Raw genomic sequence first — 288,358 nt, 5'->3', positions numbered from 1 at the left:
AGCTGTAAAACTTTCTAAGAATTGTATGACATATGCTCTTCATAATGTGGGGAAAGGGATACAGGTACCACCTGGTCATTTCAGATTGCCAGAATACCCCTTTGAATGCCTTCAGATGGATTACATAGAAATGCCCCCTTCCAATGGCAAAAGATATGTTTTGGTCATTATATGTAGTTTTAGTAATTGGGTGGAGGCCTTCCCTTTGAAAGATAACACCGCATTAAGCACAGCCAAGATGTTGTTAAAAGAGTACTTCCCCCGCTACGGCTTGCCCAGAAGTCTGTGGAGTGATAACGGGGTACATTTTTCAAATAAAATAATGGACCTAGTATGCCAAGGATTGGGTCTCAAGCACAAATGTCATTCAGTTTATCATCCAAAAGCGGCAGGGCTTGTAGAGCGCTGCAACGTTACTTTAAAAAATAAACTGCACAAAATATGTGCGTCAAGCACTCTCAGTTGGGTAGATGCTTTACCCTTAGCCTTGTTCTCCATGAGGACAACTGTTACATCCACAAATAGGCTCTCTCCATGCGAGCTTGTTATGGGGAGACCAGCAAATGTATATGCGTTTGCCTCTCCACCAAAGTTGCAAGAATTGACGCATTCTGCTTTATTGGATTATTGTAAAGAACTAACTTTTGCCCTGTCTACCATTCGCCAACAGGTCGGAGACACTTGGTCCCCGCCTCTGGAAGGAGACGTACATGACATCAAGCCGGGGGACTGGGTCCTGACCAAAAACTTTGTGAGAAAGAACAGCTTACAGCCCAGATGGAGGGAACCATCCCAAGTTTTGCTAGTTAGACAAACAGCAGTTCGATGTGATGGACACAAAAACTGGATTCATCTGTCAAACGTAAAGAGAGCACCACCGTTCTGGCCAAAATTGCCCCCGGAAGAGGACCATTCTGACTGAAGGACTGGTGACTGCACTTCTGCAAAGATTGACAATAAGCGAACTGTATCAGGATACAATCTACACCCAAAGAAATTGAAGAGTGCTTAGGACGGAGCAAGCACCAACTGCCGCGCACTGAACAGTGCCATCTTTAAAGGACTAACTTGTGCAGTGAGGTTAGTAAAATAAGGACACTGCCGATAAAGATTTGACAGGAGAATAAAGGAATACCTCCCAAGCCCAAAGACCCATAGGAGGAGAGGGCGCGAGGTTGAATTTTGTCAAACAATACCAATTGTAGAGCCTGTAACAGTGAGGCCTATAACGAACACTGTTGAACTGCCGCACATGTGAGATTGTATATCATGAATGGTATTGCTATTTGGAAGAACAACCAAACACATTCCTTTGCTAGACATGGAGGATACATATCCCACCCTTAAATTGAACAAGAAAGGGCGTTGGTACTCCATACTATGCTATTTTGTATAATGTCTTTGGTCATCGGCTTGTTATATCTTCTAGAGCTCTACCATCCTATAGCAAAAACAGCCCCACTTCCCTCTAAGCTTCCCTCTGACATGGTCCCCTCAGTGTCAGTAGCACCCGAGGATATGGATCACTGGGAGGAAATGTGTCATAACTCTTTTCTTACCCTACTTCATCAGACCCATAACGTAATAGATAAAAATAATTGCTGGATATGTATGCAGTTTCCAGCCTATGTAGATGAAGGGATACCCCTTCTCCAAGTACCCCTGCCATTCGAAGCGTCCTGCTATGCATTACACATTGTAGTGCTGAAAATGGAGCTAATAGGGGTCCTCAGCAATCTGGTCACCTCCCGTTCTACCACTAGAACATCGACATCCTCCCTGTACAACCGTTATCAAAGTGACATCCTTCAGACAGGGAATTGCAATGAAGTTATCTTGTCTAATGCAACGTTCCCCTTTTCTAATATATTCACCCCACTGTTTTTGGTAAACAATGCCAGTATACCTCCGCTTGATAGAGACACCATGAAAATACCCTTTCTGAAAATTAGGCAGCGTGGTGTGCTTGGGAGTATATGTATTAGAAGTAATGGTACTGCCAATATGGGGAATAGTACAAATTGCAATATGACTTTTGAGGTAACTTCTCAGGAAATATCTGTTCCACTTTATGTTGGTGACTCCGTTTATTTCATTTGTGGTTCCAGGGCCTATACTTGGCTACCAGTGAATTGGGGTGGCTGTTATCATCTAGGACTTGTAACACCAGCTATGTCTGTCAAAAGTACACAGGAAGTGAATAGAGCCTCTAAGACAATAAGGGGTAGGCGGAGTGTTGATCAAGGGGATACGGTGTCTGAGATAGCTGGTGATGTGCTGACAGCGTTTGTTCCATGGTATGGCACTGCCATAAATTCCAGGAATATTCGCAGATTATCCCGTCTCTTGGAAGCAACTATAGAGGAGACAGCAGGGATAATTGAGAACATCACAGTGGAGCTCAAAGCTGTCAGATGAGTTTCCCTTCAGAACCGGATGATTCTAGACATGATGTTGGCAGAACGGGGTGGAGTCTGTAGGGCGATCGGGCCTCCTGCTGCACGTATATACCTGACTCCTCCACGTCAGTTAGGGAAGCTGTCAAGAGACTGTATGATATCGGAACACAGGTCCATTGTGATGTTGGCTCATGGGATCCTGCGGGTTCCTTTTGGAACACTTTATCTGCATGGGGCTGGAAAATAGGAATGTTCCTAGTGACTATCTTCCTTATAGTGGTTGGGTGCTGTATTTTCATTAATTGCCTACCCATGTGGAGAAGTGTGGCTCAGGGGTTAGAGGCGGCAGACCCGGAAGCTGAGATCGGTCCTGGACCAGGGTTCGATTCCCCGCCTCGGCGGATCTTGGGCTAAAAATTCCACGGACTCGATAATTCTCGCCCTGGTGCCTCCTCGACTCACGGGTTCACACTCTGCGACTCTGGGCAATAGCTTGCTTAATCTCCACAACGGCCCCTCGCGGCGGGATGCCTGACTTTCACCTTGTGGATACCCTGCTATCTCACAGGGGAATACCAGGACGGGTTCCCTAAGCAAGCGCCGGGAAACCCACTGCGGGTAGCTGTGCGCTATATAAGCTCAACTACATTTACATTTACATTTACATGTGTTGTCAGTGTTTGGGACGACTGTTGAAACCACCCCCAATGCACCCTGTGACACTAGCTAACGCTCTCATCATGAGGGATGTTGTAACACAGCAATTGATGGATATTGACATTTCGGATAACGCCTCATCAAGCGCGAATACAGTTGATTATGTGAATGAGCGCAATGAGGCCCACTATAGTAACATTCTGCCTATTTTTGCTCATGTGCGCTAGAAGACGCACCAAAATGTTGGACCTTGCGTCCAAAGGGTCGATTGTGGAAATACGGTTAATTAATGGACGAAAGCTCCTCCATTTTGTGTTTCCCAGTCACCTTTTTGTGTTAGCCTTTTTCTAGCCTGCCACCTCAGCACTTATAAATCTGCTCCATCTGCACAAAGAAATACTAAATGACCCAAGAGCATATGTTTGTTCTTTTTTTGATACGTGCAAGTAGAGCAGGGCACAGTGACACAAGGTCAATGACTCATTTGTTTAACTTTCCTACTGACTGATATCACAGCTAACAAAAGACTGCTGATGGTAACAAATTATTGTTGACACAAGAGATGTGACCTTTTGTTCCATATCTAGATGATTAATGATGTGAGCGCCTGACTCTGTAACCACAGGCATATTTATGTTTATATTTCTGGCACAAGTTATACACAGTTCTGCTTTATGGCTTTGCCCACGGAATTACTGATGATTAATGGAATTTAGTGAGTAATCTTATATTTGTGCTCCGCATGCCACGACCTGACCGGGAGGTTGCAGTCTTCATTTTAAGTTTTAGGAAACAGTCCCGGGATCCACAAAATGATTAAATGGGTCAGGAAAGAGGTACCCTGTCCCCATGGGCATGTTAAAGGAGTGTCAGCGGGACCTATGTTGGGTATAAAATTAAGTTACATCATCAGCTGATCCCTGTTGAGGCTCAGCACTGTCCCTTTATAGATCATAGATACACCACTCATACACCCACTAAGAAACCCACTCACACACACACTCAGAGACTCACTTAGACACACATACACTCACTTCCAGATCTAGACAGATACACACATATCTACACAGACACTCACAGACTCACTTACAGACCCATACAGACACTCAAGCACCCACTCACAGACATACTCTAGCACTCATACCCAGTCACAGACCTACACAGGCATTGCCACAGCAACCCGCAGACCCATGAATGCACTCAAAGACCCACTTACAGACCCATGTATGCACTCACACAGCCACTTGTAGACCCACACAAGCATTCACACACCCACTCACAGTTCAATGCTGGCACTATAAAACCCTCTCAGAGTGCCACACAGGCAGTCACAAACCTACCCACAGACTGATGCAGCCATCTTAAACCTACTCACAGACCCATGCAGGCACTCAAACACCCATTTGCAGACTGCTCATACACTCACATACCTTCTGACAGGCCCAAACAGCCCTTCAGACATGCACTCACAGACCCACCCAGGTACTTATACACACACCTTCTCATAGACCCACAGCCACCCATAAACCCAATCACAGACTTGCACAGGCACTCACACAGGTACTCACATATTCATACCAGCACTCTCACACCCACTCATAGACTCTCACAGGGACTCACACACCCACTCATAGATCCATGCCAGCACTCAAACAGCCACTCACTGGCTCACATAGGCACTTACACACACCCTCATTGACCCACACAGGAACTCACATATTCACTCACAGACCCACACAGACACCCATACAGCCACTCACAGACACTCACACATCCACTCATAGATGCACTGGATCACTCACACACTGGCATTGATACACCTACTTACAAACCAACGCAGACACTCACATACCCACTTACAGTCCCATATAGGCACTCACACTCCCTCTCATAGACCCACCCAGGCACTCACACATCCACTCACTGATCTATTCAGGCCCTCGCACAGCCACTCATAGACTAACACAGGTATTTACACATCTACTCACAGACCCGTACAGGAACTCACATTACTACTCACAGACCCACAGAGACACTGACATACCTTCTCATAGACCCCCACAGAAACGCACATACCCACTCAAGCACTCACACACCTACTTATAGATATATGCAGGCATTAACACACTCACTCACAGACCCATGCAGGCACTCACAGACCTACTAACAGACCAATGTGGGCATTCACACACCCACTCTTAGACCCAACACAGGCAGTCACATACCCACTCATAGTTCTATACTGGCACTTTAACACCCACTTAGAGTCCCACACAGGCAGTCATGCACCCACTCACAGTCCTATGCAACCACTCACAGACCCACTCACATACCCATGCAGACACTCAAACACCCATTCACAGACTCACTCGGGCACTCACATACCTACTGACAGACCCACACTGCCACTCAAACCCACTCAGAGACCCACACAGGTACTCTTACACCCATCTATTCCCATACCCACATAGCCACTCACACATGTACTCACAGACTCACACAGGCACTCACACAACCACTCACAGACCTACACAGGCAATGACACACCCATTCAAAGACCAGCTCAGGCACTCACCCACCCACTCACTGACCACATAGGTACTCACTCACTGACCCATGCAGTTACTGAAAGACCCACTCACATACCCATGTAGGCACTCACACACCTACTCACAGACCCACTCAGACACTCACACAGTCACTCACAGTTCTATGCTGGTACCACTCAGAGTCCCACACAGGCAGCCCCACACCCACTCAAAGACCCATGTTGCCACTCATAGACCCCTTCCATGTGGAAACACAAACACCCATTCACAGACCCACTGAGGTACATATACACCTACTGACAGACCCACACATCCACTCACAGACCCACACAGGTATTCTTATACCAACCCACTCACAGACCCACACAGCCACTCACACACCTACTACCAGACCCACACAGGCAGTCTCACACCCTCTCACAGACCTACACAGTCACCCACACACTAACTCACAGACCCATGCAGGCACTGACAGACCCAATCATAGACCCATATAGGCACTCAGAGACCTACTCACAAACCAACATAGGTACTCACACATCTACTTACAGACCTACACAACTACTCATACACTCACTCACAGACTCACACATGTACTCCCATACCCAATAATAGAACATACATGTACTGACAGACCCACTGGTAGAGCAACTCAGACACTTGCACACCCATTTGGAAATCCATGCAGGCACTTACAGACATACTCACACACCCATACAGGTACTCAAATACCCACTCACAGACCTATGCAAGTACTCACACACCCACTCACAGACACATGTATCCACTCATACACCCACAAAACCACTCATACACCTACTCACAGACCCATATAGCCACTCACACACCTATACACATACCTATAAAACCACTCACATACCCACTCACTGACCCATATACCCACTCACACAGCCACTTACAGACCCATACAGTCACTCACACACCCATTTACAGACCCACAGGGGTGCTTACACATCCATTCACAGTCCCATACAGCCACTCATACACTCACTCAGCAACCCACAAAACCACTCACAGACCCTCCAAACTATTTGCACACCCACTCATACACCCATATAGGTACTCACACACCCACTCACAGGCCTATACAGCTACTCACACACCCACTCACAGTCCCATACAGCATCTCACATACCCTTTCGCAAACCCATACAGCCACTCACACACCCACTCACTGTCACATACACCTACTCATACACCCACTCACCGACCTTTACAGCCACTCACACACCTACCTTCAAATATTACTGGTTACAGTTAAGCAATAAAATAAAAACCTTAAAAGTTTGCTAAAAAAACAATGGTTACAGGGACGGTATAGATAGGAGATACCATTAAGAAAGCATAGAACTTCACTGAATGTACAAAGTTTACAGGGATGTTATAGTTAGGAAATAACATTAAAAAATATTTGACATTCACTGAAAAAAACTAAAGTTACAGGGGCACTAAGTTTAGGAAATAGAATTTAAAAAACCTTAGAAATTCACAAAAGAATATAGGGTCCCCGTTACTATATTTTGACTCACTGCATCACAGCAAGCCTTCCTGCTGTGTTGCGGTGTGTCAAAATAAAAGGTTAGGAATGTGCCGTATCTACAAGATATGCCAAATTCCTGTCCTTTTCTCCTTCACTGACACACGAGCAGCAGCAGTGTACCAATGCAGACACTGTTGCTTCATGTTGCAAGGTTGCTTGCATTGTTGGATGATTGTTTTTGTTCAGGAAGTGAGAGCTTCCTGCACAAAAACAATCATTGGTGGCATTTTCCTCTTTCTATGCATGCTGAAGAATACAGCGCCCATAGAAAGGGGAAAAATAAGAAGAATTGAAAGTGTTTCTCCTCATTGCCCCACTCCTATGCCTCCCCTGTGGAGGGGAAGGACTCTGACGCATTCCTAGCTTCACAAAATGTTATTAAATCTGGGAATATGCCAGGTTCCATGGATGTTACGTGGGAACACCTACTGCAACACCAATGGAATACTCCTTTCATGCAGAGTAATGCGTGAAAGGGGCCCATATTTACAAAGCCATGAAAAGTTAAGCTGGGTGACTTTACATGGCCTTTTAAATATGGGCAAGCCCATAGCACTGCTGGTGCATCAAAAATTGTAAATGAGGACCAAAGTTTATAGGGATGTTATAGCTAGTCTCAGATTAAACACAAACAAAACCATAGAAATTAAGCAGTTATGGTTACTTGAGCTAACCATATCTTATGCCCCCGCAATGCACTGCTTATGACTTTACATGCTACATCACTCATGACATAGTCACTGATGATATCACTGATGACTCGTCAAATGACAGGACTGATTACCTCACTGATTAAATCATCCAAGGAACCACTCAAATACCTACTCTCACACCCATACAACCACTCAGACACCCACACTAACACTCACACATCTACTCACAGATCCATACAACCACTCACACACACATAGAAACACTAACACACCTGTTACAGGCCTCTACAACTGCTCACACACCCACTCACATACTCACGCACCCTCTCACATACCCATGCAGCCACTCATGCACCTACTCAGACACCCATATAGGCAGGCACACATCCAGTTACACATCAATAAAACTACTCACACATCCACTCATAGACCCATAGAGACCCAGAAGCCATTCACACACCCACAAAACCACTTACCCATCCACTTAAGATTCATACAGCCAATTGCACACCCATGCAGCAACTCTTACACCCATTCCCATATTGATATAGCCACTCAAGCACACATATCCATACAGCCTGTCACACAGCCACTCACACATCCGTAACACCACTGACACACCCATTCACACACCCATAGAGGCACTCACATTCCCACTGAGAAAGCAACACTGCCACTCACACACCCACTGACAGATCCATACTGCCACTCACACACGCAAACTCACACACCCATATAGCCACTGAGATACCGACTCACACACTCATTAACAGTCACACAGCCAATAATATAACACATATTAGAAATATTCCATTCTATTTAACTTTATTTCGGTCACACAGACCAAAAAAGTACTTATAAAAGAACACAGTAAAATGTATACAAATTCTTCATATACACAACCAAGAAAATATTTCCGCGTTGCAGTCTAACCGTCTTTCTTTCAAAGGACCCGAATACTCATGATAAAGTGCAACATTAGATTATCCAACAGCCAAGTCCTTCAACGATTTTACAATGAATTACAATCATCTTAATAAAAAAGACAATATTCACACTACATTACAGTACAAATGGTTGGAATAAATAATTAAAACCAATAAAATTAATGGAGATTAGAGTAGAACGAATATACTAGTACATTACTAGAACCTTTCTAAGTAAAAAAAGCCCTCCGCACATGCCACATAGAATGTAGAAAACGAGAAACGGCGAACACAATTGGGGCATGAGACTCTTATTTTAGTACTCTATATGCCTCAATGCATTGCACAAAACCCAAATTCTTACAAAGTTGAATGAGCCAACGCCGGCGTGATACCGCATAAGCAGGGCAAAAGAAAAGGATGTGTAGCTCAGTTTCTTCCTTATAACTGCAGGCAGGGCTTCCGTCAGTATGAGTTTTGGACCATTTGCTTGTGTTGGCATGGAGTGGCAAGGTCCCTAATCTAAGCTGCATGTACAAATTCCTAGCCATCAGCCACAAGAGGGATTTTCCTGGATGACAGAGAGCCGATAGGATCTATAGGCTCTTCCCATTTCCAACCGTGAGATTAAAGGGCATGACTCCTCAGGTGATCTCCATAGGTCATCTTTGCCCAGCTGGGTACAGAGTTCCCTGATATGGTTAAACCAGTGTATTGTAGTCATTCCAGGGATACTCAGGAGCTCTTTGAGTTCCGATCAGTAGATGGCCAATTAGGGGGTCAGAGGCGGCGACAATAAGTTACCGGTCTGAGGGCTATCTCTTCATTAATGGGCCTAATACCAAAGTCCAAGTGCAAGGGAGTAAGAGGTGTGCTAAGGGAAAGACCTAATAGCTGCCTCATAAAGTTGTTCTCCACTTTATTCAAACTAGTGATAGAGCAATGACCCCACAGTTCTTCCCCATACAGTGTAGCACCCCGCGCTTGAGTTTTATAAATTTCAACTATTGGCCCCGCTGGTTTAAATGGTGAAGATCTATATTGTTTCATGAGCCCTCCCACTGTTTGTGCTAGCTTAAGGCTGGCCTTGGTCATCTGCGGTCCCCAATCAGATGTTCGTCAGAGTGATGCCTAGATAGTCGAACATCATCACTCTGTCAAGGGGGAAGCCATTAAAGTGTGGATTGGGGTGAGATTTGTTGACAGGATTGAACACCATATATTATATTTGGTCTTGGATGTGTTTATCTCCAGCCCCTGAGTCTTACAGAAGGTGTCAAAGCAATTTAGAATGCATTGGATTCCCATAGGTGCCTTTGAAAGTAGGAGGGTGTCATCAGCAAACATCAGCGTTGGGACCTTGCACGATGCTAGCCTAGGGGCATCATTGTCCTTAACTTTTCCAAGTCGCTCAATGAGACCATTAACAAATAGGAAGAATAGTATGTCGCTTGAGGGGGTTGAGAGCTGATCAGCTCTACAGCCCAAACGTGATCTCACCCAAATGGATTAGCCCCCTGAGGGTCTACCTCTACCCCCAGATGTGGCTAGGATATTAAAAGTAGCAAAGCCCAACCTCTGGAAGTCTTCCCTAGCCCAGATTTCCTGGAACATACAGATATCCTGCTTGTCCACAAAGAGCCCCGAGTCTGGGCAAGGTAGTTTATTTTTAAGTCCTGCCAAGTTCCAGGATGAAATCCTCAAGCTATTGCCTTGCCCTCCTTTACCAGCAAGGGCTCTGGGAGTACTAATACTAAAAGTTTCAATATCCCTGGATAAAGTCAAGTGGTGGCTATCTAATGGCAGGTTGTACCCAGGGGCAAATAGTGGGGTGACAGAAGGCCCAATGAGTTGTATCTAGCTACCTTCTGAGTCGGCCATCTGTGTTGTATCTATAGTGTGTGTTATTGTAGTTGGCCTCGACCCACTGCTCTTTTCCAATCCAGAGTCATGCCCCTACGATCCAGAACTCCTATCCCTCGTCAGACCCTCCTCTTGTCTATCTACCTCCTCCAGGATTCTATATCTATTTTTGACTGGGATGTCAAATATTAAGGGCCTGGGGGGAACATTCCATCCACCCTCCCTTAACGGTCTTGTTTGCCATCTCGGAATAGAGGAGGGGTTATAACCCCTTGATGGCTTTTGGTGCCGATATAAAAGAACTCCAGAGGGTGGAATTTGATTCCTGTCTGTGTATCCTGATGATGTAGTCTGATTAAGTAGGTTGGTCACAGTATTGGGGTTTTTGAAGTTAATGATTACGCACTCCTCTTGGATTTGTTTTGGTCAATTTTCCACCCAACCTACTCTATGAACCATCAGAATTTCCCACGCCCTACCATAGTCAAACTGTCTGTGCTTTACTAGCCAGAAGAGGCATTTATTTCTGAGATCAAATTGTGTTTCCCTCTTATGAGATGTAATTACAGGGATTCCTGCCACTGTGACTACATACGGGAAACAGGCAGGGGGTAGATTTATAGTCGGAGAATTGGCTGTTTCGGGCATGACATCGGTCCTGTCTATCAGTGCCTGCCTACTCGGTTTCCCACTTGGCCCGAGTGAAGGGAGGGTGATTTTGTCCATGTCGCTTATAGGGGGAGGTATTGTCGGTGTCCCAGTAACAAAATTAGGACGCATGCTTGCCTGATGATTATTGGTGCTCAAGTCCCTTGTCTCTTGAGTTGTGATGGGACCGGCATGAGTTTTGCCCACCCAACCCATCCAGAGATGATAGGACAGGAGTGTCCGCCTGGCAGCCCATGTCTATCCCTTTTCCTGTTGAACGTGGGAGATTTAGGTTGGAATTAAGTGATCTATTCTCCCCAGCTGCTATCAGTTTATCAAGGTGGTTAAGTAGAGGAGCCAATTCCTCTCTTACAATCACTCTTAGATGATTCTTCAATTCTGCCATCAAGTCTGATGCCCATGGAGGGGAATTCAAGCCTTCTCTGGGGATAGAATGCTATATTGATTTTGTTCCTGCCCTTCACCCTCCTCATTGGTGGCTGCAACATCCTCACACAGTTTCTTTCTTTTGGGACCTGCCTCGGACGTTTGCTTTCGTTTCCCATTCTTTGGGATACTAGTAGTGTTTCTGCCTCTTCGGGCAGGTTTCCTAATTGGGGCATCTCGGGGTAAAGATGGTGGCAAATCTGCTGGAGAAGTTTGGTAAGGAATTAGCAGGGTAGGTGAATTGGGCATTGGAGGGCATAGGTCAGGTATGAGTGACAATCGCCTTTCTGTGAGTTTGATTTCTGTATTAACTACTCCTATGGCTCTCTGCAGCATTTTATCAATCAAGGTTGGAGGGAATGTGGGTGCACTGGTGGTTTTTGATTTAGGGAGACATGTACGTTTCCCCATTTTACAATCTACTGCAACTCCAGCACCTAGCCCACACGCTAACAGCACCCTTGCACAATTCTGCAGCAAATACTTTCGACTTTAAACGATGATGTAACAAAGAAGAGGGCACTTCCATCACACAAGCCAACAGCTAGTTTAAACGACCATCACACATTTAAATGTCCAAGTCTTTGCAAGGAATATCAATTTTAAGGAAGCCAGACTAGAGTTGTAACTTGGGAATGTGGTGACACAGTCAAAAACCCCAATCGTATTGGCATATAAGATGGCAGTCCCATTCTGGCTAGTCTCCCCCATTTTTTGTTTTTTTCCTTATCCCTATTATGCTCAAAGAACTCAACACCAGGTCTAGGGGAACAAAGAATAACCTTATGGTGGGTGGAGCACTTGGCCAATACAATAGGCAGAAGAAAGTCAAGAAGTCTTACCCACTTAGGCAGATATTCCAAGGTGGGCCAAAGAGATGTGGCCCTGCCCTGCCTCATCCTGGTGCTGATGGGCATAGGATGGGCCCACCCTTGGCCCGGGCATGGCCCACACTCGTCCCGTGCTGCAGGATGTCAGAGGGGCTTAAATGTGCCTCTGGGCGCTAACAGGTGACGTGGGTGATTTAAAGCGAAGCAGCCTGGATGTTGGAGTCCAACGGACCCGCTGTTGCTGGCTCGCTTCCCGTTTCACTGCCCTCACTGGAAATCAGCTGTTGCGTCCCACGCTGCCGGATATCAGAGGGGCTTAAATGCGCCTCCTGGCACTAACAGGTGACATGGGTGATTTAAAGCAAAGGAACCTGGATGTTGGAGTCCAACGGACCCGCTGCTGCTGGCTCGCTTCCTGATTCACTGCCCCTGCTGGAAATCAGATGTTACGTCCCACGCTGCGGGATATCAGAGGGGATTAAATGCGCCTCCGGGCGCTAACAGGTGACATGGGTGATTTAAAGCAATGGAGCTTGGATGTTGGATTCCAACTGACTCACTGCTGCTAGCTCGCTTCCCGATTCACTGCCTCTGCTGGAAATCAGATGTTGCGTCCCGCGCTGTGGGATATCAGAGGGGCTTAAATGCGCCTCCGGGCGCTAACAGGTGACATGGATGATTTAAAGTGAAGGAGCCTGGATGTTGGAGTCCAACGGACCCGCTGCTGCTAGCTCGCTTCCTGGTACACTGCCGCCGCTTGAATTCAGCTGTTGTGTCCCGCGCTGCGGGATATCAGATGGGCTTAAATGTGCCTCCGGGCGCTAACAGGTGACATGGATGATTTAAAGTGAAGGAGCCTGGATGTTGGAGTCCAACGGACCCGCTGCTGCTGGTTCACTTCCCGGTTCACTGCCCCCGCTGGAAATCAGCTGTTGCGTCCCGTGCTGCGGGATATCAAAGAGGCTTAAATGCACCTCTGGGCGCTAACAGGTGATGTGGATGATTTAAAGTGAAGGAGCCTGGATGTTGGAGTCCAAAGGACCCGCTGCTGCTGGCTTGCTTCCCTGTTCACTGCCCCCGCTGGAAATCAGCTGTTTAGAAATATAATTACTCATTAATACTACAGAACGTATTCTAATTTAACTTAGGTAGTAGCTTAGTATATTTCTTTAAACTGAAAAAGCTTTACAATATATGTGTGTATATACATATATATATATATATATTACCTACTGGCGGTTGCCAGTAGGTAGTTATAGTTAGGACCTGTTATCCATAGGAAAATCGTAACATTTTATTCCTTATAACCTTGGCGCCGGTTGACAAATCTTCGCAAAATTTTCAAAACTAATGGCCCGTTCCGGTCAGTTCCTATCCTGAAAGTTTGGGGGTGATTCATCAAGAGGGGGGCCAAGAAAAAAGGGGGGTCCCAAAACGCGTTTTTCCCCATGTTATTTCCATAGGAAATTTTAGACACTGCTACAGCCCGAACTGCTGAACGGAATTACACCAAATTTTGCAAAAAGGTAGCCCTTGGTTCGGAAAGCGCCCTGTTTTTTTAAATTGTGTAAATCCGTTCAGTAGTTCCTGAGAAATTCAAAAAATAGTGGTGAAAAAAATCATTTTCCCATAGGAAACTTTAGACACTGTTATAGCAAAAACTGCTAAACGGATTTACACCAAATTTGGCAAAAAGGTACTGCTTGGCTCAGAAAGCGAACTGTTTAAAAATGATGCAAATCCGTTCAGTAGTTTTTGAGAAATTAAGAAATAAAGATAGTGATATCTATGGCCACGGTGGATCCGCGCACCCTCTCGATCACGAGTTTCATGCTAATTGGTTGTCATTACTTCAAACCAGGAAGTGTTGGCAGCCATCTTGTGCCTTGGTAGAACCGAGGCACAGGAAAAGCGAAAAACAAATGTGCAAAACACGAAAAGGGGGCAGGGTAGAAACACCCTGACGCCCTAGGCCTGCTCAGGGGGTCCCACAAAGATCCCCAGGGCCCAAAAATGCATTTTTCTTTTTTAAAAACCCGTGGGATGCGCGGAGGATCCGCGGATCCCGCCGCGAAAATGAAAAAAACTAAGCACGGACTCTCACGCTTCGTTTTTAATTAGCCCCCGGGTGGGCCAAGTCCCGAGGGCAATGTTTAGATTATAATGGGGGACCCAAAGGGGCCCCCCAGCCCCGGGGATTGCCACCCCCTGGGGCTTTTCAAAAGTATTTGATGGGGGGCTCACGGCCCCCCCGCAGCCCCGGGGACTGCCACCCCCGGGCTTGTTCTAATTAACTACCTGTATGGGGGGCTCAAACCCCCCCACACGCCCCAGGGACCACCACCCCCGGGGCTTTGCAAATGTTGGGAGGGGGGCCGCATGGCCCCCCCCTCCTAGAGCCCTCGATGGCCCTGGGGACTGCCACGCCCCAGGGCCGGCTCCTGCAGTATACCGGGACACTGCTGTTTGCTATGGCAGGGCGGGAGCCTCGTGGCTCCCGCCCTGCCATAGCAAACTCTGCTTTGGTTTTTGGAAGAGAGAGCAGGAAACCAGCTCTCTCTTCCAAAAAACAAAGCCGATTGTTTAACCACATGGGTAGCTGCATCTTAGCAGCTTCCCATGTGGAAAAGCAATGCCGGCTCCCGCAGGAGGCGGGGAGCCGGAGGAGCCGTGGGGGGATTGGGGACCCCTCCACGGTACCCAGCGTGGAGGGCCAGCCCAGGGGGATGGGGTCCCTGAGGCTAGAAGTGGCCCGGTAGGGGGGCCACACAGCCCCTTCCTCAAAAATGTAAAAATAAATGAAGAAATAAATAAAGAAAACAAAGGCCGGCCCCGGGCGATGGGGTCCCCGGGGCAATAAATGGCCTAAGGAGGGGGGCAATGCAGCCCCCTCCTATTAATTTGAAAATAAAAATGACCATGCCCCGGGGGATGGGGTCCCCGGGGCCGATTATGGCCTCAGGAGGGGGGGCCACGAGGACCCCTTCCAATTTAAAAAAAAAATAGTAGACAGGCTCTGGGGATGGGGTCCCCAGGGCCAACAAAATAGGAAATGAAGGGGGGCTACACAGCCCCCGTTCTTAAAAAAATACATTTAAAAAAAAAGACCGGCATCACGCCGGAGGCCCTGCCCCCTCCCTGCAGCACTCTGAAAATTCGCCCCCTGGCGCATTTGCAGATGGAGACCTAATTCCCCTTGAATACTAGGGGTCCCTGCCATGCCCCTTTTAACACCTCTCTGCAATTCCACGGGACGTGTTTGTACAGAGGTGAAGGGAGGGGGCGGGGCCTGAGGTGACATGTGTGCAAACACGCCCTGTGTCGCGTTTTAAGTTGGGGAATTAATTCCTCTTTAGTCCTGAGGTCCCCTGGGTGCCAACTAGCCCACCAGGTACCTCCAGTAAGTGCCACGGAGCTGCAATGCAGAGTGTTGTAAAAAGGGGCGTGGCCTCTGAACACCACTCTGCAACACAGCTCCCTGGCGCATACTGGAGGTACCTGGTGGGCTAGTTGGCCCCCAGGGACTCTCAGGATTGAAGAGGAACTCATTCCCACACATGTCACCTCAGGCCCCGACCCCTTCCTTCACCATTGTGCAAACGCTCCCCGTGGCGAGTTGTAAGTTGGGGAATTAATTCCCCTTCAATACTGAGGGTCTCAGAGGGCCAACTAGCCCACCAGGTACCTCCAGTATGCGCCAGGGAGCTGCATTGCAGAGAGGTGTTCAGAGGCCACGCCCCTTTTTACACCTATCTACAACGCAGCTCTGTGGTTCTTACTGGAGGTACCTATTGGGCTAGTTGGGCCCTAGGGACCCTCGGGATTCAAGGGGACTTAATCTCCCAACTTAAAATGGCCACAGGGCTTGTTTATACAGTGGTGAAGGGAGGGGATGGGGCCTGAGGTGGCAGGTGCAAACACACCCTGTGGCGCGTTTTAAGTTGGGGAAATAATTCCTCTTTAATCCTGAGGGCCCCTGGGGGCCAACTAGCCCACCAGGTGCTTCCAGTAAGCGCCACTGCGCTGCGTTGCAGAGAGGTGGTCCAGGCTGTGCCCCTTTTTACACCTTTTAGCAACGCAGCTCTGTGGCGCTTACTCGAGGTACCTAGTGGGCTAGTTGGACCCTAGGGACCCTCAGGATTCAAGGGGAGTTTATCCCCCAAATTAAAATGGCCATAGGGCGTGTTTGCACACATGTCACCTCAGGCGCCCCCCTCCCTTCACCAGTGTGGAAACGCACCCCGTGCTGCATTTTAAATGGTAGTTTTAATCCCTCTGCCCTATTATGTACTAGGGTTTTACAGAGCAGGTCATGCTAATCACAGGGGTACCCCAACGCATAGTGTTCGCTAGTGTATGTAGGTGTTTTCACTGTATTCTAAGTGTCTTTTAGCATAGCACTGGCTCTAGGCCTGGTTAGTCAGAGTCACTTACCACAAGGCCTCTTTCTGCTCCTCTGTTGGTTCTTTCTGCACATGTCTTGCTTTTTCCTGCAATTTTCTTCGTCTTTGTGGACTTCTGTTACCTCTTTCTGCATTTCTTTTGCTTCTTTCTGTGTGTTTGTTCTTCTTTCTTCACATGTCCTACCTCAGAGGGCATAGTTAGAAACTAGCATTTGAAAAACCTTTGAAATTCACTGAAAAAACCAAAGGTTTCAGGCATGTTATAGATAGAAATTAGCATTTAAAAAAACCTTGTAAATTCACTGAAAAAAACATAGGTTTCAGGGGCGTTATAGTTAGTTGGACATTTCACTCGTACAAAACCATTGAAATTCCCCCGTTATAGTTAGTTTAGCTAACTATAACTCGCGCGCCCACAATGCACTGCTGATGATGTTACATATTACATCACTCATGACATGGTCAGTGACATCACTGATGACATCACTAATGACATCACTGATGACATCTCAAATGACATCATCCATGTAATGATTAGATGCATCTTTTCACACCCTAATATAACCTTTGATACACCCACTCAAAATTACAGACGGCCATTCTCAAAACCATAGATACTCTAATACCAATAACTAAATATCCACTCATTGATTCTTAGGTCTACACACACACATCCACTCACTCACCTGTACAGTCACTCATACTTACAGTCACTCAGTACAGGACTATCATATGCATTTATACACCTATATAGACACGCACACACCGCCACTCATCCATAGAGGTACTCACACACCTAGTCAGTCATGCAAATAAATATTCACACTGCCATTTACTCACCTATACAGTTATACACACACAAGGTCAATTACTCATACAAATACTAGCACATTCTTACGCTCTTATATAATCACTGATACAAGCACACACTCATCCATACAGCCACTCTCACAATCACACACTCTCACATATAGCCATTTATATACTCTAACACTCATGTATACTGCCTTTCACATATGTAGTTGCTCACACATGTACCACTGAGATATACATTCAATCACTAACACACCCATACATACACTTACCCACCCATACAGTCCATCACAGATGCACTCTTAAAACCATGCACCCAGTGAATCACCCACTCACACATCTATGCACAGAGTCTTACACAACCCACCCACACAAACACTCAGGTACCCATACAGATACTCAGAAAACCAATCAATAACCCATATCAACACTCATGCAGCTATTCGCAAACCCATGCAGCCGCTTACACACCAACAGACAGACGGATACAGACATTCACACAGTTTAGTCACTAACCCAAGCCTTCAGTGAGTTATGTTTGATCACTCACTTATAGAGTCAGTCACACACCTAGTAAATCATGGGGTGGGGCCGTCCCCGGGGCTGCAGGGGGCCATGAGCCCCGCAAATATTTATCGAAAGCCCTAGGGGTGGCAGTCCCCGGGGCTGCGGGGGTTCCCCTGTGCCCTCACAAATACATCTTAGAAATGCCCCCTGGACTTGGCCCACCTGGGGTCTAATTAATAACGAGCTTCGTTTTTTTATTTTCTTTGCCCGATCCGCGGATCCTCCGCGCATCCGACGATTTAAAAAAAAATGCTTTTTTTGTCCATGGGCCTAGGGGGTCAGGGTGTTTCTACCCTGCCCCCTTTTCTTGTTTTTCACGGTTTTTTTCCTGTTTACTTGTGCCTTGGTAGAACCGAGGCAAAAGATGGCAGCCAACACTTCCTGGTTTGGAGTGTTGACAGCCAATTAGCATGAAGTTTGTGATCGGGAGGGTGAGAGGATCCTCCGTGGCCATAGATATCACTATCTTCATTTCTTCAATTTCTCAAAAACTACGGAACAGTACCTTTTTGCCAAATTTGGTGCAATTCTGTTCAGCAGTTTTTGCTATATCTGTGTCTAAGGTTTCCTATGGGAAATTGATTTTTTGACCTCTATGTTTTGAATTTCTCATGAACTACTGAATGGATTTACACCATTTAAAAAAAGGGTGCTTTCTGAACCAAGGGCTACCTTTTTGCAAAATTTGGTGTAATTCCGTTCAGCAGTTTGGGCTGTAGCCGTGTCTAAAATGTCCTATGGGAAATAACATGGGGAATATGTGTTTTGGGACCCCCCTTTTTTCTCAGCCCCGCTTGATGAATCACCCCCAAACTTTCAGGATAGGAGTTGACCGGAGCGTCCCACCAGTTTTGAAAATTTCGTGAAGATTCGTCATTCGGCGCCAAAGTTATTGGGAAAAGAATGTTACGAATTTCCTATGGAAACTAGGTCCTAACTATGACTACCTACTGGTGACCACCAATAGGTTATATATATACAACCCAAAGAATCGACCTCAAACGCCGCCAGCGCAGACAATGCTACAAAAACAGATGTCAGCGGCAAGCCGCAATACAAGAAACATCAAAAGAAATGGAATCGCAAATAATATGCCCTTTCAATGATTCTCTCTCTATAATTAATCTAACGGACATGCATCTCACTGAAAAAGAAAAGCAAATTTTATCTCTTGGCTTGTCTTATTGCCCACCCAATGATTTTAATTACGCACAAACTTGCATTGACCTTTATAAATATACCCGCAAATTAAAATTGAGAAAATTTTATTCACTCAACAAAACCAAACAACCGAGAGTACAAAATGATATGTTGTGTGACAGTGGTAGTCCATCTATGTTTACAGTCAATGATTATGAGTTACTGAGTGACTTACAGGAACTACATAGGGAAGGTGCATTGGACAATACTAGTACAAACATTTGCAGTGAGCCCAGATTGAACATGCCTGGCCTGACAGGATTTAAACCAAAATCTATCTTTAATTCCATAATGTTGCATGACAACATCGACATTTACAATGAATTAGTGCCAACTGAGTTGAAAAAACTACACATTTCAACATTACAGGCGCAACAGAATAACCGGAAACAGAACAACTGTTATGGCAGCCTTATGAAAAAATTGCAAAGTAATGATAATTTGATCATACGCCAATCAGATAAGGGAGGCCAAGGAAAATGTACATGGACGAAAATGCTCTGCAACATCTGAATGACCACCAATGCTATAGGCGGGGTGATTGGGAAATGGTAAAAGTGGCATGGGACAATTTCAACAGCAAATTACTATCATGGAAGAGTGCGGGGTTACTTAGTAATGATGAATTTAAATTTCTTAAGGCTAACCATCCAGTCATTCCGGCCTTTTACCTAATCCCAAAAATCCATAAAAATCCTGATAAACCTCCTGGGAGGCCTATAATCTCGGCTAAGAACAGCATGATGGAGAACACTTCTCGATATATTGATTTCTTTCTTCAAGAACACGTTAAAAGGTTACCCTCGTACTTGCAGGACACGGGGGATTTTCTTAGAAAGATCAATACTGTAGTTTGGCAAGATGATTACTTACTGGTTACCCTCGATGTTACTGCTCTCTATACCAGCATACATCATATGGATGGGAGCAGAGCAATTGAGCATTTTTTACGGACCAAACCGATCTATATGTTACAACATAACAAAATGCTGTCTGATATGGTGATGACTTGTCTGAATAACAACTACTTTCTGTTCCAAAATCAAATATTCCAGCAGATGAGAGGAGTAGCGATGGGGGCTTGCTTCTCCCCCAGTTACGCATGTTTGCACATGGGACTGTGGGAGGAGCAGGTCCTCAGGGTGAAGTTTGGCAATGTCATGAATAACCACATCATAGCTTGGTACCGTTCTATTGATGACCTTTTCCTCATTTGGAAGGGTCCTGAAACAGCAGCCAGCTCTTTTATTGAAGAGCTTAATGTAAACAATCTCAATCTGGAGTTTACTTCACATATCAGCAGGGTTTCCGTAAGTTTTCTGGATGTAGAAGTGTATATTCACAATAACCAAATACATACCAAACTACACCGTAAATCCACAGCAGGCAACACGGTGCTGCATGCTTCCAGCCACCACCCTGGTCATCTGATACGCAGCATCCCTTATGGGGAGATGCTGTGTATCAGACGTATCTGCAGCACAGATGATGACTGTAGCAGAGCACAACAGGAAAGTAAATCAAGATTTCTGGCTAGAGGTTATCAGACTAATATGCTAGATGCTGCAATCAAAAGAGCTAATACCATCTCACGAGATACTGCGCTCTGTGGCAAAACCAGTCCCAATGGCCAACCCATAAATCTCAGTGGCATCTCGGACGCTCCGAGATTGATCACTACATACAGCCGCCAACACAATGAACTCCGTATGATTTTGAACAGGCATTGGGCGGTCGTTCAGGGTTAACTTTTCGCAGAGCACGATCAATGAGTGACATGCTTGTCAAGAGCAGCCCTGAAATCAGGCCTAACAGTACTTGGCTACAGTCAACTAAAGGATTTATTAAATGTGCCTCTTGTAAAGCTTGTAAGTTTGGCAAAAACAAAACTTCATACAAAACTCCATTTAATGATGTCCCCGTAACCATCTCCAAAAAATTGACCTGTAAGACTGACTTTGCGATCTATGTGCTGGAGTGCACATGAGGCCTGCAATACGTTGGTAGCATCAAATTGCAGGTTCACAAGCGTGTACTCCAGCACATTAGAGCTATCAGTAATCAGGACGCAACTTACCCTGTTGCCCGACATTTTAAAGAGACTCATGATAGCTGTCTGGAACATCTGCGCTATTATGTGGTGGATGCTGTTCCCCCACTTCGCCGTGGGGGTGACCGTGAAGCCTTGCTCAGAAGACTTGAAACCAAATACATTATTGAATTTGATTCTAAAACCCCGAACGGTCTTAATTCAAGCGAGGATTTTTTCACTTGGCTCTGAATAATTTATAATTTATCAATTAATCTCTTTGTCTCACTCGTGGCCTCATGACATTGTCATCTTAGCCTGTAACATTAATTTAAACTTCATTGCCCCTTGTTGAATTGGACCATTTTGGTCAGTTAAAGGGCTTAGCTCAGTGGCTGTTAGCTTATGTAATTTCATTACAGAATTTTAGCATTAGTAATTCACTAAGGTTTGTTATCTACATTTCACTTCTTCTTCTTTTTCTTCTATATTTTATCTTTAACTGTGATTGATGATACGTGTTCCAAGAGGGCAGATTAGTAGGAAATGCCAAAATAACAGTGGCCAGTGGCACTAGATAATAAGAACCTCTCCTCTCTTAGATAAACTATTATAACCCTTTGATAGATTTGCTGACCAGCATCGAGGGTCTGTTAAATATATTAGTGCGGTTAAGAAGTCTTTATCATTGTTTCATTAAGGAGATGATGGCAATCATTTATTGAGAGTGGCATGCAGATGACTATTGCACTAATATTATTGTGTTTTATTGTCTTACATTTGGGTTGTAATGTTAGAGCTGACACAACCAATGGCATTTCAATATATATTGATTTCTATAACTAGGTAAAAAAAGTATTTTGCATCTTGATATTGTCCTCCAAAGCCATACGTTGTATACAACAACAATTTTCTAGTCCCACTAGGGGCCGGATTTAATTGGAGTGCAATTTCAAGCTGCTTTAAATGCCAAAAAGTTGCACTGTTGCGTGATGTGCACAATAATAATATTGACCATCTTTAACATTAATTTGTTGAATTGTGGCTTCTTGTTCAGAAGAAATTTCATGTATACTTGAGTACCCACTGGGGGCCTGAATTAATTGTACTGCAATTTCAAGCTGCTATATTTGTCAAAAATGTGCACTATTGCATGATTTGCACATTAATAACATTAAGTTTTATGCATTGACCAATTTTAACAATAAGCTGTTGAATTGTGGCCTCTTGTTTAGTTGAAATATCGTATACACTTGAGTACATATTATTTAAGTCACCGCTATATATTTTCGAGAGTAGAGATATATATATGTATATATTTATATGCACATGTTTGCCATTGTTTACATTATGCTGTGTTACAATTTGAGTATCTTTTCCATTTCTATTGGCCCCTTAATCACGTGATGTTCACTTTGTTCGTTTCACTTTACATCCAATGGCTTTTTATCTTAGCGTCATGTGATCAAGGCTTTCCTGTGGCCGAAACGCGTCATGGCGGTGTGTGGGATTCCTATGGAATATTAAACATTTTTGCACAGCAGTTTGGGTCCGTCTTCGTCCTTCCTGTCAATCGGACTTATGAGGCGAAGTTCTTTGGATATATGTGATCAAGGCCTTTCGTAGGCTGAAACGCGTCATGCAGGTATTGCTGTTAAAATGAAAATAAATTAATTCTCACCCGCATTCTGGGTCAGCTTTCGTTTGTCCCTGTTCCCCTTGGATCTTTGGCGTACAGGGGCACCTCAGACGAAATACTTCGCAATATATATATATATATATATATATATATATATATATATATATATATATATATATATATATATATATATATATATATTTATATATATATGATTAAAAAAGGCAGTGTTACTGCCGAAACGAGTCTCTATGATGTTCCAATGCCCTGTGCAACCTGACTGAATAAACTCGATGCAATACCCTGACTTTGAATGCCGATTGCCTTTCTCATTATCGAGTTTGGGGAGAGTTTTGGGTACATAGTATTTTTAGATATTTACCTTCAATTGAAGTTGACGTAAAGGAATTACGCTACACAGCATTTTTAGACATTTGCCTTCAAATGATGTGGAAGTGGTAACATGCGCATGATAGATGAACATCTTTATGGTGTCTCCAAACAGAATAATGTAAAAAGGAAAAAACATTTTTTATTTAAGCTGGTTGACAAACTGATGTATTTGTTTTATGAGACATTACAAAATGGCGATCATTGAATTTGCTTCGTACTAAACTTGTAAAGTGCGTTTGTCCTCTTTGACTGTCAATTGTTATGTGTATGTAAGCAGAAGTATGGGAACTCAAGCCATAACGTGATCAAGTCGAAAGGCGAAATGCGTTGGTAGAGAGAATTTTCTGCAAATAAACTAAGCAAGCATTCTGGAATGTCCTGGTGTTTTCTTGAGAAGAAAAACTGGTTTGGAATTTAGTGGATTGCTGGAATCCACCCTGAACCACCCAGAGGATAATCCCTACACTTCCAGACTGTTACGTGATAATTTGAAATTCAAATTTGGGGCTACCCATGAATTTCCTTAAAAGCCGATTTGCGGCTAGAAAGTTTCCGAATTTATGGCTCCCTGGATGTGGTAAGGGAAGCACGGTGTTGGACATTAGATTACGCTGCACAATAGGAGAGAATAACAGCAGCAACGTGCGAGGAGAAGACTAGCAGATGTCTACTGAACAAGTGGGACGCGAGTGATTTGAAGGAGTCACAGCGACCAGCATATAGTGCAGTGGCAGTGCAAGGAGCTCACGGATAATTGCCCAGCACAGGGGATAGAGTGGAAGCGGAGCAAATGTGAGTTCGAACAACGGGCTCACTATATTGCACCGGAGTGTCTAAAAACATTTATTGAGGCAAAAATGAAGCAGAGAAATGACCTCTCTAATGTAAGCTAAATGAAAAGAAATGTCGAATTGTCTATTCTTTACCTAGACGGTAGAAGGAGGTGCCGCAGAAGGACAACTAGCTAAGGTACATTTATTTATTGATAGTGAAGTAAAGACTTAGGTATTGTATGACAAATTGGAAAAACTCCACAAGAAGGAGATGGCAAAATGTGGGAGTCTGTATCCTTGCAAAAATATATAGATGTGGGCCGGGTTCCAAGAGGGCTCCACATCTATACCGTTCCCACGTACGAGAACCCTGATGCCGAGATGCTTGATGAGTGGGCAAGTAATTCTAAGGAATGCTCCACAGTGATGATGCAGAGTTTGATAAAATATGCTCTGAAAGATCGCACTAAAATATTTGAAGAGATAAATAAAACAATGGAAGAATTACTGAAATGTATTTCCAAAGACACCATGGATGAATTCATTAATAAATTACAAGTGCGTTTGGCAAAAATAGAGGAAGAGATCACCAACAAGAAAATTCATACAATACTTCAAAGATTATCAGTCTGGTAGAACATTAACATTCCACAAGAAGTATGACCATTTGTTTCTTAAAAGTGGAGAACAGAGCACTCTCAGTACCAGATGTACCAACACTAAAAATAGAGGAAACATCACAGAAGAAAGTGATGTATCATATAGTAATGCATCCGATGTCTCAGCAGAAACCCTGGCACAGAGTGCTCCATCAAGTAACTAGGGTAGAAGTAATTTCTTGAAACAATTTCAATTATTGAATAGAGTGAAACAAAACCAAGAAAGTGAGGAGCAGGAGTTTTGGAGAGGCAGGGGACGTGGAATGTGTGGAAGAACAAGAGGACAAGAGGAATCAAAAAGCAAGGACAAGAAGGAAAAGAAGATTCCTGCAAGCCAGAAGCAATGGTAACCAGGGCGAACAGAGGAATGAAATGAGTGTGGTCAACTTGTGAAAACGTGAGTTATCGTCCATTGATATCAAATTGTTATCACTGGGCTTATCATTTTGCCCATCAAGAAATTTAGACTATATGCCAACTAGACTTGACGTTTTTTTGTTTTTTGAGGAAATTAAAATTAAAGAAATGGTTTCATATGCAAACATAAGCAAAGACTCACAAGGCAGATGCAGAATCGAGTACCTTATGCATATCGGATGTAGAATTGTTACACACACTGGCACAATTGGATGATAATGCAGCAGATCATGAGGATCCTTTTGTAAATTTGGATACTTTAGGTTTAACAGTGGATTTGTCAGGCTCAAGTAAATTTGGGCCCAAGTTGACTTTCACACCTATCATACATTGTGATGCCTTGGAAGTCTTTGAGAAGAGCATCATTCAAGACTTAAAAAGAATAAGATATGAGACGACTAAGGGCAGATCGAGAAGAAACTTCACAGGAGATCAACTAACTGTCCTAGAGGCTTTAAAGAGGGATTCCCCTATACTTATCAGGCAATCTGACAAAGGGGGCAATGTTGTGGTTAGGGCCAAGGATGAGTACTTAAAGAAAGGCCTACAACAGCTAAATGATAAGTTGTGTTATCAATTGACCAATAAATCAGAGGTGGTGGCATTGAATTTGAAATATAATGATATGCTATTAGATTGGAAGGACATATCGTAGCTTGTATAGCAAACACTCTCAAATTCAATTATGTACCTCCTTCCAAAATTGTATAAAGATGCATTGAATCCATCAGGAAGTCCTATAGTCTCCTCAATAGATTAATAACTGGAGATGACTTCCAAGTATATTGTACAGAAAAAAGGAGCCGTACGCGCACTTCCTGAGAGTATCAAGGGTTCTGTGAGGGTGTACCGTGCACACGGGGTATCACTCTCCGAGGTGGAGTGTAAATATGAACTTCAAAAAGCACCCCCAATGATTTGGGGTGTGTCCCCCAGGCACTGGTTGAAGACCGCGAATGCGGTTTCTAACCTTTAAAGCGAAAAAAGTTCATCCCAGGCTGAAGTTTTCTCAAAGTAAAACTTTACTGTTTACTGTTGCTTCATCAAAATTCAAGTGTCATTTGTATTCATAAGTGAAATTATCTTCGTAGCGATTGGCAATTACATTTTCATTCCCAATGCATTTCGGCAAGAACTGCCTTCGTCAGGGGAAATCTACGAATAATTATACAAGTCGTAAGAATCATATACGAAGATGCAGTGTATATTTCTAGGCGACGGTGAATACGGGTTGAAAGGTGAATGGATTAACGCGAACTTGTTAACGGCGAGTGAATGGCTAGATGTGCATTTGTGAATAATGGGTTGACGGGGCGGTGGGTGACATGCAACTGGTGGTGAAATATGGTCAAAGGTTGGTGAGATGATGAATATCTATCAAATGTGCTTAACATTAATTGGAAGTGATAACGGAAAAAGGAGGGCGTGCGCATTTAACGATCGTGGTACCGAGTGCGGCATATTCGGTTTTAACTATTAACAGTGACGGTTGTGACTGGTGTAACAAAATGCTAAAACCAGTGCTGGCTTAAACTGATATACGGGTTAGTGTGTTCTTACCGAATGCGTAGAGCTTCAACGCGTAGGTTTGTTGGTGAGGTGGCTATCCAATCTCATGCAAGGATTTAAAAGGGTGAAGTCACGTGATACTAATTCAGTGCGTTAGAAGGTGAAGACAGACTATGCGTGTGTAACTAATGGGATAAAACGACAATAGACATATTATTTGAAATAAAAAATGTAACAGGTGTGAATTAAATGTGAAGTGTGAAAAATAAATACTATTAAATAAATACAATAAAAGAAATCAAGGTTAGGGTGTGGGTGAATAGTAAGAAAAGGGTTGAATATAGTGGGAATTGATAGTGAGATGTAGTGAGAGAATGGTTGAATGTAGTGGGAATGGAAAGAGCGTGGGAGAAAGAGAAAGAGAGAAAAAGGGGGAGAAAGAAGAGGGGTGAAAAAGGGGAAAAAAGAATGAGGATGAGAGGTGTACAGCGTTTTGGAACAGAACATGAAATGTGTGGATGTAAAGATGTGGAGAAACATGAAAGTATGGTACAAAGCAATATTTGGAATTAAAGGTAACATGTAAATTCTATGCGGTCATTCATTCCATGTGGTTTCATGGAGTTCAACAAATAAAGCCAGTGGTTTTCCCGCTGCAGTAAAAATTTGTGATTGTCTCTCCCTTCTTGTTTTTCAATCGTTTCCAGGACGCAGAATTTCAATTGACTGACAGTGTGTGTTGCTTCTGTGAAATGTTGGGCAACTGATGACTTTAACTGTTTGGTTCTGATGTTGGACTTATGTTCATTGAGTCTGATTTTGATTTTTCGTTCAGTTTGTCCAACATAAATCATGCCACAGGGGCATTTAAGCATGTATATGACGTTGGAGGTGTCACACGTAGCTGTTGTTCTGACTTTGATTTTATGTCCTTTCATAGGGTGTGTCACATATTGACCTTTTATGATGTTGTTGCAGTTGTTGCAGTTTAGGCATGGGATTGTGCCTTTGGATGTTTGCTGCTTGGTTGGTTGAGAATGTTTCAGAATTTCCCCTATGTTTTTGTTTCTAGTAAAGGCAAAAATCGGTGTCTTATCAAATATATGATTGAAATCCTGTTCCAGTGTGAGGAGTTGCCAATGTTTTCGGATGATCCGTTTATATGAGGCACTCAAGGTGGAGTGTTTGGATACTACCGTGATTTGATTTTCGGTGCTCTTGGTTTGAGGATTGAGGAGTTCATTGCGGGTCTTGGTTGAAGATCGCTTCAGTGCTTCTTGCAGTACATGATCAGGATATCCACGAGATTTGAATCTATCCATTAAGATATCCATTTGTGTGTTGGTTCTGATGGGGTTTGAAACGATTCTTTTGATTCTGAGCATTTGTGAGTAAGGAAGGTGTTGTTTGAGGGGTAAGGGATGAAAGCTGTGATAATGGAGAGTGTTGTTCCTGTCTGTAGTTTTCCTATATAGATCAGTTTCAAAACCGGTGGAAGATCGTGTGATGTTAACGTCCAGAAATGTGATGGAGTGAGAATTGATGCTGAAGGTGAACTGTATGCGTTGATCAATTTGGTTGAGCTGTTCCAATTGGTTTTTTAGAATATCAACAGGGCCTTTCCAAACAATGAAGATATCATCAATGAATCTTAAATAAAGTTTTAGGTGGTCGGTCCATGCTTCGATTTGAGAAATCTTCAGCCTGGGATGAACTTTTTTCGCTTTAAAGGTTAGAAACCGCATTCGCGGTCTTCAACCAGTGCCTGGGGGACACACCCCAAATCATTGGGGGTGCTTTTTGAAGTTCATATTTACACTCCACCTCGGAGAGTGAAACCCCGTGTGCACGGTACACCCTCACAGAACCCTTGATACTCTCAGGAAGTGCGCGTACGGCTCCTTTTTTCTGTACAATTCATTCCGACTTCCAGTACGCAGCACACCACCAAAGCCACCATGCAATTTGACGAAATTTCTCACCTCACGGACACAAGAGCGGAAACTTTTGCCTTCGGACATGATGAGGCAGCTAGAATCTACGCCCTTATACACGAGGATTCAACCACATACCCCAGTCACAGCACCAAAGAACAGAACATCCGCCAACTTCTCTACCTCTCCAAAAAAGAGATCAATCAGCGCTTGCACGCCAGCACTATGATCAGATACCACAAAGCACAAAGAATTCCAAGGGGCCTGAGAATACCTTTGAAACCCTCGCTATGCAAGAACCAGCAGAAATTCAAAGATAAGTGGTTCGCAATCTTGAACAAATGTTCGCTAGATTTAATCCTCTTGATTATTGAAGAATTGTCATCCATTCTAGAAGAACTCACCAAGGATATCAACGACATCAAAAATGAACTACAGAAGTCCCTAACACCGGAGGAACTTACCAATACACTTGAGAACATCAATATTCAATTAGCTAAGCATACAGCGGAAGTCAACGAGCGTAAAATTCGCAAATTCCATAGGGACACAACAGACTACAAGATGGGAGAAGTATACTCTTGGGCTGAAATCTATGCAAAACGCCGACAAACCAAACCATATTCAGCCAACACCGACACTTCTTCATCAGACAGTGATCGGATTCAACAACCTAGAAGATATACACCCAGAGATGACACATCTCAAACCACGGTCCCAACCGACGTACCCACAACATCAACCACTGCTTCAACCACCTTAACTCCCGAAGAAACGTCTCCTTCTTCTTCTTCTTTTTTAGAAGTAGGCCACACAGAACAAGACGACCCAGGAGGAGCAACAGAAAAAAACAAAGACAAAGAAAAGAAAAAGGATCAACTTCAAACCCGTGCAATTTCGGCCAAGAAGGACCGACAGAAATGAATGAACCAGCAGAAAACCTAGTTATCAACATCTCTGATCACCATTTCAGCGACATTCAACTGAGAATCCTACAAAAGGGGACGTCCTTTGTGCCAACCTCAGGTAGTAATACCCTCGAACTTGACATCAGCTTTTTCAAATTAATGAGAAAGCTTAGACTGCGACACTTTTTTGACAACATCCTAAAATCCACCGAGGAACAAGAACAAGTTCCCTCATGGGTCTACAACTTAAAAGCACCTACATGGCACCGGTAAGCCACAAGAGTCTTGATCTGTTTGAATCCATAGTAAAAAAAGACATCGCGAAGCTTAACTCCAAAAAGGTACCCAAACTCCAAAATCTCTCCAACAAAGAGTTAGGTATCATCAAAGCCATCACACGGAATCCAGACATCATTTGTACCAAGGCTGACAAAGGAGGAGCACTTGTTATCCTCAACACCAACTATTACAATTCTCAAGTATTGGCTCATTTACAGGACACGAATACTTACATGAGATTGGAATCCAACCCCACAACTTCTTACATGACAATTCTACAACTTTTGATTCAAAAAGCATTTGAAATGGGTACCATCAATGAGAAGGTCAAGAAATTTCTTACACAACCCAACCCAAAAAGTCCTACCATATTCATGGTACCCAAAATTCATAAACATCCAACTAAACCACCATGTCGACCAATAGTCAGCACACGAGGAAGCCTCCGCGAACCAGTGGGTAAATATCTTGATCGCTACTTGCAACCTAGCGTCAATAGCATGAGATCATTCATCAAGGACACAACTGATTTTCTTATTAAACTACATGAAGTAACAATCGCTGACGATGAAAACATTACCCTATGTACTGTGGACGTCAACTCCCTCAAAGCCATTGAACACACACTACTACAATCCAATTATTCACATGATCTACAAGTTTTTCTAATGGAGCTGATGCAATTCACTCTCCTACACAGTTACTTTCAACACAACAACGAATGGTTTCAACAACTAACGGGTACTTCCATGGGAAATTGTGCAGCCCCGGCGTATGCCAATATCTTCATGAATCGGTTCGAAGAAGACAACATCCTCTCCATCGAAGCATGGACCGACCACCTAAAACTTTATTTAAGATTCATTGATGATATCTTCATCGTTTGGAAAGGCCCTGTTGATATTCTAAAAAAACAATTGGAACAGCTCAACCAAATTGATCAACGCATACAGTTCACCTTCAGCATCAATTCTCACTCCATCACATTTCTGGACGTTAACATCACACCATCTTCCACCGGTTTTGAAACTGATCTATATAGGAAAACCACAGACAGGAACAACACTCTCCATTATCACAGCTTTCATCCCTTACCCCTCAAACAACACCTTCCTTACTCACAAATGCTCAGAATCAAAAGAATCGTTTCAAACCCCATCAGAACCAACACACAAATGGATATCTTAATGGATAGATTCAAATCTCGTGGATATCCTGATCATGTACTGCAAGAAGCACTGAAGCGATCTTCAACCAAGACCCGCAATGAACTCCTCAATCCTCAAACCAAGAGCACCGAAAATCAAATCACGGTAGTATCCAAACACTCCACCTTGAGTGCCTCATATAAACGGATCATCCGAAAACATTGGCAATTCCTCACACTGGAACAGGATTTCAATCATATATTTGATAAGACACCGATTTTTGCCTTTACTAGAAACAAAAACATAGGGGAAATTCTGAAACATTCTCAACCAACCAAGCAGCAAACATCCAAAGGCACAATCCCATGCCTAAACGGCAACAACTGCAACAACATCATCAAAGGTCAATATGTGACACACCCTATGAAAGGACATAAAATCAAAGTCAGAACAACAGCTACGTGTGACACCTCCAACGTCATATACATGCTTAAATGCCCCTGTGGCATGATTTATGTTGGACAAACTGAACGAAAAATCAAAATCAGACTCAATGAACATAAGTCCAACATCAGAACCAAACAGTTAAAGTCATCAGTTGCCCAACATTTCACAGAAGCAACACACACTGTCAGTCAATTGAAATTCTGCGTCCTGGAAACGATTGAAAAACAAGAAGGGAGAGACAATCACAAATTTTTACTGCAGCGGGAAAACCACTGGATTTATTTGTTGAACTCCATGAAACCACATGGAATGAATGACCGCATAGAATTTACATGTTACCTTTAATTCCAAATATTGCTTTGTACCATACTTTCATGTTTCTCCACATCTTTACATCCACACATTTCATGTTCTGTTCCAAAACTCTGTACACCTCTCATCCTCATTCTTTTTTCCCCTTTTTCACCCCTCTTCTTTCTCCCCCTTTTTCTCTCTTTCTCTTTCTCCCACGCTCTTTCCATTCCCACTACATTCAACCATTCTCTCACTACATCTCACTATCAATTCCCACTATATTCAACCCTTTTCTTACTATTCACCCACAACCTAACCTTGATTTCTTTTATTGTATTTATTTAATAGTATTTATTTTTCACACTTCACATTAAATTCACACCTGTTACATTTTTTATTTCAAATAATATGTCTATTGTCGTTTTATCCCATTAGTTACACACGCATAGTCTGTTTTTACCTTCTAACGCACTGAATTAGTATCACGTGACTTCACCCTTTTAAATCCTTGCATGAGATTGGATAGCCACCTCACCAACAAACCTACGCGTTGAAGCTCTACGCATTCGGTAAGAATACACTAACCCGTATATCAGTTTAAGCCAGCACTGGTTTTAGCATTTTGTTACACCAGTCACAACCGTCACTGTTAATAGTTAAAACCGAATATGCCGCACTCGGTACCACGATCGTTAAATGCGCACGCCCTCCTTTTTCCGTTATCACTTCCAATTAACGTTAAGCACATTCGATAGATATTCATCATCTCACCAACCTTTGACCATATTTCACCACCAGTTGCATGTCACCCACCGCCCCGTCAACCCATTATTCACAAATGCACATCTAGCCATTCACTCGCCGTTAACAAGTTCGCGTTAATCCATTCACCTTTCAACCCGTATTCACCGTCGCCTAGAAATATACACTGCATCCTCGTATATGATTCTTACGATTTGTATAATTATTCGTAGATTTCTCCTGACGAAGGCAGTTCTTGCCGAAATGCATTGGGAATGAAAATGTAATTGCCAATCGCTACGAAGATAATTTCACTTATGAATACAAATGACACTTGAATTTTGATGAAGCAACAGTAAACAGTAAAGTTTTACTTTGAGAAAACTTCAGCCTGGGATGAACTTTTTTTCGCTTTAAAGGTTAGAAACCGCATTCGCGGTCTTCAACCAGTGCCTGGGGGACACACCCCAAATCATTGGGGGTGCTTTTTGAAGTTCCAAGTATATTGATCATTACCTGAGACCCTTTGTAACAGCCTTACCCGCTTACTTAAAAGATACTACACACTTGTTAGCAAAGATCGATGGATTAACATGGGAAAAAGACTACCTGTTGATTACATTAGATGTGACCAATCTCTATATGTGTATTAGACATGACCTGGGGATCCAGGCCATTAGGCATTTTTTACGTGCGAGGCCAATATCATTGTTATTACATAGTGAGATGTTTATTGAAATGGTGTGGTACTGCTTAACGAACAACTTTTTCTTCTTTGATCAAAAGATATACAAACAGATACAAGGTACAGCAATGGGCACCTGCTTTGCCCCATCCATGCAAATCTTTTCATGGGCTGGTGGAAGGAGCAGGTGTCCAATTGCTGGGAGACCTAACGTGACCAAATTGTGATGAGGACTAGATTCATTGATGATATTTTCTTAATTTAGAAGGACGATGAAGAATCAGCAGTAGCCTTTATGTCATCATTTAATGAGAACGATATGAACCTTCACTTCGCATCACAGATAAGCAGGAAAATGATTATATTTTTAGAAAGGAGACTGCTGGGAACAGTCTCCTTAATGCTTCCAGGGCACATCCATGCTGTCTAATCCAGAGTATCCCCTATGAGGAGCTAATCAGGGCCAAGAGAAACTGCAGCTCAGAAAAAGAATACGTAGAGGAAAAGCTGGTGATGATTAAGAGATTTTAAGAACGGAGATATAGCAAAAAGACAGTGAGGCAAGCTATAGAAAAGGCTGATATGCTGCAAAGAACTGATCTTCTTCATCCTAAACCAAAAAAAATTGCAGGTATGAATAGCCAGGTCAGATTTATAACAACATTCTCTAACCAGGCATATAGGATTAGAAAAATCTTTCATCAAAATTAGCATGTTTTATTATCAGACTCTGTCCTCGAAAAATATGTACATGAATCTCCCCAAATCACTTTTAGAAAATGTAGGTCCCTAAAGGCTGAATTGAGCTGCAATTTAGTAACCTCACGGGCAGTGGGGGGGGGGACAGGGGTCTTTGCTTGTTGTATGCCTTGCAGAGCATTTGTTAATAACACCAACTGCACTAAAGTCAAGGTCCCAAACAGTGGGAGAGAATTAATAATCAAAGGGAGTTTTGATTGCAATTTTCAGTTTTGTATATAATGCCTAATTTGTCCCTGTGGTAAATATTACATAGGAAGCACCATTCACAAAGCTAAAAAGAGGGTGCTAGAACACCATTCAGCTATCAGGCATAATGATGAACATTATCCGGTAGCACAGCACTTCAAAGAACTGCATGGTCAAAATGAGAAGTTATTGGCGTTTGTGATTCTGGATGCGTTTAGACCACAGGAAAGAGGAGGCGACAGGGAACGTCAATTGAGAATTATGGAATCTAAATATATAATTGACTTTGAGACTTTAACACATGTGAAGAGTTGGTTATACATTTAGGATAGAAAGATCTATCTTATATATTGAGAGCATAGCCAATTATGTTAGTTTGATTACCTGTGGCTTAATCGGAAATACATCCCCGTATGCGAGAAATTAGGAGAATAAAAAGTGTGATGTTCTCTGGAATATTATCAAATAGAGTTGTATATAACGTGAATGTATATTTCATCTCTTTTTTGTATACAGTCTCAATATGGCTTTTTTAAACATATACATAATTTTTTATATAAGTTTCTTCTAGAGAGAGCGGAGTATTAGAACTGATGCAATAAGAACATCAAATATGAAATGATAAGAATACGTTTCAACATACAAAAATTCACAATTTGGAGACAATGAATTGTGCACAAGTGTTATGTGTAGTATATTGATTATGAGCTCGCCCACATTGGCAGGATGGGTTATTATTTTGAAATATGAGGCGTTTACTGAGTAGTGGCTGATATTGACTTCAACCCACTAGGGCGGGACTACCTGGTGTAAAGGAATCATGCTACATAGTATTTTTAGATTTTTGCCTTCAAATGAAGTTGACTTAAAGGAATTATACTACCTAGCAGTTTTAGACATTTGCCTTCAAATGATGTGGAAGTGGTAACATGCTCATGATAGATGAATATACTTTACATTGTCTCCAAACAGAATAATGAAAAAATATAAAATGGAATTTTTTATTTATTTATGCCAGTTGACAAACTGATGTGTTTGTTTTATGAGACATTACAAAATGGCACTCATTGAATTCGTTTCATACTAAACTTGTAAAGTGCGTTTGTTCTCTTTCACTGTCAATTGTTATGTGTATGTAAGTGAAAGTATGGGAACTCAAGCCCTACCGTGATCAAGCTGAAAGGCGAAACGTGTTGGTAGGGAGCATTTTCTGCAAATAAACTAAGCAAGCATTCTGGAGTGTCCTGGTGTTTTCTTGAGGAAAGAAAAACTGGTTCGGTATTTAGTGGCTTGCCAGAATCCACCCAGGAGTGCCACGAGGATAAGCCCCACACTTCCAGACTGTTACGTGATAATATATGTATATATTCCAAAACAACAAGCGAACAGTCTATCGGGCTTCTTAATTGTAAATCTACGTCTATGTATCCTGTGAAAAAACACATACTGCAACACATAAAAAAAGTCATTGACAATGCTGACCCCCATTCTCCTGTAGCACGTCATTTTGCTGACTATCACTTTTCAGACCATAATTTATTAAGTTATTGTGGGACAGACAAAATTGCTCATGACCCGGGGGGGACGGGCAATAAAGTGGTATCACTAAGAAGGAAGTAGTCTAAGTATATCATAGATTTCCAAGCTAACATCCTCGACGGTCTGACTATGGATGAGGAATTTTCCATACGTTTAGGACATTGAAGAATAAGTGGGATGTGTGATGAGTTTTATGCTATGTCTCTGTTCTACCTATGTGACAAAAGAGTTTCAGTGATTTTAATGTTCCTGTATGTGTTTTTTATTTCAGGAGACAAGGAAGGGACTCTTTGCGGAGAGGTGGTTGATGCCCCATATCCTTGTCTTCATCCATTCACTTATCTTACTTCCGGGTGCTGTCTTATGTTCTTTTCATATTTGATAAACTGTTTCTCCTTGTTTGATAATAAAAATCATGGCATTATAGATTATTAAACTTCCAATATTTGGATGTATAGTTGGTACAGATTTGTTATTGTCTTATAATCTGCACTCCCTGTAGATACGATTGTGCGATTCTACCTCTTCTTTTTGTATTCACTTAGTAGTTATGGATGATTTCACTAAATATAAACAAGGAGAAATTTCTCTAAGTCCATATGAAAATTTTTATTAAAAAAAAAGACTAATGAATACATTGACTTTAACATGTTTTGATTTTCCTTAACCCCTTGAGTGCCCATGACGAGATGGTCTCGTCATGGGCCGCGGTTGCGCTGTGCCCATGACGAGACTATCTCGTCATGAACCCCGCCCGCTAATTCAACGCCCGGCACAGGGCGGGGAAAGGGCGGGGCACACAAGGGGTTAAGTGTATTGTATTCACATTTGAGAAGATTCTTTCTCCCTGTCTTTGTGTCTTTTGTTTACTTTAGTGTAAACTGTTCATTGGTTTAAGATTGTGCAGATTATGACTTTTACTTTAAAGTCCATCATTTGTGTTGATGTATATGGTTTGCTATAAAACATAGTTACATTGTCACTGTCGTTATGTGAAGAAGGCCCTTTGTGGCTGAAACGCATCATAAAGATTGAAACATAAAGATAAGTAGCACCCTTTCTCCTGAAAGAGCATGGTTTATGAACCTTGTGTTTGGCTGTTTTTTGGAGTAATTATCTGGGATCTGCACTCAGTTACCATGCTACATCGCTTTCTGGCTCTCGGCATTGAAAAGCTGGTTTAAATTGGATTTCATATATATAACACTGAAAAAAACAAAGGTTAAAGAGTCATTATAGTTAGGTGACAATGTCAGTTAACACATACAGTTTAATATGACTAAAACCACTGAAATTCACCAGTTAAAGTTATCTTAAGTAACTATAACTTGTGCCCTAAACTAACTATAAATCGTGCTCCCACAATGCACATAGTTGCTTCCATTGCAGTCATTTCAGATTTTCTGATATTGCAATGGTGTTACAAATGGTGTAATTGAACATATCATGAGTGATGTATTTAGCAGGGTAATTAGCAATGCATGGTGTTGGGGTGAGTTATAGTTACTCTAGAGCCAGGCTCTGCACCCAAACCCTGTGGATGAAGTACTCCCATGCAGAACCAGCTCAGAGTACCTTAAAATAATATGATAAGCTCTCCTGGTATCATGGATCCAATGACCCGTGAGCCTTACTATTTTTCTATGATTCTGGGGGGCTGCAGCACTCTCTGAGCTCCCCACAACATTCAAAGAAATAGTTGGTGCTGCCCCTTCCCCTTTTACGGGCACCACCAGACTCCAAAAATAATATAAGAAATAGCCCTTGCAGGGCATTATGGAGCTCATCTTCTCAAGAGCAGTGAATAATAAAAGAGAGGCTCCTGCTGTGTATGCTCATTAACTGCCAACCAGGGCCCTGCATGCAGCTACAATTGTTGAACATTCACAGCGTGAGCTTTGAACAAAGTCTTTGGATCCATGGAGTGTTTCAACACCCTCTGTCTCCCCAGATACCCATGTGTTTTATAAGGACATTCAGCCCTCATGGGGCGGAATGTCATAATAGCTTTATAACTATACTGGCCATTTGTGGTTGCGCTTCTCGTTATATGTCCTTGCCTTCGTCTCCAGCCTATAATGCAGCCGCGGTTTGTGCAGGTAACAGTGGTGGAGCAGTGGGGCCAGGTAAGGGGGGATTTCGTGGGACGATATCGAGGGAAAATAAAATAAATAATAAATTTTCTCTCTGCATTGTCCCTCGAAATCCCCCCTCACCCGGCCACACCACCTCCGCTGTTACCTGCAAGGACCGCGGCTGTTTAAATGTCTAATATAGTCTGCTGTGGTGGACAATAAGTCTATGTTCAACTACGCCACTGTGTTTTTAGAAGATACCATTTACCCTGATTGTCCTTGATAATGGAGCACAAAATTCCACATCCTGCCAGGTATACTGTCCTGATTAATATTTGCATGCAACATTTAACAATAAAAGGAGTTCAGTGAGCACCTTCTTGTAGCTGTGATTCATTCACCCTCTTGTAGCTGTGATTCATTCTTTGAAGATGTATCTGCCCCCGAACTTTTAAAATAGTAGATCCCTTCCCTCAACGTTTGGATCTAGTTACGCCACTTATGATGCTTCCGCGTTATCTTCATAATCCCGCTTTTATGCATCTATTGGCATAATGGCAAACGCGTCCTTTGCCATTTTAATAAAGTATTTTTTTGTGTGAACAAATTACAATGTTTTGTTCTATCGCTATGTTTTAAGTCGAATGCCACGCGTTGAAACTTTGTACTTAAATTATTATATAACTAGAGTTCCCTATACATTCTTACTAAAAAAAACAAATTTTTCATAGATGGCACAGTTCAGCCATTTGAGATTTGATTAATTTACAAGAAGATCAGTCTTGGTCATTCGCCCAGTTTTAGGGAAAATAATTCCTTATTTGCCCGTCTGTTTCAAAGGTATGAATTACTATTGCTCACTTAAAAAAAGATATATATATGGCAGGTCACATGTCTGTCTTCATGTTTCGATCTCTCTTCGTGGATGCAAGGTATTGGAAATAAGACGAGCAAAAAGGATCTGCCAAGAATGGAATCTGAGTGAACTGTAACAACAAATGTAAACACATATTTTTTTACAGAAGAATAAGAGTTTTATTTTCACTGAAGGCCCCAATCACACCTGGGGAATTGGGAAAAGGAGACTTTTTGCAATTTAGACGTGGACTCGTTTTGTATTACTGCGCACATGCCTCGAAGGCAACTTCACACTTTATTAACAGCTCGATCAGTGCCACGCGAGATATAATTACCTATGAAACCGTGTAGTAAATACATCTCCGCCAGCCGGGCGTGTGAAAGAACATTTTATGGGGCTCTCAGTCACAGTAACAGATATAGACCTCATTTCAGTTTTACAAGAGCTGTACTCTAAGAAATCCAGCTGTTCGTGTCGTATTTCCTTCCTCTAGAGATTTCATTAGCACCATATTTTGCAGTTCCTTTTGGTTAGTTCCACTTACTTTACAGTTCACTTTAAACACCTCTCCCATTTTCTGAAACACAGACAAAACTCTGTAGTCAGGGGCATGCTTAGACGACTTATCGTAGATATGATGAAAAATGTGTTCCTTAGGCTATGAATAGCATAGGAATATCGGTTACGTATTTGTTGTTGTCTCCTTTTGTATACCATTGGTTTCTTCATCCTGTGTTTCCTAATCACTGGAGAACGTAAGTGTGTGCGCCTTGAAGCCGTGGAAAATATAATTGACCCAAATCTATAAATTAACTGGCATGGTTAAGTGGCGCCTGCTTTCACCTCAGCATCCCTACCTTAAATAAGATTTGTTTTTAATCGAGCGTTCATATTAATATTAACATTAAAGTTTAATATTTTCCTAATTGTAGAGGCTCTTTCGCAAAGGTTAGGGAAGTGAACTGAACTAAAGTAGAGGAGAACTGAGAAGAGGCATGGTGGAGTCAGAACATTTGAAGCCAGAAGAAAACCCTATTCGTTTTTCAATGAGACATGTTGGCATTTGAGCTAGGGTTCAGTGTCAAGGGTGTCTACGTGCCAGTCTAGCTACCAAATTGGAATATGCAGGTATCAGGTAGTAGGGAGACTGCCACGTGTACATTTTGGGGTGCTAGGGACTGCACCTGATACTTACTCTCTACTTCACTCTCTAATCTTTACTCCTGCTGCTGGTGGTCAGAATGCAACCAATGCCTGCAGCATGAAGAGAGAATCAGTCACATCTTCGCATGGCTCAGACTGCCTGCTGTACACTATACCTGCCTTCCAAAATCCCACATCCAATGTGACTGGTTTATGAGCGGACTGCAATTTTGTAATGAGGGTGGATATGAATTAAAAAGAGGGTGAGCAACTTGTGTATGGAGAACATGTCAGTTAATGTGCATGTTTCAGTGTGTGCACAGTTGTGGGTGTTCCTGTATCTGTCTGTGCAGGTTTCTGGCGGTGGGGGATAGGTGTTTGTGTCTGATTATCTAAAGGGGGTAGTAAATGGGTGCGCTGACTATGGGGATTGTTCAATGATGATGTGTGTGTTTGTAGGGTTTGTAAAAGAGGACAATGAGTGGGGGACCTCTGTCTGTGGGCGCTGTGGATATGTGAGGTGGGAGGACACTTAGGGGCCCATTACGATCCTGGAAAAACCCGGTACAAACCGTGGGTCGGAGCTTTTTCTCCGTCCGACTCGTACCGGGTTGTAAAACTTTACAAACATGCAATTACGATTCGTACGGAAACACCATTTCCGTACCAATCGGAAAAAAGACCAACCGACAGAAAAATACATACAAATGTGATCCGGGACACCCCGGACGTGACGTCCGGACGGAGTTAGGCATGTTTTTACGTACCAGCAATTACGATTCGCACCGACTGCAGTCCGGATGGGAAAATTTTTACGGCACCTAAAAAGTGCCGGAAAAGCTAAGTACGCAGCGATGCGAGCTGATTAGGGGGCCAAGTACGCGCCGTACCCCCCCCCGCCCCCCGTATGTACAAAGCGTACCCCTACGCTCCGTACATATGGGGGCTGGGGGGTACGCTCCGTACATACGGGGGGGTACGGGGGTACGCTCCGTACATACGGGGGGCTGGGGGGTACGGGGGTACGCTCCGTACATACGGGCTGCTGGGGGGTACGCTCCGTACATACGTTTGGACATCTCCATGGTTGCTATGGGAGTTCGCTCCGGACGGTCTTTTTTCCATACAGTTGTACAATCGGACGGATGGGACGGATCGTACTTGCGCATTTGGACTTCAGTTTTCCCATTTGTACGTAAAAATGTCCGGGGACGTGTCGGAGACTTTTCCCGACCCGAGGACGTGTGGGGGAATTTTCCCAATGCGATTTGTATGGACTTTTTCCCATACGAATCGTACTTGGCAGTTTGTACGGCGCTTTTACCATTTGTACGGAAAAAAGTCCAGATTCAATTCGGTTGGGGAAATTTTTTCCAGGATCCTAATCGGCACCTTAATAATAAGACCTGTCATATGCTGGAGGAAATTACCTCGAGAGAAATATATAAAGGTAATACCTTGGCTGCATGTATTGGAATACCAAGCATTTATTTGGGAGATTGTTGGAGTATATAAAGCTAACATCATACACTTGGGATCAGCAGTCTATGGCGGCTACAAAAGGTATATATGATGGGATTCCTCATGGGTGAGCATACGATGCCAATACCTGACATAAGAGTAGTGTGCGGTAAAGGCCTCTCATTTTATGAGTGTAACTGATCATAGAACGGCAATTTCAGGCATGTAAGTACTTGGGTATATGACTAAAATACTTAAGTATGGTTGTTGTTAATGACCATATGATGACAATACCTGGTGTTCCAGTGAAAGAATTAGAACAGATAGACATGCTTATGTGTAACCGTGTAGTGGCAGGCATTTCATTGAGAACAGTATCTGAATTATGTATACTGCCATTATGAAAATGTCTGTACATGAATGCATCAGCTCTTAGAGACAGAATCATATGCACATCATGATAACCTCCCATAACCTTTCCACAATTAGTAAGAGGAATTGACGTTGCACATGTTGTCCTCCATCAATTTTGTGAAATATAGTTCAAAGCTTTGCAACCTTTGTGAAGGTAGAAACGTTTTTAAAAGTTGAAAAAAGTCCTGTAAAAGTTGTTTTGCAGAACACATCACAGCCAAACACATCTTTTGCCAGCAGGTGAATTTTGCAAAGTTGACAGCACTTTTCTACTTTCACCAAGTGCAACTTTTGTTAATTTAAATTTGAACCACTCCTAACCCTGAGAAATAATCTAGCACAGCAGACAATTATGTCCTCTTCCTTACATCAGCCATGGTTTATTGTCCAGGAACTCTGGTCTATTTAACTGCCCAGGCAAATATTGTATTGTATTGTATTGTATTATATTATAATATATTATATTATATTATATTATATTATATTATATTATATTATATTATATTATATTATATTATAATATAATATATTATATTATATTATAATATATTATATTATATTATATCATATTATAGCCTCATTCATCACCCACGTTGTGACGAGCACAAGTGAATCTTAGAATTTTCCTGCCAGCCCTGGATGCTTGTGATGAGAAAGAAGGGTTTGCCCTGCATTGCCCAACTATTATATGGCTTCAGGCTTCGGTAATGAGGCTCTTTTGTAGATTCTTATACATTATAGATTTGTCCATTAAGTTACAATTTTTTGATATTTAACATATAATTCTGCCGAACAATATCTATCTATCTATCTATCTATCTATCTATCTATCTATCTATCTATCTATCTATCTATCTATCTATCTATCTATCTATCTATCTATCTATCTATCTATCTATCTATCTATCTATCTATCTATCTATCTATCTATCTATCTATCTATCTATCTGTCTGTCTGTCTGTCTGTCTGTCTGTCTGTCTGTCTGTCTGTCTGTCTGTCTGTCTGTCTGACTGTCTGTCTGTCTTACTGTCTGTCTAGCTATCACACACACAAACACACATCTATATACACATGCAAATATTTACTGAAAGAAATAAAGGATACAGTGAAATTATATTTAGGTGTTGGGTGACAAAGGCAGACAAAGTTTAAAAACTGAAAAAGTACTGAAGTTTGCCATTTATAGTTCAGTGAGCTAACCCTTCAAGACACTGTTTATGACCTCATATATTACATTACTCATGGCATACTCAATAGCATAATTGATGGCATCACTGACAACATCTCAAATGACATCAACCAAGATACTGCTCCCTAAATTACCCTGTAAAATGCTAGCTCATTTGGAAAACAGAGTGGCAGTAAAAGGCCCAAAAACATATATGTTATAGACTGAAGTGTGTATGTGTGAAATACAAATAGTGTTGTACTGAAGACAAGCATGATTCACTATGGGCAAAGTTATATGCTGCACAAATTAACTACCAATAAACCTTTAAGAGGATGCAGTACTTCATTTAACCCTTCCGCTGCCGTGCCTTCCCCCCCCCCACCCCGGACTAAGCCTTTTTTGGCTGTCAGGAGTAGTTTGCACTTCTGCCCCCAAAACCTTTCGTCTACATAAGGTATCCTCACCAAATTTGTGTCCTTTTTATCAAATAGACTGGGGATTCTAAAGGTACCCAGGAGTTGTGGATTGCCCTGCAGGTGGACTGAGAAATAAGCCAAAATGCAGCAAAACTTTGTTTTTTGCGGACAAATGGGAAAGAAATGCTGCAGAAGAAATTGTCAGTTTTCTTCCATGCCAATGGTATTAATGAAGGGTTTGCAGTGCTAAAATCGCAATCTTCCCAGCTCACAGGAACAGGCAGACTTTTATCAGAAGACCAATCAGCTGAAATAAAAAAATATTGAAATCAAATTTTCCCTGTAACTTTTTCTGAATATGACAGATTTTCAAATGCAATATACCGTTATGTCCACAGGACCCGTCTGGTTGCGGAGTTATATTGGGCTGGTAGGTTTATCAAGGAACTGGGGCACCCAGAGTCAATAACTGAGAACAAAGGTTGTTAATTGTGTATCGGGTATACAACAATTCAATTTGTAAAATAGAAAGAGTGAAAAATAGGTATCAAGGAAACCTATGTATTTCAAAAATGGCAACTAGATATGGAGTTTAAAAGCAGTGGTTATTTGCACATCTGTGGATTTGTGGGTACCCATACTAGCATGTGAATTAGAGGGTATTTTTCAAAATGAGTTCTTATTTATACACTGTCTTACATTTGGAAGGGAGAAATGTATAGAAAGAAAATTGGAAATAACACTTGTTCTACTATTCTCTGTTCCCCCAAGTCTCCCGATAAAAAATGGCACCTCACCTTTGTGGGGAGGCCAAGTGCCTGCAACAGGAAACAGTCCAAAACACAGCGTGAAAAAACTACATTTTTGCTCTGAAAACTGACTGTTTTTGCAATTTTCCTAGATTTGGATTTTGGGCCCTAGCTCACTCGGCACCTTGGAAAACCTAGTAAACCTGTACATTTAAAAAAACTAGACACCCAGACAGATTCAGGATGGGGTGACTTGTGTGGCTCACCAGGTTCTGTTACCCCAAATCCCTTCCAAACCTCAAAAATTGTCTCAAAAAACATTTTCCTCACATTTCTGTGAAGGAAAGTTCTGGAATCTGTGGGGAGTCACAAACGTCCACCCACCCAGCATTCTCCCATTGCTTCGAAAAAAAATAGTACTTCACTTGTGTGGGTAGGGTAAGTCCCTGTGACAGAAAACAGCCAAAACACAACATGAACACATCACATTTTTCCACTGAAAACTGACCCTTTTTTTGCAATGTGCCTAGCTATGGATTTTGGGCCCCTAGGGAAATGTTGGAAAATGAGGCTTTAATTGTATGGCCTGTACAAACCATGGGTCTGCGTTTTTTCTTCACTGTAAACCAAAGACGCTTGACTCTCAGAGGGTAGCTTTGTAGAGCAGTCCTAGGCTTATTCAACGGAGGTGGTGTGGCTAGTAATCACGATTCACTGATACACAATATCAACACTCAATAAATTACTGTCCTGTCTGTTTTTTCTTTAGAAAAAGGAAAAGTACATTTATTACACACACACTACTCAATACCATGCACCAATTTACAAATATACATAAGCTGATGGGAATACTTCTTAATGACATTGAGGAACCGTTCACACCCCTCCCACAGGAGGGGGGGTCTGGTACCACCTCTCACATGTACAAACATTATCTTGCCCCCAAATGACACAAGTTTAACATAACTGGGAATTAGGGCCCTTACCACTGTACCAAGCAAGTGGCTGATCACCACAATATTTCAATCAACATTTTCATAATGGAAACAACTGCCGTAGTTATAGATAACCATGACCAAGAGCACCTCATACTGACAATAATGTATGCAAACTTTAATCGCAGTGGGGGATAGCCTTGTTATTCAACTAAAGCAGTAGCAAGAAAACATATCTAAGCATGACTAGGACTGAGGTGTACTTATCATAACTGGTAACATGAACAACGCAATCCAATCACGGCCCCTAGAATACACCACAGAGAACATGACAATGCTGTGCAATTATAATTCCAACACCTCTAAAGGGTGCTTGCCTCATTGAGAAATCACCTTAGAAATGTGAGAAACATATGGGCAGCATTAAGGCATTACAATTTAAAGCCTATGGCATATGTATCATTTTATAACTACACACCTGTGCTTTTACCACGTTCCACCCCCTGTAGAGTGTGTCACCACATGAAAACTCTCAATGGGATATCTCTAGCCACAATCCATGCAACCATAATCCTTGTCCTTAGAAGAAAGGATCTTCCACTGCTGAAGATCAAAAGTTCCAGCATCAGGCAGGCTTGAAAACATGGCAGAATCCTTGAAGGGTTATCTTCTCAAAATTACTAGAGGCTTATTCTTGGGGGGGACTCAGTCCCACCTAGGCACCCCTAATGCAGGTAGGCCATCGGAGAGCAGCTCGGGAGCCCACCCAGGCAGCTCTTGCCCACTCCCTGAGCGGCCAGAAGACTGTGTGCTGCAGTGGGAGCCAACCCCTCCTCTCCAGATCTGCTTGTTCTGGCAGCAGGCGTGCTCTGGGCAGTTGGGTCAGCAGGTGCATGGGGCTGCTTCACAAGGAGTGCGACAGCACTCCCCGGCTTCCTCCACCTCTCTGGGGCCCTGGGTTGGGATCCTGGGCCATCAGGAAACATCACAGGGAGTGCAACAGTGCTCCCTGACTGGAATCTTCACGCCTTCTCTTCGGTGCCCCTTCACAGGGAGCACGATGGTGCTCCCTGGCTTCAACTTCTTTAGGGCCACTTTATGGGGAGCGCAACGGTGCTTCCCAGCTTTGCCTTCTTCTGGGGACAGCCCCCAGGATCTGACCTACCCCAGGGGTACATTAGAGAATGGTGACAGAGCCCCACGCGCTTCGCTGTTGATCCCACCAGAGGTCAAAGGTCACCTACCTTCTGGGGGCATACCTTGGACCCCGTCAGGCTGATTTAATCGATAGTGGCCTCTTTTTGCTCCTGCTTGCCAGCTCTACCCACTGGGAGCAGTCCATTTCTGCCTCCTGGCCTCCCAGAGGATGTACTCAGCAGGGAGCAGGTTTCGCTGGCTCCCTGCACCAGCATTTCACCTGTTTTTGGGGGGATTCTCTCTTTGCGCAGAAACCAAGGATTTTCCTCACTGGTCCTTGGCTCCCTCAGAGGCACAGTCCACAGTCCTGATGGCGGTCAGTGGGTTCCTCCTTCCAACTGCCCATGGCATCAGCCTTCAGTATTAGTCTTCCTCCACAAGAGCACACCCCAGAGAGAGCTCCTCTTCCTGTGCAAAACATTTTAGGCAGGGCAGAAGGTGCTGACAGGATTGCTCCTCTGCCCTACCCTGCAGTGTCAATTCACCTCTCTGCCCATGATACCTCTTTCCTGCACAGGCCACTGGGATACTTCAATATGGTGTCATCCAGTGGTCCTATGCCACATGGTTTATGAAAAGCTAACTTCTGCCACTCGCTGAGATCATGGCCCGGGCCTGGAAAAGGCCTGGTGCCTGGCACAAGGTGACAGCTGCTGATGAATGCCCTGCAGCTTAACCCCATCTCTCCCTCCTGGAGAGAAGACCTCCGCCATGGGGAATGCTTGCAGTGAAGAGCTAAGCCTGTGATGCTTCAGCTTGGGTAGGTAAGTAATTAATCCAGCCTGGCAGGGTCACACAAGGCCTGGACTCTGGTTCTGAGCTGAATCAGAGGAATATGAAATTTCTTGATGACTCATAGCGATACAGATATGCTTTTGGACATAGCAGAAAGGTTCTTTTCACACAACTTAAAGTGTAATTTTGTGCATGTCTGGGGTTTGTAGGCCCAAGGGAACTGAAACTACCCTGTGTGTTCTCCTTTTCCATAGTATTATATTGGAGTGTTCCTACAGTGAAACAGTAAAGCACACTGACTGTCCCTTACATGTGTACCCTTACCTTATAAGGCCTGTTCCATGTCATCAAACAACTCTGCATAGTGTCTTCTACACCATTCTATCTGTATCCAGCTCCTGGGCTCCTCACGATAGGAATCTGTCCCGCCCAGCCCTTACATGGGAGCACACATGTGTGCACACATATCCACATGTAACTAGCCCAGTGCCCTTTACCCTGGCTGCATCACAGCAGCCTTATCTCACAAGACGGACACCGGCAGAAAACACATCAAGTCCATTTTACCATGAGTTTACCATGGGTGAGTCCCCGGTCATGAGGCTCTCCCACCATAAAAGATCAAAAATCAGGAGATCAAAAAGCAAAAGCTCTGAGCGGCTCAGATGGTCAGAACCACCTTCTCACAGAAACCTTATCAAACCTGTATATTTTTTAACACTAGACACCCAGGGAAATCCAGGATGGTGTGACTTGTGTGGCTCTCACCAAGTTCTGTTACCCAGAATCCCATACAACCCTCAAGTTTTGTCTAAATAAAACATTTTCCTCAAATTTATATGATGGAAAGCTCAGGAATCTAAGGAGAGCTACAATTTTCTTTCCACCCAGCACTCTCCCAAGACTCCCGATTAAAATGGTACCTCAATTGTGTGGGTAGGGCTAGTGACGCGACACCTAGCAAACCCATTCATTTGTTAAAACTAGATACCCAGGGAAATCCAGGATGGAGCGACTTGTGTGGCTCTCACCAGGTTCTGTTAGCCAGAATCCCTTACAAAACTCAAACTTTGTAAACAAAAACACATTTTCCTCACATTTCTGTGACGAAACGTTCTGGAATCTGTGAGGACCTACAAACTTCCACCTACCCAGCATTTCCCTAAGTCTCCCAATGAAAATGGTACCTCACTTGTGTGGTTAGGCCTAGTGCACGTGACAGGAATTAGCCCAAAATGCAACATGGACACCTCACATTTTTCCAAGTCCCCCGATAAAAATGGTACCTAACTTGTGAGGGTAGGCTTAGTGTCCATGACAAGAAATGGTCCAAAACATAACGTGGACGCATCACATTTTTCCACTGAAACTGACCCTTTTTTGTAAGTTGCCTAGCTGTGGATTTTGGGCCCTAGCTCAGTTGGCATCTAGGGAAACCTAACAAACCTGTACATTTTTTAAAACTAGGCAACCAGAGAAATCTACAATGGGGTAACTTGTTTGGCTATCACCAGGTTCTGTTACCCAGAATTTCTTGCAAACGTCAACATTTGTCTAAAAACATATTTTCCTCACATTTCTGAGATGTAAAGTTCTGGAATCTGTGGGGAGACACAAACTTCCACCCACCCAGCATTTATCTAAGTCTCATAATAAAAATGAGACTTCACTTGTGTGGGTAGGCCTACGCCCCGTGAAAGGAACTCAACGCAACAAGGACACATCACATTTTTCCACTGAAAACTGACCCATTTTTGCAATGCCCCTAACTGTGGATTTTTGGGCCTAGCTAAGTCGGCACCTAGGAAAACCCACTAACCCCGGGCATTTCTGAAAACTAGACACCCAGTGGAGTCCAGGAAGGTGTAGCTTGCATGGATCTCCCAATGTTTCCTTACCAAGAATCCAATGCGAACCTAAAATGTAGCTATAAAATCAAATTTCCTCACATTTCTGTGTGATCACTGCAATAGCACAAGTTTCCTACCACCCAGTGATTCAAAATAAAAATGATATCTCACTTGTGGGGGATTTGAAAGGGGCGGCCCACGAAGGGAGTGCCAGCACTTTCCCTGTGTATGGTTGCTAGGACATAATGGTTATGTCCTCGGCACCCGGAGGGGTTAAACATGGTAGAAACTGAGCGCAACTAGCCAAAATATATGAGAAAACAAAAGCATATGCATATGCACGCAGTACATTATTCACCTACGTACTTCTGTGCAAATGCAAATGTTAAAGAGTTATCATGTTTAAAAAGTATTTATATAGTGCTTACTGCTCTTGATGAGGCATTGAATCACTATCAACAATTTTTATTTAAACTGGAGATTTAGACGTAGCAAATATCTATTATCAAATGATCAGTGAAAATTATGATACATTATACATTGTATTATAATATATGGGTAACTCACAAAATGGTTCAGGTTGCAGTATTATTGTAGACGTTGTTTGGATGGTGTACATCACTCTGTTCAATTCAGGAATAGGTGAAAGGTATTTTTACAAACTACGGAGAGTTGTGCAGAGGACCTGGTTGTGCATGGCTTAGTTTTGACTAATGTATAGATATTAAAATGATGGGCTTATAATAGTATGTCAGACGAGGCATTTAATAGGTAGATCATTTTAAGGAAAATAATGATCAAACACTCTTTTAAAAGGTATTCAAGGTAAATTGCTGATCTCGAAAATGTCTCCGGAGCCATTGCCAGGGCTTTTCACAAAGGTGACTTTCACTTGTTAGTAATTTAAAACATGTATGTTTATTGTTATATACATTGTTAACCACATTAATGTCTATAGGGATATTAAATTTCTTGAATTTGAATTTGGTGAATTGAATTTGTAAGGCGCACAGCTATCGCAAGGGGTTTCCCGGCACCGGCCAGATAGGAGAGCTGAGAAAGACTAGCCAGAAAACTAAGCACTGAAGAGCCAAGTCTTCAAACTTTTGCGGAATAGGCCGTAAACAGTTTCCTCACAAAGTGAGAAAGGTAGGGTGTTCCACAAGGTAGGTCCTAAATATGAAAAGGACCAACCATGCATGTGGGAGAGTTTGAATTTCGGGACAGAGAACCTTATCTGATTGGTAGATCGAAGGAGACGTGGGGGTTGGTAAAGCTGAGCAAGCTTTTGTAAATATTTGGGGGCCACTCCGGTTTTGATTTTAAACATGTAGCAGAGGGCCTTACATTTTACACGGTTCTCCACCTTCAGCCAATAAAGGCTCCGGAGGAAGCTGGTGACTGATGAAGATTTAGGCACCTGACATAATAGTCTAGCCGCCGCATTCTGCACTATTTGGAGTCTTTGGACTATAGCTTTATTGGAGCCCAGATAGAGAACATTGCCCTAGTTTAGTCTACAAGTGACTAAGACATGGACTGCCGTTTTTTGAGCAGAGAGGGGGATCATCCATAAGATATTCTCAGCCATTTTAAAATGGTACAGCAAATGGAGGATAACCTGGTGACTTGTTACTTCATTTAAAGATGCTCATCAATAATGAAACCCAGATTGCGAACGTGGTGTACCGGCAAAGGCAGTGTACCCAATTCGGGGGGCCAGTACTGAGGACCCCGTAGATCATGTTCTTTTCCTAAAACCATAACTTCAGTCTTTCCACAGTTCAGTTTGAGTAGACTGTTTTGCATCCAAGATGCAATTTTACTCAGACCTGATCGTAGGGCAGAGTGGTCGGACCACTTAGCCGAGGAAAGCGAAAGAATGATCTCAGTGTCACCAGCATAGGAGAAGAGGGAGAGACCAGCCTCTTCCACAACATCCGCCAAAGAGACGGACATATACATTAAAAAGCAGAGGGGTTAGCACCCACCCTTGAGGAACTCCTTGATGGGACAAATAGGAGTTGGAATTCACTGATGCAGAAAAAACCTGAAAGGTTCGGTCAGCTAAAAAAGATGCGATCCACTGCAAGGCTAATCCAGCTAGGCCCACCGCCCACAAGGCTCTCAACAAGACAGAATGAGCCATTGTGTCAAAAGCGGCGCTGAGGTCCACCAACATAAGGGCCACGGTTTCACCCTCATCTAACCTGTGTCTTATAATTTCAGTCACTCCAGGAAGAGTAGATTTAGAAGAGAAACCTGCTCTAAAACCTGATTGAGAGGGGTGAAGGGCATTCTGGGATTCCACAAATGCAGTCAATTGGCCATTTATATGATTTTCCAGAAGTTTGAAAAAGGCCAGGAGCAGCAAAATGGGGCGATAGTTAGATGGCTCAGTATGGTCGGCATTGGTCTTCTTAAGAATAGGGAGGATCATGGCATGTTTCCATTCCTGAGGAGCAACACCCTCCAACAGGGAGGTTTTAAGGAGATTCATAAATGAGGCGAGTATGAACGCGTCCAACTGTTTGATCACATGAAAGGGAGATAAATCCTGAGGAGACCCCGATTTCATGTTTGCCGAAAGATGGACAAAGGAACTAGGCTCTAGGAGGGTCCAAGTTTCCAGTTTATTGGGGGAGGAACTTTTAACATGTGACCCTGGTTCGGCAAACTCCGGGGTGACAGTGATGTTAATCTCAGTCTCCGGTAAACTAGTTGAGAGTGTTTACTGAGCAGTGCAGAATGCATTTGTTCAACCTTATCATTGAAGTAGAGGTCAAGTTCTTCACACCGGGCACCAGCAAGAGCAGGGGGGGGTAGTCTGAGTTTCTGCGCCAGAGAGTTCTTTTACTACCTTAAAAAGTGAATTGGAGCAATTTTGAGACTGAGAGATTTTATGTGTAAAGAACTCCTCCCGAGTTACTTTACAAAGAGTGTGGTATTCCTGGAGGGCTTTTTATATGCTACTTTATCTCCTTCAAGATAATGTTTCCTCCAGCATCTTTCAAGGATTTTACATTTAGATTTCTCAATTTTAAGCTCCTTAGAAAACCAGGGAGTGGGTGGCAGTTGTCTTTTTACGCACTTGTTAGATATAGGGAGGCAAGTGTCTACTGCTAGGACAATCCAATTTTGAATGACACCAAGATCAGTAACAGTAATCTGTTCTGCCACTGGTTTGTTATCAACTAACAATTTATTTAGAGCTGAGACTAAAGTTTGGCGCAATTTCTCCTTTTTTGATCAGTTGCCAGGCAGGTCGCTGAAGGGAAAAAAGGCACTTTCGATGAGAAAGCAAAAGCAAAATGATCCGACCAACATAAGGGAAGCGCAGGGACACAGCTAAGATCAAGTAAATTGGAAAAAATAGGATCTAACTGATGGGTAGGCCCTGAATTGCATAGATGAATGTTCATAGCTTCTAAATCATCAACAATTGACAAACTCATGGTACATTTTGGGTCTTCTAAGTGTAGGTTCGGATCATCCAGAATGGTGAAATTAGCAGCCTTCAAGATGTGAGGGGCTGCTTGATTGACCAAAAAACGCGCCCACGGCCCCGCTGGGCCGGGAGGGCGGTACATCCAGATGCCAGGGAAAGTAAAATTAGGCGTGAGTTTTATTTTGAATAACAATGCTTCGCAATCCGTTACACAGAAGTCATCAGTTATACATGTTAAAGAGCTCTTGTGAATAATGGCTATGCCGCCCCCTATCTTATCCTTCCTGTCTTTCCTTATAATACAATAGTTTCTTACATACCTAAATAGCAATAAAAAGCTACTATAATATCTGCAATACGTGAGTGATTTTATAGAAATGGTTCATGTCCTGCATTTTGTAAAAGAATAGCCTATTAGCACTTCAAAGACGATAGAAAATGTGGTCTAGGTTTAGCTTGGTAAATAACCTCAAGTATAAAAAACATATTGCAATCTGTTACATTTACTGCTTGATGTCATCAGTGTTGTCATCAGTCAATGAGACAGCAGACATGGAGATCGATTTAGCCACTCTGCCCGCACTCAAGATCAATGAACTGAGGGGTCCGTGTAAGGGCAGGAATGTTAATTTTGGTTCTTTAACTAGAAAGGAGGATCTGGAGAAGGCTCTAAGAGCCTTAGGAGGAAGCTCAAAGAGCCCAAGCACTCCTGGAAGATGAAATTAGCCCAGACAGTGGGGAGTGGAATGATGACAGTAGCGTCATCCAGGTTGAGGATGGGGGACGACAACACACTGACCCTCTCCACTCATACCATGGTCCCTTCAATATATGGAAGAGAAAGGAGCTGTACTTCAGAGAGGGATTTGGAGACCTCCAAGCCCAGAAGAACCTATTTGATTTGGAGGAAGGGCGATTGGCCCTAGAGGAAAAGAGACTAGTCCTCAAGGAGAAGAGGATCAAGCTGGGCTTCCAGTCCTGCAAGAGTGGTGGCAGCGAAAATGTGACTGAGGTACCTGCAGGGGTCGCCCATGGCTAAAGGTTGCTAACGGTATTGTGCTTACATTTGTTGAAGCGGCTGGCATTGATAATTGTCTGATGATATCCTATGAGGAGGCTCTTAGGATAAGTGTCTTGCATCGCCTTTCAGATAATACAGGATCTCCCACACGGTGGCTCAAACACACACGACGAAGCAGGAGACATACACACAAAACAACACCTTTAGAAAAGGGTTTTATTTTAAAAAATGCAAAGCCTCTCTTTTTAGAATAAGGCTTGGGGTTTTTTATTTATGTAATGCTCTCTAACAGAAAGGCTTTACCAGATGCCAAAACAAAAATATTCAAATATATTTAGAGATATATATGTTTTTATATGCAAGCAATATTTAACACCCTTGGTAAATGCAACAGTTAAATGCATGTATAATACCATGAATAAACAAGCAGCAAATAATATGAGATAACACTCAAGCAACTATTATAGGACGTCCTGCAAGAGATAAGAAATATTTATACACTGAATCACAAAGAAAACACCTCAAAATGATCAAAGCCACTGACTACACATCACAATGGCAATAATCAAAACTAAACACTTCACCTGGTGCATGCACTGCATCTTAGCCAACTCCTGACCGGGGGATTAACAGCCGGGAATAAGAGCGTCAGCAACCAGGGTTCTGCTGTACTGAGGTAGACACGTCCGTCCCCATTCGGATTCCAAAATCCCGATTTCTAAGTCAACAACCCTCATCTTTATAATCACAAAACACACACTAGAAGGTTCCAGAATTGTCCTCCCCGCACAAAGAAAATTACTAGGACTGGCCAGCTTCCAAGCAAGCATTCCATGACAGGAAGGAGTTCCCACGTTCCCTCTACAGCATGGGTACTCACAAACTTTCTCTCGGGGCCAAATTTACAGTGTGGTTTGTGGCCGAGGGCCGCACCGGTGGGGCGGGGTCAGAAGGGGAGGGGCGGGGCTAAAGCAAAAAAAATTTGACCATGAGGTTGAGCACAGGTCCCTGCAGCAGACGCCTTCATCCACTGAGCCACCAGACCCAGCATACACAGATCTCTCTCTCTCTCTCTCCCCCTCCCTCTCTCCCACTCCCTCCCCCTTTCCCTCTCAATTTCTGTCTCTCTCCCTCCCTGTCTCTCTACCTCCCTGTCTCTCTCCCTCCCTGTCTCTCTCCCTCCCTGTCTCTCTCCCCCTGTCTCTCTCCCCCTGTCTCTCTCCCCCTGTCTCTCTCCCTGTCTCCCTCCCTCCATCGCCCTCCCTCCATCGCCCTCCCTCCGTTGTCCCCCCTCCCCCCTCTGTCTCCCTCCTCCCCCTCTGTCTCCCCTCCTCCCCCTCTGTCTCCCTCCTCCCCCTCTGTCGCCCTCCCTCTGTCGCCCTCCCTCTGTCGCCCTCCCTCTGTCGGCCTCCCTCTGTCGCCCTCCCTCTGTCGGCCTCCTCCCTCCGTCTCCCTCCCTCTCCCTCAGTCTCCCTCCCTCCGTCTCCCTGTCTCCCTCCGTCTCCCACCCTCCCTGTCTCCCTCCGTCTCCCTCTCCCTCCCTCTCCCTCCCTCCCTCCCTCCCTCTGTCTCCCTCCCTCTCCCTCCCTCTCTCTGTCTTCCTCCATCTCCCTCCTTACGTCTCCCTCCCTCTGTCCCCCTCCCTCCCTCTGTCTCCCTCCATCTCCCTCCCTCCATCTCCCTCCCTCCGTCTCTCTCTCTGTCTCCCTCCCTCTATCTCTCCCTCCCTCTCCCTCTCTCCCTCTGTCTCCCTCTCCCTCCCTCTGTCTCCCTCCCTCCCTCTGTCACCCTCCGTCTCCCTCCCTCCCTCTCCCTCTGTCTCTCTCCCTCCCTCCCTCTGTCTCCCTCCCTCCCTCCGTTTCCCTCTCTCCCTCTGTCTCCCTCCCTCTCCCTCCATCTCCCTCCCTCCATCTCCCTCCCTCCGTCTCTCTCTCTCTGTCTCCCTCCCTCTATCTCTCCCTGTCTCTCTCCCTCCCTCTCCCTCTCTCCCTCTGTCTCCCTCTCCCTCCCTCTGTCTCCCTCCCTCTGTCACCCTCCGTCTCCCTCCCTACCACCCTCTGTCTCCCTCCCTCTGTCTCCCTCCATCTCCCTCCCTCCCTCTGTTTCCCTCCCTCCCTCTGTCTCCCTCCATCTCCCTCTCCCTCCCTCTGTCTCCCTCCCTCTGTCTCCCTCCCTCTATCTCTCCCTGTCTCTCTCCCTCTGTCTCTCTCCCTCTCCCTCTCCTTCTGTCTCTCTCCCTCTCCCTCTGTCTCTCTCCCTCTGCCTCCATCTCCCTCGCTCTTTCCCTCTCTGCCTCTCTCTGTCTCTCTTCCTCTGCCTCCCTCCCTCTCCCTCTGTCTCCCTCTCACTCCCTCACCCTCTGTCATCTCACCCTGTGTGTGTGTCAGCCCTCAGCCGGGGCTGAGACAGCTTCCCAGCGCGCACACACACAGCCACACTGAGGCAGCTTCCCAGCGCTCACACACAGCCCCACCCGAGTACTTCACAGGTCGTTAAAAGACTATTTACATGTTAAAGCTTTGTTGTATTTCACCTCTTAGGCCCCTGCAGCTCCACTTTGACAATCACTGGAATCCCCCGGCCCCCACAGAGCAGAGTCTCAGAGTCCGGGCTGCTGCACCGGACACTCTGACAGTGTTAGCTAACATTATTAAATTTTATTTAAAAACACATGCAGGATGTCTGCAAGGTCCGCGGGCCGCCGAGGTAGGCTTGACGGGCCGCTGGCGGCCCGCGGGCCGTACTATGAGTAACCCTGCTCTACAGTCTCCCATGTTCCAGCCTTTATCTTGACAGCAGAGGGATTTCTATTTAATCCCTTTGACCTTCGGAGCTGGGGAAGAGCTTCCCCAGCTCCCAAGGCCCCCTCCCTGGTTTCTGTGCAATGAAGATCAGCGCGCACGTCGCGCTGTCTTCATTGCACAGAAACCGAAACTGAAATGAGCCTTTAGGCTCATTTCAGTTTCACTTTGTATGTGCTCAGGGGGCTATCTCAGCCCCCCGGGCACGTAGAAAGATGGGAGAGGTATAATTGGAAAGGGGAGAATCTCCCCTTTCCAATGGTACCCCTCCCCAGTGGATCCCTGCTTGGGGATCACCCCAGAAGGGCGATCCCCAAGCAGGGATCCACCCACTAGACACCAGGGAGGGGGGAGCGGCCCCTTAGGCAAGGGCTTTTGCTCCCCCCAAATATTTTTAGAGTCATTTAGTCTTTTTGCCCCCCCCCGGGGGGGCAGATTTGGGGCTAATGCCCCCATCTGCTCCCCGGGAGGCAAAAAGCCCACTAGACACCAGGGATATTTACTTTGCGCAAATAATTTATTAGGGTGGGGGCTGCCCATGAAGGGCATGTCCATGCCCCCACCCCGCATAATGTACAGCCTTTCTGCCCCCCCTGGGGGGCCAAAATCTGCCCCCCGGGGGGGCAAAAAGCCCAGTAGACAACAGGGATTTTTTAGGCAAATTTGAATTAGGGTGGGGGCATTGGCATGCACGTTTTGTGCAGCCCCCACCCTAATTAAAATTTGCCCAAAAAACTCCTTGGTGTCTTGAGGACTTTCTGCCCCCCTGGCAGGCAGATGAGGGCATTAGCCCCCAATCTGCCCCGCCGGGGGGCAAAAAGCCCACAAGACACCAGGGAGTTTTGGGGGGCAAATTTGAATTAGGGTGGGGGCTCCCAAAACGGGCATGCCCATGCCCCCACCCACAAAAATAACAGGCTTCCTGCCCCCCTTGGGGGGCAGATGGGGCAGTAGCCCCCAATCTGCCCCCTGGAGGGACAAAAAAGCCCACTAGACGCCAGGGATTTTTTTGGCAAATTTTAATTAGGGTGGGGGCATTGGCATACCAGTTTTGGGCAGCCCCCACCCTAATTAAAATTTGTCCAAAAAACTCCCTGGCGTCTAGTGGACTTTCTGCCCGGGGCATTAGCCCCCAATCTGCCATGCCAGGGGGGCAAAAAGCTTAATAGACGCCAGGGAGTTTTTTTGGGGCAAATTTGTGAATTAGGGTGGGGGCTCCCAAAACGGGCATGCCTATGCCCCCACCCCCTTCTCCCCAAAAATAACAGCCCTCCTACCCCCTGTTGGGCAGATGGGGCAGTAGCCCCCAATCTGCCCACACGGGGGGGGCAAAAAGCCCACTAGAGGCCATGGATTTTTTTGGAAAATTTTAATTAGGGTGGGGGCATTGGCATGCCTGTTTTGGGCAGCCCCCAACCTAATTAAAATTTGCCCAAAAACTCCTTTGCGTCTTATGGACTTTCTGCCCCCCCTGGGGGCAGATGGGGGCATCAGCCCCCAATCTGCCAAGCCAGGGGGGCAAAAAGCCCAATAGACGCCAGGGAGTTTTTTTGGGGCAAATTTGTGAATTAGGGTGGGGGCTCCCAAAACGGGCATGCCCATGCCCCCATCCCCCTCGCCCGCAAAAATAAAAGCCTTCCTGCTCCCCTGTGGGGTACATGGGGCAGGAGCCCCCAATCTGCCCCCCGAGGGGGGCAAAAAGCCCACTAGACGCCAGGGATTTTTTAGGCAAATTTTAATTAGGGTGGGGGCATTGGCATGCCTGTTTTGGGCAGCCCCCAACCTAATTAAAATTTGCCCAAAAACTCCTTGGCGTCTAGTAGACTTTCTGCCCCCCCTGGGGGCAGATGGGGGCATAAGCCCCCAATCTGCCATGCCAGGGGGGCAAAAAGCCCAATAGACGCCAGGGAGTTTTTTGGGGCAAATTTGTGAATTAGGGTGGGGGCTCCCAAAACGGGCATGCCCATGCCCCCACCCCCCTCCCCCGCAAAAATAACAGCCTTCCTGCTCCCCTGTGGGGCAGATGGGGCAGTAGCCCCCAATCTGCCCCCCCAGGGGGGCAAAAAGCTCACTAGACGCCAGGGATTTTTAGACAAATTTTAATTAGGGTGGGGACATTGGCATGCCAGTTTTGGGCAGCCCCCAACCTAATAAAAATTTGCCCAAAAACCTCCCTGGCATCTAATGGACTTTCTGACCCCCCCCTGGGGGCAGATGGGGGCTTTAGCCGCCATCTGCCCCACCGGGGGGGCAAAACGCCCACTAGACGCCAGGGATTTTTTGGGGGCAAATTTGTATTAGGGTGGGGAGTCCCAAAAAGGGCATGTCCATGCCCCTACCCCCACAAAAATTACAACCTTCCTGCCTCCCTGGGGGGCAGATGGGACAGTAGCCCCCAGTCTGCCACCCCGGGGGGCAAAATGCCCACTAGACGCCAGGGATTTTTTGGGGCAACTTTTAATTAGGGTGGGGGCATTGGCATACCCGTTTTGGGCAGCCCCCACCCTAATTAAAATTTGTCCCAAAAACTCCCTGGCGTCTAGTGGACTTTCTGCCTCCTCTGGGGGGCAGATGGCGGCATCAGCCCCCATTCTGCCCTGTTGGAGGGGTTAAAAGCCCACTAGACGCCAGGGATAATTTTGGGGCAAATTTTAATTAGGTTGGGGGTTGGCCAAAACTGACATGCCCATGCCCCCACCCCCTCCTTGCAAAAGTTACAGCCTTCCTGCCCCCCGTGGGGGGCAGATGGGACAGTAGCCCCCAATCTGCCCCCCCGGGGGGGCAAAAAGCCTACTAGATGCCAGAGATTTTCAGGGCAAATTTTGATTAGGGTGGGGGCATTGGCATGCCCGTTTTGGGCAACCCCCACCCTAATTAAAATTTACCCCAAAAACTCTCTGGCACCTAGTGGACTTTCTGCCTCCCCTGGGGAGCATATGGGGGCATTAGCCCCCAATCTGCCCCACCGGGGGGGGGCAAAAAGCCCACTAGACGCCAACAATTACGCTGGCTTTTTTTATGTGTGGGGGTGGGGACTGCCCAGAATGGGCATACCAATGCCCTCACCCCCCCCAAAAAAAACAGTGTTTCTGCCCCCTTGGGGGCATATCGGGGCAACCCCCTCCCCCCCGATGCCCCCCCGAGTGGCAGAAAGTCACCTAGGCTCAGAGTTGTTTTTAGCAATATGCCTACCTGTGGATTTAGGGCACTAGCGCAGCCGTCACATAGGGAAACCTACCACACCCACACATTTCTGAAAACTAGACACCCGGGGGCTTCCAGGGAGGTATGGCTTGTGTGGATCCCCCAGCGTTTCCTTACCCAGAATTCCCTGCAAACCTCAATTTTTTCACACATTTTGGTGTGGGAAAGTTGTGGCATCACCGGGCTCACACAAATTTACCACCACCCAGCGTTCCCCCAGGTCTCCCGGTAAAAATGGTGCCTCACTTGTGTGGGAGGCCCAAGTACCCGCGACAGGCAAGGGCCCAAAACGTAGTGAGGCGACATCAAAATTGCCTATCTCAAAACCACCTGGTTTTGCAAGGGGGGTCACCTGGGTTTTTGGCCCCGTGCTCGGCGGCCATCTAGGGAAACCTACCAAACCAACACATTTCTGAAAACTAGACACCCGGGGGCTTCCAGGGAGGTATGGCTTGCGTGGATCCCCCAGCGTTTCCTTACCCACAATTCCGTGCAAACCTCAATTTTAGCTGAAAAAATCACTTTTTTCATAGATGTTGGTGTGGGAAAGTTGTGGCATCACTGGGCTCACACAAATTCACCACCACCCAGCATTACCCCATGTCTCCTGGTAAAAATGGTGCCTCACTTCTGTGGGAGGCCCAAGTACCCGCGACAGGCAAGGGCCCAAAACGTAGTGAGGCGACATCAAAATGGCCTATCACAAAACCACATGGTTTTGCAAGGAGGGTCACTTGGGTTTTTGGCCCAGTGCTCGGCGGCCATCTAGGGAAACCTACCAAATCCATACATTTCTGAAAACTACACACCCGGGGGCGTCCAGGGAGGTATGGCTTGCGTTGATCCCCAAAGTTTCCTTACCCAGAATCCCCTGCAAACCTCAATTTTTTACTTGAAAAAATTACTTTTTTCACACATTTTGCTGTGGGAAAGTTGTGGCATCACCGGGCTCACACAAATTTACCACCACCCAGCGTTCCCCAGGTCTCCCGGTAAAAATGGTGCCTCACTTGTGTGGGAGGCCCAAGTACCCGCGACAGGCAAGGGCCCAAAACGTAGTGAGGCGACATCAAAATGGCCTATCGCAAAACCACCTGGTTTTGCAAGGGGGGTCACTTGGGCTTTTGGCCCGGTGCTCGGTGGCCATCTAGGGAAACCTACCGAACCCATACATTTCTGAAAACTAGACACCCGGGGGCTTCCAGGGAGGTATGGCTTGCGTGGATCCCCCAACGTTTCCTTACCCAGAATCCCCTGCAAACCTCAATTTTAGCTAAAGAAATCACTTTTTTCACACATTTTGCTGTGGGAAAGTTGTGGCATCACCGGGCTCACACAAATTTACCACCAGCCAGCGTTCCCCCAGGTCTCCTGGTAATAATGGTGTCTCACTTGTGTGGGAGGCCCAAGTACCCGCGACAGGCAAGGGCCCAAAACATTTTTTGATAGGCAATGTTGATTTCGCCTCACAACGTTTTGAGCCCTTGCCTGCCGCGGGTACTTGGGCCTCCCACACAAGTGAGGCACCATTTTTACCGGGAGACCTAGGGGATCGCTGGGTGGTGGTAAATTTGTGTGAGCCCGGTGATGCCACAACTTTCCCACACCAAAATGTGTGAAAAAAGTGTTTTTTTCAGCTAAAATTGAGGTTTGCGGGGGATTCTGGGTAAGGAAACATTGGGGGATCCACGCAAGCCATACCTCCCTGGAAGCCCCCGGGTGTCTAGTTTTCAGAAATGTATAGGTTTGGTAGGTTTCCCTAGATGGCCACCGAGCACCGGGCCAAAAACCCAAGTGACCCCCCTTGCAAAAGTAGGTGGTTTTGCGATAGGCCATTTTGATGTCGTCTCACTACGTTTTGGGCCCTTGCCTGTCGCGGGTACTTGGGCCTCCCACACAAGTGAGGCACCAATTTTACCGGGAGACCTGGGGGAACGCTGGGTGGTGGTAAATTTGTGTGAGCCCAGTGATGCCACAACTTTCCCACAGCAAAATGTGTGAAAAAAGTGATTTTTTCAGCTAAAATTGAGGTTTGCAGGGGATTCTGGGTAAGGAAACGTTGGGGGATCCACGCAAGCCATACCTCCCTGTAAGCCCCCGGGAGTCTAGTTTTCAGAAATGTATGGGTTTGGTAGGTTTCCCTAGATGGCCGCCGAGCACCGGGACAAAAACCCAAGTGACCCCCCTTGCAAAACCAGGTAGTTTTGCGACAGGCCATATGGATGTCGCCTCACTACGTTTTGGGCCCTTGCCTGTTGCGGGTACTTGGGCCTCCCACACAAGTGAGGCACCATTTTTACCGGGAGACCTGGGGAACACTGGGTGGTGGTAAATTTGTGTGAGCCCAGTGATGCCACAACTTTCCCACACCAAAATGTGTGAAAAAAGTGATTTTTTTCAGCTAAAATTGAGGTTTGCAGGGGATTCTGGGTAAGGAACCTTTGGGGGATCCACGCAAGGCATACCTCCCTGGAAGCCCCCGGGTGTCTAGTTTTCAGAAATGTATGGGTTTGGTAGGTTTCCCTAGATGGCCGCCGAGCACCGGGCCAAAAACCCAAGTGACCCCCCTTGCAAAACCAGGTAGTTTTGCGATAGGCCATTTGGATGTCGCCTCACTACGTTTTGGGCCCTTGCCTGTCACGGGTACTTGGGCCTCCCACACAAGTGAGGCACCATTTTTACCGGGAGACCTGGGGGAACGCTGGGTGGTTGTAAATTTGTGTGAGCCCGGTGATGCCACAACTTTCCCACACCAAAATGTGTGAAAAAAGTGATTTTTTTCAGCTAAAATTGAGGTTTGCAGGGGATTCTGGGTAAGGAAACGTTAGGGGATCCACGCAAGCCATACCTCCCTGGAAGCCGCCGGGTGTCTAGTTTTCAAAAATATATAGGTTTGCTAGGTTTCCCTTGGTGCCGGCAGAGCTAGGGTTAAAAAACTACAGCTAGTCACTTTGCCAAAAAAGGGTCATTTTTCACTGCATAATTGAGGTGTGACCACGTTGCGTTTTGTGCCGTTTCCTGTCGCAGGCACTAGGCCGACCTGCCAAAGTGAGGTACCATTTTTCTTGTAGGACTTTGGGGAACGCGGGGTGGGTGTAAATTTGTGGATCCACGCAGATTCCAGAACTTTCCATCACAGAAATGTGGGGAAAATGTGTTTTTTTTGACAACTTTTTAAGTTTGCAAGGGATTCTGGGTAACAGACCCTGTTGCGAGGCACTCAAGTCACCCCATCCTGGATTCCCCTGGGTGTCTAGTTTTCAAAAATATATAGGTGTGCTAGGTTTCCCTAGGTGCCGGCAGAGCTAGGGTTAAAAAACTACAGCTAGTCACTTTGCCAAAAAAGGGTCATTTTTCACTGCAAAATTGAGGTGTGACCACGTTGCGTTTTGCGCCGTTTCCTGTCGCGGGCACTAGGCCGACCCGCACAAGTGAGGTACCATTTTTCTCATAGGACTTCGGGGAACGCGAGGTGGGTGGAAATTTGTGGATCCACGCAGATTCCAGAACTTTCCATCACAGAAATGTGCGGAAAATGTGTTTTTTTTAACAATTTTTTACATTTGCAAGGGATTCTAGGTAACAGACCCTGGTGGGAGGCACTCAAGTCACCCCATCCTAGATTCCCCTGGGTGTCTAGTTTTCAGAAATATATAGGTTTGCTAGGTTTCTCTAGGTGCCGGGAGAGCTAGGGTTAAAAAACTACAGCTAGGCACTTTGCAAGAAAAGGGTCATTTTTCACTGAAAAATTGAGGTGTGACTACGTTGCGTTTTGCGCCGTTTCCTGTCGCGGGCACTAGGCAGACCAGCACAAGTGAGGTACCATTTTTCTCGTAGGACTTTGGGGAACGCGGGGTGGGTGGAAATTTGTGGATCCACGTAGATTACAGATCTTTCCACCACAGAAATATGGGAAAAATGTGTTTTTTTGTCAATTTTTTAGGTTTGCAAGGGATTCTGGGTAACAGATCATGGTGGGAGGCAGTCAATTCACCCCATCCTGGATTCCCCTGGGTGTCTAGTTTTCAAAAATGTATAGGTTTTCTAGGGTTCCCTAGTTGCCGGCAGAGCTAGAGTTAAAAAACTACAGCTAGACTCTTCGCAAAAAATGTGTAAATTTTCATTGTGAAAATGTGGTGTGTTCACGTTAGGTTTTGAGCCACTTCCTGTCGTGGGCACTATGCCTACCCACACAAGTGAGGTTCCATTTTTATCGGGAGACTTAGGGTAGTTCAGATGTGTAAAGCAACTGTTATTACCTATTAATTTTTGATGCATTTCTCCCTTCCAAATGAAAGACATTGTGTAAAAAAAAAGTCATTTTGAAAAATGACCAATAATTCTCATGCTAGTATGAGTATTCCCAATTTCGAAAATGTGCAAATATGCACTGTTTCTAAACTCTGTAATTTGTTCCCATTTCAGAAATACATAGGTGTCTTTCATACCGATTTTTCCATGTATACATTTTCCCACAATAATTGCTATATACCCGGAACATAATAAAAAACCCTTACAAAATGCTGCTCAGTTTTTTACTCTGGGTTCGTTGGGCTCTTGGTGAACCTACAAGTCCTATATATCCCCACAACCAGGAAGGTCCAGCGGATGTAACGGTACATTGCTTTCAAAGAGATGTCATAATTAGAAGAAGTTACAGGTGAAAACGTTGACACAAAAGGCTGCTTTTTTCAACTAATTTTAGATTTTTCCTATATTTAACTGGTAGTTTCTATACAGAAACCTTGATGGATCTACACAAATGACCCCTTGCTGAATTTAGAATTTTGTCTACTTTTCAAAAATGTATAGCTTTCCAGGATCTATTATTGATTTTGTACCCATTTCTACCATTAACTGGAAGGAGGTTGAAAGTACAAAAAATAGCAATAATAGGGTATGTCCCAGAAAAATGCCAAAACTGTGTAAAAAATGTTGGTTTTCTGACAAAATTCTGTCATTCCCTAAAAACTGGAGAAATGGTGATTTCAGCCCCACAAACCCTTTTTTGATACCATTTGCAGAGAAAAACCCAGATGCTTTCATTTGCAGCCCGTTTTTCCCATTTTTCACAAAAAAAAATAAATGTTGCTGTATTTTGACTAATTTCTGGGAATCCTCTAGGAGAATCCACATTCCCTGGGTACCTTTAGAATCCCCATGATGTTGGAAGAAAAGGACGCAAATTTGGCGTGGATACCTAACGTGGTCAAAAAGTTACAGGGGCCTAAGCGCGCACTACCCCAAATATCACAAAAAAGGCTTAGCACAGGAGGGGAAAAGGCCTAGCAGCGAAGGGGTTAACCCAAACAGCTTGCAAATGTGGCTATGCGCTCAGATAAAGCTCAAGCCAGGCAGAGTTAGAATTCAGGATGACATGAGGCCATGTCAAAGCCCATAGTAAGAACTTCATAATACTACTAATGTACAACACAATGCACATTTGTGCACCAGTGCTTATAGAATCACATACTTCATCTCTCCATGTACAACACAGTGCACATTTGTGCACCACTTCTCATAAAACTGCACTTTGAGACCAAAAAGTACATTCCACACCTCTCTCTCTCTCTCTCTCTCTCTCTCATGCCAACAAATGCACATCCCCCATGTTCTGTTCTTGGCAAGGCTGTTCTACTCCGTGACAGCTCCCACTGAAAGACTGCAAGCTTACAGGAAAGAAACCTTTAAGAGAAACAAGACATATGCAGGACGTTGTACACTCAGGCCAGGGTAAAATAACACACCAAAGTCAATTAAAATAATGGTAGTCAAAGGTCATCACAGGGTGTCAGGCCACTACAGATTAGAAAAGTAGGTGTCTAGCACTGGGGGTTCTTTCTGTGGGATCTAGTGCCAGTGGTGGATAGAGATAGACTTCTGACCCTAGAGGATGATGTGGCAAAGTCCTACCAACACATGAAGACAGCACTTGTTGAGTAGTTTGGTCTTGCTCAAGAGGAGTACAGACAGAAGTTTGGGAACACACACAAGGGTGCACAACAGACATGAGTGGACTTCAATGAGGGCACTGGATGACAGGATAATGGGTAACAAAGTAGACACATATATGAAAGACTCTATAATTTGGTGGTGAAAGAGCACATTCTTGCCAACTATCCTACTGAGAAGTTATGCCAGCATCTGCTAGACTGAAATTTACCTAGCACCTGAAAGCTGTGTCAGATAGCAGATAAGTAGATTATCACTAGGGTTACCTAAGACATCCAGGGGTAAGATGTGGGTAAAAAAATTATAATGAAAGAGTTCTCAAAGGGGCTCCAAAAGAATGCCCAAATAGGGAGACATGTGATGAATCCCAATCCAAGGGGAGAGGGAACCAGTGAAAAAATGTTGAGCTCTTGAGGTTGGGATGTGTTTTGACTATCATCAGCTAGGACACAGAACAAGAGACTCTGGGCCTGATTCACAGAACTAACTTAAGACAAAATCCTAAACTTACTACCATTTTGGTATTCACAGAAGGCACGTACTCATTTCGGTATTCACAGAAGTTAGGAGTCCTAACTTTAGGACTCCTAAATGCCTTCTGTGAATACCAAAAGTCTTAAAATTAGGATTTTTCTCAGTTTAGGAGTAGTACAGGTAGGACTCCTAGCTTTAGGACTCCTAAATGCCTTCTGTGAATACCGAAAGTCTTAAAATTAGGATTGTTCTCAGTTTAGGAGTAGTAAAGTTAGGACTCCTAACTTTAGGACTCCTAAATGCCTTCTGTGAATACCGAAAGTCTTAAAATTAGGATTGTTCTCAGTTTAGGAGTAGTAAAGTTAGGACTCCTAACTTTACTACTCCTAAACTGAGAAAAATCCTAACTTTACGACTTTAAGTGGCTTATTTTCTTTTTTTATACACAATTTGTCCTCGCAGAAAGTTGCAGAATTAGAATACTGCAATTTGAGTAAATATGATATATATTTTCACCAAGGTCATGCCCCACATTTTGTGTATTTGTTTGGTTTCACACACTACTTAGATAATTTTCTCCTAGCTCCTGTGTCTAGCTCCAACAGTGCTACAGAGATCGGAATGTTCCGATCATGTTTCTTTTGGACTACAACTCCCATCTGTGTTGTAGTCCCTCTGGAAACAGTAGCAGGAGAAACGTGTGAGGGCGAATGTGCCCTTTAAAACATTGGAGTTACTTAACCAGTCCATTAGCAGAGTCACCTCCCACAATACGGCAGCAGAGTGGGCTTGACTAGGTTTCATTGTTACGCCATCCTTCTGATGTAAGTGGTGATTAAAATTCCATGGGCCAGAGCATGTCCCCTCTGCTCCAAGACCCACGTAGGTGCCTCGCAGGTACCAAGCTTTTCGCATCGGCGCATACTCATAATGACTGGTGGCACCTGGGTATTGATAGAGCTGCCATATTACATACACCTCCTGGGGCCTTTAATTAGCATTCCCTGGTGGCTTTCTAACTCTGCGCATCACTATTGCACCCAGGTGTGGGGATCCTGCTCCCCACGCCATTTACTGCTACGATCCTAGCATCCTACAAGCCCTCAACACCGGATGAGCCACCACCTTCCACCTCGCGTTGCCGGAGGACACCCAAGGCTCGCTCATCTGCCCCAACTGCATCTTCTCCTGCCTCTGCACACCAGACCCACCAACCACACAGCTCACAAGAACCAGACCCGAGCAGCTCAGTTGCATACTACTCAACACATGCTCCCTCAACAAACAAGCTGTGGAAATCTGGGACCTGCTTGAAGCCTTCTTCACAAAAACCTGAATGAACCCCACCACAGCCCCAGACATCTCCACCACCATCCCCTACAGCTACAAAATCATCCACAAGGATTTCAACAACTGACCGGGAGGAGGTATCACAATTGTACATGAAAACACCCTGCACCACACAACTAGCTCTGACGACCACTCGCCTGACATGGAGCAACTGCACTTCCAGGTCCAGACCAACCCAGACCAACCCAAACACCACCCTCTGCGGCACCCTCCTCTACAGACCTCCCGGATACCGTCCCCCCTTCAGCGATTCCATAGCCGACTTCATCACACACCACGGTCTTGCCTCAGTGGACTTCATCCTCCCGACAACCTCATATTCCACCTGGAAAACCTCAACAACCACATCACCTCATCTCTACTGGAGGACAGCACCACCCTCGAACTTGGTCACCTCCAAAACCCAGCAGGACACACGTTCGACCCCATCTACTCTGAAAGCAACACTGGACTGACCACAGCTAAATCCACTTCTCCTTCACCAAACCCACCAAACACCACCATGCCCACCGCTACCGGCGCAGAAGCTGGAACAAGGTCTTGAAGACCAACTCACCACCCTTCGCAAAACCCCACCACTGACCTCAACTCCAACTCTTCAGCGTGCAACCTCCACCTATGGATTTCCGACTGTGTCAACAAACTGGCCCCCTCAGGAATCCCTTCAGCAAGCAACCCTCTGAAAAAGCCAACTAGTTCTGCCATGACCTCCAAGAGTCTAGGGTCATCTACAGACAGCTCGAGAGAAGATGGAGGAGCAGCAAGACCTTAGCAGACCATGCAGCCTTTAAAAAACGCTGGTACCAAAGATCACCACCTCATCAGAACCACACAAAAACTGCCATGTATGAACGTATCAACGCCAATGCTCACAATAGCAAAGAACTATTCACTGAAATCAAATAATTTGTCAAACCCAGCACAATTACCACAGACATCCAATCCTCCCAAGGCCTCTGTGACAACTAATCCACCTTCTTACAGTGCAAGATCAAAAATATATACAACAGCTCATAGCCCAGTACCCACTCACCCCACCTGCATTCACCTTACCTAAAGGCTCCAGACTCCAGCAGACCCTGCTCAACTGTGTCACCCTCACCATAGAAGACACCCTAAGGATCATGAAAAGCATTCATTCTGGAGCAGACTTGAAACCCTGCCTCCACCACAGTTTCAACCAAGTCAGTGCCACCATTGCCCCAGAACTCTACCACATTATCAATTGCTCCATTGAGTCAACTACATTCTCTGAAGACTGGAAACATACAGAGATCAGCCCCCTGCTGAAAAAACACTTCGCCGACCTGACAGACCACAAGAATTACAGACCCATCTCTCTGCTCCACTTCCCAGCCAAAGTCATTGAGAAGGCCATCAATGCCCAACTCATTGGATTAATTAAAACACATCACAACCTGGACTCCCCCAATCAAGCTTCAGAAGCAACCACAGCAGCAAGACTGCACTCTCCTCTGCAGTAGACAACATCAGCACTATCCTCGATAGAGGCAAAACCGCAGCCTTCATGCTCCTCTCTGCTGCCTTCGACACTGTCTCCTACCACACCCTCTGCACAAAACTCCACAATGCCGGCATCCACTGTAACGCCTTAGAGTGTATCCTCCCCTACCTCACTGCCTAATCCCAGAGAGTCAGGCTCCCACTGTTCTCCTCGGAACCCACAGATATCAGCTACGGAGTCCCTCAAGGCTCCTCTCTGAGCCCCACCCTCTTCAAGATCTACATGGACCGCTTTCAGCCATCATCAGAAACAACGGATTCAACATTGTCTCCTATGCCAATGACGTGCAGACGAATCTCACCCCCAAACTACAGCCGCTGATTGCAACTTTCACAATGGGATGAAGGCAGTAGCTGTCTGGAAGAAGGACTGCTGCCTCAAACTCAACTCCGACAAAATGAAGTCCTCATCCCTGGCTCCTCTCCCTCTGCCTGGTGCAATTCCTGGTGGCCTGCCGTGCTTGGAACCCCCCAAAACACCCACCGAACATGCAGGCAACCTGAGCATCATCCTCGACTACTCACTCTCAATGAACCACCAAATCAATGCCCTCTCATCCTCCTGCTTTCCCACACTCTGCTTGCTTCAGAAGATCTTCAAGCTTAAGGAGAACGGTCACCCAGGCGCTCATTATAAGCAAGCTTGACTACAGCAAAGCGCTTGATGCCAGCACCACAGAAAAACTTTAAAAGAATTTGCAGAGATTTCAGAACACCTCCACCAGACTTATCCTGGACATCCCCCACTGCAGCCACATCTTTCGTCACCTGAGAGACCTTCACTGGCAAAAGTATCACCTTCAAGCTCATCACAAACACCTACAAAGCTCTCCAACTCACAAGACCTGCATACCTCAACCACCGCCTGTGCTTCTACACATCCACCAGACACCTCCGCACCCCCTGACTGTACCTGGCCACTATCTCAAGGATCTGCAAAACCTTAGCTGGAGGAACATCATTCTCCTACCTTGTTTTTTGGTTTTTTTTTTTTTGCAGAGTTTTATGTAGAGCGAACTTCACCTGAATCCAATCAGGTATCAGAGCGCTTTACATAGCACCAGTTACGTTACATGAGGACACACATTAAGTTTTTTGTTAGGCATGGGGAGAATAAGTGATTTGCCCAGACTCGAACCCAGTTCCCCAGGTCTGAGGTCGAGTGCCCTAGCCGTTAGGCCAACTCCTCTACCCTTGTTGCGAAGACCTGGAACTCTCTACCTCTACATCTCAGGCAATCACCATCACTGGCTCACTTTAGGAAAGACCTCAAGGCCTGGTTCTTCGACTAAATCAGCAGACCTCCCCCCGTGCCTTGAGACCCAAGCAGGTGATTAGTTGCACTTTTTAAGAACCTTGATTTATTGATTGATTTATTGATTGCTGGCATGCAATGGGGTTAATACCTGCATTACATTATGGCGCACTATTACGTTTCGTTTAACAAAACTGTCCATTCTAGCCCCCACCTCAGATGAAGTATCAGTTTACAGGTGTGTACCCACTTAGGTGTAGCATCCCCCACGGAAAGGCGGTGCATTGCTGGAGCTGCGTCGCAAGCGTGACGCAGCTCCAGCAAAGCTCGGGGTGCCCATATTCCCAAAATGCTGCATCAATCCTTACGCCTGCTTCAAGCAGGCGCAGGGTTTTGACTAATCCTGGGCAAAGCATTACGCTACGCTCGCTTAGTTTGTGAAGTTTGCGCTACTTCGCACTACGCAAATTGCATGTAGCACAGTGCAAACATGCGTAGCGTAGCGTAGCGTAGTGCAGCGGTCATTTTTTGCTTGCTCGCGGTCCTCAACGTCAAGTTGGCGACTGCGAGTAAGCAAAATGACATCCCGGCGAGACTTTTTCCTCGTTCGCGATCAGCAACATCAAGTTGCCGATCGTGAGCATGGAAAATAAACCTCCTGGTGAGATTCTCAACGCGAGGAGGTCAGGTTTCTCATTGCAAGTGGTCACGTATGCTCGCGACCGCTCACGATGAGAAACTACCAGTCCGCGTTGAGAAAGCTGCCGCTCGAGTAAAAATCTACTTGAGCGGCAGAAAACTACAGCTCACACTGTGCAAGATGTCGTTTTCAATGATTGCACAGTGCCGGATGCTTGTCCGCACTGTGCAATCATTGAAAACGACTTCTGGCACAGTACGAACAAGGTACTATGCAGTTCGCGAAGTGCTACGCGTAGCTCGCGTAGTGCGAACTACACTTTGCGTAGCTTCGCGAAGTGCTACTTCGCGAACTACGCCCAGGGTTAGCGACAAGGGGAATGCTAGAGTGCATAGGTACTGCTCTGGGGATTGACCCTGTGCCTCATGGGAACAGTCCAGACCGAACTGCCAGGCCATGCCTTCCCTGGACAGGAATCAAGCATCCTAGGACCAGTTTCGGGCTTGGCAGTTCGGGCTGGACTGTTCCCATGAGGCACAGGGTCAAGACTGATTTACATATGGCTGGGTTCAAACTGGAATGGCATGGTGAGCAAAAAAACGATGGATTTAGGCCCAGATCTCTGTACTGGGGTGAATGTATGATATTGTTCTGCATTCTGTCCATCAATAGTTCTTTTTGCATTTCTCACCCCAAGTGGGACGGGTATGCTCAGACGTGAGTCCCGTGCTCTCCATACCACTGGAATCAAGCTATCTTGGCTGAAGAGGAGTGAAACCCCAAAACCGGTCCAAGGATGCTGGTTTCCAGTCCAGGGAGGACCTGGCTTGGCAGTTCGGGCTGGACTGTTCCCATGAGGCACAGGGTCAAGACTGATTTGCATATGGCTGGGTTCAAACTGGAATGGCATGGTGAGCAAAAAAACGATGGATTTAGGCCCAAATCTCTGAACCGGGGTGAATGTATGACATTGTTCTGCATTCTGTCCATCAATAGTTGTTTTTGCATTTGTCACCGCGAGTGGGGCGGGTATACTCAGACGTTAGTCCCATGCTCTCCATGCCACTGGAATCAAGCTATCCTGGCAAAAGTGGGGTGAAACCCTGAAACCGGTCCTAGGATGCTTGTTTCCAGTCCAGGGAGGACCAGGCTTGACAGTTCGGGCTGGACTGTTCCCATGAGGCACAGGGTCAAGACTGATTTGCATAAGGCTGGGTTCAAACTGGAATGGCATGGCGAGCAAAAAAATGATGGATTTAGGCCCAGATCTCTGTACTGGGGTGAATGTATGACATTGTTCTGCATTCTGTCCATCACTTGTTCTTTTTGCATTTGTCACCCCGAGTGGGACGGTTATGCTCAGACGTGAGTCCTGTGCTCTCCATGCCACTGGAATCACGCTATCCTGGCTGAAGAGGGGTGAAACCCCGAAACTGGTCCTAGGATGCCTGTTTCCAGTCCAGGGAGGACCTGGCTTGGAAGTTCGGGTTGGACTGTTCCCATGAGTCACAGGGTCAAGACTGATTGGCATATGGCTGGGTTCAAACTGGAATGGCATGGTGAGCAAAAAAACGATAGATTTAGGCCCAGATCTCTGTACTGGGGTGAATGTATGACATTGCTCTGCATTCTGTCCATCAATAGTTATTTTAGCATTTGTCACCCCGAGTGGGACGGGTATGTTCAGACGTGAGTCCCGTGCTCTCCATGCCTCAGGAATCAAGCTATCCTGGCTGAAAAGGGGTGAAACCCCGAAACCAGTCCTAGGATGCTTGTTTTCAGTCCAAGGAGGACCTGGCTTGGCAGTTCGGGCTGGACTGTTCCCATGAGGCACAGGGTCAAGAATGAATTGCATATGGCTGGGTTCAAACTGGAATGGCATGGTGAGCAAAAAAACTATGGATTTAGGCCCAGATCTCTGTACTGGGGTGAATGTATGACATTGTTCTGCATTCTGTCCATCAATAGTTATTTTAGCATTTGTCACCCCGAGTGGGACGGGTATGCTCAGACGTGGGTCCCGTGCTCTCCATGCCACAGGAATCAAGCTATCCTGGCTGAAGAGGGGTGAAACCCCGAAACCAGTCCTAGGATGCTTGTTTTCAGTCCAAGGAGGACCTGGCTTGGCAGTTCGGGCTGGACTGTTCCCATGAGGCACAGGGTCAAGAATGAATTGCATATGGCTGGGTTCAAACTGGAATGGCATGGTGAGCAAAAAAACTATGGATTTAGGCCCAGATCTCTGTACTGGGGTGAATGTATGACATTGCTCTGCATTCTGTCCATCAATAGTTATTTTAGCATTTGTCACCCCGAGTGGGACGGGTATGCTCAGACGTGAGTCCTGTGCTCTCCATGCCACTGGAATCACGCTATCCTGGCTGAAGAGGGGTGAAACCCCGAAACTGGTCCTAGGATGCCTGTTTCCAGTCCAGGGAGGACCTGGCTTGGAAGTTCGGGTTGGACTGTTCCCATGAGTCACAGGGTCAAGACTGATTGGCATATGGCTGGGTTCAAACTGGAATGGCATGGTGAGCCAAAAAACGATAGATTTAGGCCCAGATCTCTGTACTGGGGTGAATGTATGACATTGCTCTGCATTCTGTCCATCAATAGTTATTTTAGCATTTGTCACCCCGAGTGGGACGGGTATGCTTAGACGTGAGTCCCGTGCTCTCCATGCCACAGGAATCAAGCTATCCTGGCTGAAGAGGGGTGAAACCCCGAAACCAGTCCTAGGATGCTTGTTTTCAGTCCAAGGAGGACCTGGCTTGGCAGTTCGGGCTGGACTGTTCCCATGAGGCACAGGGTCAAGAATGAATTGCATATGGCTGGGTTCAAACTGGAATGGCATGGTGAGCAAAAAAACTATGGATTTAGGCCCAGATCTCTGTACTGGGGTGAATGTATGACATTGTTCTGCATTCTGTCCATCAATAGTTCTTTTTGTATTAATACTGTTATCTACCACAGCAAGAACTTTTTGAAGATTAGCTTGGTTTATAGCCCTTAAACGTGAAGCGGCTTCAATTTGAGATATTTTCCAAATTTCATTTTAGACTGCATATATCCATCGTTTAGGCCTTGGGCCAATCGGGCCTTATATGAAATCTGATAAATCCACATCATTCGATTACATTGACAAATGCTGTTTAACAGAAGCTAAGGTAGAGTGTTGTAACCATGTTTGACATAATTTACCAACAGAATATGTTGTAACTGATTGTCTTGTTGAAAAACGTGGATCAGGCCTATCTTGTGTGTAAAGTTGGAGCCCTGTTATGGAAACGCATTTGGTATGCATCTGTACTGTTCAGCCAAACCAACCACCCCATAGAGTCAAAATTCGAGATATTAAATGTTGCATTTGTAAATAAAGACTGCAACTCCTTTAATGTGTAATTAGTAGTAACATTCCAGTCTCGATATTCGGAAAGGGAAAGGAAAAGCAGGAGTCTTCAGTTGTTTAGCCGTAGCTTAACCCAGACAAGTAGTCTGATAGATAGAATTGTTTGAAAATAGTATCTGTGTTGCTATAAGACATGCATGATACAAAGCTTCTGTGCCCTGCAGCTGCCAAGTTTTGGAACCCCAAACTGATTTCAAATCAACTGTATTTTTCCAATGTTCATAGCCACCCACTGCCAATTTAAGGATGAAGGAATGAGAGTATAACAATTTAGTGTGGGTAAGCATAACATTTGTATTTGATTTAGAATTCAAGTTAAAATAGTAAGATCCAGGGTTTGACTTATCAAAACTCGTAAAATATGTAAATTCATACAACAGGGTCTTAGAACTCCCTATTGGTGGTGCAGGGCAATGTTCCTATTGAGTGTAATTAAAAACAGCTCTAAAACTAGTTGCTTTATGCAAATAATGGTGGCCATAATGATGAAAGCAAATCAAGTCAGCATAATTTGCAGTATTCAAATAAAAGTCTTCAGCATCAAATGCTGCATAGTATTTTAAATCGGAAAACAGAGATTGTATTGCCTGCACATCCCAGTCATCCGAACGTATGTTACATTTAACCAAATCACCCAATGACACACGAAGTACATTTGGAATATTAACAATCTCTGTCGGACCATGAATTTGAAACAGGACTGTATCCCACACTATGCCATCCATAACTGGCCAGGCCGTAATGTTAACGCAAGTCAGGTCCCTCTTCATGATGTGCTATGAAGAATGCAGGGCCAAAGTTCCATCTACCAGTTATACAGCAGAGCGTTCTTTAAGGTAGTGTCCATTGATCAAAAGAAAAAATACTGTAACAAGTCCAATTGACATAAATAGAAAAAAAGGATACGCACCAGCCAAATATATATCCATGGTGGAACCAAATAGGTGAGTTTAAACGAGGAGAGAAAAATTGCATATTTTGTTGGGGGTCAAAGTCGATGTTGAATGAGAGTCAAATGAAAAATGCAACTCGTTCCTGGCTGTTGCATTTAATCCAGCCAAAGATTCACTTATAGGGTAAGTATAATCTGGCTCTTCATTGGCAGCTGTGGACTGTTGGACCAGCAAAGGATTAGCAACAGAGTCCATCTCTATGGCAGTGTCAGGATTTCCTGGAATAGAGGCATACGATGAAGCCGGTGGCAAACTATTCAGAATCGGCCAGCTGTTGAAGCTTGACATTGTCAATTGAGACGTATCTGTTGTCCTTGCAACCTGGAAATGTTGGTGAAATTACTGTAGGAGTTACCTGCACGCCCAGCACTGGAACTGGAGCTCGATATGATGGACCAAACTCTTTTTTGTTCTCCACCTTCTCTCAGACCAGTTCTCCAACTTTAGGCAGCCAGCTGATCACTGGAATCTGCAGTGCACCATCAGCAGCGGCAGGTAAATGTTCTTTTGCAAGACTGTCTCTTGTGTGTTGTAGGTTCTGTAATACAGTACAATGTTCATCTACGACAAAAGGGATGGCTGCAGCCGCCAAGTCTAGACCATCAAGGTCTAGCACAAACATTTTCATTCCAAAGAGCAATTCGTAAGGGGTCCGCCCACCCAGAGGTCTTCTAGGGAGATAATTAAGTGCACGTTGTACGCCATACAAATGGGCGAGCCAGTTCCTGCCATTGCCTAGGACTCTAGCTGTTAAGGATTGCTTTAAGTCATGGTTCATTCGCGCCACAACAGAATTGCCCTCATGCCGGTATGGTGCTGAAAATTTGACCTGCACCCCCAAAGACCGCATGGATTCTTTGTACGCCTTAGAGGTGAATGCCAGACCCTGGTCCGAATGTAAGGTGCCCACTGCAAAAATTCCCACAAAGACACACAAATCCCTGACTACAGTTTGAGCGTCAGTGCTGCGTTGTGGCCAAACCCATAGAAAATGTGTGCACGAATCAACTGCAACTAAGATGAATTTATAGACAGTAGCAGAACAAAATGGACCGCAGTGGTCCAAATAAACACAAGGAAATGGTCTATTGGATATGCATAAGGGTGTTTGGGGCGTAGTTCGCGAAGTAGCGCTACGCGTTGCTATGCAAAGTGCACTTCGCTCTACGCGAGCTACGTGTAGCACTTCGCAAACTGCGTAAAACCCTGTTCGCACTGTGCAAGATGCCGTTTTCAATGATTGCACAGTGCGGACAAGCATCCGGCACTGTGCAATAATTGAAAACCGCATCTTGCACAGTGCGAGCTGTAGTTTTCTGCCACTCGAGTAGATTTTTTCTCGAGCGGCAGCTTTCTCAACGCGGACTGGTAGTTTCTCATCGCGAGCGGTCGCGAGCATACGCGACCACTCCCAATGAGAAACCTGACCTTCCTGCGTTGAGAATCTCGCCAGGAGGTTTATTTTCCACGCTTGCGATCGGCAACTTGATGTTGCTGATCACGAACGAGGAAAAAGTCTCGCCGGGATGTAATTTTGCTTGCTCGCGGTCGCCAACTTGACGTTGAGGACCGCGAGCAAGCAAAAAATGACCGTTTTGCCCAGGGTTAGTGTTTGTGGTGGACGAGTCACAGTAGACGGCTTGATTTGCTGACAAATGTCACAAGAAAGCACATAAGTACGTGTTTGTTTATATAAGCCATGCCATCAGTAACGTTGTTGCAAGATACTGACTGTAGCAGACACACCAGCATGGGCCGAGGCCATGCCCTCGTGTGCTGCGATTATCAGTGTAAGCCTGCGGTCCGCGTTGAGAATCAACCTCTCGCCAACGTTATTAATTGTCACATAGGGAACGTTATCAGGGTTTAAATGATAAGAGTATTTGGAAGGGAATCCTTTTGGCTAATTACCTCCCTTCTCAGTAGCAGCTATAGGTGCCAAAATGTCATCATCAATCTTACTCATGGATCTTGTAACTGCTGCTACTAAGCAAGTGTCCACTGCTGACTTAGCTGCTTCATCAGCCAAGCTCTTACCAACCGCGTGTACTCCTACACGTTGGTGGCCAACAGTATGAATTACTTGCGTGAGTGGGAGGCGTTCTTTCAGCTCTGCCACTCGAACCCAAAGCATTTTATGCTTAATTTTCTTGCCTCTGGAATCACGGTAGTCATTTTGAGACCAAAAAGAATAAATTGTCATTAAAAGATTGTACACAGTAAATGGAATCGCTTACAATCAAAGTAGTCACATTAGGATCTGAAAACTCCAGTGCGAGCACCAAAGTACTCAGCACGGCCAATTGGGCAGTACAGTCGCCGAGGGCCCGTGTGTGAACCACACTGGACTTAAACTCGCCGTTCACTATGGAACCAGCCACAATCGCCCAGGCTGCAGAATAAGAATGCTTAGATCCAATCGCTTGTTGCCCGAACCGTCAGTGTAAATGATACAAAGGTATTCCTCAAGCAGGCGCATAGATAGAGGAGCTGGATGAACAAATTCATACTGCAGTGATAAATGTGACATCCGGGGTTGTCAACGATGTGGCCCATTGTATCCACCGTGGATGTAAAGCTTTGTCACTGCTTCCAGAGCAGGATATGGTGTTACCACTAACATGCGTATTCCTTGTGCCAGGGTGCATTATTTCAGAATTGCCATCTGGACTGCCATCAAGACTTTTTCGACTGAGGAAAACCTCAGTTCTGCTGAAGTGTACAAGTGTGACTTATGAGCAAGAGGAACTGTGTCTCCTTCATTAAACATCAAGTATGTGAAACCCACCGCTCCTGTGATAATTCTTACTACCAGGTTAGTTTGCTTGTCACAAGATAACAATAATTTAGAGTCAAGTAAATCAGACTGCAAAGACTGCAGTATATTTGTATGTTCCGGAAGCCAGCATGCTTTCGCAAATGTTGGTTGTATTAAAGTATCGAGAGGCTTGATACGCTGGGAATACTCTGGTACGTAAGTATGACCAAAGTTCAAGAAACCCAGCAAAGATTGTAATTTTTTCAGGGTTGTTGGAGGACGGAAACATGCACACTTCTCCAGGAGGTGCGGTGCCAATCCGCGTCCCTCATTATTGAGCTCATAGCCCAAGAAAAACACTGCAAATTCAGCAATGTGTGATTTTGCAAAATTACATTTGTATCCCTAGTCCGAAAACTCCACTATGATGTGGTCCACGCGACAAAGATGCGGATATAGCCCATCGGTAACATTTTAAATTGTTATTGTTTGCCGCTGTGTGTAGAAGCTGTCCACTGACTTGACAAGGGGGACAGATTGTGGCTAAAAAAGCCATTGGATATATCTAGGGTCGTCTTATACTTTTTCCGAACTAGACTGTCAGCTAGGGCTGAAATATGGTTATTCTGTACCGCATTCATACTGAAATGAGAGTTTAAATTACGGTAATCCAAAATTATGTGGTACAACCTGTCTGGTTACGGTAGAAAGAACGGTATTCATCGGTGACACGCATGTCTCAATTACCCCTTGATACTCCAATTGGTCTAGTATTTCTGCTACAGGAGCCTTTGCCACCCTTCGGATGGAATATTGGGGTTGTGCCTGTGGCATGGACCGCAATGGAATCTCGTGATGGGGAGATCTTTTATCCCAACCCACCTGAGCACGGTATAAAGCCGGTGCAAGCACTGAAGCCCACTGTTCTGCAAAATGTCGCGCATGCTCTTTCGAGACACTGTGTGAAAACTAGGGAGGATTACCTCCTCCCCTCTCGGAGCGGCTAGAACAAAAGGCGGGGCCAGTCTGCCTCCGCTAACAGGATGTCATACGAAGAAGTCAGATTTTCCCCAAAAAACCCTTTGATGGTGTGTTTTATGTCATCTTCTATGAGAATACTAATTTCGTGTAGCCTGTCAGGGGAAGCCACTCAGGTGTCAGCAGTTTCAACTGTGATGAAAGTATCAATTGCTGTCACCTCCAGAAATGGACGCAGTGCTTGCCACACTACTGTAACCTCCACTGCGCTATCTATCAGAGTTACTGCCCATGTTAGATTCCGGAGCTGGATCCTCACCGTCCATGGCATACGGCGCTGGTAAAGCGGACACTTTCTTCTTCTGGAACAGAGGGCGCTGATGAGGAAAGTCCTCTTGTTTACCCTTTCCATCACTTGTCCGTGGCTGCTCACGTCCCTGCAGGGCACCTCAACCTCTTCTGCGATCCTGGCGATCACCTCCACCGGCATATGAGCCCGATGCTTCCTGTGAAGAATGAGGAGAACGCGTATCAGGAACCCGAAATGGATCAAGAGACTTAATTCTCACACGGTCACGCAGTTCAGAAGTGCGTTCTGGAATCGAAGGTGTAGGAGACGATGCCCGTCCCCCTTGGTTTTGTTGTGTGTTCCCCTGTTTATTTTTCTTCCAATTCTTTTTAGGGAATTGTGGACGGCCTCCTTGATCAGTTTGAGACGTCCGTCGAGCCTGCGGTTGTGCTGGTACTTTAGCAAAAGGCTTAATACCCAAACTAGTATGCCCAACTGTCTCATAAGCCTGGGCTATAATCTTAGGTAATTTGTGGGGCTTGTCTAAATCTGGGATAAACTCCAAAGCATTTGATACCTGAACGTTGACTGCATCACCCTTAATGCAAGGATTATATCAGCAACCATGTCATACGCTCCAACTAATCTCATCCCCAATTCAACTGCCACCTCTGGACGGTGCTCATCTTGAACACGCTTAATGACAGATGGGAGTACTGTCATGGGTGGTGTGCCAAAACACTTTGCATAAACTGCCACAAATATTTTACCCCAACTCTCACAATCAGTGACTTTGGGTACTAAGTCTTTCTGCAGACTAATTATCAAAATTCGGTGCTTCTCCACTGGCGTGGTATGTGGAAACACCGCTTCCAGCTGCTCAAATTTCTCAGCAAGCCAACAAGGCAAATCTTCCTTATTTGTGGGAGGCTTGCCTTAATCGAATTAACTATTACGGGGCCAATAGTAACACCGCCAGTACCAGCTGGTTGCTGTACAACTCCAGGTGCTCCCACCTGGACGTTGCGGTTTACATAATGAACCATTGCTCTATACACATGGATTAGTGTAGTGTGCATGAGATGGAGAGCCGCCACATCGCACATCAAATATCGTGGATGCGGCGCATAACCTGCCAACACAGGCCAAGTGGCCCCATCGACTGATAAGAGGCCTAACATGACAGGTGACAGGGGTACGGGAAGGCCGCCATGAAATCAAATGCGATGCTGCCATGCCGTCAACGGAACTTCCAGGGTTCTATATGGCCGATACACAGCAGGAAGGGCGGTATGTCTGTATTTATGCCACAAATTATCCACCCCTTCAACTGCCAGAAATGTCATCCAGGAATAAAACACCTCATAAGTGTATACTGAGTCGAATTGGACCACAAAGATCAGATTGGCACCAGCATCCGGCACACCACTTGCTTGCAAATGATGCCGGACTGCCACGTGGCTATGCGCCGGGATGTCAACCTCAGCCATATAGAAACTTGAAAAGAAAACACAAAGGAAAAAAGCGGCAAGACAATGTTGGGTCGTAATCCAAAATAAGAACAATACTTTTTTGTAAATCTGTAGCTTGAATCACCTATGAAAGCGACAATATAGGTAGGGAAACCGTCACCAATGTTTTCCAGAAACAGAGGCGAGAGGATTGTGAACAAGTACTGAGAACTACTAAAGTGCCTCGTAAATAAGTACCAGATCAAACGTTAGGTGCGCCATGTTGAAGGGATTCTGCACATACACAGAACCATGCACAGGAACCTAGGACTTTGGTGTATTGTGGTGTACCAAAAACACGCCTCAGTGCCCAGAGCCCCTATCTGGCTAGCTATAGTATACCATTCGTTCTCCTTACTACAGCGGAGCTACCAATGAATGGATATCCTAGAACATGTAACTCAGGACCTCTCAGAATTCTTGGGAAAAAGACACTCTTTCGCTTAGATACTCATACCTGTTCACAATGTGAGTAACCAGAGACATTGTATAGTTTAAAATGTTTATTTCAACTAACATGCTCTGTAATGCAGTACACGTGCTAACATTAGCAAAGAAATGCATAAAAACAATATAATCAGCATGGGTACAATTCCATATAATAAGAACGGGGACAGCATATTATAATGACAGTGGATGAATCCTTATAGCGCTTTACCACCCTCTCCGTGCTATAAGCTATGTTTGTTATATTAGTGGAAGACCTCTGGGCTTGGACAGCGGAGCCCCCTACCTCAAGTCTTACATGATAGGATTTATGTCTCCGGACAAGCACAGCTCTTCCTTTGGAAAGATGTTTTCTGAGTGTTCTTAACTTGCATCCCGTGCAATATTAAAAGCACCCGAAAAGTCAGTATCGCAGCTGTGTTCTAAGTTATGTCTATATGTGTGTGGGACGGACCAAAGCCGATTAACCAGTGAAGTTGTTTTCTGCCCTTGAACACGATGTACAGATGAGAACTCAGAGCACAACAGAAATAGTGAAAGGCAGACAGTTCCCATTTAAAGCAGCACGAGCAAGAGTGTGTAAGGGAACCAAGGCATGTAGTGTCATGTGCATAAGCGGCAAGATGGCAGTGATGCAAAGCACAAACTAATGCTAACTTAGCAACGTCCGCTGGCACCCCTAAACCCTCAAGACACTGGGGTGCATAGGTAGTCCTCAGGAGATTGTTAGTGCCTGGGTCATTGCATAAGTACATGGTTAGTGACTGCATGATTAGAGTACTGCAAAGACAGTGCATGGTGAATTTATAACTGCTTTGGTTTTGGCAAAGTGATTAGATAAGTATATGGTGATGGCGGAGTGATAGGAAGAGTGCACAGGGAGTGACAGGGGGATTGCTGGTCTGCATGGGTAGTGTTCTGTTGTTTTTAGCGCTGCATGAGTTAGTGCCTTGGCCACTGCATGAGTACATGCGTAGTAACTGGATGATTAGAGTGCTGCAAGGAGACTGCATGCTGAATTTATAAGTGCTTGGGTTTTGTCAGAGTGATTAGATATATACATACTGCTGGCTGGGTGAAAGAAGGAGTGCATAGGTAGTGACAGGGGGATTGCTGGACTGCATGGGTAGTGCTCTAGGGATTGTAGCAGTGCATGTGTTAGTGCCTGGACCATTGCATGAGTACATGGGTAGTGACTGGATGATCACAGTACTGTAAGGAAAGTACATGGTGAATTTATACGTGCTTGGGTATTGGCGGACTGATTAGATAAGTATATGTTGCTGGCGGATTGATTGGAGGAGTGCATGGGCAGTGACATGGAGATAACTGGACTGCATAGGATCTCCTCAGGGGATTGTAGCACTACATCTGTTAGTGCTTGGGCCATTGCATAAACACATGGTTAGTGGCTGGATGATTAGAGTGCTGCAAAGATAGTACATGGTGAATTTATAAGTGCTTGGGTATTGGCGCAGTGATTGGATAAGTACACGATGCTGACAGGGGGATTTGAAGAGTGCTCACAGAGCAACAAGGGGAATGCAGGAGTGCATAGGTACTGCTCTGGGGACTGTAGCTGTGAATGTATTAATGCCTGGGCCATTGCATGAGTACATGGGTAGTGACTGCATAATTAGAGTACTGCAAAGAGAGTGCATGGTGAATTTTTAACTGCTTTGATTTTGGCGAACTGATTTGATAAGTATATGATGCTGGTGGAGTGATTGGAAGAGTGCACAGGGAGTGACAGGTATTGCTGGACTGCACGGGTAGTGCTCTCGGGATTGTAGCACTGCATGAGTTAGTGCCTGGGCCATTGCATGAGTACATGGGTAGAGACAGGATGATTAGAGTACTATAAGGAGGGTATATGGTAAATTTGTAAGTGCTTGGATTTTGGCGGACTGATTGGATAAGTACATGGTGCTGGTTGGGTGATTGGAGGAGTGCATAGGTAGTGACAGGGAGATTACCGGACTGCATAGGTACTCCTCAGGGGATTGTAGCACTACATCTGTTAGTGCCTGGGTCATTGCATAAACACAAGGTTAGTGACTGGTTGATTAGAGTGCTGCAAAGATAGTACATAGTGAATTTATAAGTGCTTGGTTATTGGCCCAGTGATTGGATAAGTACACAGTGCTGTCAGGGTGATTGGAAAAGTGCTCACGGAGTGACAAGGGGAATGCTGGAGTGCATAGGTACTGCTCTGGGGATTGTAATACTGCATGAGTTAGTGCCTGGGCCATTGTATGAGTACATGGGTAGTGACTGGATGATTACAGTGGTGCAAGGAGAGTGCATGGTGAATTTATAAGTACTTGGGGTTTGACAGAGTGATTGGATAAGTACATGGTGGTGGTTGGGTGATTAGAGGAGTGCATAGGTAGTGACAGGGGGATTACTGGGGTGCATAGGTAGTCCTCAGGGGATTGTAGCACTACATCTGTTAGTGCCTGGGTCATTGCATAAGTACATGGTTATTGACTGCATGATTAGAGTACTGCAAAGACAGTGCAGGGTGAATTTATAGCTGCTTTCATTTTGCCAAAGTGATTAGATAAGTATATGGTGCTGGCAGAGTGATTAGAAGAGTGCACAGGGAGTGACAGGGGGATTTCTGGACTGCATGGGTACTGCTCTTGGATTGTAGCAGTGCATGTGTTAGTGTCTGGGCCTTTGCATGAGTACATGGGTAGTGACTGGAGGTTTAGAGTACTGTAAGAAGAGTACATGGTGAATTTATAAGTGCTTGGGTTTGCAGACTGATTGGATAAGTACATGGTGCTGGCTGGGTGATTGGAGGAGTGCATAGGTAGTGACAGGGAGATTACTGGTCTGCATAGGTAGTCCTCAGGGGATTGTAGCACTACATCTGTAAGTGCATGGGTCATTGCATAAACACATGGTTAGTGACTGGATGATTCGAGTGCTGCAAATATAGTACATGGTGAATGTATAAGTGCTTGGGTGTTGGCTCACTGATTGGATAAGAACACGGTGCTGACAGGGTGATTGGAAGAGTGCTCATGGAGTGACATGGGGAATGCTGGAGTGCATGGGAAGTGCACAGCTGATTGTAGCACGCATGTGTTAGTTCCTGGGTCATTGCATGAGTAAATGGGTAGTGACTAGATGATTAGAGTACTGCAAAGAGAGTGCATGGTGAATTTATAGGTGCTTGGGTTTTGGCGCAGTGATTTGATAAGGACATGGACTGGCTGGGTGATTGGAGAAGTGCATAGGTAGTAACAGGGAGATTACTGCACTGCATAGGTAGTGCTCAAGGGATTGTAGCAGTACATCAGTTAGTGCCTGGGTCATTGCATGAGTACAAGGCTAGTGACTAGGGTGCACATGCATCAACATTCTGAAAAGCGATTCCTTAATAGCGAGAAATAAGGATTCGTTATTAAGGAATCGCATTTCGGAATGCATTAACAGATTCTGTAAAAAAAGGCGATTCCTAAAAAATCGCTATTATTTACCGAATCCGCAATAGCGAGTAGAGCAAACACCGATTAGCAAATAGCGAGTTCGGTATTACCGATTTCGGTATTACCGAAATCGCTATTAGCGAAATCGCAATTAGCGAAATCAGAAAAGTCGGGTCGCTCCGGGAGCGGCCTGATGACATCACTACCTGGAAGTGGAGCTGTCCCACCCTCATTCACTCGCCTGAGGAGCTCACAGGAGGAGGCACAGGACACAGGCTGAGGCTACAGAATCCTCACTGACAAACCATCCACCCTACCATCACCAGGATGGACAAGGATGCACCAGGCACTGCTGAAACTGCCAGGAAGAGGAAGAGAAAGTTCTCAGACAGGGAACTGGAGCACCTGATTGAGGGGGTGAGCAGCAAGCATGATAGGCTGTTCGGAAAGCTGTCTCTCAAGGTGCCAGAGGCGGAGAAAAGAAGAATCTGGCTGCGCATCAGGGAGAGGGTGAATGCCGTGGGAGTGACGCCCGCAGCATCGATGAACTAAAGAAGAGGTGGTATGACCTCAGGAAGAGGGCCAAGGAGAGGATCGCAGAAAGGGTCAAGGAGGCTGCTGGCATAGGAGGGGGGCCATCCACAGTGCCTGCAAACACTGCCCTTGAGGAGCTAGTCGAGGGGACCATCGAGCCAGAGGCGGTCGTGGGAGTCACGCAGATGGACACCTCCGGCGCAGCCACCACTGAACAAGGTAAGATGCATGCCAGCGCCCATACTCTGCATATCGTATACCCATTCCCATCCCCCCAGCTCTATCACAGTGTGCAGGCAGAAGTGAACAACACATATTCCCTCATATCAGTATTGCATCATGGGAGTCATAGTCATGTCAGCCAGGTGTGCAAGTATAGTCATAAATGCAAAACTTAATGAGATCAGCAGTTCAGGCAAAACATAGACTCAAATAATGTAATTCATAGTAGGACATGAATGCAAAATTACAAACAGATGTAGTAATAATCCAACTAACCATGCACTGTTTCACACACAGATGCATCTCCTGGCGATTCTGATGATAGCGGCCGCCTCATCATCTCGGAAACATCAGCTGATTCTGAAGGCGACACTCCGCAGGAGGGTCAATCCCCACCTCCTCCAGCAACCATACCACCACCACCACCACCACCACCACCTGCGCCAACTGCGACCAAACCACCAAGATGCAGCGTACAAGTCCCCTCCATGCAGGTGATGGATGCAGACCCGAGCCCTGCAACCACAACTGGGCCAAGTCCGACAGTTGTCACACCGCCAGCACCACCACCAGCACATGGCCGAGTCACGAAGCGGCACAGGTCCCTGCGCAGTACTTCACATGGAGCCGACCAGGCAAGCTCCCCATATGGTGGCATCGAGGCTCAGATGCTGCGTGTTCAGCGCCTGCAGGGGAGACACATGGGGAACATTAACCTACACATGTCGCGTCTTGCGAAAAACATGTGCACCCTGACGGACGCAGTGCGGAACATGACTACAGTTGTGGCACAGGGCAATGACAGAATCAGTGAGGACCTCCAGGAACTCACACATGCCATCAGAGCAGGACAAGACAGTGAGCGCCGGAGTCACAGACAGAACTTGCTCCGTTCAACAGCATCCACCAGGGCCATCACAAGGCAACAGCACTGCTGTGTTGTCCCAACGCTCCGTGTCTCTGCAGGTGGACCTTGGCCATTACTGTGGGGACATGGCAAAGGCCTTAGGCCAGGTGATCACTGCAGTGGAACACTTGCAGACAGGAACATTCAGTGGCAGCAACTTGGGAGGGGAGGACGGCAGTGAGGCTGCTTCAAGTGTAAGCAGCGTCTCCGTGACAGAGACCAGAACCAGGAGGCGCAGTTTGCGCTGCACCTCAGCCACAGGGACAGGGCGTGGTGCGGTGGAGGAGCCACGTGATAGGAGGCTGGGCGTCTGTGGCAAGCACCACTAGTCATACTGTACGGCATCTTTCGTTTAACTATTGGACTTCCGTGACTACAACGGGCATGTTTTTATCCACAATGTGTGGGGGAACTCTACTTAGCATTTCTGTGTGACATCACACACATCAGTGCTTCTGTGAATGAAACAGTAGCACCACTAATGAAATCGTCATGGCTCATTCTTACCTGGGTCAGACATGATGTTGCGTGATGTATGTCCACCTCCTTTGGCCCTCAGCTGTGTTTGGAACGTGTGCCTGTCGGTGTTGTGCAGGTGGTTGGTCATCCCGGTAGTCGTCATTCCTGTCCACCTCTATGGGTATCCCCCTTCTTGTTGCAATGTTGTGCAGCATGGCACATACTGCTACAATCCTGCAGCAGGTGTCTGGTTTATATTGCAAGGCCCCACCAGTCTTATGTAAGATTCGGAAGTGACTCTTCAGAATCCCAAATGTCCTCTCTATCACATTTCTGGTGCTTATGTGGGCCGCGTTGTAGCGTTGCTCCTGTGGTGTTGCTGGATTGATGTAGGGGGTGAGGATATATTCACAGAGGGCGTATGCACTGTCACCTACAGGATGGAAGCAAAGGCTTAGCGACAGTCATGATGATACATGTGTGATGCTGATGTAATGAAGAGGTATGTGTACGTACCTAGCAGGAGTCCCTCTGCGAATTCTCCATTGAGTAGACGCCTGTGGATGCCACTGTGTCTGAATATGTAGGAGTTGTGTGTTCTCCCTGGAAATTGAGCCACAATGTCCGTGATGATGTGCTTGGCATCGCACACGACCTGCACGTTGATGGAGTGGTAGGACTTCCTGTTACGGAACATGTACTCATTGGCTGAGGGTGGACAGATGGGGACATGCGTGCAGTCAATGCATCCTATGACATGGGGGAATTGGGCCACCTGGTAGAATGCCTGTTTGGTGTGGTCCAACTGCTGTGGGGTTGTGGGGAAGCTGATGTGGGTATGTATCATTGTCAGCATGGCATCAATGAATTTGTGGAAGAAGCGTGATAGTGCGCTTTGTGATACGCCTCCCGCTACCGCTATGACTCCCTGGAAACTTCCAGATGCCAGTAGGTGCAGGCTGCATAGGACCTGGACGTGCGCAGGAATAGCATTTTTCTGACGTGTCTGGTGCTGCAGTAGTGGTTCCAGGTCTGCAATTAGGCGCATTATCATAGCACGATTGAGACGATACTTGTCGTAGACCTCATCCTTATTTTGGCCAAGCAATGTGATGCGCACTCTGAATACTCTCTCCTGGATCCTTCTCCTGCGCTGTGCTGCTGCATTAATTCTCATCCTCCTTGCAAGCACGTAGAGCGCCGCCATTTTGTGACAGGAAACAGGGTCTCCTGGCCCTATTTGTATGGCTTACTGATTGTTAGCATCTGTGGCACATTAGGGATTTTTTAAGTTTTTTTTTTTTCCCTGCAACTTTACCTCCTGGTTCTGATTCCCCTTAATCTGCTCATGCAAAATAGCGATTTTGGGGATTTTCGGTATTTGCGACTTTTGATGCATTCATTAGCGATTCTTTATTTGCGATTGGCTAATGCCAGGCGCTAATAGTGAATTCGGTATTTGTGATTTTTGATTGAGCGATTCTTTATTTTAGCGGGACATTTTTTTGCGATTCTTTATTTTACCAGGCAAATATTTTGCGATTCTTTATTTTTTCGCTATTTGTGTTGATACATTGGAAATCGTTTTTTGCCACTCGCCAACGGGTGATTTTTGCGATTCGGTATTTTAGTGAGTTGATTTTTGGTTGATGCATGTGCCAGTAGGTGATTAGAGTACTGAAAGGAGAGTACATGGTGAATTTATAAGTGCTTGAATTTTGGCGGAGTGACTGGATAAGTACATGGTGCTAGCTGGGTGATTAGTAGGCCTGGGCGGTAAATTCTGTTCCGCTCGCGGAATTTGCGGAATTTCGGTAATTTCGCGTTCCGCGGAGAACACGAAATTGCCCAAAATTCTGCTTTCCGCGACTTCGCGAAATTTTTTCTTGTTCGCGTTCTCAAAATGCGTGTTCGTGAGATATTTCTCCCCGAGCACGCAAACAGCATCTGTGAACAGGAAAAAAGCATCGCGAACAAGCAATTCCGCGTGTTTGCGGAATTTCTGCATGTTCGCAGAGATTTTTTACCGTTTCGCAGAAATTTGCGTAACGCGATTACGCAAATTCCGCCCACCCCTAGTGATTAGAGGACTGCACAGGTGATTGTACCACTGCATGTGTTAGTGCCTGGGTCATTGCATGACTACTTGGGTGATTGCACAATACAGTATCAGTAAATCATTTCTCTTGTAGTTTTAAAATCAAATATTTACTACCTTTGCACTCCTGTAATCGGTCAGGCACCTAATGATTCAGTAAGCATACATGCAACTAAATAAATACGATCTGAACACATAGATGAGTCATTGCATACTATCTAGTTAAGTAGATAAGTACAACATGCCTGCAAGGGTATTATGTGGTGGTTTTCTTTTGAGCTACATCTTGACCATTCAATCCTCAAAGAAGTGTAATTAACAACACCTTTTATAAGCATTTCCAAAAACAAACTTTTATTATACATCTTCACCTTTGTATGTAAAATTATGCGGCATCATTCAACTACACCTTTACTCTGCCTACAAAAAGAAGCCTAATTAAGAGCACCTTATTTCACCATTCTATCGTTAAATATGTGGCATCATTTAACTTTACCTTTGTACAAACTAATAATAGAAACCTAATTATTAACACCTTATATGATCATCACAGTTGTGCTGCATTTTTACCAAAGTATCTATAATTATGCAGTATCATTCAACTATTCCTTTTGTAGAGAGAAAAAAAAATGAAGGCTAACAAACTACACCTCATATGAACATCTTTCAAACTACACATTTGTACTACATCTTCATCCAACAGTCTAAAACATATGTGGCATCATTTAACTATACCTTTGAACAGACTTAAAAAACAAGCTTAATTAATAACATCAGTAAACATCTTAAAAAATACACATATTACTCTACATACTCTTTTTTAAACAATATTCAAGCACAATTAAACTAATTCCAATATACAACTCTACATTTAATATATATTTCAAGCAACACAATTTTAGAATATGTCAAATCTTTTTAAGTAAACCTCAAAAATGTATAACTCACCTTGCAAATACATCTGTTGAATGAAAAATCTCACACACTCAGACAGGAATTTCTTTTACACCGAGTCAGTATAATATACCAGCCTCATCAAGGTAAAACTAGTAATGGCAATCTTTCCCTCTCTTTTTTCATACAAATACACATATGCAACAAATGTCATTGCTTCTCAGAGTTTTTCAAATTGTAAAACACATTTCCATTGATCACAGATAATAACTCTTATGAACTGACTTCTTCACCCCTTCTGCTTAATGCCAGTTTCCATAGCAACAGCTCATGCCACATTCAACTTAACTGACAGGTCACAAGTTCATCATATTTTCAAGTTCACCATACAATGTTGCATATGGAAACAGCAGGTGTGGTTGCCTTTGCAGAACATGACCTTATCCATTCAACTGTACTTTTCAAACATGTTTTACTAACCAATAATAAACTTGCTTTTTAAAGAAAGTAAAATGTACCCTATTTTTGAATGTACAATTATCTTAAACAGCCAATCAATTATCTTCTTTCTTAAAGAAAACATCTTCTCCACCATTTTAGATACCTCTCATTCTACAAACTGACTACCTCAGCTACAGACATCTTTTGATTACCTCCAGACATCCCATCAAAATGCTTTCTGTGTGGATTGTTGGTCAAAGCTATGTATTCTGGTGCAAAAGGTATGCTGAACACAGCGGTATTGACAAAGACCTAGCATTGCAAAATGTAGACAGAGAGGATTAAAGTGGCAGCAATTGATGCCTTTGGTTAAAACCTTTTTGCATCTCCAAGCCCCTAACCTTATGATTGTGCACTGTGGTGGGAATGACCTAGGCACATTGACTGAGGTAGGTCTGGAATTGCTAATCAAGGACACCTTTGCAGAACTGATGTTGCTTTTCCTCCAAACTGTCTTTGTATACTCTAACATATGCCAAAGGCAGAAATAGTAGTGGTCCAATCAATTTTGTCCTCAGATTGAGAAAGCTAGAATAAATGTCAATAAAGCTGTTTCTGCTTATCTCAGAGACCATAGAATGGGCACCATCTATAACAACAATCTACTTTTTCCATATGGATGGTATCTACAGAAGTGACGGAGTACACTTCACTGATGAAGGCAACAGAGTGTTTCTCAACAACCTGAAGCTCTGCATCCGCACTAACAAGTAGCTACAACAATCTCCTAATGAAAACAAGGGCTCTTTTTAGAGCACTCAATAACACAACATATAACCTAGGTTTATATTTAAAAAAATCGTAATTATTTTTGCTTAGAGTTGCGCACCCAGCGCGACTTATGGAGCCACGCACCCATTGTGTTCACACTAGGGGGCCATGCTGAGGGCTGCGCACCCCTCGCTTTTACACCATGGGGCCACACTGGGAGCCATGCACCCCTCACGTTCACACCAGGGGGCCGCGCTGGGAGCCGTGCACCCCTCGCGTTCACACCAGGGGAACGCGCTGAGCACCGTGCACTCCTCGAGTTCGCACCAGGGGGCCGCGCTGAGTGCTGCGCTATGGTTGCGACTCCAAATTTTGTTGAAAAAAAATATTGTCCACTTCCACTATTTACATTCGCCCTGCGGACCCCATCTCCCGGGGCATGCCTAAATGAAGTTGAAAAAAAAAAAGTAAAACATAGGAGGGGGACAGTGCAACCTCCCTCCCGGGCCATTTTGGGCCCTGGGGACCCCATCCCCGGGACCTGGCCTCATGGTTGACGACCATCGGGGGACCCCCAATGCCCCCACGGTCCCGCCTGCTCCCCGCCTCCTGCGGAAGCCGGCATTGCTTTTCCACAAGGGGAGCTGCTGACATGCAACTCCCCTTGTGGAAAAGCAATCTGCTTTGGATTTTGGAAGCGAGAGCAGGAAACCTAGGTTTCTTGGGGGTGGCGGTCCCCAGGGCAATCAAGGGCTCCAGGAGGGGGGCCTCGCAGCCCCCCTCCCAACCATTGCAAATCCCAGGGGAGGTGGTGGTACCCGGGGCTCAGGGGTCCATAACGGACCCACACATTAAAATTTTTAGTGCCGCGGTGCGTGTGGGGGAGCTCGAACCCCCTCCCACACAGGTTATTTTATTAAAAATAGTGCCCCAGGGAGGTGGCAGTCCCCGGGGCAGCGTGGGAGGATTGGGACCCCAACACTTCTTTTTAACTGCCCCGGGGAGGTGTCGGTCCCCGGAGCTGCGGGGGGCCAAGTGCCCCCTGCGGTTATTTTTTAAAATAATTTCGACAGGATTCAAGACCCCATTGCGCTTTCCACCGAAATTACAAAAACACATTTTTGGGGGGACCCTGGTGGTCCTCATTGCACCCTGAGCATGCCTAGGGGGTCAGGGTGTTTCCACACTGCCCCCTTTTATTGTTTTTCATTATTTTTTCAACTGTTTTCTTGTGACTCAGTTCTACCGAGTCACAAGATGGCTGCCAACAGTTTCTGGTTTGGAGTGTTGGTAGCCAATCAGAGTGAAACTCGTGCTCGGGAGGGTTCGCTAACCCACAGCTGCCCTAGATATCGAAACTTTTTCTTTTTCACATTTCTCAGGAATTACTGAACGGATTTACACCATTTAACAAAAAGGACTCTTTCTGAAACAAGGGCTACCTTTTTGCCAAATTTGGTGTAATTCCATTCAGCAGTTCGGGCTGCAGCTTTGTCTAAAGTTTCCCATGGAAAATAAGATGGGGAAAACTCGTTTTGGGACCCCCTTTTATCTCTGCCCCCGCTTGGCGAATCACCCCAAAACTTTCAAGACAGGAGCTGACCAGAGCAGGCCACAAGTTAAGAAAATTTTGCAAAGATTCGTCAACCGGTGCCAAGGTTATTGGGAAAACAAGCGGTCGCCAGTAGGTAGTTATAGTTAGGACCTAGATTCCATAGGAAAAGCATTTTTTGATTTGCTAATAACTTTAGTGTCATTTGACGAATCTTCACAAAATTCTCCCAAAAAAAGTCTATCCAGGTCAGCTCCTATCCTGAAAGTTTGGCGGTGAGTCGTCAAGCAGGAGCTGAGAAAAAAGGGGGTCTCAAAACACGTTTTCCCCATGTTAATTTCAATAGGAAATTTTGAGACAGGCTACAACCCGAACTGCTGAACGGAATTACCCCACATTTTGCAAAAAGGTAGTGCTTGGTTCAGAAAGTGACCTTTTTTTTAAATGGTGTAAATCCGTTCAGTAGTTGCTGAGAAATTAAAAAAATAAGAGTAAAAAAATCAATTAACCATAGGAAACTTTAGGTAAAGCTACAGCCGAAACTGCTAAATGGAATTACCCCAAATTTGGCAAAAAGGTAGTGCTTGGTTCAGAAAGTGACCTTTTTGTTTAAAAGGTGTAAATCCGTTTAGTAGTTGCTGAGAAATTAAAAAAATAAAAATATCTATATCTATGGCCGAGGAGGGTTCGCGAACCGAGTCACAAGAAAACAGTAAAACAAAGGTGAAAAAAAAGAAAAGGGGGCAGGGTAGAAACACCCTGACCCCCTAGGCCTGCTCAGGGGGTCCCACAAGGAATTTGCACTGGGTGCACGAATCCAAACAAAAACAACAACAAAATGAAATGCGGGCTCCCGTGCTTTGTTATTTTTAAGCCCCCGGGTGGACCAGGTCCCGGGGGCATGCAAAAATGTATAGTGGGAGCCCATGGGGGCCCCTGCAGCCCTGGGGACCGCCACTTCCCTGGGGCTTATAATAATGTATGCAGGGGCACTACGGCTCCCCGCAGCCCCGGGGACCACCACCTCCCTGGGGCTGTAAAAAAAAGTGTGGGGGTCCCAATCCCCCCATGCTGCCTGGGGGACCGCCACCTCCCCGGGGCTTTTATAATAAAATGCGGGGGGCTCGCGGCCTCCCCGCAGCCCCGGGACTGCCACCTTGCCGGGGCTCTTTAAAATAGAAATTCTGTGTGGTGGGCTTGAACCCCCCACATTCCCTGGGGACCAAATTGGGGGTCCGGTACAGACCCCAAGCCCTGGGGCCACCACCTCCCCGGGGCTTTCTAATTGAAGGGAGGCGGCTGCGCAGCCCCCTCCTGGAGCCAGTAATGGCCCTGGGGACCGCCACCCCCCTGGGCTGGCTACTGCAGTGTCCCGGAGTACCCACACCCGGGACACTGCTGTTTGCTATGGTAGGGTGGGAGCCATGCAGCTCACTCCCTACCATAGCAAACTCTGCTTTGGCTTTTGGAAGCAAGAGCAGGTAACCTACTCTTGCTTCCAAAATCCAAAGCAGATTGCTTTTCCACACGGGAAGCTGCATGTCAGCAGCTACCTGTGTGGAAAAGCAATGCTGGCTCCCGCAGGAGGCGGGGAGCCGCCAGAACCGTGGGACCCCCCCACAGTCCGCAACGGAGAGGCAAGGTCCCGGGGGATTGTGTCCCCGGGGCCAGGAATGTAAAAAATACCCCCAAAAAACGGAGAGGCCCAGGGATGTAGTCCCCAGGGCTAACAGAGGCCTCAGGAGGGGGGCAACGCGGACACCTCCTTTCTAAATTTAAAAAAATATACATAATTATATGGCCATGCCCCGGGGGATGGGGTCCCGGGGCAGAAAGCCTTCCTGTTTTTTTCTAAAAAAAAATTAAAATAGGGGTCAGGCCCTGGTGTATGGGGTCCCCAGGGCCACAAAAAAGGGAAAAAGAGGGGGCCACACAGCCACCCTTCTGAAAAACAAAACAAAAAAAATGGGTCATAGCGGCGGAGGCCCCGCCCCCTCCCTGCAGCACTCTGCAAACTCACCCCCTGGCACGTTGTAAGATGGGGAACTAATTCCCCTTGAATGCTAAGGGTCCCTGGAGGCCAAGCAGCCCACCAGGTACCTCCAGTATGCGCCAGGGCGCTGCGTTGCAGAGATGTGGTCCAAAGCCACGCCCCTTTTTACACTCTGCAACGCAGCTCTGTGGTGCTTACTGGAGGTACCTGGTGGGCTAGCTGGCCCCAAAGGGACCCTCAGCATTGAAGGGAAATTAATTCCCCAACTTAAAATGCGCCAGGGGGTGCGTTTGCACATTGGTGAAGGGAGGGGGTGGGATCTGATGTAACAAGTGTGCAAACGCGCCCTGTGGTGCTTTGTAAGTTGGAGGATTAAGTCCCCTTGAATCCTGAGGGTCCCTGGGGTCCAACCAGCCCACCAGGTACCTCCTTTAAGCACCACACAGCTGCGTTGCAGAGAGGTGTAAAAAGGGGTGTGGCCTCGGACCACCTCTTTGCAATGCAGCCCTGTGGCACTTACTGGAGGTATGTGGTGGGCTAGTTGGCCCCCAGGTACCCTCAGGATTCAAGGGGACTTAATTCCCCAACTTAAATCGCGACACGGGGTGCGTTTGCACAGTAGTGCAGGGAAAGGGGCGGGGCCAGATGTGACATTTGTGCAAACACGTCCTGTGGCGTGTTTCAAGTTGGGGGATTAAGTCCCCTTGAATCCTGAGGGTCGCTGGGGGCCAACTAGCCCACCAGGTACCTCCAGTAAGCGCCACAGGGCTGATTTGCAGAGAGGTGGTCTGAGGCCACACCCCTTTTTACAACTCTCTGCAACTCAGCTCTGTGGCGCTTACTGGAGCTACCTTGTGGGCTAGTTGGACCCCAGGGATGCTCAGGGCTCAAGGGGATTTAATCCCCCAATTTACAATGCACCAGGGGGCGTGTTTGCACAGGCCCCGCCCCCTCCCTGCACCACAGTGCAAACGCGCCATGTGGAGCATTTTAAGTTGGGGGATTAATTCTCCTTCAATCCTGAGGGTCCCTAGGGGCCAACTAGTCCACCAGGTACCTCTTGTAAATGCCACAGGGCTGTGTTGCAGAGAGGTGCTCCGAGGCCACGCCCCTTTTTACACAACTCTGCAAACGCTGCTTCTGGTGCAAAACCATAGAAATTCCACCGTTATAGTAAGTTCAGCTAACTATAACTCGCGCACCCTCATTGCACTGCTCATGACTTCACATATTACATCATTCATGACATGGTCAGTGACATCACTGATGACATCATCCATGCGAAAATCTGATGCACCTTCTCACACTCTACTATAACCTTTTCTACGACCACTGTAAAATACAGACTACCATTTTCTAAATCATTGACACGCCAATACCAGTTACTACATACGTACTCAGGGATTCCTAGGTCTACACACATCCACTCATTCATTCATACAATCACTCATATATGCAGTCACTCATCAATACAACACTATCATATGCACTCATACACCGATACCAACACTCACACACTGCCACTCATCCATGCAGTTACTCACACACCTAGTCAGTCATGCTAAGAATCAATCAAACTCCAATTTACTCACCTCTACAATTATACACACACCACCTCACTTATTCATACAGATACTAACGCATACTTACTCTGTTATATAATCAGTGATAGAAGTCCACACTCATCCATACAGCCAGTCTCACAATCACTGATTATCATGTAGAGTCATTTATATACTTCAACTCTCACATACACTGCCTTTTACATATGTAGTTACTTGGACATGTACCACTGAGACATCCATTCACTCACCAACACACCCATACACACACTCACGCACCCATACAGCTGTTTCCACATGCAGTCTTGAACCCATACACCCAGTGAATCAACCACTCACACATCTATGCACAGAGTCACACACCACCCACCCACACACACACTCAATCTCCTAAAAAATACTCGGACAACCAATCAATAACCTATATAGACACTCATGTAGCTACTGACCAACCCATGAAGCAGCTTGCACAACAACAGACAGACTGAAACAGACATTCACACAGTTTAGTCACTAACTCCTTCCTTGACATCAGGTTAACTGTAAGTAATGGCAAATTAACAACAGATTTACACAGGAAAAAGACTTCAGGGAACTCCATTCTTCATTTGGCAAGCTGCCTAATTTCAGATGGAACATCCCTTATAACGAGTTCCTTAGAGCTAAACGAAATTGCAGCACAGAAACCTCCTATGAGAAAAATAAACAAGACATTGTGAAGAGGTTGAAAAACAGAGGATACCCAACCAAGATGCTTCGAAGAGGTATCATCAAAGCTAATTCCGTGAGCCGCAATGACGCCTTATTCCAACCACCTAAAGCCCACAATAAACCAGACGACGCAGACACACCAGTCAGGTTCATAAACACATACAGCACACAGGCAGATGAACTGAGAAATCTCCTCAAGAAAAGATGGCATATCCTTACACAGGATCCATTACTTGAAAAAAAGCTAGGTCATTCACCAGCCGTCACCTTCAGGAAAAACTCATCCCTTAAGGACATCCTGGTCACCAGTCACTTACAAACTAACAAGAAAACCTGGCTAGAACAAGGGGGAAGCTTTTGCAAGTGCAGTAAATGCAAAGCCTGCAGCCATAGTGATAATGTGAAGGAAGTGACATTACAGAGGTCAAGAAGGAAATGGAGAAAAAAAAAACAATAATGTGTGGGACAGATTTCGTAGTTTATGCCATCACCTGTCCTTGTGGTAAATGGTATGTTGGCTCGACAACATTTTCAGTCAAGAGAATCTTGGAACACTGGAGAGCGGTCTCCAACCGTGACTTCAGTTACAGCACATCTAGACATTTTAATGAGGTACATGAGGGCGACTGGACCAAGGGCAAATTCTTCGGTCTAGCAACAATTCCCAAACACCCTAGAGGAGGAAACCGGGTTTTAGCTTTACGCAGACTTGAGTCCAGATTGATTTTGTTGGCCGGTAGTATGTTCCCCACAGGTATTAACAATGACGAGGAATTATACGTGCATCTATGACACGTGGACGCTTCCTGTCAACCAATCCAGTAGTTCCCATTCAGCATGACTATATAGCATGACTATATAGTCTCTAATTTTAATCTCACTTGTTATCAATTTTATTTTGTATTGTTGAATTCTTATTGATCACTGTCACTTGATATGTTTGAAAATTAATTAACTAAAGTTCAAATGCCCTCGTTTTGTATTGTTAAAATGATGTTATGAGTACATGGGGAGTGCTACATTGTCACTAATAGTCTATGTCTTTTATATTTTAACAGATATGTAGCGCGACATAAGAGAAGAATAGCCACCAAGTGATTGCTAAGAGCACAAGAGATCCAGCATGTTCATAGGAACTGTCTTCTCTACAGAACCACTGGTCATACTAGTGATACCGTCATAAATTGCACTACCCGAATAATTTGGTACACCACCTCACCTTTTATGTTAAATAAATAGACAGGATTAAACGATGCAGATGTGCACACTGTAGGAGTAGTCTAAAAACAGCATGTACAACATGCAATTTTACTCCATTGCAGAGACTACCCCTCAAGATCAGACACGTCACGCACTAGTCCCCACACTCGCACTATAGTACAAGTAGCAGACGGCCAATGTAGGGAGGTCTATTGGAGTAAAAACTTTTGGGTTGACCAACAGGGTACTACACCCACAATTAACCAATCTCAGACGTTACAAGGAATGGGTACTAGACCCAGGAGATAGTCCTCAGGGACGCAAGACAACATAACAAAACTGCTGTATGAAATAGGTGCTTCACTACAAGTTGAGAATAAACATCCATATTTATACATATGTACCTTCCTAAAACAATCGTGATATGAACAATGTTTTATTGTATTTTTTATTTAAATAACAGAAGAACTCACCAAAGTATTTTCTTTATGTCACACTGCACGCTGCATCGTGCATTTTACTGTGCCTTCAAATATATGCGGAACTGGCAAAAGGTCATGTGACTAAGATCTCATTTGAAATCGAAACGCATCGTTTTTGCTGCCGAAAATAAACCCGTAATAGTTTACTAACTGCAAAACTGGAGTGGCTCGCCTTTCCTGCTAGGATTGCAGGGATTCTCTTTGCATATATATATATATATATCGAGCCACATTCTCAGAAGTTACCGGGACGCTTATACCGCGGTGCCATCTCAGGGTCCGAGAATCCCTGTCTTAGATTAAGTTCCACAATGCAACAACGCATCCGATGCACTCCTTCCCAATGAAAGTCCAAACACAGTCTTGCGGCTTCACGGTGGTTTATTCATCAAAATCAAGCCACTTTTACCCAACGCGTTTCGGCGTAACCGCCTTGATCACGGGTAGTTACACGGTTAGTGCTTCACAGATTTTAAACAAAAACGTGACGAAAATAATAAAAACAGAAATAGGACATATACATTGGAACTTCAAATACATAGTTCCTAAATTGTCAGCCATCTTGAAGAGGTGCAATTTGCATACAAAGAACTGCAAAATTATAATAGATCTTCTATTAATGACTCTTATAAACATTCAGCCATGTACAAATACAATAATTTGAAGACCTGCGCATAACATCAATAACTGTCGTCAACTTAGATCGTAAACATATAATATGTACTAAGCTCGCACGTGTTATAAACTAAATGTGCGCCGAAGGTGAGCCAAAGGTAAGCCCATCTGTGCCCGTCCGCGCCTGGACCACACCCAGCGCCACACCCCCTGGTCCTCACCCTCGCCGGCGCAAGTGCACCCGTCTCATCTACGACACGACATCCCTCCACGCACTCAATGCCGGCCGAACCACCGCCTGCTACCGAGCCACCCCGAGGCACACCCACGGACCCTTCACCTGCCTGACCTGCCACTTCACCGGCCTCCGAACCAGCACCGCACCCGCCAAACCCAGTCCCAGCAACAAACTCCTGATGTGCATCCTGCTCAACACCCGCTCCATCCACAGGCATGCCGTCGAACTCTGGAACCTCCTCGACTCGACAGCACCTGACATCGCCTTCCTGACGGAAACCTGGATGAACGCCTCCTCAGCGCCCGACGTCGCCATCGCCATCCCGGACGGCTACAAAATTATCAGGAAGGACCGCGTCAACCAGACAGGAGGAGGCATCGCCATCATCCACAAGAACACCATTCACATCACGACCAACTCCGACGACACCTTCACCTCCGCCGAACACCTCCACTTCCAGATACACACCGACCCTAAGACCACGCTCAGAGGCACCCTCGTCTACAAACCACCAGGACCACCCACACAATTCAGCGAAGATATCACAGACTTCATCAGCCCGCACGCCATCAACTCCACCGACTACATCCTCCTAGGGGACCTCAACTTCCACCTGGAGAACAACAAGGATCGCAACACCACCACCCTGCTGGACAACCTTGCCAACCTCGGACTCAAGCAACTGGTATCCACCCCCACCCACTACGCCGGCCACACGCTTGACCCAGTTTTCCCTTCCAGCAAGTACGTCGCCTTCAGCCACTCCACCCCTCTCCAGTGGACTGACCACAGCTGCGTCCACTTCAGCTTCAGAAAAACGACGACCCACCACCACCCTCAACAAGCCCCTCGCAGGAGCTGGAACAAGATCACCAACAACCAGCTCACCATCCTCCTCAGCCAGAACCCCCCCACCAGCTCAACGTACCCCAATGAAGCCGCCAACAACCTCACACAGTGGATCACCAACTGCGCAGACACCCTCGCACCACTGAAGAAACCCCCCAGCAGACGTGGCAGCAAGAAAACCCCCTGGTTCACCGACGAGCTCATCACCTCCAAGAAGAACTGCCGCTCCCTGGAGAACACCTGGCGCACCAGCCAGACCACAGACAACATGACTACCCTCAAACACACCACCTGCAAACACCACCAACTGATCCGCGCCACGAAGAAGACAGCCTTCAAGGAACGATTGGACAACAACACCCACAACAGTAAGGAGCTCTTCAGCATCGTCAAAAATTAAAAAATCATAAATTTAAGTATATTTGAAATAATGGATAAGCATATGTATGTTACAAATTTGCTTAATCACTCAATATTCACCCACTGGGGTTTTATTGTGTTGTTAGGCCGTTCACATTCTTGTCTTTAATGCAGACATGATGTTCATGCAAAGGAGTTCAATAACCCACTGGGGTTATAGAATGCATTTATAAACTAAAAATTACAAAATTTAGAATTTATCTGAACACATTGCAAAAATTGATAAGCATATGAATGTTACATATTTGCTTAATTTCTTAATGCTTACCCACTGGGGTTTTCATCTAGTTGTCACACCTCAACACATATGAAAAATTCTTATTGAATATTTTTTCATATACTTATTTTTTACCCACTGGGGTTTTATGGAATTATTATATTTTTACATATTCTCTTAATGGGATATGTTTATCAATATATGGTTGAGGATCATGATGCTTAATCTTTGCAGTAATTTCTGATTTGTCATTTGCAGCATTTCGAAAGCGTTTACTTTGATATTTTGATATTTTATGATATTTTCGTGAATTTCATTATGAGCCAGAAATGTGTACCTAGCGTTTCAGGAATGTTTACTACAGCTCTCCTGTGACATTTTCGTAATACCTACTAAAGTGATTTCTGTTATTTACGATATGCTTGCACTTGATTAGAGGCTAGTATTTAGAGGGTAGAGATTTACTAAGATTTCTCTCTCTTCCTCTTTTCAGTAGAAACTTAACTATGTTTTATTCATAGGTAGCGCTTACTGTTTGCTGCTACTAGAAATAATCAATAAAGTTGTGTTGAAAGACACAAAACCGATACTTATCGTAGCGCAGCTGAGAGTACTCTCATACATAATTAAAGGACGCTCAAGACATCTCTGAGACTTGATTATAAAATACTAGCATTTAGTTTATAACACGTGCGAGCTTGACTGTCCTGTTGGTAGTAATCGTCTGAAATGTATGGATATGTGATCTTCTTGTCGTAATTCTGTATATCCTTCTGCAGTTTGTGTTAAGGATGCTGTAGTCAATGCCTACCTTCAGAGTCCCCCTGTACCAGACCTACGTTCGCATTTGTCACTACCACCGATCCTGGGCCATAAAAAATGTGGCAACTGCAAAGCTTGCTTGTCTACGATAGAAGGCCCTGACTTTGTTTTTGGTACAAGGAGTTACACACGACCTGTATTTACGAACTGCAACAGTAACAATGTAATTTACGTAATATATTGCCCATGTGACAAGATCTATGTAGGGCAAACTACACAAAAAATAAAGTGCAGAATTTTACAACACATGAGCAGGATCAAATGTAAAACTCAAGGGGCACCGTTGGTGGACCATTTTCTCAGCTCTAACCATGCACCAGATAGTTTTAGATGGACAGTTGTGGAAAAAGTGCGTCTGCATCCGAGAGGTGGTAACATACAGTCCATTCTCAACTATAAGGAATGTAGATGGATCCACCTTTTGGACTCTGTAAAGACAGGATTAAACGAAAATGAGGAGACCAATAAACAACTAGGCATATTTTGCTTTGGCTAAGACTAGCATACACGCATTAAAATCACTGCCCGGGTGAAAGAAGTTTATTCAACTCCTGCACTAATGTATGCCTACCAGCCCCGCTTATTAAAAACAATGATCTGTCTGTTTACTGTAAAAAAACTTCATACGAACTGTTTTTCTGAAAATTAACTGGCGAATACACTTTGTTTCAAGCAAAGCTATTTGGTGGTATACACCATGTACAAGAAATGTCAATACCTCTAGATTTGTTCTCTGACAGCCCCGTTTATTAACAACGAACTATTTAACAACAATGATCTGTCTGTTCACTGTAAAACTTCATTTGAATTGTTTTTTGGAAATGACCTGGGGAATACACTGTGTTTCAAGTGAAGCTATTCGGTGTCATACACTATGTACAGGAAATGTTAATATCTGTAGAGTTGTCCTCTTCTATTGTGATTGTATCATTGTGCCTCCCTGTCGTTTGTTCAACCTGGCTAAAAGAGCTGTCTAATATGAGGAAAATGTGCAATAGAGATTTGGGGCTAAACCTATAATTTGAAACGAATTTTTCTATAAAATTCGCTATGCAATTTTAATAACATGCAGCTTTGGTTTAACATATTATAGATCTGCATAAACCAAATATTTGTTCCCTTGTGCTGAAATATTAAGCTGCTTGACTACGGCACTGTGTGCTATCTCACACGTACGAAGAATCGGCATGCCCCGTGAGAGCTGTCTCTATGTCAGCTGACGTCGTTAGCAATAGTCCTGTTTCTATGTTTGTTGACAACAGCAATATAGCTGCTGCACGCGCGTGTCTCGGGCTTGCTGCTTCTAATGAATTGAACCCCCTTGAGTGAGAGAAATAATCAAAGAGCATCAGGTACGAGGCGCCCCATCCTTTCGCATTCCACCTTTAAGCTTGCGGCTTAGTTGGTTCAATATTATGCGTAGATCGTGGGGGAGTTTGCTGATATATGGACTGATAACTGAACAGTTTCAATATATTCGATGGACATTGGTTTTCCGCTGAATGGTGTTTTAAATTGTATACAGCGAGATAGGAATTGGATTGTCGCCTTTTTGCGAGTAAATGCATTGATAACCGAGTTAAATCATTCGTGGAGAATTTAGTCATCTTTCTTTGTGCTTTATGTGAATAGATTTTACTTTTTAATGTGTGCTAAATAGTATATGTTGGATTTAGTCGTTGAGGTGGCTTAGTGAATAGAGACAACCACGAGCTCTTGTAATTTGTGATTTACTCTTGAGGTTATCTATTACCTAACAGAATAGACTGCAGTTTAATGCAAATTACATAACAATCTGCGAAACTTAATATGGTCGGTAGGTTTAGTGAATAGAGTCAACAACGAGCTCTTGAAATTTGTGATATATGGCTGAGGTCACCCATTATCTAACAGATTAGACCTAAGTTGAATGCAAATTGCATAACAATCTGCGAAACTAAATAGGTCTTGCTTATGCATTTTAGTTGAATTCGTGTCCTGATGGCTGCATCTATCTTTGAAGTGGTATACGCAAAGTTTCAACTTTGAAGCCAGGTGAGCTACCACTCGGGTTATTAATAACCTATAATGGTTTTATCTGTTTATCGCACGTCATGAATAGCATACTGACTATTCTCATTTGGGTTTACACTTGTAGTATTCAAGAGAAAGTCCCGCTAAGTGAAGTGGTAAGATTAAAGACAGAGAGAACAAAGAAGAAATTAATCTGCTAGTTTAAGAGGAACTTCTATGCTGCTAAGACCCTTTACGAGCCCGGTAAAACTCTAAAAAGAATATTTTCTTACTTGATTAATGGCTTAAATCAATTCATGTTTCTGATATATTCTTATTACTTCGCTTATATGTCACCCGGCAGTCCCCCTTTGATTGACAACAAGTGGCAACTGTGATACTTGTGGGGTCATCTGTTCCATCACCTACACCTTAGGTGAGTCTATGGGAATATTCCCTTTTTCAAAGTCTTCATCACAGCATTGAGATTTACTATTCATACATACCTATCTATTTTGTTTAGGCTGTTATACACCTCCTGTGTCCTGAAGAAGACCCGATATGACTATTTACAACTATTGTTTGATGTAGGGTCGAAACGTCGACGGTTCTACAGTCCCTTATTTAATCGGATTTCCTTGTCTATAACATAAGGATAGGACATGTGCCTTACAAGGTTTATTGCATACCCACGAGGAAGCTGAGGACTTTTCATAATAAGAAATTTTGTATATATTTTGGTTACACTTAGGAAATACGTGCATATACTGTAAATATCTACACTTTTACTCATTGCACTAAGTTACTTTATTCACTTGGTCACTGCGTTGTTTTTCAAAAATATTGTAGATACAGCCTTTTGTCATTTTTTCATTCCTTGTATAGGATTTTGTTTATCTGTGAATGAGTTGATACTTCACTGAAAACATAAAGAATAAATTGTTGTATCTAAAATTGTAATCCTTTGTTTAATATTGATTATTCAATTGATGTATAAATGCTGTGGTTTTTGATTTATTGCGACTGAAATTAATTGTTTCCCTATGGAACCATTGTTTATATTATGTTGATGAGGCCCAGGTTCCTTGGGTTATAGGGTTACCCCTGTTTCTCTAATTGCACACCACATCTTCAACACGGCCGCCCACATCATCGCGCCCCACCTCCGCGACATCATCAACACCTTCTTCAACACCGCCACCTTCCCGGAGAGCTGGAAACACGCCGAGATCAGCGCCCTGCTGAAGAAACCAACAGCGGACCCCTCCGACCTCAAGAACTTCCGCCCCATCTCGCTACTCCCGTTTCCTACCAAAGTCATCGAGAAGATCGTCAACAGACAGCTAGCCGCCTTCCTCGAGACCAACAGATCCCTCGACCATTCGCAGTCCGGCTTCCGAGCCAACCAGAGCACCAAGACCGCCCTCATCGCAGCCACAGACGACATCAGATCCCTACTGGACAATGGGGAAACAGCGGCCCTCATCCTCCTAGACCTCTCTGCAGCATTCGACACTGTCTGCCACCGCACCCTGGTACAACGACTGAACAACACCGGAATTCAGGAGAAGGCCCTGGAGTGGATCATCTCATTCCTCGCCAGAAGAACCCAGAGAATCCGCCTCCCCCCGTTCCGGTCAGCGGCCACCGAAGTCATCTGCGGCGTTCCACAGGGGTCATCGCTCAGCCCCACCCTCTTCAATGTCTACATGAGCCCCCTCGCAGACATCGCACACCAACACAAGCTCAAGATCATCACCTACGCCGACGACACACAGCTGATCCTCTCCCTCACCAACGACCCGGACGCCACCAGAGCCAGCCTACACGAAGGGATGAAAGACGTCGCCGAATGGATGAAGGACAGCCGCCTGAAACTGAACTCAGACAAGATGGAGGTCCTCATCCTAGGATCAGCACCCTCCACCTGGGACGACTCCTGGTGGCCCCCTGCCCTTGGAGCCACCCCCAAGCCAACGGACCACTCACGCAACCTAGGCTTCATCCTGGACTCCTTCCTCTCGATGACCAGACAAGTCAACGCCGTCTCGTCTTCATGCTTCAACACCCTGTGCATGCTTCGCAAGACCTTCCGGTGGATCCCCTCCAAAACCAGGAAGACGGTCACCCAGGCCCTCGTCACCAGCCGGCTGGACTACGGGAACGCCCTTTACGCCGGCACCACCACCAAACTCCAGAAGAAACTCCAACGGATCCAGAAGGCCTCCGCACGACTTGTCCTGGACATCCCCCGACACAGCCACATCTCCGGACACCTGAGAGACCTTCACTGGCTCCCCGTCAGCAAGAGGATCACGTTCAGACTCCTCACCCACGCACACAAGGCCCTCCATGACCTGGGCCCCGAGTTCCTCAAGAACCGCCTGAGCTTCCACAAACCCATCCGCCATCTCCACTCTGCCAGCCTCGCCCTCGCCGCCGTTCCACGCATCCGCAGAGCCACCGCCGGAGGAAGATCCTTCTCCTACCTGGCAGCCAAGACATGGAACTCCCTCCCCATCCACCTCCGGACAACCCAGGACCATCTCGCCTTCTGGAGGCAACTCAAGACCTGGCTGTTCGAGCAGTAGCATTCCCCCCCCGGCGCCTTGAGACCCTCCGGGTGAGTAGTGCGCTATATAAATGCCTATGATTGATTGATTGATTGATTGATTGATGCTGAGATTGTATTTTTTGTCAATGGGGGAGGTGACCTTAGTTTTTTCAAATCACTAATGACCCTCTTGTGAAAGGTGTCATATATATATATATACATATATAAACAAATAAACAAATAATAACATTACTTATATTTAAAAAATATTAATATTTACTAATATCTGTGAAAAATTGATCTGCTATTTTTACAGCAATGTATTCAACAATAGGGAAAACGTTGGACTCCAGAGGGGTAAAATTTACCATTCCCACTCCAATCTATCCAACAGTAGGGAAGTGTTCGACTCGAAGGGGTATAATATACTATTTACACTCCAATTTGTGCAACAGTAGGGAAAGAGTTGATCACTGGAGAGTAACAATGCACTATTCCCACTCCAGTCTGTGCAACATTAGGAAAAGAGTTGGACACCAGGGGGGTGAAATTTACTATTCACACTCCAGTCTATGCAAAAGTAAGGAAAGTGTTGGACAACAAAGGGGTAAAATGTACTATTCCCACTCCAGTCTGTGCAACACTATGAAAAGAATTGGAGTCTAGCGGGATAAAATGTACTATTCCCACTCCAATCTGTGCAGCAGTAGAAATAGAGGCGTTCACTTCAAACAAATAACATATTTTAACAACTCCATTAATTAGCCTACAATATAAACTTCTTAATGTAAAAAATATATGTATACATTTAAAAATAAATACATAATTCAATTTTTAATAATTATTATGAATCAAAACAAATATTGTTAATTTAATTAAGATGCTTTTTATATTTCCATAAACAGGCAATAATTTAAATATAATTGAAATAAAAAAAATGTACAACGCAATTAACATCGTAAGTATTTTAAAAAACAATTGTTAATAAATGAATGAATACTTTTTCATTTATTATTACTTATAATACTTTAGTCACCTACAAACACGCCTAATTTATTACATAAAAAATGAGCTATTAAATGATTTACAATACTATCAATGCGTTAAATATTTCAATAAACTTTAGTAATTAATTAATTAATAAAACAATATTGCTTAATTAACTGCCCATCCTATTTCTCTACAAACTAAAGAATCCACATCTAAAATGTAAATTACAAAATATGATTTTTACACAATTTACATACTTATTTATCAATAAAATAATCAATTATCTGTGAATAATTTTTTAATTCACTTCCCAGCCTGTGCCCCTAAAAACCCCAACAACCTGCACCTAAAATATAACTTAAGAAATATAATAATTGCAAAATTACATAATGAATTATCAATTGAACGATTAATGATAAAGAAGGAATTAATCATGCTTAATTAACTTCACACGATTTACCCCTACAAACCTCACAACCCGCTATGACACTTTAAATTACAATACCAATTAAATTAAATTTAAAGATATCTAAAAACTTTATTTGAAAACATTAACAACAGTTATACAAACATTTCATAAAATATGTAATTAAAATATAAACTAAAATACATAAGATAATTACAACTTTTACAACAATATTTTTGTAAAGTATATTAACAACACAGATATTTTTAACGAAGCAATTACTTATCTTACAAAATCGATATTTGTAAACAATATTTCTGCAGCACGAAATTTTTGTAGCACGTTAATAAAAGCTCAATATTTGTATGATTTTTATGGAACGATATTTTGTCCAAAAGCAACCAGCTTATCTATAATCGACAAATCTAGATATGGCAGTTTTCCAAGCCCTCTGGCTCCTCACGCAATTGGTTTGCTTTTAAATTTAGGGGCAGATTTATCAAACTTTCAAGCAGTGCAGCATGCCACTTTGCTGTGCAGCGTGGAAGGGAGAGGGCAGGAATGCACTGTATTAACAGAGCATTCCTGTCCTTTCCTTGTGATAGTGCCCTTTTGCTTTCCTAGCACCAAAATAGGCACACTTGTGCCATGGTGCAAGGGTTCCTGCATTATAGGCAGGATTGTTTTTGTGGGGGAAGGGGCACCTTCCTGCACATCAACAATCCTCAGAGACATTTTCCTCTTTCTAAGTGTTCTGCAGAATGTAGCACACTTAGAAAGAGGAAACAATGAGGAGAAAGATTTTTCCCTTCGTTGCACCTTCCCTAATGACGTTTAGCATTTGGACACAAATCTGGGAATTCACAAAAAACCATGGGTGGATGCATGGGAACACCAATGCTCCTTCCATGGAACCCCATCCCTGGGTTAGAGTAACTGTGCTGTGTTACTTCCGATTTATCAAGCCATGCAGGGCCATGCACGGTTGCCTTGCATGACTTGAAAAATCTTACTTTAGTGTTGCATTGCCCTTTCGCTCCCTTGTCTGGTTCAAAGATGATGCAACACTTTGATAAAAATATGCCCCTTAGTGAGCAAGAGGTGTCATGGCAAGTATCCTCCATAATGTGCCATTCGTCTACTGACAGTTCCCATAAAACCATTACAATCTAAAAATCAATGGTAATCAATAAAGATAGCAGGTCTTCTAGTGACAGCAGCAGGAGTTTCAGAGTGCTGATGTGGAATACCACCTAAATGAGAATGTTGTCATTTCTCAAATATTCACTTACTCATATACCTATACATATATAGTAAGTTAAACACCTAATCCATGCATCTGTTTGTGACATCCATATCACTCGTGACCCACCTGTACATGTTCTGTGAGTGATTAAATCTTGTACTAGTCTAGCCTTCTGAATCTCTTCTCCGAAGAATGGAAGATCGCACTTGCTGCCTATTATGGGAGGGAGCACTGCTATGCTACTGACATGCCATACCTTTTCTGTGAGAAATAAAGGTGTGTGCTGCTGCTTTATAATTTGTAGGTGTCCTGTGACTGGGAAAGCTTATTCTACTGCTGGTCTATAATGAAGGAGTGTTTCCACTACTGTTGCCTTATCATATGAAAAAAACAAAGCATATATTGAATTCCCTTGCATAACATGCCTTATGAAGCTGCCCAATTTTACAATATTTAATGTGAAATACCAAAATATATAATCTTGGGTGAAGGTCTCTGCCCCAGTAAGAGTAATAATTGAGCAATGACACATTGATGGCAAGAGAAACACATCCATTGCTACTAAGTTCTGTTTTCAATCTAGTGGTTTGCAGAAACCAGAAACAAATATTTGAGCTCACTCACACAAAATATTCATGCAGGTCCAACAGTTTAATAAAGGGAGAACATAAATATCAACATATGGGACAGAACTGCACTCAAACTAGGACATGAATGACAAGGAGACTGTACAGCTAGTGAACAGTAGTACTCTTGTATGCTTCCCAGTGCTAGAAGTGAAACCCAAAATACAATATAGAACCTACAGATGAAGCATATCGCACTAGAGAATTAAGGGTTTGCCACCTTATGTGGATATGTATACTTAAGGTAATTCCATTAGACATTTGGCTGTTTATGCAAGGAGTATTGCACTTTGTATGCTCATGCCTGTTTGCAGACAGTGTACAGCCATTGTTTAACTCCTCTCACTCCCTTTTTAGTGTATCAGGTACCTATGAACAGGAACAGTGCTGCACCCTATGTCATGAAAGCACCAATGAATGTACATATTTTTTAACTAATTCAGAAAATGAAGTTCTTCTGCTCCCATGGCCCTGAGCTTGCTGACAACCCACCAAACCACGTAACCTCTACTGGCTCAAATTTTCCAAAGAATCCCAAATTGCAGAGCTTTCAATAACCTCATCAGTTATGTACTATGATACTCTATACATACACAAAATAGTTTTTATATTCCTTACTATTGGACTGAGCCCTTTCTGTAGGGCAAACTCCAAACTATTGCCTTCGCCCTACTGAAATCTTCCTTGTTAAGACATATAGGTCACCCCTAGGATAGGCACTAATTAGCCCAGAGGGCTGGGAGCAGTGTATTTTAAAAAGATCTGTGTGTACTTTTAAGTTTTAATTGTTCTGGTAGTGAAAAATTCTTACATTTGTTTTTCACTATTGCAAAGCTTACCTCTTCGGTCGGATTACATTGGGCTACTTCATTACATTGAATAAGTGCTAACTTGCAATTGGGAGCATGAGTTTGGTGTATAAAGAATTGAAATGTAAAACTATATGTAATGGTAAGGTCAGATTTTAAGTCACAATTCTAAAAATGCCACTTTTGATTTGTTGGCATGTTCTTGTCCTAGCCATTTGGTGCCTGCAGTCTGTATCTTTGATCACAGGATTAGGTGTAGCTGGCAGTTGGTCTTCGTAAATTGCTCCCAGACAGTGAGCCAAAGGAGCATAGGTGTTAGCAGGATGGGCCATTTCTGACTTGATGAAGGGGAGGAGCAGTCATCTACCATACTTGCATATCACAAAGACTGTGCTTCAGCACACTCACAAAGGGTTTGACAATAGTCTATTGTGACCCTAAATAAACTGGGCCAGGGCAGGAAGGCAGTAAATTACAACACCTTTGAGGGGTGGAAACCTCCAAAACCTCCTCCTCCTTCAAAGTGTGAACCAGATATAAATATTGGACCTTCAGAAATAACTCTTCAGTATACCTCTGAACCTATGGAAGCCTCCAAAGAATCAGAAGGACTTCCGTGCGGTTCTGCTAGAAGGACTGCTAGCCTGTTGTTCATCTGCCCTGCTGCCTGAATGAAAGGACTGGACTTGCATATGGAACCCAAGACCACCAGAGTGATTCCAAGGGCTTGTTGTCTGGCCTCCTTATCAGTGTCTCAGGAACAGAAAAAGCTGCAACCACCTTGAACCCAGCACCTGGACTCTGTATGTCTGCTTTGAGTCCTACCTGCTAAATTGTGCAACCCCATTCCTGGACACTGTGAGCAGAATAGATGTAGTGCAACGCATCTCTTTGCAGCTGCTTCAGAACTGCTGCTGTGCAACGCATTCATAATGCCGACACTTACAGCTCAGCCTGCACTCTCTTCAGAACCACCGCTGTGTGATGCATTATTAGTGCAGGCCTAGTCAATGGCATCCTCATCGATGATGCAGGACTCGGCATCGCTGCCCCACAATTTCTGCAGAACCATTGTTGCCAGATGCACCTTAGCTACAGGACTTCACATTGTAAGCTCCTCTTCAACGGCATCCTCAATGATGATGCAGGACTCCGCATTGCAGCCCCGCAGCACTTCGAAACTGCCGTTACTCAGTGCAACCTCGCCACTGGATCTCACAGCGCTAAGCAAACCAGGAATTAAGGTACTTTGTAAAGCTGGCCTAACTGGGTCCCTGTGTCTGACCCACACTTCTTCTCTGTCGGCTTGAACTTATTACTTTGTCCCATTCCACCGCAAACAGCTAACCACAGTTGTCGCTCTCTGCTTTTAGGTACTACTTTTACTTAAAACTTTGAAATTACTTATCTCTGGTTATACTGATTGGATCTTTGATGTTTTGGTCTCAAATAATGTATTATATATTAGTCTATTCTTATAAATTGATGTGATATTTTTTTTGTCTTGTGTTTTCACTTTATTCCTGTTTGAAGTGCTGCATAAATACTTTACACATTGCCTGTAAGTTAAGCATGACTGCTTTGTGCCAAACCACCAGATTATTAAGGACAGATTTATTTGGAGTTTGCTTGTGTTTCACCATGACATAGATTATAGTTGCTACATGAGTAAAGTTACACCTCGCTCAACCAGTAACCAAATTTCCAACACTTACAAAAACATTACTCATTAACAAAACAACACATAGACATGACATTCACACAGTCACAGAAATCCAATATTCCAAATCAAATCAGTTTTAGTAATAGTCCATCCAATTTCCTCTGTTTCTTGTGCTTGTTGCGTGTTCCTTTAACTGTTATGTAATTATTTCAATTTTATAAATTGGACCACAGTTCCTCATGAGTTGCCTTCCAGTCTCTATTTATTTAGGACCTCCCTTCCAAAGCCATTCAACAAGAATTTACAAATCATACACACTCGCACAATAGTTGTCCCAATATTAAATTCAGAGTTACTGTTGTCAAGAGTAGCACAAGAGATACTTGATATTATTTGATTTAGAGCCAACATGTGTTTTGCGATGTGCCACTGATTCCTCAGGGTTCAAACACCACCTTCTTATTCCAATGTGATGAGCTTAACAATATTTATTTTCCACTGAAGGTTCTTTCTATATTATAAGTTCATGTCTCTGCTTTCATGAATACAAATCCACAAGCTCCTTTTTATCTAATGTTGCTTGTAGTCAAATGGTTTGCCATTCGACTACGATAAACATCAAAGGAAAGGGATCTTGTGGACCAGCCTCAGATTAAGGAACCTGCACAAACCCCCATGTAATATGGTAAAGGATGTGTACTATGAAAATGAACTAAGAATTACAACTTTGTATTCCATTTATTGTCTTTCACTTTTTTTTTACCAAAGCAGCTTCCAAGACATCACCGACGTAGGTTCATCTGCCATCTAATTCTATTCTTAGTTTATCTGTAAAACAGGCTCTGATACTTAAACCTTTCCAAAGTTTAAGTAGCTAAAGGAGCAGGCATGAGAGTAAAAGTATAACAGAATCTGTATAATAAAGAGTTGAGTGCTGCAGTTACCTCCTGCCCATCTATTCTCCTCTTTGTCTGCTTCTTTCAGTATGCATCAAGGAGGCGCTGCTGCCTACTACACTGAAACCATCCTTTTGAAGTAAAGGTTGAGGAGTCTGACATGCGTGGGGATGAACAAGGCCGAGCAAGTCTAGTGCTTTATTTACCAGTACCAATCCTCTTAAAAGGACTGTGTTGCACATGATCGTGTTATTATCGAAGGCTACAGCAAGCAGCTCTGGGGAGTAGTGGCATGAGCCAAATAATCAGTTTACTGTAAGATGATCCTAGCAATTTGCTGCAACTGAAAGGGGTTTAGTAGCACCACCCACTATCCCCATTGACCCCAAAAAGGGCTGTAAATAATTTATAATTTTGAAGTCCTTAAATTGCTTTGTGAGTTGTCAAATCTTTTACTTATCTTTTACTTCATTAGAAAAATGGTACTACCCAACTGTACCTCATTGTTAGAAATTGGGTTTCTAACAATAGTTTTAGTCAGGATAGGAGGCAGGCAAACCCTACATTAACCTGTGCTCACCCTCTGGTAGCTTTGTATTTGTGCAACACTCCAAACATTAAAAAAACTGTGAAAACAAAACACAAATAGATCCCACCCCAGGTTAGGAGCAAAATAATAAAACAAAACCAAAATGACTAAAGTCCATTGAGGGAAACCGGAGATATTGAATTTGAAAGTTTTAGAGTGAAATAGCAACATAAAGCACAAAGCGCCAACAAGGGATGGCTCGTCATACTAGACAGGGACAAAGTCACAAATTCAGGCCAACCATCATGGAGTGCGGGCTGGCTACAGGGACCAGGTTAGGCCCACTGAACAAAGTGCCTTAAATACTGGTCATGGAGGGGCACCCAGTTTTGAGGCAAAGAAGTGTTGCACATTCTAAGGGATGCATTGGTTTCAAAGAGCTGCAAGGCTGTGATGCAGAGGCCATTGTCATCATCGAGCCACCGTTGATGATGGATGAGAGAACCTGGGTAGAGATTCACCACGCATTCGACGATGCACCGGTTCCAGGAGCTGTGAGGGCAATGTGGACTTTCTGTGCTGGGTCTAATGCACGTAGCAGCTGTGATGCAATGGTTCTGTTCGTGGATGCGCTGCTCAGTCGAGGAGATGCAATGGTTCGGCTCAAGGACGAACCACTCTGCAGAGAAGATGTATCAGTTCTGTTGGTAAGCACCTAGACTCGCTTCCAAGGGTCCAGAACTGGGGTGGAACCACTTGGCAGGGTAGACTCACAGATGGCAGAGAATAGGTGCATATGCAAGTTTTTAAGAAGCCTGCTATGTCCCTGAGGCTTCGGATCAGGAGGCTAGCCAACAAGCCCTTGGAATTACTCTGCCTTCTGGATAAAAGAGATGCAGGTCCAGTGGGCAGCGGGACAGTACAGCAAAGCAGGAGTCCACCAGAGTAGCAGTCCAGCAGAGTAGCACTCCTTTCAGCAGCACAGCAGTATATCTTACTGGCAGAGTATCCACAGGTCCAGAAATTTACTGAAGTAGTGAAGTAGAGGTGTCTGAAGCTCCTTTGAAGTTGGTTAGACTTCAAAAATATTGTTTTGAAGTGCATAGATGTCCTCCCTTCCTATCCTGACTACAGAATCACTACAGGGTGCTATTCAGCCCTATTTATGTGGCAAGATATAGCTTATTCAGGTGTAAGTAAGGATGTGCCTAGCTCCTCCCTGCTATCCTGTCAGCATGGCTAATCAAGTCACATCTAATCTCCCATTAGGGAGGTTGGGGTCTCTAGGTGGAATACACAAAGCCCAACTGCCTGCTACACCGGGACAAGTGATCAAAGACAGACTGCAGGCACCAAATTGCTAAGGCAAGAAAATGCCATTTTCAGAATTGTAATTCAACCTCTGACTTCAGTATTGTGGTAAATATTTCATTACCGGTACTATTTTTTATGCGGTAAAATCTAGTAAGAATAACTCAGTAAATATAAGAGGCAGAATCCGTGGTATTAGAGGTTCTAAAAGGCTTTATTCCTTTACAAAGGAAATACAATTCGAATTGCAGGCTTCAAATTCCATCACCACGAGAGTTCAGGAAGGAAGCGCATACATTATTGACAGGTAATGGTATTTATATGGAAAGCATTACGTTAAGACAGATGCAAGAGGCGTAACAGCTGATAATACAGATAAAATAGGCATACTTAACTAAAAAAGGCGGACATATAGGCGTAACTTATAAAACGTCATTATACATGATGTCACAAGTGGGTGGATCCATAAGAGAATCCTGCAATGTCAGCAGAAATATTTGGCAGAGGTGCGCGCGCAGCCGCATGACGTGTGATTGACGTGCAACTAGAGGGTGAAGGGGACTTGACATTTAGCTCTACATGTGGAGACAGAAGTCTGGGGTCATGTCAACCTAATCCCAAATCATATCTAATATCCTATGTTTAAAGAACTGTGTTATCCAAAAGGAAAGGTCTCTAGGATAGAATCTATTCTATACTGACTGTTAGTGCGTGTACAAGCGTCTAAGTGTCTACATGAGATGCGAGGGGGCAGGAATCTTCCATGGTAACAGGGGCTATGAATTACTTGCATGAGGACAGCGAGGCCTGGCCCTTTGCATGGTGGCTGGAAGAATGTTTACCTAAACTACTAGACAGGAATGCATCGGATGAGGAGCAGAGCAGATAATCTTGAAGGTGAAATACAGTTTTTGGCAGGCAACAGGCTGGATCAGGCACCGTTAGCCGCGCAGGGAGTAGGACAAAGTTCATGGATACAGATGCAGGCTCGGACTGGAGCTTTCAGAGGCAGAAGGCAGGAAAAGGCTTGATGGCAGAATTCAGGGCCTACTCGCCTGAATCTGTAAAATGTGGAAAGTGAACCACATAAAGTCGGTGGCCTTTCATACTTAGGAATGGAATATCTGACCCATTCATGGCGGATCTGAAAGAGGACATGTTGACGGTGGACGCACATGTATTTGCGTCTTCAGAGCTGGAACTGGAGGGAACATACATGTACTTATAGCATGCACATGGAGCCGTTGGGGTCTACGATAGGGGACATAACTGATCACAAAATTCATATTTCCTCATTCCCTCCTTTTCCCCTACGGACCCTCAGGAGATATCGATCTTCATCAATCCATCGATCTGTTCATATAGCATCATTTGTTCTTCTTTCTTCTTCCGGGATTTTGAATGAAAACTTGGAGGTGGGATACACGATGTGGCACACAGGCCGCAAATCGCTGGCCCACATTGTAGACATAAGCAACAACTGAATAGTATGAGGAAGCCAATACCTAGGAAGGATAGGATCCTCCATCCCCAGGCGGACAACACGCCCCAGAACCAACCGGACCAAGTCCAGGTGCCTGGATTCTGGTGTATCTGGCTTATAATCTTATGAAGGCGGGTTATGGCTTTATATACTGACGGCGAATTTTCTGGTATGAAAATGCAGCAACTTGATCCGATGACCCTACAAGCTCCGCCCCTATCGGCCAGGATGACGTCAAGGACAAGACGATTTTGAAGCACAACAATCCGCATAGCAGACTGCTCTTCTGTTAAATTGCCTAAGGCGGAAGTAGTCTCGTTCACTACTGCTTCAAGGGTTCTAGTTAATCTACGTATCAGCTTACTATTAGTGACTGTACCTATATAGGGAAAGAAACCTTTATTGAAATCTGTGTATTGCTCCCATGCTGTTTCAGTGTAATCGACTATTGGGAGATCTCTCTGCTGTCTATTGTGTACTAAATGGGTATTTCTATGATAATCAGGAGGAGCTAGGAAGACAGGTGGCAGAAGGAATGCTATGTAACAGGTACCATCCCAATCTAGGGGTAGACGTATATATGCGGTCTGGCCACATATGAAGTAGGAATGACGGGAAGCTCTAAATGTAGACTTGCCTTGATCACTGAATTTTATTACAGTGGTGCATTTACTATGGCCCATGTGTATGGAACCATTCTTTCTTACACATAATTCCCCTTTTACTGGGAATACTGACATGGCGGGCAAGATTGGTGTAGCTTCAGATTCAACGTTCAGGATCATGAGGTTAAGTGTAAAATTACCTAATCCATATACTTCATTTTCTAGATCAGTTCCTGTTCTTTTGGGAAGTCCCTCCTTGTTAGGGTAGCAGACTTTAAACAAAACTAGGTTCAGGTTTCCCCATACCCAGTTGTCTTGATAAACTGCGGAATTTGAATCTAGGGAATTAATCAAACTAAACCATGCTCCACAGGAGCCATTGTGTGTGAACGGATATGGAAAGAGGGGCAAAACTCCCTTATAGTTCTGATAGGGAGGGAGTCGGCCACATATCCAACAATTTGTGGCATTGCTGGTCTGGTGAGAATGATGTAACATACTAATGAATGTGTTGTTGCGCAGCGCAAATCTATAGGACAACTCATGCGGAGGTAATTCGCTAAAAGAGTGTTCTGCAGTTACATTGTAAGCACGCTTAAAAATAGGGTAATACATGTGCAGTAGTATACTGGAAATGATGATCAGAAGACTTAGAAAAAACAAAATTAATAAGGTTACTGTGCAGTGACTACGAAGTGATTTACAATACGCATGCTTTTTAAGCTGCATCTGTTGATTTCTTTCTCTATTCCGGTCTAGAGGATACATGTCAGAGACAAATTCAACCGATTCACCTTGGAGAGGACTTAAACAATCAAATTGTCTGACTTACTAGACCTTAATTTCAGTTTATAAAGTTCCGTTTCTGTGGGTTCAACCAAGGGGAGCTTTGAGTCTGTTTGTGAGGAACAGGGCTGAGTGTTCACACTGGATGGTAGTCCATAAAATTTTTTGATATGACTCGAGTGCAACCACCCTTTACGTCCCTCGATCTTCACGGCTGTCCTTGTTGTTAGTAGAACAAGCTTTGGCGATTTCCACCTAGGCTCCAGTTGGGTCTTCCGATCGAAATTCCGGACCAGAACCAGGTCGCCCGGAACCACGTCATGGGGCTTCACCTCAGTATTATCGGGAAAAGCTGCAGTTACCTGTGAACGACAAGATTGTAGTGCAGACATCAAGGAAGCCAGGTAATCTGTCAGCATATTACAGTCAACATCAGTGATTTTGCGAGGTATAGGCGTCCCCCACATATTTGGTGGTCTACCGAAGATCACCTCGTACGGGGATAGCCCTGTTCGAGAATGTGCTACCATTCTCATGTAAAAGAGCGCAACTGGTAAGGCTACTATCCAATCGACACCTTTTTCTCTACATATTTTGGACAATCTAATTTTCAGAGTTTGATTATGGCGTTCCACGAGACCTGCTGCCTCGGGATGTCGGACACAGTGGAATTTCCATTGGTAGCCTAACAAAAGGGAAACATGTTTCATTAGTTCGGATGAGAACGGCTGACCGTTATCTGAGTAGACAACACGTGGTAAACCGTACCGTGGGAAGAATTCTCGAACTAACTGTTTGGCAGTAGTCGGGGCAGTGTAATCTGAAACCGGGTAGGCTTCTGTCCAACGGGAAAGAGCACAGACAACTACGAGAACATATTTGAATCCTCGACATCGTTCCATCTGGATATAATCCATCTGGAGGACTTCAAAAGCATGATCGGGAGATTGAAATCCACCCTGTTCTACGGGGATGCTTTTACCTGGATTAAACTGACAACATATCATACAGGTACGTACTTTCTGTTTGGCTGCTGCTCGCAAGTGTTTGTTGAACCAAATGTGTTGAATACTGTCTAGCATAGCTTTTTCTCCTAGGTGCGCTGGACTATGTATTGTGTTAATAATGACTTGAACCATGGAGTCGGGAAGAAACCATATAGATTTTTCCTTCGTCATCCATCCTTGATCCGTTTGGATCCCTCCTAATTCAGTCCATTTCTTTATTTCTTCTGGTGTAGCATGTGTCTGTATGTCAATTACATCAAGGGCGGGATCCTTAACTGTCATGCAATGTGTTGGTGTCGGAACTATTGTCTTTGTCGCGTCAGTTGTGTGAGTCTGGTTCTGAGCAGTCTGTTTAGCTGTTCTGTCAGCTAGGTCATTACCCTGAGAAATGATATCGGTAACTTTTGTATGGGCTTTGCATTTCATAATCGATATTGCAGTAGGTAAATGAATCGCGTCTAATAGGGCTTGAATGAGGGGTCCGTGTTGGATGTGGGCACCGTGAGAAGTTAAATAACCTCTCTCTCGCCACAGTACGCCGAAGTCATGGACGACTCCGAATGCATAACGTGAATCTGTGTATATGTTGACTTTCTTATCTTTGGCTTGAATACAGGCTTGTGTCAGAGCGATGATCTCTGCTGCTTGAGCTGACAAAGTGTTAATACAATTTGTTTCAATGACTTCAGTGTCTGTTGCGACTGCGTAAGCGGCCACTAACTCTCCTGTACTTGTTCTCATACATGAACCATCTACATATAATGTCAGGTCTGGATCTGATAAAGGGATGTCTGTCAAGTCTTGTCTGGGTTTCGTCGTGATAGTAATGACTTCGACACAATCATGTGCCAATGGATCTGTTCCGCCTACTGGTAACAGTGTGGCAGGATTTAACGTATTACAACGTCTGATTTCTATGTGTGGCTGAAACAATGTCAATTCGTAACCGGTGAGTCTCGCTATAGTCAAGTGTTGTGTTTGTGTGCGGTTCAAAAGAACCTCTACTGCGTGTGGTACTTGTACTGTCAATTGGTGTCCTAACACTATGGTATCGCTTTGTCTGATTGCTAAAGCTGTTGCTGCCACCGCTTTCAGGCACGCAGGAAGAGCCTGAGCTACTGGATCTAATGTACTAGAGAAATAAGCACATGGTTTGTGTGATCCTGCTTGTTCCTGAGTGAGTACTGACAAGGCAGTACCTTCGCGTTCTGTAACAAAGAGTGTAAACTGTTTACTGTAACATGGTGTTGCTAAAACAGGTGCTTGGCATAAAGCTTTCTTTAAGCTTTCAAAAGCATGTGTATGTTCTTGAGTCCAAGGGAGGACAGTCGATGTGGCTGCCTCCTGTGTTGTCAACTGGATGAGTGGTTTTGCTAGAAATGCATATTGAGGGATCCACTGCCTACAGTACGAGGTGAGGCCTATAAAAGCCCGCACCTCCTTTTGTGTCTTGGGTGGTGACATGTTAGCGATTAACTGGATGCGGTCGGGTGTAAGCTGTCTTCCCTCCTTGGACAGCGAGTGCCCAAGGTAAACAACTCGCTGGACACAGAATTGCAGCTTAGAAGGGGACACCTTGTGCCCCTTGTCGGCCAGAAATTTTAAAACCGTCAGTGACGCTGTTTCACATTCAGGTTCGCTTCGGGCGGTGATCAGCAAATCATCGACATATTGAAGCAAGGCAGTGTTAACTGGCATGTGGATACTGTCAAGTTCTCGTTTCAGTGCTTGGCTATAGATGCTGGGGCTTTCTGTAAATCCTTGAGGTGCGCGTGTGAATTTAAAACTTCGTCCATTTAAACTGAATCCGAACAGATATTGACTTTCCGGATCTATTGGGACACTAAAGAAAGCATTCTTGAGATCAATTACAGTGAAGAACGTTGCTTCTGAGTCAATAGCTGTTAGTAATGAAGAGATATCTGGGACCACAGGGTATTGTGGTACAATACATTTATTTAGTTCGCGCAGATCAATAACCAATCGATATACTGGTGGTGCTGTTGGATCCGTTCTTTTAAGAATCGGAATTATTGGGGAATTGCATACATTGGAGTCTGTTTCGACAACCACTCCTTGTGCAATGAGCTCGTCAATGATTTGCAGCAAAGCCACAACAGCATCTGGCGGTAACTTGTATTGTCGCATTCGTGGTAGTACTACTCCTGTTTTCAGTGTGACTCGATATGGTGTAATGTTCATGCAACCAACATCAGTGGGGCCTTGTGCCCATAAATGTGTAGGTAAATTCTGCAGTCGGTGATCCATGTCTCTGGACACGTAGTGACCTTTAAAGTCACGTAAAAATAGTCGTACTCCTTCCGGAGAACAACATATTATAGCTCCTAGAGCTTTCAATGTTTTTATACCTAACAAGTTTTCTGGACATGATTTAGTAAGCAATAAATCTGTAGTACGTGTCAATGGACCAACCGTGAGTGGAAGAGGTTGTGTTACGTCATTAATTATAGGTTTTCCTGAGAATCCAAGGGAAATATTCTGTGAGCCTGAGAGGGGTGCCCCTGGAACTTCACTGCGTCGTATAGTTGTTCTGCTTGCCCCTGTATCAAGTAAAAACTTTCTGTCTTCCCCTAATAGTTCACTATGTACATAAGGTCCCTCTTGATCTACAGGAACCTCAATAAGGGGTAAGCCAACTTCCCTCTCTAGGCTATTTCATGTGTATCGCTGATAATCGGGATAATCTGCTTGTGCATACTGATACATCTGTTGCGTTGTCGCTTGTGTGGCAGCAATAGGCTGCGCTTGTGGTGGTGCTACGGTCTGTTGTGGAGCTGCCTGTTGCGGAGCTAGTTGTTGCGGAGCTGACCTAGGTTGTACATGCTGAGGGATTTGTTGTTGATTCTGATCCTGTCTAGGTGGACGTGGTCTTTCCTGTGTTCTACCTGTGGCAATATTATGTTTCAAGACTGGACAATCGTGTATATAATGACCTTGTTGTTTACAATAGTTGCATGTCCCTTTCGTTGGACCTGCGGAATCACCCTTTTGATGACCATCAGCTGGAACTGATTGAGCAACAAGCATTTTCATTTTTGTATCTTTCATACGTCTTTGTTCATGTTCTTGTTCTTCTCTAATTCTATTGTGGTGATATTGTAACATCTGTAACATCTGTGACGGGGTATTACCTTGCCAGGTACTCTCGAATTTCAATACTCTATTCTTAACTTGCGGCAGGGAATTTTCAACTAATTTTGTCACAAACAGATGTGGATATGACTCGCTACTTGCTTTTATGCCACTATTGATACCAAAACATTTTTCAAATCGGGAATAGAAATCACTAGTGTCTTCATCTTCCTTTTGTTTACAGGCTGAGATTGCACCCCAGTCCTCTTTTTTCGTAGTTAATAAACGTGGCAGTACCTGCACTAGTAATCCTGGTAGTGCTGTAGTCTTTTCCCCAAGCCCTGCTCCTGCAGCTCGGGCCTTTTCTTCGTTTTCTAATGCTGTCCAATCTATCTTTTGGTCTCCCACCTCCCATTCCTTTTCTTTGAGTTTCTCGTAAACACCGGCAGGCATTAACACTTTCAATATTTTCATAATGTCGGGGTAAGTATACTCTCCCATGAGTAACATGTCTTTTATCTCACGGTGGAAACCTGCTGGATCCTTGTCATGGCTGGGTACTACTTTCTTCATTTCTAATAATTCAATTTTAGTTATAGGCGTGTACACAAACACGCGTGTAAAGTTATTACCTTCACCCCTGATTGGGTGTACTTCGCGTAACGGATTCTGTCTATCTATGTGATACATTTTTCTTCCCATAATGGGAACCGGAACGTGTTCTGGGCATACAAAAGTTATATACTGGTTTCGGAATTCTAGAATTTCTTTAATCAAATCAGTACCTGACCCTCTCCATGTATTCGTGAGTAGTTCTGTCAATATGTCAGGTAAGGGTCCTGGATCGGAGTGTTGGCTTTTATATAATATAAGGAGGTGTTGAATCATGTATATACTAGCTAAACGTTGTTCGTATGGGGCAAGATTCAGAAACGTGTGTGCTAGTGCATCATCATTGTATTCGCTGGGACTGTCAGCCCATTGTACTGCTGACCTGGCTAATTCTTGTTCATCCATGGAATCGAGCATATGGTACCCCCTTCGATCTCGGAGTAATTTATCAGCGGCTTGGAATAGGTGTTCAGGGGATCTTGTATTTAACATAGGGTTTGTAAAATGTCTATTACATTCTGGACGTATCGGACGTATCGGATCATTAAAGCCTCTAGCATTATTATGGGGTCTTCCTCTACCTACGTAAGCTATCGTATCTAATTGTTCTGATTCTTGCTCCTCCTCTTCCTCTGATTCAATTCTGTCTGCTTCTCGTCTTTCTTTATGTATTCGTTCTATTTCCTTGCGGATCTTTCGACACATAACTACTATGCATGACTGTTTATCATGTTTCTCGTCTGATATGTTCTGACCCCATTTGACAAGTTTTTGCATGGTATCATGATCTGCCCCAGGCCTGTCTTGGTTCCTAATCACGCAGTTTATGAGGAAACGTAGTAGTTGTCTTTGGACATCCACTTTCTGGTATTCCATAGCTTCGTTAATACTTTCTGGACCTCGCCCTGTTTGGACAAAGCGATATATATTGTCGAGGTGTTCAACCATTCCTGGTATCGTCATTAAATACAATGTAGCTCGTCGTATACGTAGTGATGATATGAGCAATCTGTCCTGTTTACCTGGTACTGGGTCGTATCTACAATCCACAAGCTGTTCTTTAAACATGTCGGATGTCGCTAGTTGGGGTGTACGTTGGAGTGCTAAATCTCTAAGGGTTTGTTTATTTCGCGGCGGTGTGGCAAACATGTCTGTCGTACCTCCTGTAGCACCATCTGAAGTGCTGGGCAAGAAAGGATTCGTTGGACGTAAGATAGAAATCGTAGATGTGGGAAAAACAGTAGAAACGGACGGACCTGTGGGAACGGGCGTAGGAGTTTGTTGTTGTGGAGATACAGACGGATGCTCTTGGTGTTGAACACCATCGGCAAGCGGTGTGGGTGGTATGGTATTAGCATACTCGGGAGCTACGTCATCTAAATAGGAGGAAAGGAAAACGTCCTTTGCTGTTTTGGGATGTGTTTTGGGATGTGCTTTTATCGGGAGCAATGGAGGAGTCAAGTCTTTTGGTATTTCCGGGGTAGCCTTAGGTAACCCTTCGGCCAGAAGAGGATACATACCATTCATAAGAGTGTTTCTTTGTCTATCTACTTGTTCTGATTTTACTCGGGTACCTTCCTCAATTAATAGATTTTCTCGGGTTTTATTTGAATTCTCTCTACCTTTCTCTTCTTGTCTGAGCGCTTTTTCTGTACGTCTATATGATTCTTTACGCCATAATTCAATGGCATCTTTCTGTGACTGTCTGGCTTTCTTTTTCCATAATTCTTCTTCTACTCTCATGATGCAATCTGCATCCCAGGTCCCCGCTGCGGGCCATCTCTGACTTTCTGGCAAATCCTTGGTGTAGTCCACCCATAAATCAAGAAATAATACGGCATCTAGGCCATGTTTATGATACATAAAGTATCCTGGAGTATCCCTAGGTGGAATGGGAACAGCTTCTTCGAGTACCCCTTTTCTAGTTTTGATCTGTCTTAATTTCGAAAAGAGTGGCATTTTTAGATCTGGTTACTTAATTTTAAACACACTTAATACTTAATACAATAAACACAATAATGAACAGTCATTCACACCACAATATGTAGAACGTTTTTAAAACATTTAACACTTAACATTTAACGAATAATGATGACTAATAGGAAGCTAGTTACTGACATAATACTGACACTAGATAATACTTATTTATATGCAAGACATACTAGATATACTGCTAAACAGTACAGATACACTGCTGAAACAGTGCAGACCGGATTTGTGTACCCAAACCCGTCTTGACCGGCACAGACTATGTGCACGTTAAATGCCTCCCCGGTAATGGTACTCACCGGGTAGCTCGGAACGGAAGGCCTCGGAACGGAGCTGAAACTGGACCGGACTGGACTCGACTCGACTGGACTCGGAACTTCGGAACCTGGTGGGCCTCTGTATACCTCGGATCTTGCTCTCTCAGCTAGGCTCTGGTCGGGATACTTCGCACTTCTCACCGCCTCGTCTGGGTGTTGATCGCAGCCTCAGTCGCCCCCGCTTGGCCGGAGGGAGATACAGGAAATCCTGCAGGTACGCGTTTTTGTCCGTTCAGCTGTAGCAGGAGACCGGGCCTGCAACGCACCGCCGGCGCGTGAGATGAGAAAGTGTCCCTGTTCGGGCGCCAATTTATGTGGTAAATATTTCATTACCGGTACTATTTTTTATGCGGTAAAATCTAGTAAGAATAACTCAGTAAATATAAGAGGCAGAATCCGTGGTATTAGAGGTTCTAAAAGGCTTTATTCCTTTACAAAGGAAATACAATTCGAATTGCAGGCTTCAAATTCCATCACCACGAGAGTTCAGGAAGGAAGCGCATACATTATTGACAGGTAATGGTATTTATATGGAAAGCATTACGTTAAGACAGATGCAAGAGGCGTAACAGCTGATAATACAGATAAAATAGGCATACGTAACTAAAAAAGGCGGACATATAGGCGTAACTTATAAAACGTCATTATACATGATGTCACAAGTGGGTGGATCCATAAGAGAATCCTGCAATGTCAGCAGAAATATTTGGCAGAGGTGCGCGCGCAGCCGCATGACGTGTGATTGACGTGCAACTAGAGGGTGAAGGGGACTTGACATTTAGCTCTACATGTGGAGACAGAAGTCTGGGGTCATGTCAACCTAATCCCAAATCATATCTAATATCCTATGTTTAAAGAACTGTGTTATCCAAAAGGAAAGGTCTCTAGGATAGAATCTATTCTATACTGGCTGTTAGTGCGTGTACAAGCGTCTAAGTGTCTACATGAGATGCGAGGGGGCAGGAATCTTCCATGGTAACAGGGGCTATGAATTACTTGCATGAGGACAGCGAGGCCTGGCCCTTTGCATGGTAGCTGGAAGAATGTTTACCTAAACTACTAGACAGGAATGCATCGGATGAGGAGCAGAGCAGATAATCTTGAAGGTGAAATACAGTTTTTGGCAGGCAACAGGCTGGATCAGGCACCGTTAGCCGCGCAGGGAGTAGGACAAAGTTCATGGATACAGATGCAGGCTCGGACTGGAGCTTTCAGAGGCAGAAGGCAGGAAAAGGCTTGATGGCAGAATTCAGGGCCTACTCGCCTGAATCTGTAAAATGTGGAAAGTGAACCACATAAAGTCGGTGGCCTTTCATACTTAGGAATGGAATATCTGACCCATTCATGGCGGATCTGAAAGAGGACATGTTGACGGTGGACGCACATGTATTTGCGTCTTCAGAGCTGGAACTGGAGGGAACATACATGTACTTATAGCATGCACATGGAGCCGTTGGGGTCTACGATAGGGGACATAACTGATCACAAAATTCATATTTCCTCAGTATAAGTAAGGATTTTAAATCAGGATTCCAGAGACACCAAACTTGAGACAGGTATATCTTCCCATTTGGGAGTTACACTTATAAAATGTAATATAGTAATCCAAATGTTATCCTGTGGGAGAGATAGGCCTTGCACTAGTGACAAACAAATGTAAGAGTTTTTCATTACCAGAACAGGTAAAACTTAAAAGTACATTTCATACTTTTTAAACACATTGCATCCTGCCCTCTGGCTGTCCAGGGCCTACCCTAGGGGTGACTTATATGCTTTAAAAAGTAAGGTTTGAGCCTGGCAAAAGGTTTATTTTGCCAGTTTGACATGGTAGGGTAAACTGCCCACACAAGCTCTGCAATGGTAGGCTTAGGATATGTTTAACACGCTACTTACGTGGGTGGCACAATCAATGCTGCAGGTCCACCAGTAGCATTTAATTTACAGGCCCTGGACACATGTAGTGCCGCTTTACTGGAAACTTATAAGTAAATTTAATATGCCAATTGGGTATAAGCCAATTCTACCATGTTTAAGGAGAGAGCACAAGCACTTTAGCACTGGGTAGCAGTGGTAAACTGCACTGAATCCTATAGCCAACAAAATAAACCCAGCAAAAAATGCACAGAAAAAGGAAAAAGGTTTGGGGGTGACCCTGCAGAAAGAGCCATTTCCAACACGTATGAATTGTGAAATTTATTTCAGCAAATGTTCTCCATCATGTCCATCCCCAGCTGCTGACTATTTATATTTGGACTAAAATCTATGGTATCTCTAACTGGGGATATGACATGGAACTTGGTCATCAGTTCCAGCTCTTATATAGTTGGTGAATGGACTAAAAGTGGCTCTACATACCATTTTGGACTGTACTTTGGAATAATGAGTACAAGAAAATTGAGGCACACTAATTTTGTAACTAAAATATTGAGGGGCAAAATAATGAAAGGTAAGTGCATATAGGGAAGCGTAGATTTAATATTCTTTGTTCCACACCTATGTACCTTGAAGATATATATCTCATCAAGATAAATATATGTGGAGTTAGGTTTACAAAATATACACATACTTACCATTCAATATTTTGTCCCTCGATATTTAGTCTGCTACATTAGCGCCCCATCATTAGCCTGTACTCAAGATACTAGATCTACACCAAAATGTTGTAGGGTTTATTCTGCTGACTTTTTCTACTTATAATCTGGATTAAGAGAGAGAAATCTAATGCCCTACGTGGGTGCCTAAACAGTTTTTTATGTATATCAACTCCTGCTGTAGTACTGACGTAGATCAGTCTTTGTATGAATTTACCACTATATTAAGTCTGTAGGTTATGTAAACCAAGACAACCAACGAGGACAGCTCTTTAATTGTTCTTCATTCTAATAGTGTTTCTAGGTTGTATGTGAATCACTTATTATGACAAGTGACTGAGCAATGATTCCCGCAGCCTCATTCTTTCTAATAATGTTGTCTTCTATTTTGTTAAAATCCTATATATAGGTGGCTCATCATTGTTCACGTCTGGTGCAATAGACTCATCTGACACTTTCTGTGTTTTGAAGACCTTTGCTGGCAATGCATTCTTTGCTAAACTCTGTGCGTGAAAGGGCTTAGCCCTGCAGGGCTTTTCTGCATTGTCTTTTCTCATACTAATGCCCTGTAGAGACAGTATACCTCTGAGGGTAGAATTACATTGATTAAGTTATGTGGGACTGTTTGTTGTTTTCACAGACCTGTAGGGTGTAGCGGGCCCCTACAGAGCAGTGGCATTCATTGTAATACTGCATATGACATTGCAAGACTCTGGGTAAGGTCCAACACTGTAAAGCTTTGAAAGGGGTGCAGATACTCCCCTGTAAGTGAAGTAAGAATCACTTAACACTCTGCATCTCTCTAGAAACAGTAGAAAGAGTTTAAAAAGCTGCCTTGTTTGATTGGAGAAAATGGTAAAGTTCTGTTTGTTTTTTTGTCAAACATACCCATAGCTAAGATTCGATCTCTTGTTTGCTTGTAAGATAATTGTTTTACCATGTCTGTAGTAGAGAAGACAGAACATGTGCAGGACAATTAATAGGTCATACTTCCTAAAGATTGCAAAAACGTAATAAAGAACATCATGGGCCCAACCCATCAGCCAATGGAAAAACTAAAGAATGACAGGCAGCTACTCCTGTGGTAGAAATCATGATTACCGTAATCTCTTCACGTATCTTTTACACGTACCATCATGTGCAATGAAGGCTCCATCATCATTAAATGCATCCAAACTCAACCTTGTTCAAGTACAGTAGAAACCTGGCAGTACAAACAAATAACACTAAGGATTTGGGAGAAAAGCGAAAGTGGGCAATACTTGTAGCCTCATCCTCCCAGGTCTATAAGCATGAGCACAATCAGCAGCACCATGAGGGCTACTGGCACCAGAAACAGCAACATAAGGACCAATAACATCAGAGCAGTGTCTTCCAGACCAATATTACAAAAAAGATCAGGATCAACGAGTCCTTGTTGAGGGAAGAAGGGAGAGATGGACTTCTGCTGAGGGTGATAGCGGACCTTCGAGATCTCTCCAGGTAAGGAGGATGAATGGCCCCACAGAAATCTTGCATGAACCCTACACTTCCAATTAATTTGATTCAGTACTTGAGGAGATACAAACCATTCACTAAATGTATTTACATTAAGCAGGTATTAAACTCTACACAGCATCAGTGTTACATTTTTCTGAACCTATGACTCCAATTCAACATCACCCCGAGATGGGACAACACCACACTATTATTGTTGACACAGTGTAGGTGGAAAGTCACAAGACCATCCTACCTCACGCCAACATGGACTGGCCTCAACAGGGATAACCAAAAGCTTGAAGATCATGGTCACAGCAACTAGGTAGAAGATTACAAGGTCCAATACCATAAACTGCCTGCAAGGGTAAATCTCAAAAGTTACAGATACAGTTTGCATAGAAGAGGCTGATGTGTGAAAGATGTTTGCCCTTTTTAAGCCTGCCTGCAATGTTCAAAGTGGCTGTGGAGGAAACTAAAGATTGTCATCATAACTCTTGAAGCATATTTGGTGAGTCCTTATGAACCAAATGGCAAAGTAGGCAGCACAGATTTGTTTAATTATATATCTTGACCAAAAATGATATGTGGCAATGACTTGGAACGGTTTCTGTGGTCACCAGCATTGAGTGCTTACTAATCTCCCTTGTCAGCCAGTAATCACACAGGAAGTTGTGGGATTGAGTCCCTTGGGCATTGATATAAGCACACAGCTGACCCAAAAGCTGCTGTATTCTTACCCCGATGGTCAGCCTGAATTTTGCCATTTGTGTGGCATTCACTATGATTCACCAAATTAATGGTTCCTCGTCAATATTGTTGATGTATTGTTTCCTAGAGTTCTTACTAACAGCTTCTTTGTTCTGTGTCGGATTGATACATATGTGACATGGCCAGGTTCTATTTGCAAACAATACACAAATGTAATGCTAATTTGTGAGATGGCCAATGGAACTTTGAACCACAATCCCACCCTAAATAATGAAGAGGCAAACAATTTATGAATGTTTCATTGTACAAATGCCAGGTAGCAAAACATAATAATGTAGTGTTAATTCCCCATTTCTTTGATGGCGAGCCGTTACATAAAATCATATGATGTTAGCAAAATTAAGTATGCCTCAATTTTGAGTCTTATGGGTGTTAAATATGTCAAAGATGCTCAAGGTGTTGTGTGTTTGTATGGAAGGGGTGGGTCAATTTTTAGGTTGAGCATTCAAGACCTCTTGTACATACTTTAGTATATACTTATATGTGTATGTACTTTGTGGGCTCTGGAGACGAGCCCTAGGACTTGTCTGCTTCCGCTTAGGGACTTTTTTCTTATTCAACTGCCTCTATTTAACTGTCTTGATAGAAAATGATCAGTAGAAGTCAGTAAAATACCAGAATTGCTTTCTGCAGAGGGACTTTCTTTTTTTAATTTTTCTGGCAACTGCGTTATCTAACTTTCTTGATTAAAAAAAAACGACAAGCAGAGGTCAGTAAAATACCAGAATTACTTTAGCAATCTCTACATTCCAGTCCATAGAAATTGTCTTCCACGAGCACCCGTAGACAATATTTTTTCAAATCTTGCATTTTCAGTGATATGACCACGAAGGCCCTGATTTTATATTAAAATCAGAGCTTTTGACTATACCATTTCCAGCTGAAAGGCAATATTTCTCTCCATGTGTTCCCATACCTGGCGTATCACGCAGTTTGGTGCTTACTTTCCCTCCATGTTAAAGAACAGTAGATGTTTCAGCACCGAGGCTAATGTGCTGCACTGCTAAATACATATAAGGTCCCAAAAACGAGACGGATTGCATTGCAAATGATTTTTGTCATATTGGCACATATCTTAATCCTTTTTAAGTATTGTGTTCATGAACTGGTTCTTGAGAATCTCTTTCATCCAGCCATTTCCACAGCGTGGAACAGGAGATAGTAAGTGTTCTCAATCTCATGTTGAAGGATTGATTTGCCACTAGAATTTCAGTTTGATCAACACCCCCATCCATCAGCATTTTCATATTTATTCTTTATAATTTCTGAGACCTTAGCATAATCAGTCTGCAGTTAGATTTCCGAGGTCATTGCACCTGCCTCAAAACAAGCAGTATCTGTTTCCCTAAAACTAAATGTTCCTCCACGATGTTTAGCTTTTGTATTTCATTTCAGTATAAATTAAATCTTCCAATCGCAGCCTCACTTTTTTTTCATCAAGAGTATTAAAACTCAATCACAAGCACGGCAGGACGTTCAGTGTGAGAAAATTGTAAAAGTAGTAAATAACTTGAGAATGAGCAAGATTAATAGAAGATATCATCAAAGTCAGCCACAAGAATAAAAGAGCATCAATCTCGAAAGATCACTGATAAAGATTGATAACAGCAAAAGGCACCATCTTTATATTCATTTGCACAGTGATGGATAGTAAAGGCATTTAATGAGTAAACTTCAGAATTAAAAATTCATTAGGGTGCAGAAGAGCTAAAATAATTGTAAATGCAGGATCACAAATCTTAGAGCAGGTTGACGGCTGAAAAATGTAGGAGCGAACTCATTTCAGCCCTCATGCCAAACACGGAAAAAGCATAAATTTGTCAGGCATTTGAGCTAAATCTGCTGCAGCAAAACGTGACTTCGAGAGGGAGAGTGTGCCTCCTGCTCTGTAATTTAGCAGGCGCGAGAGCTGGGCTAACAGAATGTAATTGTATTTTAATGTCTGCAGCGAGACTGGGAATCGTTAGTCACCCTCTAAAGAGGCGCCGACTGATGTCACTCATGTAATTGTCAAGTTTTAGAAAACAGCCTTCAGGGCTTGTTGTGCGCCTCGCGCTCGGATATAATCCGCAGTACTCGGCTCCCACATGCAATTGCGATCTCTCGGTGATCAGCAGCAGAAATGATTTCAGTGCTAAAGATGTAACAGCCAGAGGTGGGGGTATAAGTGTATGACACATTCGAAGCGAAGCGAGTCTTGTAACTACTAAATTACTGGCATTGCCAGCTGTGCTGGCTGGAAAAGATCAGGGAACTTCTGCTGCTGCGTCTGTGGTATAAAAACACCGTTACTGCAGGCAGTAAAAAAATCCATAAACTTTCTGAAGGAAAGAAGGCTTTGTTTTGATTTCGTTTGACGTCAGCTTCTCTTCAAATGCGTTCCTCTTTAAGTCTTTCGAACTATACCAATCTTGAGTTCTTTATAGAACATTTTAAAAGGATGGATGAGAAAGAGAGAAAGAAGGAAAAGAAAGAAAGAAAGAAAGAAAGAAAGAAAGAAAGAAAGAAAGAAAGAAAGAAAAGAAAAAGGAAAGAAAGAAAGACTCATTCTTTAATGTACGTGCATATTCTACTTTACCATATTTATGCATGATTTCTGCGTTTCAGATAAAAACATAAAAATATTTAAAAACCTGTGCATACAATCTAAAATTATTAAAGGGATTCCCACTGTGTGTACTTTGTGGAGTTACCATTTCATTGAGATTTTACATAACCACTTGCTTTTGGTGTCTTGACAAAGGTCCAGATTCTGCATAATTACTATACCTTTTTGCTCAGCGTGTTTCCTCTATAACATTCTGTGCACTTTCCCCACCGATCACAAAAGGGACGGCAGGTGTGTAATGTTCATGCGCAACGTGCTCGCAAGAAACAATTATGCTGCATTCAGCGCCAAGAAAATAACATGTTTGTGAGTGCGCCAGTTCCAACTGAAAAAAAATAACAATTCCCTGGTATTTCGCTTTAAAAGACTTCTGGAAGCATTATTACCGGCAAGAGTGTTTTTTTAAATGAAAATGTGCCATTTTTGGATGCCCAGAACGTAGGGTTTCCCTAATTTGTGAGTCTATTTCCATTCAGATGAGTTTCTTATTTCTAAGAAATGTGTTGAATGATGAGTTTTTTTTTGTGGTTTTTTTTGGCGAGTGGTTTGATTTATGATTGAAAAAAATAATGGAAAATCAGCTTTTTGATGCTCTTATAATATACAAGTGTCAGACAACTTCAGTCTGCAAGAAATAAACATATTACAGCACATTGGGGCATAACTACAATAAAGATGCAAAGCGAGTCGTTAAGCCAAGAAGGCTAACGACCCCTTCGTCACTTTAGAAACGCAGGGCTGCACCATATTTCCTAGAATATGGTGCAGCCCTGCGTTTCCCCATGCGCTGGTGCTAGGGGGCATATTATCAAGACAAGCGATAAAATTATCGCCGCTTTAGCGGAAGAAAACTGCCGCTAAAATGGCGATAATGGGCTTGATAATATGCTCTATGGAATTCCAATTGAAGCTCATGTTAGATGTCCTTCACGTCTAACATGGGCTTCAATTGGAATTCCCTAGAGCATATTATCAAGCTCATTATCGCCGTTTTAGCGGCAGTTTTCTGCCGCTAAAGCGGCGATAATTTTATCGCCTGTCTTGATAATATGCCCCTAAGTTAAGCTGCCTAGCGCCAATGCAGGTACCCTTGCACGATAGTGCAAAGGTGCCTGTATTGAGTGTACAATTGTTTATGTGCAGGAAGGTCCCCCTTCCCGGTCATAAACAATCTTTAAATGCCATTTTCTAACTTCTATGTGTGCTGCATTAAAGCACACACAGAAGCTGCAAAACGGCATTTAAAAAAAATGATTGTTTATGTTCAAGAAGGTGGACCTTGCTGCACATAAACAATCATAGGCAATTTGCTGTTTCTATGCGTGCTGCACACATGGAAACAGCAAAAACGAGGAGAAATAAATATTTTCTCTTTGTTTTGCCTGTTTAAGACCAGGTTTTTCCTGGTCTTAATGTTGGTACTACCTTCTAATTACGGTGCCCTTGTAAATACGAGGCAGTGTAAAAATCAATGGGTGTTGCGTTGTGGAACGCCCACCACAACACCCATTGCCCTCCCCTTTCTAAATACAGCGTGAAAGTGTGCCTATTTACAAGGCAGGGTTAAGCACGTTAAGTGGCTTAACTCTGCCTTGTAATTAAGGCGGGCCCCTATCGCCATCACAACGTCACTGAAAGTGATGTTGTGGTGGCAGTAGGGGCTTGTAAATATGTTCCATAGTTTCAGAGGTACTCAGGGGCATGTTTACAAGCCCCTATTGCCACAGGACCGTCACTTTTTATGACGTTCCTGTAGCGAAAAGGACTTTACCTTATTTACAAGGCAACGTTAAGTCACTTAACGTGACTTCACACTGCCTTGTAAATAACGTCCCTTTTCACACTATACTTAGCCTGAAAAGGGAGGGCAATGAGTGTTGCTGTGGGCATTCCACTGCAACACCTATTGATTCTGACACTGCCCCTTATTTACAAGGGAGGCATAAATAGGAGGCAGCACCAAAATTAAGACCAGGGAAAACCTGGTGTTATCCTGGCGCAACGAGGAGAAATCTTTCATTTCTCCTAGTTTTTGCTGTTTTCATGTGTGCTGCTTTGTGCAGCACACATGAAAACAGCAAAAGGCCAATGATTGTTTATGTACAGAAAGGTCCCCCTTCCTGCACATAAACAATCATTTTTGAAAAATGCCATTTTGCAACTTCTATATGTGTTGCATTAAGCCAAAACTACAGGATAACCCCACACTATTCATAAAACCGGCAGACAAAGGGGGGGGCATTGTCTTGCAAGACAAAACAGACTACGACAATGAATGCCACAGACTACTGAGCGACTCATGGAACTATAAACGTCTGAAAGCAGAACCAACCAAGACCCTGCAAGCAACCATTAAAGCCCTAGTGGAGCAAGCGGAAGAGGCCCGAAACATTTCCAAGCAGGAAGCGGATTATCTGTGTACTAAGTAAGGCTGGGCGTCGTGCTCCGCTTCGCCCACGGAGTGCACGTAGTGCTGCCTGCTTTGCGGTTTACGAAGTAGGCATAGCAGGCAGCTCTATGCACACGCCGCTGCGAAGCAGAACTGCCCACCACACGCTGCCCGCCCGCCCTCATTTTAAAATACTTTAAAGAATGTAAAAAGTAAATAAATGACCTTACCTGCAGTGCGGCGTCCCGGGGCTCCCTCTTCCTGCTTGCCGGCAACTTCTTTACACAAATGCGCATGCGCGGACGCCCGCGCATGCGCATTTCTCGCGAGAAGTGCGCATGCGCGGCCTTCCGCGCATGTGCATTTGTGTGAAGAAGTTGCCGGCAAGCAGGAAGAGGGAGCCCCGGGACGCCGCACTGCAGGTAAGGTCATTTATTTACTTTTTACATTCTTTAAAGTATTGTAAAATGAGGGCAGGCGGGTGGCGGGCGGCGCGTAGTGGGGCTACTCGGAGCGCGCAAGTGTGTGTAGATTTTGCCACACTACGCGCTGCTCCACATAGCCCCACTACGCCCACTACGCCCAGGGTTAGTACTAAGTATGTAAAAGTACCATATTTCTATACCGTACCGAAAATTCACAAAGGAGCAAGACCCCCACCGGGACGTCCAATCGTCTCAGGATTCGGCCCCCTTTTGGAACCTCTATCCAGGTACTGTGATTTCTTCCTGAACCCCCTCTTACAAAAGACAACAACTTACATCAAAGACACTAAACATCTCCTGAACATCATCAAGGACCTGAGTTTTGATCCCACCTCCCAACTATTAGTGGGATTGGATATTGAGAGCCTTTACACAAGTCTCCCACAGGATGCCACCTTACAAGTCCTCCATGACATACTAATGGACACACCTTGGGAATACCACACTCCCAGAGAATTAATTCTCGATTGTGCCACTCTTGCTCTAAAGGACAACTATTTCGAATACGAAGGGGAGTTCTACCTCCAGACCAATGGTACTTCCATGGGGAGCATTTTTGCCCCCAGCGTGGCAGGATTTTATCTCCACCACTTTGAACAGACACGTATATCCCTTACCAACAACCCACACACTTCAAACATCAAAGTTTGGCCACGCTATTTTGACAACATTTTTATGATCTGGTCGGGTACCCCAGCATCTCTGACATCCTTCCTAGCGTGGTTAAATGTAAGGGATCCATATCTAAGTTTCACAAGAACATCTAGCTCCACCACTCTGGCATTCCTGGACCTCAGCATAACAGCGGAGGAAGGAACCTTAAAAACCACCACCTACTACAAACCGACGGCCAGGAATTCCCTCCTTCGATTTGATAGTTTTCACTCTCGAGCTCTCAGGGAAAACCTTCCCTTCGGACAATTCCTGTGAATACGTAGAAATTGTAGTCAAATAGCTGATCATCACAAACAGTCAGCAACATTAGTTTCCAAACTGTATGATCGTGGACACTGACGTAAAATCGTGCAAAAAACAAAAAAACGAACTTGCAATCAAAACCATGAAGTCCTTCTGGAAAACACGACACGGAACACCTCCAGTCAACCAATGACTTGTGTTACCACTTACAAAGAGGCCTCCAACAAAGTGTATAGTATCATTCACAAAAACTGACGTATACTGATTTCAGGCATTAGAAACTGGGAACCACCACTCTTTGCCTATAAACATGCAAGCAGCCTTAACCTCTTCTGTGCCCATGACGAGACTACCTCGTCATGAAACCCGCCCACTAAGGAAACGCCCGGCACAGGAGGGGGAAAAGGCCTGGCACCCAAGGGGTTACAGATCGATTAGTATCCACACGGCCCAGAACACCCAAAAAACCAACCACCAACACTGTACTGAACACATGGGGTCTGCCCAAAATCACGGGACACTACCCATGCAACAATTGCAGCGTGTGCCATCTTACACGCCCGTCAAAGAAATTCAACCTGGAACCTGGAAAAACCTGGAAGCAGTACCAACATACTAACTGCAACTCAACCAACGTGGTTTACTTAATTGAATGTCCTTGCGGCCTACGCTACGTAGGCATGACAACACGTAAAGTCAGGGCCAGAATAGTCGAACACCGCAGCACAATACAGTGTAAGAAAAACATCAGTCTCCTGACAGACCATTACCTACAACTAGGGCACACCACAAACGACATGTCCTGGACAGTGATCGAACATTTTGATCACAACAACATTAACAATGACAAATTCCTACTCAAAAAGGAACAGCGGTGGATTTATCACTTATCCACTCAGCTCCATGGATTAAACAACTCTATTCCCTGGCAAAGCCTTAATTATTAACTCCATACATGAAGGGCTGCCCATCTAGACGAGGATATTTTTTAACACGTCCAAAACTGATGCACTTTTTGCCTCATCTACGCTCTAATTCTCACAACATGAGTATGTTTACAATGTACTTTTCACAGGCACAGAACAGTCACGCAATGTACTCCAGAAGGACCTGACATACCCTGTGACTCAGCCCATTACACATCTCCGTAAGTGCTTCACCCTCTGACAGTGCTCTTGTCCCCATCGTACAGGGGCTCAATAATACATAACTCTTTTTACAAATATTTTGTTTGCCGTGACAACTGGGCCAATGCGTCCCACGTCACCCAAGATGGCCACACCCACCCTCGGGGTGTTTTATCCAGTTGCCATGACAACCGGGCCAATGCGTCCCACGTCATCCGAACTCACACACGAGGGCTTCTGTTTTCTATGTTCCCTCCCCTCTCTGTTGTCCACAGAAACCACTCGAAATTAAGCACACCTGCTTTATCCGCTAATCGCGGGATATATTTAAGCACTTCGCAGAACCAGGCCACTCATCAACGGAGATCCGAAGCAGCCAACTAGGTCTTTAAGAGGGTCCTGAGCTGCGATGTAGTAAGTTGGGCAACAGGGAACCGCTCTTCCGCTAAGCCTTTCCTTTTCAGCGTTCACCACGGCCACCATGCCGTTCTTTCTCCTTTTTTCCCCCCAGATTTTAACAATCAGCCAGAACACCTGCCGGAATCTCATGAGGCATTTCTGCTAATCGCAAGTGTAAGAAAGGTTTTCAACAGAATAAACAGCATTCTTATTTACCGATACGCACAACCTTTACACTTTAGCGCATATACCGGAAATCGTCAGGTTTTGCCGCCACCTCGGTATTACACTGCCGCTTTTTGTCGCATTTCTCACGAACACTACGGCAGAATACTTTTGTACATGACTAATACCAACTTTGCCTAAATTCGCAATTCATCTGTATGTTTGTTTGTTTTTGAATTACAGGAATGCCTTAAGAGGAAACTCCCCTCTTACACATAGTTCACCTTAGTGCGTAAAACACCTTTGATCTTACACATAAGTCTGGTTTAGATCTCACACTTCACCATATTTCTAGGTCCTGAGGAAAGCCAGTACACATTCAAATCCTGGCTGAAACATGTAGACCGTTTTTGGATTAAGGAGTTATTAATTACCACTCCACGCACATCCACTGCCTTTTTTTTATTACTGCCAGAGGCCCAAACATTAAAATAAACCCTGTGGGTAATGGGACCACTGGACAGTTTTTAACTTCACTTTCACATCACCTCACTGCACACTCAGTAAATATACCTGCTCCGCTGTAAATCAGGCGTTGACGCACACCCGGGACACACTCAGTGTCACCAGGTGAGTCCGATGATGAAGCATGCCACCAACTAGGTTGGTGGGTGAGGGCTTTATAAAAAAAAAAACAGGCTTTTTCTTTTTATTACAAAAATCATACAGTTTTGTTATCACGTACCCTCAGACTAGTTCCTCTTGATGATACATATTAACTTTGGGGATAAGGACTAGTTCTCTAATCCTGTCTCTCCGTTTGATACTTAAGAATAATGTATTTGAAACCCACTTCCTAAACATACAGCTAGAGCCTGTTTTGAAAGAAATACTATGTTTAACAATAACTAAAGAAAAAGTTGGGTTATGTGTCGACATTTCGGTCTCGGTCGTTGCACATCTGTGAGACCATCTTCAGGACTGGGTATTTTCATCCAGTTGGAGGACCCCTCTATAAAGCAACAAAACTACCACAAACTCTACAGTGGGACTAAAAAATTTTGGTGCCACCACATCGTGTGACTCTTCAGTAGTGCACATAAACAGTCTCAGCCAGCTATAATAATTTTGGCTTTATTTTGGGGTCCTTTATCTTCATAAAAATACACAGCAAAAGTGTCTCCACAGCAGTGAAACTGACCCCCATACTGCTGTCCCATTGAAGCTCCCCGTTGCCTGTCCAACCCTGGTTTCTATATTGTTGAAAGGGCAGAAGCCAAATTGTGTGAGGTCCAGAATGCTGTTGTATTTGCGGGATAAAACTTTTATATTAATACCTTCCTCAAGTAGATTAACACAAAGAAGAGGCAAGTATATGGATTGGTCATTGTTTAGAATTGCTGGGTCTGCTAAGGAATCTTTAGGCAAGATATCACTAAGGCTTTTTTCAGGAGGAAGTGGCCATGTTGGTAAAGGTTGATTTAATGCACAGCATGAGTAGTGTATTAGTGAGCAGAAGTTGACCAGAGTTCCATATGGTTGCAGGACAGGGATCGGAAGAACACAACCAACATTAGGTTGTGAAAGTCAGAACAAGAGGTGGAAGCAAATCCTGTGAAAAAAGGGGGAGCAGGACCCAATACAGGACTAGCCGGGTCCTGTAGTGTATGACAGGAAGTGGCATAGGAAGGCTGTTCAGAGGGAAAGGGGGAAGGGGATCAATGAGATTTTGAGGCATGACTGTAGGGTTGAGATGACCTGCAGGGAAGGAATTACATACCAGTTTGATTTTGTAAGCAAAAAGTTCTAAATATTATGAGATGTTGCTGTTGGAGGTTTGAGTTTGGAAGCAATACAGCAAGGAGAAGATAGAGAATACACAATAGTGAAGACTTCTATACTCCTGTTGCTTACCTTGGGGTTTTTATCTACGTAGAATTAGGCTTTAGTGGACAGCACAAGTTTCATGTAAGAATGCTGTGCAGACAGCAAATCATTATGACTGTTTGTGGAGTAATCTAATCTCCATATACATAACATTTTTTTGCAGATTCCCTTGGCCCCTCACTGGGTGGTGTTGTCCTAATGAGGACAGGGACAAAGACAATGAGCAGGTGTAGCAGAAATTGGGATGGTGTTGTTGTGAGCTTCAGGAATCCATTGACTGAGCTTAGCAGCATCAGTGTCAATTGATAAATTAAGCAGGGGAATTCCAAATTGGCTAGGGCGCTCTGAAATTCTACCAAATTAAGGACCAGATTTATAATCCGGCGAACAGCCCATTTCTTCACCGGGGCGACGGAGTAAATTACTCCGTCACCCTATTGAACGTACCATTGGCAAGTTTTAGAAATGACTGCCAAGCAGGTGGTCATTTTTTAAACCACTGCCAAGGACTGACGGCATGCTTTTTGAAGTTTTGTGCAAGCCTGTGTGAATATGAGAGGGGCCGGCACCAAATGGTTTTCAATTTTATTTTAAAAGGAAATCCTGATTAATGTTTTCTTTTTCAGAATGGAAAATAAAATGCTCACCTCACCATGGGAGTCCTATCCCTTGTCAAAGAGAGCATTTAGCAGTTTTCACTAATCTTTACCGCCAGGTTTTTCCTGGTGGCGACAGGCAGTAAAAACCTACCTCTGATATCAGCCATTTGAATACGGTTAGCAGAATTAGAGGACTGCCTCTGACAGCCCTTACTCCGCAGTGCTGTCACAGGCAGAATTTGAGGTCTTTTTCTGACAGCCCTTACTCTGCATGGCTGTCAGAGGGTTTTAATTACAGAGGAGATCGAATAGTCTCTGGTAGTATTGAACAAAAGGTCTGACTGCATTTAAATTTAGCGGGTGGACCATTGCATAAACAATTGTGACTGACTATGCTTGCCGACAAAAAATTAATCAGATCCTAAGTTTGTAGGAACTGATAGAGCTGTTTCAAGCACACGACTAGTTGAAGATGGAGAGCTCTGCGAAATGGTCCATGAACGCCTGTGGAATAGGCCACCAATTGCTAACTAGATGTGGTGAAACAAAAATTAGATCAATACAGTGGCCACATATGTAATTAGGACCTGAGGCAATTTGTGTCGGATTGAGTCCTGATTGGGAGTGAATTTAATTAGTGGAATCTGCTTTTATTGTGGCATTGGCTCATATTTTGAAGCTAAGAGAGAGTTATGGCTAATAACTAAAGTATCTAAAAAGTCAACAAGAATGTTAACAAAGTTGGGGCCGGCAGCACAGAAGGACTGCAATTGAGGTAGAACGTGAGAGAGAAGTGAGAAGATGGAAATACAAGAGGTTCTGAGTAAGGGAAGGCAATTAAAAACAGAGCAAACATTGTAAAGGATTCCTTATAGACAATTGCAAATTTTGAAACCTGGCTGGCTAATTATTGCTAAATTGGATGCAGTGGCATTCATAGTGTAGGATTTGGTAGTTCTTTACTTGTGATGAGCTGCCTGTGGAATCTGGGTTAGTCAGCGTGGGTATCACAAGGCTTGGGCCGTGTCTGGATGCCTGCAGATGGACTTGTCATTGACAAGGTTTTGGTGCTCCATTAGTGTTTAAATGGCCTCCAGTTCTGAAAAGGTGGCTGTGGCCAAAGCGAGTTGCTAGGTGACCACAACACAAACCTGCAATGAAGGGAAGAACAGTGAGGAGCAACTAAATACAAACAGAATCTATCAGCTTATCGTGCTGGTGCTGCGTTTCTTAGTTCACAGCACCTACTGTGAAAAGATAAAATGTAATAAAAATATTTAATAAAACAGAAAAGTGAGGTATGAACACATCAACCAATCAACAAAGAGCAGAGATCAATTACACCCCTATGCAGGCACTCGTTTGTGTCAATGGAGTAGTATGCAAGCCAGGCAACCTGATGGAATTTACAAGGACAGTAAAGCATTCCTCTTCCAACTATTTTTAGATGGGAACTCCTTGTGAAACAAGTAGCAGTAACAAAGCACAAAACAACAAACAGTCAAAACTGCATGCAAAACAAAAATCAAAATGCAACACAACAAGCCAAAGCAAAAATGCAACACACAAAACAATACAGAGTTACAAAAACACAACATAACACATCACAGCCACAACAAAATGCAACACAACAAATATACACACGCATTTTGGTCACACGTTAAGACCTACACAAATCTGCTTTCATAAAACGGTGGTAGAAGGAGTTTTCACCAAGGGCTGCTTTACTTGTCACCAAGGATATGCAAGAGTATCAGTTAATAATATGTGTGATTCAACTCTGAATGCACATTTTTGTGACTGAAGCTCACATGCAGGCATGCAGATTAAAGGTAGTGGATCATGGTAGGTGCTTACATGGTATAAGCTTTATTCGATATAAAAAATATCATAAAAGCAATACATTTCCAAGTATACACATTATTTACATAAATAAAATAGGTTAAAAAGTCATTAAATCATCCTCTGGAAAGCTTATATAATACAAATTCCACAATTAGTTAAAAATTCATGGTTCGATTGTTAAAAGAAAAAAGACTGAATCTAAAGTATGTAGACTAAAATCCAATATATGAGAGGGACAGGTGTTCGCCATCAGCGTCTACAGGCTTCCTGGCTAATAACTTGCTTCTAATTAGCCAGGCGGATCCCAAGAATTTAGCTACCCCACATATCAGAGTGAGGGAGGAGGTATCAGTGCAGAGGATGCGAAGAGCGTTACGATGGCACATTGGGCCCAATAGTTTGCAGACCGGTTTTAGCCACCTCATCCTGGGGAGCCTATACGCCGGACAGGCAAACAAGAGGTGAGCCGGCGTCTCGTTATGGTAGGCACAACCCGGACAGGGTAAAGATGGCATAGTTGGCCCTTTCCAACGCGAAACAAAGCTGTTGGTCGGCAAGGTCCCGAACCTTAGCTTCATATATAGTACCCTGTGGCTGGGGGTCTGAATAAAATCCAGATAAGTTTCTAGTGAGCGAGTGTGTTTGTGTTGGAAGAATCCCTCCGTCAGTTTCCCCAATCTGGGATTTTGAATAACCAGCTTCTGGACCCATTCCCAGTACAAATTTTTGATAACCTGTTTTGTGGGTGGTGATTGGGTGCGCCAGGCCTCCTTTAGACCAATAGAAATTAGAAGTTTTCGAAGGTCAGTTAGCCATATTATCTTGCTCCCAGAGTCCGCTGCAACTAGTTCGTCAAAAGCTGCAGCGTAATGGGAGAGTTCTGGAGTCCTTTTTATGCGGGCCCAGAACAAAAGGGGGCGCAAGCGTACTATATCCTGGAGTGAGTGTCTCCCTAGATCAAAAAATAGGGGCTTCAAGGGCGTCGAGGAAGGTAGGGAAAGCATGTCTCTCATAAACTTATTTTCCGTCAAGACAAGATCACTCACATTCTGAAAGCCCCAGAGCTCGGAGCCATACAAGGCTGAGGACAATGCTTTGCCGGCGTAGACCACAAGGACAGGGGCCACAGGCCTACACCCAGTAAGACGCTGCTCTCTCAAAATAGCACCAGACGTCCTCTTGTGATTTAAGAGCATCTTAGCAAGGTGTGGGCCCCATTTCATGTCTTTTGCAAGAGAGATTCCCAAGTATTCGAAACCCTCCACGTTGTCCAACGGTACCCCATCTAGGGTGAAGTGGTTTTTAAAACGATTGGACGGGTTGATGCACATGGTCTTAGTTTTGGTGGTATTAACTATCAGACCATGTGAATCACAAAAAGAGGCAAAGTTGTTCAAAAGTTTCTGGAGCCCCCCCGGGGATTTTGAAATCAAGAGAGTATCGTCTGCGAACAGGAGAGTCGGGATCTTCTCCCCGGCCAGTGATGGAGCATCGGCCGGGTCCTGGCTTAAAAAGTCAACCACCCCGTTGATGTAGAGAGAAAACAGGGTGGGTGCCAGCACACATCCCTGTCGAACTCCCCTGTTCACGGCGATTCTCTCAGTCAATTGCCCCTGGGACCCCCATCTGACCTTGGCGTAATTGCCTTGGTGTAGACGCTGGATCATGTCTAGGACCAAAGGGGGAGCACCAAGTTGTTGTAGGGTAAGCCAAAGTTTCCCCCGGGGAACTAAATCGAAAGCGGTCTTCAGATCTATAAAGGCAAGGTACAAGCTGCCCCTGCCCAGAAGTACTATCTTCCAATAAATCATGAAAAGTCTGAAGACTTGGTCGATTGTTCCCATCTTGGTCCTAAAACCTGCTTGAAAGTGGGAAAGAATGTTGTTGTCTTCCATCCAATTGCCTAACCTAGCTAGTAAGACCCTGCCAACAACTTTCTGAATAACGTCAATTAGACTGATTGGCCGGTAGTTGGCAGGGTCTTCCCTATTCCCCTTTTTAAAAATGGGGACCACCTCGGCGCCCTTCCAAGAATCAGGTACTGGTGCACCTCTGGCTATCAAATTCAGAATCAGAAGGATAAGGGCTGCCCAAGGCTCAGCGAAGTGTAAAAGCAAGTCTCCAGGGAGGCCATCAGGACCTGCCGCCTTGCCAGGGGCTATGCTTTTGATTGCTGTCGTTACCTCGCTTAAGGCAAAGAGATCCCGGTGGTGACTGGTGGCTCTGGTAGGGGATGAATGAGCCATACCAAGGGAAGAGGGAGCATTAACGTCCTCTGTAGGTAGGTGCTAATCTGCTGTTCTAGGACTATGGGCTAAGGGCCACGTTTATGGATAAGACACGCAGTGCAGTGCAGCAAGACACCTTGCTGCGCTGCACTGTGTGACAAGGAAAGGGCAGGAATGCACCATATTTAAGCCAATATATTGCATTCCTGGCTTTTCCTCTGTGCTGGCGCCCATGTGGATGCCTTGCGCCAATGCGGGCACCCTTGCACCATGGTGCAAGAGTGCCACTGTTACTTGTAGGATTGGTTTTGTGAAGGAAGGGGCACATACCTGCACAAAAAAAATCCCCTGAGGCAATCTCCTGAGACTCAGGGGCACCCACTGAACCCAGTCCCCACCACGTCTTCATCCTCAGGAGCAAGATGACTGATGACAAACTCAAGAAAGTCCTAAACACTTCCATTACCTCGGCTTCCTTCCCTGAGTGCTGGGAACATTCTGAAGGAAGGCCCCTCCTGAAAAAAACACCCACCTACCCAACAGAACCGAAGAACTACTTGCCCATCTATTTGCTCCCCTTTCCAGTGAAAGTTCTCAAGAAGGCAATCAACCAGCAAGTCACGGAACACCTGGAACACAACCTCCCGGACTCCTCCCAATCCAGATTCCGGGCCAAAAACAGCACCAAGACAGCCTTGATCACAGCCACCTATGACATCAGGGTCCTAGACTGCGGAAAAGTGGCAGCTCTCATCCTCCTGGATCTGTCAGCTGCCTTTGACACCAGATCCTGATCAACAGACTCCACCACATTATAATCCAGGTAAACACCCTCAAATGGATCACATCACACCTCACCGGAAGAACCCAGAGAATCCGCCTCCCACCATTCACCACGGAATCCAAAAAGATCATCTGCGGCATCCCCCAAGGATCGTCCCTCAGCCTACCCTCCCTAACACATACTTGGCCCCCCTGGACATCACCTTCAGATCCCTTGGATTTAACATCTACTACGCTGAAAACACCCAACTCATCCTCTCGCTGTCAGAAGACCCCTCCACCATCAGAGTCACAGATGTATGATGAACACCGCTGACTGAATGAAGGACGACTGTCTCAAACTCAGCACAGACAATACAGAAGTCCTCATCTTTGGGACCAACACCTCTCCATGGAACGACACATGGTGGCCTGCTGAGCTCCTCCCATCCCCTTCCCCCAACAGACCACTCCCACAACCTCGGCATCATCTTGGACAGCAAGCTATCTAGGAAGAAACAGGCAAATGCAGTCTCATCCACCAGCTTCCACACCCTACGAATGCTCCGCAAGAACTCCAGGTGGCTCCCAGTCAACACCAGAAGGACCGCCATGCAGACCCTTATCTCCAGCAGTCTGGACTATGGGAATTCACCTAGGAAACAACACACACCTCCTGAACAGACTACAGAGAATACAAAACTCAGCTGCATGACTCATCCTCGACCTTCCCAAATGGACCCACATCACCCCCACCTAAAGAAGCTACACTGACTCCCAATTCAGAAGAGATGCAGTTGAAGATGTGGACCCATCCATACAAAGCAAGCACTGCACAACGAAGGACAGCATACATCAACAAATGCATGACCATCCATCACCTGACCTAACACCTACGATCTGCCTCCGTCTTCCTCGCAGACACCCCTTCACGGATCCGCCGATGCAACAATGGAGGGTGCTTCTTCTCTCTCCTGGTGACCAATGCCTGGATTGACCTTCCCCTGCACCTCATGACTGTTTCATCACTCCAGCAATTCAGGAAAGTACTCAAGACCTGGATGTTCGAATGAACAAGATCACCACAAAGCACCAATGCAGCTTCACGAGGCCCTCAGGGGTGATTTGCCACACTTTACAAATCCTTGATTGGTTTCCTCTTTCTATGTGTGCTGCAGAATGCAGCACACATAAAAAGAAGAAAAAAAGAAATAAATATATTTCTCCTTGTTACTCCTCACCTGGGGAGGCGTAGGTTTTTGGGAATGTGTCAACACCCATTCAACACTCATGGAAATGCCTCACCGGCACAGAGTAATGCAAAGCAGCGATTAGTGCTGTATTGCAGTACTCGAGATTTATGAAGCCATTCAGGACCACACAAGGAGGCCTTGCTTGGCTTCATAAATGAAGGGGCAGATTTACAATTCCTGGCGCATCCCTGCAAATTAGCAGGGATGCACCAGGAAACGTGCGACAAGCATCACAATCCTTGCGCCACCACGGATGCGCCGCATTTACAATGCAGTGCATCATGGCACAAGGAAATGCAGATGCGTGTCGCATCTGCCATTGTAACGTTGGTGCAGTACTGGAGTTGTGTCGCGGGCAGAACGCAACTCCAGCACTGTGCCAACCCGGCCTATCTTGCACATGGTGCGTTACACCTTACGCCTGCTTCAAGCAGGTGCAAGGTTTTGACGCAGCGGGGTTGGAAAAGTGATTGAGTGAAATCTTGTAGATTTCACTCAGGCACTTTTCTGAGGTGTTCCTGCACCGGAACGCCCCCTCCCCCCACCCCAGAGCTGGAACGCCCACATGAAACCTGATGCAGGTTTCATGTGGCGCAGGGCTTTACAACGTGACGCATCTCCCTAAATGCTTCACGTTGTAAATACCCGCAGCATGGCGCTAGTTTTACCCCGCCGCTGCGTCACCGAAGTGACGCAACGGCGGCCTAAAAGTGGCGCACAGGGCTTGTAAATCTGCCCCCACATTTTTAAGTTGTGTCACTCTAGCAGCACATTGCGTGGTGCAGGAAAGATGCAAAAGGGCTCGTAAACATAACTCTTAAATCTTTTTCTTTGGATCCTCCAGTGTCATGTTTGACAATCTTTGCATTACAACAAATACAGCAGCCGCTTGCATCTGAAGGAACTGTGAATCACATTTTAACATCAGAACAGATAGCATAAAAAAAGACAGTCAAAATGTACCAATTCAAAGTTTAACAAAAATATCGATGCATTCAAAATGCCAAGGAGCATGATGAATAAATGTAGTTTTTTAATGTATTATTTTTTGTGGAATGATGTTCAAAAGCTGGATTTTAACTTGCGTCGCCGTGATTCAAAATGCCAGAAGCAATAATAGAGAAAGTGCTAATGCTGTGAATGGAAAATGATTATAATGTGTGCTGCAAGGCATCACTGAGAGATGAATGGGATTCTCTGGAACAAAAACATATTTACATTATTGGCAGCAACGTTTTCCTTCTTTCTCTCAATTTTTCAAATTTATCATTTTCGGTCTATGATGAAAGAGTTTGAAGATGATAAAAGTACAGAATGTATTCAACTCATATCATACTTTTAAACTAATCACAAGAGCAAAGCAAGAATAGCCAGATGGACGTCTGATGATGATTCGCAGTACCTGGATGTAAACTACACTGATTGGAAACGTAGGCACACGCATTATGAAAAAAAGCACTGTAATCTACTAGAGCATATGTAGTAGCTTACCGCCCTTGCATGTCTGCACTTCTTCAGGGCCTCTTCAATCTGAAACAGAACAATATTGCTTAGCGGCCGGCCATCCTTTCGAAGACCAGCATTTTCCATGAGTAAGACTCGTCTATCCTCTAAAACCGTCGAACTAGACCGATAGTTCTGAGGTCTCTATTTTGACATTGGCAGATGAAAGATTTTCTTCACTGTGCCACAATCCTGCCACTAGCCACATGGCCATCAATTTCAGTGGCGGGGTAGAGGTGGGGCTTGTGAATAGCAGACAATGGGACATATCATCAAGGCGGCGCAATGAAATTACCGCCGCTTTTGCGGCCGTTTTCGGCCGAAAAGCGGCGATAATTTCATCGCCTTATCAGCAAAGACACGCTATCGCGTGTTTTGCTTATTTAGCCTCCGTTTCCAGCACGCCTAACTTTGCATCGCTAATGAGATGCAAAGTAGGCGTGGCTGTGAAACCAACCAGGGGAAATATCGCGTAGGCAGCTTCGTGATATTATCAAGGAAGCTCAGCGATTTTTTAAATCGCGTTAAGTATGCCTTAACGCAGGAATTAAAAGTTTGTTAAATTCCTGAGTAAGGCATACTTAACATGGCTGGTGGATTGTGTGGCTAAGACCACAGGCCCCTATCATCTAGGATATCGCCGTTTTCCACCATGGAAAACGGCGATATCCCAACTATCTCTGGAATTTTTATCGCCTCGGCGATGCGCGTTGTTGATAACGCGCTAACCGGGCGTTAAATTCTAGAGATAGCCGGCGATAAATATGCAAGCGCTAAGCGTGCTTTGCGATATTTATCGCCGGACCTTGATAACATGCCCCAATGTTTTCCACGCCTCTGGCCTACCACCACCCTCAATGTCAGGATTGAGAGGTGGCATTTGCAATCTGATTCTGATATGGCTAACAGGGTGCAAGGGTGAAGGTGGGATGTGACGTGGCATGATAAGTGCCCTTTCCTTTCTCCTCCAGCATCCTTCCCAGAGGAGGCACGTGTGCAATAGCCTTACAGGAATCGTAGGAAGAACCCTCGTCCCTGAAGAGAGGGATTGCTCAAGTCACTCCTGCAAAACTGTATACACCAGTAATTCCAAAGATTACCAACCCTTGGGTGTGCCTGCACCCCAGGAAACGTAACTGTCAGTATTACCAGTGTGCTTTTGTTCCTCCAGGGCCCCAATGGATTTCCTTTATTGATGCTGTGAACCTCAGAGGTTCCAGCAAGTGAATACAACTGTTTTATAAGGCCTGTGGGTTACCCTGAGGTGCCATTCTTCCCAGGAATCCTGCAGGGTGTCCAGTGAAACAGTGACATGAGCCAAGTGGTGTTTGCACCACCATGCTGATGTCCGCCACCACCTCTCCATTCTTCAGCCAAAGCCCTGCTACCCTGTAATGAAGGGCACCCTGTAATGAAGGGCAACTTGTGGCCTTTGTGGGAGAGATGGTGGGGCTGCTGCAGCATGAAGGCCTGGGCGGAAGTGATACCTCCACCCAGGAATAAATGGGGATCTCAGTGTAAGTCTTTGGTGCATGTACAGATATGGTGAAATTGCAGGGCAATAATTTGATTCAGGTGATAATTTAAAACATTCCAAATCATGAAAGAAATAGTATTCCTCTGTTAGAAGATTATTTGTTAGAGGAGAATAGTCAAATCGAAATATTACCACCTAACAGAGAGTATGGCTAAGGTAAATCTCCTGAATGACTGCCCACTAAGTTCTGCAACAAGCTCTGTTGCAGGGATTCTGCCCAAGAACATAACTAGCGTAGGGTTATAGGACCATGGTGCATAGGGACTGAGTCATTCTACCACCTTAGAACCCATGAGCCCAGGACCAACTAGCTATAGTGTCTCACTAGCTCTCCTACTCCCTCACAGAGAAACAAGTGATTAGACACCCCAGAACACAACACTCCCGAATCTCGCAGGACTCATGGTTGCAAGACACTCCCTTTCGCTCGCACTCTTGTAACTGTCCCCAATAAGATCTGACAGAAACACGATAACAGTTTAAAATATTTATTCTAACTAACGTGTCTTAACATGCAGTATACGTGCCACAACAAGCAGGAAAATGCATAATACAAATAAAGTCAGCATAGCAGCTAGTCCAGAAATCAAAAAGGGAGATGTCATCATAAAAAGACAATGGAGTCTTACCTCCCTCCCCTTGCTAAGAAGCAGTATTATTATAGGTTAGAAGCTCTTTGGGTTTTTACTGCAGACCCCATACCTCAGACTATAGATGGTAGTTCTACATCATAGGTGCTGTCTTGCTCTTCTCCAGGGAAAGGTCCCTCTCCAAGTGTGTTCTCCCTATGCATGTATCCCCATAATACCAAAGTATGAGTTTTAAACAACAACTCCATTGGTAGGTTTTGTCTAGATGCTAGGGCATTACCAGAACGGAAGAACAAGGGGCATTGTTTATTGACCTTCCTCACAATGTTCAGACCAAATACCAGGAACTTGCAGAGAGTGCTCAAAGCAGACAGTTCGCATGTGAAAGGTAAGAACAGAGGGGCATATTTACAAGGGCTTTATCTCCCGCTTTTTTGGCTTTTAAAGCCAAAACAGCGGAGATAAAACTATCGCCCTATTAACAAGAGGGTGCTAACATGCATTAGCGCATGTTAGCACCCTTTTACCCAACGCCTCACTTTGCATCTCTAATGAGATGCAAAGTTGGCCTCACTGGGCAGGACAACCTTGTAAATATCGCTGATGTTCACATCGCGATATTTACAAGGCTGCCCCAGCATTTTAGCACACGTTAGTTTTTGGAGAAAACCGCTGTTTTCTCCAAAAATTAACGTCTGCTAAAAAGCAGACTTACCTATCCCTAACATTGGGGTGAATTTTGCTGATACGAACCTGTGTGTCGTATCAGCAAGGTTATCGCCGTTTTGCAGGGAACATCGCTGGAAAACCAGCGATGTTCCCTGCAAAACGGCGATTTCCCTGCTATCTCTGAAATTGTTTTCGCCCTGGAGTAACGCGTCGTCAATAACGCGTTACCAGGGTGAGAAATTCCAGAGATAGACGGCGATAAATAACAAAGCGCTACGCGCGCTTTGCGTTTATTTATCGCCGTCATTGTAGATATGCCTTAAAGACTTTGCAAAAAGCAGAGCTCATGCTAACTTAGTGAAGACGACAATGTCCCCATCAGCCACGTGACAGCCTCTTACCACCTCTTGTTCAAATCAGACAATTTTCTGTTACTACCTTACAACAAACAAAACCCATAATACACTGCGGCCTCAAACAGATGATTTGAGCTGTTGATAGGGGAAAGATATTTAGGAAAAAATGCATCAGCGATTTGGTAAAATAGGGTAATTCCTTCGTTCTATTGACTATTGCTCATAATGGGTAGGCACATGCTTTTGCATAAGTGTTCCTATCCAGGCTGGGTTTCTAGCTGGCATATTTTCCAACCCTTTAAACTAATTGGTGTATACTACTGCCCTTGTGAACTTCAACATTGTCTGTAAATTGCCTCCTCTAATCCAAATTAGCCCCTCTAATCTAAATAAACCCTTAATTTGATTTCATGTCAATATTGCTGCCAAGCGATGTCATACCAGTATAAAAGTAGAAGTGAATGAAGTGTAATGAGTAAATCATTGAACGCCCCTTTCCAAAGCCCCACTACCGCCATCCAAGTATAATGGAATGTAATCCTACTAACACCCTTGTCTCTCATTCGTCTCATAGTCCTTAATTATGGAGTGTGCAGACACCCTGTCGACAGATTCCTTGCTGAATCGCCAAACAGAAAAACGTATGCTCCAAAAGCCATAGATTAAAAGCACACTTTTACGAACTGATAAAAAATAACATTTACTACTTACTTTCTTTCTGCAGGACGTCCGAGTGTTAGATATACACAGACATTGTAACATTGGTATCGTGCTGGGAACTGGCCTTCCTTACATAGTGGGGAAGGAAACAACAGGGTCTTTCTTTTGATATTTCTCTATGATGTATGTGTCAAACAGTCAGAATACATGATAATATTTGGATGCAAAAAACTATTCCCAAGATGTGAATTTTGTTTGGTCTAAAGTTCTCCTTTTGACTTCGAGACTATGAATTTGTATTTGGTGGCAGATGCTCAAAATATTACCCAACCTTTGAAAAAATCAGATCCTTATCAGATTTAGGGGGCTATGTGATTAATCATACAAAGTCAGAAATGTTATTGTTCAACTACCGCAATCAGGTCCTGCCATCTGTCTAGCGAATACAGGTTGCTACGTCTGCCCCAATCCAATATTTGGGCATTTTATTGCTGCATGATTTTTCGCAACTTTTTCAACTCTATTATGTGTCGGCACACGTTAAAGCCAAAAATATTTTAATTAACTGTCAGTCACTACCACTCTCCATAATGGGGAGAACTGCATTAATAAAAATGACGGCACAAGGGGGCGTGGTCTGACGCCCATGGAGTGCTCAGCGTTGCTCAAGAGCTCCGACCGGCCGACCGCCATCAAGCTCCATCCTGACCCCTCAGATAAAAATCCGATCCTGGGGGTGCTCCCAAATGAACCCAGAGCAGAGGGCCTTATCGGAGACTGCAACACACCTGAGCAGGAGGTGATGGAAGGTAACAAACAGAGCTCAACCGCTGCATAGCGGGTCTTCCAAGATGGAGACGACCTGCGGAAAGGAGCGAGAGATGAGCCGCGGGCAAACCCCTGAGACCGGTGAGGCAGGCAAGTGCCCAGAGAGAAGAAGTGACCCTACATCTGTTCCCGGACCATGAGTGGAGACTAGATCGGCAAGCACACCACTGAGGGGAGCTGACGACGCGTCTGTGAATGACACTCTGTGCCGGAAGAAGGTGGAAGCACCAGAAACGAGAGGAGGCAGAAAGCGCCCGCCTGATCCCAGAAGGTGATGAGCGGGTGGAAAAGAGAGTAGAGCAGAGCACTCAAAGTTCGGGGTTGGTTGTCTTGGTGGCCGCGACCCTTTTGGATGATAAGGTAGGCTTGACCTGCATGGTGAGGGTAGCATGGCCGCCAGCCGTGGAGATCTGGAGCCACCAGGCAGCATAGATGCGACAGGGGGGAGGGGCCTAGACAGAACAGCACTGCATACAGCCTGGCTGTGCAGGGACATACCGCACTACATAGCAGGGAGTAGCAGCCTCGCAGAGAGTGACTGGGATGTGGGCCTATGCCGGGACCAGACTTTGCACAGTAGAGGAGGGCCCTGCCTCCATCCACCCTAATAGCAAGGCCCGCCTAGAAAAGAGTCCCTAGGCGGGGGGAGAAAACAAAAGTAAAGGAAGCACAGCGGACAGTGCACTTTAGATAAACAGAACAGCAGTAAGTAGGTATCATAAGGGGAGGGAAGGGCACAATTTGACAAAGGAGAGGTGTGCTAGATGGAGGGCAGAGGCTCAGTGGTGATCCCCTTGCAGAACAGGAGTGAGGGATGTCTGGATACCTGATGCAATGTGAAGCTGCAGAGTGGCCTAGCTACTGAGAAGTGAGGGCGAACCCCCATAATGCATTGTCATAGACTCCGAACTACCCTGCATGTTATTAGAGGGTTGGAGGAGCATCGGACCGCAAGCTCCATAGGGTCACTTACTTGAATCCGGAGCCAGACCCACTACTGCAAACCCTGATTGCAGCACTGGACAGAAACCCCCCCCATGTGGGTTAGCAACTTTGAGAGGCATGGGGAAACCTGACACCTGTCACTACGAGGTCCCTGAGAAAGGAATGGGAGATCCCTTAAGGAACAAGAGCCACTGGGACAGGGAGAAGAGAGGAAAGGTGCACAGCAGCGACGCAGATGGAGGCACTGTCCAACTGCGAGCAATGGGAAAGGTGACAAAAAAACACACAAAAGATGGATCTCTAACTGAAAATTCACAGGAGGAGAATGAGAGCCCTCTCTCCCAGACAGAGCACCCACAGGACCCAACACTGCAGGACATTCTGCAAGCGATAACTGCCTCCAGCGAGTGACTGAAGGCGAAGATAGATTCCACAGTCTTGGATTTGGGCATTCTCAGAGATGACCATTAGCGACTGGCATAATAAGTCTCAGCAAATGAATGCCAACTTCCCTGGACATTTCAACATTGAAAAAACAGCTCACTATGCTAGAAACTAAAGTACGTACACTAGAACTGTGGACAGAAGATGTCGAAAACAGGTCCCGCAGGAACAACATTAGCGTTGTGTGACTCCCTGAAAAGGTGGAAGTCACCAACATGGTGAATATCCTCATAAAATGGTTGCGCATAGAGATGGCGCCAGAAGGATTGTTGACTTTCCATGCACTCGAAAGAGCCCACCGGGTACCAGCGAGACCAACCTTGCCTTGAGCCCCTCTGGGCAGTGGTGGCGGGGCTTCTACACTACAGAGATAGAGACCACATACTGGCACAAACACAACGAAAGGGAGATCTCCATGTGGATAATGTGGTGGTGCGACTTTTCCAGAGGGGTGCAGAAACAGCAAGGATCATTCTAGAGTATGAAAGAGAAACTTTGCCAGCTCGACTACAAGTACACAATGCTCTATCTTGCCAGGCTGCAAGTGTCCACACTGGAGGGTACAGAGCTCTTCCATGCTTCTCAAGGGGCCTGAGACTGGCTGGAGCGCACCGCCTGTTATATTTGTTTCAGGATAGCGGGGAGTCTACTATTACCTAAACAGGAGGGTCTGGAGAGGGTAGCAGGCGCACACCCTTGATTGAGGCACCAGATGGCAGGCACACATAAATGCATGACATGGAACATGAGGGGAATGCACACCACGGCAAAGAGGTATAAAGTATTGTCCTATCTTAAGAGAAGGGGATTTTGAATAGCCCTCCTGCAGGAAATGCACCTCAAGGAGAAAGAGGGACTAGTGCTGCAGAGACGCTAGAGAGGTCAGGCTTTCTATACGATGTACTCCACTTATGCACAAGGGACCCTGATATGGATACAAGCAGGGGTCCCATTTCAGTTGATAGACTCCCTAGTAGACCCAGCGGGCCGATGTGTGGTGCTACAAGGACGATTAGAAGGATGCAAACTAAATATAGTGTCTACGTCCCTAGCACTGAATAACCTGCCTTCTTCGCCCACTCGACCCACCGTCTGGCCCCGTATTTGACTAGCCTCGTGATACGGGGGAGACTTTAACAGTGTAGCTGACTTGCACCTGGACAGATCCCATTTCCCCCAGCGAGACCCTCTGACAATGAGCGCTGCACAAGCATTTTGGGACTGGCAACACCACTGGGGGCTACTAGATTCCTGGAGAATGCTGCATCCCTATGACTGTGACTATTCCTACTTCTCGGCCATGCACAACCTCCATGTGCGATTAGACCCCTTTTTATGCACTGCAGTCATACAGAGATTAGTGCGCACGACTGAGTATCTATCCCGAACAATATCGGATCATAACCCATTCATACTTGGCCTGCAGTGGACACATGGAGACTCTGCCCTGATGCACTAGAGGATCAGTTGTTTAGAGAAGGGATTCGGGAGAAGATTACGCAATACTTCAGTGATAGTGCAAGGACAGCCTCCTCTCCAATGGCGGAGTGGGACGCCTTTAAGGTGGTCCTGCGGGGCCAATGCATAATGGAAAACACTGGGATCAAACACATGCTCCTCCTAGAGCAGAGGTCTTCAAACTTTTTGATGCTGTAGGGGAACTGGCCCCTAGGCTGGTCTCACTGTATGCTGCGGTCTGGACAGCAGGGACAATACCAGAAAGCACCAAGGAGGCAGTCATTGTCCCAGTTCTGAAACCCAGAAAGCCGGAGCACGATCGAACAGCTTATAGGCCACTTTCCATGCTGAAAGTGGATTACAAAATATTAAGCAAGATCTTGGTGACCCGACTGCTATCACATATGCCAAAGCTGGCCCTTCCGGATCAGGCCAGATTTATCACAGGGTGAAACACAGCAATTAACATACGACGGTTCCCGGCCATTATGAATGTAGAGGACTATGATAGAACCACAGCGGTGGTGTTCACAGTGGACATTGAGAAGGCTTTTGATAGCCTGGATTGGCCCTTCCTCTACAAGGTGCTGAACGAGCTCGGACTATGAGGTGGCTTCTCAGCATGAGTGCAATTACTATATGCAAACGCGACATCAAGAGTGCAAACAGGGAGGGTCGTCTCCCAAAGTCAGGCAGTGGGGCGGGGCACGCGACAGGGGTGCCCCCTATCTCTATTACTGTTTGCCCTGGCCATGGAGCCACTGGCCTGCTGAGTGAGAATGGGATGGGACTACAGGGGACTGGTGGTGAAAGAGACACAACATCATATAGCCCCGTACACTGATGACCTCCTGATATTCCTTCGCGACACGGTGGAGAATTTGAAAGGGGCTCAGACCATGCTGGAGCACTTTGGCAGCCTCTCTGGCTTAAAGGTCAACCAGCAGACATTTAGAATGTTCCCCATGACCCCTAATCAGGGCCGGCTTTAGTACTGGTGGCGCCCTGTGTGACAATGTTTGTTGGCGCCCCCCCATGACCACCTCACCACAGATTCCCTCACTACCACCATTTGACAATGCCCCCCAAGTCACCATAACCACTGTCTCTTAGATTCATTTAGTTTTCTACCTTCCCTCATACCACTGCCCTAGAGCCGGCCCTGCCCCTAATAGACCTCCACCAACTGCGCTGTACAGTCTTCAGTGGGAATCCAGCTGCTTTGCGTACCTAGGAGTGAAAGTATATCATGGATCCACTGAGCTCCTGGAGGGCAACGGGAGCAGAGCGATACGCTCTATCTGTTCCTCCATTAACTTTTGGAAGTCCCTGCCACTGTCGGTGGCAAAAAGAGTTGCCCTCTTTAAGATGGTGGCTCTGCCTCGTTTACTGTACTTCTTTGGGGCCCTACCAGTATGGATCCCACAAATGATGTTTAGGGACCTGAACTCGCTGCTCACATCATTGATATGGGGAACGGGCTGAAGAATGGTGGCGCTGGCCATAATGCAGCGTTCCACAGCTACTGGAGGGTTTGCAGTCCCGGACCTCAGAATGTATTACCTTGCAGCACAACTTAACTGGTTGATTCAGTGGCTGGCAGCTAGGAGGAACACAGATAGGGCACAACACTAATTTGCACAGCCAACTTTGGTGCTTGCGAAGATACTGATGCGTGTACAACGGAGGACTATGGGGGACACAACTGAAACTAAAGTGATATCTAGATTCTGTTCTATATATCTACAACGCGTTGATTGTAGAACCCCCTACTCTCCTGACCTGCCCATAGCATTGCTTCGACTCCTTCTGCATGGGTTGGACTGGACGTGCCTAGAGGCTTTGGACGAGGCAGGAGTGAGGGTGGTAGGATATCTCATGCTGGACTTTGAGTTTCTCTCCTCTGAAGAATTTTGGGTGGAGTATGAACTGCCTCAAGGCCACTTTATACTGCACAGAGCCCTCACTATGGGAATGAGGAAGCACTGGGGGGTGGGGTTCATGGAACCCCAGGCTCTGGACTGCTGCCGATATGTTGCTTTATCAGCAGGAAGGATCAAAACGGTCTCCTGTTTATAGAGAACAATACACTGGAGCAACTATGATTGCAGTGGGAGGAGGACTTGGGAAACCCAATCCCGGAGGTAGCCTGGGAGACTATAGTAGAGAGGATGCCGAAGGTGACTAGGAATGTGCGGTTCAAATTAATAAACTACTACATCCTACAAAGGGCATATACCACTCCGGCACGAATCAGAAGATATTTCAAGTGGAAACAGCAGCCTGCCCCAGGTGTGGGGAAAGGGAAGTGCACGTACTACATATGTTCTGGGACTGACCGACACTGAGTGCATTCTGGGAGAGAGTAACCCACATAGTAGAAGCTTTCATAGAAAAAGAGATCCCACATACCCCAGGCCACTGTTTACTAGGTTGGTTACCACACACAGCCAAGACAAAAATGACAGGGAAATTCCAAGTCCTTGCATTTGTCTTGGCCAAACGGGCAATCACTAGGAACTGGAAGTTGACTGGAGGGCTGAGGGTGGGAACATGGAAGAGGAAGTTTGAAAGATGCGCAACCAGGGATGAGAGGATCCCTTAAATATAGGCAAGATGGGGCATAGACATATTGGACAAAGAAAGGCAGTGGGGGTGACTGATTGACAAACTAATAGCATTTGGCTGAGAAATCGGAGGGGACAACCCCCTCGAGATCATCATCACCCGAGTGGGGGACCCAGACTTGCCAGTGTGAGGGTGAACTGCATACCCGAACCAAACACCCGTCATAGGTGACCGCACGATACCGAAAAGTGACAGACCCCATGGTATATCCATATGACTGTTAGAATACCACCTAGAAGCGTCTGCAACTCAAGGGGGGAGGGGGGTGGGAGAGGGCATTGAAACAATACCAGCTGTTGTTAAGAGGAAGCGAGATTTGTATGAATATCACACATTTGATGCACTGAACAAGTGATGTATAAGATAACATTTTTTGAAAACTCAATAAAATCTGGTTTAAAAAAAAATGATGATACTCCCATTATTTTTCTTTCTCTTTTCTAACATGTTAAGTAGAGTTCCTAAAAGCTATTTCTTAGACATAGACCAGATTAATATGCAAATTTCGATGGTCAGGCAAGAGACCCTGCACTAAATTAGAAACTTTACAGTTGAGTATAGAAGATGGCGGTCTTGGCATACCCCACATTAATAAATATTTCCATGCCGCATTTATGGATTGGTGTGGATGGGTAGTTGCCCCCAGGGTTACGAAGAAAATTCTTATCCCGACAAATGTTAGATATAAAGTCCCGCATATAATTCTACCAGGCATTATGCAAATGAAGGAGGCATATCAATTTTCCCCACTACACACTGACATTTGGATGAGACATTGTTAGTCTTTAGGTCTTTAGCTTGGTGCGTAGAATATAAAGAACTGGGAAAAGATAGGTGTTTACCAAGTGTAGGACTTACTGATCAAGAGGACCCTGAAGCTCAATTAAAAATGGGTAGATTAGGACTCCCCCCTGGTTATTTTACTCCTTTTTACAGTTAGGTAATCTAGTAAGGAATCTACAATTTCCAGATGGTGTGCTTGCAACAGCAATCAGCCCAGCACTTTTCGTACTTGAGACATTGGGGTTGGAAATTGGTACCATATTTTACAGCAACAACTTATGAACAGATTATACCTAGCTAGTACCCTTCAAAAGATACAGGTAACCACGGGATGCAGAATAGAAGCTCCTTTATGGAAAGCGTACAATGAATGGTCTTACAAGGCCATACGAGAGGCAAATTTTAAACATATGGCTCGATTCTGCAAGTGGCAGCTATATTATACCCCAAAGCGTTTACAAAAAATGTTCCCATTGATGTCTGGACAATGTTTAATATGCAATTCCCAGACAGGAGATTGGATGTATGTTTGCTTTACTTGCCCGATTTTAACAGAATTTTGGAATCAGGTCTTTCAGTGGTTAAGCAGAAAATTGTTAACATCTACAATTTCTGATCTACTGGTCGCTCAGTTTGGAAGTACCAATTCCGTTTTAACAATTTGCAAAAAACAGTTTGTATTTAATGCTTCCCTAGTTGTCAAATCTCTTATCTTACAAAGATGGAAAATGATTGAACCACCTACCTTTAGTCACTCGAAAAATAAGATGTGGCAAAGTAAATATAAAGAAAAACAGAATTCTCTAAGAATCGGGGCTGTGAAAAAAAATCCATAAAATTTGGGGAGAAGAATAGAAAACAGTCTGTAGTAAAACAAAGCAATGGGGAACAGCCCAAATAACCAAAAGGGTGAATTTTTAACTCGGGGAAATTGTACAAAAGGGCTATATAAATGAAGTGTTGGGTTCCAAAATTGAGTGGAGATACAGAAACTAGAAGAGTGAGTTTGGGTAGTTTATGCTCGGAGTTATGAAATATAGTTATGATGAAAGTTTTTACCATAATTATGTAATTATGTTGATGAAATGATATTTATTCTTTTATACTGTACCATTTACCTGTGATTATACATAAAGATTTTACAAAAAAGACTTCGAGACTCTGCTCTTTTCTTCAAAGGAATTTTTCTCCTGTTTCGAGGTACTATATCATACCTCTCTCACACATTATTATGTGTCTGGTAAAACTTAAAAAGGAGATCTGTGGTTCACTTACATCTGTAAAATACATTCCTACTCCAGAAACCCATCAAGCGTTCCACAGCACCAGGCTGAACTCAAGTGAAAGAGAGTAGCTAAACATTTATCCTACACGGGAGAACACTACCCTAAAGGTTTACATGCTGTTTAAAAAACTGTTCTTCTTGTGCTGACTCCTCCTCCCTCTCCTTGGATCATGACTCATCCTGGTGAAGATGTCCCTCTAGTAATGAACCAAAGAGAAAACTATCTTCAGAAAGAAGATTAGAAGGGGACCATTGATCATCTTTCTCATACCTTGCCCTTCTCTGTGTTTTCTGTTTTCGCAGAGGCATCTGATTAACTTATTTTAAAATTCCCAAAAGCTAAGGTCAGAAGAGCTTCTTCAGGGCCATCAAACATAACGCTAGCCTGGAAAAGGGATCAACCAGCAAACTCCAGACTCTGGACAGATCAAATACCAACAGGGTACACACAGGGATCTGTGAGCTTACCACCAATGTCCGGACCATCATCACAGGTAACAATTTCAGTCAACTGAACTGGGATAGTTTCCCTCCTTAGAAAGGAGTTTTAGAAAGTCATCTTCCCCAAGCACTAAAGGGGTCTCTGACTACATAGACTCCATGCAAATGGTTAAATCAAAGAAAAAGCAGGAAAACGACGTTGGAGATGGAGTTGTTCTCAATTGGCATCACTCAGCCTCTGTAATCCAAGTGCCATTCCTACACTAAAGTAAGTGTTCACAAACATTTTTGAGTATCTCTAGCAACAGGTGCACTCATAATGTTTATAAAGCCTTTGCCATAATTCACTCATTAAAATGTTGGTGAATCATTATGTCAGTGATAACCATATGCAGTGTTCACAGTATTGGATTCATTTTACATAGGAAGGTCAATAAGCAACTCCCCAGACATATGAGAGTTCTCTCTAATTCTGGGGGCACAACAAAGGGTGTCCCCGAAGCCACATGTTGGAAATGGCCCTTCTTGCTGTGTTCCCCTAAACATTTTTCTTTCTTCCTCCTCTGGATTTGACTTTGTTTTTGCTGGTTTTAGGACTCTAATTTTATACCATCAAAAAATGGTATAAAGGAATCGATACAAAAATATTTTATGAGTAAAGCACGTTTAATTACTCCCTCTCTAATTATTACTTTAGTTGAATTATATCAAAACATATTTACACTCTAAATAGATAATGGCATCTAAAAATGTACATACACAATAACATGACATAAGTCACAACATACAAAAAGACATCAATATATAATACAATAACCCTAAAGCAAAAAAATGTCCACTAGTGTCCTCCTTACAACTCTGGAAGGACCACTAAGAGGTAGTCCAGATAGTACACTTAAAGTTTTTTAATTAGTGTAGGCCATCCCAGTGTACCATCATGCAATGTCAAATCCTCCCTATATTTCCAGCGAGTCCTCCTTTTGAAATGTTTTAGGACTCTGGGCACTTTGTCACTGCTGACCAGTGCCAAAGTACATGTGCTCTGTGTCTAAAATGTAATGGCATTTGGTTTCTGCAAGACTGGTATATTTTATTTACTACTAAGGGGCCGATTCCGATCTGGGTCAGAAAGCTCTCCGACTGAGCCGGATCCGGAGTGTTTTCCGACCGAGCGAGTACCTTGCTGCTGCATGCTGCCAGACTCGGTTCAGTAGGACTCCCATAGAAGTCAATGGGAGCCGGTCGTACGACGCGTACATGGGCTCCCATTGACTGAATGTGTACGTCTCGCACAAGGGTGCCCCCACAGTGGGTACGCATCGGTGCCAACCGCACCGTACATTTCTGTGTTGGGGAGACCCTTGGGTCTCCCCCTGTGTTTGAGTTGTAAGGCTGTAGGTGACATGGGATCCGACGCGGACCCCCAAAGGCAGCTTCCCAGATGTTTTGCGAGCCGGAGACTTCGGCTCGATCCAGCTGTCCGACGCGTGCATCATACTGGCTCGGTCAGAAATCGCCTCCATTGCATGGCACGGTTTGCTTACGGATGAGAGGTACGGAGTGGTTCGGACCCGGAAACGATTCGGACGGCGAATTTCACGTTGCTCGCATCAAACTTGCTCGCTTGTACAGCTGTATGAGTCAGACGGAGAACATGCGTATGGCTCGTACTTTTTTCCAGCCGGATAATGTTCGGAGCCCTTCTGAGCGAGATCAGAATCGACCTCAAAGTCTCTCCTACAGTGCACTACGTGTGCCCAGGGCCTGTACATCAAATGCTACTAGACGACCTGCAGCACTGATTGTGCCACCCACCTGAGTAGCTCTTCAAATCTGTCTCAAGCCTGCCACTATATAGCCTGTGGGTGCAGGTTTAAACTACAATTTTGAACTGGCAAGTTCACCTACTTGCTTACTTGCTAGGCCCAAACCTTCACTTGTAATACCTACTTCACCTCTAAGGTAGGCCCTAGGTAGCGCCATGTGCAGGGTGAAGTGTATTTAAAAGATAGGACATGTGCTTTTTAAATTTTGCATGTCCTAGTAGTGACAAACTACTCAATTAGTTTTTCACTACAGAAAGGCCTCTCTCTCCCATAGGGTACCATTGGAGCTGCCTTATAGCACTTTTGAAGTGTAACTTCCAATTGGGAACAGAGAGAAAGAGCAAGTTTGTTGTCTCCGGACCTCCAATTTAAAAAAACACATATTTTAGTGAAGTTGGTTGTAAAGGTCTGAAAATTTCACTTTTAGAAAGTTTTATGTAGAATTAAGTGACCCAGTATACCCTTATGGGATTACGTGAATACGTCTTGGCTAAGAAGTATATTTAAGTTAAGATCTCTGATTACTTACTAGATGGAAATCATGACATCAAGAAACCAATTGAAGGCACAATATTCTATATTATTTAAAGAAAATTAATAAATAAATGTAACCTAGTGTATTTCGTAATTCTTTATATTTAACTCATAGAGAGGTGATTTCTTTAGGGGTTCAAAATGAAAAAGTTGTCAACAGCATTGTTAGCAGAACAAAAAAAAGAATAATTGACAGTTGAGTTTTGCTAGTTATCAATTCACAATAATCTGTTTCCAATAGTGTGCAGTTTGGAGATTGTCCTGGACATATGAACAAAATCCCCCAATTTCAATATTAACAGAAACTAAAAGGAAAATGGCTTAGGGTGTTGACTTTTTGCTCTCTCCTGAGGTAAATCTACGAGACCATCATCAGGATAAGATGTTTCATGTGAAGATCCAAGACCCCTTGGACCTTTAAGTTGCACAGGGTGATGGTGGTGACTTGCAGCAAAACACAATTTAATTTGATATTGGTATCGCCCCCGGCTTCCAACTCATTGTGGAAAGCATGTGCAGACCGCTGACTGTGGCTGCAGCACTGCCTTCCGAAATAGAGGTATCAAACTTTACCCACTTTGCTGATGTACTGCCTCCCAATTCCCACTGCTGCATGAGTCTCGAGCAATGCATCGCTGACATCTGTGATTCCCTGTCACTGACTCCAACACATTCCTTGGCCTGCATGGCTTCTAACTGATGCATCGCCTTCAGCCCAGAAGGTTGACATCGATGTCTCGGAACCAACGGAGAGTGCTACTGACATCGATGCATCAACAACTTTGCCCGACTTCGGAACCAACACATTGCCTTTGACAGAGACACCTCACCTCCATATTTCAATGCATTGTCCCTGAGTATCAATGCATCTAAGGTACTGTTAGTGGCTCTGCGTGCCTCCTGTATGTAGCACGAGCTCCATCGCAGTCAGACTGAACTTTTGGATTTTCCCCAGTCAAATGCGACCAGTTAGCCCCAGTTATAGCTACTGACTTCTAAGCACTGCATTTTGATTTAATCTTGCAAAATGAATATCTTTACTTGTATACGTTAGATTTTTTTCGTTTTGGTATTGTGTTACTCAGAGAAATACTGGCTTTTTGTCTAAGCTGGTGTGGAGTACTTTTGTGGTGTTTTCACTGTGTTACTGTGTGTGTGTGTGTGTGTGTGTGTGCGTGCACGAATATTTTACACATTGCCTCTTTAGTTTAGCCTGACTGCTTTGTGCCAAGCTACCAGAGGGTGAGCGTAGGTAAACTTTTAATGTGTACTACACATACCCCAACTAGGGTTGTGGTTCCTGCCTAGACAGAGTATATACCTCTGCCAATAAAAAACTCAATTTCTAACACTGCAGATTGAAGTGCCTCTAGATATTGCAAGGTTCACAAAGTCTGCCACAAAGCAAAAATTAAGAACCACAGTAAGGGACAAGAAAGAAATAGAATCAATAGCATGGACTCAGTACTGATCATAGACATTCATTCCTACTGTACATATAAAAGACATAGGGCCTGATTTTTTTGACGAATGAAAGTTTCCCATCGGGATTGTGAAGGACAACACATCCCCCATCCTGAGGGAACTCCTCCCACCAAATTTAGGTATGTCCGTTCACCTTGCAGACAACTCTTTTCATTGATAGGAACCACTGTTATGGTGTTTTCTGTCAATGTAGGAAAGGTTTGACAGACTGTACAGTCATTCATGACAGCCAGTCATCAAACTTTTCAAAAGGTGTCTGTTTTTCAGAAACAAACTCCCAGCACAAATGGCATTGAGACAGAAAGTCAAATGTCTCCATAAAAATCCTGAAGAAGCAGCAGCCTAGGACATTATTAGGGTAACCCACTATTTACCAAGGTACTGGGTATAATCAATAACATAACATAGGTGATCCTTGAGGAATCATTCAACTATAACTTATTATTTAAGAGTCGCCACAGAAGTGAACAAAATATTCAGAACTCAGAAAGTTTCTCATCAATAAATAGATGGTTTTTATATTAGAAACAATCAATTTTTATCACAAAAAACGTTTTCAAAAGAACATAGAAAAATATACATTAATCATATCATGTATGGCAACACATTTACTACTGACTCAATTTATGTATCGTGAACAGTAGTAACAAACACCTTTTGTTATGCAGTATGGACAATACATGGAATCAACCATACATTGAAATCAATTCATTGTTTATATTAATTTCATTATGCATCAAAGAATAGCAATACAAACAAAAAGGTGTGGTAGCATCGATGTTTCGGTCTCATATAAGGTCTATTGAATCCAGGAGACCATCCTCAGGACGATAATGTTGCACCATGAATCTAGCATAATAAAAAAACATTCATAATCAACATATAGAAAAATCCTGAGTTCAGAGAGTATCGTCTGCTCATTACTCAATTAGAAGATAGAGTGCACCATCTCTCTACACATCCACCACGTGCCAGAATAACAAATCTATAAGCCAAAAATGTGTAAACTCATGCAAAAGCCAAAAAGAAGTAATCATATAAGAGTTGGCCCTACACCAAAGGTGAATAAAAAATCTCACATCACCCCAAAAACCATAATCTTACTTGTTTCAAAACCAAATATGTCTAGGTAACTTCAACCTAAAAACAGCATCAAGTCATGAGAACCCCAGGCTAGCCACAACAGAGCACCAGTAGTGAAACTATCACCTCCTACTCTTACCTTCCATACAGTAGTCCTCAGATCTAAAACCCCAAATGAATTGGATCATAAGTACATTAGTGTACTTTAAAAAAGCGTTAATAAGACAACTGTAGGCTAGTGACTTAAAAAGAACATTGTACTTACGTATCACTCCGCGGCTTTTACCTACAAAATGAAAGTGCCACAGTATGATTCCAACCATACTGACACGAGACTTACAAGAAATAAAAGAAATAAACACACAAAAAATCTCTGCGCGTGTGTGGCATGCTAACTTACTTTTCCAGGACTTGAATCAATCCGTCCACCACCCGACATCGAGACCGAGTGTGGACGCTGTATCTCCCCTGACCTATAACCTTTCCTCCGTAACACGCTCGAATGTCAAAAGCGTGTCGGCCATCTTAGGTGTACTCCCAAGATATTTCTCGACTAAGAAATAATGCATATAACATACTGTATCGTGACATTATTCCACACCCTCTATTTAAACAATACCATAAAACCAGACAGGTAGTTCAAAATGAAACAGGTAGTTCAAAACGAAACCAAAAGAGACGAAAGAAGAAACACAAGCCAAGGACATATATATAACTCAGGTCACATGCCCCACGGCAGCTATATATTATCCACTGGCGGTCGCCAGTAGATAGTTATAGTTAGGACCGAGTTCCCATAGGAAATCTGAAAATTCTATTTTGAATAACTTTGGCGCAGGTTGACTTATCTTCGGGAAATTTTCAAAATAATGGGGCGCTCCGCTCAGCTCCTACCCTGAAAGTCTCGGGGTGATTCGTCAAGCGGGGGCTGAGAAAAAAGGGGGGTCCCAAAACGCGTTTTCCCCATGCATTTTCCCATAGGACCTTTAGTCGAAGGTACAGCCCGAACGGCTGAACAGAATTACTTGAAATTTGGCAAAGAGGTAGTCCTCAGGTCAGGCATGTGCCTTTTGCATATATGATGTCAATCTGTTCAGTAGTTCCTGAGAAAATTGCAGTTAAAAGTACATAAATATCTATATGCGCGCACCGTGCGTGAACGGTGCTCGCACGGGGCGCGCACCAAATGTCCGCGAGCGTAATTCTGATTGGTGGTTAGATGTCAGTCAACATTCCAATCGGTCGAAATCAGGAAGTGTCGGACGCCATTTTGTGTGTGACAGTGAAAAAGAAAGGTGGAGAACGTGAAAAGGGGGCAGGGTAGAGAGTTCCTGACCCCCTAGCCTTTGTCAGGGGGTCCCTGAAAGACCCCGAAGGGTGAAAAAAACATTTTATTTTTCTTCAAAAAACCGTGGGGGGGCGCGTACGGTGCGCGCACCCCCCAGCCGCCATTTTGAGTTTTAGAGGCAGAAGAGAGCTAAAAACACAAGCGGAGAACGTGAAAAGGGGGCAGGGCAGAGAGTCCCTGACCCCCTAGGCCTTCTCAGGGGGACCATGAAAGCCCCCTAAGGTCCCAAAAAAAAAAAATATATAAATATAGTGCGGTGCGCGCGCGGTGCGTGCACGGCGGCAAAAAATTCATTAAAAAAATAGAATTAAAAATCAAGTTTAAGTGTTTAGATGTTGGTTGGCTCTAAAAAGAGCCGTTGTGTTCATTGAATGTTTTTTTGTACCTACAAGTAAGTACCGATGCAGAGTCTAAATTTCAATAGGAAGACTCTGTTCCCTTCATCTGTGAAATGTACACCGTTTCCTCTATAAATGCCTTGCATGTTGTAACGCAAGTTGTTGTGGTATATAGAACCCATACCATAGTCTCTGAGGAAAGCAGAAACAGACTTATTGACGTGCTTTTTTGCTTTCTAAATCTGCGGACAGTATTAGTTGGACCAGTTCCACTTTTGCCTTCGGCATATATTAGAATATACAAAGGTAGTTTGTGGAAAAAGTGACATCAATTGCACAAAGGTGTCCTTAACAAGCATTTCCAGACCTACCCCAGTTAAAGTGCCTAGGTCATTTCCACCACAGTGCACAATTATAAGGTCAGGCTGTGGGAGATGTAGAAAGGATTTCACCAAAGGCATTAATTGGTGCCACTTTAACCCTCTCTGACCAATCCATTTAATGTCTACATTTGGCAAAGCAAGGTCTTTCACAATACCTCTTTTTTCCGCATACTTTTCACTCCAGTAGACATAGCTATGATCTACAATCCACACTGTGAACATCTTTCAAGGAGATCTGGATGCACTCAGAAGGTGTCTTTCAGTAGAATGGCAATATGAAAAGAAAGATAGTTGTAAAATGGAGGCTTACATACTTTTTTTTAATAAAAAGAACGCATTGGCTGTTTCAGACCATTCAACACTAAAAACTAGGCTGTATGTTGAAATTTTTAAAAGCATGTTTTGTATTGGTTCAGAAAAATGTGTTCCCACAGAAGATTACTTTGGATATGCTGTTAGGTTTGAAAAGTCAAGCACTCTTGCTCTTTGGATTAGAAACATTGTGTGCTGAACTTCTGACCTCTCTGCTCACACCAGTGTTCCATGATCTGTTGCTATGGTAGCAGGCAGAAGTCATGTTGGGGGTAGGAATCATTTGGAAAGGGTTGAAATTTGCAACCAATAGAAATGTGTGTTTCCATTGAAAAAAATGTGGGAAGCAATGTGATTTGAAGTCAACATGTATATGTGTGAAAAAAGAGAGGGAAATTTTGCCATTTAGTGGTTTTGGTGGGAGGAGTACGGCTTCGAGATTCTGGCTCTGATAATCTGCTGTGTGAGTGGCACATTTCTTTCTCAACTAACTACTTTTAAAGGTGAGTTATGAATTTGTGAGGGGATGTATGTGGTGTATTTTGATATAAATATTAGAAATGTGTTTCTTCTTTTAAAGTTGTGTTTTACATCTTATGTTTTGGAAGATATTTAACTGCCTTGAACTTGTAAGATATTATGGAGTATGTCTTCACCATAAGTTAAGGTGTACTGGTATCAACCGGGAATACTGTTTTGTGCCTAGAATCACATCATGAGTCTGTGTGCACACAGGAATTGTTTTCAGAGATTTAATTTGTGTTGCTCTTGTTCTGTAAGACTTGCACTCGTAGGAAAGGTGGCAGCTTGTTTTCTTGAACTGTGCCGGTTAGCATTCAGCAGAAATCACTATCTCACAGATGAGAGGCAAATGCTAACACATTTGAAACCAACAGGGTAGATTTTCCTTCCACTCCTGCAATGGGTGAGGTAGTTCCTACATGTTCAAAACTCCAATTAACCCTTACCACAGGTGATCTTACATACATCTCTGCAGTCTTCATGCAGTTGTGCAAGCGTCCATGCAGATCTCTCTTGCACCTGACAATACACAGTCTCCAGAAACACACTCTTAGCACACAGGCAGCTGCTTCTCCTGCACTCCCATGCTTACTATTCAGCACTGTGTGGTATTTCAGATAGCAGTGTGTAACGCTAACACATTCAACATCACCAAGGCTCATTTCCTTTGCTCTAGTCTAATCACTCACCCAGGTTCCACATGCTCATGGTCTCAAGTAGCTGTTAGGACATGTGCTCTTTTCTGCCTCTCTAAACTATAAGGAAAATGTGTCAGGCTGTTACAGTAATTATCACTTGCTCTACCACAGTAGTAAATGTGCTTTGAAATTGCCAATCAAATATCGTTTTCTGCCTAGAATCACACCATGAGTCTGTGTGCACACAGGAATTGTTGTCAGAGATTTAATTTGTGTTGCTCTTGTTCTGTAAGACTTGCACTCGTAGGAAAGGGGCAGCTTGTTTTCTTGAACTCTGATGGTTAGCATACAGCACACATCACCATCTCACAGATGAGAGGCAAATGCTAACTCATTTGAAAACAACAGGGTAGATTTTCCTTGCAGTACTGTAATGAGTGAGGTAGTTCCTACATGTTCATAAGCCCAATTAACCCTTACCACATGTGCTCTTACATACATCTCTGCAGTCTTCATGCAGTTGTGCAAGCGTCCATGCAGATCTCTCTTGCACCTGACAATACACAGTCTCCAGAAACACACTCTTAGCACACAGGCAGCTGCTTCTCCTGCACTCCCATGCTTACTATTCAGCACTGTGTGGTATTTCAGATAGCAGTGTGTAACGCTAACACATTCAACATCGCCAAGGCTCATTTCCTTTGCTCTAGTCTAATCACTCACCCAGGTTCCACATGCTCATGGTCTCAAGTAGCTGCTAGGACATGTGCTCTTTTCTGCCTCTCTAAACTATAAGGAAAATGTGTCAGGCTGTTCCAGTAATTATCACTTGCTCTACCACAATAGTAAATGTGCTTTGAAATTGCCAATCAAATATCGTTTTCTGCCTAGAATCACACCATGAGTCTGTCTGCACACAGGAATTGTTGTCAGAGATTGAATTTGTTGTTGTTCTGTAAGACTTGCACTCATAGGAAAGGGGCAGCTCATATGATAGGATTTGAAAAGCTCAAAACAAATATAGTAATATATTTAAATTACATAAAGGTATTTTTTTTTAGTTTCCTTTAGGTATTGCTGAACAACACTGAAATAAATTAACCATGCCTATAAAATCAAGAAAGAGAAAAGAACAGCAAAATCATCTATATTTGAAGACAACTGGACAACAAAAATTAGTTGAAGAACCTCATGTTGGAAAAAAGAAAAAGTCTTCTGGTAAGCAGACTAAGGATTTTTTTTTAAATATCCTCAAACATAGAAAAAATTTACAAAGTATATCCACTGCAAATAGTGTTTCAAGAAGAAAACAACAAGACAATAGAAAGAAAATACTAAATGCTAATGTACAATCAGAAGCAAGAAAGAATGACTTAAAAAGAAAAACAGAATTTCAAAACATTCGTAAAAAAATGTTTCAGAGAAGAGTGGTGTTCAATTTGCTAAAGGATGTGAAAAAATATAGGAAGAAAGCAATATTTTATAAGAAAAAGAAACATATTGAATCAATTGTTGCGAAGGCTTTGGAATTAAAAAGAAAACTATTCATTTTAATTTTGAACAGGATCCGTACTTTAGATAAAATAGTCAATGTAATGAAGTCATAAAGCAAAAGGAAAAGAGTAGTGAAAAAAAAACTTTTGTAATGTGTTCTTAGGAGAATGGAAGCATAGTTCAAGTACTGAACCATTTTTTAAAGAAGAGAGTTATCTTCAAAGTAATAGTTTGCTGCATGCAGTTGACACCAGTGGTCGAACTTAGGAAGTTAAAGATGGTTGTGTAATGGAAAAGGAGAAAATGGTTCCAAGAAATGAGGAAGAAGTGTTAGCTGATGAGGTTATGGGGAAACGTCCTAAAGCCCCAGTGTACACTTGGAATTGTAGTAGTATTTATACTGTACGACAAGAATCTATTGATAAATTGCGTGACTTTCTAGGAGAATATAGTAAAAAAAGTGTTAAACAGAAGATTAAGGTGCTTCAAAGACTAGATCCATGCAGAGTGAGAATGAATACTGGTTTGCAAGGTCATTCTCTGGCTTGTCTTTCTAGGAAAGTTTGTCAAAGTGTTTTTCACCATTTTAGGATGCTGGCAGTACATCATACTGAAATGAGAAAGTTTGTGAGAAGATTGTATTTTGCTAAAAGTCCAGCACTAAAGTTAAATGAGTTGAATAGTGCTCTGTTGCGTGGATCTGTATCAGATGTAGAGAAGTTTACTGATGATATTCAGTTTTGTTACTTTGGTCCAGAACAAGAAAGTGCAGGAAATGACACAGTTATTGAAGAAAATGTGGAAGAGAATGTAGAACCCACTGTTAGTAAAAATTTTGAAGATCAAATGACAAAATTTACTATCATCTCTAATGAAAGACCAAATATTACTTGTATTTGTTGCCGGAGAAGCCATTATAAAACTCAAACAAGGAATGTTGATCTCTATAAACAAAGTGAAAAAAAAAATAATTATGAGTGGAAGGATTTTGCTACATATTTGTTTCTGGAAAATTGTTTTGATTTGGGTGAAGATCAGCGTATTTGTAAATACTGTTATAACAAGTTAGAAGAAAATAAAATGCCAGCTAGAGCTGTACATAATAATTTAGAGTTGGTTGATATTCCTGCAGAACTTAGTGATTTAAATATGTATGAGTCTGTACTCATTCAATGTGTCCATCCGTTTCAGACTATAGTTCGTATGGAGCCCAAAACAGGTAAATTACCTCCTTCAGATTTACAAAGAGGTTTAAAAGGAAGAGTTATCTATTTGCCATTAGATTTGAAAAAAAATATTGAAACAATTGATGCAGATAGTTTGGAAACTGAACCATTAGTTATTCTGCTTAATGGTGTACCTACAAAGAATAAGAAAATTTGGCAGGAGCTAGTAGATGTACGAAAAGTACAAAGAGCAAATTTATATTTGAAAAGAAATAATAAGTACTATGAATCAATTTATATGGATGAAGATGAAGAAGTTTTACTAGCAGACACAGGAATACCAACTGGGCAAATTGAAAAAATGGATAAGTCAAAAGAAGAAGAAATTTATGAACATTTCAGCATACATCCTCTTCATTCTAAAGAAGTTATGGGAAACACTATTGATCTGTTTCAGATGAAAAAAGCAAAAGGAACTCCCGTGAGTGTATGGGAGGAGAGCTTGGAAGCTTGTTGTTTTCCCCAGCTGTTTCCTACAGGAAAAGGTGGACGATATGATGAACGTCCAGTACAGATTCCTGCTTCTGAGTATCGGACTACAAGATTATATGCAGAAGATCCAAGATTTCGTCAAAGTATTCCTTATTTGTTCCATCTTTTATTTGAAAGTGACTTGTCTGCACTATCTTATGAGGTAAATCACATTTTAAAAACTGGAGTACATCTACATAATGTGTCTGCAAAGGATTTTATGAACAAAGTGCAACAGCGAGATGATCATTTGGAATCTCAATTGATTAATCTGATGGCTTGTCAGCGTGGAACTAATGAATATTGGTACCGACGCCATGGAGAATTGAAATGTATGTTACGGAATTTAGGAACTCCTACATGGTTCCTTACCCTAAGCTGTGCTGAGTACGCTTGGGATGATTTACTGGATTTTCTTCGAGAGGCAAATTCAAATATTGAAAACATCCAATACAAGACAGCAGGAGAATTGTGCTCATTGGATCCGGTTAATGTTTGCAGATATTTCAATCATAGATTTGAGGCTATGATGTCCTTCATCTGCAATTAAAAAAATCCACCTCTTGGAGAAGTTGTGGATTTCTTTTGGAGAAAAGAGTACCAAGCAAGAGGTGCTCCTCATATTCATATGCTGTTGTGGATCAAGGATGCCCCAACATTTGGAACAGATTCTGATGATGCAGTTTTATCTTTCATTGAAGAATATGCAACATGTGATATACCTAAAAGCACAGTAGAAAAAAACTTAAAAGAGCAAGTTTTACGTTTCCAAAGTCATCGGTGTGGAAAATACTGTCGACAAAAGTACAAGAGTAAAGATAAATTCTACACAAAATGTCGATTTGGATTTCCACGACCTGTTCTTTCAAAAGGAAGAGTAAACAGTTTTATGTCTGCTGTGCGACATACCATTACAAGAAAATCTCCGAAAAATAGCTACAACCTAAGAAGAAAAGAAGAGTCAAAATATATAAATGACTACAACCCAGTCATTTTATCCATGTGGAATGCTAACATGGATATTCAGTATGTAGCTGACAATTCTATTGCTGTTGCTCGGTATGTCACATCTTACATCACTAAATCTGAGAAAACGGAATTGAAAGAAATGTGGGAAGAGATTTCTCACGAGAAGACTGTCAGTAAAAAGCTAAACAGTTTCAGTTTAAAGATGTTATCGCATCGAGAAATTGGGTCATACGAATGCTCAGATAGGTTATCATCTGCAAGTCTGTACTCCAAATCCAGAAGAATAATTTGGGTAAGTTTAGGCCTTGCAGGAATGCAAAATCGGGTACTGAAATCTATTCGAGAAATTGAATATTTAGCAGAGAACGAACCGGAAAGTACAGACATTTTGAAAGCAAATATGTTGGACACATATTACCCAAACAGAAGTCATCATCTTGAGAACATGTGTCTCTATGAAGTGCTGCAGAACGACATTTTTACACGGAATGCCACAGAAGACATCAACAATGGAAAACATAAAGTCATTGGTGAGGAAGGATGTTTGGTGAAACAAACAAAAGGAAGTTTGATTAATCACAGGAAGCTGAGTTGCGACACTACTGACAAAAAGGAATTTTACTACTTAGCACTTTTACAGCTGTTTAAACCATGGCGTTCGGAGGATGAATTACTTGGAGATTTTCAGAGCTATGAAGATTCCTTTAATGCATGTAAAGATAGCATAGAATGCAGTACTTTCACAAATTATGTACAAATGTTAAATGAAGAAATTGAACAAGAAGCTACAATTGCAGCTGAAGTAGCTAGAGACAGTTCTCAAGACAGTCAAAGTTCTGGTACGCTCAGTGAAGATCCCCTAGGACAACCAATCGTAGAAAATGAAGCTGCAATAGCCATGACTGAAGTGGAAACAGCTATGAATCAAGCTCAGGAAGATTTAATAGACTCACCAATTTGGAATAACAACTGAATGATGAACAACAACAAATTTATGAAGAAGTCATAAAACAAATTGATCATGGATTACTACATGAAAATAAAGAGTTCTCATGCACATCATTTGAACCAATCAGAATGTATGTGAGTGGACAAGCTGGAACTGGAAAACATTTCTTAATTAAAGTAATTAGAAGCTACCTACAGAAAAAAACTGATTCAACTTTGTCTTGTGTTGTTACTGCTCCAACTGGGTTAGTAGCATAAACCATAAAAGGAATTACCTTACATCGTTTGCTAATGTTACCAGAAGAGCATGAGAACAAAATAGAATACCACAAGCTAACAGGAGAAGCATGTTTTGAAGTTCCAAGAGTGTTGAAGAAAATGAAAGTTCTCATTATTGATGAGATAAGCATGGTATCAAACTTAATGCTTGCCTTTGTGCATTTAAGAATGCAGCAAATTCTAAAGTCAGACTATGACGTGTTATTTGGAGGAAAACATGTTATAGTTTTTGGGGATCTACTGCAGCTCACTCCAGTTAAAGGACAACCAGTATTTAATACTCTTGCACATGAAGACACGAAAAAGTCATTAGGAAGCATAGGTAATGTGAATATTTGGTCATACTTTGAGTACAAAGAACTCATTACCAATATGCGGCAAGCAAATGATGATGATTATGCAAGTATTCTCAAAGATATCAGAATTGGACTACTCACAGAACATGGCAGAAAAGCTTTACAGGGTCGATTGCTATGTAATTTGTTTCCAACAGAACAAATAGTTCCAGAGAAAATATACAAGAAAATTGCAGAAAAAAATACTGTAATCTGCTTAATGCCAACACTACATGAATGCTCTATATTCAATGAAGAACTTTTGAAATTGGAAAATGAAGAGATTATGAAAATGGAAGCCGTGGATAAAATACAGCATGAAGGAATAACTATTATATTGACAGGCAAATTGAAAACTAAATTGGATTCTCTAGAGAAAAACCATTCGAAAACAGCTGGTTTAGAAAAGAATCTTTATATATGTATGAACTGTCGAGTAATTTTAAGACGTAATTTGAATGTAGAAAAAGGTTTCGTGAATGGAGCTATGGGTAAAGTTGTGGGTTTTGTTAATTACCAGAAAAAAGATGGAATTGAATTTTTAAAAATAAAATTTGATCAGATTGAAGAGGTTAAAGACATTAGTCGTTGTTCAGTTCGTTTTTTGCTTGTGAAAGATTTATATGTACGTAGGAAGCAGTTTCCGTTTTCTCTAGCATATGCTGTAACTATTCACAAATCTCAAGGATTAACTGTAGATAGTGCTTTTGTAAACATTGGATCTAGTGTGTTTAAAGAAGGTATGGCATTTGCTTTGTCACGAGTGAAAACATTTTCTGGTTTATTCATGATAGACTTTGATGACTCAAAAGTTAGTGCTGATGCAAATTGTGTAAAGGAGTATAATAGATTAAGAAGAAGCTATGCTCCTCATTTAGGTCAGTATCCTGTGAAAAACGTGTTGTTTGTCGGAAAAGGAGAATTGAGTATATCTGTAATGAGGATGTACAGAAGAGAAAACAAAAAGAGAGTGATGTGATTGCAAGCAAAATGAAAAAGGACAATGTTGAAGAGGTTGTTGGTTGTCATTTTGAAAATAGCTCTGGTGTCAACTGCTACGCTCATGTAGTGCTGAATGTTGTATTTTATCTTGAAAGTTTGCAAGAGCAGATAATACTAAATCATGAAAAAAGATTTTGTTCTCTGCTGAGTTTCCTTTATGAGAAATTGAGAAATGATAAAACTAAAATAGAAAGTGCTTCTGATGTTAGAAATATTTTAGATGTATGTTCTGGATGTACACAGTTTACACCAAGGTGCCGATCACGATCCTGTAAAAACCGGGTACGAACCGTCGGTCGGAGCGTATTCTCCGTCCGACGCGTACCCGGTCGTCAAATTTTACAAACATGTAATTACGATTCGCACGGGAACACCATTTCCGTACGAATCGTAAAAAAGCCCGACCGAACAAAATAAACCTACAAATGCGATCCGGGAAAGCGCCGACGTGACGTCGGGACGCTCGCAGCCTGCCATTCACGAACCAGGAATTACGATTCGCACCGGCGTCATCCCGCACGGTGAATATTTTCCGGCTGCCAAAAACTGCCGGGAAATCAGGACGACGCGAACAAGGACCACCAGTACGCGACGGACAGACAGGACGACGCGAACAAGGAGGACCAGTACGAGACAGGACGACGCGAACAAGGAGTACCAGTACGCGACGGACAGACAGGACGACGCGATCAAGGAGGACCAGTACACGACGGACAGACAGGACGACGCGAACAAGGAGGACCCGTACGCGACGGACAGACATGGACCCGAACCTACGTGTCATCCCAGCCCTCATAGCAGTCGACCTCCTCTACAGGTTCGGACACAGACGCTGCAGAAGGTCAGAACAACTAAGGGAGGGGGGAAAGTGGGGTGGGGTGGGGGTGGCAGGACCAGGGCAGGCCACAAACCCCCCACCAAAGTCACACAGCACACATGCCCAGGACATACCTGACTCCCATGCCCTGGTCACTACGAGGGGGTGGGGGCATGTCCAGCTAAGCCAGCGACCGCCACAACGGAAGTCCGTCACGACGCGAACCGGCAACACAACCAGACCAGTACGTCCCGTACCCACGCCTGAAGAGCGTGGGTACGAGTCGTACCACGCCCACACCCACGTCACCCCAACAATGGCGGGACGGCTCGTACCCACGTGGCAAAGGCCTGGGTACGGCCCGCACAAGCATCACATAGCGTGGGGACGGATATGTACGGACCCTACCCCCACCCCGTATGCATGGAGCGTACCCCCACCCCAACAGTGTAAGTACGACCCGTACCCACACCCGTGTACGTATGGAGCATACCCCCACCCCAACAGTGTAAGTACGACCCGTACCCACACCTGCGTACGTATGGAGAGTACCCCCACCCCAAGAGTGTAAGTAAGACCCGTACCCACACACGCGTACGTATGGAGCGTACCCCCACCCCAACAGTGTAAGTACGACCCGTACCCCCACCCGCGTACGTATGCAGCATACCCCCACGCCAACAGCATAAGTACGACCCGTACCCACACCCGCGTACGTATGGAGCGTACCCCCACCCCAACAGTGTAAGTACGACCCGTACCCACACCCGCGTACGTATGGAGCGTACCCCCACCCCAACAGTGTAAGTAAGACACGTACCCTCACCTCGAATGCATGGAGCGTACCCCCACCCCAACAGTGTAAGTACGACCCGTACCCACACCCGCGTACGTATGGAGCGTACCCCCACCCCAACAGTGTAAGTACGACACGTACCCCACCTCGAATGCATGGAGCGTACCCGCATCCGTGTATGTCATGAGCGTACATATTGTGAAATTGGAGAGGTGGGTGCAGAGTTCTCCCAGCAGCGCCCTGAGACAGGAGGGGTGGGGGACTATCACTCCCAGCAGTGCCCTGAGACAGGAGGGGTGGGGGCCTATCACTCCCAGCAGTGCCCAGAGACAGGAGGGGTGTGTGCAGAGGCCTCCCAGCAGTGCCCTGAGACAGGAGGGGTGTGTGCAGAGGCCTCCCAGCAGTGCCCTGAGACAGGAGGGGTGGGTGCAGAGTCCTCCCAGCAGTGCCCAGACGCAGGAGGGGTGGGTGCAGAGTCCTCCCAGCAGTGCCCAGACGCAGGAGGGGTGTGTGCAGAGTCCTCCCAGCAGTGTCCTGAGACAGGAGGGGTGGGTGCAGAGTCCTCCCAGCAGTGCCCAGACACAGGAGGGGTGGGTGCCTATCACTCCCAGCAGTGTCCTGAGACAGGAGGGGTGGGTGCAGAGTCCTCCCAGCAGTGCCCAGACACAGGAGGGGTGGGTGCCTATCACTCCCAGCAGTGTCCTGAGACAGGAGGGGTGGGTGCAGAGTCCTCCCAGCAGTGCCCAGACACAGGAGGGGTGGGTGCCTATCACTCCCAGCAGTGGCCTGAGACAGGAGGGGTGGGTGCAGAGTCCTCCCAGCAGTGCCCTGAGACAGGAGGGGTGGGTGCAGAGTCCTCCCAGCAGTGCCCTGAGACAGGAGGGGTGGGTGCAGAGTCCTCCCAGCAGTGCCCAGACGCAGGAGGGGTGGGTGCCCATCACTCCCAGCAGTGCCCATGGAACGCAAAGGGTGGAGTAGTCACAGATACCATGCCCACAAATGTCAGTCAGGTGCACAAAGACCCTGCAGTACATGTACCACATGTGTGCGAGGCTGGGAGTATACGCATGCATAGCACAGAAAAGAAAACATGTACACATGAAGTCATGTCAATAGGCCACATACACAAGTACAATGACTACCAAGGCTGCCACGAATGATGCAGGTGGAGACATCGCTCAGCATGCATGTGCAAAGGTGAAGGACTACGTCACACACCCAGCTAATGGACACACAGCTCTATGCTAAAGTCAGGGGACACCCTGCAGGAAAGAAGTCAGGGTACACAGAGGAAGGAATACACCTTGGGACAATTGCAACATGCAGCAACTGCTTAAATGAATGGAGAAAGGTAGCTAACACCGTGTGATGGCACACAGATCCCAGGGTCCCCCCTATGAGCAGCACACCACTACATTACCCACACACCCAACACATGACCAACACCCACAACCATGTAGCAGCCCCACCAACAGCAATGCCAGCAATGCAGGAGTGTTCCAAGGCCAAAAAATAAATAGCTTTATTCAGCATGAGCAAAAAACTAGTATGACGTAAGTCCAAGATTAACAAAGGCCATAGGGCAGTCCAGGAGTCCCAGCTGGATGGGGGACACAGTGGGATGCGTGTCCCCTAGCTTGCCTGCACAGTTACAATCCGTTGTCTTCCATAGGGGTCAGGGCATCATGTGGGGGGGAAGAAACAGGCACTGCAGGGACAGGAGGGTGAAGGGTAGGCGTCGTGGGTGCAGGGATGGAGGACTCCACCACAGGGGGTGGGGCAGGGCCAAAGGTGGATTCTAGGAGCGCGCTGCAGACCTCGGCAAGGTCCTCCAGGGACTCCCCTGCACCCAAAGGAACCACAGGCCCCAAGGAGGGGGGGGGTCAGAGGGATGGGTCGCAGCACCACTGGGGGAGGGTGTGGACAGGGGGGGGACTCAAGCACCCTGACCGGGGACCTCCTTGACCACTTGCGGGGTGGTGTCACTGTGGGGCTCAGGGACAGAGCGGCCATGAAGGAGTCTTTGGGGGAGATGTGGCCAGGAGAGCTGAGGGGAGGGGATTTGGAGGGAGTGGTTTGGGTGGAATGCGGACTCCCACTCTGGCTGCGTGTCACACGTTTGCCCCCCGACCCAGTGGGTGTGCCTACTGCACCCTGTGTGTGCGTGTCAGGAGGTGTGCGGCGGACCTTCCCTGCTGGTGTGGTGTCTGTGTCTGTTGTGGTGGGTGCATGCTTACGTCTGGGTGTATGTGGGACAGGCATGGGAGTGGGAATTGTGGAAGGAGCAGGGGTAGGGGGTGGGACGTCGCGCTGCAGGAGACCCACTGCTGCAGTCAGTGTGGAGTCTATGGACCTCAGCAAGTTGCGTTGGTCAGCCTGTGATGAATGAATGCCCTCCAAGTATGCCTCCATGTTGTTGAGGACCTGGCTGTGGCCATGGAGGACATTAAGGATCGCAGTCTGACCAATCTGCAACTGCCGCTGGATGTCCACAGACTCAGCATTGGCGGCAGCAGTGGAGACAGGGGCAGGGGGTGCGGTGCCGGGCAGGAAGGAGACATGTGGTGACCGGGCACGTTGGGAAGGGACACGAGCACGTGGGAGGCGGCTGATGCCAATGGAGGGGGCGGTGCCAGATGTAGGGCTGCTGTCAGATGGTGGTGCAGCCACCGCCCACTCGGAGAGATCATCCTCGGACCCGTCAGCTTCATACTCTGTTGTGCCAGTCGACAGGTCCCCGGGTTCACTCTCCTCCGCATCTGTCCCACTCGAAGTGCCAGCCCCGATGTCACCGCTGGCACTGGTGCTCGGTCCCTCCGCGCCGTCTGTGTCCATGTCTCCCTCCGTGTCCCCCGACGATGCTGTGGGCAGGGTGAAGAGTCAGAAAGTAATCATACACCTGTATACATATGTCACATGAGTACAATCTACGTAGGTTACAGTGCATAGCCTGAAACAAAGGATGAGTTACAACTACAAAACAAGGTACATACGTAGGCCCTGCAAGACACAGTTGTGTGACCCACCATGCCATGGAAAAACTATGGAGAGCATGACACAATTGCAAATGAGATGACATGCTATTCTGACTGAGGAGCAAGGCCCTGGGGACAATACAGCACTGCATCTGCACCACACAGCGTGGCAGGAAATTTGGATGAGCAGGGACCAAATCCAGGAACTAGAGGCACATGCAGCATAGCTAATACTGAGAACATGCCCACCCTGACTGGCACGCTGTACCTTGAGTGTATGTCCAGACAAACATCACACACTGGCCAGTCCGAGCAAGGAGATGACAGGTCTTGACATGTAGGCCATGGCCGCCCCACCCACCCCCTACATGAGACAAATCTGTGGAGACACAGGAAGCACTTACATCTCTTAGTCTGGGTGAAATACACATGGGATGCAATAATTCTAGATTGCACACCAAATACCCAAGGTGCGCCTGTCCAAAGAATCATGTACAAATGGGCATCATCAGATGATTGCTACAAGACACACAGGCAATGGCCACCGTGAGTATGTACTTGGAAAATCAGGTCAGGCTGGACAGTGGACACTTGTAATACATCTCACGTCAAGAAACATGGTGCCAGGGGACAATGGCACAGAGCACAACCTATGCTGTAGACACAGAGATTGTCGACATTCTCGGATTACACACATGATACCTAGGAAAAGATGCCCCTGGGGACAGTAGTGGCCACACAACTCCATGCTCCTGAATGGAAATGACTGCAACACACGCTAACATCCCTGCACTATGCGTAACGCACACTCATGCACATCATGTCACAGGCCACCACATGGCACATGCCTGCTGGAAGGCCTCGCACTCAAGAGATTAACTCCCATGTCTGAAATCAGCATTAGTGCCAACTGACATGGAACCCACAAGTCCTGAACTGGACAGGGCACAGGCAAGGTCACTAAACCTGTTACACACCACCCCCACACATGATGCTGCAGGCATTGTACACTTGGAAAAGGTGTCAGGCTATATAACTTTGTGATGGAGTGACTACACAGAGACCAGGGAACACATTGCAAGGTGGGGAAGGGAGGCAGGAGAGGCCTGCAACACTGTGGGTAATAGGATCTGCACAGCACCATTAACCCTGGAAGTGTATCCATGGAACAGTGCACTTACAAATGCTGGTGAAACACAACAAACACACACATGTACCTACCCCCTTCCGGCTGCTGCATGGCCTGTAGACGCCTGTCCAAGTCAGGAAAGACCACCGCCAGCACACGTTTCTGGATGTGGGAGAGACGGCGGCGCCCGAGGTTCTTGTGGCTCTCAGGTGAGTCCCCCAGCAGGAGCCATGCGATCCTCCGCGTCCAGCACCGGATATCCTGCCAGCGTTTCCTCACCTGGGACAGGTGCCGCCTCCGACCATCCGCACTCCTCACGGCGCTGACGGCGTCCAGCCATATCTGCTCCTTGGCAGAAGCGTCTACCTGTGAGGATGAACAAGTGACACTACATCAATACACCTTGCACATGTCACGGGGACACAGATTAGGACATATTTGCTGTTTACAACAAGGCATAGTATGCATCCAACGCATTGCACCTTTGTCATAGGGACATGATCCTGTGGGGGAAGGCCAAAAGCAGTACGTGCCATTGAAAGGACACAGGTGGAATGAGGGCAACTACACAATCAATGATCCAGGCTCACACTGTGCATCACACCCACCCCTCCTGTCTCAGGGCACTGCTGGGAGGACTCTGCACACACCCCTCCTGTCTCAGGGCACTGCTGGAGTGATAGGCCCCCACCCCTCATGTCTCAGGGCACTGCTGGGAGTGATAGGCCCCCACCCCTCCTGTCTCATGGCACTGCTGGGAGTGATAGGCCCCCACCCCTCCTGTCTCAGGGCACTGCTGGGAGTGATAGGCCCCCACCCCTCCTGTCTCAGGGCACTGCTGGGAGTGATAGGCCCCCACCCCTCCTGTCTCAGGGCACTGCTGGGAGACATCAGGCATTTCCCCCCCTGGGTCCCCCCTACAGTACATAGCATGTGTGTCACACCTGGACACAATGGCAGAAGTCACAGTCACTAAAAAGGGACACAGTCTGTGCCAGTGGACACTGAACTCACCTGATAACCTGGTTGCCCATACAGCATGGGGTACCGTGGAAGGATCACATCCACCAAAGCCATGTTCTCCTCCAGGGTGAATGGCTGTGACCTCTCCACAGCCCTTGACATGGTTCCAGGGAATCAGTAGCAGCAGCTGGGTCGTGGAATACAAAGATGTGCAGGCAAGTGCTCCCTCATGGGACCTGGCTGCCTTATATCTGCCTTGCTGGCCCATCTCATGCACAGGAGTACAGAGTGATTGGTCACTCACATTTGCATCCTATGTTTCCTCCAATCCCTTCAAACCTAGCAGTCTGCGTGTTCTCTATCGGTTTCATTCTCCTGCATGATGTCAGCCCCACAAACACATTGCAACAAAGTAGATTAATTCCAACTGACTTCTGCTGTGCACCTTCCAGGACAAATTCCAATTTTGAACTTGGTCTCCATGCCAACCAGCATGCATGTAGGCCTTAATACTTGTCCCTCATGTGTCCCCTATGGAATTTGGAGCTTCACACACAGGTACGGTGCGTTCCGGGGCCCTAGGGCACCCCAAATGCATTGCAACGGCCCGTACACGCGTGCCTACGTTCACTATCACTATGGGTGGCCTCGCGTATGCGTACTCGTAGTGGTACGGGCCGTACACATGCCTGTACGCTCCCTATCACTATGGGTGGCCTCGCGTATGCGTACTCGTATTGGTACGGGCCGTACACACTCCTGTACGCTCCCTATCACTATGGGTGGCCTCGCATATGCGTACTCGTATTGGTACGGGCCGTACACACGCCTGTACGCTCACTATCACTATGGGTGTTCTCGCGTATGCGTACACGTTGTGATAGGGAGCGTACAGGCGTGTGTACGGCCCGTACCACTACGAGTACGCATACGCGAGGCCACCCATAGTGATAGGGAGCGTACAGGCGTGCGTACGGCCCGTACCACGACGAGTACGCATACGCGAGGACACCCATAGTGATAGGGAGCGTACAGGCATGCGTACGGCCCGTACCACTACGAGTACGCATACGCGAGGACACCCATAGTGATAGGGAGCGTACATGCGTGTGTATGGCCCGTACCACGACGAGTACGCATACGCAAGGCCACCCATAGTGATAGGGAGCGTACAGGCGTGCGTACGGCCCTACCACTATGGGTGTTGTTGCGTATGCCTACTCGTAGTGGTACGGGCCGTACACATGCCTGTACGCTCGCCATCACGATGGGTACACATCCGGCAGCACTCCCATAGTGATATGGGAACGTACACAGGCCCTCTTCGCAGCAGTACAGCGGTTTTCACACATCACAGTGGTGACAGGCGGCACACAGGTAGGGATAGGGCGGACATACTTGTCCATGGATGGACATACTTGTCCATGGATGGACATACTTGTCCATGGATGGACATACTTGTCCATGGATGGACATACTTGTCCATTAATTGACATCAAGGCATCGTCTGTGCATTACTACATGTGTGGGGCACAGGTGTGACGGCCTGTGATGTGGAACATTACTCCTGAGTAGAGAAGGCACCAGATGCATGATGAGATGTATACAGATGTACTGTGTGATGGTGCAATGTGTGCCAGGCATGCCCTTGACTCCTTTGACATGTGTGCATGTCGTACTCCACACTTGGGGTGAGCGTCACTGGCATGGCACGGACACCAACACACGGAAGTGTCCCCTGATGCCCGGTACTGGGGTTACCACACCTGACTTGTCACTACCCACGGTGCACAATGTGACTATGTCATGTATGTGTGGGGGCTTCCCATCAGGTTGATGTTGGAGCACCCTCAAAAGCTGCAGCCGTTGCAGCAACCAACATGTGTCTGTGTGTAGATTGTCATTGCACACTGTCCCGCACACCATGCCACATGTGGTATCGGATGTGAGGTGCACATGTATGCATGGGACACGGAGTACTGTGACAAGGACATGTCTGCATCCTCACAATGAATGTGTGGTGAGTCATGACATGTGCACCTTCATGGCAAGGTGTGTGGGCTGTCCCAGTGTAATGTCATGTGACCTGTGGCTCTAGTGTTCCGCTACCAGTCTCTGCAATCGGCATCCTACTTCTGCTGATGTGTGGGCATATGTCACTCCTGTCTTGCGTCTGGCTGTTCACTTGCACTGGGACACAGCTATTCCCATGGCATGGCATGGGGAGGTTCTCAATCTCCGTGTGTAGCTGGGTCTTGGTAGGAGTGTCACCTTGCATCCATACGTGTCCTGGGCATGTAGCACATACCTGACTCCCTATGTAGCATATGTGTATTGACAGATTAACATGTGCTCAGTACATATGAATAGTTGTCGTAGTGCACTCACTCTTCCTTGTCACTTCCAAATTACTGCAGAGCGCCGCCTCTTGCCCGACCAATTACGGACTTGGCTGCCATGCGGGAGAATGACAGCATCCGGCTCTACCGCTTCACCCAACCGTTGATTCTGGAGTTGACGGCGAGACTGGCACCACACCTGCAACCGCAGCACAGGTATCCTATGGCACTGACACCCCAGCTGAAGGTAATGGCTGCCCTACATTTTCTTGCCACGGGTACCTTTCAAAATACCATAGCTCATGTTGGTGGCATGTCCCAGAGCATGTTCTGCCGTGTGCTGCATGATTTCTTAGAGGCCATGTTGATTCACCTGGATGACTTCATCAAGTTCCCAACCCCTGAACAGTTGAATGCGGTCAAGCGTGGATTCTATGCCCTGGGAGGGATGCCCCATGTCATTGGGTCCATAGATGGGACACATGTAGCTTTGGTACCACCACACACACGGGAGGTGGCGTACCGCAATCGGAAGCACTACCACTCCATCAATGCCCTTGTGGTGTGTCAGTCCAACATGGTGATTTCACATGTCTGTGCTCGTTTTCCAGGATCAGCACACGATGCCTACATCATGAGGCGTAGCAGGATGCCTGAAATGATGATGCAGCTGCGCAACGAAAGAGCATGTGTTGTTGGTGGGTACAGTCTGTCTGTCCTGTAATTTGCATAGCCTACCAGCATGAGCGCTTCACCAGTTCTAACGATGTCCATGTGCTTCCTATGTAGGGGACGCTGGCTATCCCAACATGCCATGGCTGCTCACACCTCTCCGCAACCCCATCACGCCGGCCCAGCTCCGCTACAACACCGCCCATGGCCGGACAAGGCGAGTGATAGAGAGGATGTTTGGCCTGCTGAAGAGCCGATTTAGGTGCCTACACAAGACCGGCGGCGCGCTCCCATATGCCCCTGCGAAGGTCTGCAAAATCTTCATGGTCTGCTGCATGCTGCACAACATGGCAGTTGAGAGAGCTGTGCCACTCATCCTGGATCAACATGACGAGGACCATCCACCCGTGGAGGACGAAGGGCTTGGCAATGGGGCTAGTGATGTGGAGGATGTGGAGCCGCAAGAGGACATCCGGACTCGGCTCATACGCGACTTCTTTGCTTAGTGGTGAGTACCAGTGTCTGAGTGTGCACGCATTGGTCCCCGTGTGGCATGTGTTGTGATGTGTGTCTCCACCTGCATGTATGGCACGTTAGTCAGAGGTGTGTGTGGGTGTGTCACTGGAGTTATGGTGCCAGTGATGGTTGTATTTCCCCAGTCATAATTGTGACCTAGCATGTTGTCATCCATACATGTGTCGAGTAAATGCACATGCAAGTGGCTGTGCTTTTTGTGGCTGACTTCCTGTGTGTCTCTCTTCCCCAGGTACTTGCGCATGCCGTCTGCTGGTTGCATTGTTGTGGCACTGCTATTCCTCATGGACACGTCATCGTGGGCTGACTCAGCGTTACAGGCACGGACACGTTTGGAAGTCTCCATAGGGTAAGGGATGCATCAGGGGTGTATTGGGTGTGGCAGTTGTTCACGATGTATGCACACTACCCCTGTCGATGTTTGGTTCCTCTGCAGCCATGTAGCATCACCATGGTGCACATGACATGCAGCTGGGTACACCTGAATAGATGGTCAGACTTGTTGACAGTCATCAGTGATGGGATAGTGGATTGTGATGATGGCATCAACGTGTGTAACACTGCCCTCGGACACATACGGTTTGCATTGGCTTGACATGGTGTGGGACTTCCACATCAGCGGATCAATGGTGTATGGCAGTCTCTCCGTGAGCAGCTGTGGGTGTTTAGCTGTTAGCCGACAATTGTATGCCAGTTCCATGGCTAACACGCATTTGTGCTGCAGAAGGGGGGTTCCAGTGTTGGACCCACATGTTACTCCACAAGATGTGTTCATGTGTACTTCAAGTTGCCTCTGCAATCCCGAAAACATGACTAATAAAGGTGTCCCTATGCCTCCAAGGTGCCTCTTCTCCATCAATGCTGGTCTGTTGCCACGGTGCATCCAGCTTGTCTGGCATGGTTTTCCCTGATAGTGGCTATGTGTCAATGTGTCGAGTAGCAAGATGCAAGCTGTGTGTGTGGGCTGAGACTGTGTATTGGGCATGATGTCTATGACTGTGTGGGTATTGTGACATGTGCCATCCCCATGCATCCAAAGTTGGCCAGGCCCCCATTCTCTGCATCCACCGGACTCAAGCTTGCAGGACATGGTTCTGCCACCTGTCTACACATACCTGGGTGCCCCCCAGGACCCTGGACATGATCCCTGACCTCTGCGCATGACTGTTGCTGTACTCAATGTGTCTGTCAGCACGGTTGTGCGGCCACCCCCTCAGCTGGTTGGGCCCATCACGGGTGTGTATGGTGCGCCATGTCTGTCTTGCCTAATACACTGTGACCCGTGTGTCCTCTGCCAGACTCAGGCCCCAGGGTGTGGATGGTTGGAGTCAAAAGAGAGCTCAGGCATGTTTAGACTTTACAACACACATGTAAGGTAATAATGCAACCAGCAGGCATCTTCTCTTCATGGTGTGAATTTTTATTGGGGGGGGGGGGATAAAGTGAGGGGCTTTTCGGGAGTTTGGAATCCAAAGTTCAGTAGGGGAGTTGGTGTCCTTGCCAATGTAAATCCTCATAGTCCATGCCACAGTCTTTGTCAACATTGGTCAGACAGTGACCAGCAGGGCCATGTGGCAGAGAATGTCTCTTGATGCTGTGATGCTGTTGCTCCAGTGGGCCAGGTCCCAGGCCAGGTGTCCTGGGAGATGGTGATGTTGCGCCGACCCTCACGGTCTTTTCCGTGGACGACCCGCCCTCCTGCGGGGACCCTCAGAAGCAGGCCGTGACGACGTCTGGGATGCTCCATCGGATGTTTCCTCCTCCTCCTCCTGCTCCCTCCCTGTGGGTGGTGATGTTCTCCGCCTTCTGGCACAGGGAGGGTCGGCCATGTTGTCGGCCATCCGACGGAGTGTATCGTGAATTCCCGTGTACGCCGTCACGAGCTCAGCCTGTCCGTCCTCCATCCTCCGTTGGTGTTGCAGTAGACAGGCATGTAGCTCCGCATGTTGCTGGGCCTGCTGGGTCTTGATCCCCTCGAGGACAGACACAACCTGGGCCAGGCCCGTGGTGTCCTGCCGGTATGTGTCCAGGATGTTACGGACATGGGAAAATACCGGTTCCCCAGCCAACTGGTCAGGCTCGCGCCTCCGCCGTCCTCCACTCCCACCACCCCTGCCCACTTGCACCTGGCCTGCCCTTGTGGGTACATCGGGTCTCCGGGACCCCTGAGGGGTGGCATTGGCGTTGTCGCCTGCCTCCTCCTGGGTGCCCGGGACACCGTGTCCCTCCTGGCCAGCCTGGCTGCATTGTGGTGGTGGGGCAAGGATCCTGGGTGTCTCCTGGGATGTGGCAGGAGTGGGGGTGGTGGTTGGCACAGTTGTACCTGACGCAGGTGCTGCAGGTGGTTGGACACCAGAGGTGCCAGGTCGGTCGGGGTCGTCCACAGAGTGGTGAGAGTCGTCGCTGCCTGTGGGATCGGGCTCCCGCAGATCCGGATCCTGTGAGTCTTCCCCCCCAGTGTTGGGGGGTGAACCACGACGTTGACCTGTGTGTGAGAGAGACAATGTTAATTTTGGTCCATGCAACATCCATGTTTCATCAGTTTCAAAGTTGGCACTTTTCCTCTTGGAATTAGGATCTGTCTTGCATTCCACTCACAGTGCACTTGTGCATGGGTGTGTCCCTTGGACTCCACTTTGGCCCCTTTAAATATGTGTGGCACAGTCTTACTTGCTGCGTCAAGTGTGACTGCAGTCAGCAGTGGAGTGGGCAGGTGTGGCGAGCCATGCATTGGCGCCTTCCGTGTAGCACTGTACATGTGCACATGGAGTGGATCCACACACTTATATAATGCAGGTAGCTGTCGTTGTGCTCGTGAACAGGTTGTGACATGGGCCTGTGTTTTGCCATGGGGAAGAGGGGGGGTTCTGGCACTGGCCACCCTTGGCTACATGCACGCAGTCTACCTGCTGACGAGCAGACATTCCCACACACCACACGGCTGATTTGCTCTCCCTGTGTCTCCCTCCCTCTCTGTCCCCCTCTCCCTCCCTCTCTGTCCCCCTCTCCCTCCCTCTCTGTCCCCCTCTCCCTCCCTCTGTGTGTCACCCTCTGTCACCTCAGCCCAGCTTCCTAGACACACACTTTTTCCAGTCCTTTGAATGGCCCTTGGCTTGTTGCTGTGAGTTTGTTTCTGATCTCCAGGCACCCATTGGGTGTAGTGTCTGTGTGTGCGCTGCTGCTGTGGTTGTGTGTGCTGCCACTCTTTCACAGTGTTGGCTGTTCATTAGCTGCTGTCATGTGCAAAACAGTGCCTTCACCCCCATGTGTTGATGCAAGGCGTCCGCCATTTGCTGGCGAGTCTTTCCTGTATGGGGACACACTGTTTGTCTGGCTGTGACCTGGGCCATATGGGCAGTGGGCATTGTTGTCTGCTTCTGAGTTGCACTATGTGAATTTTGTGGCCCACCCTCCCGCCATCTGGGTTACGGTGTCATGTGTTGGTGTCTTCTGTGGCCTGTGACTTGACATTGTCCAGCTGGGTGCATGGGGCATGGTGGCGGCAGTGGCATGTGCGTGTTCATGGAGTGTGGTTGAGTCATGCGATAGGTTGGGGTGGTTGCGTGCCTGTTAGTGATTTTGGTTGTGGATGAGGTCCCCCCCATGTGAGGTGCGTTGGTCGTGTACTCACCCGGGTCTCGGAGTCCTCCTAATCCTTCGACTGCCTCCACCGGCTGTATGGACATCACCCTCTCCTCCCAGGGCTGGTAGTGTACGGGTCTGCGGGAGGGCCCTCCTCCGGTGGCGTTGGCCTGGTTGTGTTCCTCCAGCATCTTGGCTCGGACCCTCCTCCGCAGATCGTACCACCTGGCTTGGCATTCCTGCCTGGTCCTTCTGGTGTCCGCAACAGCATTCACAGCATCGACGATGGTCTGCCACATGGCTGTTTTTGCTGCAATGCTGGTCTGTCTGACCAATGTTCCAAAGATCTGTGGCTCGACTCTGAGGATTTCATCAACAAGGACCTCCAACTCTCGGTTACTGAACTTTGGATTCTTGTTAGTGGTCATGGTGAGGGGTGTGGGTGTGGATGGTGGGGGGTGTGTGTGGATGGTTGTGGGTGTGTGGGTGTGGTTGTGCAGGTGTGTGTGTGTGAATGTGATGAGGGGGTGTTTGTGGAGGTGGTTGTGTGGAGGTTTGCAAGTGTAAGGTGTGGTGAGGCTTGTAGTATGGTTCTGTGGTGTCTGGCAGCAGTGAGTCTGTTGCAAAGGCTCATGGTTTGTGTATGTGGGCCCTTTTTATTGGTCCATGGGTGGGTGTGGGGGTGGGTGTGGCTGTGTTTGAAGTTTGGGTGGGTGTGTTATAAGGAGTGGTGGTGTTTTGGGCCTCTGTTTGTTTTTGGCAGTTTCAGGTCAGTGGATGTGTTTTTTTAGTGTTTGTTGGCCATGTTTAGTGGCTTTGTGCCATTCGAATAGTGTATTCTTGTGTTGTTTTGTTTTGTCCTGGTTGTGTACGTGCGTTTTGAGCGTGTGTACGGTGTGTACATGGGCCATTTAGTTGTACGGTGCTGTCCTTGTGTGTGGCTTGGTATGACTCGTACATGCGGTTCTGATGTTGGGGCCTGGGGTGCGCTCCGTACTTAGGAGGTTGTGTTGGGGGTGCGACGGGAACGTACTGGGGTGTACATGGACGTTGGTACGACACGTACTGGGGTGGAGGTACGACTCGAACGTACTGGGGTGTACATGGACGTTGGTACGACACGTACTGGGGTGGTGGTTCGACTCGAACGTACTGGGGTGTACATAGATGGTGGTACGACACGTACAGGGGTGGGGGTTCGACTCGAACATACTGGGGTGTACATAGACGGTGGTACGACACGTACAGGGGTGGGGGTACGACTCGAACGTACTGGGGTGTACATGGACGTTGGTACGACACGTACTGGGGTGGGGGTTCGACTCGAACATACTGGGGTGTACATGGACGTTGGTACGACACGTACTGGGGTGGGGGTTCGACTCGAACGTACTGGGGTGTACATGGACATTGGTACGACACGTACTGGGGTGGGGGTGCGACGGGAACGTACTGGGGTGTACATGGACGTTGGTACGACACGTACTGGGGTGGGGGTACGACTCGAACGTACTGGGGTGTACATGGACGTTGGTACGACACGTACTGGGAAGGGGGTTCGACTCGAACGTACTGGGGTGTACATAGACGGTGGTACGACACATACAGGGGTGGGGGTTCGACTCGAACGTACTGGGGTGTACATACATGGGGGTCGGACACGTACAGGGGTGGGGGTTCGACTCAAACGTACTGGGGTGTACATAGACGGTGGTACGACACGTACAGGGGTGGGGGTACGACTTGAACGTACTGGGGTGTACATGGACGTTGGTACGACACGTACTGGGGTGGGGGTGCGATGGGAATGTACTGGGGTGTACATGGACGTTGGTACGACACGTACTGGGGTGGGGGTACGACTCGAATGTACTGGGGTGTACATGGACGTTGGTACGACACGTACTGGGGTGGGGGTTCGACTCGAACGTACTGGGGTGTACATAGACAGTGGTACGACACGTACAGAGGTGGGGGTTCGACTCAAACGTACTGGGGTGTACATACATGGGGGTCGGACACGTACAGGGGTGGGGGTTCGACTCGAACGTACTGGGGTGTACATAGACGGTGGTACGACACGTACAGGGGTGGGGGTACGACTCAAACGTACTGGGTGTACATGGACGTTGGTACGACACGTACTGGGGTGGGGGTTCGACTCGAACGTACTGGGGTGTACATGGACGTTGGTACGACACGTACTGGGGTGGGGGTTCGACTCGAACGTACTGGGGTGTACATGGACGTTGGTACGACACGTACTGGGGTGGGGGTTCGACTCGAACGTACTGGGGTGTACATAGACGGTGGTACGACACGTACAGGGGTGGGGGTTCGACTCGAACGTACTGGGGTGTACATAGACGGTGGTACGACAAGTACAGGGGTGGGGGTACGACTCGAATGTACTGGGGTGTACATGGACGTTGGTACGACACATACAGGGGTGGGGGTTCGACTCGAACGTACTGGGGTGTACATACACGGGTGGGGGTGTACATACACGGGGGGTACGTCTCGGACGTACGGGGGCGGGGGGGAGTGTTGGGCGCGTATGCGGGCACATGTCTCCATGGTTGTTATGGGAGTTCGGTGCGGACGGTGTTTTTTCCATACGGTTGTAAGATCGGACGCACGGGATGGATCGTGATTCCTCGGTCGGACTTCACCATTCACATTTGTACGGTAAATCGTCCGAGGACGTGTCGGACACATTTTCCGGCCCGAGGACGTGTGGGAAATCATTCCCGATGCGGTTCGTATGGACTTTTTACCATGCGAATCGTGATTGCCAGTTCGTACGGCACTTGTACGATTCGTACGGTAAAAAGACCGGATACGAGTCGTACGGGAATTTTTTTTACCGGATCGTAATTGGCACCAAAATATCCAGCAAGATGCACAGGAATTCTTAATGTATATGCTTATGGTACTGGAAGATGAAGGGGTAGAAATAGAAAATATGTTTGGTCTCTCTTATAAATGGGAACATTGTTGTGAAAACTGTATGAACACATGCAGCACTAATGTTGATTTTGGAAGGTTCATACATTTAACATTACCAGAGAGTAAATCAGTGACTTTTAGTAAATTAGTTAAAGATGCAAATCACAACATGGAATGTTCTCAATGTAAATCAGAAATGTTAGCAACGCTATTTTTAAAGAAATATGGACAGTATATAATTTTAATGATGCAACGTTGTAGAGCGGACACTTTAATAAAGAAGTTTGTAGGAAATCAATTATCAATATCAGGAAAGACTTTTGTTGCAGTTGCAATAATTTTCCATGATGTACCTTCTATAACTTCTGGTCATTACTAGGCCTGGGCTAAATTTCCGTTCCGCTCGCGGAAATTGCGATAATTTGACATTTTCGCGTTCCGCGGAGAGCGCAAAAATGTCAAAATTTCAGCATTCCGCATCTTAGCGATAATTTGGTTCTTGCTCGTGCTGTAAAATAATACATTCCCGCGCGCGCGCGATCGCCTTACCTGAATCCCCGCGTTCGCCGACAAGTTTTCCCGATCCGGTCGCATTCTCCACGAGATGTTGGATTGTTGGTAGCCATTTGCGCTGTCTTGCGACAGTTCGCGCCCGCAGTAACGTCATGCGTCGCGCGATCACGTCTTTCTTCTCACGATCATGCACCGCGAGAAGAGTGAAAACAAGATGGCCGCACCCTCAAGCAACCGCATGGGTAAGTTGGCGAGCCGCGAACACGCAGAAAATACCGCGAACGGGCGGGAAAAAAACTTCCGCATCTTTGCGATATTTCCGCATGTTTGCGGAGATTTTAAACATTTTCACGATAATTTGCGAAAGTCGCTTTCGCAAGTTCCGCCCACCCCTAGTCATTACAGTTTATCTAAAATGTGAAAAAGGCTGGACACTGTGTAATGATTCTCAATTGATTTTCAAGCAACGTTTGCCTGCAGAATTACCAAATTCCTACTTAATTTTTCTAAAACCAAAATTTTAGATACAAATTGCAGAATCTGAAGAAACCATTATTTCGATTTTATAGGATTACCATTGGATATTTCACCTAAAAAGGATTTAAAAATTACCATTTGGCCTCATGGAAAGGTAAATGTTTCTATTGTGGACTTCTTTGACAGATATTATTTTGGTGTATGTGCTTAAGCAACAAGATTTACAGACGTTATTTATTGCAAATAGTTATTGTTCTTAGAAGATATTTTTAATATATACGTTACATTTCTATCAAGGTATGTTTTACTGAGGATAGATTCAGGGCTTTTTTAAACAATCTTTCAGATTGTTTATTTTTTTGCCCGCTGTTAAGTGATGAATGCAATTGATATCACTATTTTCAGTGAAATTCAATATATTCTGAAAACAGCAAAAAAAGGGCAAAAAATTACTTTGTTAAATATGAAAATATGTGTACTGTATTCTAAAATGTATTGTTAAATATTACTACTTTTTTCTTTTTTTTCAGATCTAGAAAGAACATTTAGGAAATTGAATCCATTTTTCTTGTAATTAAAAAAAACATTTATTTCTAATTAAGTTATTTTGTTGGTCAGGTAAGTTTAAAATATCTGTATTTCTCATCCCTTCACTTTCATGCTCCCTTTTCTTCACTTCTCCTCACTCTGCTTTTTTCATTCCCCTTCCCTCTCTCTTCTTCCTTTACTGCTCTTTCGTAACTCCCTCACTCCTTCTCTACTGCTCCCCTAGGTTTACTGCCTCCATCACTATTTTTTCAACCATGTTTCTCTCCCTGTCTCCATATGTCTCAGTCATTCTAACTGCCTTACTCCTTCTCAGTTCCTTGCTCTCTGTCTCTGTTTCTGTCTCCCTCCTTTTGTCTGTCTTACCCTTAATTTCCTTAACATCTCTGTTTCTACCACTCCTCCTCTCTCCATCACTCATTTTCCATCTATGTTAATTTTTTAACCTTCACCGTCATTCTCCTTCCCTCACCTTCCCTAACTGTCACTATCCTTTACTCATAGTCACTCCTATTCTCCTACTTCACTTCCTCCTGGTTGTATCTCACACCCCTTCACCTTTTCGCATTCTGTCCTTCACTCTCCCTCACTCTCCTTTGCTCATTGAAATCCTGACTCCCTTTCTCTCACTCCAGTTTCCTAAATCCCTCCATCCCCTCACTCCCCATCTCTCACTTTCCCTTACCCCCTTTTCTAATCCTCATACCCCTTATCTCACCATCACTCCACTTCTCTTACTTTCAATCCCTTTACCCAGCTGTACTTCATCCGCTTCATCTGTTACTCTCCCCTTTCCTATTTCCGTCCCTTACTCCCCTTTTCTCACTCCCCCTCCATCACTCTCCATTACTCACTGCCATTCCCTTACTCATTCACTCTTCTTACCTGTATCCTCTACCCTTAGTCCTTTTGTTGCAGTCAGTCTTTCACTTCCCTTTCATGACTGATCATACTTTCCTTTTCTCACTCATTCTGTCTGTCCTTTCCTCCTCTTCACTCAGTCATTTCAATCATTTCAATCATTCATGTATACACTACACATTCATTCAATAAAATTACAACACAGTATATTAGGAATATAGCTCTTCTTGGAGAAGTGAAGTGAGTTCTGAAATGAGTGATGTAATATGTGACGTCATCAGCAGTGGGTTGCGGTCGCTTGAGTTATAGTTAGCTGAACTAACTATAATGGGGGAATTTCAATGGTTTTGTACGAGTGAAATGTCCAGCTAACTATAACATGTGTGAAACCTATGGTTTTTTGAGTGAATTTGCAAGGTTTTTTAACTGCTAATTCCTAACTATAACGTGTGTGAAACCTATGGTTTTTTCAGTGAATATATATATATATGCAGAATCTCATCTCCTGTACCAAGTTTGAATGAAACATACATAACCCACTACAAGGTTGCCAGCGTGTGCCACTCAAAAAATGAATTTAATCCTTTCTCCACAGTTCTAGCTGACCAGATCCATCTATTCTTTTTGAGTGTGAGCAGACGATCGACATTATGCCTTCTCCTTGAACTCTTAACAATCTCCAGCACAAACCATTTCATATCCGCAGGAGTATGTGATTTGTCCAAATAGTGCTCAACCAAAGGTGCAGTTGTAATTTTTCATTGAATGCAAGATTGGTGCTGCATGATATGTTTCTTCACCTCCTGTGTAGTTTTGCCTATATAGAACAAAGAGCACGGACATTGTATACAGTAGATGACATTCCTGGTCTACTACTACTACTAAAATCTACTCTTTCTCATTTAAACTACATGATTTTACCACAAATGTAGTTGCACAAGCTGCACATTGTCCAAAAGGATAGTGTCCCACTATAGGCGTTAATCCCCATATATTTTGCAGGGTTGTAGGAGCTGGATCTCTATATGCTTTTACTAAGTGATCTCTGAGATTTCTTGCTCTTTTGAAAGCGAATCGAGGTCTATTTAATTGTGGTTCGATTTTCTGTATAAGGTGCCAGTTCCTTAACACTATATTTTTTATTGTATTGGACTCAGTTCCAAAAGTTGTTACACAGGTTATAGAATCATACTCATTTTCCTGATGAGATTTTGCCTGTCGATCATAGTACCAAGCCCGTTTCAACGAGCGTTTCACCAATCTATCGGGATAGTTTCTCATCACCAGCTTAGATTGTAAAACTTTGGCCTCTTTAAAGTAATCCTCCCTCTTGGTACAATTCCGTTTAACCCGTAAAAATTATCCAAAAGGGAGATTATTGCGTAAATTACACGGATGATGGCTCGTGTATTTTAATAGCGTATTTCTCGCAGTTGGTTTGGTGAAAAGGCTTACTGATAATTCACCCACATTTGGAATGAGTTAGGAATCCTAACTTTACTACTACTAAATCCCTTTTGTGAATACTGAAAGTCTTAAAGTTAGAATTTTGTCTCAGTTTCGGAGTAGAAAAGTTAGGAATCCTAATTTTACTGATACTAAATGCCTTCTGTGAATGACAAAAATAGTACATTTAGGATTTTGTCTCAGATTAGTTCTGTGAATCGCCCCCCTGATCATCAACTTCAATCCCATCATGACCATTTCACCCCACTCTCTAATGGCATCCTAAACAAGCACACCCAACAGGTCATGGAACAACTTCAATTTAGACTCCATTATGTTAGAGTTATCCATGAGATGGTCACTGGAACCTCTGACAACTGTCAGTCAGTTCCAGGTATGGATCTCCATTACCTCTAAGCAAGTGTTTTCCTTCAAAGCTTCATGAAACTGAGCACACCATCGGATGGCCAGCCGGCATCAAACTGGCATAAAGTTACAAACAACATGACTAGCTCCCTTGCAAACAGTGAAGAAAAAATCACATTTAGAGCATGAAATTACAGCTCATTTCTTACCCATCATTCCAAACTAACAGAACATATCTAAAAATATTCAAACCAAAGACTGTAACTCAAACAGTGCAAACCACTTGCAGGAGCTTTGTAGCTAATAAATGTGTTACTTCCTTGAAAAATCTGTCTGTGTGGAGACTCACTTTTAATTGTAAGCAAGCAGTGATATTTGTCTTATACCATACATTCCCAACTTTTCATGATTGACATACTTTCTGTACAAGGAACTACAGAACACTTCATATCTATCACCATTGACAGGTCACCAACTTACCCATTGGACCCCAAATATAAAAAACATACTCCTAACATCACATGCTGACATACCAAATAGAGTGAACATCAACATAAATCCTCTCAAATAGTGTTCACTAATGAACTAAAGGCACCCTACATTAATTCAATACTAAAGAAGCAAGAACCTCATCAATTGGGCACAACAAACTATTGGCCAATATCTCATGGTCCATTTCTGGGGAAGGCAATCATAGGCAGTTTTGAGTCTAAACACTCGTTTCTTCAAGCAGATGTACCACCTCTGAGACAAACAAATGTTTTTCTATCCTGAAAAAGGAACTGAATTTACACTAATTGAAATTGGGAGTGAATTCAAGGATGCCCTATTATCCTAACCTATCATTTGTAATTGACACTGATAACCATCAACTCCTAATTGAAATACTAAGTGACATAGAAATTTAAAGCACCTAAACACCTATCTGACAGCCCAGTGCCACCAATCCACCTAAATCTAAGTCCTCAGAAATAGATATGCTAACTTCTAGAACATGGCAAAATTATGACCCCTTCACCTTTGGCTTAAGGAAATTGGAACTCCTTTAAATTCAAATACACAATTAAAGAACCTCCAAACTCAAGTTAAGCAAATTACTAAAAGTGCCTTTTATGTCATGAGAAGCCTATGATAGATTTCCCCTCACCTGAGGCTGTTTCATAGGGTCCTGTTCTCAGGTTCCGTCAAGCCTCGAATATGCTAATTGGGTTTGTATTAACCTCTTCAAACACCTAATTAACAAACTACTAGAAATCCAGACACTACAGCCAGGAAAGTGCTAAAGCCGAGCCAGCATGATAAATTCACTCCTGCCCTTCAGGGCCTGCATTTGCTCAGTGTTCCAAGCAAAGATCTTGATTTCCCACATGACAGGACCTATTTCACTACAGTCCAAACTCAGGCTTTACTGTTAACGAAGAAACCTCAGATCAAGAATGGACTTTAAACTGACCATTTCACCTTTTAAAATAAATCGATTTGATTGGAGATCATTGTCTGTATGACATGCATGCTAGGAAAATGCTTCAGAAATAAAAAGGATAATCATAAGATGTTGATCTTATTTCAGTGGGGAAGGCATTCCAAAGGTTGGGAGCAATGAATTAAAAACTGGCTCCTCCTTGTCTCTTCCTCCTGAACTTAGAGATAGACATGTAGTTCCATTGGGTAGAGAGGAAAGAACGCTTACGGGTGTAATATGTAGTCAGTAGGTGATAAAAGAAGGGCTTTTATTTTGAAAGGCTTTGAAAGTGTAGCATCCTTGTGAGAGGCTGGCTCAGTATATGATATACACTTATGTAAGTGGACACCTTGCACTGATCTAGACAACCCTTATGGTGATTTATTGGCCTTAGACAACCTTAGAAACTCTCTAAGTGGTAGCTGTGGAGAGCAGCCTTAAGACGTAGTCCAGAAGGAGTGTAAAGCAGCTTGTTTTACCAGAACATAATCTTATTGTTATAGATTAAGAGAAAACACAGTATATTTATAAAAATATGTATTTATTATAAGACACTCACTAACACATACAGATTTCTCCTAGCCAGAGATATACACAATGCACACAATACTTTGCAAGAAAAACAGGTAAGTAGAACAGAATATACAGTGGTCCCCAGGGGGAGACCAACCCATATACTAAAATAGTGGTATGTGAACCACAACTCGAGCCAAGACAATACTCAGAGGATGTAGACGAGCCGGGTACCCAAGGAACCACCCAAGGTAGATATTTAGAAGCCCCACGGAGGCTGTGTACAAGTGTAGGAACACAACTGCGTTCTCCATACAAATCAACATGTAAGTCGCAGTTGCAATTTTAAAGAAGGAGGCCCCTTCCCAGAGGAGGACTTCAGAAAGATGCTGCTGCTGAAGAAGGCGAAAGTGTTCTGTGGAACCCAAAGGTGGATTCAGATGTGAAGAACCTGCAAGCAGAGGGGACAGAGTCTATGCCACTCAGGAGTTATCAGGAGGCATGAAAGACAAATGCCCACCGATGTCGGGTGCTGCAGGCGTGCTGACGGTGACCTTGAACCTGCAGCTGTGTGGACCAGGCGATACCTTGGAAGGAGCCAAACACAAACTGACTCACATCGGATGTCGAGAGTTGAGGGGTCGGTGACTGGCAGGAGCACCAAAAAGCCTTGGCAACTGCAACCAATGAGGAAGTTGAAGAAGGTGCAATGTCAGGAACAGCAAGGTCCAGGAGACTCGCCGGCAATCAGAGGTGCCAAAAAGAATTCAAATGTGACCCTCGACAGGACCCACAGGTCCGAGGCACTGGAGTCGCAAAGGGACCTCCAGCAGCTTACCAAAGAAGCAGGCCCATGGTGCAAGAAATGTGGTGTGGTCAATGATTCTGGTCACTGGAGATGCTTGAGTGTGTGGCTAATTGGAGACCGAAGATCTTGATGGAAGGAAGCCAACAAGCCTTTGCCACGGCAAGTCGACGCAGTGCACAGGGGTTTGGTTCCTGCAGTTCCGACGGGGGATACTGGCTTCAAACTTGGTGAGAGGACAGGGCAGGCCTCGAGAGATGTGGTCAACCACCACCTGTGTTGCTGAGCCTCTTGGAGTCCATGGGAGCCCAGGATAAGCAGACGGGTTGGTTAGATGCTATGGCTGCAGATGCAGGGAAATCACTCCTTCACTTCAAGGGAGATTCCTTCAGGTGTCGTGGATGGCCACAGGGCTTGAAAGGTTTTCTGTATGGAGCACAGGCACTGACGTTGCAGCAGACAAGCAGGGTGAAGATATCAGGAGCAGCAGGAGCCTTCCCGGATGCAGCCTTGATGCCCAGAGCGAAGTCCAGGGTGCCCAGATGGTCGAAGCTGAAGTGGTGTCTGAATTTTATCGTGTCCCATGACGAATCTAGGGACCCATCCTCAGGTAAGCTCTTATGTACCCTTAGGAAAGGGTTGGGATGATTCAGGGTTCCCTCTCAGGGGAGGGGTAGACAGGGGAGAGGATAGTCCCATGTCCTTTGTCCAGTTTTGAGCGGGAGCCAATAGCTCCCCGAGCTGGTTTGTACTGGAGTATGCAAGGAGGGCACCATATGTTCCCTTCAAGAAGACTGAGTGGCGCTGGCAAGCGCTTCCACCTGGCCCCAGTACACTAAACCCTGTCTTGAAGGTGGTCGAAGGGAACTCCATCCTAGATGCCTCCCAGTCTGGATTCCTCAGAAACCACAGCACCGAGACCGCCCTCCTCGCCGCCACTGACGACATCCGCATGCTACTGGACCAGGGACACACTGCAGCCCTCATCCTTCTAGACCTCTCCACAGCCTTCGAAACCGTTTCACACCGCACGCTCGCAGCTAGACTTCACGACGCAGGGATACAAGGAGCCACCCTCCACTTGATCCAATACTTTCTTTCTGGCAGAACCCAGAGGATCAGACTTCCTCCCTTCCTCTGCGAACCCACTGATATCAACTGCGGAGTACCCCAAAGCTCATCGCTCAGCCCCACACTCTTCAACATTGATATGGCCCCCCTCGCCGCCATCGTCAGACAGCATGGGCCCAGCATCGTATCCTACGCCGATGACACCCAGCTCATCCTCTCTTCTTAAAATTTTTTTTTTAATTGAAGCTTGATGAGCAAAAAACATATAAGAGCAACATAGTAATCATGGCAAAAGATACAAAAAAGGTATTCCAAAAACAAATAGGGAAGGGTACTTATATAAAATCAGAGAGCAATATGCATAAAGAAACATGGCTAGAGGGCACATTGAATCCAGAAAGGAACCATGAAAGAAAGAGAAATAATCAGAACCCAAATGGCGTCTATTCACTGAGCCACTGCACCACTGGAGCCCAAATCTTCTGACCCCACACCCGCCTCTTTCTTTCCCGTCTACACCAAACTGCTAACTCCAAATTGTAGAGAGATAGAATCCTCGCTCTCCAATTAATGAAGGTCGGCGCATCTGGACTAATCCATTGTGATGTAATACAAAGGCGGACTAAGGACATAGCAATAAACAGAAGGGCTGATGCATAACAAGATCTCCCAGGCGGTCCGTTGTTTTCTAACCCACAGACCACCATCTCGGATGAAAGAGTAACTGATATCATAAGCCTTGAGTTGATGAACTGTTCTACCTCCAAAAGAAAGGACCCCAATTTAGGACAAGCAAAAAACATATGTATATCGTTTGCAGCTGGGAATCCACATCTCAGACATAAGTCTACCCCCCCCATTTAAAAATCTTCGCCGGGGTGTAATATAAGTCAAATAAGGCCATGAAGCATTGAGAGCGTAGGCTTCCAGAAATTAAAACCTTATTGGACAGTTCAAGTGCCTGGGTGATATCCATACCTGACACCCCTAGCTTAGCCTCCAGTTTGGTATTCTGCCGCAGGATATCGTCCGGAAGGCCAGATAGTAGTTGTTGGTAGATAGCACCAATTTTAGACCGCTTTGAGATTAATTCAAGCAAGATAATCCTATCAAATATAGTGATTGTTTGGACCTTAAATCTATCAACGAAGCTGCGAATCTGCAAATATTTGAAAAAATCATGTGTATTAAGATTAAACTTGTCCTTTAAAAAAGAGAAAGGGACAATTGCCCCATCCAAGACTAAATCCCCTAGAACTGCCAGACCAGAGGACGCCCATCTGAAGGTAATCTGTTCTTGAAAGATTAGGGGTAGAAGTCTAGCAGCTGTAAAAGGCGTAAAGAAATTAATATTAGGAATAGACCATTTGCATTGGATCTTGCGCCAAACAGAAAACATTGTCCCAATAACCTTGAACCTGGTCTTCTTATAGTAACTGGGCACAAGAATTTGCATCAAAATTTCCTTGGCTTCCTCTCCTAGTCCTATTTCATAAATTGAGGGTCTACAAGACAGCGGAACCACTGCCCTATCCCCAAACAGTGGTATGCCAAACTGTTGGATCAATGAAGACCAGAAATAAAACAGCAGATTAGGTACTGACCAGCCACCTCATTCTCTAGGAATGCACATCCACCTTGCTGCCCTGCGAGGGCGACGATATACCCAGAGAAATCTATTACAGGTCCTCTCTGCCCTAGCCATACTCGATTGAGAGAACTCAAGAGGAATGGTTCTAAAGAGGTATAAAAACTTTGGTAGGACCAGCATCTTTAAGACCTTGCACCTACCAAATAAAGAAAGATGTAAGTTATTCAATCTTATCAAAATAGAATTAACTGACTCAATCACTGGCCTAATGTTCAGATCTGGAATGTCACTTACTGAGGCATTAATTTTAACTCCTAGGTATATTGCAGATTGGATCACAGGGGCTTGAGACGGCCCATAGCAGAAGATTGGTTGACTTGGGTTTTAATAATGTTAAGTTTGTAGCCAGAAAGCTGACCATATTGTACTGCTAGGGTCTGAAACGCAGGGAAGGCCGATGCCACATCGTTGGTCAATACAACGATTTCGTCCGCATAGGCCAGAGCTTTATAATCTGTGGAGTTTACCCTAACCGGCACAATGTCCAATGAATGTTCAATTTTGTTTAAGAAAGGGTCAATATATAGGGCAAATAGCAGAGGCGAGCAGGGACACCCCTGCCGAGTACCCCTGCTGATGTTAAATGAGTTTGATATTAGCCCGGAGATAGATAGGGTAGCTACTGGAGCAATATACAATGATTGAATCGCACAAATAAATTCAGAGCTAAAGCTCTTCCAACGAAGAACCGCCCATAAGAATGAATGAATACATACTTATATAGACTTATATAGCGCATGGCTACCCGAGGGCATCCCAGCGCTTCCTGTGATCTCTTCTCACTAACTACTACTTACGGGAAGAGAAAAGTCTTCAGCTGCCTCCTAAAACCAAGATAGTCCTGCTCCAGACGAATATAGTGTGGGAGCTGGTTCCACAACATTGCAGCATGGAAAGGAAACCGGCGCCCCCCCATCCTTGCCCGTTTAATCAGAGGGACCACAAGATTTGTTACTGGATCTAAGAGTTCTATCAGTCCAATATAGCTGTACCATGGGCTCCATCAAAGGGGAACCGGCGCCTCCAAGTGACTTGTGGACAAAACACATGGCCTTGAACCTAATTCTCTCTAGAACTGGGAGCCAGTGCAACTGCCTAATGGCTGACCTAGCCGAGCTGCGTTTAGGGACATTCCTTAGGAGGCGGGCTGCACAATTTTGAACGGTCTGAAGAATCTGTATAGTTTTTAAAGGCGCTCCCAGATAGATTACATTTGCGTAGTCCAGCCGTGAAAGAACCAAAGCTTGGACCAGTAGCCGCCGCGCCACGAACGGGAGAAGGGGAAGAATCTTCCTCAATGACCTAAGGAGGCCATAGCAAGTGGCCGCCACTTTCCGCACCTGGGCTGTAAAATTTAGGTTGCAGTCAAACCATACACCCAGACTTTTGATCTGAATCTTGGGGGCCGGAGGGGGGCCGAGACAGCTAGGCCACATCGCGTCCAAGTTGGCAGGAGGAGCATGGCCTAAGATCAGAATTTCCGTCTTGGTCCCATTCAGTTTAAGGAAGGATAACTCCATCCACTGAGAGACCTTCTCCAGACAGGCAGTAAAAGTAGACTTACCTCTATCTTGATGACTGAGAGAGATGACCAACTGGGTGTCGTCGGCGTACATAACCGTGTGGATTCCCCACGGGGCTACCACCTCCGCGAGGGGCCTCATGTAGATATTAAACATGGTAGGGCTAAGAGAGGAGCCCTGGGGAACCCCACAGCGCAGAGGAATCTGACTGGAGAGAGCGTCCTCCTCAAAAACCACGAATGACCGATCAACCAAAAAGGACTGCAACCACTTAAGGGCAGTCCCCGCTACTCCTATCTCCCCAAGCCTCTGAATCATAATTTGATGAGTCACCGTGTCGAAGGCTGCGCTGAGATCCAATAAAATGATCGCAGCACAGCCTCCATTGTCCAGAATCTTTCGAGACTCTTCGACCACCGCAAGCAAGGCCGTCTCCGTGCCCTGATGATGCCTAAAACCTGTCTGAGTGGGGTGGAGGCGATTATTCTCCTCCAGGAAACCTGCAAGTATTGAGTTGGCATATTTTTCAGCTATCTTACCGATCCCCAGCAGCAAAGAAATGGGACGATAATTTGCCCAGTCTTCAGGATCTAAATGTGTTTTTTTAAGAAGGGCTTTAACTCTGGCCTGCTTCCAGAGCAATGACACCTGCCCAGTTCTAAGCGAGGAATTCACTACCTGCAGAATGACTGGGGAAACAGTCTCCCAAGCCAAATTAAAAATGGATGGTGGAACAGGGTCAGCTGGGGACCCAGATTTAAGTTCTCGCAAAAACCTCTGTAAATCCGGCAGAGTCAGCGGGGAGAAGTCTTCCAGCATGACCTGACCGATAGGCAATGGGGTACTTATCGTCGCAGATGTCTGAGGAAAGTAGAGTAGATGTTATCAATTTTTATTTAAAAAAAATCAGCTTTTTCCTCACACCGCTTTTGAGCGTCCCCCGGGGCAATGAGAGGAGATGGAAGGGTGAGCAGGGAATTCATGATTTTAAAGATTTCCCTAGGGGAATTGGATGCAGAGGCAATTTTTCGGTGATAATAGGAGGCTTGCGCGTTCTTTATTTCATTTTTATAGAGCTTAAGTGACTCTTTATACTTGGTCTTACTCGCCTCAGAAAAATCCTTCCTCCATTTCCTTTCCAAACGTTTACAGGATTGCTTAAGCAGTTTAAGTTCCTGGGAATACCATGCCTTTTTATTAGGGCCAATTCGATGGGAAAGTTCTTTCTTCGGCAAAACAAAGTCCAAGGAGGATTCTAGCCAACTATTAAAATTAGCATTGGCCACCGAAGGATTCGGATGAGGAGGAGGAATAGAGATTGCCAGGTTAGTGACCCAATTTTCCATGGAAAGTTTAGACCAAATGCGGCCGTTTTTTTTAGCTTTAACACATGGTTGTTTAACATCGCAGGCAGTCCAACTAAATGATAATAGAAAGTGATCCGACCAAGGGACCACGATAGCCTCCCTAAAACAATATTTGTGAGATTGGTGAATAGGGGATCAAGAAGATGTCCTAATTTATGGGTGGGCCCATGCACGATTTGCTTGAGTTGGAATGTTCCCAGCCCCTCAATAAGATCCTGAGAGATGGTAGAGTCCACTTCATCAAGGTGTACATTTAAATCACCCAAAATTGAGAAATTAGAGGAGAGACTTGCCCTGTTGATGGAAGTCTCAAGAAGATTATTACAGAAACTGGCGCATGTTCCAGGGGGGCGGTATATCAGGATCCCAGAGATGGTGCAGGTGGATGAGAAACATAACTCAAAAGAAAGACTTTCGCAGTTGACAAGGGGACTCGTGGTAGACCGACACCTATAAGAATTTCTATATATTATAGCAATCCCTCCCCCACGGCCACTGGCCCGATCTTGCCTTAGAATAGCATAGTTAGGGGGAAGAGCCTGAACCACGTCGGCATCCGAGTCCACGCTTGTCCAAGTCTCCGTTAAAAAAAGGACATCTGGAATCCTTTCTTCAAGGAGTAGATATATTTCGCAGGAGTGCTTAGGTAGGGAGCGACAATCCCCAGGCGACCCTGTCGAACGCCTTCTTGGCGTCCAACAGGATCAAACCGATGGGGAAACCAGTGAACTGTGCCCTGTCCAGTAATGCAATAGCTCGGCGAATATGATCGGCCGTATCCCTGCCCGGGATAAACCCGTGCTGACGCAGTGATACCAAAGGAGTAATGACCGAAGCTAGCCTAGTGGACAAGATTTTAGCATAAATTTTGCTGTCAGTATTTATAAGTGATATGGGACGGTATGAAGAAGGGTCAGGCTCCGGCTTATTTTTTTTCTTGAAGAGAATGATATTAGTCTGGCGCCAAGAATCAGGGATGGAGCCTTGCTGCGCGTCTCTGAGAACCAACAAAAAATCCCGCCGGACCTCTGCACAGAACAACTTATAAAGTTCCAGAGGAATTGCATCTGGACCGGCAGCACTTCCATTGGCTGAAGAGTTAATCGCAAGCTCGGCCTCGTCCCATTTTATAGGAGCAGAAAGAACTTCATTTTGTTGAGATGTAAGATGATGGGTATGTATATCCCGAAAAATGTTCCCTGTTTCCACCTCTGTATCTATGCCGATGTTGTCCTCAGAATACAATGTGTGATAAAACTTACGAAGAAACACCCATAACCCCCTCTGGTGTATCCTGAAGCTGGCCTAAATGATCTTGTATCTTGGAAATACGATTAGCTAGGTTCCTCTCCTGGAGTCGTTTGGCCAGAACCCTGCCAGATCTTTCACCAAACTCAAAAATCTCAGTATGAAACTGCTAAAATTTGGCAGCAAGGTCCAGGCCAAAGAACTCCAGCACACTAGCCCTGGTCCTGGCAACAAATGCCTGGTTTATGGCTGTATCCTGTCCATCTTTCTTCCATTTGACTAGTAATTTGTTCTTGAATCATCTTACGTTGAAAAACAGAAAAGTTCTGCGTATCTCCGCGAACCGCGGCCTTAAATGTGTCCCAAACAATGGTGCCGGAAGCTGTCCCCCTATTAATATTTAAAAACTCAGATTTCCACATCCTCATATGATCTAAATAGGACTGTTCCATTAAACGCTTCCTTTCAAATGTCCAGATCCTTGGAGGGCCATGAATTTGAGAAAACAGGCATTCAACGATCTAGGGATTGTGGTCTGATAAAGTTCTTGGAGGGGCTGAAATAGAGGAATCATCAGCTAGCTGATCCGTCATAAAAAAATAATCCAACAGGACCATTTTGTCATGAGGGGCCGAGTAATACGAGAAGCCATCTTGATTCTTGTTATGGTGGAACCAAAGATCAATCAGGCAATGCTCTTGAGTCAGGGCTTGAAGTGCACTAAAGACCCTGGGTTTCTTACCCCTATATCCTATATCACACAATATATTAAAATCCGCGGGCAGATTAATGTTTATGTCCCCACACAGACAAATCGGATGAGAGTATAATGCCAGTTCTACATTCAAATAATGGAAAACTTCAGGGTCATCTAAATTTGAGCCATACACCGTACACACTGTTAAGGATCTGCCGTTGATAATCAGCTCTGTAATAGCCCACCTCCCGGAATTATCTTGGCAGGTTTTCCTACAGACACCAATCCCCCTTCTCATTAGAATTGCAACTCCTCTAATTTTTGATGTCTGACGGGAGCACCCAACTAAATCAAACCCTGGAATTCTGAGAAGGTCCCGATCACTCCAGGGGACATGAGTCTCTTGCAAACACAGTAAATCAATGTGCAAAGCTGGAACAAGTTTTGAGAGCAATGCCCTTTTTTGCCATCATTAAGCCCACATATATTCCAAGAGGCTTAAGAAATCTTACCCTGTGCCATCTATTTTCCATATAGAACCAAACCCACTAAGTACACATAAAACAGCATTAAACCCTCCTTCAAGCCTTAGGCATGCCATATTAATGCAAAACCCTACAAAAGTGCCACGGTTATAGTATACATTCAAGCAAATTTTTACTTTTGGGGCCAACCCCCCTGCCCCCTCACCCCGAAGCCCCCCCCAAACCACCCTCCCCGATCCCACCCACTGGAACCCCCCCAAACCACCACCCCCTACGTGAGGCACCAGGACCTAGGTCCTTGTGATGGAGGAGCTGAAAGGAACACAAGGTACCCCGGCATCCACGCCAGACTGCTAATAATAATAAGGGGTACAATGCTGAGAAGAGAAGACAAAGAGAAAAAAAGAGAAAATAAAAAGCAACATTCGTATTCCTCTCCACTCCACTCCAGAACAACCCCCACCCTGCACTTTACATATGGAAGATCCAGAGTAGAGGAAAAAAATGACTTAGCAATAAAGCAATAAAGCAACATTACCCCCCTAAAGTGAGTTCAAAAAGTCTTGAGCCTGGATTTCAGAGACAAAGAATCTGGTTTGGCCTTGATAGATAATTTTCAATTTGGATGAGAAGAGCAAGAAAGCCTGGGCTCCCTTAGACTGAAACGGTGATAATAGCAGGCGGACCTGCCACCTCCGCTCAACCGTAGCCGGACATAGATCAGGTCTAATGAAAAACTCACACCCTCCGCCCCTCCGCTTCCTATCGGGCCGAGCCAAGTCATAGATCTTCTCCCTGGCCAGAAAGTTGTTTAAACTAATAAGGATGGCACGAGGTTTGTCTTCTAACTGGCCAGTGCGCTTCTTTTGCTTAAATGGAAAGCGGTGAGCCCGCTGAATTTCAGTTTGCCAGTCCCATTGTTTGACCTCAGGGAATGCTTCGCTAAAAAGATCTACCACAAACTGCCTAGTGTCCGACCCTTTGATTCCTTCCTGAACTCCAAGAATTCTCAGATTGTTCCGCCGAGCTCTGTTTTCAAGGTCCGTGAGCTTCCACACCATATCTTCTCTTTGGTTCTTTATGAGGTCTGTAGCTCCTCTCTGGGCAGCCATATCATCTTCAAGAGTAGAAATCCTTGCTTCCGCTTCCCCAATTCTAGAGGCAATCTCTCAGCTCATCCTCTCACTCAGAAAGAATCCCAAAGACACTAGACTCTGCTTTCGGGAAGGTATGAAGAATGTGGCAGCCTGGATGAAAGACAGCTGCCTGAAGCTCAACTCAAAGAAGACCGAGGTCCTCATCCTCGAATTCTGCACCTCCGCCTGGGACAACACCTGATGGCCTTCAGGAATCCACCCACTCCTACAGACCACGCACGAAACCTCAGCATCATCCTCGACTCCTCCATCTCCATGAACCACCAGATCAACGCCATCGCTTTCTCTAGCTTCAACTGCCTGCGCATCCTCCGCAAGACCTTCAAATGGATCCCCCTGACTGCAGAAGGTCTGTCACCCACGTGCTCATAAACAGCAGACTGGACTACGGCAACGCCCTATACGCAGGAATCAACAGAACTCTTCTTTACAAACTCCAAACCATCCAGAACGCCGCAGCCAGACTCATCCTCGGGACACCACGTCACAAACACATGGCCCAACACTTAAGAGACCTCCACTGGATCTCCGTTGAGAAGAGGATCACCTTCAAACTAACCCTGGGCATAGTATGCATAGTAACACTACACGTAGCTACGCGAAGTACACCTCAAACTGTGTAGTGCGTAGCTGATAGCACTGTGTGCTTGTCTGCTCCAAACAATAATTGCAAACGGCTTCTTGCACAGTGCAAGTTATGATAAAATAAGTATTTCTATCTTTATGTGCTAAAATGCATATAGTCATTTCACAAAAGTGAAAATGATAAATTAGCAAGCAGTGAGAGAGGCGATGATTTCGGGATCCTCCCTAACCTAGGGGGAGAACCAAGCTGATGCCTTGAAAACAAAAAGCACATCTTGAACGATTCGGTGGTGATCCCATCCTCTTAGGACCCCCCCAAGCACAGTTATTGGCAAAAATACAATCCCAACCAAAGGCCCTGCAAAGCATTATGGGACGAGATTAGCAGTGGGCAGTGAATATTATAGTGTCCAATATCAAAATAATTCTACAAAGAGCTGCAGTTCAACTAGTCGTTACTAGATGTCCCTCACGAGTCAAATGCGAAAGCCTTGAAATTATTATTACATCAAGCTGGAGTTTCACTCGTCGTTACTAGATGTCCCTCACAAATGCAAAAGCTTCATGAAAAGGTTTCAATGCTTTTTCATTTGACTCGTGGTGACTTATAGGTTTTAACTGTAGTGACCCTAAATATGGGAAGCCTTTATCTTTCGTAAGTGTAGTTACCCCCAGCTTACACAGGCTGCAATGGAAGGCCTGTAGTGATAGTTTACATGGTCTCCCATAGGTGGCATAATACATACTTCAGCCTATGGGGGACCTCTGGGGTTCATATGCCCTGGGTACCTTAGCACCATATATTAGGGACTGATAAGGGTGCCCCAGTATCCAATCTGGGATGTACCTAAGTACTTAGCGTAATAATTTAGGGGAGAAAGCAGAGAGACTGGGGTCCGGATTAGCAGAATCCCAGTCAGACTAGTCAGAAACAGCATAGCACCAGGCGAAAATTGGGGGTTACCAGAAAAGCAGATCCTACTTTCCTACAATCCTACTTTGAAAATTGTTCTTTGTTCTACAGGCAGCCAATGTAGATTTCTCATGAGAGGAGTGATGTGACAATGTTTATGGATAAGACGTGCTGTCTGGTTCTGAATGATTCAAAGCCCTTTGACAAGGCATTGAGGTAGTCCAGCTTAGAGGGTGTTGCATAATGGAACCTTAAGATGACAAGGGCAATACCTTCTTGGATGAGGGCTTCCAAAGTAAGACCTGACACTAACCACACAGGAAACAACAGCTGTCACACAGACACCAACAGAATCCAACAGATATATGATGTAACCTGTGTTTTATTTATCTGGTTACTTTCTCCCTAGCTGCTCAGCCAGTGTGAATGTGATGCATGGAATGTTGGTGTGATGGACATGAATGGAATGTTTAGGTGGCTGGATGCTTTAGTGTGATTGGAGTATGGGCTGAGCAGCAGGCAGCCTGCTCCTGGTGGGGCTGCATCTCTACAACTCAATTACATTTAACTGCACTCAGTAAATCTACATACAACTAGATCCTGGCTGTGGAGCTTGTCACTACAAATTTTTGGCGATGATTCTTGAAACGAAACTACGCGTGATTTAAAAAGGATTCTGAAACAAGAAATCTCTAAAGGAAACCTACAGAAACTAAGAAGAAACCTCTAGTTTGAAGTACGAGGCGTGCCAGCCCCACCAGTGTCTCTTTCACCAGACAGCCCCAGCCTGCTTGTACTTCATTGGGTTGAACATTTGGAATTTCTGCTTCTGTGACAGCTTGTGTGATCCTGAGCACTTCACCAGTGTCCCTATCAGTGGACAGCCCGAGCCAGGACATGCTCCTTTGGCCTTCATTTAAGGACTTCTATGTTAGTGGATGTCTGGTCTGAGCCTTACTAGTTCCACATCCTAACGTGTCTGCCACTATGATGTCTGCCACTATGATGCATCAGATTTTAAAGAAACTAGTGGATGCACTATTGATTCAATTTACATTTCTTTGTCAGTGTGAGGACTTCAAAGGCGCCACGCAGCGGTGTGGTTGTGTTCGTTTATGTGCTTTGGTGACACTTGCATTCAATTCCAACTTGGTTGAGGTGGCAGCGGCTAGAGCAAGACCTTTGCAGTGAGGAAAATTGGTGTTACATCCATTGGTAATCGTGTTGTACTTTGTTGGTCTCTGACAGCTTCCTGGACTAATTACAGTTTAACCGCAGTGGTGCGGTTTAAAAAAAGAGGCGCATCAGTGCAATGTGTGCAATTTCACCTGCATTTTGTGTTTGTGCAGTGCCCTCGGGGAATCATCTGTGTCGTCTATTCCTTGACTCATCTTCTGACTCAGCTTCTGACTGCCTTGGTAAGATTGCTTGCATTTGTGTGCCTTGAGCCATCCGGCTCTGCGTCTCCTGCGAGCCACCATTTTGGGATTGGAGACACCTCGCCATCACCCGAGATAAGAATTTTCCTGCAGTTTCTTGCCTGTTTGGATCGTTTTCTGCCAACCACGTGTTTTTCTAATAAAGTTTTCAAGTAAGCGCCACTAGCTTGATTTTGCATGCAAGATCTATTTCCTGGGTGCTGTCCTGTTTTCTGTTTTGTCGCCAACTTTGTTTCCACGATGTTTCTGCAGGCGGGATGTCAGTTAACTCTATGGATGGTAATCCTTGATGCCAAGTCTCTTTTTGTCTTTCTTCTGCCTACTCCAATGTGAGAGGTGGTATGTTTATTTTTGGCATTGTGTTCACCTCACTTTAATGAGCATTTCTGGACATTGTATTTTTCTTTTGAGATTTTCTGGTGGTTTCTGTAAGCATGACAACACACTGTCATTGGATATTGGCTTTTACGGGACTTTGTTTTTAAAGCGGAGTGCCATGCTTACAAGCATACAAGCATTTTGCTCCTACCGACTGGTTGGATCTCACCACTTTTGTCTTGAATTTGCAAGGGGACTTCCTTCCAAGACAGAGGTAGATGGTTCCATGTTTAAGTTTTGTCCATGAGGCAGTTCTCAGGTGAAAGGTCACTCACCGGTGAAGGGTCAGTTCAAAGAAGTAGGATATACAAGAGAAATAGACATTTAGGGGCCTATTAGGATGGTGGTCGGAAAATCTCCCCGACCGCCATGGTAGCGGGAAAACACCGCCCGCAAGGACCGCGGCATAACCGTGGTCCGATTAGGATGCTCCCCAGTCGAAATCTGACCGTGGCGGTCGGATTCTGGTGATTAACATTGCAACGGTTGCTGCTGCCAGCAGCACCGCCGCGGTGGGAAAAGGAGCATGTCATGCATGTCACTGCACTGTGTGGCAGGCACTGCAAGTGCTGGCAAATGTCCGATGGCAGTCCGGCGTTTGCCACCGCCGGCCCGGTGGCGGCCATCCACCCTCCATCCTAATAGGCCCCCTAGTCTTTACCCTTACAAGAGGGGTATTTTACGGGGTGTCTTTCCCCCGTCACAGTTGATGGGTTTTAGTCCATTTCAACCTTGTGTTCACAGTTCATGGGTGCAGTCACCTTGTGCTTCACATTTCTAGCCTCCACAGAGGGGTTGTAATAGGTACGAGTCCCATGTGTTCTTTTGTTCTGTGCATGTTTCTAGCCTCCACACAGGGGTTGTAATGGGTACGAGTCCCATGTGTTCTTTTGTTCTGTGCATGTTTCTAGCCTCCACACAGGGGTTCTAATGGGTACGAGTCCCATGTGTTCTTTTGTTCTGTGCTTGTTACTAACCTCCACATCGGGGTTGTAATGGGTACACGTCCCATGTGTTCCTTTGGTTCTGTGCATGTTACTAACCTCGACATTGGGGTTGTAATGGGTACGAGTCCCATGTGTTCTTTTGTCTGTGCATGTTTCTAAACTTCACACAAGGGGTTCCAATGGGTAAGAGTCCCATGTGTTCCATTCTTCTCCACTTTATGTTGCTAGCCTCTGCACAGGGGTTCCAATGGGTACAAGTCCCATGTGCTCTATTGCTCTGTACTTCATATTTCTAGCCTCTGCACAGGGGTTCCAATGGATACGAGTCCCGTGTGTTCTATTCTTATGTGCATGTTACTAACCTCCACATTGGGGCATAAATAATGCTATTTGTTTATTCACTCTACCCCTAGATCAGGGTGTCCAATGGGTATGTATCCCATTTTTGTGAATTACTTTTGCATACCCTTTATTTAGGGATATGTTGTTGTGTGTTCTATTCATGTGCCACATGCACTGTTGTCTGCCCCTAAGTCAGGATGGCTTTATAGATAGCAGTTAACTTTCTTTTCGTTCTTTCCACTAATTATTTTCTATTTTTATTTTGTGGAAGAAGGGAGGGTATGTTGTAACCTGTGTTGTATTTATCTGGTTACTTTCTCTCTAGCTGCTCAGCCACTGTGAATGTGATGCATGGAATGTTGGTGTGATGGACATGACGGGAATGTTTGGGTGCCTGGATGCTTGAGTGTGACAATTGGAGTATGGGCGGAGCAGCAGGCAGACTGCTCCTGGTGGGGCTGCATCTCTACAACTCAACTACATGTAACTGAACTCAATAAATCTACATAAAACTACATCCTGGCTGTGGACCTTCTCACCACAATATAATGTTTTTTTCTGTCTCTCAGTCTCCCCACCATTTACCAGATTCACTGGGATATGACAGCCAGTTGTAGAATTGGAAAAGAGGAATGGGATAAGAGAGCTAACATAGACTCTTGACTCCACTCTATGCCTCATCATTTCTAGAGTTAAGAAGGTCTACAGGTTGTGGTGGGGCCCTACGAGATAAAGAGGTATCTTAAGTAACTTGCAAATTGTACACCAAGTACTTTGAGAGGAAAATGGTACTTACTGAAAACTAAACACAAGTAAACAGAAATATTGTGGGATAACGTGCACTAAAACTTCCGCCTATGCTTAGAATAAATATCTCAAGCTTCCTCGCAGTTTAGTGGAAGAAGCGTATAGTTTGTATTTGACTTAATTGCAACTGCAAAATAATGAATACCATAAACATCAAATGTTCCTAAACCATTTAGAAGTATATACACAGATGGAAAAACTAATACTCTTGTGCAACATTCATAAATATTTATTCAAATGTAATTGTTCTAGAAAAATATGTCTTGTTACCTTTACAGTACAGATAATCGTCAGCAGCCAGTATTAAGAGAATAAATAAATGGTAAAAAATTGGTTAAAAAGTTCATTTCAGGGGAGGAGCCTAGCGCGCAACCAAGATGGCCGCGTAGGTGCGAGGCTCCCGAGGACCTCCGCGACCTCCTGAATTAATCCTGGCGATATCCTGTCCTTGTTGAGGGGACTGTGGTGGGGAACCGGAGCTGAGGCGCCACCCGTTTTTTGGGCTCGAATCGGACCCCGAACGCCGGTGGGAGCATCGATCGAAGGTTGCGGCCTTCTCCTCGCCGGCCCCCCGGATTGGAGTAGTGGGGCGATCCGGGGACAAAGTGAATAACAGCGGCGAGCGGGGCTGGGCGACTGGCGTACCCCGCACTTTCACTTTCGCTTTTGCGCCCTCCTAGCTCTCAAGCCGGGTCGGGCTGCGGAGCGGGGTGCGGTGGCTTTGTCCAGGAGCCCGGCTGACCCGCCGGCGGTGGGTTGACCCGCGGTTCGGTGGTCGCCCCTGCCCCCCCCCTGGCACCCGTGACTTGGTATAGCGGCCCGTTTGGGGAGCTTGGCACGACGGTGGAAGAGCCAGCATGTCCACCAAACAAGATGGCGACCGGGCGAAGGTGAAGACGACCCGCCGTGGCACGGCGCACCAGGCCAACAGTATGGACCGCTACACGCTTCAGAAGGGTTCTCCGGAGACATCGCGTGCATCCCCGGTGGGCCCGACGGAGGCATCTGCTCATCCGGTGGATCTGACCCTCCGGGACGTCATGGGCGCCATCGCAGAGATGAAGGCCTCGGTGGACCAGCGTTTCGACACCTTAGCGCAAAAAATAGACTCGGTCCTTGTGGATGTGAGCCTTGTGAGGGCAGACTTGTCCAAAACAAACGACCGAGTCGACTCCCTGGCCCACACCACAACGAGCCTCACGACAGACGTGGTGGCCCTCCAGAAGGAGGTGCGCCGGCTTGGCCAGGCGAGCGCCCTGATGGACCGGCGATTGGAGGACTCCGAGGGTCGGGCCCGGAGGAATAATGTCCGTATTGTGGGGGTCCCGGAGGGACGAGAGGCGGAGGCGGCGGATCTTTTCGTGGAAGATTTGATCCTGACCCATCTCCAGCCCCGGGGGCTGAGTAAGCTTTTTGCGGTGGAGCGTGCTCACCGGGTCCCCGGGGGCAGACCTAAGACTGGTGCCCCGCCGCGGCCGCTCATTGCCCGGATTTTTAATTTTCGGGACAGAGATGCTATCCTCCAGACCTCCAGGCAACAGGGACCGGTCAAGCTTGACAACATGGAGATACATTTCTACCCAGACTTTACTCCGGCGGTCCAGAAGCAGCGACAGAGCTTTCTTGGGGTTAAACGTCGCCTAAGGGACCTGAACCTCAAGTACTCAATGCTCTTTCCAGCCAAGCTGAGGGTAGAGGTGGATGGTCGCACGCACTTCTTCGACCGGCCCGAGGCGGCTGGGGACTGGCTGGACACTCTGCCTGGAGATCGGGGCCGGGGGGGCGGGGGGGGCGCGGCTGGCGAGGAGGGCCCGCCGGATCAGAATTGAGGGGTGACTGAATAGGCCTTGCTCTGGACGTTGTTCCTTCACCATTTATTGATTGCGTATGTTCCCCTCCTATGGAGGTTGCGTGGGGTCTGTTGGGGGCTTCCCTCCACCTCTGGGGGACTAGTTAGTATTTTAGCTATGGGGCGACAGGCACACTGCACTTTGGGGGGGCTGTCTGGGCTCATGCAGGGGTGCAGGGAGGGGGGAGTTCTGTTGGGACCGGGGGGTGGGGGGGTGTGTTGTTTGTTAGCACCGCAGGGCAAACCCGCTACTATGTTGTTGTTATTAGGATGCTCGATGGGGGACGACCGATTGATTCGACGTATGATGGGGGGTAGGGATTTGACTGTGTTGTCATGGAATGTTAACGGCCTGGGGGATAGGATTAAGCGTGGTGTGGTCCTGCAGTACTTAAAACGTATTTCACCAGATGTTGTCTTCCTGCAGGAGACGCACCTTATAGGTAACTCCTTTCATGCAATGAATCGGCGGGGATATCGTTTGGTGGCACATTCCGGCTTCACCTCGGGCTCTCGGGGGGTGGGTATTATGATCAAGAACTCGCTCCCGTTGGAGATTGATGAGGTGCGCCATGATGAGAGGGGACGCTACACGGTTCTGGTGGGAAGAATGGAGGGTAGAGTGTTTATCTTTATATCAGTGTACGTCCCGCCTGGGTTACAAGCCACCACATTCGCGGACCTGGGGCGCCTCCTTCTGGACCTCCCGAGTGGCCTGCTGGTGGTTGGAGGGGACTTTAATGCGGTAGCCTCTGGGTCTATGGATCGCCATCCCCCTAGGGACCTCCCCCGGGCACAGGCGTGGCTGCCCGGCCTTCTGGACACGCTGGGCCTGGTGGATTGCTGGCGATTAAAGCATCCCGCATTGCGACAGTACACCTTCCACTCGGGTGCCCATGGTAGCCTCTCGCGGCTTGATTACATCCTTGTCCCGGCGGCCCATGCAGGGAGGGTGGGGGAGGTGCGCCATCTAGCGCGGGGTATCTCAGACCACTCCCCATTGTTGTTGCATTTCGATGTCTTCCCGAGGGGGGATGGCAGGGTGGCCCCAATCAATGCATGGTATTTGCGCGACCCCACCATTCGTGCCGATTTGATCAAATCCTTACAGCGATATTTCGACGAGAATGTGGGGTCGGTCTCTTCCGCCATCTCCCTGTGGGAGGCTTTCAAGGTAGTCCTTAGAGGGGAGGCCCTCTCCTTTATCTCCCATGCCCGGCGGCTCGAGCGGGAGGAGGTGACCCGGGTAGAGGCCGAGATTGCAGAACTGGAGGGTGACCTGGGGAGCGGGGTAACAGACGCCAAGTTGCATGTTCTACACCTAAAGCAGGCGGCCTATCGGGCCCTCGTCACGGAGGCGGCCAGGGGCCTCAGTAGAGAGCAGCAGGGGCGATTGTATGATGTGGGTGATAAGGCTGGCAAATTGATTGCGTGGTTGGATAAGAGGGAGAGAGCGAGCCGCGTGGTGCCTTTGATTGAGAGTGTTGATGGTGCGTGTGTCACCGAGCCGGAAGCCATTGTCTCTTGCTTCGCGGATTATTTCCGCGAAGTCTACTCCCCGGTTTCCCCCTGCTCGGAGGAAGATTCCCATGCCCTGCTTCGGGACATCGCACTGCCCTCCCTAACGGTGGAGGACAGGGATTCGCTGGACGCCCCTCCCACCTCGGACGAAATTGCCTTGGCTATTCGCTCGGTTGCATCCGGCAAGGCCATGGGCCCCAATGGTATTCCCATCGAGCTCTACAAGCTACGCCCGGATGTGTTGGCGCCCCACCTGCGCGCGATGTTCCTGGCGGCCCACTCGCAGGGTTCCCTCCCGCCGGACCAGCGCCTGGCCACAATTGTGGTGATCCACAAGGAGGGGAAGCCCCGTGAACGGGTCACATCCTATAGGCCGATTTCGCTTTTGAACGCGGAGCCCAAAATCCTTGCCAAGGTGTTGGCCAACCGGTTGGTTGGCGTGGTGGGCGACCTGGTCCACCAAGACCAATCTGGCTTTATACCGCACCGCAACACGGCGCTCAATCTGCGGCGCTTGCACGGGGTGCTCGCGCGTGTCCCATTTGTGCGGGAGCCGGCCATCTTGGCGTCCTTGGACGCCACCATGGCGTTTGATACGCTTGAATGGCCATACATCTGGGCGATGCTGGCGAAATTCGGGTTCGGCCCGGGTTTCATTAGCTGGGTCAAATTGCTATATTCGGGCCCATTGGCGCAGGTGGTAGTGAATGGGCGAGTCTCGGCCCCATTCGCGCTGGGGAGGGGTACGCGACAGGGTTGCCCCCTGTCGCCTCTCCTGTTTGCCCTGGCCCTGGAGCCCCTGGCGGAGTGGCTGCGGTGGCACCCTTCTATCCGTGGTCTCCGCTGGACCCCCGAGCATGAGGACCGTGTGTCCCTCTACGCTGACGACATCCTTCAGTATCTCGCCTCCCCGCGTAAATCACTGATCGTCCTGGTTGATGTTTTGCGCTCATTCGGTCGCAACTCAGGCCTGGTCATCAACTGGGCGAAATCCTGTGTCTATGTGCTTTCCGGGGAGGCTCCGGCCCTACCACGGGACTGTCCGATCCAGATTGCCTCCCAAGGTTTTCGGTACCTGGGTATCTATATCACACTTGACCCGGAGGCCCGCTATGAGCGGAATTTGCTGCCCCCCCTCCAGCGCTTGAGGGAGGACGTGGTGCGCTGGCGGCGTCTGCCGCTCTCGCCGCTCGGCCGAGCGGCTTTGTTCAAAATGATGTCCCTGCCGCGATTCCTCTACGCCCTCCAGAATACTATGGACTTGGTCCCGGCACGCTATTTCCGTGAGGTGGAGGGCCTCCAGCGGCGCCTGTTCTGGGACGGGAGGCCGCGCATTGCTCTGGCTAAATTGACGCTCCCGTGGTACGATGGGGGGGTCGCCCTCCCGGACATTAAACGGTATTACTGGGCCTCCCAACTAGCTGCAATTAATCATGGCCTTTATGGGCCCGCCTTGAACCCGGCATTTGAGATGGATAAAATGCTCCTACCCGGTGGCGATTACAATCGCGCGCTCTACTCTGGCGCGCCCGACTCCCGTTTGACGGGACCGACGCGTGTTATGGTGCGTGTCTGGCACGCGGCTAATGCAGCTATGGGGTGGAAGGACCGTTTGACCCGGGCGTCACCGCTGTATGCGTCTGAGAGGTTGGGCTCCCTATGGACGTCGAAGGGCTTCGAGAAGTGGGACACGATCGGAATCAGCACGGTGGGAGATCTCTGGACGAGGGGGGGATTCAAAACTTTTGAGACGCTGCAGGCGGAGTTTCAGCTGCAGGGCAGTGAGTACTTTCGGTACCTACAAGTCCGCCATGCGCTGGGCTCCGTCTTCCCGGACGTCGCATCCATTCCGGAGTCTTCCCCCCTGGAGGACAGAGTGCTGGACGGCCATGTACCGGACAGCACGATCTCCCTCATATACAAAAAACTGATCAACGATAGATCGTGCCTGCTGACTAGTCTCCGCGAGGCCTGGGTTGCCGACGGGCTGGAGCTGGACGACGAGGATTGGATTTCCGCGGTGGCCTCTCCGAAAGAGGTGGCCATACCGGCTCGCCTTCGTTTCGTCCAGCTCAAGATCCTTCACCGGGTTTACGTGACGGGGCCAAGGCTTCTGCGTATGGGTTTTGCTGGTGACGGACTGTGTAAGCGTGGCTGTGGTGCGCTGGCGACTTTCATGCATATACTGTGGGAGTGCCCGAAGGTGGAGCGATTCTGGCGTGGTGTGCATGAGGTCCTGCGTGTGGTTACGCGTGTCGCGCTGCTGCCTGAAGCGAGGAGATGCTTGCTGAATGTATGGGAACCGAATGACTATTCGGTCCCGCAGACGCGGTGGGTGACTCTGGGATACATGATAGCTAAGCGTGACATTGCTCAATTGTGGGGATCCCAGAGGCCCCCTGCGGTGTCGGCCTGGAAAGAGCATATGGATTGGTGTATGTTTCGTGAAAAGGTGGTGTATGTGGCGAGGGGTAAGCCTGGGGCGTGGGTGAAACTCTGGGGCCCCTGGAACGCCTACCGCGGGGGTATTTGTGAGCCACCACTGCTACCGGCTGCCTCGCCTGCTCCGTCTCCCTAGACGGCCCCCCTCCCTCGGCCGCGGGCGCGCGGTCCCCCAGTCCCTGGCCTACTCCCATTCCCCTTCTCGGAGTTCTGCTGCTGGTTTGGATCCCCCACTTATGGAGCACGTGCTGTCACTTTGGATCGCGGGTTGCCTTGCGGGTGTGGTTTTTTGGTGTTGTTTTGTTTCAAGAAAAGGGAACCGTACTGTGGGCTTGGAGCTGTGTGGCCTGCACCATTGATTACTCCTGTTTCACTGCTCTGCACTGCCGAGAGACTTTTACTGTATGTATGCAATATGCTTTTGTCATTCTAGCGGCCGGCCGGCCGGGTGGTTGTAGGCCCATACCTGTAACTTTTACAACCTGCAATAAACGGTTTAAAAAAAAAAAAAAAAAAAAAAAAAAGTTCATTTCAAACAATACATGACTTCAGTTTACTTTTCTGTAATCCGAAATTAACACCAGACAAACATTTAGGAAGCACTAACTCTTAGCAAATGAAAGTAGTGAGGTCATAGGTCTAGCATTGTTGCATAATTGCCTACAAAGAACGCCATCAGCTATGAGGAAAGTTATTCTTGAAGGTCCAAAATGGCTACAGGCTATCTAGAAATACAAGAGTGTGTGGCCTGTTGGTAATCAAAGTTCCCTGCCGACACAATGATGTGCACAATGTACTTTAAACGCATGCAGCCTGCATCCAATCAGTGTTAGCACTTTATGATGGCCACCAGAGTTTCCTCTGCTGAAAGCATAGTGTGAGTGGCTTCAAAATACTGCTTCCCACATACTGACCACACTAAGCAGTCAGCAATGCCTTCAGCCCCTCTTCATGACACCAATGGGCACAAGGAAACCCACTGCATCATTTGGACCTAAATAGGGTGAAAAAATCAGCCCAGAGAGAAAGTCCCAATATATTATGCCCCCATGGGGACCTCAAGCACCATCATGCTATATAGCGAATAAGCAGCCATAAAGTAAAGGTGAGCACATGGAGAACAGGAGGTGCTGGCTCTGCTAAGTGTTGGGCAAAGTGTATGAGCCTCATCAGAAAGCACAGCCAAGGAGGTACAGTGACACCTGTGTTTATGGCAACTGGTGCATAAATACTTAAAAAAAAGAAAAAATAAAAGCAAAGTATGTAAGAGCTGCAGCCATTGAACCATAGGAGTTTGTTTTGGCTGAAAAAATCTTCCCATAAACCCGAAAGATGGATCCAGAAATTTGCATATTTCCTCTACAGTGCTCTGGGAGAGTAGGGACACAGCTAATTGGGTGAAACTTGTGTACTGAGGAGATGCATACAGCAGCAGTCCCCCTCCCCAATTGTCCTCATTGAGGAAAAATTGCCACCATAAGTCTCTTGTTCGATAACATTACCACTTGAGGGAGTAGGGATTTTCACAAAAGTGCTTTCAGGACTGGTCTTTTGATGTGTCTTAGATGCTCATTTTATTCAGTGAGATCTATGTAGAAAAATGTTTGTTCCTGAAATGATCACTGTCAATGTTAACTAGTAAGATTGTATCACAGGCGTGACTTGGAGTGTTAAGATGGTGGTCGTACTCTAAGAGTGCTCCGGACCCTTACGTCATCCGCTCCAAATCCACAGGCTCACCGGCACCAATCCCGTAATCCTCACTGGTTGTACCCGTCCACTAGTACCGGCGGCAGACCACCAGGTCATCCGAGTACAGCGGAGCGGTGTTTCTGAGGTAGACCAGCTTTGCGCGAAGGTGGCGGGCCAATGCAAGATGACAAACACAGGACCCCGGCCTGCATGAGGACAACCTGCAAAAAATCAGAACCCTCATGAGGCCTGGTGTACCAGCAAAGAAGCGCTCCGTGTCCCGCCCAGAGGAGCCAGCACAGTCAGAGACGATAGGTTGCCACGAAGCCCCGGGAGCTACTCCAGCACCCACAATCACTGATGGTGGGTGTACACCCCGGGGCTGACGGCAAGAGGTGGGTGCAGCAGGGCACTGGGCCCATTCCGGGGACAATGAGCGCATCACCCATGCACTGATGCAACATAGAGCTCCACATATCAGCCGCCTTAATGACTGGCTTTGGACCAGTGACAGGAAGCCTGCGGAGGAGGATCCCAGGAGACCAGAAGGACGGGAGCAAGTGGGACCCCACCAACAAAGTGAAGGTGCCTGCCTCCGTGCCCTGAATCACAGCAGCAGGCTGTGGCTGGTTTCCAGGGAGGACTCCTTCAGGTGGAGGCGGTGGAATATCAGCGGGGCCCTAAAAGACGCAGCTGCACCAGTGGCCTCTGACGGGTAGACTGGCTGTGGCAGTGGGAGAGATGGGGTCCAGAGGCCACCGAAGGGCCTTTGGGAGTCCCCTACTGACACTGCAATCACTGTGCCCTTGAGTGGGCTCAGTGCGTTGACCGCCCCGTTGCCTGCCTTAGACCTGGAGTGGAAGGCCTTTGGTGGTCCCCCCCCTACCAGACACTGTTACTTGCCTCGGGGGCCTGAAGCAGGGAGCGCAGGGGGCTAGCTGGCAAGCAACAGAGTCCACCTCGCAACCTCGATCATCATTAGTGAGACACAGTGAGACCCCCCTAGAGAGACTCTGGGTGGGCACGGGAACCTCCCAATATGCTGTCAGTCACCGGCGAGTGCCCATCCCGGCTGGGGTCTTGACATATGGGCTGATGCCCATCCCCGCTGCAGAGCGCACTGGCTAGCACACCTGATTGTGCCTGTGACCCTCTCCAGAGAAGTGTGAGGACACAGGGCCTACGCATCCAATGCCAACGCGGGCCTGAGAAGAGGTGCAGAGGCCTCGAATATGGAACCCTGAGGTCTGCTGTGCCCTGAAGACACAGCGCAGCCCTGGAGGGGCGGACCCGAAAAGAATCCTACACTAGAAGCAGCCTCTTATGCGCCTCGCCTGTGCAAGCAGTGTGAGAGCCTGAACTGACGGTGCTTGTTGAGGAGGGCACCCTAAGGCATCCCATGGTGGAGTCGGGACACTCTGCAGAGACGAGGGTGGCTCCGCATCTACTGCAGTGCTACACCGATGACAGGAGTCCCCCCAATGTGACGAAACCAAGCCCAAAGGAAGTGGGGGAGGGCATTGAACATAGCGGCCCGGGCCCATCCAGGGGAGAACTACACCACCGGCCCCCGGGGGGACAACAGGGCTAGCTTGTTACTAGCCCATCCACACTGCAAGACGAGGATCCTCCACATCACTAGGAGCCGATCCCTGGTGCAGGAGTGGACCTGAGCAGAGATAGCAATATGACCACCTCCCCCTTTCTGCATTGGGGAAACTGCCAATGAAGAAACGTGAGATCTGTTAATCTGAGGCTCCCCTCCCCAAAGAACGTACACCTTGGCAGAGAACCCTGGGCCCTCAGAGGCTCCTGCCTGCCACCCTGTGAGGATGCCGGGGACACCTAACCGCTCAAAGGTGGGAAGGCTGCGCCCAACTGTGAACCTCCCCGCCTGAAGACATCCAGGTCACACACCCACGATTGACAGGAGCCAAGCCCGTGACTAGCTGTAGACCCCGAACAGTGGCTGGCCGAGTGGTCCCAAAATGGCTCTGCGACACAAACCAGAATGGACCAATACTCTTCAAATGGTCCCGGCCCCACTAAAGCTATCCCTGAGAAAAATCCCCTCCCAGAAGGAGACCTTAACACAATCCTCCAGGCAATATGATCTTCGCAGGCTTTGATCAAAAACAAAATAGATGAGGTTCAAGTTGACATGGCCCTTAAACGGCAAGACCACCGCAAACCCCACCCCCTGTATATCAGAAGCTGATTCCCACCTCTACACAGTCGAGGATGGGGAACACCAACTGAATGAGCAAGTCACGCAGCTTCGATCCCACACGAAGGAACTGCATAAGAGAGCTGAGGACGCTGCGAATCGATCGAGGTGTAACAACCTCCGACTGGTGGTCTTTCCTGAAGGGGCAGAGCAGGGTCAAGCGGCGACCCTCATCAAGAATTGGACCAAGTCCTGGATGCCCGGAGGTGCACTGTCAACATGGTTTGCAGATTGCTGGCACCAAAACAGCCACCAGGTGCCCCTCACTAGCCTATCATAGCTAGGATTCACAATTTCAAGGATAGGAACGCTATCCTACAAGCAGCCCGGTCCCAAGCAGCCCTGACCTACCAAAGCCAAAACATAATGATTTTCCTGGATTACTCAAGGGAAGTTAAGGCCCGATGGCGATCCTACACCAAGTTCAAACAGAAGCTGCGGGCACTCAACCTCCAATACAGACTGCTTTTCCCGGCCCGTCGCCATGTCATTTTCCAGGACAAATCCCACTTCTTTGAGACTCCGTAGTTGGCCTGGACCTGGCTTACTGAGGAGCGCCCTCTTGGATCATAAGTGCCAGCCTCCCCTCCAGTGCCCGGGCCAGAAACGTGCCGCCTGCGAGCCCTGGGTCCCGGAGGGGGCACACTCTCTCCTGCAGGGGCCGGGGTGCCTGAAGAAGTCTATCTGCCTCGCCTGTTGCTGCCAGTCATAACCCTGGGAAACTGCTTGGACCACCAACCAATAATACCCCGCAGCAAGGCCAATCTGCTGAGAGAAGCCCCACAGAAGCTGGATCCACAGACACTGATCTTTCCTGAAGTCCGACAATCTAAAACAAGCAGTCCAGAATCTGAGTGACTTCACACGGAGATGAACTTACCTGGGAATTTGCGCTGAACTGTCCAATAGAGCCGAAGTACCCAGCTGGATTCAATCAACGAGATGTATATATCTTGACGAATGGAAGGGTCCACCACGCAGCTTCCATACTAAGCTCTATAGTTTTGTTTTGTTAATACCGCTGTTATTAGGGTGACAGATGCTTCCTTTCCCGAAGTATAGGGTGGTGGAGGGTTCGGGTTAGATTGTCCTAAGTTCTGGTTCACCTTTGTTAGACGACTGCAGCACTTGATCTCTCACTCTGAACAAGCACACGCACAGCTCTTGCACCAGATGACGAGATCTCTGCATTCGCCGGCTGCATCACTTGACCCCTGGGTCACCATACGCTGACTATGACGCAAACACCATGTAAGGGAGAGCCCCTCTGAATCCTATCTTGGAACGTCAATGGCCTTCTGGACAGGGATGAGCGTACAGCAGTCCTGAGATATGCTCACAGACACGCCCGATGCCCTTTTGCTCAAAGACATGCACCTTATGGGTAATCACTGTCCTTTCCTCGCGAGATATAGGTTTGATAGAGTCTGGCATGCAGGCTTTGAACGGGGCTCACATGGAGTAGCAATCCTACTTAGGAGCACCCTTCCCTTTGTGCCCACTAATGTGCCTAGAGACCCCCAGGCCCGCTTCATAATCCTGAATGGGACACTGGGAGGGGTGGTCATCAACCTAGTGTCACTTACCGTGCCACTTTTCACACTAACAACCACCTTGAAAACCACTAGCGACAACATATCCTCCCTACCCCTGGGCTTGACGGTGGTCAAGGGTGACATCAACGCGGACATGCAGCCAGACCTAGACACCACAGGCACACCCTCCCCAAATAGGACCCCATGTGCAAGAAGCTTGACGGAGTAGGCTATGAACCTGGGCATGTGCGACCTCTGGAGGAAGTGAAACCCCAGAACTCACACCTTCGCAGCACATCGCAAACATGCATGTATTGACCTAGTCTTCATGCCCTCCACGGAGTGCCCAGAGGTCTCCGACATTAGAATTTTCCCCCGGGGCATCTCGGACCACTCACCCCTTCTCCTTAGACTAGGGGACCCTGCGGGCACACTACGCCTCATCTGGAGGCTGAACTCCTGGTTCCTCCAGGAAGAGAAAAATCCCGGAAGGCGGTTGGTGACAAATTCCAACAATACTTCCTCACTAAACAAAACACTGTCCCCTCCCCGGGCACTCTCTGGGAGGCCGATAAGGCCACCATCCGTGGCTTCACCAGGGGGCAGCTTAAGATCAAGCAACAGGCACAAGACAGCTGACTCACCCTCATTGAAGCCCGAGCGGCCCGCTTGGAGCAGGCCTCACACAATGCCGCTTGCAAAAGTGAGGAGAGACACCTCGTGTTACTGAGAGACAAAATCAAGCAACTCTTGCTGGACTCAGTGAACAGCTATGGAGGTCGTCAGTTGCCCGCATATATGGATGGAGAGGCAAAAATGAATGAATACTCCATATGCAGACATTGTACCCCCTGGCGTACCGTATAGTCCCAGAGATCCGGGACCTATCAGGCTTCATTCAACGTACGCCAACCTCCATAGCCCAAGCCTTGGCCGACTACTATTCATGGCTTTACTCAACAGTACGGCCCAAAATCCTAGCCCTTGCACTGTCCAAGTTGGGTTTATCCAACTCCCCGGCTCCTTGAATCAGAAGTGGCCAGTCTAGATCTCCTCATCAAGCAGGACGAAATTAGAGAAGCCATCTCTCTGGCAGCTGCTGGGAAGACACTCAGGACAGATGGCTTCCCACAGGAGTGCTACACCTCATATCGAGACATACTAATACCCCACCTCCACAACGTCGATGTCGAAGTAGCAGAGTCAGGGACACTCCCACCCGAAAAAGACATAGCAACCGTGGTTGTCATCCCAAAAACGCAGACCCCTTTGCCTTCCTGTTCAGACTATTGTCTAATTTCTCTAGTAAACACAGAAATTTAAATATACGCTATGATCCTAGCCCAACAACTAAGACCAGTCCTCTGCATACTCATTCACACAGACCAGTGGGGCTTCATGCCTTCACGCACTATGAGACATTGCCTACTGCGCCTTTATCTAGGCCTGGCACACCGACATTTACTCTTCCCGTACTTAACGCTCCTGCTTATTGACTTTAAAAAAGTGTTTGATGTGGTCGATTGGCTATACCTAAGAGACGTGCTAAGCGCAGCAGGCCTGGGCCATCACTTCCGTAACTTGGCTGAGCTCTTTACTTCAGATGCGGGTGCTTATCAATAGAGTCCTCTTGGACACGTTTCTGATCAGAAGGGGAACGAGACAAGGATGTCCCCTATCACCCCTCCTCTTCACCCTGGAAAAGGAGCCACTAGCATGCCTCATTCGGGCTGATCAACAAATCCAGGGATGGAAATGAAGAGGCTCGCACAAGGACCAGATCGCTCTTTACGTGGACGATGTCCTGCTCTTCCTAGCTGACCTGTCATGGTCAGGGCCTAGATGCCTCCAAATCCTTCACACCTTTGAGTGGGTGTCAGGCCTGCACCTGAACCCTGCCAATCCAACCTTAGTGCCTCCCCACATATCAAGAGAGTGCTTTGACTGGCAATCAACCATCCCCATACGACGTCAGTCATTTTAGTGTCAGGGTATTTGGGTCACATTGCTCCCAGTTTTGGCGTTGTCACTCAACATCACCCCACTAGTTAAGAAACCAAGGAGGACCTCCTTGGCTGGCAGACTCTCCTGCTCAACCCCATGGGAAGAATCGCCCTGTTTAAAATGATGATTCCTCTATATCAGCCAAAACACCCCATCCCATCTCCCGCGAAGTTGGTTCAAAGATCTGGACAGCCTAGCTACAGCATTCCTTTGGGGAAACTTGAGGCCCAAAATGGCCCTAGCCCACTGCCAAATACTGCCTTTTGATGGAGGCCTGGGTATGACCACTCGCTACTGGTGCTACCTGGCAACTCATCTACTAGTCCTGCATGACTGGTTCAACGGTGGATGGTCCAGCCTGGCCTACTGGTTTAAGCTGGAGGGGCTGGGGCTGTCCCAGATCCAGGCACTGCTATACAGAGACCCAATACCTACTACACCACCCATGGTGATTCGGGCTGTCTTACTGGCCTGGCGCTCCGCCTTGCGCCACACATGTTGGGACACCAAGCTCACGGAGAAGACACCACCTGGCATGGCGTAGTCTTAGGGAGGTAGTGGCATTGGAAGGCTTCAGGACATGGGATCTCATTGGTATAACACAGCTGGGGGAAATATATGGGAGGGGTACCATATACGCTCTTTCCAGGACCTGCAGAGAACCTACTCCCTCTATCCGTCCCAATTCTACAAGTACCTGCAGCATCTCCACACTCTTACCTTGCACGTCCCCGCAGGCACTTCCAGAATTCAATCCCCCGGAGGCCCAAATCATGATGGGTAATTTGGGTTAGGGTGTTTTATCGAGGCTCTACTAGTCACCGACCAACAACAGTCCAATCACACTTGACTCTCTTAGACACAGATGGAAGGCATGGTTGGGCCCGCTGGAGGATGAGGACTGGCGAGATGCCCTTATGGCTCCTGAAACCATCACCAGTTCAGCCAAGCTCCGTATAGTCCAACTGTTCTGTCTCCACTGTGAATATCTCACCGCAAGTCACCTCAACTGGGCGGGTCTACTGGCCACCCTGTCAAACACGCTCTGTGGGTGAGAACCGGCAGACTTCTTTCACATGGGATGGGTATGTCCTAGTCTCACCCTGTATTGGGAGACACTGGTATCCGCGCTAACCGACGTTCTGGGCTGGGAGGTGCCACATAGTCCCTTGAACTTGCTCCTGGGAGTTATGACGGCTTAGACGGGTCCTGGGTGGACAAGCTCTTCTTGGGTACAGCCATCATGCCGGCCAAAAGGGACATCGCCGCCGCATGGAAAAACCCTACCCCACCTAGTGTAGTCAAATGGCACAAGGGCGTAGAATGGTGTGCAGCACAAGAGAAGCCACTGTATGAAGCCAGAGGGTGTCCAGCAAAGCACGGTCAGGTGTGGAGCAAATGGTTGGGTCAGGTTGTGTAGTGGGATTTTCTTATTGGGCAAGATATTTCAGATTGGCGCAGACCACAATGTGTATTGTATACAACTAACCATGACTGAAAATCAATGTATTATGCTTGAGATTAATTCACTAGTGCTGTATTTTTCCTGTCACTAAAACTAAATAAAATTGATTGTCAAAAGATTGTGTCAAAGCTAGCAAGTGTGATTTATTTTAGGCAAAATATGTTCACCATTGTGGTAGAATCTTTAAACGTTTATTGATCTTGAAGTACTTATATTTAATTGCTGAATGTATGAGGCACATTATGTGTCAAAGCAAATTATTGGGTAATCAGTTATTAAAGGTCAGGCCTACTGCCTGACCTTTTATAACTGCTTGCTCAATAATGTGCTAACTACTTCTATGGAGTTATTGTGGTTTTGGGAGTTAGGGTCCGCAGGCACATAAACCAGTAAAAGTACCTCAGGATCTCAGAAATGTTTTGTTTTTCAATATCCTTTCAGTCTTTTTTCTAGTAAGCTGATCTTTTAAAACAGGTGATTTTATAATGAGAAACAGATGACTGTATAATGGTGGCACTGCCTTTCGCTCTTGCAATTGCTCTCTCTTCTCACCTTATCCCTGCCAATTTGTGGGTTTCTTAAAAGAGCAATGCATGGGGATTCTTGCCTGCATTTAAAGGGTTAATTGACATGTGGAATTGCATTTGTGTGCATGCACCCTAGATATATGGGGCCCTTTAGGGGGGTTTCCATTGGTTTTACCATCTCACGTTCTCCTTAGCTGCATTTTTATGCAGACTATAAATTATGTGATGTATGATTTAATGTTGTGTGTATTGGAATATTATACTTTTGAAAAGAACAAACACTGACTGAACATTGATCTATTGAATTTTATAAATTGCAATGCTGAGCTTATAGCCCACGACACCTCCCAGTGTCAGACTTGTGGGCACTTGGCCCTCTGTTTGGCGGTCTGCAATAGAAGGACCCTAAAGAAGTAACTATAAATGCTCTAGAACCCTCCAATCCAGAAATCTCAGTTTCCTATCGCTAGAATCTTTTTGGCTCTCTTTGCCTTATTGTGGCCACCAAGTCACATGCAATAGAAGGTACATACTTACACCAATTACAAGCAAATAGAACTCTGGATGGAAAAACATATTTAATCGGTGTAGGATTAAGAGCCCCTTCGAGTTACTGTTAAAATCAAACCACTCCCCCAGAACAGGTATCGTTAATCCCTCCATTCATCCTATTTAAATTTCAACATATACATTCATCCACCAAGGAAATTACTATACTGATTCATCCATCCACGATATTATCCAGTTGCTCATCCATACATGCACTCACTCATCCATCAATGATTCCAACTAAGTACTAACTTTCCCATTCGTCGATGCTCTCATATACACAGACACCCATGCACACAGATTTATATTTATGAAAGACCACTTTCACTTACAAAAAGGCAGGTCTTTAAGCATTTTCAATACTTGCTACAGTGGGTGCTGTCTTGTAAGCATTTGATTGATCACTGCCATCACTGTAATCCGACAATTGCCAACTACTGTAAACTTGTATTACGAAATGTACGGGCACTTTTTGGCTTTTGCTAACTACTTCATGTGGAAACGTGTGCACTTTTTTAATTTTCGTCTAGAATAGCATATTGCTCTTCTGCGTCGATTTAACTCTCCAAAATGTCGATTTAAATATTCTGAAAATAAATAAACTGCCAACATTTGGAAGGGCAGTGACAAAAAAAAAACTCATCCTCTTAAGAACCGTTCACTCTCCATTTGCAGCCACAGCTATTTCAACGCTAAAGGTGTTTAAACCGTAACATTTTAATAAACATTGCACGAGAATCAGAAAGCTAACACTAAGTCATGCTTAGAGAAATAGGTAATAGTGAGGCCACATAAATCAACCCCTACTAAAAGATACAGCCAATGATATCAACGTCTGTGTATTTTCATACCATTTAACATCTCCCTTTCTGTCTCTGCTGCTTCAAATATTTGTTGTAGTATCAGAACTAAGAATAGGCTCACACCATTGCAGCCATTACATGGTATGTTCTCAAACCCTAATTAATATACTGCCAGATCCATTATAAAATTGCAATTAATGTTCATATACACGCTTGGAAATGAAAAAGGCCACGCCTTTAGCACGATCGCAAAAAGTTTCGCGTTAGTATAAAAATCTGCCATTAATGCTCATAACACTTTACCGAGGAAAAGCAAAATCTTAATTCGTGTTCTTTTTGTCTGCTTTGCCTTGATAATTTTTTCATTTTTTGCAGTTGTTTTAAAGAAGGCTGGTGCATAATCAGAAACAATCTCTCCAGACTATTCTTCAGTTTATCACATACCTGAACGTACAGTGACATAATTTTTCTGCACAGGCTGATAATATCAATCTTTGAAGTTAAAATGCACTTAGTTCCTGACGCTGTCAAAACTATTGTCTCACACATATAATTTACCTTAATGTCGCTCTCGTGTACATAACATAGGGAAGACTAAAATATTGTGTCAAGACTATCGTGGAGGGAAATACCGTCCAAAACAAGGGAAGAATATACACTGTGAAATAATATATTTAAATGCGAGACCTATAGCATTGCACATTTTTTTTTAAATGTTTACTTTTTCACATCGCCGCCTCTCATCAGTGCTTGTTTTTATATAATACTACAGAGTGAAGTGAAACATTCATGAAAAAAATATCCCCAGACTCACGTGACCACCCCCTCCTTCCAAGACAGTTTGTAAGAATTTCGGCGGCTCAGCAGACCACACACCAAATATTCAAGGATTGAAATATTTCTGGTGCAAACAGTAAGCCATGGCAGACCTTACTTTCTGCTTGCACCCCTTGAAGGCTGGTTAGGGGAGCAAGACTGAAAATATTCTGCGACCTGCTTAGGAATCGTTGTCTAGTAAAGGGATGGTCCGAGACCCTTGAGCCTGGAACAATTCTTTTTTGGGCCCCGTTTTCTGATTGATTCTTTGCATGTGATTGATTCTTTGCATGACTGACTAGGTGTGTGAGTAACTCTATGGGTGAGTGGCGGTGTGTGAGTGTCTGTATGGATGATTGAGTGCATATGATAGTGGATATATTGATGAGTGACTGTATGGGTGAGTGAGTGGATGTGTGTGTAGACCTTGGAATCAGTGAGTGGGTATGTACTAACTGATACTGGTGTGTCTATGGTTTCGAGAATGGTAGCCTGTATTTTAGAGTGGGTGTATCAAAGGTTATATATTAGGGTGTGAGGAGGTGCATCAGATGTTCATGTGGATGATGTCATCAGTGATGTCATCAGTGATGCCATTTGAGATGTTATGAGTGATGTAATCAGTGATGTCACTGACCATGTCATGAGTGATGTGATATGTGATGGCATCTGCAGTGCATTGGGGGGGGGGGCGAGTTATAATTAGCTCCTCTAACTATAACAGCTGAATTTCTCTGGTTTTGTACGAGTGGAATGACCAACTAACTATAACGTCCCTGAAACCTGAGTTCATTTCAGTGAATTTCTAAGGTTTTTTAAATGCTAACTTCTTACTATAACGTCGCTGAAACCTAGGGGGCCCGATTCACAGAACTAACTTAAGACAAAATCCTAAACTTACAACTTTTGGTATTCACAGAGGACATTTAGTAGTAGTAAAGTTAAGATTTTATCCTAAGTCTGTCTTAAGTCTGTCTTAAGTCTGTCTGAAGTCTGTCCTAAGTTTGTTTTAAGTCTGTCTTGGGTCTTTCTTAAGTCTGTCTTAAGTCAAACTTAAGACAAAATCCTAACTTAGGACAGACTTAAGACAAATTTAAGACGGATTTTGTCTCAGATTACTTCTGTGAATCGGGCCCATGGTGTTTTCTGCGAATTTCAAAGGTTTTTTAAATGCTAATTTCTAACTATAACTTCCCTGAAACCTATAGTTTTTTTCAGTGAATCTATCTATCTATCTATCTATCTATCTATCTATCTATCTATCTATCTATCTATCTATCTATCTATCTATCTATCTATCTATCTATCTATCTATCTATCTATCTATCTATCTATCTATCTATCTATCTATCTATCTATCTATCTATCTATCTATCTATCTATCTATCTATCTATCTATCTATCTATAGATAGATAGATAGATAGATAGATATATCTATCTATCTATCTATCTATCTATCTATCTATCTATCTATCTATCTATCTATCTATCTATAGATAGATAGATAGATAGATAGATAGATAGATAGATAGATAGATAGATAGATAGATAGATATTCACTCCCAATACTGCATGCCATATTTTCTTCATTAATGTTCATCTGTTGTTTGTTTATTTAATCAATTCATTAAACTAAAACTGGATTCGGCAACATTTTAGGATCTTTAAGAAAAAAAATCTGCCTTGAGGGAAGGTTGTCACTATACATTGCCCCCTTCCATGAAGGCTTAGAGCCCGATGCTGATCACTTAGCTCCGTGTGAAAATTATGGTAAGGCAAGGATCTCCTGACATCTGTCCGCCCATCGTGCCCAACATGGGTGGAGAACTGGTGACATGTGTTTAGTTCCCTCCATCCGAGATGGCCGATCCTGGCTGGGTAGTACTTGCAGCTGGTGGCCTCCTGCTAAGAATCACGTATCTACCAGCAGGTACAGACGGTTTCCACCCTGACTGGGGGCTTTGTTTCCCAGCCCGGAGGCCGCTGATTAGCTTATAGTGTGGGCTGTAAATGTGTATTAATTAATAACAGCGCCCCATAGCAGGTTGTAAATGAGTTTGTCACCACAGATTTAGGACTTTTTTTAACTCATGGCAAAGATGTAGATACGAGTTGTATAAAAATGCAAAATGAATCACTTTCAGACGTTATCAGGCGAGTGCAGCACACTTTGTTGGGATCGGTTCTAAAGTGTTTTAAATCTTATCTTGATGAAGGCAAATAAACCCGCATCTACTTACTCCTAGTAATTATCCCTTTTCGTGCTCTATATTAGCCACTGCTTGCAGCCCTACCTTTCACAAAAAGATGCTGGACTGTAATGCTGAACATTGTCAAACATTTACCCCCATTCAGATATCTGGGTTTAATCCATTGATTTGTGCTCACCATGCCACTCCAGTATGGACCCAAACATATGCAAATCAGTCTTGAGCCTGCATCCCATGAGAACAGTCCAGCCCGAGCTGCCAGGCCAGGTCCTCCCTGGACCAGAAATAAGCATCCTGAGACCGGTTTCGAGGTAACACTCCTCATCAGCCAAGCTAGTTTGAATCCAGTGGTACGGTGAGCAGGGGACCCATGTCTGGGCAGACCCAGCCAACTTAGGGTGATGAAAGCAAAAAGATCAAATGATAGACGGGATGCTGAACAATACAAACATTCACCCCCAGTCACAAAGATCTGGGTTTAATCCATCGATGTATTAGAATATGCACTTGAAGCGGCGCCCATTCTCCACCCATATTTTTCTTTGGCTTGTGTCTTTGTCCTTTGTAAATTCTGGCTCTGATTCGATAATCAGATTCTCAGTCACTCCTTAGTACCGCCTTGTCTTTATTTGTAACCTTCCTTAAGGACTGGCCCTTTTACTTTGGTTGTTACATCTTCTTTATTATTTACTCTGGAAGCACTATTTTTTTAATGGGTTTTGCCTACTGCCTGAGTGACGTGCTTTCCTTATATTCAGGCGCCATGCATGATTTCACTTTCCTAGCAGCCGGGACAGTGGCGGATAGCGGGGGAGGACTGGCTCCTCACTACCAACTCTGAAAAGTGAGAGAGGTCTACAATAATTAGAGCATCTAGAATGTGATAGGACTTGACCCCATTACCAAGAAGGGAAAGAGGAAAGGACTCCAGTCCATTTATCAGCAATGGGAGCATGAAAAGACAGGAATTTCCAGAGACTCATAATTATGAAAAGTTAAGAAAGACCCCAGAAGATTATCAAAGAGTCTTCCAGGATCTGTTATAGATAGTTCTTTGCTCCATCTGTCCAGGGAGCCTACCACCCCTCCCAGCCATTCTATAACAACTGTATTAACTGAAATGCACCAGAAAACAACAAAATTGTACTCCAACACTTATTTACAAACAAGAACTTGCTCCATCCCCCATGAGAGACTCTTAGCTTTGTGGAAATATGGATTTTTATGATCAGTTATGTCCCCTATCTTGGACCCCAACGGTTTCATGTATAAATCACAAGTACATGTATGTTCCCTCCAGTTCCAGTTATGAAGACGCAAATACATGTGCGTCCACCGTTAACATGTCCTCTTTCAGATCCGCCATGAATGGGCCGGATATTCCATTCCTAAGTACGAAAGGCCACCGGCTTTATATGGTTCACTTATGCTATTTTTCAGTCCAGGCGAGTAGGCCCTGATTCTGCCATCAAGCTTTTCCTGCCTTCTGCCTCTGAGAGCTCCAGTCTGAGCCTGCATCTGTATCCATGAACTTTGTCCTCATTCTCTGCGCAGCTAACGGTGCCTGACATCAGCTTGTTGCCTGCCAAAAACTGTATTTCACCTTCGAAATTATCTGCTCCGCTCCCTGCCCAATGCATTCCTGTCTAGTAGTTTAAGTAAACATCCTGCCAGCTACCGAGCAAAGGCCCGGCTTCTCTGTCTTTATGCAAGTAATTCATAGCCCTGTTACTATGGACGATTTCTGCCCCCGCATATTGTGTAGACACTTAGACGCTTGTACACGCACTCACAGTCAATATAGTCAGTATAGAATAAGGTTCTACTCCGAGAGACCTTTCTTTTTGGATAACATAGTTCTTTAAACATAGGATGTTAGATATGATTTGGGATTAGGTTGACATAACCCCAGACTTTTGTCTCCACATGTAGAGCTAAATGTCAAGTCCCTTTCTCCCTCTAGCCCCACGTCAGTTACACGTCATGCTCGAGTTGAGCACAAGTAAGGCAAAGTTCCAGTACAATTCCAGCAGATCACGCAACCCCCTCCAGGTATCCACCCACACATGACAAATTACCCATTATCATCAAGTGGACGCCCACATGGACGCCCACCTTCACGCCTACTTACACGCCCACATGCTCTTATCTCATTCTCTCTTGCTCTTTTGCTTACGTACAATTGAGAAATGTATATATACTGTACTCTGTGAATAATGTTTTGGAGAATATTGAGAATACTTTTGAGCCCCTTTCCAGATCCAATTTTGGTGATGGAAATATTCTCCCTTTGACTCGAGTTATTGGAATAAATCCCTTTATGAACCTGATACCACAGACTCAGCCTCTTGCTTTATGCATGATCTTATTGATATTCTGAAATACATAGAGCGTAATATTTTATTTACCACATAATGGCGCCCGAACAGTTTAATCTCTTTCCCCATACGCCGGAGATGAAGGTCCAGTTTTGCCCCCTTCCACAGCCGTGATGGACTTCAAGCGCGCACGTCGCGGGTCTTCCCGCCAACTCCCTCAGGCCAACGAAGGGGACAGACTGCGACCAGGCATCCATACGAGGCGGTGAGGAACGCAGATTGTCCTACCCAGAGCCCACCTGCGAGAGAGCTGTGTCCGAGGTATACAGAGGCCCACCAGATTCCGAAGTTCCGAAGTATCCAGGTCACGAGTCGAGTCCAGTCCAGTCCAGTCCGGTCCAGTCCAGTCCAGTTCAGTTCCGAGGCCTTCCGTTCCGAGCTACCCGGTGAGTACCATTGCCGGGGAGGCGTTCTGACGTGCACATAGGTTGTGCCGGTCAAGACGGGTTTGGGTACACAAATCCGGTCTGCACTGTTTCAGCAGTGTATCTGTACTGTTTAGCAGTATATCTAGTATGTCTAGTATATAATTCAGAATCACCTAGTTAGTGTTCCCAATGGCCATCATTGTTGTTCGTTAAATGTTAAATGTTAAATGTTTTAAATACGTTCTACATATTGTGGTGTGAATGACTGTTCATTATTGTGTTTATTGTATTAAGTGTGTTCAAGTAATAAGGTCTAAAAATGCCGCTCTTTTCAAAATTAAGACAGATCAAAACTAGAAAAGGGGTACTCGAAGAAGATGTTCGCATTCAACATAGGGACACTCCAGGGTACTTTATGTATCATAAGCATGGCCTAGATGCCGTATTATTTCTTGATTTATGGGTGGACTACACCAAGGATTTACCAGAAAGTCAGAGGTGGCCCGCAGTTGGGACATGGGATGCAGATTGCATCATGAGAGTAGAAGAAGAATTATGGAAAAAGATAGCCAGACAGTAACATAATGATGCCATTGAATTATGGCGTAAAGAATAGCATAGACGCACAGAGTAAGCGCTCAGAAAAGAAGAGAAAAGTAGGGAGGATTCAGACAAAGCCCGAGAAAACGTGTTAGTTGAGGAAGGTATCCGAGTAAAAGCAGAACAAGTAGATGGACAACGAAACACTCTTATGAAAGAGAAAATGTAGACCAGCTTGGAAGGATGCCATTGAGTTTTGGCGCAAGGAGTCACATAGGAGGTCAGAGTAAGTGTTTCACGAAGCAGAGAGAAGTAGACTGGAGTCTGGAAAAGCCAAGGAACAGATGTTACAGGAGTAATTGGAGTAGGTAAAATGAGCGCAGGCTGACAGAGAAAGAAATACTGACGTTGCTGGTATTTATCCCGTCCTTTCAGAGGACCTAGCAAGAGTGGCCCCACTAGAAAGACCAGTTAGAGTGCCACCGCAAGTACCACGATACATATAATAATGATATAGTAGCCCGAAGGTTCTTGAGCCACCCACCAAATGAACAGCGCATAGCTGGTGTTTACATGGTCCAACATTTGACTACGTTGTCAATAGGAAATTGAGAGGGGTGTAGCTAGAGAAGGAGCAACACCTGTGATTTGATGACACCCCTAATGTACAAAGTGTTAATGAAAAATAATTAGTGAAAAGTTTAGCTTGAGAAAAATTGTGGGTATTTCGAATTTACAAAATTGTTCCAGAATCCAGGTTTGTGTTCTTGGTGGTCCAGTGAGCCAATGTGCTGGGTCAAGTCGGTGAGATTATGACCCCCTGAGTGCAAATTGTATGTAAAAATAATTTTTCAATTGAGCGAATTATTGCAGTTTTTATGGAATTGAGTAGTCTTTTTGTCTTTGACAGCTTCAGAGTGAGGAGAAGGTGGGGGCTGTGTAGAGCAGTATGTGATACGGAAATCGGAGACAGATTCTGACCTTGTAGCCAGTGTAGGTGGGGGCCGGTGAGAGGAGCAGAACAGAGGCACTGCTTAGAAAGCTTCTCTGACATCGCATCTGTGTAATGCCTGCAGCCGGAACAACGAAAAAAAAGTTGGCTGGCAGCCCAGGCTCAGGCCGCGCTGAGGGGCTATTTTTACCTTCTCTGATAAGACAGGGCAGCTGAGAAATGTAAGTCGAGAAAGATTCCCTTGTTCTATTCTGTGCAAAACGAGTGCCCCGAGGAAATGTCTATGGAGAAGATTTGTTTTATTTTTTAGAAAATGCTATATTGCTTCTGGCCAGAAAGTAAAATGTTGCTCTTGCTTGGAATTTTAAGGGCTATGTGCCTATATAAAAACGATTTTCAAATTCAGACATTTTTGAATTGTGGCCACAAGCTGCCACCAGTTGCATTGGATAAATGATCCAGTGGTTAAAAGTCTGTGAGGAGAGATGAGAGGTGCGTCTTCGTCTGGGACATTAGGGTACATTGTGTTGACGAAGATGCATAGCTCATTTTTATAAAAGAAAACAAACAGGTTCGTGTGTTCTTCGTTTTTGATTATTATTGCTGATTCTGTTTTTATAAAAGAAAACAAACAGGTTCGTGTGTTCTTCGTTTTTGATTATTATTGCTGATTCTGTGTGTCAGACTTGACACGGTGATTTCAGATGGGGGTGTATAGGGCAGGTAAATGAATTATTGATTATAAGCCTGACAAATTAAGCAGGCCAGAATCTTCGCCTCTGAGCTGTAGGTACTGTAATTGCGCATCGCTGCTCATTTATATATGTTAGTGCAATTGTCTATGCTTTCTGTGCTTGGTATACTGATGGCTTGGCATATGTATTTTATATATGTTTTGTTTTTGTGTTGTATTGACCAGTCTGTTTAGCGTTTAATACCAAGTTCTCCTGTGCAAGTACAGAGATAGTCGTGACGACGGCGATCTTTGCACAGCGCTTGGCTGGAACTTGTTCACAATTACTAAATTTCACAGACGTGATATTACCTTTATCATGCTGTCAAAATAGCAGACAACACGTTATCAGTGTATGTCTAATTGGTGTTGGAGATGAATGAAATAAAAGGAAAAATTATGCAAGACTAAAATATTTTTCACATGACTGCCTTTCTCTTATAGACAGGCAGCCTCGGTCATATGTTTCCAGATTGGACATTAAGGAACAATTATGATCTGTGCACTCGCATCTTAACTCTTGAAGGCCTGTTTTAAATAAGGACTGCCACCACAGAGTGACAAATGAGGCTCGGTATTTAGGGTAATGAGAAAATATCTGACAGGATTTCCTTTTTAAAGTTTGCTTTAGTAAGCTCATTCTTGTAAGTGGTGGCCCCAAAAGTTGACTTGTTTTTAAATTAGGCTATTTATTGTATAGGTGGAAATTATTGCAAAATGACTGATTTCTTTAGCAGATAAATTATTAATTATCAACATTAACAACTGTTCTTAAACTTGGTTTTCCGAATATTTAGGTAATTTAGCATTCCTATTAGGGCCTACTAGCATTAATATTGACTTCAGGTTGGTGTAGGTTCATGTAATAGGGACATTTGCATGTGAGATGTCATTTGGCTAGCTTATGAGCTAACACAATGAGGTTTGTACATTAATTTGAAGGATTTCTCGCCGTTTCAAATACGCTGTGTATCTCCTATAATTTTGCTTACGCCCAGTAGCTACACACAGGGATTAATAGTGTTGACAAGACACAGGGTTTGATAGTGTTTGACAGCAGTGAAATCTGTTTCAGATTTCCTCCTGTCAAAAAGGGGGGGAAGGAGGAGAATATTGGCTTTCTGCTGGCCCCTGAGGAGGTTCGCTTCCCGCTAGCCCCTTAAGAAATTAAGCCCCTTAGAAATTAGCCCCCTTAGAAATTAAGTCGAGGAAATAGGTATGGTGCTTTCCCCTTTTTCTCATGTTTTATTGTGATCTTTCAGGGGAATTAGTTGTGGGCACCGGAACGTATTCAATTGATTTCTGGTTTTTCCCAGCCCAAGACACAAAAAGACTAAAGTCCTCAAGAACACACTGTGGCATTTGAAGAATTAAAGAGAGCTTTATGTCAAGCACCAGTTTTAGCAAACCCTGATTACAACAAATCGTTTATGCTTTTTGTGACAGAGCGGGATGGAACAGCACTATCTGTCCTAACACCAGATCATGCAGGAAAACACGAGCCCTGTGCTTATTTTTCTAGTACATTAGACCCAGTAGCACAGGCTTTGCCTGCGTGCCTAAAATCAGTTGCAGCAACGGCCTTAGCCATAAGACAAAGTGACTTGATAGTGCTGGGCCACCCTCTGACAGTACAAGTACCACACGCAGTAGAGGTTCTCTTGAACCGGACACAAACACAACACCTGACTGTAGCTAGACTGACAGGCTATGAGCCAACGTTATTTCAACCACACATAGAGATCAGACGATGCAACATACTGAATCCTGCTACCCTTTTGCCCTCCAGTACAGAAAGCGTTTCACCACACGACTGTGTTGAAGTAATACATACCGTGACTAAACCAAGACAAGACTTGACAGACGTTGCACTCCCAGACCCCGACCTAACACTATATGTTGACAGCTCATGCATGAGGACAGGGGCGGGAGAATTAGTGGCAGCATATGCAGTGACTACTGATACTGTAATAATAGAGACTAAAAGAATAGACATATTGTCAGCACAAGCAGCAGAGCTCATCGCCCTGACACAAGCGTGCATAAGAGCTAAGCACCTGAGAGTAAACATTTACACCGATTCTCTGGCGAGAAAGAGGTTTCTTGACCTCTCATGGGGCCAAGATACAGCATGGCCCCCATATTCAAGCCCTACTGGAAGCAATACATTTACCAACAGCCATAGCTATCCTAAAATGTAAAGCACATACTAGAGCCACAGATACCATTTCCCAAGGCAATGATCTGGCAGACCGCACAGCTAAACAGACAGCTCAGACCCCACTAGACATGACAAAGTTACAGGTTCAATAAGTGTCCAAAGCCATGACAGTTAGGGATCCTTCCAAGGATGTACAAGACATACAGACACATGCTACTGTAGACGAATTAAAGAAATGATCGGAACAAGGAGGGGTACTGACTGATCAGTGTTGGATGACAAAGGGCAAATCCACATGGTTTCTTCCTGATTCGATGGTACAAGTGATTATAAATACCGCACATAGTCCTGCACACTTAGGAGAGAAAGCAATGATAGATAGCTTACAGAATATATGGTTCAACAAGCACCTGCGTGCAGCAGCGAAACAAAAGGTCAGAACATGTATGATCTGTTGCCAATTCAATCCAGGTAAAGGCATTCCGATGGAACAAGGTGGATTCCATCCACCTGACCACCCTTTTGAAGTGCTCCAAATGGATTATATCCAAATGAACAGATGTAGAGGTTACAAATATGTCCTGGTACTAATGAAGCAGGTGTCCCTTCTGTTAGGGTATACCTGGAAATTCCATTGTGTGCGACATCCTGAAGCAGCAGGCCTTGTAGAAAGACATAATCGGATATTAAAATTTGCGCAGACAAAGGTGTAGATTGGATGGTAGCCCTGCCGGTTGCCCTCTTTTTCATGCGAATGGTAGCTCATTCTAGAACAGGCTTATCTCCCTATGAAGTGGTCTTTGGTAGACCACCAAATATGTGGGGCACTCCAATGCCTAAAAGATTACTGATGTTAATAGTAACATGCTGACAGATTACCTGGCTTCCTTGATGTCTGCACTACTCTCTTGTTGTTCGCAGGTTGCTGCCGCCTTCCCTGACAACACCCAGGTCAAAGAATACTCCATCGCTCCTGGATGAAAGGCGCCAAAGTCAGTGCTCTGGACCACGGGGACGGCCGTTAAAGTCAAAGTGCACCTTCACCACTCTTTTACAAAGGAAAAAGACTTTGAACTTGGATTTTGGATTTTGAACACCATTTTCTAGAGGAGACTCCCCAGAAGTTTCCACAAAGCTAAACTTTGATCTAAGAAGTCAGAACCCGTTTGATCAATTAAGTCCACTAGGTGGTGAAGCGGTTGAACATGTATTCTGGCTCGCATAAGATCTTGGACAATAACATAAAGCAAAAATAAGAGAGCAAGATAAGAAGCAAATAGATGTATAGTGACTGTAATTTTTCAATCTCTTCTGTGCATCACGATAATATGTATCAGCTTAATACTACATGCTATTTTTCCTCCTATTGCCTCACTCTTATACTCCTCCACTAATGATACCATAAAGCACACATTTAGTGATCTGCCATCCTATGAGCTATCATATCGACTTGCCTTACGCAACAATACCTTTATTCAGATGCTGCACCATTCACATCAGACTAGCAATGCTACAGACTGCTGGGTCTGTGGCCGACTCCCCCCCTATCAGAACTATAAGGGAGTTTTGCCCCTCTTTCTCTATCCGTTCACACACAATGGCTCCTGTGGAGCATGGTTTAGTTTGATTAATTCCCTAGATTCGAATTCCGCAGTTTATCAAGACAACTGGGTATGGGGAAACCTGAACTTAGTTTTGCTTAAAGTCTGCTACCCTAACAAGGAGGGACTTCCCAAAAGAACAGGAACTGATCTAAGAAATGAAGTATATGGATTAGGTAATTTTACACTTAACCTCATGATCCTGAACGTTGAATCTGAAGCTACACCAATCTTGCCCGCCATGTCCGTATTCCCAGTAAAAGGGGAATTATGTATAAGAAAGAATGGCTCCATACACATGGGCCATAGTAAATGCACCACTGTAATAAAATTCAGTGATCAAGGCAAGTCTACATTTAGAGCTTCTCGTCATTCCTACTTTATATGTGGCCAGACCGCATATATACGCCTACCTCTAGATTGGGATGGTACCTGTTACATAGCATTCCTCCTACCACCTGTTTTCCTAGCTCCTCCTGATTATCATAGAAATACTCATTTAGTACACAATAGACAGCAGAGAGATCTCCCAATTGTCGATTACACTGAAACAGCATGGGAAAAATACACAGATTTCAATAAAGGTTTCTTTCCCTATATAGGTACAGTTACCAATAGTAAGCTGATACGTAGATTAACCAGAACCCTTGAAGCAGTAGTGAACGAAACTATTTCCGCCTTAGGCAATTTAACAGAAGAGCAGTCTGCTATGCGGATTGTTGTGCTTCAAAATAGTCTTGTCCTTGACGTTATCCTGGCCGATAGGGGCGGAGCTTGTAGGGTCATCAAATCAAGCTGTTGCATTTTTCATACCAGAAAATTCGCCATCTGTATATAAAGCCATAACTCGCCTTCATAAGATTGTAAGCCAGATACACCAGAATCCAGGCACCTGGACTTGGTCCGGTTGGTTTTGGAGTGTATTATCTACCTTTGGATGGAGGGTCCTATCCTTCCTAGGTATTGGCTTTCTCATATTATTCAGTTGCTGCTTATGCCTACAATGTGGACCAGCGATTTGTGGTCTGTGTGCCACATCGTGTATTCCACCACCAAGATTTCGTTCGTCCCAGAAGAAAAAAGAAGAACAAATGATGCTATATGAACAGATCAATGGATTGATGAAGATTGATATCTCTTGACGGGCAAGTAGGGGACAAGGAGGGAATGTGGAAATATGGATTTTTATGATCAGTTATGTCCCCTATCTTGGACCCCAACGGTTTCATGTATAAATCACAAGTACATGTATGTTCCCTCCAGTTCCAGTTATGAAGACGCAAATACATGTGCGTCCACCGTTAACATGTCCTCTTTCAGATCCGCCATGAATGGGCCGGATATTCCATTCCTAAGTACGAAAGGCCACCGGCTTTATATGGTTCACTTATGCTATTTTTCAGTCCAGGCGAGTAGGCCCTGATTCTGCCATCAAGCTTTTCCTGCCTTCTGCCTCTGAGAGCTCCAGTCTGAGCCTGCATCTGTATCCATGAACTTTGTCCTCATTCTCTGCGCAGCTAACGGTGCCTGACATCAGCTTGTTGCCTGCCAAAAACTGTATTTCACCTTCGAAATTATCTGCTCCGCTCCCTGCCCAATGCATTCCTGTCTAGTAGTTTAAGTAAACATCCTGCCAGCTACCGAGCAAAGGCCCGGCTTCTCTGTCTTTATGCAAGTAATTCATAGCCCTGTTACTATGGACGATTTCTGCCCCCGCATATTGTGTAGACACTTAGACGCTTGTACACGCACTCACAGTCAATATAGTCAGTATAGAATAAGGTTCTACTCCGAGAGACCTTTCTTTTTGGATAACATAGTTCTTTAAACATAGGATGTTAGATATGATTTGGGATTAGGTTGACATAACCCCAGACTTTTGTCTCCACATGTAGAGCTAAATGTCAAGTCCCTTTCTCCCTCTAGCCCCACGTCAGTTACACGTCATGCTCGAGTTGAGCACAAGTAAGGCAAAGTTCCAGTACAATTCCAGCAGATCACGCAACCCCCTCCAGGTATCCACCCACACATGACAAATTACCCATTATCATCAAGTGGACGCCCACATGGACGCCCACCTTCACGCCTACTTACACGCCCACATGCTCTTATCTCATTCTCTCTTGCTCTTTTGCTTACGTACAATTGAGAAATGTATATATACTGTACTCTGTGAATAATGTTTTGGAGAATATTGAGAATACTTTTGAGCCCCTTTCCAGATCCAATTTTGGTGATGGAAATATTCTCCCTTTGACTCGAGTTATTGGAATAAATCCCTTTATGAACCTGATACCACAGACTCAGCCTCTTGCTTTATGCATGATCTTATTGATATTCTGAAATACATAGAGCGTAATATTTTATTTACCACAGCTTACCTCCAGCAACCTTAATTATTGTAAAAACCCCAAACCATATCCCACAAACCCTAACCTTTTAGCAATATCTGAAAACTAAGATCTCACTACTAATATAACAGGGACAGGAACTTGGAAACAAGTAGGACTTCTCAGACACTATCTAACTTATGGATAGCGGACCACTGCTTACTCTTACAGTGCTCCAGGCTCTCATGGGCACAGGACACTGACCCTTAACCTGGGCATTTACCTATAACACACAGAAATACACAGTACATCACCCCATCTCTGCAGGGACTTGAATAAAAGGAACAGCACCATGACACTCCGATACACTACACCCCATGACACTGCACTTGAGAGATACGGGCCAACTAATGGAGCATAAAATATCCCAAAACGCTCACAAATAACGCAATTTAAAAGTTCAAATAAAACCTACTCATACAAGTCCTGAAGAAACGAATAGCTGATACCTACTACAATGTGAGCAACAACACTTCAGTTTCTACTCAAAATGCCCTACACAATAGAGAAATATCTTCCTTCTGCACCTACAAGTTACATAAACAATCAAAATTCCCTTTGAACCTAAACTCAATACTGCGCCCTCCCACAGCTTTAAATGAGAGATCTCCATATCCATCTTCAACATCTTTGACAGACACTTCTTATCATGGTTTACCTTATTGTCACAAGATGGCGACAATCCCCTCCCTTCTACATTGAAATTGTCGACCATGAACCTATTCACCTACTGGACTCAATTGCCACACAATCCATAATTGCAGTCTTCCCTGACACACAACTTAATCAGGAAACCACCAGTTCTTCCACCCTAGCTAACAACAACTCCACAACACAACTCTTTGACATACACTTTGGTCATGATAGCTCCAGCCCCAATCCACGATCGTCTACCAGCATGTCACCTCAAACACACTCTTGTCTCCCAATGGCAAACACACCCAGCTCAAACAAACCCTCCCCATTTCCAATTTCAATGACCCAATCTTCTCCTCTATTGAAAATCACTAGTTTGTTTGGGCACAGGATTTGCCACATGTTCACCACCATATAGGAGAGGAATCCTCTCCAACATACTCACCCTATTTCTTAGTTGAATAGAACTAAAACTTGTTTCTCTAGCTAAAGACATTTCTCACAAAAAAATTACCTCACGATACAGGCCAAGCTAACAGAAGTGAAACACACAACAAAACTAGCAGAAACTACGCTAACTGATGGCCATCTGGCTATTCCATCATTAGACGGGACAGACCAGAACGAATACGGGGCGGGCTAGTGATTATGCACAAAGAAGAGATCCAACTTAACACCTTTGAGACCAACTTAGAGACCAGCTTTGTATGCTTCAGAGTCAAACTAATGACTAAAGACACCACCCAATCAAACTCAACACCATCTATCACCCCCTAGGTGATCGCATACTCTTCACCGAAGAACTAACTGACCTAATAACATGGTTCCTCCTAGCTGACACCAATGATGTGTTCTTAGGCGACTTTAACCTCCACTGGAATGCCACAGAAGATGACAAAGTCCTTAACATAATAAACCTTTTGGAGATTTACGACCTGAAGCAAATCTGCATTGAACAGACCCACAACAGTGGAAAAAGTCATGTGAGTAAGGCTTTCTCACCCGAAACAAAAACATTTGGCCTGATTTAGATCTTGGCAGATGGGCTACTCTGTCCTAACAGTGACAGCTCATCCTGTCCACAGAAATAAAAATCCTATTATATCCTATGGGATTAATATTTCGGTGGACAGGATATCTGTCACAGTTGTGACGGAGTAACCCGTCCGCCAAGATCTAAGTCATGCCCAAGTGTCTCCTACCTTCATGATAGCCAAGACTCCTAAAATACCTACTAGTATTTACCAGCCACCATCAACAACTAAGGGCCTCAATACAATGGCGGTAGGACTTTCGTCCGACTGCCATCTTGTAGGGAACGGGCTTGCCCAACTAGCTGTCGGTGGTCCCATCATCGGTCTTATAATGCGACCTCCTTCAAGGCGAGCGCAATGTGTATCTTTTGTACTGCTGCATGTGCTGTGGGCTGAAGCACATGCCACAATACAAAAATACACATTATGAACATCCCTGCACTATGTGGCAGGCACCATGCTGTGCCTGCCACATGGTGCAGAGATGTTTAGGGGGCACAATATGTGCCCCCCAGGGCCCATGGTGGAGGTCTAGGGGGTAGAAAGGGAGGCCCCCTATGGGCCTCCAATTCACTTTCCACCTGCCTTTTCATTACTGGGTAACCGCTATGAAATGGCCAGCAGAAACTTACATTGTAATCCCTATGGAGGTGCCTAGGCAGGCACTGCCACCATTATAGGAATTACAGTCCATCTGACGGTCTTAAGGGTTCCTTGAGCCCTCGGATTAGTGTCAGATGGTCTCTCCACGGCCGCTCATCTGCCCTCCATCATAATGTAGCGGGCAGGCTTGCATGGTCTGATGGCGGTGGGACCGCCACCGATGGCCTAACGGTGGCGGTCCCTCCATCATCGTAATGTGGCCCTAATTATTGAAAAAAGACAATATTTGAATGATGGATGTTACTTTTAAAACTTGTTCCCATATATCCATCGACAAAACGCACCATACACAGTAATACAAATTAAAAGAACACTCAACTCTTGTATGGTCTACTGTCTGACTAGCATTATGTAAGCTTATACTGATTTTTTTACTGTAAAATATGAAAAAAGCAAACTTGGGGAAAAATCATAATAGATTTTGCATTCGCAATGACTTCTGTTATTAAAAAAGTGTACTCTGAAATGAATTTTGGGGATGTTTTCCCCACTTTTCACACACAAACTAAAATAAAATCTTATCTGGATGAAGGCAAATAAACCTGCATCTACTTACTCCTAGTAATTATCCCTTTTCATGCTCTATATTAGCCACTGCTTGCTGCCCTACCTTTCACAAAAAGATGCTGGACTGAACTGCTGTACATTGTCAAACATTTACCCCCATTCAGAAATCGGGGTTTAATCCATTGATTTGTGCTCACCATGCCACTCCAGTATGGACCCAAACATATGCAAATCAGTCTTGAGCCTGCATCCCATGAGAACAGTCCAGTCCGAGCTGCCAGGCCAGGTCCTCCCTGGACCAGAAATAAGCATCCTGGGACCGGTTTCGAGGTAACACCCCTCATCAGCCAAGCTAGTTTGAATTCAGCGGCACGGTGAGCAGGGGACCCATGTCTGGGCATACCCAGCCAACTTTGGGTGACGAAAGCAAAAAGATCAAATGATAGACAGAATGCTGAACAATACAAACATTCACCCCCAGTCAGTCAGTCAGTCAGTCAAAACCACTTTAATCGATTAATTAAAATCATAAAAGTACATCACAATAGTTCATACACATAATTAAATACATTATAAAATACAGTATAATAAACAATTCCTATAGAGATCATCCAGAATAATGAATAAAACATTGGGATCATGGACAAGGCTGGGCATCAAGTTTTTTCCTTATCCGCACCGCAGCAATCAAGAAACTAGCAGTATTAAAAATAGTCCATGGGCAAACTAGTAGTTGCAAGTACATCAGAGCAGGTTTAACCTGATAAAAACCTTTCCCATAAAACAGTGGTAAAATGTACTTCTTTCTACTTTCTACATAGTAATTGCAAAATAGAATAAAGTGCGCAGTGTCTTGAATTGAACTATCATCGCATTTACAAAGAGCAGCATCCTCAGGTTTACTCCAACCCTGAAAACTCCCTAAATTAAAATGTATCAGATTAAAACGAAACCTAGTCAACAACCACTGGTGATAATGATTCGTAACCAACTTGAGATAAGGCTTAATCTGGGGAGAGGTTAATAGTAAAACATGGGCCCTTACCGACACTTTATTTAGTTCCACTCCCTCCCGCTCTTGAGACCTTAGGTTCAGGAACTGAGCCTTAACCCAAGCAATATCGCCCTTGGTGATCACATCCGGGTTCTCGTAAATCTCTGGGCGCCCTAGGTTATAAAACATCTTCTTAATGTACGAGAGCCAAGGGATATCGGACGCTCTGTCTAGACCAGTACAATCTTTTAAAATTAATCGATTTAGGGAGAGTTCAGGGTTCAGCCATATTTTCAGTCAGAATATTAAAGGGGCCAGGCTTATATGGTCAGACATGTAATCCATTCCCAGTTCTTGATGTATAGAGAAAGTAGGGGATGATTGGAGGATGGAGAGCAGTGATCGGAAACATTTATTTTCTACCGTCTGGACCTCCTCTGCTTTTCTATACCCCCAAATGGCAGCACCATAAATCGCTATAGCTAAACATTTCGCCCTGTAGATCACAAGGACTGCCTCGCAAGGTTTACCACCCAAACGTCGGGCAAAACTTAATATGGCAGAAGAGGCTCTACCAACACTGTTCTTCTTTGCTATAAGCTGCGGGGTCCATGAACATCTGTCATCAAATAGCACCCCCAGGTAGGTAAAAACCTTTACTTTTGTAACCTCCGCTCCGTTACAATAAAAATTTTTAACTTTTTCTTTCCGAGAGCCCAGGGACATAACATGCGATTTGGAACTACTTACCACTAAATATAGAGAACTCATGAACTCCCCAAAGGAGTTCAGTAGTCTCTGTAGTCCCAAAGGGGTACGAGCCAGTAGGACAGCATCATCCGCGTACAGCAGAACAGGTAAGGTACTGTTCCTTATACGCGGAATGTCCAAACTGGCCTTGCCTAAGGTTAAATATAGCCTGTTGATATATAACGTAAAAAGCAGAGGGGCGAGAATACAACCCTGTCTAACCCCTCTGGCCGATTTAAAGTGGCGTGTGCATTTGCCCTCATGGGATGCCCTTACTGCAGCATATAAATCTTGGTGCAATTCCGCTAAGAAATTAACCAAACAGGGGTCAATCCCCAAGTCCAGCAGGATCATCCACAGCTTTGATCTGTTCACCAGATCGAAAGCTGAGGATAGATCCATAAATGCCAAATGCATAGGACCTTTAGTGGCTTTTGTGTACTTGTTAATTAACAAGTACAAATTAAGGCACTGTTCTATTGTACCTCTTCCAGATCTAAAACCATATTGGGTCTCTGCTAAAATCCCTCTCTCCATCACACGGTCTGATATTTTGTTCAGGATCACTTTGCCCAAATTTTGACCGCTGAATCAATTAATGAGATGGGTCGGTAACAACTCGGGTCACCTCTCTCTCCCTTTTTAAAAACCGGTATGATAATTGATTTAGACCAGGACTCTGGAAACCCACTTACTACACTAGCATTAAAAACATTAGTTAAAATATTGCTCCAAAGCTCAATATCTCCTTTATAGAGATCCAGTGGGACACCATCAGGTCCCGGGGCCTTGTTGGAAGCAGAGTCTTTAATGGTGTTAGACCTGTCAGCCCTTTGGGTGGTCCCTCCTCATCATTATTTATTTTGTCCCACTTTTGCCTCAAACCCTGTTTGAATTTTTCCTTTTTGGGAACCACCAGACTTTTTCGTGTTGCTGCAGATTCAGGGAGCCATTTTAGCTACCCCTGAAACTTCTGTCTGAGGGCCTGAAGCACAAAATGGTGGCCACCTGTGACATCACCAGCATCCACTGGAACCTACCAGCACCTTCCAGAACATTCCAGAACCCTGTGACCGTTGGAGGCGGTTTAGAATGTTGGGAAGCTAAGACAGAGAGTTGGCAGTTGGAGCTGGCAGTTGGCACCTGACTGGTGAAGAGAGAGCAGCACAACAGTGAAGGAGGAAGGAGTGAAGCAGCAGGGGTGGAAACTTGTGCCTGGAGTGGGGTCCATAAACCCACCCTTGATACTAGTCCCTACTGATGGATCCCAGCCTGTAGCCCTGTGTGGGAAGAAGCCAGTAAAACTCATCCTAAGGACCTGGACAGCAGGAACAGGCCTTAGAAGCAGAAAGCAGCAAGATCCTGACCTGGAAACTGGTTTCCCTGGAGTCCGGCGTCGAGTAGCCTGAGACCTGGAGCCCGAGGTGGAGAAGCGGCGCTGACTGAAGAAGCAGACGTCGTACCCGGAGCCGCCTGAGGTCGTGAGAGGGCGCCGACGGAGGTCGTGAGGAATACCAAAGGTCGAGGAGGAAGTTAACCGAGGTCGAGTGAGCGGCGTCATCGGAGGAGTGAAGTCCGCCCTCCGGAGTCGTCGGAGACCGAGGTGAAGTGTACCGGAGGTCGGGAGTGAGGATCGCACTCCGGAGTCGCCCGGAACCTGAGAGGAGGAGCACCGGAGGTCGGGGGTGAGGATCGCACCCCGGAGTCGCCGGAAGTCGACATCCAGGCCAGGCCGGCCGACGTCATCGAAGCCGAGGTCGCCATCGGACCGGAGCCGCCCGAAGTCGACATCGAGTAGAGACTGCCCGACGCCGTCGAATCGGAGGTCGAGATCGAACCGAGGCCGCTGACGTCGAGACCGGAGCCGCCGCCGGCGTCGTCAAAGAACTGACATTGTGCCGAGGCCGCCGACATCGAGCTGGAACCGCCTCACGGCATCGACCCGACTCCAGCGGCGTCGGAGCGTCAGAAAAAGGGCAGTAAGTGGAGTAGAGGGCGCCTAAGGCCCTGTGGAGACCTGAGAGACTGCTCTAAGGGGCTAAGGAGGTGCTGGAACCAACCTGACTGTGCCAGGGGTGAATTGGGACTAACCTAGAGAAGTTGTGTGGAGAGAGAGAGCCAGGTCTCTGGTATTCCCCCCCCTTTTATCTACCTCAGTTTAGGCCTCAGCCTTGACCCAGCCAGGGAGTAGACCCCCTCAAGCCTTCCACAACCCTACAAGCTGTGCCTGGGCCAAATCAGCCCTTAGGAATTGAAAAGTGATCTGATTACATGAGTGTTGCTGTATACTTTTAATTATTTATTGGGGGCACTGTATTTATTGTGTTTAACCTATTTATTGCTTCACTATATTTATTGGTCCACAGGACTTGTTGGTGCACAATATTTGTTGGTACAGTATTTATTGCCTCAGAATATTTAATTGCCTGTATTACCTGCACTTATATTTATGTCCCTTGTATTTATGATCATCCCTATTTATTGAATCGTTAGACAGTATTTATTTGACCGGCACTATTTAAGATTTGTATATTGTGATTGACTTATTTATTTTCCCAATCAGCAACTAAGAGAAGAAGATAAAGAAAGATATTTTCATAATTTTTACGGTGTAGAGTCGTTTTTGGAACGGATGCACGCATGGTTATTGTTTGGGTATGTTGTATGCTTAGCACGGAGCCTGATTCCTGACCACTCGAGCCAAGCTACCACAGTGTGTCCGGAAGACCACCACCACCCCTTCTAGTGTGGGAGTGGTTTTCCAACAAATGGCCTTCCCCACGTCATATTTATTAAATACCAAATGGTTAAGGGGGGAGGATGTTGCAGGAACCTTAAAAGTATCAAAACTCAGATTGCTTGCATAAATTCGTTCGAAATGGTCCAACCACTCCCCCTCTGGGATATTAATATTGAGTGGGGCACTATCCTCTCCCGTTAAGAGTGGGCTGTTAACTATGTTCCAGAACTTTGCACTGTCCTTAAGGACCTCTACCGTGGATAAAGCATCCCAGGCCTCCTTTTTGAGTTTGTTTTTCTGTTTCTGGATAGTTAATTTATAGTCTTTCCTCAGGGCTGAGATTTGGGCCTTGTCCCGGGGTAGCTTTTTTAGAGCAGTTCAAAGATTATGGTGGGCCCTGGAGCAGCTCGTGTCAAACCACTTTTTCCCCTGCGAAGGACGTGATTTGCTAGAAATGGTTAGGTCTGTAGCAACCTGGTTACAAATCAGATCAAAGGCAGAAATTATCTCTCCACCAGGGGTGGAAGTATCCATACATTTACTAAACCCGTCTTTTGCCATTAAATTCTCCATAAAATCCTCCGGGACAAATTTAGTCCACTTGATTTTCCTACCATGGTCCCGAGAGGCCAGGCTAACAGGGGGGACTGGGACCGATGGTGTCTCCTTCGGACAGAAGCCCTTTTCCAATAATAACATTACTGGGTTGTGATCTCTAAACGGCGAGCAAAACACCTTGTAGCTATAGATCCACCTTAAAAGAGCAGGGGATAGGAAAATATAATCAATAATTGATTCACTATCCCGTTCTTCAAATGTCGCTACCCGTTCACTCTTGGTTAAAAAACAAGGCTCAAAAAGATCCGCCATTTGAAGAAAATCTTCCAGAGCCTCTCCCTTAGTAGAATGTTCAAAATGTGGTGGGGCAGAATGCGGTGGGCCATGGGGATCAACAATCTTACAATTAAAATCCCAAACATGGGTGTTGAAATCACCCATAAAAATAATTTGAACAAAAGTGGTCTGACGTGCATTATACAGTTCTAAAAAATTTGATAAAAAGCTAAGGTTCTCATTCTCGAATATGCAATCCCCAGAGTTATAAAAATTTATAAACAAAATTTTAGATTGCGTATCAGTGATGAGTTCCACCAATTGGCAGTTATGGGAGGCTATGTCTAACTGGGAGATCTTGACCTTAAGTTTTATGGAAAAGAGGAACAACAACCCTCCCTTTGCTCTGCCTGCTGCCGATGGTTGTGCAGGGTGAAAATAGGATTTAAAACCATCAATCCACAGGTTATTTTCTCTGGCCCAGGTTTCCTGTAGAGCTATAATGTCAAAACCTGCAACAAACTTTAGGCAGTTTGCATCATCTTGTTTGGAGCGTAACCCAGCTACGTTCCAACTCATGATCTTCACAAAGACTCCAGGGGCCCCTGAGTTAGTTGTCACATTACCAGTACTACAGAATGTGGAGACTGAGGAATCTAGTCAGTCATTGGCATCAAGCTGAGACAGGGGTTGAAACATATTAGATGTGGAAATAACATCAGCACTCCTATCTGTATTATTGTTTTTGGGGTCAACCTGAGAAGGAACTTTAGGGGAACTCCAAGACGCAAGGTCGTTGCTATGTACAGCACAAGACACCGGGGCCAAAGGGGGCACAGGTCGTGGTGGAGGACAGTATCTCCCTTGTATATTGAGTGGTCTAGGGGGCAATGGGTAAAATAAGCTTAGAGGAACAGCCCTTATGTTGCCAACCACCCCAGCCAGATCTGAAGCATCCCATAGCAGACGTGTTACTGCAGAGGGATTCTTAAAATTGACCACCACACAATCCCCCTTAAGTTTTTTCCTAGTACCACCTATCCAGCCGACCCGCCTAGCTGTCAAGATGTGACGTGAGATGTTTGCATTGCCCGAACAGTTCAGGTCACACCATTTTCTTGTGACTGCCAGTAATGCTTCAGTTGATTCAGTCTTACCATGCTCTAGAGGCGGGACTCTGACCAAAATGGCCACCAGCGGGACGGCCTCAGGAGGGAGATTAATGCAGGGTTGGGTTAAGTTGTTACATAAAGAGTGCCCACTAACAAGATTAACCTGGGGTCTATTTTGGACAGTAGAACTGATGTTCCTACTCAGAGGCTCCTCCGTGTCTCTTACCTCTGGGGCTGTCAAGTAGAGTTAGATTTGATTAAACTCAAAGTCCTAGCAGAATCCCCCAGTCTCCTGTTACTAAGATCGGCTGTTGTTAGATGCGTCGAGCTGGGAGGCGTGTTAGTTTGTGTAGTGTTTCGAGCCTGACTTAAAGCTGAGAGTGTGGAGTCAATCTTGGCACATTTCTCTAATAGGCTAGCAACACACATATTCAAAGTATCAACAATGTCTTTGGCGATACTAGTTAAAATCTTCCCAAGCCGGCTAGAGAAAATGTTTTCCACCATGTCCCGAACCGATGAGTGAAGGGAGTCAATAGGCTGTGGGCTAGGGGGCGAAGGGGTGCAATTAGAAATAGGGTCCCGCTTGTTTGGTTTTTTACTCGTTTTCCTTAAACCTTTTGACTGGGGCTTCAATTGCCTTTTAGGTACAGGGGCCTTGTAGAGTGTAGGTTTAGGCGTAGTAGTAGAGGGAACATGGGCCAAATCATCGCCAGCAGTACTTTGTTGTTCAGCCACCAATGCTGGGGGACCAACAATAACGACCGGCTCTAGTGGAAAGGAATGACTCCCCAAAGTCTGTAGAGAGCCAGGTTGTAGCATTTCATTATCATTAAGACCAAGTTCTCTCTCAGCCTGAGCAATTTCAGAAGTTAGCACCCCCACTGCTGACGTAAGGTACGATATGATTGTTGCAGACTTTCTCGGGACTTTCGCTTTGGGCCCACTCTGGTCCTGTGTGGTATGAAGTTTCCGCTAACCCATCATTAATCCTTAGTCTCGGGAACCAAGTGGAATGGCCCGGCCTGGCCTCCTCTGGCCCCTGACAGCCAGAGACGGCCCGCCCTTTGCCCGGGCTTAGCCCGGCGCCTGCCCGCGCGCGTCCCGCGAGGCGGGAGGCGCGAGTTGTTTTGAAGAAGTCCCCGGTCAGATGGGGCGGGATCGCTGCTGCTGGCCCAGTCCCTCGGCCTGCTGGGACTCGTAGTAGCCTCGGGGATGCCTCCACTGGTGTCCCCGATACAGACGCTGCGTCTCCCACGAAGCGGGAGGCGCGAGGTGTTTTCAAGAAGTCCCCGGTCACATGGGGCGGGATCGCTGCTGCTGGCCCAGTCCCTCGGCCTTCTGGGACTCGTAGTAGCCTCGGGGATGCCTCCACTGGTGTCCTAGATACAGACGCTGCGTCTCCCGCGAAGCGGGAGGCGAGAGGTGTTTTCAAGAAGTCCCCGGTCACATGGGGCGGGATCGCTGCTGCTGGCCCAGTCCCTCGGCCTTCTGGGACTCGTAGTAGCCTCGGGGATGCCTCCACTGGTGTCCCCGATACAGACGCTGCGTCTCCCGCGAAGCGGGAGGCGCGAGGTGTTTTCAAGAAGTCCCCGGTCACATGGGGCGGGATCGCTGCTGCTGGCCCTGTCCCTCGGCCTTCTGGGACTCGTAGTAGCCTCGGGGATGCCTCCACTGGTGTCCCCGATACAAACGCTGCGTCTCCCGCGAAGCGGGAGGCGCGAGGTGTTTTCAAGAAGTCCCCGGTCACATGGGGCGGGATCGCTGCAGCTGGCCCAGTCCCTCGGCCTTCTGGGACTCGTAGTAGCCTCGGAGATGCCTCCACTGGTGTCCCCGATACAGACGCTGCATCTCCCCGTCACAAAGATCTGGATTTAATCCATCGATGTATTAGAATATGCACTTGAAGCACCGCCCATTCTACGCCCATATTTTTCATTGGCTTGTTTCTTTGTCCTTTGTAAATTCTGGCTCTGATTCGGTAATCAGCTTCCTAGTCCCTCCTTATTACCGCCTTGTCTTTATTTGTAACCTCCCTTAAGGACTGGCCCTTTTACTTTGGTTGTTACATCTTTATTATTTACTCTGGAAACACTTTTTTTTTAATGGGTTTTGCCTACTGCCGAAGCAACTTGCTTTCCTTATATTCAGGCGCCATGCATGATTTCACTTTCCAAGCAGCTGGGACAGTGGCGGATAGCGAGGGAGGACTCACTCGCACTACCAACTTTGAAAAGTGAGAGAGGTCTACAATAATTAGAGCATCTAGAATGTGATAGGACGTGACCCCATTACCAAGCAGGGAACAAGAAAGGACTCCAGTCCACTTATCAGCAATGGGAGCATGAAAAGAGAGACAGGAATTTCCAGAGACTCATAATTATGAAAAGTTAAGAAAGACTCCAGAAGCTTATCAAAGAGTCTTCCAGGATCTGTTATAGATAGTGCTTTGCTCCATTTGTCCAGGGAGCCTACCACCCCTCCCAGCCATTCTAGAACAACTGTATTAACTGAAATGCACCAGAACACAACAAAAGTGATTGACGTTTTACTGGTATTATTCAAAGTGAATACTTTGTTAATAATCAAAAAAGGGCAGCTTCTCTCCTAAATTATTTTGAAGATACATCTAGGCATGACAAGTTGTACGTGACGTCTACAATTATAATATTGAATGGTGGAAATGGTATACAAGCTGAATAAAAGAGGATGCAGAGACTAACCATCTCTCACTAATCATGCATCACCTCCGACTCCACAAGTACACTCCCAAGTGCCCATTACGATCGGCTCAGCTCCCAAATTCAAGAGGAAGAGAGGAAGTTCCAGATTCTCGGTCATCGCTCCCAACCTCTGGAACTCTTTCTCCATTGAAATAAGATCAGCATCTTGTTATTCATAATTAAGTCAAACAATTAAAAACCGGCCTATTTCGACAAGCCTACAATTAACACTCTACTTACCTGTATTCAACTCCTTGTTCCCTCCTCAATGCCAAGAAACTAACTTGTTCACGCACACTTTATAAACTCCAATAACATAACATAACAGAACATGTCATAGAGTATTGGTACAAATCCTTGTTCATTCAATCAGAAAACCCTATCCTACATTTTATCATTGCTTGCATTTTTTAGAAATTGTGGGGCAGATTTACAAGCCCCTTGCGTCCCTTTTGCGCTGTTGTTGCGTAAATTTTGTGACGCATCGGCAGCATAAAAGTTGCGGCCCATTTACAAAGTGACGCATCTACGGAGATGCGTCACGTTGTAAAGTCTTGCGTGACATTATACCTGCGTCAGGTATAATGTATGCAGGGTAGGCGTTCCCACGCAGGAAAGCCTCGTAAAAGTGATGCAGTGAAATCTTCAAGATTTCACTGCGTGACTTTTAGGACCCCACTGCGTCAAAACTTACGTCTGCTTGAAGCAGGCGTAAGGAGTGACACAGTGTATTGGGAATAGGCCGCAACACGCATTTCTGGAGTCGTGCGTGCTTGCGACACAACTCCAGCAATGCGTGACTTTTCCATCAACAGATGCGTCAGAATTTCTGACGCATCTGTCAATCTTTGCGCCATGGTGCGCCATATTGTAAATACGGCGCATCCATGATGACGCAAGGGTTTTGCATGGTGGCGCAGGGAAAGGTGACACATCTCTACAGATGCGTCACTTTTTCTTGTAAATCTGCCCCTGTGTTTCCAGGAAATAAGAGGAGCACAATCTTTTCCAGGTGTCCTGCAGCTTAAAAATTGAAACAAATCTAGGAAAATAAATGCCAGACTTTTATCAAAATTGCAACAATTCAGTTTGTTTTCAGCAGTAAAATATTTCATATGCTCTACTCCAGCACTAATCATGTACTTACTTGGTTCCTACTCACTTGCCTTAACAAAAGCCCAAAGATAACAACTCTTTAAAAAATGAACACTGCTTTGATAAACTGCATGCACGTCAATTCACCAAAATCTCAGGGGTAGAGGAAGAGACTTCACATGCCCTTTGACCATCACTTTCACACACACATGCACTTGCTTACACTTACACGCTTACATATACACATGTATTTACAGATACATACACACTCACACTGCCTACACATACATACGCATTCAAATATAAACACACTCTCTCTAACAAAAACACATTCAATACTGCAAGCAGGCATACAACATACATAAATTTAAAATAATTTTTTTACTTACCTCAGCTGCCAGGGAAAGTCATTTGCAGCTAGTGTTTTTAAACTAATGGCGAATAATGTAATATTATTCACTATCAGTACAACAAAAAACTTACAAAAACCAAGGAGAGTGAAGCCCCAAGTGACACTCATAGGAAGACTTGCTTCTGTTCCTATCACTGATTTTGCCAATGCTGATGCGAAGGGTCGCAAAGGCAGTGCCAAAGGTCACAAGGGGTATGCCAGGGGTCGGAGCAGCGACCCCTGGTGACCACTAAATGACATTCATGGTAAACTGTGAAACAAAGTAAATGCAAAAACACACACACACTCCAAAATACCCACAATATTCCTTTTAACTAACCACTTCTCCTCTTTCCCAGCAATAATTATTCCATTGCAACCCATTAACAGGCTGAAAAACAAGATTCTTACCTGACCACTGCAGCAACAACTGTTCGACCATGACCGCAAAGCTCCAACAACCGAAGAAACAGGTGCAACAATGGAACATTTTCGAGAAAAGCAGAAGGCCAAAAAATATGTTAAAAAAAATTAAAAGTCCTATTTTTTATATTCAAAATTAAATTCTACATATATATCTATTTTTTATTTAATGTTATCTTTGCTCTTGTAAATGCTTAATTGACATCAAATAAATATAATTAATGTATTATAATAAATGTGTTCTCAAATTACTTAAATAAATAAATAATGTTTTGAAATTTAACAATTGCACGCCGTCTTAAAATATTTTTCTAACTGTATCAAACACTATGCACCCATAATCTGATAAAACCCAATAAACTTTGCTAATAAACCCTATCCTGAATCGTAAAAAAAACTACTTTAATACAGTACCTGCCCTCACCCTGAAACCCCAATAACTCAAATCCCACCCATGAACACTAAAATAAATTCTCCCTGACTCCTAAAACAATTTACAAAATACATCATGAACACATAACCCCTACAAAGTGTAAACTAACCCTGGGTGGTGACCGCCACTCCGTTTGTGTAGTTTTCTGCACTCTGCGCTCTGCAGAGCACGTGGAGTTCCCAAAAACTTTGCGGGCGAGATTTTTCCTTTGCTTGCGCTTGCCAAGATCCAGCTGCCCCACAGAAACTTGCCACACAGCTGCCAGCTCGTCGGGAACCAAAACAAATTAACACTAAGCCCACAAAGCTTCCCTGCACAGCACCTCGAAATCAACACTCAAAGACGCCAAGCCCCGCTGAGCCTAGCAGCACAGCTTCTTTGGAACCAATGGTGGACAACGCGATGTCTCACAAAGCTATGCCATGCAGAACATGCACCAGGATTTAAGGTGTGTTCAGCGTACCTAGGCACGACCAGGTATTCACCATTGCCGCTTTACACTTTTGTTCACTATTTTCACCAAAACAATTAACATTACATATCTCATGATCTACTGATTGTATTTTTGTTGTTTGGTCTTGTTTCAGTTCTATTTTTCTAACCTCGTGTGGGATCCTTTTCGTGTGATGTTTTCCCTGTTTTTACTGTTTGTAGTGATGTACAAATGCTTTACACATTGCCTGTGAGTTAAGGCTGACGTTTCTGTACCAAGCAACCAGGGGGCTGAGCCCAGGTTAATTTGGAGGTTTGCGTGTGTCTTATTCTGACATGGATTGTGGTTGTTGTTTGACCAGGGCCCACACCACAGTCAATCGGTAATCCAATTTCTAAGACCAAGACACTAACACAAGCACCCAAAAATCACGATACACCCTTAACACATAATACCTCAATTAACCTATAACTGAAACCCCACCTTTAAACTGTAAAAAACAACAGCAAAAACACTGCCCAGCCATAAGCTCTATAACCATAATAATCTGTAACAGAATAATCACCTCTGAACCATAAAAAAATCTACCTCTGATCCTAAAAAAATAAGCAGCCAAAAATAACTCACCCATAAACCCTAATCCCCCAATAAACTGTTATTAAAATCTGACTCCGATACTTAAAAAATAAACAACATTTTGCCTTCCTCCTCCATTTGAACTAACCTCTATTTTTCCCAGGCTTTTCTAACCTGGTCTGGGATTCTTTTTGTGTGGTTCTTTCACTGCCTTACTGTTTGAAGTGTTGCACAAATGCTTTACACATTTCCTCTAAGTTAAGCCTGACTGCTCTGTACCAAGCCACCAGGGGGTTGAGCACAGGTTAATTTGGGGTTTGTTTGTGCCTTACTCTGACAAGTATTGAGGTTTCTGCTTGAACAGAGTTCACACCCAAGGCAACCAATAACCCCATTTCTTACACTCCGCTTTTATTTCATGTCAGCCCTAAGTTGGGCCCAAGGTAACCCATAGCGCATTGGGTATTGTAATTAAAAGGTTGGACATGCACTCCAATGTTTTACATTTCCTGGTGGTATAAAAACTCTTACATTTGATTTTTCACTATCCTGAGGCATACCTCTCCCAAAGGATAACATTGGGTTGCCTTATTACATTTAATAAGTGATAACGTTTGATTGGGAACAGGTAAACCTTTCATGTGTGGTGTCCTAAAAATTGCAATTTAATGGTAAAGTCAGATTTTTTGTTACAATTTTGAAAATGGCATTTTAGGAAAGTTTACATTTTCCTGCCCTATTTGATGCCTACAGACTGTTACTGGGTAACAAGACTGGGTGTAGGTGCAAGTTGGACTTTGTTTATTCCTCTCAGTCAGCAACACATTAAAGAAATTAAGTGTGCCTGGATGGGCCATTCACAGGCAAAGTGGGGGCAGGATCTGGGAACAGCCCCACTTGCAACTCAATCAATCAATCAATCAATCAGGGGGTTTGTAAAGCGCGCTACTCACCCGTGAGGGTCTCAAGGCGCTGGGGGGAGGAAGCAGCTCCGGATCAGTTGAAGAGCCAGGTCTTAAGGTCCTTCCTGAACGTGTGCAGTGTTGGGGAGTGTCTGATGTTCACAGGGAGCAAGTTCCAGGTCTTGACTGTGATGTAGGAGAAAGCTCTCCTGCCTTCTCTGTTTCTACGGATGCGGGTGACCTCTGCCAGGACGAGGTCGGAAGAGCGAAGGTTCCTCCTGGGTACATGGATGGAGACTCTCTTGTTGAGGTATTTGGGTCTGATGTTGTTGAGGGATTTGTAGACGTGGGTGAGGAGTTTGAAGGTGACCCTCTTCTCGACGGGGAGCCAGTGGAGGTCTCGTAGGTGTTGGGTCATGGGTTTGTGACGTGGTGTCCTGAGTACGAGAATGGCTACGGAGTTCTGGATGGTTTGGAGTTTGTGCAGAAGAGTTCTGTTGATTCCGGCGTATAGGGCATTGCCGTAGTCCAGTCTGCTGGTTATGAGTGCGTGGGTGACGGTCTTTCTGCAGTCGGGGGGATCCATTTGAAGGTCTTGCGGAGGGTACAAAGGCAGTTGAAACAGGTGGAAGCGATGGCATTGATCTGGTGGTTCATGGAGAGGGAAGAGTCGAGGATGATGCAGAGGTTGCGTGCGTGGTCTGTAGGGGTGGTGGGTTCCAGAGGGCCACCAGGTGTTGTCACAGGCGGAGGTGCAGGGTCCGAGGATGAGGACCTCGGTCTTCTCTGAGTTTAGCTTCAGTCAGCTGTCTTTCATCCAGGCTGCGACATTCTTCATTCCTTCATGGAAGCAGAGTCTGGTGTCCACGGCATCCTTCTTGAGTGAGAAGATGAGCTGGGTGTCATTGGCGTAGGATACTATGCTGAGCCCATGCTGCCTGACGATGGCTGCGAAGGGGGCCATGTAGATGTTGAAGAGCGTGGGGCTGAGTGATGATCCTTGGGGTACTCTGCCGTTGATATCGGTGAGTTCGGAGAGGAAGGGAAGGAGTCTGATCTGAACTGAATAGACTGTGCTCTGCCTTCACACAATGGACTTGCCATCCCTGCATTTTTAATTCAGCTAGCTAAGTCACAGGGCAGGGTAAGCTAAAAACTTCAAGCACTTAAAGGGATATTCTCCAGAAATTCTCCTTCTACAAAGAATGCATGAAGTATAAAAATAGGACCTTCAAGCCACTTTTCACTTCATTTCACTTTCCGGACCTGCAGAAGTATTCTCAGAGGACTGTCTGCTGCTGTGGCCTCCATCTTCATCCCACTGGAGACTTTCAACTTCCAAAAAAGTGACTAAGTCTGAAGAAAGAAATGTTCACATTGACTTTGTCCAGCCGCTCCCCGACTATGACACTCTCTCCTCCTACAGTGCCTTTAGCCTTGCCCCACTGAACTTTATCTTTTCAGAACATTTTTCTTCAAAACCTTTTCTGAGTCTGAAGGTAAGCACTGACCAGACCCAAATGCCTTTTGGTATCTGACAGTGCAGTAAGGATATTTTAGACTTAGTCACGGTTTCGCGCGACTGGAAGTCCACGGTTGGAGCTTTGATCTTTTAGGCACTCGTTTTTACCTTAAACTTTACAAATTCAGCATTCCGTTTCTACTTATTGGAATTGTGTCATTTTGGTGCCAAATCATTTGTTAAAATGTACTCTTTTTTTAAAATTGGTGTGGTATTTTTCTTCTGTTAAGCTTTCAATTTATTATTGTTTGTATGCTGCATAAATACTTCACACATTGCTTCTAAGCTAAGCCTGCCTGCTTTTGTGCCAAACCACAAGATGGTTAATCACAGGTTAATTTAGTGACCTTTGTGGTTCACCCTGACAGGTATTGTGGCTGTTGTTTTACCAGGATTAACACCTCAGTTAACCAACAACCCAATTTCTACTAAATTTGTTGTAAAAACCGTACTTCACCAGCGAACTGTGCTTTTAATAAATATTACTAACAGTTCAAGAATAAAAATGTTAACGCTTTTCTGGGTGAAGATAGCATTATTCAATTTTAACATTGCATCCCAGTATTTCTTTCTACAACAGCCAACCTTGCTACAGAGAAAATCGCATGAGGACCCAGATTTCTATAATTTTGCATTGGGGTTGAGTCACAAAAATTAGGCAAACCCGCAAAAACCTTTTTGGGGATTTGTTTTTTCTAAGCAATACTTGTTTTGCGCTGGAAAGTGACCTGTAAGTGAAGCAACACACTAAAGTGTACAAGAAAGTGATATATGGAATGTTTGAATTAATTCAGCCACTGTTAATTATCTGGGGCAGCATACCAGTCCTTCGGTATTGCACACACCATGCCACCTCAGTTTGGACCCAGCTATATGTAAATCAGTCTTGACCCTGCCCCAGTGGAAACAGTCCAGCGCGAACTGCCAAGTCAGGTCTTCCGTGAACTGAGATAACAAGCAACCTGGGGTGGTTTCACTCTAGTTAGGGCTCATTAGTAAGATATAGCGTGGTTCCAGTGACACAGTGTGCACGGGACCCACTTCTGGGCATACCCATCCCACTTAGGGTGACACACTAAAATATACAAAAAAGTGATGGATGGAATGCTTAAATTACTCTCAGCCATTGGCAAATACTCTGGGCTGCATCCCAGTCCATTGTTATTTTGCACACCATGCCACTTCAGTTTGGACCCAGCTGTATGCAAATCAGTCTTGACCCTGCGTCAATGAGAACAGTCCAGACCAAGGGGAGAGTAAGATAGTGCCATATCTTTCCAGATATGTTGCTATCCTGCTGCCTCCCTTTCAAACAATGCACCACAGCAACTTTCGGGGCTGCACTGCATTGTGTGAACATTTTAGTAATCTGGGCCTTTATGTCTACATGTCCACCTTTTAAATTTCCTGCCCCCTGCCTAATGAACAATAAGGTCTCATTAGGAGTGAAATTAATATTTAAAAGGGAGATCTAGACCCTTCAAAAGGGCTTATATTGAAAGGTCAAATTGCATTTTCTAAACTGCTCCTGTTACATTTATATGGTAGGCCTGAAAGCCATGTTTAACACTGCTGCTGCAGTGGATGACACAATGGGTGTTGCAGTCCACTAGTGACATTAACAATCAGGTCCTGCGCAAACATTGTACTATATGCTCGGGAGAAATAGCTAAGTTTAATATGTCAATTAGGGTTATGCCAATTCAACCATTTTGTAGAGGATGCACAGGCACTTTACTACTGGTTAGCAGGGACAAACGCACAGAGTTCTACAGCCAGCAGAAACAAACATGGCAAACAACCTGGGGGGTACACTACCCAAAAAGTGGTCATTTTATACAGCACCCCAAAAAGCACTACCCATTGGGAGCCCCTAAAAATCCCAATAATCTGTAAAAAAAAAATCTGTAAATTCTGAAAAATCCACCCTAGAACCTAAATAAATCAGCACCTCAAGAAACTATTCACTCATAACCCTTATCCCATAGCTAAACTCCCACCACTAAAACCAAAAAAAATAAAGAACAACAAAAAAAATGCTACTATTATTTACTCCTATTGCTCCGATAACCTGTAAGTAAAACCCATCCCTAAACTCTTCTAAATGCAACACACAAAAACTCTACCCACCCAAAAGCCTTTAACTCCAATAAACTGTAATGAAAAACCCACCCTAAACCCAAAAAAAGAAACCAATGAAACACTAAACACCTTTGATTTCAATACCTGTAACTCAAAACCCACCCGTGAACCCTACAAAATAGAATCCAAAAAACATGAACCACCTGGAACCCCTAAACCCAATAATCCATAAAGGACAACTAAGGCGGCCCATCAAAACAGGTGTTTGGGACATCAACCCACCAGATGCCTCGGAGCAAGTAGGTGGAGATTGAAAACCTGTCTGCTGTTCTCCTACTCCCCAGTCTGGGAGTAGAAGAACGATAGAAAAATGGACAGTAAGACGCTGAGCATGCTAGAGTGGGCAACTTCAGGAGCTCCCAAAACCCACATGTGCAGTGAGGATCTGGGAGGCAGTGGTGAGTGCATGTAGGCGCTGTAAAAACAGTAATATGTCCCCTGGCTCAGTGCTAGTACTTGACTTCTGTGATAAGGACAGCTTTTCGGAACCATCCTTATCAATGCATTAGCATTCATATGGTCAGCCAAAGTGGTTCAATGCACCACATACGGGTAATAAGCGCTATATAAATGTTACAATACAATACAATACAAAGAGATAAAGAGACGAAGCCAGGCAGGTACAGAGCATGAAAGAGCCATTGCTGCTCTGTCCATATTGCTACTGTCATCACTGTCATTGTTTACACTATCATGGATTTAGCTTAGCTATCGCCAGGTCTCCCATGTGAGCCCCAGTCCTGATCCATGTTGTTGCTAGGCTTGCATAGATCACAAGCTGCAGTATGGTCTCCTGAACGGTGTAATCGTCCTAGCACCATGTTGCTGCAGTTTCTGAGGCCTGCTGCTCCTTCCCTCCACCTACTGCTGTTGTCTCCTGCACCATAGAATCAGTGGTGTAACAAAACTTGAGGGGGCCCCTTCAAAGTGCATGCAGGCGGGGCCCCTCGCTCTGGACCTCGTCCATAGCTCCAAGGCCAACAGCCTGCCAGTGCCGGAGGGGACACGGAGCTCAGGCCCCCCTCCCTGCACTGCAGGGGCTGCACAGTATTGGTGAACCTAAATTTAACATAACACAACATAGCATAACGTGTATTTGTAAAGCGCAGGTTCATCAGTTGACACCAGATGTTTATTGTTACCAAACTCAATGATACTCATGTTATCGACCTCAGAAGGATGAAAGGCTGAAAGAACCCACTGGAATTAACCAAAACGAGTTCTGTGAATGCTGGAGTGAAATGTTGAATTTTTTACTTAATAAGGATTCAAAAAATGTGCACAATATTCCCTATCTCCAGGGAATGCCACAATGTCAAAAGGAGGATACACGTTTCATTATGAAACTCTATCAATTACCATGTCTGAAAAGGTGTTTTGTAGCCTAATTCTGAATCATTTAAAAATTATTAATATGCAGGCATAAAATACTGTCACACTAGTATTCAACAGTATTAGTGGTTCAATATTTTTGGGGCGATTAACATACTTTTTAATTTTAGATTAACATTCACGTTGGCTATCTATGCTCAGTTTTAATACAAATTCCTCAAGAGGAATAAATAAGGTCTGCGAGACTCTTCCTTTCTGCAGATTTAATCCTCAGACTTTTTTTCTAAGCAATGGGGCAAAGTAGTGCGGTAGAAATGCACACTAAATGGATGTACAAGAAAAAATGTGAAAAGTGGCTGATGTGCTGCACAGATTCAAATACATTCAATCTACTAAATGGGTTCTAGAAGATCAGTGGCGTAACGAATGTTTAAGCCCCCCCCCCTGCAATTTACAGGGAAGGGCCCCGCTCCGGATTTTTTCCGGAGCGATCAGGCCTGATTTCTGTGCTGAGGGGGGGGGGGGCTTGTAGCTGCCCCCCCCTCGCCCCCCCCCCCCGCCCCCGCACCGCGCGGTTTACGGGGCCAGTGTTACGCCCCTGTAGATGATAGTGAGCTCATTGGGCCGGGGCATTCCATTCTGGAATGGGGAACTCATTGAGCTCAGTAACTCTTCCTGGTGCGCTCTAGGCCCATGAACTACGGTATTTACCGATTTCATTGAAAGGTCGGTGTCTGCCACTTATTACACCATGCTATCCTAAAGCAGAATATTTTGTAACGGCTGACAAACGTGTCGACGTTTTCAGGGTGTAAAACGTTACCAGTAACCTACAGTTGTGAGCCTGTTAATGATTGGTAATTTCTCTTCAAACCGTCAAAGTCTTTCGCAAACGTTGAAAGGGGGAGAGGGAAATGATGGAAATAGTGGGAGAAAGCTAAGCGTGATTACGGTAAAATGCACCTTATATAAGCGCATCCATGAGAAAAGTGTCAGTTACACAACTGCAGTAGTTAATCGTGTTGTGGAACTGGCATTTGTGAAATTATTTTCATAGTAAGCACTATTGCTACTCGGATTTGTTAATTCATGACCCTGCACGTGTGAAATATCTACTGGCAACCCTATTTGCATGCACTATAATCCCACTAAAGTTAAGCCAGCTCAGTGTTGATAAAGATGAAATCATATTCAGAAAAATGAGGGATGCTATCAGTATCTAGAATGGGGGATGGGGTTCACAGTGGTGAGATATTCCAAATGGAGAGAGGAAAATCATTTCACTGATGGAGCGGTTTGTTCATAGTTACACGTTGGTATATTATTGCAAAGCGTCATACCAGTGAGAGCAAATGCTACCATTAGCCGATGTAATGGTAATCAGTCTATCAAAGATGAAATGAGTTTCGGATTTCCCCTTCAGCTCTCATCTGTTGTTCATAGGGAACAAAAGTGATTAGCCTTTCTGCTAACTCTGGTTGACCTTGGAGTTTAAGGCAGAGTTTTTCTTACTTAAACTCAGATACAATATCCTCAGTAACAATAAATAATACCACAATTGACACTGCTCTTGTTTCCTTCCATTACTTTCCAGCAGGCAAAAAGTGACTTAAGTACTGTATTAGCAGGCAACATTGCATGGCCTTGTTGGACTTATCACGTGGAATTGTAAACAAGTGAGGGGGATATTATCAAGAACGTGTGATAACCATCGCAAAAGTTACTAAATGCAACCTTCAACATCGCAGTCGATCGTGGGAAATTTACGCCGTGTTAACCAAGTATTCACAACATGGCGGTACCATGCGATAGTCTCCATATAACGCGTCAAATGGCCGCGTTAAAATCAATGCCACGCCGCAAAAATGCGAAACATGAACGCAAAAAAAGCTGCAATGAGGCCAAATGCGATATAAAAATCAGTGAAAACCAGCTATAGGCCTGCAATTCATATGCGTCAGGCGGGAACAATCACCATAAAAGTAGAAAAAAATGACAAACAAATGCCAAACAACAGTGAAGCACAATGGACGTTGCCGGAGCAAGTACGGAGGAGAACCAGAACCACACAAGCTCCCCGGGGGACCAGCCTGGGACCTCGGGGTCAGGGAAGGGTAAGGAGAAGAGTAGGAAGAAAACAGGATCCTGATAAAGGAGGTGATAGAACACCATCAACTACTGTTCGTCACCTTCACTGTGTCATTGGCAACAAAAAATGGACTATGGCAGTCCATTGTGGACAAGGTGAATGCAGCCAGAGTGCTGAAGAGGACAATGCAAGTGGTCAAGAGGCGCTGGAATTATGTCAAGCGAAAAACCAAGCTGAAACTCGCCAACAACCGGAAGGCAGCAATGCAGACTGGAGGTGGGAGTCCAGCGCCACAGGAGAAGCTGGACGAGATGGAGGAAATGGTGACCACAGTCATCAATGGGGAGACGGTGGCAGGAGTTGGGGGCCCGGACACTGAACAAAAGGACCGGACACAACAGCAACAGGGTGAGTAACGATCAGAGACTGGGGGGACGGGATGGGCACAATGGCACACATGCACAAGTAATCATAGCAAAGCTGCGGACAAACCATGCCCCAGACCACCAACTCCCACCAAGAGACCAATGTACCCAGGTATGCAACATGTCAGCATTGTACAAGCACAGAAGTCAAAGGCACACAGCATGAAAGGGATAAGGGACATCCAAATCAGAGCTGCAGGGGTGACTCTCCCAAAATGTGCCACACACACATCACATGCAGAACACATCAACATTGAAAACGATGTGGCACAATCCGCAAAACACCTACAACAGAACACAGGACACAACTGGTGGCGCTTGGGTGCAGACACTGGCCAATCACATTTGGCATTGCATGGAAATGTGAGTTGATAATGCACAAGTACAAACACACACATGTCTGTTGTAAAAATGTCCTCTGTCCCCCATCAAATAGGCATCTACTCCCAAACAGCCACAATGTACCCAGTCATGCTGTCTGTATGAAAACATGTATAATGTGACAACATACATGTGGACACATTGTTAAACTGCATCTCCCCTTCACATTACAGAGGGAGAACCAACACCTCCTGCAGAGAAGTCCGACCCTCTCTTCTCTGATGACGAAGAGGACCACCACAGCTTCGACTCTGACGTCCTTCAACTCCCCTTGGAGAGCCTAGGCAACCCACTTCCAGGAGCTGGGCCGCCCAGCTGCTACTAGGAGACCCCAACCCCTGAACCGACCACACAGCAGGCAGCACCCCCCACCATGGCTACCTCCCAGGACCCCCACGATGAACAAATGACCTTCCAATGCTGTGTGTTGGGGTGCCAGTAGAATCTGGCAGAACAGGTGCAGGTGGGATTCGACCGCATGGCAGACAAACTAGATGCCATACCACTCACGGTCCCTAACGGACACCCACAGTCCGCTTCATGCCCTCCAACGGACCATGACTGACATCGCTGGAGCCCTGACTCAGAGAATAGAACAACTATCCAGTCAGATTGGCTCTAGCGATGTCACACGGGAGTTGGGAAACATGCATAGGTTAATGGAGACCATGGAGCGGGGGAATGCGGAAAGTGCGGCTGCCACGGCTGCACACCAGTGAGAGGTAGCTGGGTTCCTCAACGACCTCAGGACCATCCTCATGGCATTGCTGCCACAAGGCCTGGTGCGGATGCATGCTGCTGCTACCACTCCATCCACATCTCCGCCCCCTGAAGTTTCAGTGCCACACAGTGTGGCAGACCTTCTACCTCTGGGCACTGATGTGTCACTGCCACACAGTGCTGGAGACAGGACACCACCACCCATATGTGAGACACATGAAACAGCAGAGGACGAAGATGCGGATGATTCTGACCTCGTGGTAAGAAGGACACAGTAGCATGCATCTCCGCCATAGGGCCGGCTTCAGCTTGGTTCTGCCCTCTGCATCATCACCTTCCACTGTCCCCCGATGCACTCTGTGACACTCACCTTGGACCTTGATATGGACTGCCATATGCTGTTTGATCGCCAATGACACAGCAATCAGACTGTGGACTGAACTCTTACTCTTCCTCCATGGGCCAACATAGTCATGTGGGATTTGCATGGCCGTGTACTGTTCCAGATGCAACACTCCACTGAATGTGCATTAAGCATTCATATTCACACAGATGTGTTATGTCCATGGTCTTTCAAGTTTGGAAGTATGGATGAATGTAGGCTCACTGGACTCCTCTTACGTCCATGTGGCTCATGTTGTAGAACAGGGGTCACAGGCTGACACGTTGCCGAATGCGGTCTGGATGGCGCTGGCACAGCAACAGGGACACACGCATGAGTTTCTTCCTACTCTAGCCCAGTACGGAACCACGCCAAGGGCCCCGGGGTGATTTACAAACCCTTACGCTGGACTGGCAGACGCCAGGATAGCCCACTCCGCTTACACTCACAGGGGGGGACGGCAACGCTACATGTCCCAGGTAGGGGTAGGCGGAATATGGGTAGTCGCACTATGCAAAGCTCCGCAAAATGGTAAAAAATCTCCACAAGCACGCAGAAATTCAGCGAACATGCGGAATTGCTTGCTCGCAGTGCTTTTTTCCTGCTCGCGAACGCTGTTTGCATGCTCGGGGGAAATATCTTGCGAACACGCATTTTGAGAACGTGAACAAGCAAAAAATTCAGCGAAGCCGCGGAACGCAGACTTTTGGGCAATTCCGCGTTCTCCGCGGAACGCAAAATTAACCAAATTCCGCAAGCGGAATGGAATTTACTGCCCAGGCCTAGTCCCAGGTCTGCCCTGTAGTAATCTTCTGATCACAGGTCTAGTTGTCAGCATGCCACAGCCACTCCCTCATGGCTGGTTTACACCCACACCACACCCTTCAAGCACACGTTCACAAGACATGTGACCCTGGCAATAAAAAGGGCCGTGCACACACGTGCTCGACGCCATTTCCACTCTCTCTCTGGGGGCATCCATGTGGTGTTGATGTAGCCATGAGGGCCTTGGGCCCCACAACATCACATTCACCAGGACCAGAGGTGGCATGATGCCATCCGCAACACGATACCCAATCATACAGGGTCCATGACTTTGGGGGCACAGACTTGGTGGCACCTGATACATTGTGGCTGGCACAGGCACACCGCCATGGGACGGTGACTTTCGATGCACTGAGGTAGGGGCACCTTAAGTGCTGAGCGGGTGTGCAGCCTGTGATGATGTCCCGTCCCAGTGGTCTGGACTGCTTAGGATTTGTGTGCCCTGCTGGACCGCAGTGTAGGCCAGAGCCAGCGGACAGTGCGGGCCTACCGCCACGTGATATTGCCTTGCGGGTCACAGAGTTAGTGGCACCTCAATGGCTGAGCAGGTGTGCAGCCTGCAATAATGCCGGGTGCACTTGTATGTCCTCTGCCATGGCAAAAGCAAGACCCAGAATCAAATGTGAGACATGGTGGCCTGCGGAGCGGGCTGCATGATGTGGAGGGTGCCATGTCTGCGGACCCCGGGCATGTGGCTTGCAGTGGCACGTGGTGGGCCCTCAGTGCTACACACCAAGGGCGGAATGTGAACAGTGAGGCCTGGGTGCGCAGGGGCAGGCATGCAGCACTGGGCATCAGCAGGGGCTGTGGGGCATCTGCCTGGGTGCGCAGGGGCGGGCATGCAGCGCTGGGTGGTGTAAAGGGCTGGGGTGCATCTGCCTGGGTGCGCAGTGGCGGTCAGGCGATGATGTCTTGTGCAATTTTATGTACTTTGCCATTCATGTATCAGGACTCTGTTTCAGATGACGGATCTGTTTCAGATGTGTGACCTGGTGAACTGCACTACATACCGGCATGTGGTTGGAGACACACCAGTGGCAGCAGGTGAGCAGTGTGGCCTGGGTGTGCATTGTCGGCACTCTCTCTTCCTGTCCATCTCTTCTGTTGTGTGTCTCTCTCTCCCTCTCTGTCCGGCTTTCTCTCTCTCTCCCCCTCTCTGTCTGTCTTTCTCTCTCTCCCCCTCTCTGTCTGTCTTTCTCTCTCTCTCCCCCTCTCTGTCCATCTTTCTCTTGCTCCCTCTCCTTCGCTCTCTCTCCTTCGCGCTCTGTCTCTTTCCTTTGATGTGCACAAGACACACCTTTTCATCATGGTTTTTGTCTTGCATGCTGTGACCTATGGAGTGTCCCGAGGGGAGCCGCCATGTGTCTTCATTTCTGTTCTGTGTTTTTCTTTGAATTAATTTTCATTTGTTGCATCGTAGGTGAATGTGTGATGCTCATTTTTGTGATGACACATGCACGTCACCAAATGTTATTGTGCGACATCAGGCTGATTATTTGGTACATGATTCCGTGTAGCTGATGTGGCATGTCTTGGGCTGGGGGGGTGCCTGGGGAAGGAGGGGTCCTGGAGGTGTTGGCGGTTGGTGTTGTGGCCCTCTTGGGTGTCCGGCCAACATTTTCAGGGACTCCATGGCATCTGTTGTCCTTCATGTGTGGCTGTGGGCTGGGATCCCATTTTTGGTGCAGGCTGCCGTCCGACTTTACACCAGGTCAGAGCAGGTGTTAGTTTCCTGCTGCTAACACGCCTTGTCACCTGTTTTGAGTTCATAAAGGCTGGGAGGAACACCAAATCCACAGAAGCCCACAACAACTTCAGAGCCGCCACCAACGCCCACCACCAACTTATCAGAAAACAAGGAAAAAAGCGATTGAAGACAGAATATCCACTCATGCACACAACAGCAAAGAACTCTTCAACTTCATCAAGGAGTTCGCCCAACCCACCAGCGAGTCCACTGACATCCCTCCCTCACAAGACCTCTGCGACAAACTCAGCACCTTTTTACACCACAAAATCAAGAGCATCTAGACAACTTCTACGAAGACAACCAACAAACTGAACCCTCACCAACCATCCCCGACACCCTGAAGCCAGCGATCAACAACTGGACAGCCCTCACTGCCGAAGACACACTGAAGACGATGAAGTCAATCCACCCCGGGGCCCCCATGGACCCCTGCCCCCCCCACATTTTCATCAGAGCCACCGACACCATAACACCCATGCTCTGCCACACCATCAACCACTCCCTGACAACCGCCTCATTCCCTGATGACTGGAAAGACGCTGAGATCAACCCCCTCTTGAAGAAACCCTCTGCAGACCCCACCGACCTCAAAAACTACAGACCCATCTCCTTGCTCCCATTCCCAGCGAAAGTCATTGAGAAAGCAATCAACAGCCTACCTGCCACATTCATCGAAGAGCACAACATCCTCGAATCCTCCCAATCCAGCTTCAGAAAAAACCACAGTGCGGAAACTGCCCTCCTCGCCGCAACATACGACATCTGTACCTTACTGGACAAAGGAGAAACAGCAGCCCTCATCCTCCTCGAGCTCTCAGCGGCGTTCAACACAGTCTCTCACCGCACCCTAATACGCAGACTCCACGACGCAGGGATCTAAAACAAGGCCCTCGATTGAATCCGCTCATTCATCTCCGGCAGAACGCAGCAGGTCAGACTCCCCTTTTCCTCTCGGACCCTACACCTACCACCTGCGGAGTCCCCCAGGGGCCCTCCCTCAGCCCTATGCTCTTAAACATCTACATGGCTCCGCTCGCCCCCATCGTCAGAACCTACGGACTCAACATTGTGTCATACGCAGACGACACCCAACTCATCCTCGCCCTATCCAACGAACCCAACACCGCCAGACACAACTATTGAGAAGGCATGGAAGCCTTCGCCAAATGGATGAAAAACAGCTGCCTACAACTAAACACCAACAAAACGGAAGTACTCATCATGGGCCCAAACCCAGACGCCTGGAATGACACCTGGTGGCCCCCCGCACTCGGAAGCCCGCCCACCTCCACGGACCACGCATGCAAACTGGGAATCATCCTGGACTCAGAGCTCAAAATGGACCGCCAGATCAATTCCGTCTCGTCCTCCTGCTTCCACACCCTCTGCCTCCTACGTAAGACCTTCAAATGGATCCCCCTCGAACACAGAAAGACTGTCACTAACGCCCTGGTCACCAGCAGGGTCGACTACGGCAACGCACTCTATGCCGGAGTAAACAAAAACCTCACCACAAGCTACAGAACATCCAAAACACCACCACAAGACTGGTCCTCAACCTGCCAAGACACTGCCACATTTCCCGGCACCTGCGCACACTCCACTGGCTCCCCATCGAAGCTAGAGTCACCTTCAAGATGCTAACCCACGCTCACAAGGCCCTCCACTACACCGGACCAGCATACCTGAATAGCCGACTCAAATTCCACGCACCCCAAAGGACCCTACGATCAGCCCAGCTCTCCTACACCGTGGTCCCCCGCACCAGAAAGACCAGATCGGGAGACCGCTCCTTCTCCTTCCACACGGCCAGAGCCTGGAATGACCTTCCGCTCTACCTCAGGCAGGTAACATTGCTCCCCATCTTCGCAAGAAACCTCAAAACCTGGCCTGTTGACAGACCCCTCCTTGATGGACTGGAACCTGCGAGCCCCCCCCCACACCTCCAATGCCTTGAGACTCTTACGGGTGAGTAGTCGCGCTTAACAAACACCTGATTTTATTTTATTTTATTTTGTATCGCCGATCTAGCTGGTCGTTGAGAATCTTGCGGAGTGATGTTGTTGCAGCTTTTGGCACTGGAACGCCTACTCTGCATCTCATTAGCAATAGTTGCTGGGGTCATCCGTGGCGATGTTTTTAGCAGCTGCTATCGCAGGTAAACTAGTGCTATGGGCTGTTGGCACCAGCTTGTGAATGGGGTGATAAATGTATAGCGACTTTGGCTGCGCTAAAGTGCATTTAACTCGGCGATGGCTCCTTGAGAATATGCCCCTGAGTCCCTTGTAAGATCTCAGTTGGGATTGTTGTGTGAGTAGCAGATCCCAGCATGTTTACTGCAGTTCTTTAATTCCTACATGAGCAAATACTATTACCTCAGTACTGTATGTAACATCAGAGAGTGTGGCGGTGGATGCACAAAGACAAAATACCACTCCATGTTGTATACATTTATTTGGACCTTAGCATGTCCATCAGGTACCTACTGTGATCAGAGTTATCTTTGCAGCTTGAATGGCCTTTTTGAAAAAGAAGAACTGGAAATCCTTTGCATAAAAATGACCCAGGCACAATGCTGCCTATTACATGTGGTGAGAATGTAATCATAATTCTGAATGTCCCAACACAACAGTGATGGATTTTTAGCTAGTTTATGATAACATTGTGCAGTAAAATGAACCGTTTTAGCCTTTGAAAATAATCTTCAGTCGAACATTTCCCAAACCAATGAAAGCCAGGGTTCACATGCTGTGCACACTGGAAATTTTAAGCCTGTATTTACACCCCATCACTTTCAAAAATCACCAGACGCCACTGCTGTTAACCCACTGCTGAACACAAAAAGCAGTAAAAAGAAAATCAACTTAACTCCATGCCTAGTAATGGTACCGACTCCCTTTGTAGCATTTACCAGGATGTAAAAGCACTGTGGTAAACGGTACATGAATTCAAGCTTGCAAAATAACATATCCTCTACATTTCAAACCAGACAGCTCAGCTCATAAACACGGAGCAGTCAAAACACTCTGTGACTCTGAGTGGTGATGTGTTCAGTTCATTTTCGTATTCACCATGTTTCCGAGTTAGAAAGTGCTGTATCTAGTCAGATTTCTTTAAAAATGATCATACATGCGCCTGCTGTTAGTGATTCAACCCCAGAGTCATTCATGAGTTCTTTAAAACAGACATATGACATTAACATATTATCCTTTCTCCTAGGTAGGTTAGATTTTCTAAACATGTCTGAAATAGAAAATAATAATGTAATTGGAGTCTGCTTATGGATGAAATGTTTTATGTTAAGTGGCGCGCTGCCAATCTCACTAAATTTGATCTAGGATTAATAAATATTTGCTAAAAAGTATTAGCTACTTAAATTCATAGACAGAACCTCGTATTCGTGTCCTCCTTGGCTTCAATTGAGTAATGTCTATGAATTCTTATATAAATTGAAGCTGAATGCATTATGGTTAAAAGGTGTTTGAGTTTAAGTCTGAAAGCCTAGAATCTGTGAAAGAATCTGTGAAACCTAGGGCACCACTTAGCCTATTTTTGAATGCTGCTATGAAATTTCACAGTTTTAAGCGAACTTGGAGCACGCCCAAGGGACATCCCAGTTCTTTGAATTCTGTAGTTGAATTTTGTCTTTCTTCAGTGTTTTCTTGAACTAAGAATCGATTTCAGGGTGCACATATCTGCGATAATCTCTGCACCCGATGTATCTATTTTTAGACTACACAGGGTGAATGGCAAAATCTATCTCATGATGTACTTAAATATAATTTGTCGTTCGGGAGTTCAGGATGTACCACATGCGATCTTCGTTTGTCATTATGTAGCCGTGGCTAGAAATAGTTACCTTTGAAGAATGTTTTTGGAACTGAATAAACAGGAGTACTTAGACTTGTATTATAATCCTCAAATGATCACATAAAACTATAACATTTATACAGTTTTAGAAGTTTTTCATATTTAAAAAGTATAAATAAATATAAACCCGAAAGAAAACGGAATTATCTGAATATCACGTATAGAGCTGGCCCAGTCATAAAGCTCAATTCTTTGCAAAAGTAGTGTTGGTAAATTTGATCAGAAGTCTGGACATTGCAAAAGAACACATAAGCAACTAGCCCCTGATTTCAATGCCAAAGTTGGATGCAAAGAAGAATCTTGTATTGCTGGAAAAGAAGCACTTGGAGACTGAAATGAAGCAGGAAACGGAGGGTATGGCCAAGCAGGCAACGATGGGGGGTGATCTTTGTCAGCACGTCACACCATCCACCCTGCAATTCCACTAAATCTGTGCTTTAGGCCCGTCATCCGTGCTCATTCCTGCACTCAGGTACACAAAGTGATGGAGGCTCACCATTCATGAATCGGGCTGTCTTCATGTCTATACATCATGACAATGGTCAGGTTGAAGCCTGCACTGTCAGGGGAAAATGGACACCCATGCTAGGATCTGAGGCATGACACGCTTGCTCACGGGCCCTGCCGGCCACCATACTCTCGTGCTCACTCCTGAGACCTGTGGCTGGGGTTACATCCTTTGTGAGACTCTCAGTGCCTACATTGGGACATGGCACATTAGCAGCACAACAACTGGGCCAGCGCCTCTGCTGCTGCTAACCCGGAAGGTGGACTACACCAGACGCTACGGCCGTGGCTGCAGTTGCTCCTGGACCTGCTCCACCAATGGTGGCCCACAACTTGCTCTGTGGTATGGGCAGCATTGACTTAAAGATCCGACTTGACAACAACTACCTCTGTCCTGCCTCCCGAAGCCTGCAGCAGAGCATACTCATTGTGGCCCTTGGTGCCTGTGACGAAAAACTGCTTGCTGCCTGGATTCAGCGGACAAAAAAAAAAATAATAATAAAGATTAGCAACAATGTCTCAACTGGGTTCAATGAGAAAGGCAAATACAATGGTATGTACACAACATTACAAGAAGAAGAGAGGGGGACTCCTGGTTGTTTGTTGAAAAGTGCTCATGGCATCATGTATTTAGAAACACAGTTTATACAGAACAGTTATAACAGCACTGTGAGCATAAATTGTGGTGGCAACCCAAAGGGGTGAGGTGTACGTTGTGCTTGTGACAAGGAGAGTGACGGCGCAAGTGACTAGTGCAGTAAACAGCAGAAGGCACGAAATAACAAAGTGGTAAAAAGTTATATAAAGTGATCAATGGTCAGAATAGATAATTATATACAATGACTATACAAGGTTTTTGATTTTGAAGAACCAGAGTGAATTGTGCATCATGAGTTGCGCTGAGAGGTAGGTCGAAGGCGTTTCGGTCCTATCTATTCAGGACCATCATTAGGACCGGATTGCCAAGGTATTTAGAGTGCTGTAGAGCAAGGGAGCAAACAGGACAGTAGAAGATGAATCAACTAGTGTCGGCGAGTAGGGGATGAGACACGGATAGGGCATGTGGTGAGAACCATCTGCGCACGGTAAAGGACGATACCTATGGTAAACCCAGGTATCAGCAGGGATGGAAGGAAACCTGATGATGGTGCAGCGTCGGAGGCGTCTGCTGATTTGGAACTGGTAGTGGTCTAGAAGCTATCGGAGTAGTCCTAGATAGCTTAGTTGGCAGGGTTGGGTCCCCGATCCACTGCGGTGGTTCAATCAGGGGTACCGTAAATTGAAAGCTATTAGCTGCTTGAGTAAATCGTAGGGCTGAAAGCACTTAGCGGCTGGGGTAAATCATAGGGCTGGGAGGGCGCGGATTGAATCCGGACCGCCATGGATGTGTGCGGTGTAAGCTGGCATCTGGATTAAGTGCACGGCACAACAACGGGCCAACAGTCAAGCCTCTGTATTCACCACTGGCATCAAATGGCAGCCTACACAGAGGTTTAAGAGCACTTTGGCACCCACTCTCAGGTCTGTCCTACCACAGACAACCTGCTCCTAATCTTGTAGAGCACCTGCACCAGCCGATAGACCCTGATCGATGTCGCCTCCCTCAGTTTTGACCCTCGGAGCCTGCTGTGGAGCACCATACCTGCTACACAGCCCATGGATTCGGCGCCGGGCACAGCATGCTGTTGGGCTTTTTATCTGACAAGCAGCTTCTCAGTTTTTGCCTCAGAGGACTTCGGCTTTGGATTGCGGGCAGGCAGGGTGCGATGAACGTTCAGAGCCCTTGATGCCCGCATAAAAATACGGCAAGTATGCAGGGGCTGCACCTTTATTTTGGAGCTAAGACTCTACCCTAACTAAGCTCCAAGGATCACAGTGGCCCCTTCAAAGATGCACCAGGCAGCCACTGGGCCCTTTCCTGCATTTGGCCCTTGTACTGCAGCAGTGACCCCACCTTACATCCCCCCTCGGAGGCATTGACTTAAAGATCCGACTTGACAACAACTACCTCTGTCCTGCCTCCCGAAGCCTGCAGCAGAGCATACTCATTGTGGCCCTTGGTGCCTGTGACGAAAAACTGCTTGCTGCCTGGATTCAGCGCACACAAAAAATAATAATAATAAAGATTAGCAACAATGTCTCAACTGGGTTCAATGAGAAAGGCAAATACAATGGTATGTACACAACATTACAAGAAGAAGAGAGGGGGACTCCTGGTTGTTTGTTGAAAAGTGCTCATGGCATCATGTATTTAGAAACACAGTTTATACAGAACAGTTATAACAGCACTGTGAGCATAAATTGTGGTGGCAACCCAAAGGGGTGAGGTGTACGTTGTGCTTGTGACAAGCAGAGTGACGGCGCAAGTGACTAGTGCAGTAAACAGCGGAAGGCACAAAATAACAAAGTGGTAAAAAGTTATATAAAGTGATCAATGGTCAGCATAGATAATTATATACAATGACTATACAAGGTTTTTGATTTTGAAGAACCAGAGTGAATTGTGCATCATGAGTTGCGCTGAGAGGTAGGTCGAAGGCGTTTCGGTCCTATCTATTCAGGACCATCATTAGGACCGGATTGCCAAGGTATTTAGAGTGCTGTAGAGCAAAGGAGCAAACAGGACAGTAGAAGATGAATCAACTAGTGTCGGCGAGTAGGGGATGAGACACGGATAGGGCATGTGGTGAGAACCATCTGCGCACGGTAAAGGACGATACCTATGGTAAACCCAGGTATCAGCAGGGATGGAAGGAAACCTGATGATGGTGCAGCGTCGGAGGCGTCTGCTGATTTGGAACTGGTAGTGGTCTAGAAGCTATCGGAGTAGTCCTAGATAGCTTAGTTGGCAGGGTTGGGTCCCCGATCCACTGCGGTGGTTCAATCAGGGGTACCATAAATTGAAAGCTATTAGCTGCTTGAGTAAATCGTAGGGCTGAAAGCACTTAGCGGCTGGGGTCAATCATAGGGCTGGGAGGGCGCGGATTGAATCCGGACCGCCATGGATGTGTGCGGTGTAAGCTGGCATCTGGATTCAGTGCACGGCACAACAACGGGCCAACAGTCAAGCCTCTGTATTCACCACTGGCATCGAATGGCAGCCTACACAGAGGTTTAAGAGCACTTTGGCACCCACTCTCAGGTCTGTCCTACCACAGACAACCTGCTCCTAGTCTTGTAGAGCACCTGCACCAGCCGATAGACCCTGATCGATGTCGCCTCCCTCAGTTTGACCCTCGGAGCCTGCTGTGGAGCACCATACCTGCTACACAGCCCATGGTTTCGGCGCCGGGCACAGCATGCTGTTGGGCTTTTTATCTGACAAGCAGCTTCTCAGTTTTTGCCTCAGAGGACTTCGGCTTTGGATTGCGGGCAGGCAGGGTACGATGAACGTTCAGAGCCCTTGATGCCCGCATAAAAATACGGCAATTATGCAGGGGCTGCACCTTTATATTGGAGCTAAGACTCTACCCTAACTAAGCTCCAAGGATCACAGTGGCCCCTTCAAAGATGCACCAGGCAGCCACTGGGCCCTTTCCTGCATTTGACCCTTGTACTGCAGCAGTGACCCCACCTTACATCCCCCCTCAGAGGCCTAGACTTATGCAGTTCCTGGCGCATTCAGCGCAGGTTTCGGTGTCCAGTCGGGACACATGGAGATAGCCTTTGCGCACTGGTGCATCCCAGGGGAAAAGGGCAACAGAGTTAAAAGGCCTATCATCAGCCTGTCTACCAGGCCTGACCCACCCAAGGCCTGTACAAGACCTCCTCTCAGCAATCACCCTGGGGGGTTCCACCACCGCCTCCTATAGACTGACACTCTACCGGGGCTGCTGGGTGCCCTGGGTACCATGTGTGGCCAATATCTGTTGCTGCTGGTGTTGGAGCGTGGTTTACCAGCTCTAGTCACACATACACCTAATACTCACCTGGGACCAAACCACATTCATACAATAAGCTAGTAAAACCCCGCTGACATCAGTTTTGTGTAATACCCGTAATTTTATTATTCACCTTTACCAATTCCTACCAACTCGATAATTATAATTTCCCTTTCCTCAATGAATCAGGTTGGTGAGTTAGTTTAAGGTAGAATGACATTTACCTCTTTACTCTGAATGACCACAGACACAGGAAGTTTTGAAAACCTTTAACTAAATTAATTTGTGAGTCAAAATTCAATTACAGTAACCACCTTCATTTCAAGAGGCAAAGTACACAAAAATAATTCATAGCAGAGTTAAATAATCAATGATGACAGTACCTGGAAAAGGGAGGAGGGGAAAAAAGGAAAGCAGGCATAAGGACAGATTTTTCTGATTATATTTACCCATGGACAAAGATGAACCCAACTCCGTAGATAGGGGCCAGATAGAATCTCCAGTACAGGTTACAGATAGAAGATCAGGCAGATTCAGATCTGGAAGGGTAACTTCTTCTAATGTGCAACGCCAGCGTTGCACCCCTCTCTGGCACTACTCTCCTCAGGTGTCCCTTTTCCACAATCCCTCTAGATGAAATGGTTATCGATCAATATCTCAAACTCTCGGACAGAGTTTCTGGCAGCAGCAGGATATGAGACAGCGTCTCGGACAGTAACTGGAGCAGCATACGCCTTGGGTCAGTGACGAGTCGGAATGACAGATCTGACAAGTCGGACGAGTTTCTAGCTATCTTACCTCAATTATACTGTTTCTTGATTCGTGTACCACCCCCAAATGTTTTATGTTTTCCCTTATTCTGATTGGTCAGGATGAGGAGCTGAGTTCATCACACCACCTAAAAGTAAGGTTTTCTTCTATGAGCAATTGTTCTATGTGCCCGCCCCTTAATTTCCTTTCTCACAGCTTTATTCCCACCCGTAATTCACAATTGTTGCTCTCACAGGGGTCATCAGTTGAACTTCCCAGGCTTCTTCATTCAAGGTCCCCATTCCCGATTATTAGGAAATCATGCTCACATTCCCTTGAACCAATAAATACATTGTTATATACAGTTTTTAACCTATAGAGACAGATTTTCCCTTTCTTTTCAAAATCTAAAGACATGGCAGCATGAGTTTTGCCACTTGCAAAATGCTCTTCTTCCTCAGCCCATTTAGGTATCTGAGGTTTATGTTCAGAAGCTCTTTGTTGGAAATCCTGTCTCCTTTGTTCAACTAAATTCAAAAATATTTTCTACTCTTCACGTAATTTACATGTTAGATTGTGATTTTGCACTTCAGCTACATCTATTGTTTTCATGGTTAAGAAATATTCACCCATGAATTCAGAATCTCTCATACTAAGAACAAGGTTCATGTTCTTTCACAAGGAAACCTCAGAAAAAATCAAATCTACATTAGAATAATAATATTGCAACTTTCCTGTTCTATAAAATAAAGCTTGCTAAAACACTACAGGAGATACCATAGGTTTAGGGTAAATGATGATAGGTCACTCCTTCGGCTACAGATGTAGGTAATTTCATGCAGACATAATAGTCACTAACTTACATAGTTTCTACATATTGTACTAATAGGTTGGTGAAAACATTTAAATCAGTTCCATTTTTATTCACAGTGTGATGTAAGTCTGACTCATCTGGTGTTTCTAATTCTACTCTATCTCCTTTGATAGTAGCTACCTTTTCATGTATATTAGTGTTATTCTGTACACTTTTGACCATTAAATAATGTATGGCCACTGTTAATACTAACCATATTATGAGTATTACAAATATGGTACATATACACATTCTACAACATTTCTTTAAACAATTCGGTTTTCCAGCAGCCCTATTGTCAGCCATTTTTAAGGGGGAAGGAAGATTTCTCTTCTCTGTTTGAACGATTCAACTTTGTAACAGAGTTACAAAAGGGAAATTCAGTTCAAGGTGGTCTCACTTCTTCATTGATTTGCTCTGCATTAAAATTTTCAATTTCCTTTTCTATTATCTCTAAATTCTCAAAATCCTCGATAATTAAATATGTCCATTCAGGACCTTTGAATTTGTTATTTATAAATTTTGCTCAGGGGCTTCTTTGTTTTGAGCTTCCAGCTGCTTGCCCAGACCAACTGGATACTTCGTCTACCTGCTCTGATTCTTCTGGTATTGTCTTGAGGTGATATTTCAATCTTTTGATAACACCTGGCCTATTATCACCTTTTCTGATTTATTTAGCTTGCACTGCACTTGCACCCTATTCAGATGCTCTTTTGCTTTCGTTGATTTGTGGCACAACTTGGTTATTTCTGTCTTCAGATTCTTTCTCTGTCTGCTCTTGTGTAGGGCTTACTAATTCACTATTTTTTCCCTGAATGTTTTTTCTTTCACTAGTTTGCCCTAGTTCAGGTTTAATTTTTAATGGCGTTTTCTCTGTATCTGCCTGAACTTCCGTCACTACCCTTATTGGCTCTTGTTCAATTTCCTTTGAATCTTTGTTGTCTTCTATCTGATCAGTCTCTCTAGTTTCTTCCTGTCCTTCCCCAGTCTCTGGCTCTACAAATTTGATTTCTTTTGTTTGTGTAATTCCCTATCTGGTCCTGCTCAGGTTTACAATCTAATTTATTTTCTGTTTCTTGAGCACTTTCTTCTCTGCCTATCTGGTCCTCGCTTCTTTCCTGACTAGCTTGTCTAGTTTGGCTTCTTGTTCTTATAAATGTCTCTGGTATATCTACTACAGGTATCCAATCATCCTGGCTGGTGCTCGGTTGTTCCTCGTCAGCTCCTTCAGGACCTACTACTTGAGATCCTTCAGCTGTGCAACCTTCAGCCCTCTCAACCGCCTGAGTTAGTTGAGGTTCCTCCTCGTCAGGTGCTGGCATTGTTTTGGTGTGGCTTGCATGAATCCAATTAGGCAACCCTGCACATTTTACAGCTGTTGTAACTAATATAACCTGATGTAGTTTCTCCCACCTTGGTGCTAGGAAAGTTTCTTGTGTGTGATTATTCAGTACAATCCAGGCACCGGGATTCAGATCATGCGCTTGAATCGGCTGCCTTGCGACTGCGCCTTCTCCAACCTGGTGAGAGATAGAATGCAATTCTTTGCAATACTTCAGTACCAAATCTTCAGTTATATTCAACAACTTGTGTCCTGGTATACATGCCTGCCTCATTGCTCTTCCCATGATGATTTCATGAGGACTTAACCCAGTATTTTTGTCTGGAATACACCTGAGTCCCATCAGAACAAGAGGTAGGGCATCAGGCCAGTCCAGTGGAGTGGATGCACACACTGTCCCCAACCTCGACTTAATTGTGCCATTCAATTGCTCTACCACTCTAGATGCCTCCGGGCGGTATGCACAGTGCAGTTTCTGCTCAATTTGAAATGCTTCACAAATTAACCGAATTATTTCTTTATTAAAATGAGACCCTCTGTCTGATTCAATAGTTACTGGAAAATCGAACCGCGGAATGAGCTCTCTCAATAGGAGTCTGGCTACTGTTAAACTGTCATTTCTTTTGGTGGGGTATGCCTCCACCCACTTTGAAAATAAACAAATGATGACAAGTACATATTTTAATCCTCGACAGGCAGGTAACTGAATGAAGTCGATTTGAAGTCTTATAAAAGGTCCTTTAGCTGTTTCAATTTTTCCCATATAGACCAATGTTTTCTTGCCTGGATTCATTTGTTGGCATGTCAAACACCTTTGGCATAATCTTTCTGCAGTATTTCTAAACCTTGGGTTAAACCAATCTTGTCTGAAAAGTCTGATCATTGCATCTCTGCCTATGTTAGTGTCTCCATGATACATTCTAGCCATAGGTGCACGAATGATGTCTGGCAACACAGGTCTGTCGTCTAAGTACACACCATCTTCTGCCCTTTGTGTACAACCAATTTTCACCCACTCCTCTTTCTCTTTTGTTTCTGCCTCATCTTGTAGTCCTTTCACTTCTCTCCATGTCTCTAAACCTGACAATAGCATAAGTTGGCAGCTATTTCCACAATTTTCAATCTTTCTGTTCACTGCCATTCGAAATCTTGCGCAATGTTGGGCAACCTGGTCAGCGTATCGATTACCTGCAGTCAACGGTCATTTCCTGACTGGTGTGCGACACACTTAACCACTGCCACTTCTTTTGGTAACTGTATTGCTTCAAGCAATTCTTTGACAAATTGTCAACTTTTAATGGGAGACCCTGAAGAAGTAAGGAAGTCTTGCTGCATCCAAAGCTGGCCAAAATCGTGCACAACCCCATAACCATACTGACTGTCAGTGTAAATGGTTACTCTCCAATTGTTCCCCTTTTTGCAAGCTTTAATTAAAGCAATCAATTTGGCTATTTGTGCAGATCTGACTCTGGGTAAATAGGATGCTTCGACTATTTCAGCCAATGTATACACATCATAAGCAGCATTTAATCCTCCCTCTTTATGGCGCATGCATGAACCATCTACAAACAATTCATGCTCAGCATCTTTTAACGGCTCATCTTGAATGTCTGGACGTGGTTTTGTACTAAGTTCTGTTACATCAAGACAGTCATGTTCGGGCTCATCTTTTACTTCTTCATTGTATGGATCCGGTAACAGATTAGCTGGGTTAAGTACTGTACTACGGACAATGGTCACATTTTCTGCTCCTAAAATGATCCTTTCAAATTTTGTTAATCTACTCGGGGTAAGGTATTGAGTCCGGGTTCTTGTTTAACAACTGCATGTGAGACATATACCTTTACAGGGTGTCCCATCACAATTATCTCACTTTGCTCTAGACTTACACATGTTGCTGCCACAGCTTTTAGGCATCCTGGCAAAGTGGATGCTACAAGATCTAAGGTAGCAGAAAAGTATGCCACTGGGCATTGCATCAGACCATGAATCTGAGTTAGAACTGAGAGGGCACAATTATCTCTTTCACAACAAAATAAAGCTCTTTTGAGTAGTCGGGCATACCTAAAGCAGGGGCTTCACATAAACAATTTTGTAATTTCAAAAAGGATTTCATGCTCTCATCATCCCATTCCATCTGTTCTTTTGCTCGTTTCTTTTTCATCTGTATCAAGGGTTTTGCCAGCAAGGAAAATCCCATAATCCACTGCCTGCAATATCCAACTACCCCTAGGAACATTCTTATTTCCTTCTGGGTCTGCTCAGGTGTCCCTTTTCCACAATCTCTCTAGATGAAATGATTATCGATCAATATCTCAAACTCCTGGACAGAGTTTCTGGCAGCAGCAGAGTATGAGACAGCGTCTCGGACAGTAACTGGAGCAGCATACGCGTTGGGTCAGTGACAAGTCGGAATGACAGATCTGACAAGTCGGACGAGTTTCTAGCTATCTTTCCTCAATTATACTGTTTCCTGATTCGTGTACCCCCCCGAAATGTTTCATTTTTATGTTTTCCCTTATTCTGATTGGTCAGGATTAGGCCTGGGCGGTAAATTCCGTTCCGCTCACGGAATTTGCGGAATTTGCGGAATTTCGCGTTCCGCGGAGAACTCGAAATTGCTAAAAAGTCTGCTTTCCGCGATTTCGCGAAATTTTTGCTTGTTCGCGATCTCAAAATGCGTGTTCGCGAGATATTTCTCCCCGAGCACGCAAACAGCAATTGTGAACAGGAAAAAAGCATCGCGAACAAGCAATTCTGCGTATTTGCGGAATTTCTGCGTGTTCGCGGAGATTTTTTACCGTTTCGCGGAGATTTGCGTAACGCAATTCCGCAAATTCCGCCCACCCCTAGTCAGGATGAGGAGATGAGTTCATCACACCACCTAAAAGTAAGGTTTTCTTCTATGAGCTATTGTTCTCTGAGCCCGCCCCTTAATTTCCTTTCCCATAGCTTTATTCCCACCCGTATTTCACATTACTCAGTAAGTTAAACATTTTATTCAAAATTGTTTTCTCGCAGGGGTCATCAGTTGAACTACCCAGGCTTCTTCATTCAAGGTGGCTGTGGCTGAGTGACACGAGAGTCATCATTGTTTCCGGCCAGTCTCTATGCGCATGCACGCATATTCAAGTGGGGTAGGGATTCCAGTCACCCACCGAGGCCCAAATAAGAACTAATAATAAAGTCAGAAAAATACACATTAGAACACAGAAAAACAAATTATTTCACTGTATACCACTTATTTCTGCTCTATCCCCATTTACTTATTTAAATCTTTTGCATTAGTGTTTAATAGAACTTACAAGGTTTAGTTTAGCAGTAGCAGGTGCATTAGCATGTGAGTTCAAAGCGGCCATATTTAGTGTCATTGTGCAGCTGCAAAAGTTTCCCACCAAAAGCGATAGTGTCGTACTACGTAGATGCAGTAGACGCATGCGCAATAGAAATCCCGTGTTTTGTCAGCCATTTTAGGACAATCGGGTTACTTGTTAGTAATGCACATAGAAAAGCTTCCCCTAGATAAAATATGTAAGGTGTGCATTGCAATTTTAGTATTTACATTATTACATGTTATTTGAGAGGATTGGATCCAAGCAAGTTTCTTTCATGAATCCTTGCTCCATCACTGGGACCCCAGACCCTATTACGGCGGTGTCCCATCTAACACAGGTGCCCCTGACTTTGAGGTCCTCCTTAATCAATTCACAGACTCCCAGAATCAAATGGTGCAAATTAAGGGTAGTGCGCTTGTGCACCTCAGATCACATCCCGGCAGCGATGAGGTACACCCCTCAAAACACATAATCATGGGCCGACTGACATCAGCATCAAAATCAGTGATACCTGACCCCCCCCCCATCAACCATACCAGACACTCCTCAGCTGGAAATTGTGTGCAACCTCTATGAACCCACCTGGGACAAAGTAGACCAAGTGCTAGTTGCCATCAAAAGTTCCCAGAAATCTGTGGAGACTGACCTGGGGTTGCTAAGTTTCCTAAGGGATGGCTATCAGAAGTTCACAGATCGGGTGGCCGTGAGGGAGAAACACACTGGCCACCTTGCAGCCTCAGATAGCAGACAACCAATGTACCATTTGAGACCTACAGAAACAGGTTTGCACCCTAGAGGAGAGAGCAGGCCTAGTTGTGGAATTCATACACTGAAGTTAAATTGTTTTCTAGATTATCTGTGATTTAATTGTAAAATACTATTGTACGCCATGTAAACACTAAGTTTTTTCCCTGGCATTGAAATGGTGCAGCCATGCTCTGAATATTATATTCCTGATTGTGTTGCGTGCTTCAGGCCCACTTTTGTTATTCCCTATTCAGGGATTCTTTTTGCATTTTTATTTTTATCTTTATCAAAAAACACTAATAAAATTATTTATAAACAATAAAAATAAGCAGGAGACAGACTGATAGAACGATACCAAGAAAAATCACTCAGCGTTATGAATACATTGTTCAAACAACCCAAAAGAAGACCTCACCTAATGGGCAACACCAATACCAAATTGACTACATACTCTGCAGCAGAAGGCGGGTACTGGGTACTGTCATCAAAAAACACGTCCAGGAGGAGATTGTGGCACAGACCAGGAACTGGTAATATTAAAGCTGAAGATAAAACAAAATAAAACCAAGAAGGCTACAGAACAATGGAGATGTGACCTGGATAGCACACCCAGTGTTTATTCAATTACTGTACAAAATCATTTCCATGTTCTCAACTTATACAAAAGAGAGCCCGATGAACTCTGGGAAGAGATTTCATTATCATACTGCAAGAAGGCCAAGTAAGATATTCCACAAGCAAGACATAAGAAGAAAGCAAATTGGCTCTTAAAAGCTGGAATTAGCATGACAAAAAAGGCAGGCAAAAGCCACTGGAGACAGAAATACAATTGCCAGGTTAAATGCAGACTTTCAGCACAAGGTGTGGAAGGATAAAGAGGAAAACATTAACCAAGTATGCAAAGAATTGGAGGAAAACAATCAGATAGACAGAACAAGAGACCTCTTTAGGAAGATCAAGGAGATAAAGGAGAAATTCTGCCCACGTATTGGAACATTGAAGAACAGAGAAGCAAAAGATCTCCTGAAAGGAGAAGTCATAAAATAAAGATTGAAAGAATATACAGAAGAGCTCTACAAGTGAGATGAAGATTAAATC

Source organism: Triturus cristatus, chromosome 9 (genome assembly GCF_964204655.1).
Source record: "Triturus cristatus chromosome 9, aTriCri1.1, whole genome shotgun sequence".
In the NCBI taxonomy this organism is placed as follows: domain Eukaryota; kingdom Metazoa; phylum Chordata; class Amphibia; order Caudata; family Salamandridae; genus Triturus; species Triturus cristatus.
Note: the sequence above shows the minus strand (reverse complement) of the source record.